The 276,740-nt window shown below is 46.6% G+C and overlaps 18 protein-coding genes and 1 non-coding gene across 91 annotated transcripts in view; 11 read left to right on the top strand and 8 right to left on the bottom strand.

The window, feature by feature from the left end:
- The window catches only part of C4H8orf48 (chromosome 4 C8orf48 homolog), a 31,602-nt gene extending 22,226 nt beyond the window's left edge, over nt 1-9,376 (top strand). For 5 of the 6 annotated variants that reach the window (XR_014945661.1, XR_014945660.1, XM_015860530.3 and 2 more), the window contains one exon: nt 7,255-9,376. Coding sequence is in view for 3 of the 6 variants with exons in the window: in XM_015860530.3 (XP_015716016.2) it covers nt 7,255-7,446 (192 nt within the window). In the remaining 3 variants the exon portion in view is untranslated. Of the gene's footprint in view, nt 37-7,254 lie in introns of those variants that run through there. The other variant, XM_085546153.1, reaches the window with a different exon arrangement.
- Nucleotides 1-41,697, bottom strand: part of LOC107312810 (uncharacterized) — a 49,894-nt gene extending 8,197 nt beyond the window's left edge. For 2 of the 7 annotated variants that reach the window (XR_004307237.2, XR_001554630.3), the window contains exon 1: nt 2,417-2,625. Coding sequence is in view for 2 of the 7 variants with exons in the window: in XM_085546163.1 (XP_085402289.1) it covers nt 29,068-29,089; nt 37,983-38,161; nt 40,361-40,434; nt 41,603-41,672 (345 nt within the window). In the remaining 5 variants the exon portion in view is untranslated. Of the gene's footprint in view, nt 1-2,416; nt 2,626-28,923; nt 29,090-32,681; nt 38,182-40,360; nt 40,435-41,226 lie in introns of those variants that run through there. The other 5 variants (XM_085546163.1, XR_014945667.1, XM_085546162.1 and 2 more) reach the window with 5 other exon arrangements.
- An 88-nt stretch (nt 41,698-41,785) lies between these two features.
- On the bottom strand, nt 41,786-41,857 carry TRNAE-UUC (transfer RNA glutamic acid (anticodon UUC)). The gene has a single exon. It is a non-coding gene; the product is annotated as a tRNA-Glu (tRNA).
- Nucleotides 41,858-42,137: 280 nt separating this feature from the next.
- Nucleotides 42,138-52,077, top strand: LOC107312807 (ras-related GTP-binding protein A). 7 transcript variants are annotated; one of them, XR_014945664.1, is made up of 11 exons: nt 42,138-42,359; nt 42,606-42,639; nt 44,724-44,823; nt 45,418-45,484; nt 45,617-45,839; nt 47,226-47,321; nt 47,777-47,899; nt 48,299-48,416; nt 49,816-49,907; nt 50,352-50,467; nt 51,523-52,077. XR_014945664.1 is itself a non-coding variant. In XM_015860532.3 (10 exons), the coding sequence occupies exons 2-10, from the start codon at nt 42,613-42,615 to the stop codon at nt 51,618-51,620; spliced, it is 942 nt and encodes a 313-aa protein (XP_015716018.1). In that variant the 5' UTR covers nt 42,138-42,179; nt 42,606-42,612; the 3' UTR covers nt 51,621-52,077. The 7 variants fall into 7 exon arrangements, 6 of the variants coding, with proteins under 6 accessions (XP_015716018.1, XP_015716017.1, XP_085402286.1 ...); XM_015860532.3 differs by lacking the exon at nt 48,299-48,416 and having other exon boundaries at nt 42,138-42,179; XM_015860531.3 differs by lacking the exon at nt 48,299-48,416.
- A 1,054-nt stretch (nt 52,078-53,131) lies between these two features.
- KLF8 (KLF transcription factor 8) lies at nt 53,132-58,346 on the top strand. 4 transcript variants are annotated; one of them, XM_085546156.1, is made up of 5 exons: nt 53,132-53,185; nt 55,053-55,599; nt 56,090-56,192; nt 56,300-56,436; nt 57,667-58,346. In XM_085546156.1, the coding sequence occupies exons 1-5, from the start codon at nt 53,162-53,164 to the stop codon at nt 57,846-57,848; spliced, it is 993 nt and encodes a 330-aa protein (XP_085402282.1). In that variant the 5' UTR covers nt 53,132-53,161; the 3' UTR covers nt 57,849-58,346. The 4 variants fall into 4 exon arrangements, with proteins under 4 accessions (XP_085402282.1, XP_085402283.1, XP_085402284.1 ...); XM_085546157.1 differs by lacking the exon at nt 53,132-53,185 and adding an exon at nt 53,827-53,968; XM_085546158.1 differs by lacking the exon at nt 53,132-53,185 and adding an exon at nt 54,231-54,345.
- A 936-nt stretch (nt 58,347-59,282) lies between these two features.
- Nucleotides 59,283-79,164, top strand: LOC107312805 (Krueppel-like factor 5). 4 transcript variants are annotated; one of them, XM_085546148.1, is made up of 6 exons: nt 59,283-59,688; nt 60,878-61,050; nt 67,696-67,740; nt 70,371-71,274; nt 73,688-73,747; nt 76,426-79,164. In XM_085546148.1, exons 1-6 carry the CDS (start codon nt 59,379-59,381, stop codon nt 76,602-76,604), a joined length of 1,671 nt encoding a protein of 556 aa, XP_085402274.1. In that variant the 5' UTR covers nt 59,283-59,378; the 3' UTR covers nt 76,605-79,164. The 4 variants fall into 4 exon arrangements, with proteins under 4 accessions (XP_085402274.1, XP_015716007.2, XP_015716008.2 ...); XM_015860521.3 differs by lacking the exon at nt 59,283-59,688 and adding an exon at nt 60,312-60,530; XM_015860522.3 differs by lacking the exons at nt 59,283-59,688; nt 60,878-61,050 and adding an exon at nt 67,441-67,525.
- A 20,930-nt stretch (nt 79,165-100,094) lies between these two features.
- LOC107312879 (uncharacterized) lies at nt 100,095-119,954 on the bottom strand. The gene is made up of 4 exons (XM_085544731.1): nt 112,616-119,954; nt 108,152-108,208; nt 104,747-104,869; nt 100,095-100,917 (listed from the first exon to the last, which is right to left on the bottom strand). Exons 1-4 carry the CDS (start codon nt 112,653-112,655, stop codon nt 100,418-100,420), a joined length of 720 nt encoding a protein of 239 aa, XP_085400857.1. The 5' UTR covers nt 112,656-119,954; the 3' UTR covers nt 100,095-100,417.
- On the bottom strand, nt 119,647-122,669 carry LOC107312878 (BTB/POZ domain-containing protein KCTD12-like). Its single transcript, XM_015860696.3, has 2 exons — nt 122,594-122,669; nt 119,647-121,535 (listed from the first exon to the last, which is right to left on the bottom strand). The coding sequence occupies exon 2, from the start codon at nt 121,510-121,512 to the stop codon at nt 120,628-120,630; it is 885 nt and encodes a 294-aa protein (XP_015716182.2). The 5' UTR covers nt 121,513-121,535; nt 122,594-122,669; the 3' UTR covers nt 119,647-120,627.
- Nucleotides 122,670-136,816: 14,147 nt separating this feature from the next.
- LOC107312865 (exocyst complex component 1-like) lies at nt 136,817-158,143 on the top strand. Its single transcript, XM_015860675.3, has 18 exons — nt 136,817-136,932; nt 138,359-138,526; nt 139,540-139,667; nt 142,933-143,092; nt 143,620-143,813; nt 145,724-145,951; nt 146,361-146,493; nt 147,250-147,359; nt 147,505-147,654; nt 148,273-148,366; nt 152,563-152,681; nt 153,077-153,187; nt 153,342-153,397; nt 153,955-154,195; nt 154,925-155,108; nt 155,287-155,486; nt 157,172-157,366; nt 157,565-158,143. Exons 2-18 carry the CDS (start codon nt 138,403-138,405, stop codon nt 157,718-157,720), a joined length of 2,583 nt encoding a protein of 860 aa, XP_015716161.2. The 5' UTR covers nt 136,817-136,932; nt 138,359-138,402; the 3' UTR covers nt 157,721-158,143.
- A 519-nt stretch (nt 158,144-158,662) lies between these two features.
- On the top strand, nt 158,663-163,720 carry GLOD5 (glyoxalase domain containing 5). The gene is made up of 4 exons (XM_015860677.3): nt 158,663-158,778; nt 160,066-160,213; nt 161,664-161,819; nt 162,003-163,720. The coding sequence occupies exons 2-4, from the start codon at nt 160,076-160,078 to the stop codon at nt 162,153-162,155; spliced, it is 447 nt and encodes a 148-aa protein (XP_015716163.2). The 5' UTR covers nt 158,663-158,778; nt 160,066-160,075; the 3' UTR covers nt 162,156-163,720.
- Nucleotides 163,721-163,762: 42 nt separating this feature from the next.
- LOC107312866 (cis-aconitate decarboxylase-like) lies at nt 163,763-170,033 on the bottom strand. Its single transcript, XM_015860676.3, has 6 exons — nt 169,921-170,033; nt 169,281-169,335; nt 167,068-167,255; nt 166,811-166,903; nt 166,326-166,531; nt 163,763-165,731 (listed from the first exon to the last, which is right to left on the bottom strand). Exons 1-6 carry the CDS (start codon nt 169,939-169,941, stop codon nt 164,813-164,815), a joined length of 1,482 nt encoding a protein of 493 aa, XP_015716162.2. The 5' UTR covers nt 169,942-170,033; the 3' UTR covers nt 163,763-164,812.
- Nucleotides 170,034-170,301: 268 nt separating this feature from the next.
- On the top strand, nt 170,302-181,639 carry LOC107312864 (uncharacterized). 2 transcript variants are annotated; one of them, XM_015860674.2, is made up of 11 exons: nt 170,302-170,427; nt 173,945-174,105; nt 174,275-175,729; nt 176,165-176,257; nt 176,815-176,919; nt 177,597-177,706; nt 178,189-178,383; nt 179,207-179,369; nt 180,168-180,333; nt 180,444-180,538; nt 181,130-181,639. In XM_015860674.2, exons 2-11 carry the CDS (start codon nt 173,949-173,951, stop codon nt 181,213-181,215), a joined length of 2,625 nt encoding a protein of 874 aa, XP_015716160.2. In that variant the 5' UTR covers nt 170,302-170,427; nt 173,945-173,948; the 3' UTR covers nt 181,216-181,639. The 2 variants fall into 2 exon arrangements, with proteins under 2 accessions (XP_015716160.2, XP_015716159.2); XM_015860673.2 differs by lacking the exon at nt 170,302-170,427 and having other exon boundaries at nt 173,556-174,105.
- Nucleotides 181,640-188,939: 7,300 nt separating this feature from the next.
- LOC107312882 (uncharacterized) lies at nt 188,940-196,429 on the bottom strand. Of its 2 annotated transcripts, XM_015860698.3 has the most exons (9): nt 196,252-196,425; nt 195,392-195,505; nt 193,140-194,825; nt 192,469-192,568; nt 191,879-192,027; nt 191,625-191,737; nt 191,318-191,407; nt 190,810-190,932; nt 188,940-190,353 (listed from the first exon to the last, which is right to left on the bottom strand). In XM_015860698.3, the coding sequence occupies exons 1-9, from the start codon at nt 196,310-196,312 to the stop codon at nt 190,159-190,161; spliced, it is 2,631 nt and encodes an 876-aa protein (XP_015716184.2). In that variant the 5' UTR covers nt 196,313-196,425; the 3' UTR covers nt 188,940-190,158. The 2 variants fall into 2 exon arrangements, with proteins under 2 accessions (XP_015716184.2, XP_085400856.1); XM_085544730.1 differs by lacking the exons at nt 188,940-190,353; nt 190,810-190,932; nt 191,318-191,407; nt 191,625-191,737; nt 191,879-192,027 and having other exon boundaries at nt 192,500-192,637; nt 196,252-196,429.
- Nucleotides 196,430-198,645: 2,216 nt separating this feature from the next.
- Nucleotides 198,646-201,223, top strand: LOC107312884 (glutamine amidotransferase-like class 1 domain-containing protein 3, mitochondrial). Its single transcript, XM_015860700.3, has 4 exons — nt 198,646-198,806; nt 199,712-199,883; nt 200,186-200,387; nt 200,576-201,223. The coding sequence occupies exons 1-4, from the start codon at nt 198,699-198,701 to the stop codon at nt 200,766-200,768; spliced, it is 675 nt and encodes a 224-aa protein (XP_015716186.2). The 5' UTR covers nt 198,646-198,698; the 3' UTR covers nt 200,769-201,223.
- Nucleotides 201,224-202,582: 1,359 nt separating this feature from the next.
- LOC107312877 (centrin-1-like) lies at nt 202,583-206,367 on the bottom strand. 2 transcript variants are annotated; one of them, XM_032444387.2, is made up of 6 exons: nt 206,237-206,367; nt 205,954-206,013; nt 205,720-205,860; nt 204,522-204,650; nt 203,083-203,220; nt 202,583-202,863 (listed from the first exon to the last, which is right to left on the bottom strand). In XM_032444387.2, exons 2-6 carry the CDS (start codon nt 205,954-205,956, stop codon nt 202,777-202,779), a joined length of 498 nt encoding a protein of 165 aa, XP_032300278.2. In that variant the 5' UTR covers nt 205,957-206,013; nt 206,237-206,367; the 3' UTR covers nt 202,583-202,776. The 2 variants fall into 2 exon arrangements, with proteins under 2 accessions (XP_032300278.2, XP_085400855.1); XM_085544729.1 differs by lacking the exons at nt 205,954-206,013; nt 206,237-206,367 and having other exon boundaries at nt 205,697-205,834.
- A 66-nt stretch (nt 206,368-206,433) lies between these two features.
- CETN2 (centrin 2) lies at nt 206,434-209,149 on the bottom strand. Its single transcript, XM_015860694.2, has 5 exons — nt 209,110-209,149; nt 208,595-208,753; nt 208,331-208,459; nt 208,054-208,191; nt 206,434-207,068 (listed from the first exon to the last, which is right to left on the bottom strand). The coding sequence occupies exons 1-5, from the start codon at nt 209,110-209,112 to the stop codon at nt 206,979-206,981; spliced, it is 519 nt and encodes a 172-aa protein (XP_015716180.1). The 5' UTR covers nt 209,113-209,149; the 3' UTR covers nt 206,434-206,978.
- Nucleotides 209,150-209,449: 300 nt separating this feature from the next.
- On the top strand, nt 209,450-217,864 carry NSDHL (NAD(P) dependent 3-beta-hydroxysteroid dehydrogenase NSDHL). Of its 8 annotated transcripts, none has more exons than XR_014945205.1 (8): nt 209,450-209,498; nt 209,751-209,801; nt 210,858-211,019; nt 211,906-212,052; nt 213,438-213,566; nt 214,318-214,460; nt 215,323-216,466; nt 216,848-217,864. XR_014945205.1 is itself a non-coding variant. In XM_015860682.2 (8 exons), the coding sequence occupies exons 2-8, from the start codon at nt 209,781-209,783 to the stop codon at nt 217,181-217,183; spliced, it is 1,041 nt and encodes a 346-aa protein (XP_015716168.2). In that variant the 5' UTR covers nt 209,450-209,476; nt 209,751-209,780; the 3' UTR covers nt 217,184-217,864. The 8 variants fall into 8 exon arrangements, 7 of the variants coding, with proteins under 7 accessions (XP_015716168.2, XP_085400851.1, XP_015716169.2 ...); XM_015860682.2 differs by having other exon boundaries at nt 209,450-209,476; nt 216,364-216,466; XM_085544725.1 differs by having other exon boundaries at nt 209,450-209,493; nt 216,364-216,466.
- A 7,303-nt stretch (nt 217,865-225,167) lies between these two features.
- ZNF185 (zinc finger protein 185 with LIM domain) lies at nt 225,168-264,689 on the top strand. 33 transcript variants are annotated; one of them, XM_015860586.2, is made up of 33 exons: nt 225,168-225,359; nt 236,598-236,674; nt 237,941-238,079; nt 238,645-238,704; nt 240,141-240,179; nt 240,848-240,919; nt 241,414-241,485; nt 242,173-242,253; nt 242,943-243,026; nt 244,033-244,071; nt 244,708-244,788; nt 246,227-246,301; nt 246,478-246,558; nt 246,924-246,992; nt 247,845-247,922; nt 249,490-249,534; nt 249,901-250,050; nt 251,192-251,275; nt 251,760-251,858; nt 252,887-252,985; nt 253,645-253,752; nt 253,922-254,005; nt 254,902-254,982; nt 255,203-255,301; nt 255,701-255,856; nt 257,125-257,238; nt 257,496-257,591; nt 258,692-258,793; nt 260,167-260,235; nt 261,641-261,721; nt 262,081-262,183; nt 262,695-262,793; nt 263,403-264,689. In XM_015860586.2, exons 2-32 carry the CDS (start codon nt 236,650-236,652, stop codon nt 262,791-262,793), a joined length of 2,664 nt encoding a protein of 887 aa, XP_015716072.2. In that variant the 5' UTR covers nt 225,168-225,359; nt 236,598-236,649; the 3' UTR covers nt 263,403-264,689. The 33 variants fall into 33 exon arrangements, with proteins under 33 accessions (XP_015716072.2, XP_015716068.2, XP_015716069.2 ...); XM_015860582.2 differs by having other exon boundaries at nt 255,698-255,856; XM_015860583.2 differs by having other exon boundaries at nt 254,899-254,982.
- A 99-nt stretch (nt 264,690-264,788) lies between these two features.
- On the top strand, nt 264,789-275,858 carry LOC107312829 (SLAIN motif-containing protein-like). 8 transcript variants are annotated; one of them, XM_085544721.1, is made up of 9 exons: nt 264,789-264,889; nt 265,785-266,509; nt 268,810-268,946; nt 270,565-270,714; nt 271,921-272,061; nt 272,946-273,263; nt 273,481-273,618; nt 273,759-274,071; nt 274,705-275,858. In XM_085544721.1, the coding sequence occupies exons 2-9, from the start codon at nt 265,800-265,802 to the stop codon at nt 274,769-274,771; spliced, it is 1,974 nt and encodes a 657-aa protein (XP_085400847.1). In that variant the 5' UTR covers nt 264,789-264,889; nt 265,785-265,799; the 3' UTR covers nt 274,772-275,858. The 8 variants fall into 8 exon arrangements, with proteins under 8 accessions (XP_085400847.1, XP_015716085.2, XP_015716088.2 ...); XM_015860599.3 differs by having other exon boundaries at nt 274,702-275,858; XM_015860602.3 differs by having other exon boundaries at nt 265,782-266,509.
- The last annotated feature ends 882 nt before the right edge of the window (nt 275,859-276,740 follow it).

Genomic DNA, 276,740 nt, shown 5'->3' with positions numbered 1-276,740 from the left:
CTTATGAATGCTGCAATAAAACATGTTGTGAAGAGACATACATGGTCTCTTAGCCCTTTCAAGTGCTCATGTCTGGGGAAGGGGTTGGAGTGTATTTTTTTGTTTTGAATTGAAAAGCAGCGCTGCATCATAGTGCTGTTCTCTGAGCAGTTGAGCAGATCTGTTCCTTTGTGTGATGTTCATTTAGAAATAGTTCTTTAAAATGCAGTGAATCCTACATTGAGATTTCTTTTCTCCAGACAGCACACAGCATTCCTCTTCTCAGAGGATGGATTTGCCAGATAAGCCACCCTCTGGTTTTCCTTATAAAGGAGCAATCTTCTATTGCCAGCTGTAAAATGTACCCTATAAAAGACACACACTTTTCTTTTTTCCCCTTTGAGACTTTTTTTCCATGGTTACTTTTTTTTCCAATTTAGTTGGTATTCATTTCTTTTGCACAACGTTCTTCCCTGTTCTTCCCACACACCCTCAAAACCAGGGGCAATTACAGCCTGTACTTAGAGAGGCAGCCTGTAAATTCTTCCTTTAGTATTTCAAATCTTGAAGTACAGACGATTCCTTCGTCCACACTGATGCTTCAACTCAGTGATTTTTCCACTTGTCTGTTTCTAGGATCAATTTGTTCTTAGGCTCTGATTTACATTTTCTTTTTGAGTCAGAGCAAATACTCACCAGTCCAGGTCCAAGTTGAATCCCAGGGTAAGTGAAAACTTGAAATCAGTTTAGAGCTGAATTCAAATGAACAAAATCCTAAGTAGCTTTGTCAAATAGGATTTGTAGGCAATCAGTTGCCTTTTCATTACAGTCTCATTTCCTTTGCAGGTGAAGAAAGATTCTGATTCTGAGCTAATTGGTTGTGAAAAGATGATGAACAAATGAGATCTGTTTATTTTTTATCCCTCTCTTGCCTCCTTTTTTAATCTTCCTTCTCATTTTTGTGTGCTGCCCTACTGCTGGTAGGGAATGCAATTACGGATGGGACACTTTACAGCCTTTCTATAAAACCTGCCAAGATTGAAACTCCCACAGGGATAACATTTTTTTAAATGTACTGAAGAGCAAGAGATTGTTTGAACATTCAAATGTTCATCCAACTCATTTAGAAAGAAAACTCTTCTCCTTCCAGCCCAGTGTGCCTGTTCTTGATGGATAGCTCCAGTCTAAGACTACAACATATTCGGGACTCTGGGGATTTTATCTTTAAAATTGTGCAAGAGAAATACCAAGTTAAAGGGTGGGAGGAAGCAGAGGGGGATGGAGGGGGAGTGATGAATGTCATTTGTGATGCAGCTACTTTGTACATTTCTGGAATTAGATCACATTTATTTCCCCATGACATGGTCTGGGACAGTCTATGTTGAAACGGAGAGTTCTAGGTAAGCAGTGAGCACCCTTCTCTGCTGCCCTCTTTTCTTCTGTCCCAGAATTAAAGCACAGGTGCTTTGTCTTTTGGGTGAAAAGAGCCAGCGTGTGGTCAGCCGGTCCCTCCTCTGAGCCTGAAGGGGTAGGCAGCTGGGGAAAATGGAGTAAAGACTTCCTTTAGGCACTCGGTGCTTATTAGTGCAGACTGACTTTTGTTTTAGCTTGAAATCACAGCCCAAACTGGGGGCAAGTTATGTGAAATGCAATTGAGGTAACACATTAGGTGCTGTGAGTGCAGTGCTTTAGCTGTGAGTGGGAGGGGATGCAGGGCACTGAGGGGGACCCCTTTGTGTGGGTTGCGGGGTTTGATGTGCATGCACAGCAAGATGTACTGACCCATTGTGGGCATGGAGGGCAAGGAGTAGGCACGTTTTGTCAGTGAGCAAAGGGCTGGGGAGCCCTGAGCTATGGGTGAGCAAAGGGCTGGGCTCCTGGGGCTATAGGTGAACAAAGAGACTGGGGGTCCTGAGCTGTGCTCCTGCAGCCCTGGATGCTGTGCTGCACAGTGCTGTGCCATGCCAGCTCCGCATGCTGGTACCGCGGTGCCGTGCCATGCCAACCCTTCATGCTTGGGTACCGGCCATGGCACCGGTTACCGCACAGTGCTGGCCCCATGTGCCAACCACCGCACCGTGCTGTCCGGTGGGAGGCTGCGGAGGGCTGAGCTGGATGCAGCTGCTCTCCAAGGCACCTGTCTGCCCAGCCAGGCAAGAAGCACGTCTGCAGTGGGCAGTTTCATCGCTCGGGCTTTTTTTGCTGCCGTGTTTTGCAAAATATAATGAGAAAATCAGCTTTATCAGGAAAACGGCTCATTACGTCGATTCCCTCTGAAAGAGGCTCACACGCCTTCCGCATAATGGGGAAGGAAGGGAGGCTTTTGACTTTGTTCATTTTAAAAAAAAAGATTGCAACCCATGCCCCCTCCTCCCTCCTATTTCTAACGAGACTCCGGTTCCGCACAAAGGATTCATCATAGCCATGCAGCACTCACCTTCTCTGGCCACATCTTCCTCAGCCTGGTGGGCTACTTTGAGATGGGGAGCATGAAGCTGGAGCCTGGCTGTGGAGCTTCCCAAGCCCCCAATGCCTGGGTGCTCTCGTGCCCCCTCGTTCCTTACAGCAGAGCAGCTGAACAGGCGCCGTACTTGTGCTGCAGCTGCGGGGAGGGTGGAACCACTCCACACACCCTCAGCAGCGCTCGCTGAGCGCAGCCAAATTTTTCAACTTTATTTAGGGGGAAGAATAGATCACATGGGGAGCTTCACCGAACGGGGAGGAGCGTGTTAGTGCAGAATCAGGTCACTAACATAAAAACCCAGGAGTTAGTCACAGACACAAAGATTAACGGTGCCAGCATAATCCAGGCATGAAAAGCAGGCTGAGACAAAGGCGAGAGATGCTTGTGGGAATTGAGTGCTTCTGTTTGCCTCCCTTATCTGTGTCATTAAACGGGGTAATCTTTTGTTCCTTTTATCAGGTGAGTTTTCCTAATTGAGTTAAGAAATAGAGTGGAACATATAAGGAATGTTTTCAGCTTCCAGCTAATTTTGAGCACGATCCCCTCAGCTGTCAATTTGGCTTTTCCACTGGCTTTTTTTTTTTTTAGTATCTCAAATGCTTGGTTTGTCCCTGTTCTGCTGTGTTGCATCAACTGGGTCCCAGATAGATACTACAGACTCATTCCAAAACGGACACATGCCCACATAAAACAGCCTCAGTTGGATAATGGTCTCCGACTCCAAGCTTTTATCTCTTGCTCAGACAAAGGAAGGCTGCTGGCTGATCCCATATTGCCCCACTGGCTGAGAATTAAGTTTCTGACACGTTTTTCTCTGATCTGGCATTCCTGAGGAGACAGTAAAGCTATGAGGAGTGTACGTAAAGCAGGTGTCCCTGTGTGCCAAGGACTGCAGCACGATTCCTACTACTTTTAATATGCATTTTAATTTATCATCAGTGATGCGTTAAAAAAGCTTTTGATGTATTTAGGTTATTTAGAAACCCAAACTCAAATGCAGATTCCTAAATGCGGTTACCAAAATGCACATCTATCTTGTGAAGAAGTGGGCCTGACTTCGATAGGTGCTAAGCAACTGTTCTGCATTTCCGCCTGCTTTTACGTCACATCCCACCTTCTGCCTCCTTCCTCCTGTCCACATTTGTAAGAAGAAATAAACTTGGGAATGTAGGCTGTCTTCTTCTTTGCTTACAGAATCATCCTACCCCAAAGAACCCAAAATTCCAGACAAGGGGAAATCAGGAATGCAGTGGCTTGCTGCTACAAAGGCAAGAGGCTCCATTTCTATGGTTTGTATAAAGCTGCAGGACTTGTGCACTGTGTGCCCCAGAATTACTCAGTCATCTAACAGTTGCACCTGTCTACAGAGTAATTGTGCCTCCTTCACCCTGCAGACATATCAGCTATATCAACAAAATGTTGATTCCCGGCAACTTGCTAATGAAGGGCTCAGGTTAGTTTGTAGGGTCCTCTGGGTTGGGTGTCATGTTAGTCGAGCTACCAAACCAAGAAAAACAACCTGTCAGTATAAATCAAAATCCATAGCTCTGAATTCTCTGCAGGTGTATCTATATACCTTAGGCTTATTGCTCTTGTTTCCCCAAGCCTTGGCTGTAAAGGGGCAGCCTGTGCCTGTTGCGGGCTGCCTGCTGGCTGTGGTCTCCTAAAGGAATGGAGGAGTACAACTGCTCAGAGTGGAGCAGAGAATAGCAGTTGGTTTCTTTATAAAGCAGATCAGCGAAGTGTAGAAAAAGCGCTTTGCATCTTTGCTACAATACAGATGTACTGAAAACACAGTTTGAAGCTGTCCCTGTGCTTTAAATTAAAAAAAAAAATAAAATAAATTGTGTATTTCAGAGCTAGTCTTGCAGGGAACCTGTTGGTTTTTGACCTGGAAATTGACCTCTGTGTGCAGCATTCATTCTAGGTGAACAGATACCTGATTTTCAGCAGAGGTGTATGAGTTGTTAGAGATATTTTCTGTGGTTTTAATTTGTTTTTATGTGCAAAGTCCAGGCAATACAAATTTCTACAAGTGTGTATTAGTTCAAAGATATTCTTTTTCCTCCCTTTTTAGTTATATTTAACTTTCCCCGATATTTTTGCTTCTGAACTTATAAGTAAGCCAATATGGAACATCTGAAAACAGTCCAATATGTTTCTATGCTACACTGAGTCTTTTTTTTTCAGATTCTTGTCCTTAATATCCAGTGTGTCTAAGAAACTGAAATTCCTCCCGCTATCAGATTTAGCACTTTCTGTATCCAAGGCTTGTAAGAGGTCAGAAGCTGTCAGGCATTATGAAGACTGTGGCCATGTTGGAGGGTTATTGACAAACTGAACCAATCTCTGTGTAGTATGGCACTGTCTCCTCCAGGAAATCACCTGTTTTCCAGGACATCAGTGGTTCGATAAATATTTTATGTCATGGTTAAGCCCACAGATCTAACTAAGTCAGCAGTGATATATGAAAGCCCTGCTGATTTGAATGGGACTTTCACAAGCACAAAAATACCTTGGTCTATCTCTTGACAGTGAATGCTATTGGAATTTCATTGGAGCCATTATAAGGCCTCAAGATGTTCTAATGGTAATTGAAGAGATAGGAGAAAAATGAGCATTTGTTACTCCTTGAGAAGATCTTCAAGCTTTGAAAAATTGCCCAAAGCTTTTCTCCCAGCCTGCAGTGAAGTGCTCCTTATTCATCACTGCAAAAATCGCTGATGACCCAGTCAGATTGTTGACACTTCCATTACTGCTTCTATTTTAGATGTTGTAATTAGTAATTTTTCATGTTTCCAGTTTGTCCTTTCTCTTAGAAATTTAAACTACAGTGTCGAATTAAAGCACATCGTTTACTGATGATACAGATCGAATAGTGTAGGTACCTGGTACAAAGGGATTATTCCAAGCTAATGTGTTTTATTTTCCTGCCTTCAGTGTTGTCAAAGTGTTATCTCACTATGTAAAGACTGAGCTAAGACATTACACATAATACGTCAGCATTTCACCTTGGTGCAGTGAGAAAGGAGCATGGCTTTACTTGTGTAGAATAGAGCAGGCATACATTAAGAAAGAATTATTACGAGCAAGGTTTCTTATCAGAGCCAGGCCATCTAATTCCTCTTCTTCTGATAAAGTTAAACATACTGACTCCAGTGGAAGAGTAAAATTTACTACCAAGAATAACAAAATGAATATGCACTATGCAGAAAGTTTCAATGCTTCTGTATTGTTCTTCCCTTCAATCTTGAGGAGGAAGTTTGATTTTATGAGTAGAGATAAAGTTTATTTAAAAGACCAAATCAGTTAACAGTGCATTTCTTAGATAAGCACATAAAGGCTGATTGGCTTACTGCAGTATTGCTGGTATATCTGTCAGCATCACTAATTTCAATTGAGTGCACCCTGATCATAGAGCATGGAATGAGTGTTAGGATTTCTAAAGGTACTTTTGGTTGGATTAGTGGACTAGAGTTGAACTCTATGGTCTGTGTGGGTCCTTTCCAATTTGGGGTATTGTATGATTCCATGGCTCTTCTGCTCTTGCTGTACATGAGTAGCTCTGAAATGGCTCCTGAAGGTGCCAGACAGTCCCTGAATTCTTTATTCCAGGAGAGAAGAAAGCAGGAGATGGTATGGTCGGAGAATAGAAGATAAATAAAGCTGAGGAAGTAAATCAAGAGTTCCTGATTTATCACTGCAGTTTTTTTTTAGAGTAGGGAGAAACGCACTGACATTGAAAAGTTTTAGAGTTCCTGTTAATGGATGGAAATGCTTCTGTGTGTAGCATGTTGTTCTCTTGTAGAATTCATTGGTGCAGTGAATTCCACTAAGGTTGAAAGCTTTGAAGGATTTCGGTAGAAGTGTCAATGCAGAAATGAAAGCATCCATAATTACAGGCAGCACACTTTTATTGTGGCTTCCAGTCGTAAGATGAGTGCAACTTTGCAGATGCAAAGAGAAAATTCCCTTTGGGGCAGGTTTTCTGTTTCAAGTTTCTTCTGTATGAGTAAGAGCATGAAACAGTTCTGGACTGTCCTTATTGCATTATGCCTCTATGAGGTGAGGAATTAATTCTGGTTCGACAACAACAGTATATAATCATAGAATCATAGAATGGCCTGGCTTGAAAAGGACCATAAAGACCATCTAGTTTCAACCCTCCTGCCATGGGCAGGGTTGCCAACCTCTAAACCAGGCTGCCCAGAGCCACATCCAGCCTGGCCTTGACGCAGAATTCTCCAGTGAGGTTAACACTGGTGTATAGGTGCATAAAATTCTAGTGCTAGCACTAGCGAGTAGAGAGCCAGTGTGTGTCTTTCACAGGATCAAAACTCTCCTGAAAACAGCTTGAAGCAAATAATAAATGTGCCAGAAGTATGAAATACAATCAGAGTGTTCTAATCCACACAGTATAGGTACATCTTGTCTCACACTGCTGCACTGCAAAGGTCAAAACTGCTAAAGAAGCTGTCATGCTCTTTGAAATGACATGGAGTAATCCCAGAATAGATCTCTACCAGCACCAGCCTTGTCACTTCTTGGATTTTCTTTTGTTGCTTGTCTGGCCTTACGTAGAGTGCTGGCTGAATTTAAACATGCCACTGGACAGTATGTCTCATTGATGTAACAGCTGGTTACTCACGCACGTGGACTTCCATATTCTATCCGTACCCTCTTGTGTTTTGTTTCTTCTCCATCTCTGCCTTTCTTTTAAAATAGAAATACAGAAGCTTTCAGAGCACGGGAAAGCTGTATGCAACAGTTGGCAGATCTGCGGTTAACAGTCTCTCATTTTCTCTCACTAGGAGAAAGACAACGGCTGCCTTACTGCACAGACTGCCTGGAAGCCCAGCCCAGAGGTCCTGCTAGGTGGGCTCTTCTGCAGAGCTGCTCCCTGGGATGGAGCTGCAGGAAAAGGGAGTTCTGGTCAGCTGCTCGCTGTAAACCCCACTTCTCCATCTTCTAATCTCACTTCTACCCTCACATCCACATATTAGGACACAGAGTGGGATTAGCATTTTGGATTATTTTACAGAGGAGGAGCTTGTTAAATGCCTGGGACAGTCTCTTGTGGTAGCTGCTGTGTGCTGGTGTGCATTGTTTTTGTGGTCGTGCTGATTGTTCTAGTCTGGCAGGAGCTTGGATTTAAGAGGATGCAAAGAGTGCTCACTCAAGCTGCTTAAATTCTCTCGGGCTTCTGGAGAGCCTGTATTCTAAAGACACTTCCTTCATTTCTTTTGAAGACTGAACTAGCTGTACCTGCTAGATGCTGCTGCCCACGATAATCTGTGCCACCCTCCCAGCACATTCTCTCTCATACTCCAGGGGCAGCCTGCAGTGTTATCCTGTGCATCCATCTCTGTTCTCTCTTCCCTTGCCAAGAGATCTGTATGTCTTCTTTTTTGCACTTAACTCTCATTCCCACTAAATCAGTGCCCCTGATAAGCCAAACCACAGGCATCTGTGTATCTTGCACTGTACCCTGCTGGTTCCCTTTTTTCCTGCCAGGAATGATATAGTTCTTCACAAAGATGCCTGGAGGCAGAAGTACAAACAGAAAAACATCAGTTTGAGTGCATGGTATCTTATCTCTTAGTATGGACTAATGGTCATCAGTTAATTGTTCTGTTCCTGAGTTTTCCTCAAGCTTTTTGCTTAGGCTCTGTTTTTCAATTGAATTGTTTGGAACAATTTGCCAAACATGTAATTCTGTCAACTGTGTGTGTCTCTCTTTTTTTGGTCTTTTCTTCTGAGGCCAAGTTATATGTGCTAGTACTGTACAGACTACAAGTTAACTCGCCCATGAAGATAAATGTGCCGGTCTCCTACAAATGGCAGCAAACATGGTCTCCTTCAGAGAGCATTCAGAGGGAGAAGACAAATTTTAGTGACTAAATTGACCTTAGAGGAATCTTATCTCTCTCTATGGGCAAGGAAGGTTGGGGAACTGTGTTTTCTAGAGCAGTGCTGGAGCCCTGTGACAGCTTAAGCCTAAGCTTTCATCTGCAGTGCTTCTTATCTTCATAAGCACATCACTAGGCCTCATTATTAACACAGTTAAATGTGCTCTTGGAAAGCTTGATTTAATTTCTAACTTTACTACCAAGATTCTAATGTGAAGTTGCTGAAAACGAAACCTTTGTGAAGTGTTCATTAACTGAATGTTCCTCATTTTCTGGATACTCAATTTGAGATGATATCTGATTTGCAGCAGCTCTGTATACTTAGAGCTGCAGCTGAAAGTGAGTTTTCAGCATTTAAAGCACCATATAATGCTAAGTGTGCTACAAAAAGAATGCTCTCGTTTTCTAAATTGGATATCCCAAATTAATGAATACTTTTATAACACAGAAACTTTCTAATCATTTCTTCAACAGTCTATCCAGACAAAATGGAAATGTTGGGACAATAAATTTGCTAAAAATGTATTCCTAATGTGCACCTTAGAAAAGCTATGAATAAATTAATCATATGCTCTCCAAGTAGAGCTCGAGTTTGGTGAAGCAAAGTGGGTTAAACTAAGCAGAGATGAAATGATCTTGTTCTGTAATAAGCATTCAATCAAGGAGCTGTTCAACTGTTTCTGAGTAACCCCCCGTGGAGGCAAGCCATCAGAAATGGGCTGCACGCTAAACAGCAAGAAGAAAACATATTTTGAATAGCTGCTCATTAACTGAGAATCATACATCCTCTACACTGGTTGAGGCGAGGGTCCTGAGAAACAAATTGTATTTGATCATGTAAGTGAAGGCGGCAGCACACTGTGTGACACGAAAGATTCAAATTAAGGTTGAATAGGCAATTTGAATTCTGGCATTTCTTAATTTTTGACTTAGCATTCTCAATAACGTTCTTTTAACTTGGAATGTTGTGTGTAATGTATATATAAATGTTGTTTTTAAATAAAACTGGTTTGTCTCCAAGTCATGTCATCTTCACACTGCCTGCTGTTACCATTTCTAAAGGAGAAGCAGCTGGTGTGCTAAAAGAAGTTATGGACTTTGAAATCCTGCAAGGTTAGGAACTGAGTGGTTGGAGGGAGATATTTGCAGAAGATGCCATCTTTTCTGGCATGCTAAATAACTCCCACTGTTTTCCACACTGTATTTAATGTTTCCCCACTGTATTTAATGGAGCAAAGTATAAACATTTGCTTTGAGGTGTTTTGTGGCTGTAGTCTGCAAGTAACCCTAAGAGTAACTTAATGGGGCTCCGTGGTTGGGGATTCTCAGTGGTTTCTCTGCCCACTTCATAAAAGGGAAGAGTTCTTCATAATAGGCAGCTGCAAGCTTGGCATGGGATCTGAGAGTCCAACCGAGCTCAACTGGCTCAGCTGTTACCAGCAGGAAAGGTTCTGTAATCCAAATTCAGTTAACTGCTCTGTTCATTGTGTTTAGACCAGAACAGGATCTAGCTCCCACTCTGATAGCTCTGCAGGCTCCGCTGTGCTGAAGAAGGGCAAAATACTCCAAATAGGTGATAATCACATGAGCGAGCAGGTGCATGTTTGACCACCAGAGCAGAGCTGGTAAGGAACAATGTGTGGTTTTTTTGTCTGTTTTCTTTGAAATAAATTCATTTTTAAAGTATCTCTTTAGTCATTATGGAAACTGTAGGCTTGTTTTGTTTTGTGCAATTCAGCATCACATAGAACATATATGAGAACTGACAAGTTTCTCTTGTTCTTCCCCATAGTATTGACACAAAAGAGGGCAATTTGCAACTCCTTACAGAGGACCAGTAGATACATTACTGTAGTAAGGTGTAAGAATAATTCTAGTTCTTTTAAGGGATCTCCTATTTAATGGTTATTGGGTGTTCATTGTGTGCCGTGGTCAAAGTTCATTCAGAATTGTTCCTAGGAGTGGAACACAAATTGATCAGGAGAACCAGGGAGAATGTTTTGCCCAGCATACTGCACTAGCTGAAAGGTTGTTCTTCCTTTACTATGAGTTTCATCATGTACAACAGCATGTCATGGAAATGTAACCAGCTTTTAGACCAAGATTATAGTGACGTTATTGAGACTGTCTTTATTAGAATAGGACTTAGTGGTCACCACAGAACTTGGTCTGTAATGTGTAACAAGCTCTATGTATATATACTTTCAAAGCTATTCTTTGACTGATTCAGATGTTCCCATGTGCTTATGCTGAAGGGAATGTTCTGCCTTTGGAGCTGGGATCCTGGAAGTCAGTATGAGATTGCTGCAGAAGACTCTGTGCTTAGCTTGTATCCTAGGGCACAAATCATAGCTGGAAAGATGAGAAAATATAGCTCCAGAGATGAGATTTGGAAAGTCACAAATTGCATGTGCTACCTCGTTATGATATATGTGCATATATATCAGCAAGAAAATGACTCTGTGTAGGAAGAGATGGAACTCAGTGCTCTGGGTATTTAAAAGAATCAGGCATGCTTATAAATTACCAGGAAAGGTTTCTGAATGGGAACTGCGTGCTGCGGGTTCTGACAGCAGCAGTCAGACTCAGCAGTTCTTAACGATCATTTTGCTGTTTTGGGCACAAGTGGCTTCAATGTTGAATTGGCCGCTGTACAAGAAGATTTGGGTTTGAGCTCCAAACAAGACTTTGGACACAGATTTAAAGTACCCAATGAGATCATACTGCTGTTACTAGGTTCCGTTAGCAGTGCTGTATTGACATTCAGGTTCACTGAAGATGCAGTACAGTCTTACACCACATTTCTGTTGACTTTTGTTTAGGCAAGGGGTGCATTTTCATCTCTCACATGTGAATCATTAGTGTAGAGCAAATGAGCTAACAGTCTGTTCTCCCAGTCAAGGTGCTCCTTGCTGCAAGAGGTTGTTCTAAGGAGAATTACTGTTTCTTTGCTCTATTCAGCCTCTTGTTTTCATGAAATGTGATTTTCCCTGAACCCTTCTGAAATTGGATTTAATTGTCCAATGGCTTTGGAAGTTCTTATTGGCATGACAGCTCTAGGAGGACATATGCAGATGATCACCAGAGGAACCCAGACTGCAGGGCGCTGGGACTAAGCCTGGATTACTGCTGCTGTTGTGAGCCCAGCTTTAGTTCCAAAGCAGTTTCTCTCTCTGTGAGACATGATAAATGTGACAAGGTTTTGATCTGTTTCTATTTCGTTCTTTGTCTTCTTTTCCCAACAGTAGGTCTGAAGCTGTTCAGGTATGGAGCTTTATTAGATGTTTATACCCATGTGCTAGATGAGCCACGTATCTACATAAGCCTTTGAATTTATGTGTGCATGTGTCTTGGTCTTTGTATTCACAGTTATGTTTCCTCTTCACAATGGGGGAAGAAAAAGTAACTTGAAACCCGTGCTAACTCCTGAAATGTGTTGTTGGCTCATTTGCACATCTATCACTTGTTAGATTTCACAAGCCCTAGTGCTTCTCCCCCTTTCAGATTTATTCTGAAGAGCTTTGTTCTTCCTGCTCCAAACACCAGATGCTACTGTATTTTCTGGATGTCTGAACTCTCCACTCAAAGCCTGTCAATGTCTTTTGTATAGCTATTACGTGTAGCTAACTTGAAAGTGGTATTTGTTTAACACGTTGCTCCATGGTATGATTTTTCTTTCTTTTAATTTTGCTAGTAGAAATTCCCATCGCAGCTGCATTTGTGCTGGAACAACAGGATTTATACTGGGATAGCTAATGTCAGTAATCTCATTCAAGAATATGAGAAGATGTGTGATGCAGAAGCCCGTGTGTCAGCAAACGTAGCCTTTTTGTGGCATTTGTTTTCCTCGAGCAGGTAGTTCTGTTGTATTATACAAAGTACAACATTACTGGTGCAGTTTCATTCACTTTGGAGCTCTTAAACAGCAAGGGAGGCCTTATGAGGATTCCACAGCCTATGCGTTTTTAACCTGAAAAATAAGAAATGAATCTATACTGGAGAGGTTTGCTGACTTTAATATTGCCAAGCTGCAGATTTCTGCTGAAGATGAAATTAATAGCAGCAAAAGAAGCCATCTGACTGCTGGGAAATTGGCTTAAGACAACCACACAAGGACATACTGGCTGCTGTGAATGTCGCCTCCCCGAAAGGGTGTGAGGTGTAACTAATAGGTGGCTGTTAATAGGTAATATATTGCTTTGTTCGTAAGGATGTCTTCTACTGATAAGAATCAATACGGCAGTAGATGTAAATAATGAGGTATAATATACCCTGAAGGAAAATTTTTCCAAGGCTTTGCCTATTAAAAGCCAGAGAGCTGTGGGTGCTGCATCCCTGGAGGTGCTCCAGGCTGGGCTGGATGGTGCCCTGGGCAGCCTAATCTGATGGGGGAATATCTGTGACCCCCATACAGGGGCTGGATCTGGATGGGCTTAAAATCCTCTCCAACCCAAGCTGTTCTGTGATACTGCAATAACACACCTGGAGTAGACAAGTCTGGATACCTATTTTACGGAACGTTTTTGAAATAATAAGTGGCACTGAGAATTTTTACATTAAGCTTTGGTGTGTTGAGATGCAGATTCAGGACTTTGCAAGGAGAGCTGCAGCAAACAAATATCAGTGATTAAATAAAACCCTACCAGAATGCCGCTTCTCAGTAGACTGCCTTCTTTTGTAGTGGTGAAAAGAGCTCAGTCAGTCTTCATCATGATAGAGCTGCTTAAGCTGGTATTTCACATGCACAGCCCATGTCTCAGCATCTGCGGAGCACCCAGAGCACATGATCCAGATGTACACACCTCTCTGAACTGCAATCAGCAGGCTTTCTGAGCTGCAAGAGGTACAAGCCTTTAAGCAGTTTAAACTGCTGCTTCCTACTGGCCTCCTTGGAATTAAATCACTTGACTCAGTAATTGGCATGTCCTCGCTGCCTGGAGCCTTAATACTTTTAATGATGTCCAAACAAATTAGCTATTAAACACGTTATGAAGAAGCTCAGTGGGAACTGACTCGAGTAAGCTGAGGATCAAAGCATGGAGCTGTAAAATGAGTCCTGAAGTGCTAATAACTTCTAATAACTTTTAAAGAGAGAGAATTAGATTGTGGGAAGAGCAGCTGTGTTGTATGCTGGTGTCTCAAAGAGCAGCACGGTTGGGATGTACTGCTGTTTGTATTCTGACCAGAGAAACTAGTGAGAAAGCATGAAACTAGCATGGGTGGTTTTAAGAAGCTCCAAACTAAAGATGAAAGAAGCAGCAGGCAGGATGATCTGCTCTCAGTGCACCAGGCATGTCTGCATAGCCCCTTAAAGATGATGATATGCATCTTGCTGTTATTTCAATTCCTTCTTGCCCTTAAGATGCAGCAGCAGGGGATGATGTTGGTCTGGCCTGTCCTGAAGAGCAGGTGAACCCAGGCAAAGCCATTGCCAGATGTGTGTCACCTGCTTGAATGGGGGCTGTTCGACCTGCACAGCTTGAATCCTTACCAGTATATGCGAGATGAGAATCCAGTATATGCAAAAGGAGAACCTAGATGGTTCCCTTCTGTCTCACATGCTTAGAAAGGAACACCCTCTTTCTGTATACTCGGTGGATTCAGTAAAATGCTCAAGGCTCGAGGCACAAAACCCCTCCTGCTCAGAGCTATCTCAGAAACTGGCGTGGCTTTTCCCTTCCTGCCTTTATTCCTCTTCATCTGCTTTCTTGTCTTTGCTCCCTCTAGTGTTCCCACGTTGGTGCTGTTTTGCTCTCCTGCCCTAGGCCAGGAGATTCAGTATGAAGCTCTCTGGTGTGTTTTCCCTGCACTTTGCACAGTGCAGAACTGACATCAGCCACCTGTCGTACCCTTCAAAAAGAGAAAATAGCACTGAGGCTCTGCAGCCTTACTTCACCTCCTTGTATCACCATAGCAGCGTGCCAGTGCCAGCCTTCCACAAACCTGGAGGCCAACATAAAATATATTAGGTTTTCAGACACCAGTCTGAATCTTTTTGGCACTTTCCAAGCATTTACTCAATTTGCAGTTTGTGGTTTGCGGATCGCTTTTGACATTTTCTTTCTAATTTGAGGAGCTGGGAAATCAGGAATATTATAGGATCTAGCATTTGGGAATAGAGCCACAAGATCTGGTAACATTGCAACAGCATCCCAAATGTGCCACTTCACTCCTGACTTGTGCAGCAAGAGCTGTCTTAGTGTTGAGATATTCCATCCTGCTTATTAGATGAAAATGAGAAAATACGAAAGGGATCTGAGATCTCTGTGTGTCAGTGGGTCACTACAGCAGAAAGAACGTATAATTAATTATTGTATTGCAGTGATGCAATACGCCATCATGACCAAACAGACCATTCTACAGGGATACTTGGGCAGGAGACAGTCTGAATTGAGCTGAGGTCAGTGTCACAAGCCACAGTGCACAGCATGCATGGGTTTGTGCAGGAGGTGAAATAAGTAGCGTTTTGCTGGTAATGGTGACCTCTCTGCTTCCCAATAGCTGGCATGTGGTGAAATGGCACCTGCTGAAGCACAGAATGGCAGTCATTATCCGGGAGTGTCTCATTATCTGATCAGCACTAATGTGTGTTTTCCTCTCAGTGCTGCACCCTTGTAGAACACTGCTAAATACAAGGTGCCTAAAGAGTTGAGGGGGCCATTTTCAACTGTGCGAATGGTGCCAGCAAATTGACATTATTGAGATATGATTGAAGAATCCTGGTAACGGGAATGAAAGGCTTAGAAGTGCTGCTGTTCCTGTTCTAACCAATCACTGGCCGTGTTAATGATACCTTCAGTGAAACGTGCCAGTAGGAAATGAGTGTCTTTCTTCAGCATATGCATTCCTAGATCACTTTTTCCAATGGGACCGTAGGGGGTTGACACAAATTAGGGCACTGCTAGCACAGCTGTCCTACATAATTTATTGTTGCATATAGTTATAATTAACGATTGTAACAAGTACCAAGGCAGGCACATTAGGAATCTGCACTACAGAGCCTCAGGTTCCATAATCAAGCACATCTGTTATAAACTGTTATATCTGTTAGATACAGCTTATTGAGCATGAGCGCTAAGCAAGGCTGCGTCTGACCCATAGAGATCTGAATGGGACTGAGTCTGCTTCTACAGCTGGCAGAGGGTTTTGTGGTTTGGGCAGTGCACTGCCTGCATCAGCTTTTCCATCATGGAACATACTGGTGTTGGATAAGGAGTCAAGGTTAGTGTTGTGTTGTAGCAGTAGTTGGTCAGAAGGGCTTTGTGATAGTACCTGGGAGGAAAGGTGTATCCTCAGCTTCCTTAGAGCACCTAAAGGATGCCAGGAGCATGTGGAAAGAATAAGTCTGAACCAGTATAACTGGAACTCTAACTGGAAGCTGTGAGTGAGTGATGGCAGTCAGTGGATCCACAAATCAAGCAGTTCCATCTGGAAAGGAGGACTCTTTGCCCTTTATTCACTGATTTCTTGAAAAATATTTTTCACTGAGATGAATTTTCTGAGCTCTGTGGATTTTTGGGATCACATCCAGAATAAGGCTGTCAGGCCTGTTAATGCACAGCTTGAGCTCTGAAAATCTATAGGAGGTTGCAGAAAAGTACAGAAACAGTAGTTAAAACAATATTTCTATTTTCTGCTCTGATCTTCTTATTAAAATAGCACAGAAAAAAGGAGATGCATACAGGGAAACTCCATGATGTTAAATTTTATATTAACTTAATGTTTCCCATCGCAGGGTCTATTAAATACCAGCTCTTCACAGAAAAAAAGGGAAATCAGACTTGTTTAAAATAGTTTTAGTCTTCTTTAAATAGAGGAAAATAACAATCCTATCAGTTTGGTGTTGTTTTCCACATCTGGGCTTTACTAGGCCACAGAGGAACAGCAGAAAAAAACTTGATTGATTTGGAGTTGAAGCCAACATTCTATGAGTCATAACTCAGAAGGGGAATGGAGAGGAATAGGTTACTTACATTCAGGGTACAGTCTTGGGGTTTGCAGAACTTGCGTCTAAGACAACTGAGCACAATATTCTCATTTTTGTCAGTCTTGCTGCTGCTGCTGCTAATTAATCTTGGAGTTGCTGAGCACAGATTGCTGTAATGAGTAGAAATTCTGAATGCGGATGTTCACAACAGCAAACTTTTTGCTCTCCAGAGCCCTTAAATGCGATTCCATATGAAAAACATCTTTCTGTAGTCAACAGGAACGTGGCCTTTGACACCTCTTGCTACAGATCTGCCGCAGTCCCTGGAATTGGGTGGAGTGAGAATAGTACCTGGTTCCAGGCAGAACACTGTGAGTCCATGTTATGGCCTCATGTTCTGTAAGCAATGTAAGCCCCTGATGCTCCCTGTGGGAGGGAGTGAGACAGAAATGTCAAACAGTAGCAGGTTATTGCTCAGAGGAAGAAGAGGCAGAAATCTGAGCTTGTGAAACACTCCAAAGTTCCTTGGAAAACTATTCCACCGAGTCTCATTGCAAACCGGCCATTAGCAGGCTTACATCCTTATATCCACAGAGCAAATAAGTGGAACTGAAAGCAATGGTTTCAGAGGAACGAGAATCACTCCCTGAACGGTTTTAGATGTTAGCAGCAGCAAGACACAAACAATGCAAGGACACCGAGAAGTAAGTTAAAAGCCTTTAGGTTCACCTACGAGCACTTTCTTGTAGGGGAAAACCAGCACGGTATCAAAGTGACTTTCTTCAGAATCTGTTTACTCAAGTGGTGCAAAGCAGGAACTCGGCCTGGTAATGTCAGACGTGCAGAACATTTTCATTTTTGATCTGTTCCCTTTTATCAGAGACAGTAACATACCATCCTCTGGCTCTTCCTATCTCTGTGCAAAGCAATTTAGTGGTCAGTGCATTAAAGTAGGCTTCCTGGTGGAGCAGGGAGGCCTAGACAGCCCCACTGTTGCACTGACTTGGCACAGATCCTTAGCTGTCCTATAGTACCAGACCTTTTCTCCGTACAGTTGTCAGAGAAGGGCAGAAAGCACACCCAAGGCAGGCTATATAAGCAACCTAAAAGATCTACCTGTCTCCTTTGTTGTATAGCCTCTTTTTAAAGGGTAAATTAATGGAAATATCCAATGGAATAGGTGGTTAATGATGCATCAGTTCTTGGATGGATGATAAGTCCTACTGGAAATGGTGCAGAATTGTGGTATACCCCAAACTCAGATCAGATCATTAGATTTCTTTGGTGGCATGAAAAGCATTTACTGCATCCACTCAGCCTTACAAGCAGCAATTATCTGCCATCCACAGAAAGAATGTTAAGTGGCAGCAGATGTTGAAAGGTCAGATCTGTTGGTCGCTGTTGCTGACATCTTTCACACTCAGAGACATGCTATAGGATCACACTATTAACTGATGCTCCTTCAAATAATCTATTTTCCCCATCCTTCTAACCTCCTGCTTTGCAGGAAAGACTTCTGTTATCAGGACCAACATCCTGTTTTTCCACAGATGGTTGCAGAGAGGAGACACCTGGCATTCTCTGGGTCTCTTTGCATTGCTCAGATGATATTAATTACAGCTCCAAGGGAAGCAGCCACCTGCTAACCTTTGCCTTGATGTTGTTTGTATTATGAATGGCATGGAACACAATTCTTTCTCCACAGACAAGTGGTTTACCCTGCTGAGAGTAATTCATTGCCACTTTCCAGGTTTCCGGATACTCCATTAGTGTTTGTAAGGCTGGAGAAAGGGGCACTCTGGCTGATTACAGCACAGGGTGAATGTCGTGGCTTGTGACTGCTCTGCATTGCTTTGCTCCTAGCCTGATGTGCTTGCCTTCTCAATGGCGCATCTGTGGCAGGGTACATTTACTGATCTACTCAATGTGTTTCCCCCTCCCTATCAGTGATATTAGACCACCCAAGGGTTTATTCTAGTGAGTGCAAATCAAGTTAAGGCTTAACTCGGGTTATTTTCTCCTCAGAATCTAGATGCAAGATCAAAAAATATTTTGCCTTTCTCATTCCTCCGTAGTCAGATTGTTTCTTTAGGCAGAAGGAAAATGCAGAGTGACTCACTGATCTGCAAGACATAGATGGAGACTTTCTAATGGCAATTCTGGATCTCAGGAAGAGCTGTGTGCTTCAGAACTGTGTTAATAGACTTGAAAAGGTCTGGAAATCGGTTGCCTGCTCAGGTTTCGTTGCATGGGGCTGCGGAACAGAAGTTGTTTATGTCTCCAGGCCAGCGGTGTCCTCTTGGAAGTCAGTAGCTGATCTCTCTTTGGCTCCCATAGGACTTATGAGTTCATCTCAGTTCTTCTCTTTTGTAACGAAAGAAGGGCTTTTGTTTTACAGGGCCCCATGAAATGCTAGCTGCCTTGTTTGACGTCCAGCCTCTCTTCAGTACCACAGCAATATCAGTGTGCAACTTCTGGCAGCTCTTGGACTGATGGGCTTTGGGGGCTCAGTGCCACACCAGTACTGCTCTTTAGAACTTGCACAACTGCTTTCATAGTCTCCTAGCCCTCATGCCAGCTCCACTAAGAAAGTTGCTTCAATTATGAAATTACTTCAAATCCTGGGAAAGAAACCAGCTTTCCTGGTGCTCTTGGCCTCCCTGAAGGGACAGCCGTTCTGGAGTCATCTTTCTTCCTTCATTCTTTCTCTATCAAAAACCACTGTTCTATGCCCAGTGTGCTGTCCTTGATTCTTCTTTGGGAATATGATCTTAGTGTTGGATTTGGTTGAAAGATTTCTGCCAAGCTGTTTTCCTGTAGAAAGTGTTCACTCAGCCACATCAAATCACTTCACAAGAGCATCTGCTCTTACGAAACTTGGTAGCAAACAAACGTTCAGACATTCAAAAACTCTTTGTGCTGTGGGCATCCGTGTTTCTCAGTGGCAAAGCTGAAGGCTTGTTTTTTCATTTCTCCTGTCTGAACGTGGTGCTTTTCAGAATGCTGGAATGAAATGCTTCCACCTAGCGAAGTAACGCAGTTCCGTGGTCCCACCTTCAGATCACCATTCTGAATGCATTTGTTTCATGAGAGGTTTCAGAACTTCAGTTTTCTGTTCTGGTTTGGAGTAGGAGAAAGTTGGTGGAGCAAATATTGGAAGTTCTGTCATTTCTCACTTCTAGATTTTAAATATATCATATTTAAATGAAAAGAACAACAGATCTGGAGAAATGTATGTAAAGCTCTTCACACTCTTTCACTGTTGCATCCCTGTCCTCCCATACACTCTTTTCCATCATCTTCCCTTGCTGTGCTCTAATTATAGGTGCCCCGAGGCAGAGACCTGACAGTGTTTCTGTCAGTAAAGTGCCAAGCACATCTATGATGCTTTACAGATAATCAGAGCGAATGCATATGTTGTGAAATATTTAAGTTTTTTTTCCTTCTGTCTTTTAAAGGATTTATGTATACCCTATTGGGCAGGATTACATTTGGGTGCCATCCTTCCTTCAGTCAGATGTCTAACATCCTTTTCCTCTATTGTTTTGCTGCTGGCAAATAAGAGACTAAGGCCATTCTCCCATCTTCCCTCATCTAAGAATTTTATTTCAAACCCTATCAGTCCTATTCCTGGCAAAATAATCAGAATGTCTGAGTTGTATAAGGGACAATCACCTCCAATATTCTTTAGCTGCCTCTGTAGACTTCATGTTTACTGAACTTCAACTCATTACTGCAAACAGTAGGACAAAATAAGGGGCACAGTGTTTAATAAGAGGCCACATAGCTGTTCCTATCTCTACCTAGAAGTGCTCAGAGCCAGCACATCCAGCACCTTGCCAAGGGTAACTGTCTGGCAGATCATCATCTGTGCACATAGAAGCCTGGTTTCCAAAGCCAAAGCACTTCACAGGTTGCCAGGTGCCGCTCCAACAAAATCCGTCATCTCAACTTTCACTCATTTCCCAGAACAGGTTATTCCTCATTAAGAGCCAGCAGACACACAGCACTTGGGAGGCCTGCTTCTATTTTCCGCATTGCTGGGCCTTCCTTTATGCTGTCTGACAGAGTATCTGCAGAGGTGTGCACTCTCCCTCATGCAGTCCTGTTTGTAGTGATGTTGGCTTTGCTGGCAGTCGCATCAGTAGTGATCCGTGCCCATTGTGTTGCTAAATATGTGTTATGCAGGCTCGACAGCTGGGATTTAAATTGCTTCTTGTCACTGTTCACTTAAGCCTGAATGCAGATGTTGCTATTTACCATAATAAGGTTTTAACTTTTTCCTTATTCACTTTCTTCCGTCCTGTGCCTTGTAGAGTTTCTTTTGCACCTATGACACATTTCCACAGTGAAATGACATGTCACAGGGAAACAAATGGAAGGAAAGACTGGATGATCTCAAATCAAGTGAGAAACCCAGCAATGATAAAAGCTTCCCACAATCTCGGAGCTTACGCATTTGTGTGTGTGGGTGGGCATAAAAGAAAGGAAAAATCTCTTTAGTTTTGAAGTCTCAGATCCTTTGCAACAAGGTAATGATTTCAGGCTGAAAGCAGCATTTGACTGATCTTCTAATGGAATTCTGGTACAGAAAAGATCTATTCAGAGAGGTAGAAATTAGAGATAGCTGATAACAACACTGACCCTGTGTTGCATTACACTGAAGATAAGCCTTTGTGGACACAGTTCTTTTTCAGAATACTGATTAGTGGTTTTCTGGTTACAAATCTAAATGTAGTTCCAAATTCTCTCCATAAAAAGAGAGGAAATGTTTATTGACTTTCTCTCTCTTTCTTTTTTCTTTTAACATTGCTCTGCATGAATTTGCCTTTCTTCATCTGTCAAGAGACTTTCTAGAAACTAGATGATTTATTCAGGATGAGGGAAATGGTTTTAAATGGAAGAAGGTAGATCTAGACCAGATATCAGGAAGAAATTCTTTTCTGTGAGGGTGGGGAGACACTGGAACAGGTTTCCCCAAGAGGCTGTGAATGCCCCCTACCTGGAAGCATTCAAAGCCTGGCTGGATGGAGCTTTAAGCAACCTGGTCTAGAGGGAGGTGTGCCTGCCTAGTAGTGCTCCTCCATGTGGTACACAGTGTCTGTAAGTGCTAAAGATTCAATGGCCTGGGCGTTATTCTGCGGAGAGAAATGAGATGGCTCTGAAATAAGGCAGCAAAATGGAAAGATGTGGTGAAAGATGATGGTGATCACAGCAGAAAGCATCCAGCATCCCCTGGAACAGCCTTCTCCAGAGGCAGGACACGTGGTGATTGTTCCTTGTTAAGACTTAGGCATTTCTCCTCTTCATGTGCTGATTATTGCAAAGCTGCTGAATTCCCAAGCATCTGTAGCAGTCTCCATTGCTGGAGACAGGGTGCTTGGGACAGGCATCTGGACAGAATGCTGGAGATGAGCTGTGAGCACATCTAGTGAATCCTTTCCTATAACTCTTCCTTCATTTAGACACTTGCTTTCCCCAAGGTGAAGCTGACATATTTTCCAAGCAGAAGCCTTTCATAAACAGTTTTGACCCATGGGATCCAAGACTATGAAATATTAATATGATGTCTTGAACTTCTGAAAGTGGCCAAGAACAAAGAAAAGTGTTGGACAAAGCATCTCTAAAAACCTCCTCTGTCATCCATCTTACTAATCTTTTATCTTATGGTCTGGAGTTCATATATCTGGTGCAAACCTCAAGGATTTGAGATGTCAGCTGGGAAAGAAATTGGATGCTAAAACTGCATTTTTGTTTATGTTTTTCTTTTTGTAATTTTCTTTCCCATTAAATAATTAAGATCTGAGCCTTTTGCTTTGCTAGAATTAAATCGTATACTTTCACGTTTAATCTGCTTGATGTTGAGCAAGTTGAACTGAAGCCAGCAGACACGAAGCAGACTTGCTCTCCGGAGAAAATGTAACAGTTTAGAACAGTAAATGGAGGAAATCTCTTGATGTGTATCTGCTATTTGAGTTGAACCTGACAATTGAAAGCGTTTCCTACTCTTCAGGAGTGAATTTGAAGACTGGCATTACCAGCGAGTGCGAGGAACAAGTCTCTCTGTCAGTGGAGATCAACGACTCATAAGCAGGTATTGTTCAGTCACCACAGCGAGCTGCAGAATTTCAAAGATAATTGCTAAGAATATGAAATCGATTAAAATTAGTCATGTATTTTGACAAAATATTTTGATGCTACACAAATAGCAGTGCATCCAACAAGGTTTTTCCCATGCATGCCTTATTCAACATCTCTTCATAGTGGTTTTCCATTAAAACCCCAGTAATTAGATTCCACTTCACTAGGGCTGTATGCTCTGCTTGTCTTCAAACAAGCAAGCAATAAACAAGACCTTCCTGCTGATTATAGCATGACACGTTGCTAACATCCTAATAAAACCATCCAGACAGAATAAAGGTTAGTAAAAGGATTTCAGAGTCCTAGGATCTCTATGGGGTCTGTCTGTAGCCTCATTAGTGTGGCAGCAAGTGGAGGGGGAAATTGTCTCCCCCTTATTATGCTGTGTCTTCCTAAACTTGAAAAATCTCTGAGCAAAGGTGTGTCCCCAAGAAAAGAAATACGTAGGTGTTGTAATTTCAGTGGGATAAAAAAGTTAATTCTGTGTATTTGTGTGCTAATGAAGAAGATGAAATCTGTACTGCTAAATGTGATGCAGTTTCAAAGGAAATGGAAGCTGGAAGATGCAAGTTAAGACCTCAAACTACAAAAATAGCTGTAGAAGCAAATACGTAATGTGACATTACACAAAAGGATTAGTGGGAGTGAGAGTAATGTTAAACTTTGCTCTTTAATAGGCAGTGTGAGACACAGTCACGCTCAAAAGAACCAGATTCAGATATAATCATTGCATCTTCATCTAACTGATGGACCTCAATCTTGTAGTTGAGCAGAATGGCTCACCTCTGAGTAGGGAAAAATTACATTCGTCAGGTTGGCAGTCAGAACACAGAATTGGATTAAAAATGCTCTTACAGCTTGAAGACACTGAGAAAAGCTGCAGTGACCTACTGGTAATATTAGCTTAGAGCAACTACCAGCAATTTCTTTCTTTATGCAAAGAGGAAAACACAGGTATTTGAACAATGATCTCTGGAGGTAAGAGATGAGAACTTTCAGGCTGTAGAGAGGTAAGCCAAGCAAGGAATCAGCTGTCATCCCTGAAGGCAGGACACAGTGGGGTGACATTCAGCTGCCTCATCAAATGGAGGAGTACCTTACTGCCCAGCTGGAAAGTGTTCATTCAGCAGCTAACCCACTGCCTGCCTTTGATTAGACAAGGACTGTCCCATAGAAACAGCACTGCCCTCCTGCTAACTATTTCAGGGAAATTACACTCGACAGATCGTTAGAGAGAAGGGGCTTCATGATGTAAATGCATGGCAGTAACAGGCATCCCTCATCTGAGCAGATGGAGAACCTGTACTGGTGGCTGGAAGCACAGAAGCGGCCACTCAGGAGATTCAGACTACATCCCAAAGGGGCAAGGCTGACTCAGACACTAGCTGTCATATTGCAGCAGCTTAAAATTAAAGGCAGGGAAGCAAGAGCTTGTTAATTGTTATTCTCCTTTACCAGGGAGTAGGGATCTGCCCCTTCTGCAGAATTCCTCCATGTCCAGTGTGAATTTTCAGCTGTGGTTTGTTTGGAGACAGAAGCTACAGACAAAATATTCAGACCTGTGTCCTCAGAGCAGTGAATACACAGCACGTTCCTGCAAGTTAAATTTGTTTCTAATTCTGTATTTGAAAATGAGCTTAAATGCCAGTGGTGATGTAATGTTCATTTACATTTAGATTCTGTTTCTATTTATTTAAATTCCTATTAACTGGATCTAGATCCTAACAGTGTGGGCTTTTTTATCCATCCAGGCTCTCTTTGATATGAACAGCTCATTTTTTTCTTATAGGCTGCCAAATTTCATGCCTTATTGATTCAATAAAGGAAGAAGAATGACAGGTAGAAGGGGAAATGGATGTTTCCTCCCCAAGGGGAGATTTACAAATTTCATATGAACTGTTCCTGTAGGAAATGTTTTCTCTGACTGCCATAGAAATGGCTGTGGAAGGAGGTTAGAAGGTATGGTTCACTTCAGATTTGTCCAGGATATGCATAGCTGAAGATGGGCTTTGGCTTTAAGATAACTCCTGCACCATATTCCATAAACATGAACTGCCTGCATGTGATAGATGGCTTAAAAATAACTGGAAATCTCTCATCTGCAGCCTCTCTCTTTGCAGTTCTTTCCTCTTGGTGCTGCTGAGTGCTCTGACACTCCAGAGAAGGATGCTGGAGGTAGGAGATGCCAAAGGACACTGCAAGTAGTTATGCCCCCCTCTGCAAACAGGAACACTGTTTGAACCTGCATTTAGCAGGAGTTCGAGCAGTTTCTCAGTCCCTTAATAGCCACAAAGCTAAGGCAAGGACAGAGGAGCCAGGGCATAAATTAACAGATGGCACGTGGGAATCCAGACTCAGAAGAGCATGCTAGGGGATCAAGGCAGGGCCCAAAGTGCTTCTGAGCACCGGGTTCATTTATTCACCCAGGAAGAAAAAGGAGATTTATCTTCAGAAGAAGCAGAAGTAATAACAAGATCATCAGCGAGATCTCTCTAAGTACTTACTCCCATAAATATCCACAGGGATGACTGAGTTCCCTAGTGGGATGGTGTTGAAAGAGTTGCCAGAATAATTAGTTTTCTATTAGGATACACAAGACATTTGATATCTTTCAAAACTGTTGTTTCGGTCTCTCTACAGGCACAAATACAGTGGTTATTCTGGATTTGTCTACTTACGGTTTTCTTCAGAGCAGAGAGGTTTACAGGAGCCCTATTTTTAATTTAAGATCCTGAGATAATTACATGACTTCAGTAGGCAAGAGACTCATTGTACTGTGACTCAATCCAGGCAGGCATGCAAGTAAGAGACCAGACAAGGCACAGCTAATAAGAAAGCTCTTTTTTGTACACAAAAAGTCACATTAAACTCAGATTAAAAAGGCTGGAAATTGAAGAACTTTGTAATCAGAAAACAGCAGAACGGAGGTTGATTTTACAAATGTTAATTAGCCCTTTTGCCCATTTACATTATTATATACCCCTTAATTACCTGATCAGATCTTTTTCCAGAGGACTCCTGTTTTAAGGTTAGGTATCATTGCCAGCTTTTTCTATCGTTAGCTTACTTTTTGGTACTTTATGTAATAAGCTTCCTTATCAGAAATCCCTCCATATCCACCATGCATGCTGCTCAGATGAGCACATGAACAGGATAGCCACAATACTGAGACCCACCATCTGAGATGTGACTGGGAGTTTTGTTCACTACATACTGGCTTGAGACTGGCCACATACATCCTTGTGCCTCTAAGTAGACAGTGAGTCCAATAAATAGCTGAAGTCAAAGCAACGTTTCATCCAAGGATTGACTATTCTTTCTCTGCTTCCAATACCAGCTTGAGAAGATCAACTGTCTCCCTTTGATCCTTCCAGACACCCTGTCTGAAGGAACCTTGTCTTTCATTTGATCATTTTTTGCAGAGGAAGAAATGGACCGTGTCTTTGCCAAATGCAAATAGAGCAACATGCATACATATGAGGAAAGGCCACGTATATGGACCAGTAAAGTAAATAAGCAAACAAGTACATATAATATATCGAAGAGTCCCTGGGACTGATTCTCTTCTCATTCCCAGCCCTGCATTTTTAGAATGAGGCCCTATGTTTTAGCCTGATAATGAGTCTGGAATGTAGCGCTAGAACTGCCAGACAACAGACCTTAAAGTTTTGTCAGCCTTTTAGCAGACACAACAGACTTCCAGCCCTTTTGCCTGAAGCTTTGATTAAACTCTTACTAAAGTTTCCCTTTGTTGATATATTCCCTTTCAGGCAAAGGTGAAAAGTAGGGAGAAAAACAGCCTATGTCTGAGCATGTCGGCTCCTCATCCCTGTGCCTAATAATGCCATAGAGATCTAAGCCACTTGTTGCCTTTCCCTGTTCCATGTCTTGTCTGGCTGGGTCATATGGCTTATGAAGTGCTTTGCTTAGTGAGGGCACTGGCTGAGATGATTGACAGCTTTTCTGTGTCAGAAGACCAAACTGCTCAGTCCACGGCAGGGAACTTTAAAGCCTTTAGAAAGAGCAGAATCTCCACCGCTGGCAGGAGGCCATTAGTGATTGTCTGCTTTTGAATCTAAGTTTAGGATGTACCATTAGGATCCCAGAGAACCTTATCAGAGATGTTAAAAGGAGTTAGCAAGAAACTCTTCCTGTTTGATTCTCATCTGACCACAGGAGCAAAAAATAAGAAAAAGGAAAGGAAAAAAAAAAAAGATGCAGATAGAGGGGAAAATACCACCACACGGAGTGCTCTGACATGCATTAGTAGGTACTGGATGGCAATATGTTAATAACAGAGTGTCACTGTTTATCAGGCACCGTGTGGTAGATGAAAAATCAGATCGCGGTGCTGATAGTGAGTTCAAGAGACACGTTTTCAATTGGCTGCAGACTGTAATTAGCTTTTTCCCTTGCCCATTTTTATCTTTCCTCCTCCCATTCTGATATGTCACTCACACATCTTCTCTTGTCAGGATTCAGCGGTGACGCGGAGCCATTTCTGATCTTTCACCACGAATAGTCATCCCTGAATCTCATTAACGTTGTCAGATGTTATCAGGAAAGTGACACAGATGTCTGCATCAGCCCTCTGCCCGCCTGCGTCTGCTGCCACACAGAAATATGGGGACAGAAGGCTGTGGCACCTCTGCCTGTTATCTTTTGGTAGCAAAAGTCATGGCAGAAAAGGCATGTTAAACTTTTCCCATGTATAATTCTTGCAGAACTTACATAGTGCTCTATCATCATAGAAAGAGGAAAAGTAACTTTTTAATTTCTTTGCAATTAAAGTTTTCTTCTTTCAGGTGGCCATCAGTGTAAGATGCAATTGCTGCTCCAATGCAGTCTGCTGTAGCTTAACACGGATGGAGTGCTGCTTGGCTGCTGTCATAATGCAGTGAGAATGCTGCTAACATTTAATCCCAGTTACCTTACGTGGTGTTACTACATCATGTTAGCCTCACTGAAATGTGCAACTATGCCCATAACCCAGATTTCAACTTACTTAGTGCTAAATTCTCCTCTTGCTACCCTACAAAGGAGCGTTTCCATTAAGATCTGAAGAAGGATTAGGCTCTGTAGATGAGGCAAAAAGTGGGTTCTCAAACTAGGTCTGCTTGCTTTTATTCTTTTATTCTTTTCCACCTAAGTCTCCTTCAAACTAATTCAAGACCTTTAGTATTAATTCTGACGCATATAAGAGGTTTCAGCAGCAGGATCTGGGCTTGTGAGTCTTGGCTACCCATCACTTTGCTTACAAGATGAGATAGCTCTCACTTCTTACCTCCTGTACATGTGTCTGGATATTTTAATGCTCCAGGAGAGATACTGGAATGTATCTGGATGAGGAAGGAAGATGAAGATACAAATGAAGGTTGAGAATGTGTATGCAAGAGCCTCCATGATAGCTTATTCCTCTGTCTGCACAGCACATATCAGTGCCCTGGCTGACCAACCTTGGGATGCTGTGCTTGGGAAAGGAGAAGGATTACTCAATATTAGCTGTGAAGTTTATTATAAGGGACAAGGGGTGTGTAAAGTGGTAGGGATGCCGCCTCTGAACAAAGCATATGAAATAACTGATTTCTACTTAAGCAGCGCTCTGCAGAGAGGCTGTCTGCCTCCATTTTCTTCTTAACATCTCACTTCTTATTATTCATTTTGTCTCTTCGTCAGTGGAAGGAACGTGCTGCAGTGCAAGAACATGTTCTGTCTACCCGTGGTGCATGGCACCGTTAGCTAAGAAATGAGATGCTCAGAGAGGCATACTAAAACACAGGAGGATTTTGATGAGCATTACATTGCTCTTAGAGGACAACAAGCTTGTATGCACCAGATTTCTTCCCCTTGAACAGAAAGCAAAATAACAATCTTTCCTTCAGAAAAGGATTTCAATTGTGAGACAAATGACCATGGATGCCTCCCTCTGTTTCGTTTTAGGAAAAAAGGCTGACTAGGAAACTAATTAAGTGGTTGGTTAACTTTATGCATATAAGTAGCTTCATTTGATTTTAGGTTAAGTTGCTTCAGCTTCCTATTTGGAAGCATGAGCAGAAAGGCAGGCAACTAAATCTCTGTAAAAATGCTATTAATCTTGAGAAGACCTTGAATGGCTCCTAAATTCCCTAATGGGGCCTTTCCTGCTATTTTCTTTACACAGTCTCAGTACAGTAATTTGAGAAGAACCATAAACCTTCCTTGAAATGATAATCCGCAGCTCCTGTTGAATAGAAATAGAGCTGGGAAGCATGTTATGAATGTGACGTTGGCTCAGCAGTGCTGCAGGTAATATGGACAGTACCAGCCAGTAGCTGAGCTCTCTGGTGAGCACGACCTTCTCATGTGCCCTACAGTGGTGTCACACAGCTCAAGCCACGGGTTAAACAAGCGTGGGGGTTATGATAGGATTTAGGATTTTCAAACAAAATGCCAAATGCTTTAGATTTGCATCCAGTCAGGCTGATATGCTACAACACTGAGCAAATCACTCAGCTCTCTTTCGTGTCCCGTCTTGCACAATTCAAGCTTTCTGGGCAGAGATACCCAGAATGTTGTGCCGATCTTGTAGGACTTGTCGCTCTGAGATGTCACTCACTTGCAGCTGTGTGGGTGGCTGCTTGTGTAGGGCAGGCAGAGAGACTGTGGAGTCACAGGTGTGAATCCAACGATCTGTAATCATCAAAGCAGAAAAGTCAGCAGAAGGCAGACACTGAGCCAGAAGGAGCAACAATGCAAAAGCATATTCAGAGAGGGTGACAGCAAAGGGAGAGGCGGAAAGAAGGAGGGTTGGATGAAACAGTGAAGGTAGCAGTGGTGATGGCTCCTCCTGGTGTGCCCAGCAGGACCAGCCATGGACACACCTTTACCTCTCTGTACCATGATCATGACCAAAAATGCCACTGACATTCCCAATTCATTGAGCTTTCAGAAGGATCTAGGATGGAAAAGCGCACTCATTCCTACAAGCCCCCTCTGGTACCGGCTGTCGCTGGCAATGGGTGAGCTGCTAGTCATTTGTTTGGTTCAGCTGTTTTGCCTGCTGCTTGGGCTCAGTGGAGGTTTTCTGGCTTCTAAAGAAATGCAGCTATGTTTTGGTGGCAGTAAAGAGGTGAGGTTCCATTGCAGTGCCTGAAACGTCATCTCATGTTTTGTTTTAATCCCGGGCAGCGCCATAACGTGGGATGGCAAAGACTGAAGAAGAGGGTGATACACTTACTTTAAGAAGTGGAAATCAGAGGATGCAGGCTGGGGTCTGGATGGTGATGCGCTGCTGCTCCAGGTAGGGGCTGCATGTGTGTGGTTGCCATGGGTCTGAGCCCAGGCAGGAGGAGCAGCCTGAGCCTGCAGAGAGCTGGGAACAGGGCAATGGGCTGGAGGGCTGGCACTGGTCTGTACTGCCTGCTGAGGAGGTAATTCATCTGCAAAGTGAGTTTTGATTTCAGCAGAGCTGTTTCTATGAGACCCCGGGAATGGTGGCAAGGTGATTATGGGGTAGATATACATATAAATGAAATCAGTGGTACACCATGGCTTTAAATTATATTACCTTATGAGCATGTATGCACGTGGTGGGGAGAAAATGTGGAGATACTCAATTTTCTACAAACAGTTGTATGCAACTGCAACTTGCTGTTATTTTAAGCTTCCTTTATCTCCGGTATTTGCTGGCACAGAAATCTCAAGAAACGCATCTGCTCATTCAGCGTATCACCAATTGTTTTCAGGATACGTGGATGTGTAGCACTGATGTCAATGGCGTGTTCCTGAATTAAAACGTCCTTATTCACTAAACTCCTTGCTCATTATAGTCCTGAGCCACTGGAGAGTTCGAAGCTCATCTGTTTGTCAAATGTGTTTTATGAGTTAATTGCTCTTAACATTTTATTACTGTGGCATTACTGTGGATTTGCATCCACTGGTAACAGCCCAGGAACTGCCATTTTACTCAGAAATGGATCCTTTAAGTTGCCCGTGCTGTCAAAGATTATGTAAAAAAATAAACACAAACTGGAGCTGTTAGGCTGGGAACAGTAAGTCCAGTGTCACCCCTGTGTTAACAGTCAGCATCACTGATTTATATTCCTTGCAGATGGATGCTCATTATGAAATGTGTCGCTTTGTTCTGTTGGGTTTCTTTTAGTTAACAGCTGCTACCACACTGAACAGCTGGACTGTTTTCAAACTAACAACTACTTAGGACCCAGAACAATTTACTTTCTGAAATAAAGAAAGGCAAGAAGTTTCTCTTCCTAGAATCTCTCCAAGATTTTTGATAACTCTCCCATGCTGAGGTGGGATGAAAAAGTCAGATATCATTAAAACTTTAGCAGAGCAGAAGGCTGCAGAAAAAGACTCATTTGCTGTTCTAGTTTTTATAGGCCTTCCTTTATCAGTGTGCTTACATCTAGGCTTAATTTTCTGATTCTTTGAGTCCGGTCATATGCTTAGGCTTTCACTGAGTCACACATTAATGAGATGTCTGGGAGTCTGGTCTTGGAATGCCAGGAGAATAAACTAGAAAAATGGAGAAATACAACACGCTTTCCAAGACTTCAATAAGGCTGTGAACCTGTGTCTCTATCTCCTCTACCCTGAGCAATAAATGATGGAAGAATCTGTCTCTTACAAAGCGATGGCCCTGTAGAGATTAAACTGCACTGAGAAGGGCACACATAGTACTCATTCAGGCTGCTTGGGATTTGCAGGGTGGATGGTTGCAACATCTGGAAATGGATCTCTTGTTCAGTCCTTTGTGAATCTGCTGCTGCCTGCAGTTACTGACCTTCAAGATAAACAAAGGAACCAAACTTTTTTTTTGCTGTCGTTTTTGATAGTTTCTTTTCCAGAACCTCTCCTTCCCCTTCCCACAATCTCAGGTCTCCCCTCCTGTGCCTGTAAAATAACAGCCGTGTTACAGAGCAGCAAGCTTGGATGCAGATTTTGGATGTTTTTTGATTCCTTCTGTCAGTGTCAACTGGGATTTGATTCCCATTTTAATCCCACGCCTGTGTCTGGCAGCTTGTAAATCACAAATGCGCGTCACTGGAAAGGAGTGGATTGCTTCTGTCTTAATCTGCAACCTCTTGCTTTTATGACTCCTTTGCATCATCAGTCTTTATTTCCATCACAAGGAAAAAATGTCCTCCCCCAGCAGTGCTACTGGATGAATGTGTTTTATTCTCAGCAGGATGGGAGGAATGCGATTTACAAGGGTTCTGGGCACTCGGAACTCACGAGCATCGGTACTTCTGAAACATGCCTTTTCTATGATGGATGAGGCATATTATCTAAATGCTAATAAATACTGAACCACAAATTGGCTCCATTTTTCTTCATTCCTTCACTGCCTGTGGTTGCTGAATGATGCTAAATCCAGCCTCAGACACATTGCAATACTAATTAGTTCCGATTTCTTTCTTTGTTCTTTCTGATAGGGCAATATGGATGTGCTGCCTCTGGGCATATTTATGTTCCAGCCTCCCTGGCTCATCTCCACAGGGTGTGTATAGTTGGTGTGAGAGGGACAGGGAATGAAGGTGGTATAAAACTCATCTGGCACAGAACTCTCGGGTATCATTTAAAAGGGTCAGCTGGATTATATCTCTTAATAAACTCTATGGGACTTTCCCATAAGGCTGAGGCCCTCTGACCACACAGATGATACCATGAACTCTGGCAGATGAATACCCGCCACAGCAACTCTCAGTTGCTCCCTGTAGCCTTCTCAATTTTAGATTCTTAAAGATAAGCCGATGAGTATTGGCTTTATTGCTTCTACATATGTGAAGTAGAGTTCACTTACAGCTCTCTGTATTGAAGATGTTCTCAGTAAGAGCACCTGTCTGGTTTTGGCAAGAAGACAAATAAACAAACCACTTTGCACTGACATTATGTGGGCATCCTGCAAGTCTTGTTGTTCCAAATTAAATTAAAACATAAGATGAAATTGTCTCATAGGCAGCCCCTCAGAAGATCCTCTGACACCTCCTCTGAACTTGTGGTATCAGTGCTGATTTTGTAGCAGCCGACTACTTGGAATAAACCTGGCACTTCAGTACTGGGAAATAATCTGTCCTTTCTTAAAGACCAAGTTATTAAAGATTGAGAGTCTTTTCAGCCCTCTGTGAGATCACTAGCAATTTCCCATCTCAGAGAATTCAGATGTTTGCCCCGTAATTGTGGAAACGCTTTGCAATTCAGTGTAGTGGGAATAGCCTTTCTAAAGCAAAGGCAAAATGAACAAATACATATTTAAAATATCTGTGGCTGTCAGACATTTATTCTGTGAAATACAGCAACAAACTTTTCCTTTGGGTGGGCTTTGGTCTTCTACCAAGAGACTCCAGAAACTGAATGTACTGAACATGGCCAACAGAGGTCATGGGTGACTTGAAGACTGCACACGCAGGGAGACAAAACTTGATTCACTCTTCAGTGTGGCAGACAAAAGCTTGCAACAAGCTGATCTGAAGCAAGGCTAGAGGTGGGATTTTGGTTTTAATTATGCCAGTGGTTAATTACAGGAAACCTTGTCCAGGCATTGCCATTATTTCTTACAACCATTGTTTTCAGTTGGGCTTGCCCTCTATTCTGTAACTCAAATGAGAGGTTTTATCAAGGATGTAGGTTATGGTCTTCGTTACAAATGAAATGAAATGATTCAAATGGTTTGTCCTGTAGGGTGGGGAAAAAAAGCGTTTTGCTTTTATGCTGCAGAGTGGATGATGGACATTCTATAAGGGAAACGTAAAATGCTGGAGGGGAAAAGGCTGGTGCCCATGCTGTAGTGTCCTACCATCTCCTGTGGTCCTTGTCTGAAATACGCTTTTAATTTAATACTTCTCTCATTTACAGAGCAGATAAGGGAAGAGATTTCACGCTCTTCTCAATTTAGGCATTTCAGTAGCTCAAGAGAGTTGGTCAGTACTGTGTTAATTGCACAGTCTGGCTGCGGTCCCTTGCAAAACCATCTCTGAATGGAGATGCAGGCTCACATGGCATCATCTGATAGCTGTGTGTTATTTCTGTGCTCGGTGTTTGTTTGTTTAGAACCACCTCTGAGCTCACTTGGTGTCACTGATTTCTGTAGGATCAAGCACAGCTCCGAGTGTCTGGATTCAGGGCTTTTATTCCTTGCTCATCTCGTCTAGGGAGGGCTGATAAAAAGTAATTCAAAGGTGCCCAGGGGGTGCAGAGCTACAATAAGCTGATGCTGTCTGCAAGCAGTGATGAGACGACCTCGGCGGTCCTGCAGTATGATCATACTCATCCAAATACATAGATGAGACAATCTCGTTAAATAATTGAAGTGGTATTAAGTTCAGGCCTCTCACATTTAGTACTTTTCAACTCTCCTGCCACTTATTTCATTGCTCTTTGCAGAGAAATTACACTTTTTCTAGTTTTAGCATTTGTTCTGCTCTGTGCCACCGGCTCCCAGCAGCTCCTGCAGACCTCCCGACCTCCCTCTTTCAGCCTCTAATATCATGACTTGTTTCCATGGAGACCAGAGTAAAGCGATAAATAAATGTGGCTGGGAATAGCAAGCTTCCATCTTCTGCAACTGGGATAAAACCTGGGGAATTGTTGCTTGGCTGTGTGTTACACAGAGGAGCCCTGCTGGCCTCCTCTCGGTGGTTTGCAAGCAGGGCTGACACGGTATGGCTCAGCACCCCAAATATTCAGGGTACACTGATTTTCATGGCTGAAGAGTGTTTACTGAGCAATGTTACCTTCAGGTTGTGTGAGTGAGGAATTGCTAGGGGATACTAATGACCATGGGGCTTGTGAAGCTGCCCCATTAATTAACACAGAAAACTGGTCCTGTTTCACACTGCCTGGCTTCAGCCAGAATCTTCCTCTGATTCTCTGCTTAGAGAGAGGCTGTTCTCAGCATAAATGGCTTTTCTTTTTGGAGGATTCAATTTAAGTTGGTTGGTTCTGTCTGAACAACTCTAACCCCGAGTCCTCTCTGCCTCTGGTGGAATTAAAAGCTGAACTCACATCTGAATGCTCAGGTGGTTCATTTTAAAATAAATGAAATAAGATTTGGGACTTCCAAAGTGGGATTGGAAACGTTAAATCTTATTAGATCTGAACTGCCACCCGTTCGTGTTCTTTTTACCATCAGCTCCTTTCTGTCCTGCCACACTCATTAATTCTTGCCAATATCACATTTGTCCTCGATCAGGCAGGCTTTCCTAGGCCTTTTTATTACTCATTACTTGAATCTCTCTTTATCTTGTTTGATTCTGCTGGGACATCCAGAGAATCTTCCAAGCTGTGAGCACAGGATTGTGCAGAAACCACTGCCTGCCACTGATGCTTCATTTGAAGATGCTCTCTTGTGATTTACCAATAAACTGGCAAGATACATTGCTGCTGGCAGCCTTATACTGCTGAAAATTGTTTTTCAGGTGAGATGGTAAATTGTGGTCTCTCGCTTCCTGTAGACACAGCTGCTTAATAGATCTAGTTTTGATGTCTGATGTAGTCACACTGGAGGTCCCTAGTGTTTCCTTCCCTTATGTTAATATAACAGTTGTTTTGTGCTGCTCTTCCCAGAAGGAGCTGCATTTCATTAGAGTTTCTACTTGCTGTATGGATTGAGGAAGGAAGACTGACATGGCAAGAAATACCTTCTTTCTTTTCTCCTTTCAAAGGCATTCCCTTGATGTACTGCACTCTGGGTTTATGTATGTGTCTGTTCTTATACACTGCAGTCTAGAATCACGGAATCGTTTGAGTTGGAAGGGACCTTTCAATGTAATCTAGTCCAATTCCTGAGATTTATGCTGCCAGTGGGATACTCTCATAGCTGAAATGATGCAGGAGGGGAATGCTTTCTGTATCTGTTCGGCCCTTTGAGGGGTACCCTGTGGAACTACCTTATTTATTGTGGCCCCCCAGTTTGGTTATCGCAACAGCTGTGTCAGTGGTTTACTGCAAGTGAATGCTTATTTCTCTCCTGCTCTCTCTGGTTCCATCCTGTAATGTTTGTTAACTTAAAGACTCCTCCTAATCGTACGTTCTGAAATATGCTTCTGATTAACTATCACCTATAAATGCTACTTAAAAACAAAATACCAGAATTGTCCTTGAACTCCTAATTGTCCATTTCCAGCTCCAGTGGGACTAAATTAACCAATTACAATGAAATACAGAAAATAGAAAGTGCATCAGGAACTGCGCGTCCTTTCTAGAATCCTGTCTGACAGCCTGATTATCCTCAAGAAAAAAGAACCATCCAGGTACGTTCCCGGAGGAGAAGGATTAACAACTCTGGAAGAAGATTCACAGTGATGTGAAGAAGACAGATGTGTGTGTAGTTCAAGTTCATCTTGGCAGAGTCATGCTGAAAATGCCAATCCGACAATTTTAATGCTGGCAGGAAAAGGGAGGTATGAGGGGGCTGGGTAAGTGATAGCTGGTTCTAGTGCAATGTGAGATCCAGAGGCGATGCTGTGCACTAATAAACCCTGTGCCCAGGGTGGCTTCTCTCTGTGAGTGCACATCAAGGTGACAAAGTACATCAGCCGATATGATCACTCAACTTGGGCTGCTGCAGCCCAGCGGTGAGAGATGTGAGCCGAAATGTTTTTGCCTTGGGTGACAGGGTGGATCTGCAAGGAAGATCTGTGGCTGTACCTGAATTTGCTGTGACTTTCTAGCACAGATTCTGATAGTAAGGTGGCTGCAGAAATATAGAGCTCAGTGCAGAAGGTAGGTGGATATAGCAGGCTCTTTGCACTGAGAAATTGGAAAATGCATTATTCTCAGTTATTGAAATGAGCCTTCTTCAAACATGCACCTCCCAGGAATCTGGGCATCACTTTGGTCTTCATGGTCACAGAAGTGGTACAAATGTTTGTCCTCTTTCCCTTTCTTCAGCTGTGTGCATCAGTGGGGCACAGCACCTCAGACTTACCATCACAAAGGGCTCCTGTGACATCCTGGCATCGGGGCAACAGTGTGTGTTATTACAGAACGAGCAGGCTTTGTTAGTGCTGGAGCATTTGCATGTAGTCTCGGTAGAAGTTCCTCTGGGGCCTCAACGTCTGTCAGTCCAGAATGCTGAGCAGGATTTCAGAAGGGATAAAGGTTTGTGGGAAAGTGCCAGTATTTCATTTTAGAAACAGCTGAGGCAAGGAAAGTATTGCTGGCTGTGATTGTGCGAGGTTTTAATAACTGGTACACTCTGATCTTGTTACAAGGTGGAAGGGGCTAAAACCTGAGCAAAAGATGGGATAGCTTGCTTTTAATTCAAGGCAGGTGCTTCAGCACAGGGGTGCTGGATACCTATGGGGTACAGCATGCCTGGAAAGGCAGGTGCTCTTGTAAATAAAGTTTCTGTACTGATGGTGAAGTGAAAACAACCTTGTTCCTTTGTGTTAAAGAAGAACGGCAGTCCCTTTCCACTGTAACTTTCTGAAGATGGAAAATGCTTCCTTTTCCTCTCCTTCTGTTTTGCCATGAATTTACAAGCACCCAAAAAGTCATCCACCCTCCGCTTGGCACAAAAAATGAGCTTGAAGGGCTGCCCAGGTGGGAAAAAATCTTTCTAGATGTTACTGTAATTTCTTTAGTTTGATTGTGGAAACCCAACCTGCTTTACAAGCTCTGCACAAAACAGCACAGGCTGTTTTCCTTACCCTGTTGTGAACAGTAGGTTTTTTCTCCTGCTTTATGTAAGTTGCATACAAGTGACTTTTGCGAAGCTAACTTTCCAGTCTAGCTGGCAAATAATTTTTCATTACAGCTCCTCAATTTTTCACACATCATGGACCTTACGGGGAAATCAATGGGAATGCAGCACCTCTGTTAGGCAAGCTCTGCCTTAAAGGCACTGCAAAGCATAATAAGTGTGATTAATATTTCTGTTCCTCAAAACCTTCTTGTTAAGCTACTGATCTTTCCTAATCTCTCATGTGGCTCCTTAACACGGGTTTGTCTGCATCGATTTTCTTCTGCAGATCATTTTAGCTCTCACGCAGTTTCAACTCATCTTGTGTTATTGACACAGTTTGTTGCCTCTGGATATATTGCAGGACAGATTGAGCTGGTGAGCCTCTTCAGCCAGTTTGTTTTGGTTTTGCATTTGAACTTCCCAGGTTTCCTCTTATTATGAGACAGACAGAGCTTCTAGCTGAGATGTCTTCTAACTTCTTACTCATTTCTGCACATAATGAAGCATCTGTGTACAGATCATTGCTTGGATGTGCAGCTGGTCTGGGTTGTAGATGATGACTAAAGATCTATCCATAGAGAGCTGAGTTTGAATTGACTGCTGTGGGTCCACTCCATTCTCAAATATAAATCTAAAACTGCTGATATATTAAGATGTATTAATTTTTACTATCATCAGCAGAGCTGAGGGAAATTATGCTAATCTGTAGTACTGGGTTATACTTAATGTGGGAGATTTGCCTTGGATTTGAGGTCACCTGTTACTGCTTAGCATACAGGATGTCAGAACTGTGCAGAGATTGCTGGTTAACTGGCAATCTGTGCAGTATGGGAGCTGTGTTGAAAGCACAAGGACAGAAGGAACCTTCCTGCCCACCTTGAAAGGAATGTAGAGGTGGAAGGAATCACTGTTGCAGGCTGGGTCTGCTCCCGTGGGCTGTCTGCAGTAGGAATTGGAGGAGTGATAGGATGTCCCCTGGTCTCCTTCACTCTGTACTGCAACAAGGTTGGAATCACAGTGTTCATATTCGGGTTGCCTCCATGCCACAGTGATAGCTGAGAGAGAACAAAAGGAGCTGGAAGAACCGAGTTGGAGAGGAGTCTGTAATTGCTAAACATGCATCATGTTTTCAATTTATTTGAATATTCAAAGTACAGTGTGAGATTGCCATTATACACTTGGTTACTGTGGAAAGCTGTGCGTTTAGATACACTGCTGTTAAATGGAAGAGTAGCTCTTGCTGGAGTTACGTGGCTAGGGGTTACAGGAAGGGCTCATAGGTCAGTAAAATATTGCCAGTTGAATATAAGGTGAAAGTGGTGATGTTTGAGATCCTGCAAACAGGGATCGCCTCCCTGATAAGTTGCTGATGCTTGACAGCAGTGATCAGTGCACTTGAGGCTACAATGGTAGGAGTAAGTTTATGGAATGCAATGGCATAGGAAATGAAGTGTTGCCTGTTCAATAATTCAGGCTCTTGGTAAGGCCCAAAGAAGGACAGCAAATGCAGAAGATCTTCCCTTCCCTCTCAGACCCGCACTTCAGCGCACAGCACATGGACTTGTTGAACTTTGTCTTTCTGGCATCTCCATGGCTCTCAGTAGACAGAGAAGGAATATAGAAATATGTGCATAGCATAATCCATTATAGTTATCACAGAGCATTCGGAAAAAGCCTCGAGAATATCCCAGAGTACTGCTGAGGTTAATTGACTGCTTGAAGGCGTCACTACACACTTACCAGAAAATAATAAGTTTTGGACTGAAATCGACAGCTCTGCATTCACTGTCTGTGACTCTCAGATAAGCACTGTCCTGTCTGGAAGCTGAATTATCTGAGGTAGCTGAAATGGTGCAGAACTGGTGAAGGCAGGTGTTTACAGCAGGTCTCTCTGGGACCAACCCATTGCTTAAGACGCCTTAAAGCAAAGTACTAGGGGAGGGCCTGGACTATGCCAAGCTGCAGTAACTGATATTTTTGGCAGCAGGCAGATTCAAGGCCTTTCCCGTCACTGTAGACAGACAGAGAAGTCACAGGTAGTCACGGTTATATCAAAACATTAAATATCTAAAGATGTCATATTCAGATAGGGCTCAGAGCCATAGTTGACAAGAAATACATAGATAAGAATCCCGGATACTATTGTGCTGTTAATCAAATGCCATCACTGCAGAGCCAGCTGAGTTCTGATGCATGAGGCATTGGCATGTTTTGTACCATGAGTAACTGCTGTGTTGGACACCCAGGGGCACATCGGTGGTAGTAATTTGTTACCTGAGTTTCGTAACAGGAGGATGAGGTTAAGCTTGAGTATAAGGGGAAGAGATGAAGGAATCAGAAGATACGAGCCTGAATCTTTCAAGCTGGTAGTTACTGAGATGGTTTGCAGTCTCAGGTGTTGCCTGAAGTCTCTGCTCTGAAAGTCATTGCTGTTGTGATTACTGTTCTCTATGAACAGCTGGATACATATCTGAACAGTATGTTCAGCTGAGGCTCTCACAGAAAAACCAGCACTGGCAAGGCTTACCAGCTCCAGCAATGACGTAGTCCCCAGCAGGTTGGCAGATGTGTGCATATATGTGTGTGTCTATCTCTGGATAAATATCAGCCGTGTAGGTGAGGCTGTCTGTCTGCACACCAAAGAATGTCTTTTAGCTGCAGGGTTTTCCTTGTTCCCAGTTCTTCAAATGACCACATTAATCCTGTTCACAGCAACCTCGGTACAAACTGTTTTCTGGGAGAGTTACTGCTTTCAGGACAAATGCGTATCATTGAAGCAGGTGAGTACACGTAGTGCATTTCTTATTGTCGGATGATCATTCTGTATACTCCATATGCTTCAGCACTGTCTGTACAAACAGTAAATCAAGTATTGAGAGCCTTCAGAGGGATCTGTACTTTCTGAACAGCTCTGGGGCTTTTCCCATCCCTGCTGTCTCTGCTGCACCATCCTCAGGACTGAACCCAGAGACCTTCAGCACCGTGGTGTGCAGTATTTGAGCAGATACCGATCAAATGACTTTGTGGTGCTGCTGGGAATATCTCTGCCTGGCAGACTAATGCCTCAGTGCCTCTATACCAGCAAAAGAAAACAACCCGTAGTTTAAGAAAACCTGTCAAAATTAATTTAGGTACCTCTCAGTGTCAAATCCCACATGCTACGAAGTGTGACCAGGTTTATCTACGTGCACATCTCATTGCCAGTTCCCTGCTTTTAAAGATATTTAAGACAACAAATTGTGCAACCAACTTACAGTGCTACAGAGGGATTGATCGGCACCGTCAGAAAACCAGCCATGTGTTGTATATGGATCAAGAGGACGGCTGACTGTAGGGGATTTAAGAGAGAGCATTGAGATTTCCTGTAGTACCTTGAACTCAACCAGTCCATCAGTGCTTGGTAACTATTTGATCCACACAAAATGGCAAGTTATAATGCACATCAGAGAGCCTGTCTGTACCTGCTGCTCATTGCCATTTCCTCCTTAGCTGTCAGGCCCTGCAGAGTGCTGGAGCAGCTTGCCTAAGGCTACAGATATCATCTGTTACAGGGTTGTAATTAGGAGCATTAGCCTGCTGGTCATTCTTTTGGTTTCTCTTGTCTTGTTTTTTTCCTGTCTAAGAGCCCACCTCAGGCACTGTTAGTATATCTGGCCCCACATTCAGTATTCAGATCCATCTCCTCTCAAACTGACACCACACTATGACCATTCAAGAACTGAGACACGATAGAGGTTCTGATAGTCCTCTCAGCTTAACAAATATCCTTCGTCCTTCACTGAATATTCTGAATATTTCACATTTCCATTCAGCCTATATTGAAACCTGTTCCATAGCAAGATATGTAACTGCTCCTTTAGTTTAGCATTCTAAGGCTTGTCACTTCTTAGATACTCATGGAAAACAGCATTTCAATAAAAGATTGTGTTACTTTTCTAGGGTAGAAAGCTAAAATGTCATTCACAGGAATCTTCCAAGAGCTTCTTGTGGGGCAAGAAAATACTGTATGGATCTTAACATGTGATCTTATGTTCCTTAATTCTTTTTGGAAGATTGGAAGCTGTTAGATACATTATTTCTTGTAATTCTACCTTCCAACTTCAAGCAATATTCCACGTACACACTTGCCTGGAGATGTATCTCAATTGGGAAACGCCATTCGAGCTTCAGTTCCTGAGGGGGAGCTGGCCGAGGCTGTGCGCATGCGCGGTCCCGTGCCGCCAGCAGAGGGCGCTGTGCAGCCGGGCATGAATGAGAGTAAAGCGCATGCGTGGTGTGGCGCCCTACGGTAACGTAGCGCTGCGCTGTGTGCCCGCCGTACGGTACGCTACATGCGTAGTACGGTACGCTACATGCGTGGTACCGTATGCAACGTGCGTAGTACGGTACGCTACATGCGCAGCGCTGTAAAGGCCCCGCCATGCAGGCTGTGCTTTCCGTTGCCATTGCTAAGCAGCAGTAACGCACAGAGCGGTGCCGTGCACACTCGCATACACTGATGCCGTACAGGGCTCCATCCCGCCGTGCTCGGTGCCGTGCCTCGGGGTGTCTCTGAGCGCTGCCCATGGCCGTCAACCTGTGGCACTGCTGGGCGGCCCCGGTCGCCAGGTTGGTCGGTCGGTTGGTTGGTTGCCGTGTGAGCAGCTCCAAAATGATGCGGGAGCAAAAAGTTCAAGTCCTTCCCATACCGGGAGTCGAACCCGGGCCGCCTGGGTGAAAACCAGGAATCCTAACCGCTAGACCATATGGGAGGCGCTGGTGAGACACCTCCCGGCTCGCCTCTAAGCTCACAGCCGCCATGTTCAGACTCGCACAGCGCTGTGCCGGGATGTACCGACCCCCGTCGGGCGGCTCAATAAACACCCGGCTCGGGATCCACTCGGTCACCCACACACCGTGCCCGGCGGCACCGCCCCCCCCCACACCGCTACCAGCAGCGCTGCCCTCACCCATCATGGCGGCCGCGGCCTCACGCTCCCGCCCCTTCCTTCCTAACGCCCGGTCACGTGATGTCGGAGGCGTGGTGGGAGCAGCGCTCACGTGACCGGTGGAGGCGGCCGAGCCCCGAGTCCCGTGAGCGCTGGGGGGGTCGGGCCGGAGCGGGCGGGACTCGAGCGGCGCCACGGGCCCACGGCAGGACGAGGCTTTGAGGCCTGCACCGGAGCTGCGGGCAGCACGGCGACCAGCCCCCGCGGCTCCTGCCGCCCGTGGGCAGCGCTGGACCGGCCTGCGAGGTGCACGGCGCCGATAGAGGTAGCGGGACCTGGGCTGTGTGGAGCCGTGTGTGCGGCTCTGTGCGCTGGGAGAGGCCGAGGCCCAGCGCTTATGGTGCTTATAGTGGGCGCGGGGCTGCAGGCCTAAGAGAGGAGCCGCCTCGCAGCCCGCAGCAGCGGCTGTCAGCGCCCGGCTGGGCCGTGGTGGGTGGGAGGTTCCTCTTTACGCGGCGCTGGGGGCCGGTAGGAGCGTGGGGCTGATGCCTGGTTGCTGTTGTCTCTGCAGGGAGGTGATGCCGAGCACAGCCATGAAGAAGAAGGTAAGCGGTTCCATTTCCCTTCCTTGGCTGTATTTGTTATCGTGGCTACGTGTTTTCATCTGTATCTCGGGGTGTGTTATGGCTGTCAGCTGCCTCCTGAGGCTCTTGTAGCGTATGCTGGAAAACAGCATCGAATTAGAGTTCGTTTGCTGGCAGCACAACTGCACGTCCCCAGTAACAGCTACGTGAGTATATTTGGTAGGTGTTGTGCAAACTCTCTGCTGACTGTGGGCTTCCTGCAGTGTCAGGAAGTGCCCCAACCTGCTCTGCCAGCCTGGGGAAAGAGAAGAAAAGAATGACCCGGGTTGGAAGGGACCTCAAGGATCATGTAGTTACAACCCCCCTGCCTGGCAGGGCCACCAAACATACACCTTTACTAGATCAGGTTGCCCAGGGCCCTGTCCAACCTGGTGTTGAACACCTCCAAGGACGGGGCATCCACAACCTCCCTGGGCAGCCTGTTCCAGGGCCTAACCACTCTCCTAGTGAAGAACTTCCCCCTAACATCCAACCTAAATCTTCCCTCTTTTAACTTTTAAACCATTTTCCCTAGTCCTGCTATTGTCAGCAGGGAGACCCTCTGGGTATTGCACAACTTGCTGTGGGCAGCTCGTCACTGCTCTGAGGGCTTGTGGCAGGGAGAGGCCAAACACGGGGTGAGACAGCAGCACTGTGCCTTGTGTGTCCCAGCAGTGAGTGAATTCAGGTTAGTTCAGGCAGTGATGTGAGGGACGCTCAGCTCTCGTGCTGTGTTGGGTGAGGATTGTGTTTCTTCTCTGGCCCTGCATGCTGGTGTCTGACCTCCCCGAAAGGCCACTGTAGCCCGATGCTTGGGGGTTAGGTTCCCTTGTAGGTTGGCTTGCGCTGCATCTTGGAGCCACGCTGAATTGCTGAAGCTGATGTGAAGTAGGAGATGCTGCTGTTCTTTTCGTGTGCTGCATGGAGGTTCCTGGAGCCTGGCTTCAGCTGGGCTGCTGGGGGTAACCTGAGTGGCCAACTGCTTTGAGGAAAGCCTTTGTCACAAAGCCATCAGGGCTCTTCCTAGCAAAGTGGGGGACTCTGATAAATGTCCTGACTGCATGGTCAGCTCCTTATGGAAGGGGCCTTTGCCTCTGCTGTGAGGCTGCAGTTGCTCCCAGAAGAGCCCCTCGTGCTACAGGGTGCTGCTGCCCATGTTACTCTGAGGCACTTGCAGTAGGATCAGGACTGAGCGAGCTCCTTCCCAGCCACCCCTTGGTGCTGGGGTAATGCACCAGTGCTGGTTGTACTCTCGTTCAGCTGATCCTTGACGATAGATTTTCAGAGCTGTTGCCAAAGGCTGGATTTGACTTTGTAACTGGAACTTGTTTCACAGCTGTTTTGGTGAGCAACTCCGTGTTGGCTGCCACCAGTTTTGCATTTATTTTTAGATCACGATGTCGAGTCCTGCCCTGTGTGATCGTTTCCCCCTCTTGGCTACTCTGCCATCCCATAGTTTTCTGCTGCCAAAGGTGCTGCTTCTCTTTTGGCCTGAGGATCCGCAGACTAGATTCTGGGATGGAGACTGTTTTCCCTGCATGGCAGTTTGATGTACCTGAGCTGGGCTGTCCCATATGCTTTTAGCTTTCTTCTAGGGGTCTGACACCTGAAACTCAACATGGAACTTGTATTTCACTGCTTCTATCAGGAGAGAGAAACTAAGCTGTGTTATGAAAAAGGAAAGAGCAAGATTAGGAAAGAAGTAATGAGTGGAGAATGCCAGTGCTGAGCAGGCAAGTGATTGCTTTCAGCGTGGTTTTAATGGCTTGAGATGAAACTGGTCCTTTGCTCTCACTGAAAGGAGTGAAGGGCAGCGATTCCTGAGAGAGCAAAATAGAAGGTTGGTAGGATGGTGCTGAGAATGCAAACAATGGGAAGGATTTTAGGATGTGAAGCGAGGAGGTAATGCCATCTGCATCCTGCTTTCCTGGGTATAGTTCTTTACTGATGCCACTTCAGTCTGTAGTACCAGAGTCCCGTCAGTAGGTTTTCTACTGCTACAAGACGGGAGCCATGGAGGAGGCAGTGCTCTGTGGGAACTAATTCTGTGTTTCTCATCCCTGCAGGTGTTGCTGATGGGTAAAAGCGGGTCTGGGAAGACCAGCATGAGGTCCATTATCTTTGCAAACTACATTGCCAGAGACACACGACGCCTGGGTGCCACAAGTAAGGCTTTATTTTTGTGTGAGCTGGGAATTCTCAGGGCTCTGGTGCTGTACACATGGAGGGGTGAGGCTGTTCCTCCCACTGGCCTTACCTTGACTTTCCCCTCACAGGAGCAGGGGGTGCCTGCAGATCATCACCTTGCTCAGCGGTTCAGCTGATGTCGGGTGGAGGCTGAAGTGAAAGAGAAAGGAATGCTGTATCCAATCTTGCTGCTTTGTGGTTGGACTTTCATGCTTCCTTTTTTTGATCAGTTGGCAGCCTTTGCTCCACACGTGTTATTGGAGAAGTGCTCAGAGCCTTCTTGTGGTCCCTTTTTGGTGCTGACACCACTGCTGTGAGCCCAGCTGGACGCACAGTGATCTTAGCACATGCTGTGCTTCTCAGGAGAGCAGCCTCCTGGTCAGCAAGCAGGAAGGTTTGCATTACTTGGGCAGCTGCATTTATCTGTAACATCTATTTACACACAGCCATGCTGTTTAAATGGAGTGTTACAAGCTGTGGGCTGTATTGCAGGGGGTGGCTTTGTGGCTGCCTGAGGAGGCTCTGAGCTGGGTGTGTGGCACAGCTGGTAATCTCCATGTTGTCTCTTTTCAGTTGATGTGGAGCACTCCCATGTTAGATTTCTAGGAAACCTGGTATTGAACCTCTGGGACTGTGGAGGGTAGGTACTTTAAATTCATTTTTGCTTTTGAAACTGTTGTGGGTTAACTCTATTCAATAAGATTGGGGATGTAGCAAGAGCCTGGTTGCTCTAATGGGAGTCTCCTTGTTCTGTTCCTCTGCTCCTCCTCAGACAGGACACCTTTATGGAGAACTACTTCACCAGTCAACGGGACAACATCTTCCGCAACGTAGAAGTCCTCATCTATGTCTTTGACGTAGAAAGCCGTGAGCTGGAGAAGGACATGCACTACTACCAGTCATGTTTGGAGGCAATTCTTCAGAACTCTCCCGATGCCAAGATCTTTTGCCTAGTGCACAAGATGGACTTAGTGCAGGAGGATCAGCGGGACTTGGTGAGAAGCTGATAGTTGCCATAGAAATGCTTTCAAGTAGAGCATCTTTTGACTCTGCTGAAGCAGTGCTGGTTCAGACACGGTCCTATCAGCGCTGTTCCTGGAAGGGCTTCTCGGATGTTGAGAGCTGTCCAAGCCCTTTTCTGCCTTTCCAGACTTCATGGTAGTGCTATCTCTTGCATGTAGTCGAGCGGAGAAGAGACCTGGAAAATTCATCTCTTAAGCTTTTTCTTTTATAGCATCAATTGTAATGCTTGTACCGGACCTTGGCTCCAGAGGGTAGGGAAGGAAGGTAAAACTGACAGAAATCTGGTGAACTTGAACACTCCTCTGACCATTTGGGTGACTGAGGGTTGTGGTGATGGCAAATGATGTTTTCTTTGTAGCTCTCATTTTCTGTCTCACGTAATCACTGTTCTAAAGTGTAACAGAAACATGGGTTGAAACTTTCCTGGTTAACTAGAAAGAGGTTTTTATCAGTTGGTGCTTCTGCTTCTCCTTCCTGCCACAAGGTGCTCAATGAGGCCCATTTGCCCAGTGGTCACTTCTTGGTTTAACACTTAGGTGTTCCCAGAGGCACCCTGCTCCTTGACATGGAGCAAACTTGGAGGCCCCTTTAGGCTGTAGTATAAAGTCACATTAAATGCTCTGGTTCCTGGTGAACATGTGCCTGGGCAGCAACAAAGGTGGATTCACAAGGTCCCACAGCTGCAGCCACTCCCTGACCTTTCTGCAGAGACAGACTTATTCCACACAGCATTTTGGCTCCAGATGGCTTTTTCTCTGTCAGTGATGGATCTCGTTTCCTAGTTCTGCCCTCCATCTCAGTGCAAAAATAGCTCAATGAGCTTCTTCATAGGGTTGATTCAGGGACTTTTACCTCACTTCCATTTCTTTCCTACAAACTGAATGGAGGCTCTTACAATCTTTGCGGTGCTGTTTTGTCTGTCTGGATTTATATAGTTGTGCAAGTTCAAGTGAGGCCTTAAAGCATAGAGTAGACAGGCAGAAGAGGGGCCTTACTTTGAGTATATTTTTAGTGCATATCATTGTATGCCCATTAAAGCTGTTTTAAAGTATCTGCTATTCATAAGAACATGCAAAAAAACTCTTGAACTGGGCCAAATCACTGTCCCTGTAAATTGTTGTTAAACCTTTGGTGTCTCGGGCCCTCCTGCTGTGTAACAGCCAAGGTCTGCTTGTCCCTGCTATCTTAGTGGAAGGGGTTTCTGACAGGCTGTCCAAGCCAGCAAGCTCTGCTGCTTTCTTTTCTCCAGTGCTGTGTGTGCTTGAGTATTGTTTGACGTGTGTGCTAGTAATGCAATGCAGTAACCACACCAAAGGCCAAAATATTTACACTCAACTGCTAATCATTTTACTTCACAGATTTTTAAAGAGCGTGAGGAAGACTTGAGGCGCCTTTCCCGTCCTTTGGAATGTGCTTGTTTTAGAACTTCCATCTGGGATGAAACACTTTACAAGGTTTGTAGGCTGTCCCCACTGTATCTGGCCTTACCCCCCTCTCACTTGTAAACAAGAGCATGAGGAGGGTGAGTGGTTAATTGCTGACTGGCCCTTGTTAGGCCTACAGTGACTCCTTCTGCAGGTTAACCATTATAAATGGCATCAAAACATTTTGGGTTTAATTAAGAATAAATAAATAAAAGCCCGCCATGTGTTGTTCTCACAGCATTCTTTTAACACTGCTTAAATGCTTTGCCTAGCTACTCTGTGGCTATTGAAGAGTTCACTCAGGAAAACAGATACCACTGGTAGCCCTCAGCATAGCAGACTGATGCACAATGGAGTGGGAGAAGTGCTTCTGTCTTGTCTGGGCTATGAGTGCTCACAACTGCAAATGGTTTTTGAGCGCGCCTTGTATTGTGTGGGCCTGAGGCAGAAATGATAATGCAGTCCTTGTCTTTCTTTGTTGACAGGCTTGGTCCAGTATAGTCTATCAGCTGATCCCCAATGTCCAGCAGCTGGAGATGAACCTGAGGAACTTTGCTCAGATCATTGAAGCAGATGAAGTGCTTCTGTTTGAGAGAGCCACTTTCCTGGTGAATACAGCTGTGCTGCCCTTTGTGTATCTCTGCCCAGCCTGGGACAGAGTGTCCTGGAAGGAAAGTGCTGTTGTGACAGTTGCCCTAAGAGAAATGCCAGCACCAGATGGTAGAACTCTTCAGTCCAGGCTTTGTGATATTGAAAGTAGCTGACATGACTTGGTGGCTCATGTGACCTTCCCAAAATTTCCACATCTGGCTGTTGAGTTCAGGATTTAATTGCTATTTCCCTCTTCCAGGCTCTGAGAGGGTTTCATATCCCCATTCTCTTGTCGGTCATGGGGGTTCTTAAGAGAATTCCTTTCTGCACAGGGCAAGAGCCTTCTTTAGCTTGAAAAAGTCCTTTCGGTTCCTCCTAGACTGGCTTTTTAACTCCTAATTCCTTTTTTTATCAAGTGCCTGATGCTCTACAAACCTGGAGTATGGATAGAGGATCACAAGCAATTGGGTTGCTGTGGGTTTTGAAGTTACCATCTGTGCGGTAACTGTGCTTCTAACCTGTTGTGTCCAGAAGGTAAAACGTGTTGGTTAAAACCACCATTGCAGCTTGTCTTTCCATACTCTTAGTTTCTAGATTGGTCTCTGGGCTTTATGACAGCGCATGTTGCAGACCTGAAGAAATTGCTTTTCAAGTCTGAGTGCTTTTCTTGCCAAACAAAGACTTGATTTTGAAGTTACGGTGCTGTTTCTTTTCACTTATACTGTCAGAAGTAAACACCTCCTGACAAGTTCTGCTTTTTGACCTTCAGGAGATGATAAACAGTTCCACCTTGGTGATACGAAGCTGTATTTATATGCACTCAAAAAAAAAAAAAAAAAGCTTTTTATTTACTGAAAAACGATTTTTGGAGCAAAGAATTCTGTACTGATTTCTCAGTGTAATGGTGGCTTTTAAAGACTTTTCAAACAAAAACCCATCCCACGTTAATTTCTGAAATCCCATTAAATATGGTTCCATGGGTAGAAAACTGAGCTTCACACCTTTGTGCAGGAGTATGTGATGCTTTCAGTAGCAGCTGGTTTAATCATTTGTTCAAGTATAAAGCACATGGTGTAGTGTTGTTGAAATTATGCTCCTTTGGAGGCTTCTGTGGGAATGAAGATGGAACAACTTGAATGTATGCGACCCCTCTTAATGCTGCAGCTTCCCTCCTCGGCCTGTTGGCTGGCTTGGCCAGAGAGGAAAGGTCTGTAGGTTGCCAGCCACGTGGAAGCAGTGGGAGTGAGGTAGGCATGGATCATCTTGTGAGGACTCCTGAAAACATGATCCTTTCCAACTCTGCAGCCTGGCACTAAGGTCTGCACCTCACTGCAGGATTTCTGTGTGGGAGGAGAAGGAGGGAAGCACATCTGAGCACAAGCAACTTAGCACAACCTTAGTGTGACTCAGGTAATTGATGGAGGGAGAGCTCCCTAGGAAACAGCTCCCTTTGTTCCACTTGTCTGAGTTGGAGAAGAACAGTGTGCTTTGCTTTCAGAGCAGTGCTGGGCATTCCATGTGTTGCAGAGCAGCACGCTTCTCAGGTTTGTTCTGTGAAGGTCTGCAGCATTATAGATGCAGGTAAACTGTTCCAGCATTTGTCAAAGGGGTTTATGGTCTTGTGTTTCCCCACCTTGCACCTTCTTGTTCTTTGAATCAAGAAATAAATGGCTGCTAAGTTGGAGTACTCAGACCCCACATGAACAAGAATGCTTCTTACATATCTTATTTACATCTGCACCTGTTAAAGGCTTCCTAGGATTTATGACTGCATCCTTCTTCACCACCAAAGCACTGCTTGTATTGCTGCAAATGGTTTCCAAAGGCAAAGGGGATCCCTGAGCTGGGCACCACCAGTTTCTTGTAACTGCTGATGAATGTGAGAAAGCTGTACTGGAGTCAGTAACTAACTGCACTTTTTTCTGCCTTTCAGGTCATTTCTCACTATCAATGCAAAGAACAGCGGGATATCCACAGATTTGAGAAAATCAGCAACATTATTAAACAATTCAAACTAAGCTGCAGGTGAGCTGGAGGGAGAGATACCTGGGCAGGTGTTTCGGTTTCATGCTGATGCAAGGAATCTCTCCAAATAAATACTAGTTCTGTGCCCCCTCGGCAGTCTGAGGATTCACATTAGCTGCTAGAAAACACCATGTTTCAATATGTCAGAGCTTGTTTTCTTTCCTAATTTCCTCCTTTGGTGATTGTTGAAAGAGGTTTTTTCTGAAACAGCTGTTTTCTTCTGGGCCTTTATCTCCTGCGCAGGGCAGGGACATTGCAGGACTGATATGGTAAACTCACACTCGTATGGGAAGAGAGGGAGCTTACAAGCATTAGCTGTCAGTATTTTGAATTGAAAGGTAGAAAGCTTACTTCAGAGTAGCTTGTCTTTTAAATATGGGGAAGATCTGCCTGAGCACTCGTACAGTAACAGTGCATTTACTCTTTCTTTTTTCCTTTCCTTAGTAAGCTGGCGGCTTCTTTCCAAAGCATGGAGGTCAGGAACTCTAACTTTGCTGCTTTCATTGACATCTTCACATCAAATACATACGTGATGGTGGTGATGTCAGACCCTTCAATACGTAAGTTGGAGCAAAGATGAGCTTCTGGCCTGCTTTTATTCACAGAGAAGGTGGTTAGAATGTGACTTTGCAGGGAGAGATGTGCGCCTTTGAGGGCTGAGCTATTTGTTGCTGTCCAATGGAGATCTGTAGGAACAGTGAGGAACCACTATAACAGATGTGACCTGATTTGATAGGTCGTCTCTAATAACCTATTTTGGGCTGCTTTGATCTGGCAGCCACAGAGATTGTTTGAAAAGGAAGCAGAGGTGGATGGTGTTTGTGTATGTGCGTGTGTTTTTTGCTCTTGCTGCCTGAAGTGTCCTGGAGGCCAAGGGCTCTAATTATAGCAGCATCTGTTTATCTGAAGAACTTGGAGGCACCGGTGCCAGAGGCACATTGGAATACTTAGTTGTTTTCACAACTGTAGATGAAGCTGTTAAAAATGGGAGGTGCTTAAGGCCTGCCCACTGTCCTGGACAGCTGTGTGACTTACAGCTGTTGTTCTGGAAGAGGACAGGAAGATTGTTTTACTGGATTAGGGAAAACCTGTGTGAACTCTGCAACCCTGAGTGAGCTATTGAGTTGTGACGTTGCTGTGCTTGAGCAGCAAATGAAAAGATGAGTGACTTCTATGTTGCCTTGCGAGCAGAATAAATAGGTGTAGTTTGCTCTGCGATAAGCAGGCAGCCCACACCTCCCAGCATTGCTTTTGTACAGCTGGGGAGCAGGTTGATCCCTGAGCTTGTTTGCTGGGATGCTGGTGCTCTTTTGAGCTTTGCTCCCCTTAGGGAAGATCGGCTTTCACACTGTATCACTTCCCCAAATCCAAGTGAAATCTAGTACTGGCCACTGCAGGTAGAAGCTGTAGAGCACCTGGCCCCCTGCTGAGCATTCTGTGATCACTGAGGAGTTCAGAAGCAAGAACTGAGGCTACCAAGGGATTTGGGTTCAGTTTTGCTGATAGGAACTGAAATACCCGCTGTCCTCAGGCAGCTTTCGGGCAGCGCTTCTGAGGGTTTATTTGCTCACATCCTTTCTGTTTTTCTCCCCTCCCGTCCCTTCTCCATCTTAAGCTTCTGCAGCTACGCTGATCAACATCCGCAATGCCAGAAAACACTTCGAGAAGCTGGAGAGAGTGGATGGACCAAAGCACAGCCTGCTTATGCGCTGAACATCGGCCAACGCACGTGGCCTTTGGCAGGAGAAGAAGCGGATTGGAACTACCTTGTTTTGGTTTTTTGGTTTTGTTTTGTTTTTTCTTTAGGAGAATCTAACAACGTGGATGTTATTTGTGGGCTTTGAAATGAGTGTGCTGCTTACCACCGCAATCTTTAGCGTTTCTCCTCTTAACGTTGGACACTATCACATGGATGATGTCTGGACACACTGCGGACCTTCAAAAGAGACTCCTGGCATTTGTGGGGTTGGGAAGAAGTAAGGACAGGTGATGTGCACGTGGTCTCATGCTCCTGGATGTTTGCTCCCGGGTGATGGTACAGATCACAGGGCTGAAGTATTTCCTATTTTATTGGTAGGTTGCTAGAATACATTTATAAATTTCTCCTTGTCTTCAGTCATGAAAATAAATTTTTTGCTACCAGGGATTTCAGATCCTGGAGCTTTGGAAAGTGGGTTTTCTTTCTGCTGAAACCCAGGGCAGCTTTGGCGAGCAGATGTGTAACAGCTGCATTTCTCCTTTCACATTGTTCTGGGGGGCACTGACTGAAGACGGTTCCAGAGTTGCATTTGAGATGTTCTTCTTTCCACGCCGAGGCAAGATTTGCAGGTGAAGCAGTCAGGATGGTATTGGCCTCTCAATGCTTAATGGGGTGATTGAAGGGTAATGATAAAGAGGAACCAAAGGCCATATAGCATCCTGGTGTCCCTGGTCTCCCTGCTGGGGATGATATGGGTACACAGGACCTGAAGGATGTGGCAGCTCTGGCCTGTGTATGTGTGAGCTGTATTAGCTGTGTTTGTGACGAGGCAGTTGGGCAGTGTCTGGCATTGGTATGTCTTGACATTGCGTCCACTTTAACTGAGTTTTTACGTGTGGTTCCTACTGAGAGCTGCAGTGCTGGATCCCAACACCTTCTGCTCAGTACTTTCTCCTACCAGGCAGCTGCTCTGCAATGGATGAGGCCAGAGATGGAGGGAAACGCTGCCTTATTTCCATGGTTACAAACCAAGCTGAGTTATCTGGTGTGTGCGAGCAGACTGGGAGGTGCTGTGGGGTTTCAATGCAGGATAAAGCTCTGCTCTTGGTCAGCTCCTAGAGCTCCATCCTTTGGGGCCTGTCTATTGAAACAGCCAACGTTCCATCTCATGGCTGTGCAGTAACTTGGTCACATCCCCAAAAAGCAGGGGCTGCTGTGTGCTCTTTGCTACCTGCAAGCACCGCTATTGGGGTGGGTGGGGGGTGTGTAGGGGTGAGGCCGCCCCCTCCCCCCATTATGGGGTACCCCTCTCCCTTGGGGTGGGGGGTCCATCCCCGACCCCCGCACCCGTTCCCAGGGTAACGCGTTGTAGCGTGTCGCCGCCCATTGGCTGCGGTGCCGCTGATGTCACGTTTGGGGGCGCCCCGGTGCCGGGGGCTGGGTTGGGGTGGGGGCGTGGGCGTGTCTCGGCTCGGTCCCTCCCCTCCCCGCCCGTGGGCGCGGCTCGGCCCCACCCGGCCCGCCCGGCCCCGCCCGTGTCCCGTGCAGCGCGGCGATGCACTGCGAGGAGCGCGGCAAAGTGAGTAAGGCCGGGACGGAGGGAGGGGGGCGGCAGGACACCTCCATCTTAACGCCGCTTCTTAAAGGGGCAGCTCGTGCCCCGCGGGCAGCGCTCGGCCCGGCTCCGCTCCGCCCCGCCCGGAGCTGCTGCTGCTCGGTGCCTTGTCGGGGGCGGATCCGGGCGTGCGGTGGGGGCCATTTTGTGAGCTGGGGGGGGGGGGGGTTTGCGGTTTTGAGCGGTGGGTGCGGGGAAGGCCCCGCTGTGTCCGCGGCGGCGCCTTTAAGAGCGATCCCGCTGCGGGGAGCGCGCCGGGAAGGTCACAGCGGGGGAGAGCGGGGCGGGGGGCGGGGGGAAGAGAGAGACGGCGCCGGGAGCGCGCCCCGCCCCGCCTCACCCCCCCACGCCCTTTGCTCTTAAAGGGCCATACCCGCAGGGAGAGCTCGGAGGGGCGGGCGGGACCCCCTCCTCCTCCACCTATAGCACCTATAGCTCTGCCTTCCCCCCCCCTTCACCCGGTTCCCTCCCGACCTCCGGCACGGCGGGCAGGCGGGGCGGAAATTCCTGGGGGGGGCGTGGCCGGGACACCCTCCCCCGGGGCGCTTCGGGCCCCCCCCATCCCCCCCGGCACGGCTGTTATGGGGGGGGGTTGGGGGGCAGCAGCCAAAACGACATGGGGAGGGATGATTCCCCCCCCCCAAGTGCTCCGCTGGGGTCGCACGGCAGCGTGGATCCCCTCCCTCGTGCCTTTTGGGCGGGAATGTATGGATGCTATAGGAGTGCTATAGGAGCCCGTCCCTATAGGTGAGGCTGAGCCCCCCCCCCCTCTTCTCCCACCGTAGGACCCCGCGGTCCCGTTGTATTTCCCCTCCCGTTCCCGAGGTGGGTCCATCTGCAGCGGGTCCCTCCGAACCCGCCTCGCCGCGCCCCGACCCGGTTCGGGGTCGGTGTCCGCCGAGTCCGGACCCTCGGGAGGGGTCTGACGCCCCTTCGTGCCATCCCGTGGCCGTGGGCTCCGTGAGCGCTCCCAGCTCCGGGGGTCGTTGTCCGTGTCCCACCCACCCCCAAAGGAGCTGGGCGGCTCCGCGTGTGCGGGGCGTGTGCGGACCGGGCGTGCCCGGGCGGGGACACGCGTGGGTGTGTGTGTGCGGGGCCGTGGGCCGCTGTGCGCCCGCAGCGAGGTTCGTACTGGGGTCGGCCGGCCGGGCTGGGGTCGTACAACCGCGGCGGTGCCGGCGTTCGGGGGTCGAGCGCCCGTTGGGGCGGTTGCAGGGGGCGGCTCCGTGCGGTGCCCTCGGGGCCGGGCTGTGCCCGCAGCCCCTCCCTGCCGCTCGCCAGCCGCGGCCGGGCCCTTTTAAGGAGCTCCACCCCGGGCCGAGCCAGGGTGGAGCTGTGAGGCTGTTCGCACCTCTCGGCCGGCACGGCACGGAGCGGCACGGAGCGGCACGGGCCGGGAGCATGATCCTGCCCGCAGAGGGGATGAGCGCCGCGCGTTCGCGGAGGAGCCCCCCCCGCGGAGCTTGGCGGGTGAGCGGCCCCTTTAAGAGGAAGGGGTGTGTGCGGTGGGGGGGGGTTGGGAGGGTCGGCTGAGGGCAGCGCGGCCCCTTTAAGGCGCGGGGGAGGGGAGCGGGGTGGGGTGGTGGGTGTCGGCCCCTCCCCGGCCCCCGCCCCCCTGCGGCCCCGCCCCTCCATCACAAAGGCGCGTGGGGGCAGCGGTTGGAACAGGTGCGGGGTGCCGGTTCCCCCCCTCCCCCAGCAGTGGGTATGGTGAGCAGCGAGTGGTCAGTCCATGGCCGCGTTAATTAACGAGCGAGCGGGGGGGCGTCTGGGTGCAGAGTGCTCTGACACCCCCCTGACACCCCCCCCCCCCTTCTTTCCCATCCCCCAGTTTTGGCAGGCGGGCGGCTCGGGGCGGAGCAAAGCGGCCCCCAGGATGAGCTCGTCCTCGCTGCTGGCCGAGGCGCCGCTGGAGCCCCCCGTGCTGCTGAGCGACATCAAGACGGAGCCCCCCGAGGAGCTGCTGGCGTCTGACTGCAGCCAGCCGCAGGCCGAGCCCGTCGACCTCTCCCTCAACAAGTCCAAGCCCCCCCCGCCGCCACCGCCCCCTGTGCAGTCCTCGCCCCTCCTGGTGGCCCCCCCGGTCCCCGCGCCCACCATCTCCATCGCCTCCTCGGGGCTCGGCACCACCTCGGCCATCCCGGCCGTGCTGTCGCCCGGCTCCATCCTGGCGTCGTCGCAGGGCAGCGGCGGGCAGCAGATCCTGCACGTCATACACACCATCCCCTCCGTCAACCTGCCCAGCAAGATGGGCAACCTGCAGACCATCCCCGTGGTCGTGCAGTCGCTGCCCGTCGTCTACACCACCGTGCCGACCGACGGCGTCACCGCCATCACCGTCCCGCTCATCGGGGGCGACGGCAAGAACACCGGCTCCGGTAAGGGGCTGCTCGAGGTGTTTGGGACCCCTTCTTGTTCTGTGGGCCTGGCAGGAGGCTGACGGTGTGGTCCTGACACAGTCCCCGTCCAGGACCTATGGAGGGAACCCACTTAACCACCAAGGTCTCCCCATGCCCACCAATGGGCATGGGACAGAAGCCCATAGGGAGCCCGGCCCTGGCCATCTGCCTGTGCTGAGCAGGGGACAGGGCGGTGCTGCTGGCTGCCTGCCTGCCCGGCCCGCCCGGCTCCGCTTTCAGTCCCCACTGTGTCCCCATTCCCCGAGGGTGGGGTGCCCTGGATGTTCCCTGCTTTGGGAAGGAAGCTGTGTCCTCAAGCCACATCCCCCCCGTAGCCCTATGGCAAACCCCCATGGCATGGGGTCACCTGTCTGCCCCACATCGATGTGGGTTGTGTGGGGTGTCTGTCCCCCTGCTTTGCTCCCCCCCCATCCCTCCTCGCTCCTGAATATCTTTCCCATCCCCCTAGTGAAAATGGACCCTGGTGCCATGTACCCCATGGACATGCCGAGTGACAGCGAGGACAGCGCCTCGGAGAGTGGCCCTGCGCCCTTCCAGGACCTGCAGCGAGAGTGAGTGCGCCCTCAGGTCCCATCCCGACCCCAAGGCAGATAGCCGATATAGTGGGGCTATGGGGGGCCGCCATTCACACCCATCCATCCCTCCCTGCCTTCCCCAGGTCCGCCACGCCGCGCCTGCCCCGCTCCGACTCCCCGGACCTAAAGAAGCGACGGATCCACCAGTGTGACTTTGAGGGCTGTAACAAGGTGTACACCAAGAGCTCGCACCTCAAGGCCCACCGGCGGATACACACGGGTACGGATCGGGGCGGGGGGGGGTTGCGTTACCAGGGCGCTGTGCCCTATTGAGGCCGGGAGGGGTCGGGGCGTGGAGGGGCGCGGTGCCGTTACGCCCCGTGCTGCCGCTCCGGCCGGGTACCGTAGTGCACCTAATATACACACACAGCGGGGTCCGGTACCGTAGCGATCCTAATGCATTCAGCCACGCGAGGGCACTGCTGGTCGGGGAACGAGTGACAGCCCGACGGACCTGCCGGGCTCGAAAAGCCCGTGGGAATCTGAGGAGGTTGAACGAGGCCAAGGGCTGCGTTTTGTGTCGGGATCGGGTGATCAGTGAGACCTCATTGCAGCCTTACCGTACACGAAGGGTGATTGTAAGCAACTTTCTGTGTGGTCTGATAGTGATAGAACAAAGGGAAACTGTTCTAAATGAAAAGAGAGGGGATTTAGTTGAGATATGAGGTGGTAGTTCTGCACTCAGAGGGTGGTGAGGCCCCAGCACTGCTGCCCAGAGAGCTGGGGGTGCCCCATCCTTGGGGGTGCTCAAGGCCAGGTGGGATGAGTTAAAAGAGGGAAGATTTAGGTTGGATGTCAGGGGGAAGTTCTTCACTAGGAGAGTGGTTAGGCCCTGGAACAGGCTGCCCAGGGAGGTTGTGGATGCCCCGTCCTTGGAGGTGTTCAAGGCCAGGTTGGATGGGGCCCTGGGCAACCTGATCTAGTAAAGGTGTATGTTTGGTGGCCCTGCCAGGCAGGGGGGTTGGAACTACATGATCCTTGAGGTCCCTTCCAACCCGGGTCATTCTGTGATTCTGTGAATGGGGCCCTGGGCAGCCTGAGAGCAGTAACCAGCCCACGGCAGCACTTGGGACCCAATGGGCCTAAGGTTCTTTCCAGCTTAGCCACTCTGTGATGATGGTGCAGCTAACTAGGCTACAGTACAGCTGCTTTAGGGGTGTTTGTTAGTATGGTGCGGTTAATAGACAGCCACACGTGACACGCAGCCGCTGCGTTAAGGGGTGTTCCCATAGCGCACGCCTATACTGGGAAACCATGGCTTTAGGGGCGTTACCGTATTGCACCTAGTGCTCACCCGCACCGCTTTACGTGCATTACCGTATTGCACCTAACGCGCTCCCCTGCAGCACGGCGTCCAGCCGGTGGCGCCCGCGGCCCGTGTTAACCCCGGTGGAGGGGCGGAGGGTGGTGGCTGTTTGGGTTTCGGTGCTGACCCCCCCTCTTCCCGCAGGCGAGAAGCCCTACAAGTGCACCTGGGAGGGCTGCACCTGGAAGTTCGCCCGCTCCGATGAGCTGACCCGGCATTTCCGCAAGCACACGGGCATCAAACCCTTCCGCTGCTCGGACTGCGACCGCAGCTTCTCCCGCTCCGATCACCTTGCCCTGCACCGCCGGCGGCACATCATGATGTGAGGAGCACGGCACGGGGAGCGGGGACACGGAGGCGACCCCTTGCTCCCTGGGTGCAGCTGAAGGACTGCGGGGCTGGCGGCGAGCGAGACTTGCAACGCTGCTGGACGGTCTCCGGAACGTGTGCTCTACTTCGGGGCTTCTCCTCCCCATTGGGAACACTTGGAGGATCTTCTCGCCCCGGCCTCGCCCTCCCACGGGCAGTGAGGACACAGCCGAGGTGGGGAGGCGACCAGCCTCGTGCCCGCCTCCTTCCCAGCCCGATTGCGTCGAGGAACGGGGGAGAAAGGAAACAGCAAAAGGGGGAGGACGGAATGAACCCTGAGCCAGCACCGCCGCCGGGAAAAGGGAAACTCTGCGGAACGTGGAACTGTGATTTTATGGAGTTCTAAGGGGTAGGGGGGGGGCATGGGGGGGCTTTCAGTTTTCGGAGACTATGGGACAGTTGAACCATTTATAAGTTAAAAAGGCATCAGCCTCCCTACGGACTGTGGCCAAGCACTTTTCTTTGTGATTGTAATTGTTTTTTTGTGGGGTTATTCCAGCTCCTGCCCTTGGGATGGCAGCACGGGGGCTGTGGGGAGGGGGTGGGTGGGGGGATCGGGACCCTCAGGGCCGCTTGGAGGGAGGAGCTTCATAAAGCTGCTCTGTAGCTTTGGGAGGAGGCAGAGCCCTTCAGCTATGGGTCTCTTGGCGGCTTTTCCTCTCTCCGTGTGTCTGGGTGACCCCATCACATTCCCTGTCCCCATCTGATCTGAACGCTTGGTGGTGGGGGACCCATGCAGCCCGGGGTCAGGGGCTGAGGATGGTCCTTTTGGGCCAGCACCACTGATGGTCTGTCCTGCAAATCAGCCCCAGGACAGGTGGGAGGTGGTGGTGGGGTTTAAAACTCCTGAGCTGTGATATTTGTACGAACCCACCTGACGTTTTTCTACAGGGGAATAACATTGGAAGTGGAGGAGCCTGGTGGTGTGTGTCTGTGCCGCAGCAGTGGCAGGGCGAGCAGTGGGGACGAGCATGGCTGGGCTTCACCATCACCTTTGCCAGGCTCCTGAGTTCCTCTTCTGGGGTTTTATTGTAAAGCAAGTGGTCTAAAAAAGGAAAAAAACAAAAACGTTGTGCTGATGTCAGGCCTGCCCCATCCCCACGGACCTGCCTGGTGGCCACCTCGACCTGCTGGGTCTCCATAGGGGTTGCTGACCCTCTCTGTGCCCAAAGCATAGGGATGCACACCTCATGGTCTCCTCTGTGAGGCTTATGGACCCCAAAGGCCTCCCAGATGAGTTCTGGAGGCTGCAGGTAAACATCTCAGCCTAGTGATGTTCACAAGTGACTTCCCCATGTGTCTGGAAGCCCCAGTGCCTCCTCGCATCCAGCCAGTAGCCCCCTCTGGCTTCCCATTGGCTTCCCAGTGGGAACTGGGCACCGATTGCTCTTCCAGCTGGGGATGAGTTGCTGATCCCATCTACAGACCTTGCCCCTTTTCTCCCCTGGGCTGCAGGGTCGCCCCGTGCTGCGGGGTCACCTCGGTTCATGGTTCTGGGGGGCCGGGGGCCTCCTGCCCGCACTCACCGGACTGGTTTAGCAAGAGGAGGGGCAGGCGCCTGCTTTGAAGGGCTCCCTGGAAAGGCTGGATGGCCGCAGGAGAAAGGAGAAGGCAGGAGAGGTGGTTTTGGGTTTCAGAGGGGGTGCGGGCAGCCCTGCACAGCTTTGTCTGCTGCTGGTGGCCAATGGGGACCCAGGGGGTCCTCCTGCATGGGGCTTCATGCAGCCTCAGCTCAAACAGCTGCATCGGAGGGGAGGAGAATATGGGGAAGATTGAGGGACATACAGATACAGAGAGGTGGGTGCTGCCCTCAGCTGCAGCTCGGGGATGCTCAGCCCCCAGGTAGGGCTGTGTGCCTCTCCATGCTTGGGAGAAGGGGGGGAATGGGGCTGTGGGGGGGAATGGGGCTGTGGGGGTAATGGGGCTGTGGGGGGGAATGGGGCTGCGGGGAATGGTTTGGAGTTGTTTCTTTGGCCGGAAAGGCAATGTGTATTCCCGTGTTGTTCCAGGTTTGGGCACTCCTGGTATCTATTTCATTGCCCTCCTTAAAAAGGGATGAGTTCAAAACCAACCTGGTTGTAATTGCAAAAGAACCCACAAAAAAAAAAAAAAAAAAAAAAAGTCAAACATAAACTGGGCATAATTGCAAAAATAAAACAAAAAAAACCCAAACAAAACAACCAACCCAGAACAAAACAAAACCCAACCGACAGAACACCACCAACCCAAAGCAAACGGGGTATAACCGCACATAATCCTGCCTGTGATTGCATGGCCCGTCCATCCGAGCTCAGGAGGGGACCCCCTGTGCCCCCACACTCGTACCTTTAAACTATTTGTAAGTTGTTTAAAGCTTCCAGCAAAACGAGGGGAAAATAAACTCCTTCCCCCCTATCCTGCTCGCTTTCCCTTCCCTGCAGCAGACCTCCCACCCCCAATACCACCCCCAGGCTGAGCGCACCCCGACCCACCCCACCACGCCGCCGTCCCGTGCCGGGTCCCCGCGGAGCCGGGCGCGCCCCGAGGCCGCTTTTATCCGCCCTGGGCCGTCAGCGGGGCCGTAACGGGGCCTGATTGGCCCGGCCCGGCCCGGCCCGTCCTCACCGCGCTGCAGGTCGGCGATCCTCCTCCGAGCCCAGGTAAAGCCTTCCCCCATCACCCGGCTCCCAGCCAGCTCCGGGGCCGCGCTGCCGGCGCCTTCTCCTTCCCCACCCTTCCTGCCCTTCTTTTTTCCCACCTTCTATATCCCCCCTCCCTTAAAAACAGATAAAAAATTGTACAATTCCCCACTTCTTCCCCCTTTTATGTATTTGCCATTTCCCCCTTTTCATCTTTTTCACTCTTTTTTCCTCCTTTTTTCCCCTTCTTTCCCCCTTTATTTCCCTTCCTCCCCCTTCTCCCCTTTCCTTCCCTTTCTCCCCCACTTCCCACCCACCCCCTTTGCCCCTCTCTCCCTCTCCCCATCTCCGTCGGTGGCACTGGGCAGGCAGAGGGATGAGCAGCGGGCTGGTGCTGCGCGCCCCGCTCCCCGACGACCCCTCAGCCTTCACCCCATTGAAACCCGTCACCATGTCGGGGGAGCCCGGCGAGGACCCTTCAGTCTTTGAGGACATCAAACCACCTTCCAGAGCCCCAGACAACCCTCCCGACCTGGCGCAGGTAAGGCAGAGGCCCGCGGGAAGGTGCTGCAGCCTCCAGCCGAAGGGAGAACTGCGTGTGTTTGCTTGAATTCTGCTCTGTGCAATTGATACGTAGTTTGATTCTGCTTTTCCTCTTGCTTTTCGGCACCTTCGCCCTCTTTGCCCACTCGCCCTTTCCCCTCTGTGGCTCTTTCACCTGGCCGTGTCTGGTTTTATGCTTTTCTCCTTCCCTTCCTTGCACTGCTCTACGCCGCTGTTTTGGAGTCTCAGAGCAGAGCTGTGCTCCTGGAAGGGGTTTTGCTGGCTGCAGGGAGCACCCAGGGCCCCGCGCCATTGGGGACACCGCAGACATTGCATGGGGCGAGGGGAGCGTAGTTACGATCACTAAGTTTATTTCTGCCACAAGGCCGTCCTTCCCAATGGGAATCAAGTGGGAGCTGCTGCTCCGGCCTCTTTCCCCAGAGACACGGGGGCTGATGATCCCTGTGTCCCAGTGCCGCTGTGAGTGGGGCCCTGCGAGGTGGCAGGAGGGCGGCTCCCAGCCCCATAGCTGCCCCATGGGTTCGCCTGGTTCCGCTCTACCCTTTGCCCATGGCTTGGTGGTGCCACTGGACCAGGCTGTGACCCATCTGTGCTCTGGCCCCGCAGCGTGTCCCGGTACCTCCCAGATCCTGCCCACCATGGTCTCCTTATCCCAGTCCTCTTCCTCACTCCACAACTCGCTGTTCTAACAAGGGGAGGGGGGCAACTATTTGCTGGTGGAAACATTATTCGATCTGTGTTAGGAGGAGGTCGGGCATTCATGGAGTTTGTTTTGGCCCTTTTCTCAGCCTTGCCGGCTACTTGGACCCAAATGACAAAGCCAAAAGAAAGGAGATAGAAATGTTTTTCCATTCCAGTTTCAGCTGGATTGACCGAAAATAATTTTTCCCTTTAAATCTCAAGAGGCTGGTACTAGAGGGGAGAAGGAGAAGGAATATAAACAAACTCAGGGCGCATTTAGGGAGGTGTTCCAGGGGAGAAGGAGCTGATGTGTGAGGATGGCTTGGGCCTGCTGTAACACTGGGTGAGGTCAGGACCCAATGCAGAAGTGGCTGGGAAGAAAGAACAGAGAAAACACAGCCTGTCTCCTGCCGTGACCTGCATGCCCTGGTGGCTAACAAGGCCAACCGTGCCCTGGGGTGTACAGACCCAGCACTGCCACCAGGCGAGGGAAGGGGTTGTTCCCACTCTGCTCTGTAGCGGTGTGAAGCACATAAAACTATCACGTTGTGGGTCCCCTCCAACTGTGGGATATTCTGTGATTCATTGCCTCCCGTTTCTTGAGTGGGGACATAGGCTCATCCTCATGTCCCAGGAAGGACACCCCTGTTGGGGTGGTGGTGGGCTCTGCTTAACTCAGCCGCTACCACTGCTGCTTAATCTTGCTGTATCCCCCAGATACTGGTGCTGAGGTGCTGGATGAAGCAGCTCGGCTGGATGTTGAGCTGTGGGAGCACAGTGGCTTTATGCACGTGGTACAAAGGGCGATTGTTCTGCTGGGATACTGCACACTGCGGGCGGCTGCAGGAGGGGATGCAGGTAGGGGGCTGCAGGTGTGTGCTGCTGCCTTTCCTCCCCGTTTCCTGGAATGAGGGAGGTTGCAAATCAGCCATGGAAGCGTGTTTGCTCGTCTTTGGCCACGAAAAAGGTGGGGAGGGAGCAAGCAGAGACTTCGACTCGTAATAAACAACGGATTTCCCTTTATCGCTCTTCCTGAATGGGCTGTGGGAGGCACACCTTGGTTGCAATTACTCACAGAAGTTTAGGGCAGCTCATTTTTGTCCGGTGCATCATCCACTACCAAGTTTCCTCTCTCAAACCTGTTTGGTCAGCTACCTACGCTACTTTGTTCCCTGGTCCAGTGAGCTCCTTTATCTCACCCATCCACTGCAAATAATCGCACTTAGCACCAGTCTCGTTGGCTGAGCCCCTTGATTAGAATATTTGCTTTCCTTGTGCTCCATTGGTGAATGGCATGAGTCACAGGGTGCTGTTGGTGTTTGGGGATTGGATCACCAGTGTTTACAATTCAGATGTTCTCAGAACTTGAGCTAGCATGAAAACTCTCAAAAAGAAAAAAACCCCATGGGCTGTTTCCCACATCAAAGAGGCTCAGCCCCTTCCAAGCTCTGATTGAAACTCAAACAAAGATTCTTTCATTAAGTTCAGAAAAGCTTGGAGAATTCTTGGAAAATTATTTCGTATTCTTTTATTTTTTGTGTGTGTGTGATGAGAGACCTTCCAGTTTCCACCAGGGGCAGGATTTGCAGGCATTCAGATGTATTGAATGACCTTGCTCCTTGTGGTGTTTCCAGTGTTTTGGTGGCTCTGCATCATCCTTTTGGGAGAGCTTGATCATCAGCTTGACTGGCTGTTTGATGTCATCTTGCTGAGGGAAGGAAGCTGGAGGACACTCATTGAGGCTTGATGCTTGAGGACCCTGCTGGCAGCATGGATGCTAGGAAGTGTATAGGGCAGCGTGCACACCAGCAAGGACTGCACTAAGTGTCCTCTCCGTCTACAGCGCTGATACCAGCAGTGTTTACTTGGCCTTGTAACATGCTAGAAAAAAGTCGGCCCAAAGACCTACTCAGTGAAATGCAATGTTTCTACATGCCTTAGGCTTTGTTTTGTTTTGCTAACTGGTTTGGCGAGGAAGTTGAAAGCTGTAGAGATGGTGGGATTTCTGTCCGCACATGAAACCTGACCTTGCTTCTCGCAGACGTGCATGGGGTATTGGGTCTGCCTCGCTCATCGCACGAGGAAGAACAAGCTTTTTGGCCTGTCTTATCGCTTGATGTTTGCCAGAGGACTTCACAAGCCTCTGCAAGCAGCAAGTGACTCACTCTGCCTTTGTCAGACCTTGTTTCTTCTGATTGAAAGAGGCTGGGTGACGAGTATGAGCTTTCTGATGGTTTGAGTGAGGAGGAAGCTGGCTGGAGGAAGCTCCTTGTGAGCACTAACTGCCTCTCCCATGTCATAGTTAATTCAGGATCTGCTGGAGAGGTCAAGAACCAGCCTAGTGCCCACTGGCCATGGAATCGCTAGAAATGGATGGATAAATTTGTCTGGGTCATTCTGGGGAATATATGAGAGCTTCCATCTTGTCAGATTTGGAGGAGGAGTGTTGGAGCAGAGGCAGGTGGGCCAGCTTCTAGCTGAAGAGAGCAGCAGGGGCTCTTTGGCTCTTGGAGGTCAATTTTTGGTTGTATGAGTGATCTGGGGGAACATTTGAACTCCTGCAATGCTTTGCCTGGGGCTGGTCTTCCAGGAGTTGAAATAACACTGCATCTTTCCAGAAGAACATCCATACCAAAGTCTACCCAGTGCAGCCTCCAGAAGCGTGTGCCCACTTAGGTTGATAGGAAACCTCCAGTTGGCTTCGATGGGCTTGGCCCCAGCCTCTGCTGAGCAACAGCATTTTGGAAAGATAAGACTACATACAAAGGCATGACTCACTTACAAGAAGCTGTCCTCATGTCATCCCCTCCCATGAGGACAGTTTCCAAGGGCTGTCCTTCCGCCAGGCCACAGTAGGGAGCAATGGGTGAGGAGCGAGCTGTCCCTCTTTCCTACCCACTCTCAGACTCCATCCAGGCATTTGTTTTGTGCTTGGTAGGTCTGAGAAAGGGGAAATCAGTGTGGGGTTACTCTACTATTGACACGAGACCTCTCATCCTGACATGGATTTGCCTAAGGATGGGTGGACCAGGTGGCCGTGGTGCTCAGTAAGGCCTAGAGATGGTGCATCAGGGCCAGAGCTTCCTCTAAGGTCTCTTGTAGATATTTTTCACTTCATTTAAGGGGTTGTTTTTAGAAAGATTTCTGCTCATGTTCTCAAAGCCCTCTGAAGCCTGGCTGCTCCAAACTAGCCCTCTTCTGGGTACTTGACCTTGGAGCTAGATGACGGTGTTCTGCTTTCTCTGGCCTTTGGGATCACTGACTGTGGTGGCATGGTTTCTGTGATAAATAACCAATGTAGGCTGCCTTTCAGCGAGTCCTTATCAGTCGCTGGAGGAAAGGAATAGCAAACAGAGTCAGCAAGCCTGCTGGAAACAGCACTGCCTATTGGCTCAGCCGGAGGCCATCTGGCTACATCTGCCTTGATGGCAAATCTTGGGCTTAAGAAAATCCTTCGGAAGGATTTTCGGTTCCAAGAGGTGATAATTAACTCAGGTAGTTCAACTGCAAGGGCAGAGCTCAGGAATAACAGAGCTCCTTGAATGGAGCAATCAGAGGAACCCACCTGTGGCACCCACCTAAGGCAGGGGTTTAGCTGTACTGCCTGCAGTCATGCTGGGCTGTTTGCAGCAGCGAGGCATCAGGCCCCGTGAACTTGAAAGGAAGATTCCCGGGGCTTTCTCTGCTAATCCTGTTTTGCAGAGAGTTCCAGAAGACTTGAGGAACAAACAGAAAATAACGTTGATCGAGGTCAATATCAAAACCAAATGATCAGAGAAACAAATATTTGCCCAAGTCAATATTTAACTAGGGAGACAATAAATGCTGATATTGAACCAAATCTGTATATAAATACGGTCTATTTATAACATGTCCCTTTAAAGGGGCACTGCCAGGTACTTGCCATGGCTTTTGATTGATGATTATCCTCCCCATTGTTTGCCGATTCCCTTGGAGGCTGGAGTTTCATGCAGGTGCAGGCAGGAGAAACAGACCATACTACGTAATCCCATGGCCTGGCCACCATTGCCCCCGTCCTATGAGTGCTTGGGGAGTGGGCAAGGGGTTCAGGGTTGCATAGCAGGAGGGGACTGTGGCCAGGAGGGATGGAAGATGCCAAGAAGCGAATAAACTTGCTTCCTCTCCTCTCCCCCTCCCCCTCAGCTGTTCTCTCTGCCAACTTCACGAGCTCGTCGCCTGTTTAGCAAACATCGATTTCTCTCCTTGTTCCTGTGTGGTGACCACATTTGATGTTTCTATGGCGGTTTGTTATTTATCAACTTCAGATTAGAAAGCGTTTAATCATGGGAAGGACATGTCCCACCTCCTGCCTGATCAGCTGGCTGTGCTTCGCGCCTTTTTAATGATGTTCATGGTTAATGGCTGCCAAAATGGCCGGGTTGGCTCAAGCTCCTGTTTTTGTGTGTCCTGCCAAGAAATGTTTGTCTGGGGCTCTGTGTTTGTTATCAGTGTCCTGATAACTACTCAGCCTGCCTCAGATGGGATTGAGGTAGGGGATGGGGTACCTCCAAGACAAGAGATAGCTACAGGGAGCTGGTGGCTGGCAGACTGGGAGGAGTGAGAAACCCTTTCCTTCACCTGTGTGGGTTTTTGCTTTCTTTCCTCTGGCAGGTTGAAAAGACCTTCCTAAATGGTCAGAAATAGATAGTGTGACTGTGAGGGGACAGTGCAGAAATTCAGCATTTTTTTGCATTGAAAACTATTCCCTTCCTGGCCAAAATGAAAATCCCGGTTTGGAGGAGATGTCTCTGAAGCATGGAGGTTTTGTTGATGTCTGCTTTGGCTGTGTTTCCCTTTGGCTCAGTTTTTGCTGGAGCCAGTGACCCATGACTCCTGGCACCGCTGTCAATGCAGTCAGTGAAGCCTGGGGCATGCCCGTCTCCTGACCCTTTGTCTCATCCTCATCTACAGCAATGCCATTACTAATGCCTATAGGGGAAACTGGGTCACTGAGCCCTCCTGTGCATGTTGTATTGAAGCTGTTTCTTGCAGGTGATGGGATGCAAATCCCCCAGAACTGTCATATCTCTGACCCAGAGGCTTCACCATGAAGCATCTCTTCATGCTTCCAGTCAGCCCGTGGGACCAACAGCCCTCCAGGGGTAGCAGATCTCATATCCCCCGTTCTTTTGGCACCTGTCCTATCAAGGCCACGTGGCTTTGTGGTCTGTCATCAACCTGCAAGAAGCATCTTCCATTTGGATGCAGCTCTCGGAATATGTACACCTCACAAGTGGGAAAACAACTTAGTTGGCTTTACTGGTTTTGCTTTGAGAGAGAGTGAAGCCTAGTCTGGTTTCCATCCCTTGCTGCTCTGACTGTCCAGACTATTAAACATGTGAATGATCCTACGGTGATGAGATGAGGCTTTACCACAATTGTGGAGAAACCTCGTGGTTAGGGTGAATACTAGTGGAGGGGAAGAATGGCACACTGAGAGGCAGCAGTGGCTGCAGGAGAAGGGTGTGGAGTGAAAGTGGGTTGTAGGCTGTTGTTGATCCTGCACACACAGTGTCAGGGCCCTCTCCACCCCTTGGCGAGGATTAAGACATAAAAACAGCGTGATTGCATGAGCTGGGAACTGGGTTTGCCCCTCCTCCCCTTGCCTGTGATTCTGAAGAGGAAAGCAAGCCAAAAAAACATTGCTGTTGGTGAATAGAGGGAGGACAGTATCATGGCTGTGTTCCCACCTCCAGGCTGGAGGAAAATGGAGGTTCTCCCAGCTGCTCAGGATGGCTCCCCAGCTCTGGGTAACTTCTGAAGAGAACCACTGGTGAAACCCCAATGGAAACAGGGTTCCTCCATCAGCCTCTGAAGCTCGTGTCCTGGGGGTGCTGTCTGGGGCTGTGAGGGTGGAACATACTGGGGTGGCTGGCTTTAGGAGGACCTTCCCACTAACATAGCCCTGTCTGTTCCACAGCTGCACCCCATGAGGATGGAACAGCGGATGCCGCTCACTCTCGAGGTGAAGAGCTTTTCCTCCTTCTTCTCTCTGCTTGTTTCTGCCCCTGTTTGTAAGAGGTACCTGTAAGAGATCCCCCACCCCAGTGCAGGCCATCCAGCAGCCTATTCAGAACAAGGTGGTAAGGACATGGTGGCATCTCCCCACTCCTTCCCTGAGATCCTGCCACTAGCAGGGGTGCATTCCCCCTGCCTATGGTGTCTGTATCTGTGCTGGACATCTGGGTGACAGTGAGGCTGTCTCCTCCACTGTGAAAAGTGTCTAGAAAGAGACACCTGCATTTGAGATTCTTGAGTTGGATACCACACAGGCATGACAGGAAGGCATCCCTGCATGTAGTCATCCCAGTTCTTGTGTCAGCTGTGGAATGAAGGGTGGATTTGGGGTAAAGTGTTAGGTGGGAGGTGCTTAGGTAAATGGCTTGGTGTTAAGTATTTGCTCAATGACCAGCAAGCAAGGAGCTGCCTAGTGTTGCTAGGTTTTCCTTGGCCACAAACAAATCAAGCAGCTCTTCTGAGGACACCCCTGGGGTCGTGCAAGTTCTAGAGCATCACCGGTATCACTGTGATGCTCTGTGTTCCAGTAGGGTGGGACCTCCACCTCTGCAGTGATTCTGCAGCCAAGGACAGGGCTGGAAGTCTTCCCTGTCCCATCAGAGACGACTGCTTTGCTCTTCTGAGTTGTGCCCTAGCACCCCCTTTCCCCAGGTCTCTGGGGCTGCCTAGGATCAGAAGTGGATTTATGAGGCTCCATGGAGTGGGACCAAGCATACCTGCAGGTAGAGGTGAGGAGAGAGGGATGGGAGACACTGGGCATGGGCAGGCAGTGACAGCAGGTGGATGGATGGATGGTCTCTTAGTGACAGTGCAGCCTGGAGTCCAAACTTAGAGCCCTTTCTCCACTGAATATACCTGCCTGGCCACCACCGCATAAGAAGCCGTTTGAGTGTGGGGGGAGACCTTTCCTGGGAACTGAAGGTGAGAAACTCAAATACCAGAGATAAGGGAAGGGCAGAAGTAAAAGGCATCCAGCGCCTTCCCCCTGCTTCGCTCCCCCGGCAAGTGGGGCCGTTTCATCACTCAGGTATGTGCGGCATCTGGAGCCTCCGGTCCCACCCCAGGGGTCCGGTTTGGTGCCAGGGTGGGCACACAAGCAGTACCCAGGGCTCAGCTCCCAGTGCAGTGTGGCTCTCCAGACTGGGTGCTGTGGGGGGGAGCAGAGAAGGATTTTGAGCAGTGACCAAGGATGGGTCTTCTGCTCTGAGCTTCCACCCATGCAGAAGAGGATGTATTGGTGGCATGTTCTTGTGTCTGGGTGGAAGCCAGCTTAGTCGTGCATTGCCAGTATGGCTTGCAGAGGTGCAAAGGCTCTTTGAATTCTCTGGAAACACAGGTGATGTGTTTCACTGGAAAGGGCAAGGAAAGTACCTTGGATCCTGTCCAGCTTTGATAAAAGCAATGAACTTACAGCAGAGATGACTTTGGCCTGGTGGCATAGTTCACAACTGCACAGCCCTCAGCTCAAGCGTAATGGGTGTGTATTGGGAGCAGCCTGTACTCCTCTAGTTCATTGTAGGCCCTGCCAGGGAAGTCCTGCAGATTTGCCAGCTCCTCTACATATCAATGAGTCTATGAGGGCTTTGCAATCAGCTTGACACAAGGATAACCACATAATTAAAGGCTGTAGCTTTATAGAAGAGCATTAGTGCTTGTGTCTTTAACCACAAAGTGCAGAAGTTGAGTCATCAAATGCCAGGGGATGAGTTTCCTAGCGGGTTGCTCCATGAGGTTGCTGAATTATTGGGCCTGGATCCAGTGGGATGCTGCATCAGGCATGAACTCTTGACAAGCAGTGACGAGCTGTAGGTTCTGTTAGCCTGGCAATCCAGAGCTGTAGAACTCGACCAGAGGTTGGCCAAGGGCTGAGTCATTTTACCAAGACAAGGCAGCAACAGCATGCCTGGCAATTTCCATTTTAGGCTCATGGTTCATGTAATTTGTGCCAACATCACTTAGGTTTCTAGGGCTGTAGCCAAAATTGCTCTCGATTAATTGTCTCAATTAATTCTCTCAATATTGTCCACCTCACAGTAAAATGAGTACGTCTCAGGTTGCTGAGTTTAAAGCAGGCCAGAGTCAGCATGTCTAAGGTGAGCTACTCCAAACACATCCAGGCTGACTTAGGCAGAGCACCGGGTTTTATCCCATGTCTAGTACTTGATGGTGTTGTTTGTGGAACTGAAGAACTGTGCTAAATCACAGAATGACAGAGTAGTAGGGGTTGGAAGGGACCTCTGGAGATCATCTAGTTCAACCACCCTGCTAAAGCAAGTTACCCGGAGTAGGTTACACAGGAAAATGTCCAGGCAGGTTTTGAATATCTCCAGCCTCATCATTATCAAGATGAACTTCTTTCATGACGGCATCCTTGGCCTTGCTCGGCCTTTTGTACCGCTCAGGAGAGAAGTGGGACAGAGGACAGGGTGACTTCATCTCTGGGAGTCAGACAGTGAAGCTGATTGCTGCATCACCTGTTCTTGTAGTTCTCCTGGTTCCCCTCTAGTATATGTTGATGATTGAACTCCTATCAAACTTGCTCTTCACAAATATTGTTCCTTGTATTTTTCACCCCAGGGGCGGTCAGAAATGGATAAGTACCTCTCCAACCAGATGCCACCCCTCCCCATGATACCGGACAAGAAATACCGCCGGGAGAGTGCCTCAGTGGTAGATGAATTCTTCTCAACGGAGAAAACCACTTCCACGCCTTACAGTGTGAACATCAACGTGATCCTGCCTGACACCACGCACTTACGCACTGGACTTTACCGATCCCCCAAACCCATGACACCATTCACACAGATCAAGACAGAGCCCGGCACCAGCTTCTCCCAGCCCTGCTCTTCCACGTCGGGCTCCACACAGACCCTGCCTGACTTCACCAGCGTCTTCAGCATGCCCCAGTCAGTGGCAGTCAACAACATCTTCATCAAGCAGGAGATGCCTTCTGATCTCCCGCTATCTGGCAGTTCACAGCAAACCCAGTTTTACCAGATGCCTCTTGGCAATGGCAACACCGATCTTACCAGCCTGACGCCCTCCTCAAACAGCACCACAGCCATTAACAGCCTCAGTGGTGTCACCATGTCTACAGGTAACGCCATGTCCACCGTGCTTCACAGACATGTCCAGGCTGGAGGGCCAGTGAAGCAGTACCCGCATGTCTCCCAGGGACAGGAAAACTTCAACATCTCAGGGCAGTTCTATGCTGTGCCAGGGGTGAACCTGCCGCCTTCACCCCCCAACTCGCAGCCTGGCAGCCCAGAAAATCAACCAGAGCTCATCAACACCATCTCTCCCCCGCCATCCTATGAAGCCACTTTTGGACTGAAGCTGGTCCAATCATCCCAGGTCCCTCCAGTCCCCAACAGCATTGGGTCCCTCATCCGAGGGCATGCTGTCTTGCAGTCCCTCAAATATAACAGACGCAACAATCCTGAGCTGGAGAAAAGGAGGATCCACCATTGTGATTACCCAGGTATTTTCATTGTTTTGGCTTAGTTCTGGGTTCCCTTCTTGGCACAGGGAGACTGTGGACTGCCTGGGGATTGACCAAGAGTCACTCTGTCTGTGTGAAGAAAGGTGACGTGGCGCTGAGTGGAAAGCCCCAGGGAAGCGAGGTCTCCCCACCACCAAGGGAGTAGAAGAGGCTGGCCCTGTCTGCTCCTGTTGATGCATTTTCTCTCCCCTCCCTCTCCTTTTCCAACTCTGGCAGTAGCAAGCCTGGCTCTGAGTGGCAGAGAGTGGTATCCAAGCATGGGGATGCTCCCAAAAACCATCTGCCTTAGGGGCCTGTTGTCTCTTTATGCTGCTCAAATTCTCTTCCTTTGCAAAGAGAAAAGAGACATAGCCATCAGTGGCCTCAGGTACTGCATCTAGGGGATTCTATGATTCTGTGACTTTGAGCTGAAAGCTGCTGCCATGCTTTTGTTATTAGCAGCGTGTGCTGAATTTTCCGCCTCCTGCTCATGGCTGTGGGAGATAGGACAGAGGTAGTGTGGATGGACCATGGCTCTGGGACAGAGGCTGATCCTCTGCTCCAGTCAGGACTGGTCAGAGCATGAGTAATGTCCTGCGGGATACATTACCAAGGTGCAGCTCCCCCTACAAGCCAGATCGGCTGCTCTAAGAGTACGGAAGAGAGAGAATGGGGAATCCTCAACCCTGACCTCTTCTTTAGCAAAAGGGGCCAAGCAGGGTCCTGCAGATGGTGAAGAAATCATTTTGCTTCCCAGTCTCTTACCCTAGGCATTAGCTCACCCCATTTCTGCTTAGAGCTTGGCCTGTTTCAGCCTTGTTTCCATCAGGGCAAAAGTGCAGAGAGGTGCTGAAATGCAGAGGTTGGCCTTAACCTTCTGAAGTACCTGTTGTAAGCAAGTACTGTGACGGGGACTTCCACAGCTGTGAACTGAGAAGGGGTAGAGGAAAGGCAAGGTGATGGCTTTCCTCTGCACAAGCTGACTGTTTGCCCTCCTGCTTGGCCAATGGAGTTGTGGGCCACAGGGAACATGGAATAGCCCATCACAATAAAGAGAACTGCCAGAACTGGAAGCGTTGATCAGTCATTTTGGTTTTCATTGTTACAAGCTTTGCCACTGGGAAGATGTGGTGGCTTTCATGCGACCTTACTGATCAGGAGCTGGTAGACCCAAATGGGAGTTACTAGCTTCTCCTTTATCTGCATGAACACTCTCTCTTTTAGAGACATCTTTTTCTGAAAAGCCAAAAAGTTTCAGCTAAACTGGGCTCTATGGGGTGTGCTCAGACACTCTGTCTTTGCTAGAAAGCTGTGACTGAGTGGCTGGGTGTGTTTCTCCAACAAAGGGGAGCAGAGGCTGGGAACTCCATGAGCAGTGGTGCTAAAGGATCTGGGCTGCTGAGAGTTCTGCGGTATACAGTGCATTGCTAGGGGCCTTCAGTGAAATCTTCCTTACAACTCAGGCCTTTTTTGAGTCCATCTCACTTGGAATGATGACTGCTCTTAATGTCTGCAGAGTCCAGTGGGGAGGGATGCTGCTGTGGGAACTCCAGGATGGCAAAGTGTCTGCAGGTGTGGTGTTACATCAGTGGCAATGCCAGTGCTGGGAAAATAAACTGTACTTTGCAAGTGGATGGGGAAGTAGCACAAGGCTTTATTAGATGATGTGGAAATATGGAAAGGAAAAATACAACCACGTTGATTAGAAGGGTAATAAAAATTCAAATTTATATTTTAATATGCACATCAAAACTAAATGAAGCAGGGCCATAAAGGCAGCACGAGGAACTTCTTCAGACCAGGTGAAAGGAAGAATGGGCAGTCATTCATTGGGTGATGTTTGTTGTTGAAACTCTTGCCAAAGTCACCGAGTTTCTGCTGAGAGCCTTTCTCTGATTGAACCTGTTGGTGCTAACCTGAAAAACATCCCACCTTGTGCCTCATGGGAACAGGCCTCATTATGCCTGCTGGGTCTGTTGCAGAGCCCACTTTCCCCCCACACTTTGCCATAGTGGTACCACTTGCCTCTGGAGCCCAGCAGAACAAACAGCAGCATGCAGCTGGCAGCTTGTGGTGGTGAATTTGATATTTCCATCTTGCTTGGAAGGCCAGGGAAGTTCTGAAAGCTAGCTGGGGTCTGGCTTTATCCCCTGCCATTCCCAGCACAGTGCCTATGAGTGTCACGGTTGTATAGCAAGAGATGGAATGTTGTCAGTGTTTGTCTGTCCTGGAGAACAAGCATTGTCTTTAGATATTGCTGAAGCAAAATGGGTATATCCAGGCTTATTTGCATCCTGCTACTCAGTATGTTTTTCAAGGCCCACTCTGTCCCTAATCCCAAACATGAATGTTCTAGGTTTGTTGCAACAAGAGCTCCTTCTTCACTGGAAGGTTGTCTTTGCTGTTTTTACAGGTTGCACTAAAGTGTATACCAAGAGCTCCCACCTGAAGGCACACCAAAGGACTCACACAGGTAAGAACACCGCATCCTGCCAGCAAACCCTGCCAGCCCTGAGCTGAGGTGGCTGTCAGGACAGCCTATTGATGCTAATGGTAGCAAAAACCCAATGGTTGTACTGGTTTCTGACAACTCTATGCAGCGTGCTTGCCTTCTGGAGGGGTAGTCTAGAACACAGGAAACTCCTAGGAGGCTCTCCCAGTAGGTTGGGAGGAGGAGGTGTCCCCAGTCCTCTGTCACGTGTGGCCTGAAGGATCCTCCTTCCAGATCTTACAAATCCTGGCCAGCTCACATCCTGCCTACCCAACAGAAAAATTGCCTATTGGCACGTGGAGCGTATCTTTGACCTCTGAGGATGTGTCCAGAGCTCCCATGCTGGATTTTCTGGGCTCATAGCGAGGTGTGAGACTGTTTGCTGCCTGGTGGCCATTCTCTGGCTGTAGGGTGAGGGTGCTGGGGTGAGGCAAGGGCTGGTGCCCCTGTGCTCCCACCACAGCCAGCTAGCCTGCAGCAGACCCAGCTCACTTGTGCATTCAAGCACAGGTCTCCTCATTAAGGTATTTATTATACCTGAAACTTTATCAGATCACCAGGTAGTCCAGGAACCATCAGTGCCCTCATAAATCTCTTTTATAGGAGGGCTGATCTTTACTGAAAGCAATTAAGCTGGCCCAGAGTTCACTTTTCTTTTTTATGAACAACGAACAAAACCCATCCTGAGGCTGGGAATCAGCTCTTGTGCTTGGCTCCGTTCCTTTTTCACCTTATCAGCCCTTCCCACAAGCTGGCCAGAAGACTTTCTTTGTGCGTGAGATTCAGTATTTCTAGGCAGGGAGCGACACAAAAGGGGTGGCTGAGAGGTGCAGGAAGGACATTGTCCCAGCAGCGATAAACCTTTGTCACAACGGCAATCTGCACTTGGGGCCACGTGAGGGGTCTGGCTCTAAAATTAAATCTCTCTTTTTCCTCTCCTTTTTGGAGCACCGCTTAGGGATGTGAGACGCACGTTGTCCCTACAAACCGTGCTATAAAGATGTATCCAGGCAAACTTGGGTGGTTTTTGAACCCAATAAAGTGCAGTCATTTTTCCGTGTTTCCCAGTAACAAGGCAGGAAACCAAGCTTGGTTGCCGTCCTCCAGCTCACCTGCTGCAGGAGGAAGGGCAGGGGTCCAAAGGGGTGACCCGAGCCACCAGGAGAGCTGCCAGTGGTGGTCATACAATGGGAACCCACAGTTGAGGGCTACACGCAGGCAAGCTTGGGGTGTCTGCGCTCAATTCTTGATCTCTGTTCATTCTGCCAGGGGGGGTTAAGACCGTGGGAGCACACCATTACTCAGGTCTTTTCTTGCGGTTTGTCCGTTGCCAGGGGCTGGGCTGTATTCATCTCCTGGAGACACCATTCATTTCCTGGGTGCCATTGTGAGATTAAATATATAACCAATCGGCTCCCCGCCCCCCAGGGCTGGGAATGCCAGCTCGGGCCCTTTGTTTGAGCTTGCCCTGCCGTGCTGTCCTAGGAGATGGAGCCAGCTCACGGGACAATGGAAAGCATTTTCCCTCCATTCTGGAGCTCAACCTGGTATTGTTTGAAGCTACAGGGCCTTGGTGGGGTTGACCCAGCCAGGTCACCTGCCTGGGACAATATCTGTGGTTGCGCAGTGAAAATCTGACTTTCACATGCCAGCATGGTTGCTAACAGACCCCTAGACGTGCCATCAAGTATGACTGCAAGTGCTGCCTTTACCCCCCATTGAAAAACACACTGTGCGGAGCTTTTTGGGGAGCGAGATGTTGTCTTAGTGCCCCATCTCCTCCAGATCCACCTCTGTGCATTCAACCCTAGTGTATTTTGTCCGGTGTGTGCTGGAGGCTGCTCCTTTTGCTATGGCCTTGTGTTTTTCTGTTTCCCAGCCAAACGTGCAGCCTGTCTGGCAGCAGGGCTGGGGGAGGAACAGGCTGTTTGCCGGTGAGCGTGCCGGAGCACCGCACACATGCCCATGCATGCACGCTGCGTGCGTGCGTGCCTTCATGCCGCAATGGTGCGCTCAGCAATTGGCCAATGAAACAGTAAATATTTGAGGTCGGGAAAGTCAGCACATTCCCTGAACTCTGCCTGCTTGTTCAGGCTGTTAAGAGCGAGGGCTAATATTTGAGAGCACCACACCCAAGCAGGGAGAGGGCTGCAGACAGAGTTCAGTGCGGTGGCCAGGAGCTGCTGGCGGGCACGGGCTTCTCCAACCCAGTTCCCAGCTGGCAGGGGGTTGCACAACACCATTGATTTCGGATGGGGAATAGGTGTGTGTGGGGGGGAGGAGGCATTATGTCATGCCTGGTGATGCCAGGAAAACTCAACGTTCAGCTACTGCAGGGCTGGGAGAGACGGGTGGTAGCTTCCAAGATGCTGGGCTCTGAGGATCCTCTTCTTCCTCATGGTGCACCCTTATCCCACATTAGCAGAAATAATAGCAATTTTTGTCTTTTTTAGTCAAAAAGAAAAAGAACTCTGGAAGATTTGTACACAGACTTGAAGTACTGACCTCCCATGGCATTGACCTTAGTTAGTGCTGATCTGCACAGCCCCAAGTGCCCTTTAGCCATACTGGAGCAGGAGATGGGCGCAGGGCAAGCTGGGCAGGCAGGTGGCCATGCTGTCCTCTGTGTTCTGATGGTGACCTGTGGCTCTTCCTTGCAGGTGAAAAGCCCTACAAGTGCACCTGGGATGGCTGTGACTGGCGCTTTGCCCGCTCTGATGAGCTGACCCGGCACTACCGCAAGCACACAGGTGCCAAGCCCTTTAAGTGCCTGGCCTGTGGCCGGTGCTTCTCTCGCTCTGACCACCTGGCACTGCACATGAAGCGACACCAGAACTAGGGACCACCTCCATTGCTATGTCTCCAAGGGCAGCTGAGACTCTTTCTTCGAGGGCACCTCTCTTCCACTTGTACATAGGAACAACCCCGGGCTGTGATCAACTGGCAGGACAGAAGGTGAATCCCGCCCCCACTGTTCCCGGTTTTAAAACAGATGCCATTAAAAAAGAATGATAATTACAGACTGATCTTGCCACAAGGCTCCTTTGAAGCACCAGGGCAATGGGTCTTGGAGGGCAAGGTCTTTCTTACAGCAGACTTGCTATTTATTTGTCTCTTGGGACCAGCTCTCCTTAGTGTCTTGAGCTCTTGGGGACATTTTGCTCCTCCCAACGTTGTACCTTTGGGAGTGAAAGGATGGCTGGGAATGCTGAAGGACCGGGATGTCCCACCAGTTGTGAAATCCTCTTGGACTGCCCCATTTCATGGCCATGATTAGCACTGGTGACATGGAGAAGTTCGGCCCATGGCTTCTTGGGTTGACAGCCCTGGTCTCTGTGGGGGCATAGAAGAAAGTATGAAATACACAAAGGAGAGAAGCTGTATCCTGTTAAACCCAGGGTGTTTGCCCTGCTTGGTTTGATAGATTTTCTGGTTATGTCCATAGCATTTCTGCTTCCAAGATGAAATGTAACTTCAAATGATTCTGAGGGGACGAGGGTGGGTCTCAGAGCCACCCTGGGAACAACAAGGAACTCACCTGTGAGCTCTGGCTTCCCAGAATGTGCCATGCCTTTCCTGAAAGGACAGGATCTGCTTATGCCCTGACCACATGCATGAGGAACCAGACTTCACCCATCACGCTGGGTCTGTGCAGTTGCTGTTTCATCACCTTTAGACAAAAGAAAGGGGAAGAAGAACCAAAGAAGTGACTTTAAAACAAATTCCGATAAATCCTGCTGTTCAGAATGTGATCATATTACCTACCTCACTGGTTCCCCGCCCCAAGCTCTGCAAAGTGCCTCCCTCCCCACTTCCTCGAGTGCCATGACGCATAGGGCACATTGGCTCCCCTTCAAAGCCTACCAGGGCTTAGGTGTGGGCAGAACAAGGACCAGGCCACGCCAGCTCAATCGGCAGCTGTGGAGGTAATTAATAAATCAGGAACAAATAATGGGCCTGTTGTGTTCAACAGAATATTGATTTCCCCCTGCCCCGACTTCTCTTTCATTCTTCTTTGAACAAAATTAAGGAACATGTGGGTGGATGGATGCATCTTCTCACCGGGAACTGAACTGCAGCATCTTCAGCTCCAATGAGCTTTCGCTAACTGCATGGCCACCAAGCCCTGGTCATGGTCACATCCTCATGTCCTTACTGTAGCTCTTCCATCATGGCTCAGTGGGGAGCAGTGGGTGCTGGGGCCAATGGACTTATCCATGATTCATCCTGTTGGCTGTGGGGTCTCTGCGTGTGTTGAGGTCTGGTGTGTACAAGTGGTAGAAACCACCATACTGGGGCAGGTGCTGCTGGTTTCTCCTCTGGTTCCTTTTGGAGACTCTCAGGACAGGATCAGGGCAAAAGGGGCTGAACCTCCTAAACATGTGAGTTAATCTACAGGGCACTGGGTTGACCAGCTCACCGCATGTACCACAGGGCTTGTGGTGGGCTCACTCCTGTCCTGTCACTCTCCCAGAGGGACTTCATTGCTCCCCCCCTTTTATTTTGGGGACAAAAACCTCCAGCTGACCCCATTTCTGTCTCCTGGGGCCCAAAACCCACATGCTGACAAACAACAAATGCCAATCCAGGCAACAGGCAGCTTTAAGTCTTAGGGGAATTTGAAATAATTCACTTGATTATCTCTTCTTTTTTCCACTACAGAAAAAAATGCATCTGCTCATCCTCACATAGACACACATCTGTATGTTTCTTGCATTTGAGATTATTTTGATGGGGGACTGAGGAAGTCCAGTCCATCTTTGCACCTCTGGTCTGTGTGCAAAGTGTTGTCCTGCAGATGTTTTACTAGTGCAAAGGCAACACTGAAAGAGTCCCCAGCAAAACCAGAGTGTATCTCAGCTTTTATTCCTTTATTTCTGACTCCAGCTGTGTGTTTGGTGGCTGAAGACAGCTTTGCCTGTGAGCCCCAGAAGAAGCTGGGGTTGGGGGGGAGGGAAACTGAAGGAGCAAAGCCAGCAGCAGGGGAGAGATAGAGAGGTGAGGTGGAGGAAAGTCTCTCTGTACCCTGTCTCTTCCCAGGACAGACAGGATACATTGGGGAAGGTCTGGGAGTCTGGGGGGCTCTTCCTGCAAGGTTTCTTGTGCTTTGTGCAGAACAAACCCAGCTTTGGCAGCCTGTATCATAGCAGCAGAATGGCTGTAAATAGGAAAGCCCTGCATCGCTTGGCATTTCTGTGCGGGCTGAACGTGATCGTTTACTGCCCTGAATGAGCACAGCAAGAAAAAGTAATTGGGACCTGGAAAACTTGGGTGGAAGGTTTATTATTATTATTATTGTTTTTTGTTTTTTTTTTTTCTGGTGATGCTTTTTGTTTGTTACGCAGCCCCTACAACTATGAATCTATATAATATTTTGTAATAAAATTTTATCTCATGGAGATGGCGTCTCTCTTCCCTCCTGTTGTAAGTAGGGCTCCTGTTGCCTTTGCCTGCTGCTCACGTGTGAGTGCGTGTGTTGACTTTATGAACTTCATAAAAGGAAAAAAGGCTTTTTTGTTTGGTTGGGTTAGGAGAGCAGGTATCCAAGCAGGGCAGGACTGGTGCGTGATGATAACCCACAGCACCAGGCAGTGCTGTGAGCGCAATTCCGTGGCCTAGGCTGACACTTGAGAGGAATGCTGAGCCCTTCCTCCAGCTGATGTTGCAATGCTGTGCAGAGAAGGAGGAGGGCAGGAGAGGCTTTTTGCTGTCTGTGGAGGCTCATGGTGTTCACACACCTTTTACCCTGGAATGGGAGAAGGAGCAGCCCTGAGGGATGTGAGCATCCTGCTCCCCAAGGGTTTGGAGGAGAGAGGAGCGATGAGGAAGTGCTGGGCTGGAGAGGTGGCAGGCAAAATCCCCTTGGGTGTTAAGACTGTGTGTATACATTCACCTTTGTACACATGCAAACAGACAGCTGCACATCAGCCAGGGCTGTTGAGCTCATGCCTTTTGTACACGTGCACCTGCACGAACATCTACAAGTACGTATATCATAAAAATATGTATTTATAGGCATATACACACACACATATATATTTGCCCTGTATATATACAGGCTAAACTAAACAGCTCTATAAAAACTCTTTCTGTCTGGACCTCACGTGTCTTATCCAACATCTTTGTGTTTGCCTCCTGGCTACGCTTGTGGAATCATGAGGCTTATTCCACATTAAAATCAGCAATTTCTTATTGCTTTCCATAGGTCTTGCATTTCAGTCATATTTTCCATAGAAATCTTTCATTAAGTGTCTTGGTTCCCCCAGCTGGAACTCCATTAAGATGCTGAGGAGCAGTTTTGATGTATGGTCTCATAGTGGCTGGTACGGACAGAACCAGGTTGTGGTTCCTCTTCGATAAGTGCCTTCCCAGCTCCTGTAGTGAGGCATCACAGACCCATTGAGCTCCTCCTTCCACCCAACACACTTCAGTTTGCCCTTTGGCCCACCATTGTGTCCTGCACTTTGTTCTAACTGTGGAGACAAACTGTTCTTGGCGAGATCATTGAGAATATGAGGAACGTGACGTCATGAAAGTCCAGAGAGTGGCTGTTTATTGCATGTGAAACCAGAGCGTCCTTCCTCAACAGAGCTGTGGCTGGAAGACATTCACAATGGGCATGAGAGGAGAGCGTGGATGGAGCTGCATTGCCTGCTTCTCCCCGGTGACTCTTGATGGTGCTGTGTCTATGAGGAATGGGAGCTTCAAATGCTGTCAAATCTAGGACACAGCTCAAACCAGGCTCGTCCCTGCTGAGGTTCTCAGGAGAGCAGGGCAGCACACAAGGGCTTAATTCTGCCAAAAGCCCTTCACCGTGCCCGCAGATCCCTTTGTCCCCCAGTGACATTCCCCCTGCAGCACCCCCACTGCTTCTGGTGCTGTCTTGGCCTTGTTTGTGCTCTGGCGATGAGGCAACACCACTGTAAAACTTTGCCTCGATCCCACTGTGTGGTTATGGGGCTGTAAATCTGCAGGAATGCCAAGATCGTGGCTGGTCAAGGACAGGGAGGGAAGGGGAAGGTGGGGAGGAGGAATGAAAGGCTGAGGCGAGAGCCTGGAGGAGGGGGTCCTGCTGCCTGGCTGAGCTGTGTTGGGCAGGAGGTAGCCATGGACATGCACCCAGACCTGGGCCTGCACACCACAGGAGCATGCAAAGGTGCTGTGCGTATCTATCTTGTCCTGGCACCAGAGACAAGAGATGGGAGCCGCCAAGGGCTGGGGGTTTCGTAGAGATGGGCAGTAGGGTGGAGATCTGGAGAGGACTCCACAGATGCCAACCTCACTGCCACGGAAGACCCCACCAACTGTGGCAGTGACTTTCAGAATGGGTTTGGTTCTGAACTTTATTATCCCTCCCCCAGCGACTAACGTAGTGTCTGCCCTACTGTTGATAGCTACTCTTCCAAGGTTATGCTGTTTGATGTTTTCTTGTCCCAAGCTGTAAAGTTATCCATTGACTTGGGAAAACACAATTAAGAGAGACAGAGCTGCCAGGCAGGTTCTTCAGGTATCTCTGCAGACAGTAAAGGACTGCAGAGAAATGGCTGCTGGTGGGCATTGCAAAGACTGCTCAGGGCTGGGAATGGTCTCATGCAGCCCAGGGACAGGAGACAGCCCCTGTGGAGGCTCAGCATCCTCCACTCACCTGGTTCAGGTTCTGGTTAGATATTAGGAAAAGTTTCTCCTCAGAAAGAGTGGTGAGGCAGTGGCACAGGCTGTCCGGGAAGGTGTTGGATTCACTGTCCCTTGAGGTGTTAAAATAAAAGGGTTGATGTATCACTGAGTGACATGCATTAATGGGCATGATGGGGATGGCTGATGGTTGGACTAGATCTTAGAGCTCTTTTCCAGCCTTATTGATTCTATAATTCTATGATCTGTGTGGCCAGTGGGGAAGGGAGTGGGACAACAGAACATCCTGGTGGAGACAGGAAATGGCTGGAGAGAGACGATGTGGTGGGACAAGACAGGCCTGCAAGAGAGCAGGGACCCTATGCTGGGAAACCTCAAGGCATCCCCATCACTGTACTCTGGGGCTGGCTGTATCTCAGTGGCTGGCGGTGGCTCGCGCTTTCCCAGCCAGCTCCCAGCAGTTGTTTGCCCACCATTATTTAAGCATTCGTCTTGTTCAAGCACCACTTTAGGGCAGGCTGGCTGCTGCCCTGGTGCTGCAGGGCTGGCCATATCTTGCAGAAAAGCAACAAGAGCCTTCCTTCTCCCCTCCCTCACTTTCCCCAGGGCCTCTATTACCCCAAATAAACACTCACTTTGGGTAATAGTTAACTTTAATGGCTCTGTCCTGGCTTCAGCTGTGTGATAGGGAATCAGAGGGAGACTTGTGGGGTTTATAGTCCTCAGGATGGAGGAGATGAGGGAGGTTGGAAGGGAAGCGCTCATGGCCACTGTCACAGCACGCTGCACTGCTCCCACTTGGTGGGAGCAATCTCTCCATCTCCCACTCCAAATTCCAGCCCTGCTTGCTTGCTCCTGTTCATGTTCAAACTATAAAAGCTCACAGGCTGCAGGACCAGTGTGGAAACACTGGGGGACAGTGGATGACCATGAGATCGGCTCCCACCACGGGAGCCCCAGACATGCCAGCAGGTTTCACAGCCCCAGATGCTCGCCCTGAGCATCTCCACCCCTGGCCACGGTGATGGGACAGAGCCTTCCACATCTTACTCTTCTCATCCCAGGCACATGGATTCCCATTGCACAGCTAAACGTTGCCATTCCAGGAGAAACCCAATCGTGTGCCCACCATTCACCTGAGCCCTCTAATCCCCTAATCCGTCACCAAGGAGACCCAGGCATTACCTGGGTCGCTGAGAGATGGACCAGAGAGACCTCACAACTCGATGCTCCAGTGAACTGATTATTATTCTCAGGAGCTACAATTATCTCAGCAGATCACTTCCTTCACAGCAGGGCCCCAGATGGCACCTGTCACCAGCTGCAGTGAAAGCAGCTGGACCTTCATCTCGGAGCTCCAAGTTGTGTCTGCCTGGCTGTGGGGCAGTGGGACAGGGCTGTGTAAGGGGACACTGGGGCAAGCAGCATTGTGGAGGGCAGTACAGCTCTAGCAGGAGGGACCCCAGGGCTTTGGAGGTCTCCTCTTTGATGCTTTCACCTGGGGAAAGCAGAGGCTGGAGCTGCTCTGGGATGGGTTTGTAGCCCTAATGTCTGGAGTCAGCTCCGGAGGAGGAGAGGGTGGCAGCCCTGCCTGTCCTGATGTGCCACCTAGCGGGACTCCAGCACAGCCCAATGCAAAGCACTCGGGGAAAGCCGAATTGTACATAGACTTCCAGCCTGTTCTACCGCATTATCAGGCACCTGTTGGAGAAAGACCTGCTGCAAACCTCCAAGCTGCAATAGGAATTGCTCTGCCAGCAAACAAAAGTTTTCCAGAGAGGCTGCATACAGCTGCTACAGCTTCTTAGGGCAACAATTCTTGTTGCTGGTGGCTTTAGCTTTGTGGTAAGAAGCATTTATATTCCTGCCCAGTGTGTTGGTGGGCCCTTCCCTGGGCTGGGACGTGGCTCCTGGAGGGCATGCTGTAATTAACGCCATCCATCACCATCAGGGACTGTGTGATTAGGTTGTACCAGCAAACTGCATTACTCCTAGGAAGTGTGGGATGTCCCTTTTGAAAAATAGCCCCATCATTAGATCTGAAGCATCAAGGGAAAGCTAAGCCCAGCAGATAATCCTTTCAGAGCTGGTGATTTTCTCTCCAGGGCTTTCACAAACTTGCTAGGAGAGAGCAGGAGGTGCATTTTGCTAGAAGAAGGGCTCCCAGGGGCACCTGTAACTGTGCTGTCGTCTCATGGGTTCAGAAGCTGCCTGGAGGGTCATAGGGACTCACACGTCAGCACTGGTAGACAGCAGTGAGAGCTTGTCTGGGCAGGGGAGTCTTTGAAGATCCCACTCTTCAAGGCATGGTAGGGACAAAGACTTGACCCGTTCCCCATTTTTGGGGCACTTTAGAATCTCCTGCATACACCAAGCCTGCATCCCACCCCAGTCTGATCCCATTGCTTTAAGGTTACTCCAAAGCTATAGGAGGTTTGGCAAAACATCCTGAACTTTTCTTTGAAACTCATTTGGAATCATGATCCCCCAGGGCTTTCCCATTCCTCCGCTAAGAAGATTCATATTCTCTGCCATGGAGTGAAGGGCACAGCTATCCTCACTGGATTGCACCCACAGGGAGGGCAGACTACCATCAATAACAAGGAACAAAGCAGGAGATGGGGAGAGAATCAATTAGGTGGAACCTTACCTGGATGGCATTTGGGGGGAGGACATAGACAGCTTTGAAATACAGGCAAGGAGCTTCTGGCTGCAGCTGGTTTCTATTTACCTCTTCTGCAGCAGGCTGCAATCCTGTGGGAGCCCCAGCCAGAGTTTGTGAAGGTAATTTTTAGGGGCTGTGTTTACATTGCTCATACAGCTCAGGAGAAGCCATTTAGTGACCAACAGTGTGGAAAAAACCAACAGATTGCAGCAGGAATTAGGCAGGAGGGGGGATAGGTGGGCATCAGTCTTCAGAGCACTTACCAACATCATCTCCAGGTTCTTCAGTAGGTGTATAAAGAGCAGAGAACTGCTGCACAGGTGCAGACAAGCTCCCACATTACTCTGGTTCTAGCTTTGGGGGTGTTTACCAGGGATTGATCTCCCTCCTCCCGCTCCATCCCAGAGCTCCAGCAGCCTGAAGATGTGCATTCAATGAGCTGTTTTACTGGCAGCAGGTGACTATCACCAGCAGAGGAACTGGAGCTGCTCTGCAAAGCATCCCAGTCACTGTGCTGCTATGGGGACGCACTGGGAATTCACCCAGGACTGGATGTTCAGTATCACTAGGTACAATGAAATTAGATTAACATGTGCTTTAGGGAGGAAAGTATGGGCTTCAGAGTGTCTGAAGGAGCAGGAATTGCTGGAGAAGGATGGGTTTGTACACCAGGGTTTGCAGTGCCTTCTGGGCAGGGGGACACGTCAAAGGGGTGGATGTGGTTTGGGATGGGGAGCAGTGCCTGGCTCTGCAGGACAAATATCCCTCTCATGTACAGAGGTGAGCAGCATTGGTGTGTGAGCTCACAGTGGCAGGAAACCTGGGCTGATAGCTGTTAGTAACAAGGCTGAAATATAAAGGCAGTGTGGTCTTTATTTCAGAGTTCTCGCTGCATTTTCAGGGCTCAGAAAGACACAGCAGAAAACAAAAGAGGCGGGTTGGTTGAATGCTATTAGAGCCATTAATCACCATTAAGAACTAATCATTGTGTACTGCCTCCCTGGTGCTATTTGCTACCGCACCACCCAGCCCCAGTCTCTTGCTTTATAGCAGCTTCATGCTCAACTCAGCTGCCAGAAAATCTTCCTGCCCTCTGTCTGAACCCACCCACTTGACCCTACATCCCCATCCAGAACACACACCAACGCGAAACTTCCTTTTCCCACCACTTCTCTGCAGCAGCTTTGCCTTCAGGAGCACTGAACCAAATGATTCTATCAGATGGGATGGGTTTTGTATAGTAAGAGTAGCTAGATTAATAGATTATTTTAAACTTCCCTTTAAAGAGCATCCAAATATGTGCCTCAAAGCAACTGAATTAACCTAGCTGCCGTCACATGAGGCTACTTCTGTGGAAAAGACAATTTTAGGCTCTCTCCATCCATCCACCCATCCATCCATCCATCCATCCATCCATCCATCCATCCATCCATCCATCCATCCATCCACCCACCCATCCTTGACCCACTCCTTTTTACAATGCTGACAAGAGCAGTGTATTTTTCAGAGCCCATCTGTGCTGTGCAGTCTGACAGCCAGCAGCCCAGCAGATGGCAGATCTCTGCAACACTGGCTTCAACAGGGACAGCGTGAGGCTGGAGAGAAGAGACTGAAACAATTCTATTCCCACTAAAAATAACTCCCAGAACTCTTCAGTGCATTCTTGTTTCTACTTGAGATGCTGGATTGTTGTATGATAGACACTAAAGCAATCAAAATACAGAAGTATTTCACATTGTCTGAATGGATTTAGGCTCTGGCTTTCTATCAGTTTATCAGTCAATCAATTGATCTATCAGAGACCTTTCCTATATTTCCTCTTGAGCCCTGGATTAAAAAGTCAGCTTTGCAGTAATGGTGCTGCTTGCTGCATGTCCTCTGAGCTCCTGCAATTTTAAATATATACGTATGTTTTGCCTTTATTTCCTGCCTCTCTGCTGGTGGACGAACCATCAAGGTCATATTTATATTTATTAGATTCATTGTATTGGCTGCAGGGGAGTGCTGCTGTGACACCAGAACAAATTGCTGCGCTGGGGAAGGACAGGAGAGGGACCAAGGAGTTAGGGCAGGGAGCAGGTGGGCACAGTGTGCTTTTGTTCCACTGCCATTGGAGGGCAGAGGGGGTTGTGCTCCAGCATCATCTCAGATAGGGGCTGCTTCAAGTCCTCGTCCCACTCTGGCTTCCTCTAGCATGAACTGCTGTGCTTGCAAATCTCATCCGCAGCAGAAGGCAGGAGGAATTTTGGCATTCCTTAAGGGGTTTTGGTCATGAGAGAGGGGTATAACATTTTTGGTGATCCTTGTGTGCAGTGCTCACCTTCCCCTACCCCTCCATCTGCAGCATCCTTCAGACTCCCCATGAAAGAGGGCGAGACTTTCCAGCAGACTCTTGTTTCTCTCCCCAGGTGGGTTCCTGCCTTTGAGCTACGTGCCTGGGTTTGGTGGGGCTGCTGGCCATAGGTGCAGAAGCCAAAATCACAGTGTTCTGCCTGGAGCTCCTGCCATCCCTATCTGCCAGGGGAGTGAGAGGTCTAAATCTCTTGTGCCTGCTTTTGGATGTTGATTCTGATTCATCAAGCAGGTTGCTGCACTGCTTAAGTCATATCTGAGCATCCCAAGGAGGCTTATGGCCAACCTGAAGTTACCCTGGGGCATTTCCACCAGCAAGATGTTGTGGGATGGAGGGCAATTCCCCTCCAAAAAGCTAATGATGAATTCAGGGCATGTTTAAAAATCAAGAGTGAAGTGTAGCAGGGTTTTGGCACTAGGAGGATCAGGCACAAATCCATTGGCAAGTGCTTCAGCTCCTGGGTAGGATCTGAGAAAGTGCTGGGGGTGGTGGGGACACCCCCCTCCTCCTGGTGCCAAGTGTGGCTGGTGGGAGCTTTGGGGCACTGAGCTCTTGCACACAGGTGGCAGCTCTTTCCTCTTGGGGGTGTTCACATCCCAGAGGAGACACCTGAGTCTTTGGCTTGAAATGGCTGAAGATCAAAGCCTGCCCACAGACCTTCATCCCAGCAGGCAGGAGGAAGAGGGAGAGGCAGACACAGAGACAGCAGATGCAGTGACCTTTGCATCCTGTGTGAAAGGAAGCTGGAAGTCAAATGCCAGCCCCACCAGGCAGCTTTGCATCCCAACCTGCTGCTTTCCCCTGCTGCTGTGGCGTTCAGAGGTGCTGCGAGCTTATGCTGGCCTTGGTTGGCTCCTGCTATTCATTTCAATGGATTTATTTTTAGTTTTGTGGAAAGGAAGAAAGTGATAAATAAATAAATAACCTCCCACCCCATCCCAGCTCCTGGCAGGCTCCTTGTAGGCTGCTGTCTTGGTGGGATGATGGAAACAATCTCCACCCTTCCTCCTCCCCAGCAGCACCCGGCAAGCCATCCATCACCTAGCCCTGGAAACAAGAGGTCTGCAGGGTCAGCGTCCAGCCCCCTGCTTCAGATCATCCAGCGGGGTTTGGCTGTGGGGTGAGAGCTTTATTTTGGTAAGGTCTGTCAATGGAGCATCAGAAAGGAGCTGACCTGGGGATGAAAACAGGGACGAGGTGGGAAAGATGTCCCCCTTTTCTTGCTGGCCTGTAGGAAACAGAGGGCACAGCCCTCTGCAGCAGCTGCAGCAGCTTCTGCCTGCACTGCAGTTTGCCAAGCACTGCTCTGCATTTACTGCATTTGCTGCAGGAGCAGTTCCAAAAGCAGTAGCCCCAAAAGCAAGGATGAGCCCCAGGAAGACTCGACGGGAGACAGCAAGATGAGGACAACATGTCAACCCAGGAGCAAATATTGCTCTACCTCATCAAATAGATGTGCCTGGGAGGATTTCAATTTAAGATATAGCTTGCAGTGCAATCTCAAATGGCTTTTGGTCCAGAACAGCCGTGAGATGTTGCTCACAAAATTTAGGATGTTACTACTGTAATAAATTACAAAGGAGTCAATCCTCACATTAATTAGTGTTCAGTCTCAGAGGGGAGGAGGCAGACAGTGGGTTGGTTCTGCACCTGCAGGAGCATCTCTGCTGTACCCCTGAATGGCACAATGTGCTGGGGACATAGCAGGGAACCTGCTGTGGGGGGACCTTGCCCAGGGATGCTCTGGAATCTTCATCCAGAGTATTTCAGAATCTTCATCCTGGAGCATCTCAGCACCCCCTGTCCCCTCCCTGTTCCCTCCATCCATCTCAAATCTTCCTGTCTCAGTCAGGTGGGACAACCCTTCCCTCAGACACTGTTTCTCTAACTTAAATCCTATGTCCTATATCATGTATATCCTGCCAAAATAAAGTCATTCTTCTAATTATCCAGACAGAGATGGGCGAGGGGGAGGGGGTCCAGCTCCTCTGTGAGGGCATTTAGTCCCACACTGGCATTTGGCCAGGGGAAATCAAAGCAGAGTTCATCCTGGGAGACCAAGAGGGTTCTCAGCTAAAGCATGAGCACAGAGCAGAGGTCTGAGCAGAAACTCAGTGCTGGTGTCATTTGGAAACAGTGAAAGAAGGAAAAAAATATTGCATCTTCCCCAGGCTTTACTTACAACACAAGTGAAGCATTGTGCTGAGGTCACTGGAGTTCAAGGGACATTTTCAAATGAAAAAAAAAGAGCAGATGTCAGCAAATGTTGCCTTAAAGCCAGGAAATGCTGAATTATTCTAAGAGAAGGTCAAATGGAAACACTTTAAGAAATGCCAGCAGATGTCCTGCCACTTTCAGAAAGGTTTCCACTCATGTTTTGGACTAGAGCTGTGTGTCAGATTTGAGCCCTCTCTTTAGGTCCCTAGGTCTCTCCATTTGGTAAAATATCCCAGTAGCTGGAGATACCATCGAGCCCCCAAGGAACAGTGAACCAGCATGAGTCCCCTAGGTCACCCACCTCTGGCTGAAGCTGGTGGTACTTGGGGAAGGAACAATTACAAACCTTCTGCACGGTGCTCTGCTCCATCTCGCTGCTGGAGCTCCCAAAGCTGGTGCACTGGAGAAGCTGATGCCTGGGGTAAGGCAGCATATGTTTTGTTTTGTCCTCTGTTATATACCTTAAGCAGGATGTGATGGCTTTCCCCACGTCCAAGATCACCAGCAGTGCTCTGAGCTACATCTGTATTCAAAGAGAGGTGTTATCTGGACAGCTAGAAGGACACTGGTGAGGCGCTGGCACGGGTTGCCCAGAGATGTGGCAGTGCCCCATCCCTGGAGACACTCAAGGTCAGGCTGGATGGGGCTCTGAGCATCTGGTGGAGCTGTAGGTGTCCCTGCTCATTGCAGGGGAGCTGGACCAGATAGTCTTTAGGGGTCCCTTCCAACTCAAATGATTTTATGATTCTATGATGACATTGTTTTGTGCCACATCTGGCACGTTCCCAAGAGTTCTTGGCTCTTGAATTGCAGAGCTGGGAGTTTCCAGGAGGAGGAAGACTGCAAGTCCCCTGCAATGAAACCACTCAATCAAAACCAGTACCGCAAGATCAACATTTTGGGAACTGTTAGTCCCTCTGTGTTTAGAGCGCGTCAATGGCAGATAACTCACATCTGCTTCTGAAAGCAGGAGATTAGCCTAATTTAGCATGAGCTCAGATATCAGCAACAAAATCTAATTACGAGGACGTGTCAGGCTCATTGATCACTTGAAATGGGTATGCAAAAAGTTGGGCCAACTGCATAATGACTGCAGAGTGCTTCCACCCTGTGCTGTTTTGCTAGGGGAATTTGCTTCCCCAATTATCTTGTATTGATGGGAGCCCAGTGCTGTGCTGATGATGGTGCGTACCTTGTTTTATATTAAAAACAAGCTTTGTGCTTGCTGGAAATCATAAAAAGCAATTGCAGAAATACTGGATGGGAATGCATTAGATCCTTTTTGACAGGTAATGGGATGTCTGCAGCAGTTCTTGTAGGACTGAGTCCAGCATCCCCATGGAAGATGTGGAGTTGCTTGCCCTCACAACCTCAGCACTTGAGCCCTGCTGGTAAAGTGTTCATCACAGCTGACATTAAATGGCAGCAATTGTTTCCTGGTGGCTTTTTGTTCCCCCAGGCCAGGAGGGCTCTTACTGCCTTGTTCTGTGCAGTGCCAGTGCACAAGGAGCAGTCCCTTCCGAGGGACACTTGTCAGAGTGCAAAAAGAAGGAAAGCAGAAAGGAAAACATTTTAAAAGATAAAATAAAGCTTAGTCAGTTGGGTACTGGTACGGAGTCAAGATGCATTTTGGATGAGGGGCTGTTTTATAGATGGGCTGATGTCTGCTCAGACAAGCGTGGAGTGTGAGGGAGTCAATGAGGACGGAGCAGCACGGTAATGGATTTTCCTGTGTATCACCACTGCTCCCGCAACGTCCAGCGAAGCAAATGATTGTGTCTGCAGCATCAATCATTTAGTGTCGTTAGACAAGAAGCGCTGCCACAAGATGAGCATCTCACGCTTGGAAAGCAATTGGCTCAGCTTTACGTCAGTGCTGCTGCAGCAGAGGATCCATTATCCCTGGTGGCTGTTCCTATCTGGGGAACTCAGGCCATGAGCCCTCCTTACTGCCCAGATATTCACAGCCTTGAAACAATACCTACCTGTGACCAGACAGCTGCTATCCATAAGGCATGGTCAGTAGCATGAGCTATTATCCAGCCTCTGGCTCTTCTCAGGAAGCTCATTTCCATGCAGAATTGCACCTTGTGCAATATATCTGCGGGAGCAATAGCTGAATGCCTCCGCTTCAGGGAACAGGACCAAAAAAGTGAATGAGAACTATTGATCTGGTTTTAAGGAGAGCTGTATCTATTAATCTGGGAACACTAATCACTGTAGGCTGACAGGAACACGAGACTTCCAGTGCCACGCTGATACTCCTCAGCCCCTTGGGTGAAGCCTGAGGATGACAAGCTGCTTTCATGGAGCTGGGCAGGAAAGCCTCGCAGAAGGTTACCAACAGCTTCTTAGATGGGAAAGGTAATACCAAAGAGATGGTCCTGGGGAGCCCGGAGGACATTTGGAATCTTTCAGTTATCCCCATGAGCCTGAGCTGGATGTGGCATTACAACAGAAGTGGCTGTCTGTCTCCTGGGAGAGGGGAAGGAGTGGGAGAGTTATTGTGTTATTGTTTTCTTCTTTCAGTAAACCAAAAATGACTCTCCCCTTGAGAACATCATCTGCTCCCCTGCAATAGTTTGATACTGTTTGCAAACTTTGGGCAAGCTCTCCTCCAGGTCACTCCCTCCACCATGTTGTTTATTACATGCAAGCCAGCACTGAGCATGTTAACTTCATGACTGTGCCAGCAAGATGGGACAGAGCACTCATTTCTTGAGCTGAACGGGCAGAATCACTTTCACACATTTGCAAGGTCATTCAGGTGAACTCCGGTACCTTTCTCAAGGTACTGATGCGTTTCTAAGCCTTAAGGAGTCCTTTCTCCAAGATGAGATGTACATTCATCATGCATTTTTCATAAAACCTATCTATATTCATTAATTGGTTGTTATGCTCCAGTTGATGAAGAATAGACCTCAAGGGTTTTGGCAAGGACTCTTTAGCTTTAATGCCTTTAGTTCCTCCCTTGGCTCAGCAATGGCTGGGAGAGGAGAGCAGGGAGTAGCACAAAAAAGCTTTGCCTGTTGTTACCTCTCGTATCCTTCCTCTGTCTATCTAATAACATCTTTCCTTTGAGAGCTAAGAGGTGATGGTCCATAAGATGCCAGCCCTCACCTCTCACCAGGGAAGTGGCCCCTGAAATACTGGATCTGATTAATATGACAAATGGCATTGCATTTATTTTACAACAAAGAGAGTGTTTCAGCCATCTGGAGATCAAAGCATATTAACATGCGGATAAAAACTCCAGTGTTTATGATAATCCTTAAATAGATTTCCTTAGGTAGTAGCTGCAAGCTGCTACTCCCACCCGACTCATCATCCTAATGGGTAGGTGTCACGTCAAGGGGGAAGGGCTGTGATTTAGATGGGAAGTTAATGAGAAAGTAGGACAAAACATCATTACCTTTCCCTCACAGGAAGGTGAAGCCAAGTTGGGACCTATACCCTCAGCATCCAAACAAGATGGACGCAGCCTAGAGTCCAGGTCATAAGACAACACCACAGAGATTATGGAGGTCCAAGGCAAAGCTGGGAACTCATCCTGCAGGCTGAGGTCCACATCAAGGAGCTCCATGGCCAGGCATGAGCTGAAGCCCAGCACTCCTGCAGTTCACAGTCTAGGAAACACACACAGACGTGCTAACTTATTATTACTAATGCTTATTAATTAAAGATTGAGTTTACAGACTGCTTCTGCAAGCACCACTCATTCCCATGAGACCTTTTGGGGTGACAGAGGTATTTATCTCTGACCTCTCCATGCCACCTCATCCTTTGGGTACTGCTGTGGAACTTAGCCCAGTCTCCATGTAGGATGGAGCAGAGCATGAGTGATGCTGGATGACTCCTGCCCTCCCATCTTCTCCGGCAGCTCAGGGATGTTGGCACCTGCCTTTGGCCACCACTGAGAGCCATTTGTCTTGTGCTTCTGCAAGCATGAAATGCAAGGTGGCAGCTTGACGTGAAGCAGCAGGAGGGAATGGCCCCCCTCTTCCCCCCCACACGTTCTCTCTTCCAGGAGCCTTTGAGAAGCCATCCTGGCAGTGCCTCCAGTCCTTCTGCTCATGCCTCATTTCCAGCTCATTCACGCAGCCTGCCCACCAGACCCCTACCTATCTGCCACTGCCCTCTTCTCTCAGGATGAGAGGTGATGGTCTTAAGTTGCACCAGGGGAGGTTGAGATTAGATGTTAGGAAAAATTTCTTCTCCAAAAGAGTGGTCAGGCAGTGACACAGGCTGCCCAGGGAAGTGATGGAGTCACCATTGCTGGAGGAGCTGAAGAATGTGGAGACGTGGCACCGAGGGACATGGTTTAGTGATCATGATGGAGATGGGTCAACAATTGGACTAGATGGTCTTGGAGGTCTTTTCCAACCTTAATGATTCTACGATTCAGGCCACGCTGCTATGACTCTGGCCAGCACCACACCCAGGATTTCCCCAGCTGAGAGAGACCAGGGGAGACCTGACGGTGGTGCCTTACAGATCCTACTGTTTTTCTGCTGCTGTATATATTAGTTCTGAGATGAGCTGTGCTGCTCTCTTAGAACTTTTTTCCCTGCTGCTCAAGCTTATAGCTACAGTAAGAAGGAGCCACACATCCTCCTTATGTGGGGGGGAAGCTCACGGTTAAAATAATCATTTCTCACAGTGTTCTCTGCCTCTTTTTCCTTTGTCCCGAGTTGTGGTTGGTTTCTGAAAGGTCAGGGACAGAGAATCTCTTTTGTCCTGTGCTCAGCAGGGCTCCATTGGTGCAAAGCCACAAGTTCAACAACATTGAGCCCACGCCATTTCCTGAGCACTGCCTTTTCCGGAGCTTTTGGTTTCAAAGGCATTCCTTTGGGGACAGAGGAAATGCTTTGAAACATGCTTGTGTTTCCTTGTGCATGGGTTGTGCTGCCCCTGCATGTGATGCAGGTCCTCATACAGTCCCCTGCACTACAGCCCCCAGCAGTTCCCATCACCCACTTAAGAGATTTGCAGTGCTCACTATGAACAGCTTCCCAAGTGTGGGCTGTGAAGATTAATGGCTCTGCTGCTCGCTTGCTCTGTGCGAGCATCGCTGAAGGGCATCTATGGGCTGAGCTGATAAAGACAGCTTAATGGGATGGAGTCCCTCTGTGTGAGGCTCCCAGCTGGGCTGAATGTTCCACGATGTCCTTACTGATCTCCTTTGGGTGATGGGGCACTGCTTCAGCCTGATGCTTTCTCTGCTGCCCCGGGTGGTGTCACACATCCAACCACCCCATGCTCCCCATCTGCTGTGTTCTCCTGGCCCTCCTGTTGTCCAGCTCCATTCCCCACTGCCCATTTGACACTTGAAGCATCCTGTGACTGCACCTGCCAGCACAACACTTGCATCCTCCCAGCGTTGGTCTTCTCTTATCAGCAACCTTCCCTCAAAGCTGTAATCTTGATCTACTGACCCAAAAAGTAACTATTGATTGAGGTGAAGCCACAGAAGCTATTTAGGTGCAAGAAAAATAACAATTCCCATCAGCTGGGGACTCAATGCACAGCTGTGTGTGACTGCTCCCCTGACAGCATGTCCTGCCATGCTACCAGTCACTTGCTGGAGTAAATCTAGGTGAAATTTGCTGTGCAAAAAAGGGGAAAAAACACTGTTGAATGGCAGTCACCCATAGTGCTGGAGACCAAAATGTCACCTGGCAATAAAAGCATTCCTCTAAGTACTCCTTACTAACAAGGGAGATACTTTTACTGCGTCTGTCTCCTCTGAGCTGCTTGTTGAAATGTTAAAGGGACTGGACTGTGCTCCTCCCCACTGCCCCCAGCTGCCTCCTCCCTCCTCACTGGGCTCTGACTGTTTAATCTGATTTTTCTGAGCCAAAATCTGGGGCAGATGTGACCATAAGAAGGCACAGGAAAATCTTTTTATTCTTGTCTTTGCTTTTGTTGGTCCTAACTTCTCTGTGGTTCTCTCAGCTTAACGCGAGCCCCCCCTTGTAACCTTGCAGCTTGGCCAGAAAACCACCACAAATACTTCTGTATGGTTTTTTGCAGAGCTCTTTTTACCAGGAGAAAAGCACCAAGTGCTGCTCCGTGGGTCCCTCTGACACACATCTGCTTTGTATGTGCGTTAAGCTCTGTGCTAATACCTGCCAGCCAGGCTTTTATAGAGGCTGTATCAGCATATGAGAAGTAAGCAGTACATTTTCCCTATAAATCTTTCTCTGGGATGCTTGGAGAGCACTGCTGCATTTCTCCCCTTGCTGCTGGCTGTGCTCCCAGCTCTGCCTCTGTTGGGCTAGCAGCCCCCAGGCCATTTTGTCCCACCTCAGCCCATCTTTCAGGGCAGCACAACTGAGAGAAAGAAAGAGGGATGCTGCACCTCAGGAAAGACCAAAGTTGCCAAGTGGCTGGGTGTTGTATTGCCATACCTGTGTGATAGTGCGGCATTACGCTAAGAATTTATCACAATCCAGGCAATGGATATTAATCTCGTGCCTCATTGCAATGTAAAGCTTCAAGCCAGTGAAAGAAATGATAAGGTCAAACCCAAACTGTTTGATTTCACATTGTGTTTTGCTCCAGTGATGCAGAACAGAGGTGGCAAAAGACCTGCTTTGGGTTTTCTCCCTCCCAGTGGCTTTCTGCAAGATGGCTCCATGGTTCTGGAGGCTTGGGGGGTCCCTATGCAACCCTGAGTTAAAACCCACAGGTTAGAACAAAGCCCAGCATCAGTAATAGATGAAAGTATTGATCGTGGGTGAGGTGGGTCCCAGGAGACCTGAGCTGTTGTCTCTAATAAAAGAGCATGGCAAAAAGTGTTAAACAGAGGAGCAGCTTAATTTCCCTGCAGTGTTAGGGCTGCTGCTGCCTGTAACTGATGGGGTTAGTTATAGACTGTAATATGTTTTCCTTGTGTAGCAAAGTCCCATTGGGTTTTCTGGGTGTTAGTATAACCAGAGCCGAGTGATTTAGTCTCAGCTGAGCAGAAGATGATCACTCTCCCCCTCTCTGCCTATGAGGCCCATCCATCGTTGTTCATGGATCCTGCCCGTGTCTCTCTCCAATGGGTGAAACCTGGGTTTTTTCCTCCTGTACAAGATTGTTTTCTGGTTGATTTGAGGTTTCTGGAAAGTTAATTGATCCCTATTTTAATCTCCTTGTGCTTGAACAAGAGACATAGATCATTATAATTGCAGAAGAGGAAAAATGAGTTTATGTGGCATAACTCAGGCAGTGATGTTCCTTTGGTACAGCATCAGCATCATTATATCAATTAAATCACGCTATGAGTTACACCAAAGCAGGCTTCTTTTCTTCTTGCTGGTTGCACAGTGAGTTATTTGATCAGATACTGCAGTGCCTGAGGTGAAATTGGATGTTTCTGAGCTCCTAAAGTTCTGAACATTACAGCAGGCCCCTTTGAAGGCATTGCTGTGGTTATGGGTCAGGCGGCACTGGTGGGGCCAGCATCTGAGGCGGCTTTTTGGAAGATCTGGGATGGGAAAAAGGTCTGGAAAATTCTTAGCAAGGAATGAATCACAGTGCACTTGTTTATTGATCCTCAATTTCTCCAAGCTCAGCCTTACAGAGATCCTTACAGATCTCCAGCACTGAGAGCTGGAGGGATGCTGAGGGGCCACTGTGGCAGCTCATTCTACAATATCCATCTCCATGGGGAATGCGGCAATTAATTACATTGATGTACGTTAAATTACACATGCCTGAGTTAGTGAGGCAGGCTGGCAAATCTCTGCATCGCTTTTGCAAAGCCAAGTGGTTCACTGCAGTGCTTTCTGAAGGGCATTCCCAAGGCTTGTTCTAAACTGAACCCAATTCCTGCTTGTGTGTCTCTGTCACCTGTAAGCACCTTGCTTGTGAGCTGAGTTCCTCTCCCCAGCCTGGGAGCACAGTGCTGCCCTGGAGCACTGCCTGGGGGAGCATCCTTGGCTGGTGGCTGGGTGAAAGGCTTCTGGTTGGAAATAGCTCTGACTTTACAGCCAAGAAAAGCAAAGAGGTAGGTTTCCTTGCATGGGGCATGACTCCAGCCACAAATGCAGTGATGCTGGAGAGTGCTTGATGTGGTACAGTGCAAAGAACCTGACCTGGTTGACTGCAGCTTGGGAATGGCAACAACCTATGTGCCTTCTGTGCCCATCTCTGTGCTACCCTGTGAGGTCACTGCTAAAAAACACTGTTTTCCCTCCATGAGAAGAAAATGGACTTTTCCACGTGCTCCATATTGGAAAGAAAAAATGAAATGTTGCATTACCCTATGAAAATCTTGCTAACTACAAATGCAACACAACTAATATGAGGTTTAGGTTTACTACTGACCACTTATTTCACTACCATGTGCCCATTCAATTCTATTGAATCAGCACCAGTAGTAGGATGCATCGGACCTGCTATTAACCCACAGATGAGACCTGGTGGAACAGAAAAACCCTCCAGTTTCACAGCCTGATTCTGATCTGAAGGACTCTGCCCACATCACCAGGCTCATCCCAACCTGCCTGGCAGGACTCAGCACTCAGATCCTTGTGTTTTCTTTGCTGGACCAATCCTGATCATTATTATTTAGGCCATGCTTCCCAGGTTTTAAATTATTCTGTCTCAACTAGCTGGTGGCATTTGTTACATGTCATGCAATGTTCCTGGTAATTAATTGGTATTTAATTAATTAAGGGATAATGGCATTCAATTAAGGGATGCCTGTGGAATGCTGTCACTGGGTAATGAATGGCTTCCTGCTGCTCAGGCAGAGCTGAGGCATTTGTGGAAAGTAAATAGAGAGGAGAAGCTGCATAGTTGGTTCCCTCGGCAGCAGTTCTGATGTGCCACCACTGGCAGGGACGGTCACTGCATGGATGGTGGCATCTCAGTGCTTCCAGCAGCTCCACAGCAACAGAACTCCATTCCCACACTCCTCACTCAGGGATCAGGGCAAGTTGGGCTTTTCCCCTGATGAATGTAAACTCAGTGTTGCCCCCACAGATATCAAGGACTGTGGTATCTGGTAGGAAACGGGCCTTGTGTCCTCTTACCTTTGGAGCAGAGCATGGAGAAACTGTGAATTTCCAATGACATGAAAACAAATGAAAGTGGGTTTTTCAAGACAAACCATCTCGAATAGAGGGACAAATACTGAAGGAGAAACAGGAGTGAGTCACTGTGCTTACAAACACTCTGTGATGCTGTGTGTGCTGTGGGTATAAACATTTCTGACCCTCCTCACTTCCCCAGGCATCCTTCTCACCGTGGGCCGTGCAGCTCTGCTTTCACCCCTTGGAAACTGGGTTATTTCCAGGCAGAATGGGGATAGAACAGAGCCTTGAGGGAGCTGGGCATCCCTTTGAGTGGTGCCTTCCCCTGTGCCCACAGCTCAGCACAACCTCACAGCTCCCTGTCTCCCCTTCCAAGCCTTTCTGAGCTGCTGTACTCAGAGAGATGCCAAGTGAACATTGTGAAACACTGTAGTGCTTCAGATCCCTGACAGCTTGCAGGTTTTCCCTAGAAAGCTCCAAGCTGTTTTTGTTCAGAGTGCACACTTCCAGCTGAGAAATGCAAAACAATTAAGGGGGAGAAAAAGCAAATTGGTCTTTCCTGGGTTGATTGCTGGTGTATCCTATAGAAGAACTGCCTGCTGGATCTAATTGTTTAGCCCGGCAGTGTAATGACACTGTTAATAATTTACTGTTTCTTTGCATTGCCTCCTTATACACATTGTGTTTTCATTATTTTCTGGCACTCCTGCATAACTAAGTTTTGCTTTCTGGTTCTGTTACACGTTTCAGCTGTAGTTGTGTATGAGCACAGTGTGCACCTGTGCTCACCGATCTCTCAGTATTTTCAGATGCTGTGGGTGAACTTTCTTTTTAAGTGTAAGTGAATGGGGCAGACACAGTGGGATATATACACCTTCCTGAGACCTTTGGGATGGAAAGTAATGCGGAAACGTGAACTCTAATTACAGCTCCAGCAAAGTCCACTTTCTAATTAATAGGAGATTAAGTTAAAAATAGAGCTGGTTATGTAAAACATAACTCGAAAGCCTTAGTCTACCTGGTTGCACAACATCCAGAAGAATGATCCCAGGAATAGGGATAAACATGCCCCTTTTGAGAACACCTAGCAGTTCTGGTGGGACCCACTGGTGTGGGGCTGGCAAACCCTGCTCCATCTGTGGGAAGAAGACCCCAAAAGCTCACCCATCAGCTCATGTTCACCACTTGCAAGCCTGGAGGTCCCAAAAAGCTTTGAAGCCCAGCACGTGGTGGTTCCCCAAGGCAGCATGCACCCCCCTGTCTCTACAAGTTCCTGTAAACATTATCACTGTGTCTGTATATAAAAGGAAGAAGAATGCAGATCCAGCTTCCTCATCCATCCCCCAAAAGGTCAAGCAATTCAGCCCAACAAAACACTCATCGGGCTTTTAATTGAGTTGTTTTCGTTTCACTTAAAAAAACAACAACACGCTGAAATTCTTCTGTGGGTTTTGTTGGGGTGGGAGGGCTGCCCTGCAGGCCCTGCAGTTTGCTTGCTGCTGGGGGTTCCTCCCTTATCCTTCATCAGTGGGAGGTTTTGAGGCCGCAGATGGGGCAGGAGGTGGCTCTCAGAGATTCTAGGGGTCCACAGTGGGGGGAGGCTGACAATAGGATTCTGTGGGAGGCTGGTGACACCTCATAGCAGCCAGAGTCTGTGCTCTGCTGCTCATCTTCCCTGCTCCTCTCAGGATCTTGACATTCGCTCTTTCTGATCACTAGGGCCAATGTTGTTGTCTACCACAGCCACACCTGGTGTCTACTCTGTTAGTGGGCAGCAGATCCAGCTGTGCATCCACTTGGCCAATCATGCACCACCATCACAAGAACATCCATGAAGTCCTCCTGAGATTTCCAGGACCACTTGCATTCCAACCCGCCATCTTCCCTAATGAGTGGCTGTGACATTCCCCCACCCAAAGCCACCCACCCCACCCCCTTCTTGGTCCCTACCCACAAGCACTTACCCAATTCCCATCCTGCAGAAGAGCCCCACATAGCTGATTTTCTTCCATTCTCCTTTTCAGGTTGGTTTCAGCTATCCAACAGCACCTGGATACAAGGAGCAGCCAAGAACTGGCCAGAATGATGGGGACTTGATTCTGATTGGTTTGGCCGTGGCTCTGCAGGAGATGCACTCCGCCTCTCACTTACTCGTTTTTGGCTGGAGCCCCACGTGCGAGGCTGGGTAGCATTCAAGGATTTGTGTAAGAACAGGAAAATATCTGCAAACCATCATGACCTCTCACGAAAAGAAGGTTTTGTTGAATCTCAGCTCTCCAGTTGCAGATATTACAGATAGGGAAGTTTTGCCAAGAACAGAAGGGAGTCAGATAGGGAACTTCCATTAATTTAAAGGAAATGGAACATCTAAAACCACTTGTACAGCTTTGAGCAGCTGAGCTAAACATGTTTGCCAAAGAGATGGGGAGACTTGAATTCCTTTTTGACATTAACTATATTTTATTACTTGAAACACCGGGAAAACTCGTTTGCACAAAGATGAGAGCTCCTGCTGGAAGATAGCTTTCCCCTGGTGATTCTCCCTGGGCCCCCTTCCCTTTTTTATATCCCTTCACCTATACTCATACCATTTGGGACAGCATGCATCCCTCCTGATGGCCATGATAAGGAGCATGCTGCCCTAGTTGTAGGCTTGCGATGCCTGTTGAAGGAGCAGCCTACACTCCTCACCCTAGACATACCAATGCCCTGTACCACCCACCAGCTGGGGGTACCCCCAGAGAGCCTCACTGCACCCCTCACAACTGATACTTCCTCAGCAGCTCGCTTTGCCACTGCCGTTTCTTATTGGGAAAGGCACGAGGGATCTTGATCTTTCGGAAGTCCTCGATGCACTTCCCCAGCTCAGACTCCAGCGCCTTCCTCTCCTCACTCACTGCCGTGGTCACAGGGCTGCTCCCAACCCCGTTCTCCTTCACTGTTGTGTGGTCACTGTTACGTCTCTGCCCCATCTGCTTCACTTCCTCCAGCTTCTTCAGTGACTTGGACAAGTCCAGGGTGTTGGGGCGAGCAGGGCACTCCTCGGGGGCTTCTGGACACGGCACAGAGTCCACAGGGCTGGGGTCCCCCTGCTCTGACGTGGGGTCTCTGCCCAAGATGCTCTCACCTGTGGATGGAGCAGGACTGGGCTCACTGTGACTGCTGGTGCTGGAGGCTGCAGCATCACACCCACACAGGGAGCTGGCGGGGTCCTGCCTCATCCCCGGGTCTGGTCTGGGCTCCTCTGAGTCACTGTGGACTGAGGGGAAAGCAGAGAGCTGAGAGAGATCAGGGGCATGGCTGTGACGCCGTGGGGCAAAGCAGAAGTTCAGACATTTAAGTGTTTGTGTAGTGTGGCTTCACTGGGCATTTTCCTCTAAAATGAATGTATAAAATTCTTCTATTTCAAATCCCCCAGTCTAAACTTTGCCCCCCATGGAAACAGAAAAACATACAAAGATCACAGGACATCTTGGTTTGGAAGGGACCTCAAACACCACCCAACCCCAACCCCTGCCGTGGGCTGGCTGCCCCCATCAGCTTGTGCTGCCCATCCCACCTGGCCTGGGGCACCTCTGGGGATGGGGCACCCATAGTTCTGTGGGCAGCTGTGCCAGGGCCTCACTGCCCTCCAGTAAAGAATTTTCTCCTAATATCTAATCTAAATCTCCCCTCCTTCAGTTGAAAACCATTTTGCCTTGTCCTATTACTAAATGTCAAGGTGCACTTCGTTTTTCCTTGAAAACTGTTTCTCAAGGGTTATTTTTTCCCCTCTTCCTTTCTCTTTTCCTCTTCTTTTTTTTATTTTGACATTTACTTGAACAACTCCGGCACTACATTTACCCGAGGTGGAAAGCTGAAATGTCATCCATCGCTGAGGAACAGCCTTGAAGGCTGGATTTTCTTTGTCACGTCTCACCAGGAAGTTGCAGGGATGTATCTTAGCCCCAAATTCTTTGAGTGATGGAATAAAGTCTGTAAGTTCTTAGACTGCTTTAATCACCTTATCTGCAAGCCTCACAACTGCCTTTGTGAAATGGGCAACTAAGGCAAGGGGAGTGTAAGCTGATGCACCCAAATTCATACAAGGAGCCTATGGCTTAGCTGCAGGCTGAACTCACATCTCTTCCATTTTCTGGTATCTTAGCTCCTAGGCCATCCAATGGCAATAGCAAACTTGGCATTACAGTTTCTCTCCGTGTCAGTACACAGCTCAGTCATGACCTTCTGCAGGTATCAGCAGCATAGTTCTGTTAGTTTAGGTACAAAAACATAGTTTGGGCGTTTCTAGGTGGCTGAGGCACTGAGCATCAATGGACTGATGACTTCTAATGACTGCCTTTTGGAAATACTTATTAACTGCCCATAAGCAATTTACTTAGCGTTGTTTTATCTCAAACGCCATAGCCTGCTCCGGTATGTTCTCATGCTAACATCTGCACAAATGGTCCTGCACACACTGAGAAGTGCAGATCTCAGCAGGATTTTATTTGCTCCCCATACGATGCTGAAACACAAGCTTCCTCCTGGCTGAGTGTCTTGGCCAAGGACCGCAGCCCAAGCATCCACCTGCAACAGTACGTGCTCCCAAATTGCAAAGGGCTGGAGGGGAGCAAATAACTTTGTTTTCCCCTGGGCTAAACTTCCCTCACATTGCATTTCTTGTCCATAGCAACATGAACCCCTGTGCCTGGCAATACATGGGTACAGCTCCTGAGATGACCCCATCACACCTCACCACTCCTCCCGAGTGCTCCTCACACTCAGCTGGGAGAAAGGATCTGTTACATTGTCAGATTTTATCACCCTTTTCTAATTTTTCTCAGACTTTCCTTCCTGCGTGACACTTTTGTCTGCTGTAGAGCATCAATTAGAGTGCGGAAGTGACACTTCCAAGTTAGCCCCATGGTGCTGCTGGAAATCCTGCTGAGTGCAATTAATGGGCTCCTGCACGTGGCAAACTCATACGTCGCAGAGGAAGAACATGCTGTCCCTGCTCCTTGCTGCTTTTGTGGATAGCACTGTTTTCTGAGCACTTGACAAGGAGATGAACTCACCATGTGCCAGGTCGCAGGCTCACATTATTTGCTTTGCTCTGTGTCAGTGCCTCCAGCTCCAGAAGAGACCTGAGCCCACAGGGTCCATAGCCCTGTGGCTCTGGGTGAAATATTCTTAATTTCCTTTCTAGAAAAGGCTGATGCCAGAGGGATGCTGCTGGGCTTTTAGGAGGGATCTGTGTGCGGAGGAGTAAAAAGCAGTTCATTCCTATATTGCTTCCCTGTGTCAATGGGGGATTTTCAGCTCAGACAAACCTGGCCTCAAAGATGGCTCTTCCTCTTCCATTGCTTTTTGCAGACACCCATGTCTCACAGAAAAAGAGGAACTTACCCTCTTCTTTCCCAAACAAAAGCACTCTCTGAGCACCTAACAGACAGCCAGACAGAGAGATGGGCTTTTGAGGGAAGCCCTCCCCACAGGCAGAAGCAGAGCTCTGTGCATCTCTGATTGCTTTAGCCTCGTGGTTTTATTTTCTTGGTCCTTTCCTTTCAGATTTTAAATGAAAAACACCACCTCCACACTGCTTGGGGTCAAAAAATCATGTCCCACTTTCTGCACAAGCTTATTCAGCTCCTTCCCAGCTTCTTTGATGTAGCGTGTGACACAGAGATGGAAGAAAGCTTCAAAATGAGCTGGAGGAGCTCACTCTGTTTGCATCCCTGTGTGTGCCTGAAGGAGGTGGGCACAGACCTGAACCATTTGCTTCAACTAAAGTTTTGCTAGTACTAAAAGTGCGTTTAGAAAACAGATTTATGGGAGTTTTTTTGCTTTTTTCTTTTTCTCCCCTAAATATTTCTCATGAAATCTGATGGTGATGGGTGTATGTACAGCCTGCTCATACTGGATGCAGTGTAGCTGCTGCTCTGCCAGCTCCTTATCCCCTTGAATCTCAGGTCTCGCCTCTGCCCAAAGTGATTATTGAAAAATCAAGCTGAGCCTGAAAACTGATGTCTGCACTCCTGTCTGTCTCTAATCCCCCTTATTTCATCAAAGAACGACAAGACTCTGTGTAAATAAATGGCTCTGACCCCATCTGCCTGCTGCAGTAGCCTCTGCATTCCCAAGAGCCTCAATTAGGCCGGTTGTGCCAGCGAGGCTGTGCTAAATCTGCAGCTCTGGTGACACTGTGCGTGGATTAACTGCTATGGTAACCCCAGTAGGACCAGGACAGACAAACTGCATGCAGTTTGCTGGAGGAGCTGTGAGATTCCTCCTGGGTTGGGAACCCCTATCTGATGGCCAGCAGTTCTGCCAGACAGAGATTTAGCAGAGTTGCTTTGTTTCATTGTACTTTTGGAGTCAGTGTCTGCAGCTTTATGGCAGGGACACGACTTGCAACATGTTTGGTTTTGGCAAAGCAGGATGAATTCAAACACAAGAGGTCAAATTCCAGTGACAGATGTTGCAAGCTGCTGCAGCCAATGGGTCCGTGCTGATTCACACCAGCAAACATCTGGTCTGGGGAAGATGCTTTGGTGCTGCATGAAGCAAAAGCAGCCTTCACTGGGCACTTGTTGCCAAGTTGATCTCTGCAGGTGAGACCTTCCAGTTCCTTGGCAGGAATTAGTCACCAATCTTGCACATGGTAAAAGCTTTGCAAGAGGTGCTGCCCAACCATGAGGAGCTGCTCTCCCTGTGGAGAGATTTTCAAGCTGGAAAGGGACAGGAGATTTTTCCAAAGGCATGGACAGGCCTGGGGAATGTCTACCTGGAGCAAACCATCACTACCCGCTCCATTAGGAAGCTGATCTCACTAGCTCCAGGCTGGTGTCCCTTCCAAGTCAACTGTAAGCCAGTGAGACTTCGTGTACTCTGTGGCAGCTTGATATGGGTACAAAAAGAGCCAGGAGAGAATAGTGTGTGAAGTGAAGGAATGGGATATAGCAGGAAGAAGGAACTATACGCAGGACCAGTAGGAATACCTATCTCTAATCAGTGTCTGCTGCTTAGTGCAGGTCCATCAAGGTGGCCAATGCATGGCTCTGTGTGTGACTGCGGGCACCCAGCACATCAAACAGCATGTTTCTCACCTGGAAGTGCTTCTGTTGCATCTGTCTTGAGGTCCAGGATGGGCTCAGAAGAAGACATATGTTTTTTAGGGCTCTGTTCTGTTTCTGAAGGCTGGGGAATAGGCAGACTGAGCCAAGAGCTACCTAAAAAAATCAAGACCAAGAAAAGAAACTCATAGAAAGTGAATGATGCACAGGGAGCAAGGAAGGTAGCGGTGGCCACACTCTACAAGGGACCATCACCAGGATCTGAATGTCCTCCTGAATGACCCTGCTGTGTGCCCATGGTGAGGAGGGGTCTGGGTGGGGTCTGGGCAGTATCTGCTACACTGAAGGTGTGAGGTCAGAGTGGGACACACATTGTATGGCCCACAGTCTCATCTATGTAGGTCCCCTTTTTACTTTATATGGATGCTGGAGAAACAGGCTTTGCAGACAACCTATCCACACTCAGCTTCCATGAACAGCCCACGAACTCACGGGGCAAAATAAGATGCTGCATCCAGGAGAGGGCAGCAGAATCCCAGCAAGCTCCATGCCCTCGATCACTCCTTAATTACAAACTCCTTCCTGAGCTGTAAACAGCCTTCTATTCCCTATGGCAATAGGGAGATTTCACCCTGAGATCTGGTAAAGTTTTTGTGGTCACCATGTGTCAGCAGGTCTATAAGCGGTTCTAATTAATGTCCCAGAGTAGCTATTTTTGCACCCTTTTCATTCCATAGGCAGCCTGTGGTCTGAAGTTGAGATATGGAGGAGGAAGCTTGAGCTGAACTCAGTACCACGGGGTCTTGCAAACACTTCTGGGTGCTGTGTGGGTTGAGGGCAGAACTCAGCCCCTGAGCCATCATGGTGGATCATGTCCTTTGCTGACAGACTTGTCCCCTCTTCTCTGGGTTACAGGAGCGTAGGATATAGGGAAGAACATCTGCTCCCTCCATATGAGATGAGGGAACACAGCCTTGAATTCAGGACCTGGCACATAGGTGGAGAGGAAAGAGTTTCTGATGGAGCCAGACCTGCAAGGCTAAGGCTCCTTGCTGTGCTTTAGTGACCCCAGCACCCAGCACCAGGCAGAGTAGGCCATGGAGTTCTGGTTTCCTGTGCTGTCATGCAGCAGATGAGAGCAGCTGTGCAAGCCAGCTTTTATTAAAGATTTAAAAGCCAAGCTGTCAGCAGTGCTGCTAAGAGGTGGCTTTTCCTGTTATAGCTCTATCCTTCTCTAATACTAATAGGATTGGAAGGAGGAGGAGAAGCAGCAGTGTGCCGGCCAGTGGAGGGTGAGTGCTTCTCTGTGCAGAGGCTTTGCACACCTGAGTAGATCTAATTTTTCTTTATTGCCTGGAGGCAAAGATGAGGTAGCAAACTTCATGTCTTCTTCACAAATATATATGTATTGTTTTGTTGTTGTTGTAGTTGCAAAGGGTCAGTGCACTCCACTGGAACTTCTACCCTGTGTCCCTGGAATCATCCTTTGTGTCCTTCATAGCATCCCACTGGAACCCCTTGTGTCAGCCTGGACGAGTCACAGTACTGCAGAGTGCTCCAGGCATAGGAGGGATTTCATGTGTTAATAGCAATGACTTCAACACCAATTAGCTTAGCTCGCTCTTTAATCAATGCCTTACACACAATATATAGACGGGCTGTACGTCACAGGCAGTTTATGGCTTGATTTTAAGTAATGGTTCTGATGCCACACCACAGTAGTTCAAGTCATCGTAATTCATGTGCTGCTTTCTGCCTCCCATGCTCAGGACACAGCAAGTGCTGGAGCTCTTGGTGCTGGCCCTGGGTTAAAGCCTTCTTTGGCAATGGGTGAAGCAAGACAAGAGAGGGGATGGGGAGAAACGCTAGGAAATGAATTCTCCCTTGGAGTCAGCCAGAGTTTGAGGAAACCCAGAGCCTGCCTTGTACATCTGCCAGGGCTGATTCATGAGTATGTACTTATTAAAGAAATACGCATTTTTTTTTTTGCTGGTTTCCTGCCAATCTCCTTCCACGAGGAGGCAAACAACTCCAGCAGAGAAAACAAAAGTCCCCCTGCTTTCACTGATACTGGTGAGGAATGAGGCCACCACAGTAGGGTCACCTGTGCTTGTTGGTGCCAATGCCTCAGGTTCATTAAGAACACCTCTCCTGAACTAAAACTTCATGTCCCAACCCTCATCAGAGCACAACCTTAGCTGTGAGACCTGAAAGTTTCACTTCAGCAGTGAGAAGGTAGCAGAAAGGACTGCACTGCCCTGGCTCAGGTTTTCCACCTCTCTAGGCTGCTTGCTATCTCGAAGGAAAGCTCAGCTTGTCTGGCCTTGTTACCTTCCATTTTCTGACAAAATCCAGCTATTCTTTGTCCTTTTGTATGGGAGACATCTCCCCACCCAAGTGCTTCTTGTTCTTCCACCATTTTATGGAAAACTATCTCAGTAATGGACCTTGTGCACACAGTGGAAGGTTCCTTCAAGAGCATCAAGGCGTCACTTATAAGGAAGCAGCGAGGAAAGACTGGGAAAGTGCTTTCCAGAGGGACTGTATATTTGAACATGCTGTTCCCTGGCAGTGTGTCCAGCACAAAAATGGCTCCAGCTGTCTTTCTTTACACCAGAATATGCTTTTCTGTATCATTTCCAGGAGTCACCTTTCAGAAAGCAGGCCCACAGGCAATTTCCACACAGTGCTCGCTTCCTCTCTTGTTACTTTTGCCAAGAAGACATTCCACACAATAATGGTCTCAAAGGGAGATCCCAGCCAAGACTGGGAGATTGCTCAGTGTGCTGATCAAGCTGAGGACATCAGAGGTAGGAAGGTGAAAGGAAAAGCTTCTCCCTTTTCTTCTAATGTCAGTTTGGGGAGTTGAGGCCTGCCAAAATCACTGCAGCTCTATTATGTGAGCTAAATCCTATCCCAATACACAGAAACAGTATGCAGACCCTTGGGTCCTGCTGAGCACTTCATCCCTTATGCCATGGGTCCAGCTCATCTGTTCAAGTGCACTTCCAGCCAGAGCGGACAGCAGGAGCATCATTATCTCTTTCCAAACATGAATCATAAAGGGGTGAATAAATTTCCAGAGAACAGAAACCACTTCACCCCAAAACTGAGATGAAATCTTGAACCTGCAAAGTCCTCTGCCTACTTCACATTCTTCTCACTCTTTGTGCCTTTTCCTACTCAAGGAGAGTTTGAGACCAAGACATAATTCATTGGAAAATCTGCCAGATTATTCAACAGTACAACAGTTTAGATGACATCCTGCAAGTGAGATGAAGGGCCTTATGGCCACCAAGCTCTGAGTCAACTGGGAATCAGGAGCAGCACAAAGACAGCACTGAAACTGAGCTCCTTGAGCCCTCTAAGGCCCCTCCTTGCTCAGCCAGACCGTCACCACCCAGCCTATCCCTTGAACATCCCTTGGGGTGCCTTTACCTGGGAGGCTGAAGTGCCTGGAGAGCTGCCTGGAGAGTTGGCCTCGCACGACAGGACCTAGAGAAAAGGAAAATATATGAGTCTGGCTCTCTGCTTCACTATGATGACTTTGGTAACTTCCCTTCGAAAAAGGGAAGAGGACATGGTTCAACTGAATATGTTTGCAAGGGTCCATTCAGAACCTGGAAGTGCCGTGGTATGCAGCAAGCAAATTGAAATAATAATTAAAGACTGAGTTAAAAACTGTCTGCATGCTCACAATATATGGGGGGAAAAATATTCGCCTTATGATAAGACAACAAAATAGTGGATAATGGAGAACAGTTAATACATTTTCCTGAGTGCTTTTTGATAAAGGCCATCAAAGAGGCTTTTAAGAAAACTCAATTGCCAAAGGGGGATTGTCTGGCTTCCGCAGAGTATTAAAAGCTTATTAAGATGGAGAAAAGAAGAAACGGAATCAAGAGTTCATTCTCGACATATAAATAATATAATAATAAGACATCCCTGAGAGTCCATTTTAGGATGAAATCTTTTGTTAACGATGCAGGGGAAAGGGCGAACAGTCAAGTGGAAAATTTTTACAGTGAGCAGAGAGTAATATCCGCTGGCCAGGGCCAGGGAGGCTGCATGGGGACTTAACGAAGGCACGCTAATGAAAAGCCTGCCGACAGGTTAATTGAAAGGCTGAGCAGTGAAAAGCTGTGCCTGTGACAGGGTGTAGCTTGAGATTTTCATGCACTTTGGTGAGTTTTGAATGAGAAAAATACAGCAAGAACCCGGGGCTGTTCTGGGTAGATGAGGAAATGCTGGCTCAGTGCTCTGAGCTGGTTGTGTTGGGCAAGGGGATGAGAAACCACAGGAGATCTGTGCAAAAATACCCTCGGGGAATAGAGCTGGGCTCTAATTTTGGTGCTGGCCACTTCCCCTCGGGACAGACAGACAGGATTAATGTCTGCCCAAAGCTGGTCGTGACGGGCACAAAGGGGATTTTACACTGGGGAGGGTGAGATATGAGGGGCAAGAGAAAAAAATTAAAGTGGGAGTTGATGGGGGAATTGCTATAGTCATCAAAACACATGGCTTTTAATGGGAAAGCCCTCTAAGGGAGCTCTCCATCCCCACATTAGGTTAGAAACTAATTGACATGATAAGAGAGAGAAGCCACGTTGCTGTGGGTTGCTGGGCATCACCATGAGCCAAGGTTAAGGGGGATCCTCCCAGAACAGGGTGAACACAAACCATGGGGATATTTCATGGGGTTTCTACCACCTCAGTCTGAAGCATCTCTGCCAGGCACAGCCAAGGGCAGGACAGGGAGCTGGGCTGATAAATCCTCTCCCAGTCTTTCTCTTTAATGTATTAGTTTGCATTTTCAGTCTGCTCACGTATCATTTCTAGATGGGTCAGGGCACATAATCCCTCTAGGTTTATTCATTATTAGAAAGCTTTTCAGTTTTCCCTTAACATCCTTTGGAGCTGATGTGATTACAGAGTATGTCCTCTGGGACACGAGTGGGAATTCTGTGAGGGTGGTGCAAGGGATGGAGGTGGGCAGAGGAGCTGCCAGGGGAAGAGAAAGGGCAGGAGATGGGCGGAAAAGCCAGCAGCATTTAAGAGCCCTACTGCTATTTTATATATACATATATAGGTGTATATATATATATAATATGTATGACTTTGGACCCAAACTTTATAATGGGGCAAAGCCAGGGTGGCTCTCCCCCACCACTGTCATTAGAAGAATCAATCAGAAAAATGCAACCTCGCTGAGCTTTAAGGTTGGAGCTTAATCCCTTTAAATCAGTGTCACTGTACTCCCAGCCACTGATTATTCAAATAATATCTTGAGATTTTAAAAATGCTGTTTGTTTCTAGGCCTCAGAAGAAAAACAAAAAGCAAACAAACAAAAAAAAATCCTCTGGATTTTTTTTCAGATGTGGAATGGTATAAATGGAAAATCACAGCTTTACTGGGTTGCACCTCCTTGCTGGTTACTCAGGTAGGCGCCCTCACCACATGTGGTTGAATGACTCCAGAGCAGGATCTGACTTGTGATGGCAGGACAGCCAGGACAGCCTGGAACTCCTTGAAGAACTCATGAAAACACATGTTCCCTCTGAGTTACCCAAGTTCACAGGTAGGCACCATAAGGCACATTTGGGTGCTGTCAGTTGCCTGCTAGAGCCTTCCAGACTCTGTTTACTATGTGTTTTGAAATCTACGCATGTCTCCCACCTGTAACTCATTTCCTGCAGGCATCAAGGAGATAACCAGCTCAGATAGGGCTGTGGCTGCAGGTGGGGTTAAGCAGAAGACACAGGCAACGGTGGCATGGGTTTAGCAGGTGGGTGCTGGCAGAGCAGAGGAAGTAAAGATAATGTAAAACAGCAAGATGAAAGATGTAGCTGAGATGGAAATGAGAACACAGCATCCTCTTCTTAGTGACACTCATGGGGCTTCTAATGGCTTGTCCTAGTCAGGCTGTAGGCAGAGCATCCCGGTGCCCACCCAGCAGCTCTGGGCCTGCTGAGAAATGAGAGTGGATGGGTGCATTCATCACTCTTTTCTAAGCATGTGTATGTGCTCTAGGGGAGCACTGCTGGCAGATGCTTGTCCAAATTTGTCTAGAGGAGACACCGACCCTCCCCAGGGACATGCTTCTGGTGCTGCTGCAGCTGACAGGAGGTGTTAGTAACACCCAGCCACTTCTCTGTGGTGACCTCGGTGTTTTTATTCTCAGCCTTTCTCCTCTGACCTTACAGTACAACTGATTACCATCCATTTTATAATTAAACTTAGCCCAATGCTGAACTGTTTTCACATCATCTCCTTTCCAGACTAAACAAACCCCATTTCTTTAGCATTTCCTAATAAGATGTGGTTACTAGACCTTATCACTTGTACTTTACTGGACTTCCTCCAGCTCGTCAACATCTTTCTTACTCTGGTGGGCAGTATGTTCCAGTCCCAGTGCCAGGCTGAGGAGAACAACATACCCACGTCTCCCACCATCAAGGCTTCTGAAAACATGTTGCTATCTGGCATGCATCTTTCTGCCAAGGTCCCACCCCCCTGATGCACACTAAACACAGCATAAGCCTTTTCTCAGCTTTGCTTTCTGCCTGGTTTTGCCCTGTTTACACCTGAGTAACAGCTGAGACAACTGACGTTGTCTTAGCTTCTCTGGTGGATTCCTACCCTGTTGTTTTTGGGCAGCTCAGAGCATCCCATGCATTGTACATGGGTACTGTCCCTGCCACCAGCAGAGCTGCTAATGACAATATCGATTGCAGCTGATCTGCAGGCAGGCATCCCGCTTGTTGCTCCAGCAGCGTCTGCTCAATTCATCTAGACCAGGTTTCTCAGCAGCAAAACCTTCCTTAGGAGAACACCAGGGTGTAGTTCCTGTCCCACAGCAGGAACTTCTTTTCTGCCCCTCTCAGCCCATATTAGCTGTACCTATGCCTAGCAGGGACGGTTTCAGGCAGGAAACCTCCAAATGACAGCAAGACAGCTGGGGAGAAGTGCTGAGCACTGAGTGGGTGGGAGCACTTCTGCGAATATGAGGGCAGGGCTGGAGTCATACTCACAGGTTCCTATCACCAGCCTGAGTGTTTTTCTTCCCATCCATGTTTCGTGTGTGCCCTCCAGCTCCTGAACCTACATCTTGGCACACATTGTGGCACAGGTGATGGAGGCCACTGATGCCCATGCCTGGATGCTTGCAATACATCAGAGCAATCCTGACCTGCAGGCCCAGACTTGGCTCAAAACCACAAGCACCAATCCCAGCCCACACAGAGGTCAGAGCTCCAGGCTCAAATTATTTATTCTGGATTATATCTCTTTTTCCCTCACAGTCCCCACTCCACAATCCAGCTCCGCTGTGAGTTGCAAGGTGTGCTCCCAGCCAGTGAGGCTGCTTCTGTCTGAGATGCCCTAAACCACCTCTGTCTGCATCCTGCAGCAGATGAGCCCTGCAGACTCCTGGCACAAGTGGTTTCCCTGCTGACCCCGGGTCTTCAAATTACTGCGAGCTGAGCTAATGCCGACAGCTCTCAGGCAAGCGGCTTTCTCAGGAAGCGCCATCCTAGAAAATGCAGCCCCAGAGAAAATAAACTCCCCCGAGCCACAGAGAGTGACCCAAGCCTGCAATTTCTCCCTTGCTGTCTGGAAACGACTGGGGTTTTGTTTTCCAAGAGATTAAAACACAGGGTAGGGATGTTATTTTAGGGAACGGCTGAGCCCCATCAAACCTTGTCCTGTTTGTGCAGATGCGGAGCCGGGCTGGGCTCCAGGTCCCCGTCCTCCCCCCGCGGGGATGGCTTTGGGCTTTGGAAAAATGACGCACAGAGGCACAGAGGGGGCTGCTTTGCAGGTGGTGCTGAGCTATTCCAGCCATGGAGCAGAAATGTGATTGCAAACAAATGAAATCCTCCCCATGAAAAGCTCGTTTATACCTGGAATTAATGCTGGGGATTGTTGTGTGCAGGGGGTCATTTATGGCTGTGGATTTTGGTCAGAGTGACAGAGTTTGTGACGAAGGGATGCTCCATAGAGTGCTGGACCTTCCATAAGGGTGGGCATGTTCATGGGGATGGAGTTGGACTGAGGTCCCAACTGTGCCTCTGATCAGTGAGGGCACTGGAGATCCCTCAGGACATTAATCTTGGTCAGCATCAACCCTTCTGCTGGCAGCCCATGCTCCACCCTCCCCACCTGTGTTCCATGCTCCTGCATTCATCTATTTCTTTACAGCTCCCCCTCAAAAAGACATCCCAGGGGGCTGAGGCTGGGCACATCAGGTGGGCTGCCAAGCACAGAGGAATCCCAAACACGGACTCCCTAGCAGTGTGCTGTGATTAATTTCTAATGGCTCAGCCTTCTGAACAATGGTTTCAGATATAAATAATTGCCTGCTGCAGCTACACAGGCTGGATGAGGAAACTTCACTGCTTCGGAGGCTTCTGGTAGAGTCAATGGAGAGACATCTGCACCTCTAATGCTGTGAATGCCTGTGTTAGATGCCTAAGTGACACCTCCAGATGGGCATCTCATCCTCCACCACCTCTGCTGGACTACCAAAGGACAACCAGCTCAGACTGATATCCAGTGTGAAGATGCTGAAGTTAGTGCAGATCAATGTACCTGATTGCACAAACTGCCAGCTTCAGGCAAGTAAATAATCTGTATTGACAATGGCTCCATGTTGAAGGTGCAACCTCAGCTGTAATGGCCTTGCTAGTGAGGATGGCCTCACATTTATAGCTCCCTCTGTGCTGATATGTGGAGATTGGGTTAAGCTCCTGAGGGACACAGTCATCTGCCCATTTCCAAGGAAGCAGTCCATGCTTTGGCACTGTGGGACCTGCACGTGTTAAACTGCAGATGTTCTTAGCCCCCTCCAACAGTTTTTCATCTAAGACCTCGCTAAATATCTGAAAGTACACAGAGCTGTTGATCTTATCACTGGTGGGATGTATGTCTGTTCAGCAGGTCGCAGTGACCACCACTGGCTGGGGGATGTCTAAGTGCAGGTGTACATGGGGAAGCCTTCTTTGCCCTGGGTGGGCTGGAAGTTGTGTGAGCATCTCTTCCCAAGTGAGCCTGCAGACCTCTCTTGGCAGCTTCTACCAAAAATTCTCCTTAATTGTGTTGAAATTCTTCCTCCTGCCTGGTTGTTGCATGTCATGGCTACCACTCTCCTGTGCCTTTACAACTGTCCATCCACTTGGAACTGAGGGTGGCAAGTTCTGATGAAGAATTCTAGCTTAAAGGGTTTCTTACTGAAACCGAATCTGGGGAGAGGGGAAGGGAAAGGGGAAGGAGAAGGGGGGGAGGGAAAGGGAAAGGGAAGGGAAAGGGAAGGGAAAGGGAAGGGGAAAGGGAGAGGGAAAGAGAAAGGAAAAGGAAAGGGAAAGGGAAAAGGAAAAAGAAAGGGAAAGGGAAAGGGAAAGGGAAAGGGAAAGGGAAAGGGAAAGGGAAAGGGAAAGGGAAAGGGAAAGGGAAAGGGAAAGGGAAAGGGAAAGGGAAAGGGAAAAGGGAGCTCTCCAGGAGAAACCATCACTGCAACACTCAGCAGGTCTAACTGAGTGCTTCCCGATCAGTGATAGAACAAGGAAGGTTTCCCAGTTCCTGCCAAGTCTCTGCTTGACATGAGAATGGGCAGCCTGTCTTTCATTTTCATGACACTGACAGATGACCTCACCTCCTGCAGAAATGGAGGAGAACTGCCTACAGCAAAGTTTCCTGGTGCCAAGACTTCATCTGTCTTGGAAAATGCAAAGATATCCCATCACATGGAATAATCTTTGCTTTCTGGAATCTGCAAAAGCATTAAAATTGGGGTTAGGATGGGAGGAATTTTAGGGAGAAGAGTTCCAGACTCTCTGGTTAAATTAGCCTGGAGGTATTTGACTCAAGGCAACAAACCCTTATTGTAACCCCAACCTTATTGCAACCCCAATGTGTTGGATGCACTTTCAGCTTTCTGGCATGCTGAGAAGCACCTTCCTGCCCAGTTCTGCCTGTGTGATTGCAAGAAGACAGGGAACCTTTCCAAGCTGGGACTTGGGGACTTCAGTTCCCTGGAGCAAAATGAGTGTTAAAGGCTGCAGTGTGACTTCTTGTTGATTTTTGTTTCCCCGGGGTTTTGTGTTAAAGACAATCCTGGCACGCAAAGAACAATGATATTTTGGGAACGCCCACCAGGAAATGTTTGGCCGCACCCTCACTTTCTCTGGACTTGGAGTCTCTCCATTAAATTGAATGGAGTCGAATGAGATGTTTCCACTTACACAAGCAAGAAGCTGGAAACGCAGCTGCGTTGTGCGGAGATTTTAAAAAGAGAAGAAAATAAAAGCTTCAAATGTCAGAGTGGCTCCAAAATCAGTGAGATGGGGGAGCTGCCAGATCACATAGGAAGCCGTGGTTGTGGAGCTGTGCGGAGCAGGGAGCTGCGCTGGTGACAGAAGGGTTACGAAATGGTTTCCTGTTGACTTCTCTCTTGTTTTTTTCTCCATCAACCACAGGCTGTACCTACAGCACCAGCACTGCGTGGGGAATCCCCATCCCTTACAACCCATTACCTCTATACCTCCTCTCCTAAACCAGGATGCAGCTGCATGTCCCTGCCTACAGTCCCTTGTACTGACCCCTCCTTCTGGGTTCTTTGTGGCATTTGATCCTGTCAGTTGCTTAAAATAGTATACTAACAAAAAGACTTAGTTGTAATGAGAGAATTAGGGCATAATTGCATGGACTTCACTAAACAAGCTGGAATCTGTTGTTCTGCTGTAGAGGGGAAGGATTCAGGGTTTTACACATTTTAGTTTTGCTTGAAAGCCTCAGCTTTGGGGAAGTGATCCCCAGCTGGGATAAAGCACTGTAACTCACTGGGTTTCTTACTTATGGAAGTCACCAAGCCTGCCCACAAGGCTTCCATGAAGCCTCCAACAAGGTTTACTCTGGATTTCATGCACTCTTTCATTAAACAAAAAAAACCATATTCCTGTTTTTAGGAATCTACTCCCTTGGCCTGGCCTCTCCTTCCATCAGGGACTTCTCCTCCCACCAAGGTACCGCCACCTCACTCCAGATTCAAGTGGAAGGCAGCGGTTTGCTCAGGGTTTCATTCACTGGGTCCTGCCTGATTGTCTTCAGCTAACAACACGGCCTGTTGACATCTGCTGGACTGCTGCCTGCTTCAGAGCATCCCTCTGGCTCAGATGCTTCACCAAGCTCTGGGGATCGCCCTTTATTCTTATGGCTATTTGATCACTTGGGCAAATTCTTCTGGGATGAAGGAAGAGTGGGCATAGGGAAGCCACCACTTAAGGTAGAGAGGCAATGAATGCTTAAAGGCCTCAAAACCTCTGAGCTCAGCTCAAAGCTCATGTTTTGTTTCAACTGTGAGTTGCTTTGCAGTTGAGAGGAAATCCAGGCATTTATGAAACACTCTGCAGTTCAAGCTTGGAGCTGTGCTGTCCTGGCTGCTTGATCAATAGCATCTGGCTGAAGCTTATAATGAAAAGCAGGCAGCTTTTCATTATAAGGGGTAAACTGTACTGCTGTGATTTGAACTAGTAAGAGTAGGCTTAAGTCAGGGCAGAGACACTCAGGCTTCAGAAACCTCTGTTCTTCAATCACCCATCTGATCAGACCTTGGGAACAGTAGATAGCTGCACTGCACCAGCACTGCCTCCTTTGCCCTCCTCTCCTCCCTTTGAAGAATAATTCATTTCTTATGTCTTATGTCCATGGGGTACATAGGGGTGTAAGTCCCCACAGCTGCAGCGTGGGTGCTCAGAACCACAATCTGACCACATTTGTGGCTCAAATCATAAGCTTTAAGCATCTGAACATCTTTGATACTCCAGCTCTGCTCAGGACCTCCAACTGCTTCCGTGGGGACAAGAATAACTGTCTCTTCAGAGCCTGCATGGGCTCAGCAGGCTGCTTGCCCGTACAGCTCATATAGGACAGGGAACACACAAAGTCTGTTTTCTTGTGTGCTTTTGTTTCTTAAGGGTTGAGCTTATGTCTGGGCAGGGGAAGGAGACTTGAGGAATCTGGGCATTGGAATGCCAACCGAAGAGCTCTCTGAAAGACCCTGGGAGTTAGAATGAGCTGTGGTGGCCTGGATAGGCTGTGTCAATCCCCTTTGATGTGATTCCTGTCCTCAGGTGTTGACTCTAGGCAAAATGGAGTCAGCCATGGCATCAGCCTGGGAGAACATACTGAGGACCTCAGCCATAGAAAAAGAGGATGCAATGTGCTCCTCCTCCCTGCCTTGCTTAGAGGTCCTTGAGTGATGATGGGAGAGGACCATGATGAGGCCAGTTTCATCTCACTTGCTTCAAAAACCAGAAGTGTGATGCCATCCCTGCCTGCTAGTCTCTCACTAGCATTTGCCAAAGCTCCTAAATTCATCCAGGAAGGCTGGGCTTGTACAGCTCCTCCAGTACCACCTGCCAGCTGATTTGTGTTTTGCACACAAATGCTTTTCTTAATGCTCTTTATGTCCCTGATTAGAATTGCAAGAGAGGGTGGCACGCAGCAAAGAGCTGAGCTTATCCTCCATAATGGTTTCATGTTCCTCTGCCTCCTGCTGAATCATATCATCCAGTTTGGGGCTGGAAGTAGTAAACTGTGGGGCTGAGTGAAGTTTTCTGTTCTCCAGAGTACTGGAGGACCTCCTCCTCTTCCCAGCCACCGATACTGATTCTTTCCATCCTTACTGCATCCTGGCAGGACAGAGCAGAGCTTCTGAAACAACCAGGCATTTCTGCCACCAAAGTGCTCCCTCATGGAAGGGCTGAAAACAGACCCAGAAACAAAATGTTTTCAGATGTTCTCTCATGGTGGCAGAAGTGTCTGATGGAGACAGATGGGATTTGGCTCCTGCTTCACAGGGCAGGCTGCTCAGATCTGCATTGTTGTGCAGAACAAGGCGCCGAGTGAGCAATAACCAGCAATTTGTGGGCAGGGCGCTTGCCTGGAAACGCAGACCCAAGGGTTCACCTTCCCACTTATTTGAATGAGTGATATTATTTTAGGATGGATGGTTTTCTAGGGACCTCTAAATGAAAGGGTGAGTTACATTATCCCTCAGTGGGAAAATAATCTTTCGAAGCTCAGCCTCCCCCCTTGCATGCAGAGCTCTGGCTTTCTGAAACTTAGCGGCTGTTGCTGCAGCTTGGGGAAGATTTGTGGTGAGACAGCCACTGTCCCAAGGGATGCTCTCACCCACCGTGCTCCATATTCCTCCATGAGGGACCCTATACTTCACTGAGGCCGCCTGGGGAGGTTGTGGGCTTCTTATGGCATGCTAAAAGCCACCTGCAGTGTAGGTGGTCTGGCATATAGAATCTTTAAGATTGGAAAAGATCACTAAGATCACCTAGTCCAACCATCAACCCATCAAACATAGGGATGGGTTGGCTTGTATGCATCTAGCTCAGTGCAGTCCCCACCTGTCATTGACAGCAAGGCTCCCTTCAGAAAAGCCAATGATAACTCAGTGCAGGTCAGATTGAAAGAGTCACAGGCATAACTCCTGGCTGTGGTCTTTTGCAAACACTAATCCCCCAGCACATGTGCAACCCATCATGATTTACTACAGATGCTGACAGCAGTTGGTCTGCCCACGCATAACCCACGTGCCCATCTGTGGAGGTGCCAGCAAAGACACCCACCACTGAGCTGGGGCAGTCAGCTCCTCCTCAAAGCCCTGGGGATGAATGAAGAGCAGGGCTGCCCTCCTGGGAAGGCAAAGATCACCTCCAGGTCCAGCAAACTCGAGGGAAGCAAACTGAGCAAGACCCAGCACTTCCCTTGAGCAGAAATGCACCACCACTTCTACGCACATTGTTTCTCCTAAGGATCCAATTAAGCAGGCTCTCTTCCCAGCCATGGGCTGCAGCAAAAGCTCTTTCTATTACTGGATGTATTCAAAGAAAATAAAAAGAAAGAGCCCCAAATTTCTAAGAGCTGAGAGAGTCAGACCTCAGCGACAGTATTTTTACATAAAGTGTCGGTTTTCAAATGATTCAAAACCATTCTGCTCCAATCATATTTTGCATGGGGTATAGAGCTTAACAGCCCACATCACACAGCCCTGCAGATTGATACCATACTGACTTTGTTGTTACGGTTTCCCTATTGGGAAAAACCCTTAATCCTAGGAGATCCATTTTTTTTCAGACCAGTTCCAGCGGGGAAAAGCAAATATCTTAACACTGGCATTACTCATAAGGCAGCAATTTCTTTTTCCAATCAGTCCTAATTGCTTAAAAAAATCAAATCTTTAGTTAAAAAAAAACAACACAACAACTACTAAACAGTGTCTGTCCTCCCCTATGAAAAAGGGTTTTAATTCTGCCCTTCACCCCCTCTGAAGAGCTAAAGTTCCCTTTTCTCTTCTGCTGCAAGCTGGTTGTAATTTCCTCTTTAAAATGCCGTTGCGATGAGGAATGTGCCCTTATAAAAATAGCGTTTTCACCTTCTGCTTCATGCAGACACAGAACGCCTCGCCATAAAGTTGTAGCTATCCCTGCGTGACAGAGGGCTTCAGCCCTTCTGCTTCTTGGGAAGCCAGCTGCAAGCCTCCCTCCTGGCTGAACCCAGGGCAGAAATGCCTCTTTGGCTGTCATCCAGCTGGCAAAGCTCCCTAACCCAGTGCTTTACCTCGTGCTGCTCGAGGAGATGAGAAACAAGGCAGGGAGGTGGGTGCTGGGATGCTGAAACCCAGCACAGCCATGGGGAAGGACCAGGGGATGTCAGTGGGTGATTTGGGATCGCATCAGCATTCCTGCAGGGCTGGGTGGTATGGTCCAGCTTGGAGGGCTCAAAGAGGAGAGGGGCAAAGTGAGGTAAGGTAGCTTTGAGTTTGAACACAGGCACTAATGCACATCACTCCCATTGCCCTGCTAGAGCAACCCCCCCCCCGGGTGCACACACAAACCTCCTTGCAGACGCACACACGGGCGAGTGGGTTTTGTTCCTTTATTACACATCGCCCAGCAAAGCAGCAGCCAGCCCTGACAGGCTGCAGAGAGCTGCGAGTGGAGAGACCTTCAGAGAGACTGCCCAAAGTGCAACAATATTCACATTTGGCAATCATTCCTTTGGACCTACAGCGGCTGAGCCCAGATGATGCCTCCAGTGCAATTCTAACCCACCCCCCTGCAGCCTGCAGAGAGGTGAGGGCACGTTTTGGACAGCCCTCCAAGTAGTTTGAGAGATGTGTAAGCATTTGACGCCCAATAGTAACAAGCCTCCCCCACCCACCTCCCCCCAACAGGCATCTCAGCCCCTACCCACCCCCATTCCCCCCCACTGAGGCACCCCAGGGCAGCAGTGATGCTTCAAACCAGAAACCCTGACACAGGGTGAGGGTGTGGCTTTAGCTAACCTTCCCCAGCACTGACAGTTGAAACGCTAAGCTGCTTACAGGGGCTAATGGCCATATATCCATGCTGTGAGGCTGCATCTTCCTCCCAGCTGCCCTCCTCTCTGCTGCCCACCTTTCTCCATGTCCTTAACCCAACACTTGGGCTCCTCAGTTGCTCAAGCACAGTGTCTGCAGCATGGTCCCGCTTGGCTGCGGGGCACAGAGCAAGAGAGCTGACTTCGGTATCCATCACAGATGGGATCCTGGCACAGTTCGGTGTCCCACCCCACCCACCCAAAACACGCTCAGTGGCAATGTCCAAGTCCACGCATCCAGGAGGGTTGGGAGCTACTGCAGGATTCAGAAGGAAGGAATGAGTCTGGTGGTCAACAGCTGCTACAAGGAGGAGCTGAACAGGATCAAAGTGGACGGAGGAGGGGAAAAAAACAAGAACAAACTCAAAAAGGAGACAAAAGGGGTATGCTGGGATTCAGGGGACGGACATCTACCTTCTAAAGGCAACAGGAGAGGAAAGGGAGAGTTGGCGTTCGGTGGTTTGGCGGGTGTTTATTTTTTGTGTCACTCACGATAGAAAACATATTCGGTGTAAGAGGTCCAGATCCTGTCGTCTGTCTGGTCATGGGCGAAGGCACAGGTGCCCGTGGAGTTGCAAGCCACCATGTGGAAGCCAGCGTCGGCCAGTTTGTCAAAGGCTTGCTCCAGGAAGGTGAATTTGAGGTAGTACCGGGAGGTGTACCTCTCCGGGGGCCTGTCCGGGTCCCTGCTCTCATTCAAGGTATCTCCAAAAACCTCCTTGGCCAGCGATGTCTTGCCGCAGACCATGATCCGTGCCACCCTGCGGAACTTGGCATCAGTCTGGCTGTCCCTGCCCAGCGTGTAGGAGCCGCGGTAGCCGATGGTGATGAACCCGGCCCTGCGGATGTCAGGGCCAGCAGTGCCCACTGTGCCCGTGCCGCCAGCACCGCCAGCCGCAGCATTGGGGAGTGCAGTGCTGGCAGTGGTCAGGCTGCGGGCGGCATCGGCACTAGGGGAGAGCTCCTCGGGGTCACTTTGGCACGGGTCATCCCCCAGCGAGTTCTGCTTGCTGAGCTTGGGGGCCAGCATCTTCACCAGCTCCGGCAGCATGAAGTACTCAGCCTCTCGCTGCAGCCGGCTGCGCTCCGGGAAGTGCTCGGGCAGCACCAGCTGCTGGTCCCTCATGTAATCCAAGATGTAGCGGAAGAGGAAGCCGTCCCGATCCACAAAGAAGCGGCCCTTGCTGTCACGAGCCAAGGAGCGGACGTTCTTCTGCGTGAACATCTCCCAGAGCAGCGAGCCCGGCACGCTGATCAGGGTGGGGTGCCGGGTGATGTAGACTTGTCCGCCCACGTTGAGCTCAATGATTTCAGGGAAAGGCAAATCCTCGCTGGGTTTGGCACAGCCCGCGCTGTCCGCCAGGGCCATTGTGAGCTACTGCTGCTTCCCACCTGCAACAGAAAGCAGCACCGTGCCTGGGTTAAGCTTGCCAGCCATCGTGGTCCCACCAACCTCAAACCCAATCACACTCCTTTCACACCTATGAGCAGTATGAGATCAGGCCCTGTCCCTATGGCAGCCTGGAAGTCAGCTCTCTTCCCTAATCCTTATCTTGGATTAGCATGCCAAGGGAGCAGGAGGGGAGTTAATGAACCGCAGGGCTGTCAGAAATGCAAGTGTACAGGATAGAGTGGCTGTGCTGTTGGCACTCCTACTCCATGCTTGCTCCTGGAAAGCACACAACAGAGGCTCAGGCCAAGCTGAGGACTGCTGGGATCTCCTCGGGGGTCTGAGACCAAGCAAAGCACTACGCTGCAGACCCAGCCTTGGGTCAGATACCCCATATTCATGCACTTTCCACAGGCAAGATGTTTATTTGACATTGCTGGACACCCCAAATTAGTGTACACATAAACCTGGCTCAAGAGATGGACTCTCAGTCCAGCCCATGCTCCGTGCAAGGGTTTAGATCTGAAGGGAAAAGGGATTTCTCTGCAGCAACCCTGGAAGTGCTGCCCGATGCTCTGCCCGGTGTGATGCCAGCACAGCTTGCAAGTCGCTGCACTCCCCGTGGGGCCGCATCCCACATCCAAAGGACATCAGCAAGCATTGCCACAACCCCGTGTCCTCCCGTACGGCTCCGTGAGAGCGGCACCAAAGGATCCTCAACTCAAATTACACAGAAATCGGAGGAGGGCAAAGGCAAAACTCGCCGCTGGGGAGAGCTGAGGCTGAGTTTTGCGTCCGCGTGTCCTTCCAGCTCATAGCAGAGGGATTTTGGTGAGAATGAGCTCTGAGCTCGGGCGGGGATGGAACGGGGGTCCCCCTGGCTCCCACCCCCCGGGTCTGCTCCTCGGTGCCTTTGAGTCCGAGACCATTTTGTGGGGAGGAGGGGGGAGGACACACAAAGCAACCCCCCGTGCTCAGAGGCTGCGGAACCGGAGCCTCTCCCGGTGCTGCTGGCGCTTCGGGGCCGCTCCCGTTCCCGGTTCCCCTCCATCCCCGTTACCTCCTCTCCGCTGGGCGCTGGGCAGGGCGGACCCAGCAGTGCCGCTCCGTGCTACGCTGTCGCTTCGTGCCGCTCTGCCTGCCCGGCCCTGGCTCCGCCGTTTTATGGCCAGGAGAGATGCGAGCGCCTTCCCCCGGCGGCCCCGGACCCGCCTCGCCCCCGCCTTCTCTCCCCGCCTTCTCCCATCGCTGAGCAGCCCCCAGCACTGGGCAGCTCTGGGTCGGGAGATACCGACCGAGAGAGTGTGGGGGGATCCACCTCCAAATTAGGGATTGGTCCCTGGTGCCCTCATCCAGCAGGGAAATCCTTGTGGCACCCACAGCGCAGAGGTACCGCGCACAAAGTGGACGCGCATCCCCAGGCAAATGATGGCCAGGCTGCCCCTCGTCCTGCAGCCTGACCCCAGCCACCCTCCCGTGTCTCTGTATCTGTACCTCCTCCCCCCCCTACTCCTATCGCCACGGGGTTCGAAGTGTCTCCGGATGCACAGGGACGGCAGATCCCTGCAGCCACAGCGCTATGCAGTCCTCACTGCTTTGTCCTCACCCGTGTTAGCACCCATGTCAGGCCTCATGGGGACGTCGTGAGGCAAAACGTAGCTGCAGAGCCCTGACCTGAGATTATCTGCGATTTCATTTATGTGACATCTGTCAAATTTTGTAAGGGCAGAAAGTGTAATTTTTCTTTCTTCACCTGATGTGGAGCACAGGAAAAGTGCTCCAAACTGAATAAAGAAACAAACAAACAACAACAACAGTATGGAAAGAGAAATAGGGACTTTTGAGACACTATAATACTTCTTAAACCTCAATGTTCTATTTCACCTGCAAATGATTGACCTAAAAAGAAAAAAGATGTTGAGGTTGGAGAGTTGAATTCCCCTCCATCAGTTTGTTGGGTAGTTTGATAAAAGGTGGCTACTGAACCTAAGGCAAATGCAGTCTGGGTGGATGGATGATAGATGGATGGATGGATGGATGGAGGGCGGAGTGTATGCATGGATGGATAGATGATAGAGATTGCTTTGCTTATAAGAAAACTGAAGGACTCTCTTTCAAAATGGTCTGTGGGGAAGTTTCCCATCCCCGTGAAGGTGGGGAAGCACTATAGGCCATCCTCCCTCTCACTCATCCTGGCTTACTATGGACTTGCAGAAAAGAGAGATATGCAAGAAAATATCTTGATACCAATAACTGTGCTTCTCTCTGGCCAAAATCCTGGTGGCAGTCACAAAACCTTGTCTGACACCAACGTGAACAGATGTGGAGTAAGGAGCTTTTGGGCCTATGCAGATGTGAGCAGCCAGATGCAAATAACAGGCATGCTGTGAGGGCAGCTGGGCTTTGCATTAGAATTTTACAGTGCAGCAAGGGCAAAGGCTCTGAGCCATATGGAGAGAACGAGGTGGAGGGGGAAGCTCTGGAGAGTGTATTAGCTCTTGGTTGCTGAAGTACTTAAGCATCTCCTCCATTCTGCCCACTGCTATCTCCAGCTTTGCCAGAAAGTGGTCTTTTAGAGACACATAGGCACACTATCTCACACAGCATGCACACGTGTGTGCCTGTCCTGCAATGATATTAATCTTCTTTTCTTAGGGAAAGAGCCTAAAAATAGCCTGAATTTGATAGTACAGTGGGAAGGCTGTCCTTGGGGAGTAACTGGGAGGCTCCTTACTGAAAATCCTCTGCCCACAACCCTTGGCAAGTTGGCATTGCTGTTGTTGAGGTCTTGGGAAGAAATGGAAAAATTCAGCCTTGCTCTAGATGCTCAGTTCATGGCTCCGGGCATACAGCAAACTAGTGAAAGTGTGTTTTTACCTGTTGTCTGTGCCAATACATCCTGGAAGATCTGACATGGGAAGCATCCTCTGATACCTGAAGCATCCTCTGATTCAGGCAGTGTCTGATGACATTTCTCGAGCAGTGTGAAGCACGAGCTCTGGAGGAATGAAAGATGGTTGGGACTGGAGAAGAAACGAGTGCAGAAGAAACCACCAAAAACTTTCATAAACCAGCCTTTTCAAGTTCTTACAGAATAAACAAAACAGAATTTGGGTCCCTCTCTGACTTCCTGAAGACTTTTATCAACCACAGCAGTGGAACATGATTCATCCACATCCCAAGAGAAGGAAGGAATGGGCTTAATTTGTATCTGTTTGCATCCACACTGTTATTTACTGAAAATGTGGTATGACGATTGCAAATAAGGCACTGGCATAGCTTTCTGGCTGCTATTTTCAGCTCTTTGTGTTCTCTGAGCTTGGACATAATTTGTTTTTCCTTGCAGGGCCGTGACCTCCTCGTTTGCAGACTGGGGGGCCCGGCTCTCTGCAGTTACCATGAGCATTGCTAAATCCCCACTGTGCTACCTCACAGTTCTTTGGAAAATCTTTAAGGGTGTATTTCAAGGACTGAAAGGACTATAAACTGAAAACAAGGCAAGTGATTTCCCATTTTCTGTTATTTTTCTCAGCGAAGAAAGCAAAAAGTAAAGAAATATAAATCAGTTACAAGCCCTGGTCTTGTGCTACATCATGTTGAGGGATGCTGTCAGAGAACTGATGGTGCCACATCTGCTTAATCAGTTTCTTATCTAGAGACAACAGGGAGAAAACACTATTTCAGTGATGGATATTTGTTGGAGTAAAAGTCCCATATTCAATGTACGTCAGAAATGCCCAGCTGATTGCACACAGAAGTTCAAATTCCACCCTGCTGTTGTACTGTAGTTCACAAATTAAGGCTGAGCACAGGGATCTTCTCTCTTCTTCCTCCCCATAGTATTTCTCTCAGCTTTCCTTTTGCTGATCCCACTCTGCAGGCTGACTAAAATCCCACTGCAGGATTTCCAAGTGTCAGTGGGAATAGTGGCGGATCACAGGCAGACAGGAGGAGGATGCTCACCCACCTTTAGCTGCCCCTAATTCACCATAAACCCATTGGCATCCCAGGGACAGAGTCCTGGCTCTCTCCTCCTTCCCCTCTCCTCCAGCAGCTGTGCAAGTCTGTGGGGAGGCACAGACCCATACACACATGAAATTAACTGGAAGTGACCACCCCTGGAAGAAGTAGCCTGGAAACTTCAGCTATTGCCAGCTTCTATAAAAAGTGGTTAATCTGCTTCTGCTCGGCCAGGAGCTCAGGTGGCTTTGCAGCTCTGGGGACAGAGGGCAAGCAGCCATACGCGTCTGACCCCAGCTGTCATGGTCCCGTTTGCCATGGCTAGCAGACTTCAGGCTGGCATTTCAATAATTTACTTATACATCTTATCTTTCCCATTTTTAGCAGCATCTGCCAACTTGTGCTACAGTTGTGTCCTTTCCATGACAGATCAATTCGGACAAGGAAGGCGAAAGGCTGAGCTTAATGGTGCACTTTAATTGGCTTTTCATTATGAAGGCTCAAATGTCTTTGCGGCAAAGCACGGTTAGGAATCAGAAGCAGATGGGGATCAGGCTGCAAACTCCTCCTGAGATGTGGGAGTTGCTGAAGATGGAAGTTTTTGTTTGGTGTCATCATTGCAGGAGGGGCTTCTTAGATCATCTCCGGTGCTGATGAAATCAACATCATCATCATCAGTGACTCCAGAGGTGACAGAAATACAGAATTGGAGCTGTGTTCTCATCCTGGTGTGGTATTTGTTAGCAGGAGCAAGAACATGCATAGCACTGATCTCATTTCCCCATCTGGAGTGAGGAGCTGGATGGCCACTTGGGAAGTGCTCAGTCCTAAAGCAGAGATGCCTCACGCTGCCTTTTAGAATCATCGGATCATTAAGGTTGGAAAAAACCTCTAAGTTAATGTAGTCCACCTACCACCAATGTTGTCCACTAAACCATGTCTTTAACTATCACATCTTCACAGTTCTTGAACACCTCTAGGGTGTCTCCACCAACTCCCTGGGCAGCCAGTACCCAACCACTCTTTCAGAGAGGTTTTTCCTAGCATTCAGCCTTTTTTACATGACCTCCTTCAGGCTGGCGAGTTAAAACCATGATGTTAAAACTGTCACCATCAGAGCAAAACCCTAGGGAAGAGTGCTGGAACATGGGAACTGGGAAAGCTGGGAATATTTCAGTACACTTCTGGTGCTCAGAGGTTGTTGCCTGAGCAGGAGGGGGTTGGGAATGGCCTGATCAAAAACATCTAGAAAGCTGCAGAGCACCTCTGAACATGGGGTCACTCTCATATAGGCACTCTCTGCAAAGCAAACATCCTGGCACAGCGTTTCTAGGAGGCAGATCACTTACACAATGAGCTGGAAACAACCTGAGGAGATAAATCTTCCCCCACACGCTCAGATTTTTACTCACAGGGGATATATTTAGGTGTTATATGGTAAGACCTGAGCTTGCATCATGCAACAGAGAGATGCAATAAGAAGAGAAGGACCTAAAGTCTCAACCAAGGTAGATGGCAGGCGGGTTGCAGGAGGAACCTATGTGAGTCCTGCTGCAGACAGTCTGTTCCTTGGGCTCTGCCAACGCAGTGCCCTGGGGTGCAGATGCCATCTGGCTCTGCACATGCCTGTTTTCAAGCCAGGCTTTCTGCAAACCTTGCTGGCAGATTGCTTGCTACATCTCAGCTTGGGGCTGGGACTGCATGAAGGTGGGGGGGGTATGGAGAAAACAAGGCATGCCAGCCCCACCAGCTTCTATATTAATTCTAAAGATGAGAAAAAATAATAATGGGCTAAATATGGTGTGTAAACCTCACAAATCACCAAATAGCAAGGGGAGCACATGTTCTTGCAAAAGCACATCTGTGATTGCAGAATTCCTGGCCATGGTTTGGTTGAATTTGTGATGGGCGTAAAGATGAACTTCAGCTGTTCTTCCTCTTCTGATCTGTGGTCTGACTGTTTCATTTTGACTGTTTCAAGGCCAGGTTGGATGGAGTCCTGGGCAGACTGATCCAATGTGTGGCAACCAGCCCATGGCAGGGCATTCGAACTAGGTGATCTTTGTTACCTTCCCAAGCCATTCGATGATTTTTGTGTTCTTCCCATTGAAATCTGAAGGTGTTTGGTTATGAAGAAAGGAGAGATCAGCCATGCCACCAATATTTCCCTTCCCTGAGCATCCAGCCCAGACGCAATGTGTACAGGCAAAGGTTTATTAGATGGGAGTCTGGTTATTGTTTTGTTTTCTTCCCTTTATTTCCTTCTTTATTCCCTTTGATTTTATTTTACCAATACCATACATCCTAAGCCATAAGTAAACCTCAACCCTCCCAACCTTTCCTGTGATTCAAGCCCTGGACAATGCTTCCTCCTATAGGCTGTTGTGTTAATTTTCAGTGTCAAAGATTCAGTCTTGGAGGAATAGCACAAGCTGCTGTGGTCATAGCCTGCATGACATCCTCTAGGTCAAAAAAAAGGGCAAATTTTGTGCTGCTTTGAAAACACAGGTTATCACAGCACAGTAGTGGGGTGGTTAGGGAGAAATAAATAATGGCAAATAAATAGTCACAAAGGTGGTTTCAGAGGTGGCTGAGCCCTGCTCTGTACTCCCCAGGCTTTGGACTCAGGCTTAAGGGTGATGATAAGGCCTTGGATGGGATTCTTATCACATAGCACCCTACTGGACCTTCAGCTCATGGTTGTGGGATCTGGGCAGGAGATGGGCAATGGGAACATTTCATTCACCCACCTCACCCAAGGAAATACGAAAGCTTTTGTTTCCTGGCATCTCCTGACTACTTGCCATTGTGTTTCCATAGAGAGCACGTTGACAGCAATGCCATGCTACTCCTGGAGCAGGTGACTCAGACTTTGCCCTCACCTCACCTGCTTGCGATGCTCATTTGTCAGCCCTGCCATGCTTCTCACCTAAATTATTATCAGAAATGATACCGTGGCAATGCTAGGCAACATGCATGCTAGGAGTGCTGGAAAAAAACCTCTACAAATCATGATGATGTTGAACAATCTTCATCGAAAGTATCAAAACAAGGGTCAGTGACCTCCTTTGCCCTTGCAGAGAGTAAAGCAGGGCTTACATACCAAGAAACTTCCCAAAGATCATAGAGTCGTAACATCATCAAGGATGAAAAGACTGATAAGATCACACGGTCCAACAACCAACCCATGCTTGTGACCACTCTACACCATGTCACTCAGTGGCCTGGACAGAAACAAATGTTTGTCCTTTTCTTATTCTTTCCCTCCTTTCTAGCATCAAAAATGCCTCTGAGGCAGAAATGAGTTCACACTGATGATATGTAAGGGAGGTGAAGGGGATCATGCTTGATTGCCTCCCCCTCCAGAGGAATGCATCAGGAGCGGGGCCAAAAGCACAACAGCTGTTAAAGTCACAAAACTGTAGCCACGGAAGCATGAAAAAGTGCTGAATGGACATAAAACTGAATGCAGGGATTTAAATAAGTTTACTGTAATTACCCTGTAGCACATCTGGCTGCAGTATATGGCTCTCCCCTCCATCACCGTTCTGTTAGTGGCCTAACTTCTGATGTACCCTTGGTCTGTGAACCTGCCTCCTCTCCTTCAAAGAGATTTTACCTCCTTTGTAATAATTAATCTTTGCTATGGAGTAACTGTAACCTGAATTGACAGGCAAGGTCACTGTCCTCATTCTACACACCAGGACCCAATCACAGATGTGAGCATTTTCCCCAAGGTCACACTTGGAAGGGCACTGAGTGGGAAGGAAATCTCTTGCAGAGAGTGATGGAGAATTGAGAAGTGCTGCAGTTTGGCACTGAGTAGAAGCCAAGGCGCATTGGAGGCTTTCCATGAACAAAATATGAGTTCTTCCCAGCCTGAATGTTTCAGTCCTTGATGTGAGTCAGGCTGGTAGGGACCCGGACATGGTTCTTCTGCAGGTGTGTGAGTCTTCTGCTGTTGGACCAGCTGTGTAAGGGTGGGAGATGCTGCTTTGGAGCAGTTATTCCATTTTGAGCCAAAGACAGCTTCACCAGGGACAGGTCCCTCAAAACTGCTCTTCTGACAATAAGAGGTTTGATGTCCATGACTCAGGATTTCCATTTTCTTGGAGAAGTCCCAGACACTTCTCTCAGTGGCACAAGTAGAGAGTGGACCTGAGCCCCAAGCCTCCCCTCCTCCCCTCCTCCTTTACCCTTCATTACCTTTCCTCTCATAAAGCTCATCCCTTGCTGCCAATAAAGCCTTGGCAATGCCGATGGCAGCAACTTGATTTCGAAACCAAGGACAGGAGCCGTCCTGCTGCAGAGTGACAGTTAATTGCCCTCTGGCACTGCACGGACCTACTGTCAGCAAGTGGCAAACCTGCTTCTGTCAAAGCTTGATGCTCAGCATCACACGCTGAAGGAAAACATTCTGGATGAAACACTGACTAATTATTGTAAATTGTGAATGATAATATTCACTTTCCCCTTAAGGAATGTTAAGGTAGGTGTTATCTTTAATTGTAGCCCCTGGACAGAGAGACGGGTTGCTTTGCTGGGAAATGTGTTTGGTCTGTGGTTCTGGTGCCTTCCATCATGCTGAGAGGGTCCAGAAGGCACACAGAATACTGACCTGCATGAGTCTGTAATTGCAGGAAAGCACAAAAAGCTGTCATGGGCCCTAAAAGCCCAGCAGTGACAGATCAAATAGTGGCCATATAGCCTCCTTGCACAGCACTGGCCCTATCCACCAGACTAAAAGCTCTGGAGGAGCCTGGGTGTGTGGTGCCCATCACGATCTGCAATTCAGAACAAGGACTGCATTGTTTGCATTGCCTCTCTGGTGTATGTTGAGTTCTGTTGGTGTTGCACTAGAACCGTAGCATCACAGAATATCCCAAGTTGGAAGTGGCCCATAAAGATAATTGAGCCAACACCTGGCTGATGTTTCCTGCAGAAGAAAGCTGCTGCTTTTTGGATGAGGAGATATGCTTGCATCTCCTAAGGTAGAAGCTGTTCGGAGGAAAAGAAAGCTGGGCTTTAAATCCTGCTGGTTGGTAATGGCACTTTGAAAGGACATTAGTGCCACAGGATCGGTATGGATATTTTACTCTCAGTTGCTGCAGGTTTTGCCTATGGGAATTTAGTGCTGATGCAAAGACATTTTGTCTTCAGGAGAAAATGAGAAGTGCTATGGATCAAGAGGAAAGTACCCACTTGCATCTCCTCCTGGGGTCTTCCTTTTATGCCTTGCAGGAGATGTTAAGGACCTGTCAGTCTGTCCTCTAACGTGGCTGCAGTTGGGTTAATCCCTTTGTGTTTGGTGCTGTTACAGGTCAATGGGGCAGAGAAAAAAAGCTCTCCTGTGAGCTGGACTACCAGCTCCCTTTCTGCAGGATGCAGAGCTGAGTGCTCGGCTGCCTTGCAATCTCCATCCCATCTTGCTTTATTGTTCGTGTAGCCTTGAGGGGACAAAAAAAGTCGGTCCATAAACTCAAAGATATTTGTCCTGCTGCCAGTAGCGATCCATAACACCGATGCAGTTCTCTCCGTGCTGCAGATAAATCAGGAGGCTCCGAGGCACAGGAGCTTTCCCAGCAGAGCTGGGCAGCACCCTCTAGTGGGATCTCGGCCTCTATCGGCTTCCTGCAAGTATCCCCTAATAGCATAGAGAGGATGGGGAAGTGCAGCCTCTCCTCCTGCAAGATGCTCAAGGGTATGCTGAAATCCCCAGGGCTGCTGGCATGGAAAGAGGAAGGTTCTTTTGGATTAGCAGTGGGGATGCTTGTGGACACCCCAGTGTCTCCAAGGACCATGACACATGCACAGGATTTGTTCATCATTTCCCAAAGGGGAATCGGAACCTTCCTGCTGAGGGCAGGCAGTGGTTAAACCCAACTCCTGCTGCTCTGCAGTGAATGCTCAATAAGCTGTAGCCATCCCTTCATTTTTTTTTAACCAAATCCCATTTCCTCTCTCTTGGTGAGGTGAAGGGAAGGTTTCCCAGCTCTTGGAACAACTTCACATCTCAAGTGAGATGCAGCTGGAACTGGAGCAGAGCACCTCGGGATGGTTCCAGGGCAGGCAAGGATGTAGGGAAGGCACTGGGACCTCAAGGAGAGCAGAGCTGCCTAGCAAGAAGAAGCAAAGCAAGCTATGCCAAAGCCCATGACACAAGCAGGAAGCCTGGAGGAACTGAAGATTATCCTGTGAGAATTTACCATTAAATGATATGAGGCAGAATTCCTCCCTGCTCCTCTCCATAGCAGATCGCTTCTTCTTTTGACTCAATTTATTTTCTCTATCAGCAACAGATGCTAGGTGCTGACCTGATGCCACAGCTCTGATTTACTATGTTAGAGTGGTATGCATGCCCATGTGACCTCCCAGATCAGATGCTGCCCATGCTGGTCTGACAGCCATTGATTCCAGCCCTCCCGGGTTATCTTTAGATAAACTCAGATTGATTTCTGTAAACTGTGGAGCCTTTTGGTTGACCCAGATCCTAAGGCAGCGACATCCCCAGGGTGATTATATCTGGCCTGAAAAGACATAGCTTTGTGTTTTTTAATGCTTTGCCTCTTGGTTCACACACTGCCCTTTTGTTCCCAAGCTCCTTTTTGAGCATTGCTGCCACATCGATAGAGAAATAAGTTCTGGAGATTTTATGGGGTACAGAACAGAACAAATGGCCTCTCCTAAAATATTTCCTTTCTTCCATAAATCTTGATTATGCCTCTATATCCTTCCCAGACATATGAAACAGCTCTGAATCCAGCTGAAATTGCTCTTCTTTTTTATTTATTTTTTCCTTTCTTTAACTCCACATACAGTGCTTCTATTTTTCTGGGGTGAAGAGCTCAGAACAAAGCCATATCACACACATGGCATGTTTGCAAGACCAGGCTTGACACGATGCTATCCTGAATGTGGATCTCTCTGAAGCTTGGGTCTGAATCCAGTGGTTGGTGAGATGAGCACAAAGATGCAGGGAAACACTGAGTGCATAAATCTGAGAGCATCAGATAAAGCCAGTAGGAGATCTTGCACTGTCCTCAGTTTGGGCCCTTGGAGTAATGCTACATCTAAGAACTTTCTACAGTGTGGAACCTGGGACAGGTCATTCCTTAGCCTTTCTATTTGTTTTTACCAATCTCAGTGAAGAGGGATCACTCTGAGACCCCAGACATATCTTAGCTCCCACTGAGCACAATGGTGAAGGGAGAAGGGAGAAGGGAGAAGGGAGAAGGGAGAAGGGAGAAGGAAGAAACCAGCCCTAGTGCTGGCCAAGCTTCAGCACGATGCCTAGATTTATGCTTATGTTCAGGAAGGCTAATAGAGAGCAAAAGACAAACAGGCACCTTGATTTACCAGTGAGATTAAGAGCACATTGGCGGAGCAAGAACATCTTCATAAAAAATGAAAGAGCAGGCGGGTGGAAAGAGCAGTGAAGATGAAGCTCCACGAGTTATCTGGGGCATGTAAGATAACCATCAGCCCAGCAAAAATGTGAGAGTAGTGCACAGGAGGTGGAAACAGTGGGAAAAAACAAGGCATTATGTTTTATTAATTATACCATTTTACATTTAAGCAGCTTCTCCTTACAAAGAAGAAGGACAGTGACACACATGCCTGTCTGTACAACCCAATCATTGAATTCATCCTAAGTCTGGCAAGGAGCAGGGACCAGAAGGCAAGTGACAAACTCAGGCCATGGAGATTGCCTTGTGCTTGTTCTTGTTCATACATCCTAAAGACACCCCCAGGTTCTCACCATACCCTGCAGCCGCAACCCCATGGCACAAGGCAGGCAATGAGAAAAGCTTGTCTAAATTCACTTGGGAGGCCCATGGTGTGTTAAGATTCAAAGTTCACCCTCCCATGTAGCAAGACTGGTCACATCTGGTGGATGATGAGAGACTGATGAAAGAGCATCTACCTTCTCTTGCAAGGGACCCTTTAGCTCATTGTTCCTCTCATCTTCTCCCTCTCACTTCCAAACATTTAGAGAAGAAGGGCTGCTTAAAGTTTGCAAAGTAGAGCATCAAAAAGCTAAGAAACCCCAGTTCTGCAGCTGCCCCTGCAAAGCAGCAATCTGCCCCTCAATGTCACAAAGAAGAGAAACTTCCATCTGTGGCTGCAGAAGATGTGGAAGAAATGGAGGATGTGAATCTCCCCAAATGCTTCAGATTCAGTCCTGGGTAGAGGAAAGCAGAAAGAAGTCATCAAGTAAATTGTCTCTTCAGCTTTCAGCTCCCATCTGAATCATAACTCAGCTCTCATCCTTCATCATACCATCCAGGACCATGTTGTAGAACACCGTGCTTCCAAGTGGGAAGGAGGACAACAAGCCAAAGCAGATGGGATTTGATCCTGATGTGCATGAAACTCTCGCTATTCCTTTTGGGTTCCCAAACTTCTGAGCAAGATTGGTGCAGGAAAGAGGGCAAAGTGCGTGGGAGAAGGAATGAAGGGCTTGGGAAAGCCAAAGCAGAAGAGCTGATGGGGGCTTAAGACTGGCTGGGATGCTATGTAAGCATACCCTTACCCCATGACATATTCCCAGGCAGACTTCAACAGGGAGCTGGGAATTAGCAGAGCTGTGATGTGATACAGGTTATCCAGCCTGCTGGCCATTGGCCACTGCAAAACTTACTCCGGTTTTATAGCATGAGCACCAATGGTGTTGTAAAGCCACTAGTGCACCTGTGTCTTATAACACTGGCTTGGTTTTCTTCTGGGGATCACCCAATGGACCAGAGAAAGTCTTTTTGAGAGAAGTCATAGGATCATAGAATCACAGAATGGATTAGGTTGGAAGGGACCATAAGGGAACCATTGAGGTTCATGGCCAAACCACTGCTCAGTCTGCCCAGGATCCTAGCTGTCATCTCTTTAGGGGCAATGGCAAGAGCTGCCCATTAAACATCAAAGTAGTGCTGTGGGAATGCAGGTTGTCTAAGCACCAAACATAAAATTTGACATCAAATGATGACTACAGATTCCCACAGCAGAAAATTAAATGGCTTAAATTCTCTTCTGTGCCCTGCAGCAGAGAAATGTATTTCTATCCCCTCTTTTTGGATGAGAGAGAAGAGGAAACTGCTGCAGATTTCTTATCCAGTCTGGCTGTGAGATACTCCAAACTGTGTATGTTTTTGAATCCTTGAATGTTAAAATAATCAAATTATTGCTGCATTTGGAATTGGCTGGTAAAATGAATGCAAAGCACACTGTATCTCCATTGCATTTCCCTTTTCCTTACCAGCTCACTTGGATATGCAATTTCCTAATTTCTCCTTGCGTGAAAGCTGTTTAAATACACCCTGCATTTTTAGAAGTAATTCATTAGGATTAAGAGTCTGCAGCAATTGAGATTAATTGGCCATTTGCATCACTCTTACAGCTGCTTCATCCTGTTCGCAGATGCAAGCAGGGAAGTACATGCCAGCAAGGCTTGGTGTTTTTGAGGTTTGTTTGCTTTTGCTTCCCCAGCCTTCAGAAAGCTTGCTGTATTCTCTGCTTAAAATACAGACTTTGATTCCTCAGTGTCTACATCAGCCGTGAGACTCCAGGGAAATAATCCAGGGGAATGCTCTGTCTGGGCTCTGGTGCCAGAGACTGCAGTGCTACAAAGCAGCTTTCTGCCTGGGCAGAGCAGCAAGCCTATGCTAATACCTTCTTTCCTGCATTATTCCTGGGGTTTTACTCTGGCTGGTTAAAACCCTCCCTATTCCTGGTGGAACTGGGGCTTGTATGCTCATCTGCATCTGGGGAAGATTTTCTTCACTGTTGCATTCATGCATGGAAATCTTCCCTCCTCCTGCCTCCCCTCTGCAACATTCATGAATAATACCAGAGTTGTACACAGCTGGCTGGAGGAGAGACAAACCACCCTGTGAGCAGCAAGAGGATAAGAAGTTTTGTCATGGATTTTTTTCTTTCCTTTTAATTTTATGGAAATGCTATTTGTAGTGATAATGCACAATCATGAATGGAAGCCCTGGCATAGCATCTTTACTGTCTCACAGTACACAACACTGTGGAAATGCAGACCTGCTGCGTGGCGTGATCTTATTTTTCTCTCTTCTCTCTTTGCTCCATCTATTTTACCCTCCAGAGTGCACTTAATGTCCTCGAAGCTCACAAATTAACCGAGCTCTTTTAGCAAGGCACAAAACACAGCAGGAACATCACTGTGGCCCTACTCGGTTGTGTTTGGCACACACACAGCCTCACTTACCTCACCAGTGTACCGTCCTGATGCCACCTTTACATACTGGAAAAGGAGAAATGATCATAGGTCACAGTATGCTGTAACTCGCAGTGTCTCTGTCCCCATCAGCTCTTGGTAAATTAATAGTTCAGTTAAGTCATTGCCTATTCCCGGCGACTTGCTTTTTTATGCTGAGCTCACCGAGCTCACTCCTTTCTTAAAGTACTTCCACCAAAAGAGCACACCAGGTTTCCTCCCCAGCTGAGCACCACAAAGGATGGATGGATGGAAGAACCAATCTTTCCAAAGGGACCTTGGGACAGTTTCTCCATGTCTCTTTCCAGATCCTTATTCCTGGCTCTGGATTATCGCTTTTGGCTCCTTGAGCATGGACTTTAGGTTTTTTTTCCAGGCTAACACCTGCATCAGTGCCTTCTCCAAATATCTAACCTCTTGCCTTCAGCAGGACCTGACTTAGAATGAGAGGCAATGGCTTTAAGTTGATCCAGGGCGGGACCAGGTTGGATGTTAGGAAAATCTTATTCTCGGAAGCAGTGGTGATGCATTGGCAGCAGAGTCACCACTGCTGGAGTTGTTAAAGAAAATGGCAGATATAACACTGAGCGACATGGGTAGTGGGCATGGTGGAGACAGGTTGATGGCTGGATTAAATGATCTAAGAGGTCTTTTCCAACCTTAATGACTCTATGATTCTCTGAGTTACTTAATACTCAAGTACATCCCAAGGATGCAGCACAAGACTTCCTTTATGCTTAAAGTTAAATCATGAATTTCAGTTATGTCTTGATCAGTGAAGGCACATAATGTGTCACTGGCATTGTGGCTGGTTCCTAAATCTCCTTCACATTTCTGAGATCTTTCGTTAAAGGAGGAAGAATTAGGAGACAAAGAACCGAACCACATTTGTTCCTCATCTGGCACTTCGACTTAAAAGAGAAGCAGAATGGAAATGGAGGGCCGTTACACTTTGCCTTGCTTTTAGTCAATAAGACTTCACCACACTGCTCTGATCCTTTGCTTGCACCTGCTTTCTGCAGATCTTGACATCTGCATGAGTGATTTCCTGCCCTGACCTCAAGATACCCGCTCATGGGCTTCACTCAGGTTTTTCAGGCTTCCTGTTTTTCTCTTCATGCTTTCATTTTATAAGCAGTTTCCTGTTCTAAGACTCCTTTACGACTGAAATCCTACGGTTCATCCTCAGCAAGACGCGGCTGGTAAAGTCTTTGAACAATTTTCCTATCACTATCCCTCTCCTCCCTTCTGCCAGCTGCCTGGATGAGCAATGTGAGCCTCAGTGCAAATCTCCAGGTTTCACCAAGATCTTTAAGTATTTCTGGCGCTCTGTAGGAAATGGGGGTTAAGTGGCTTGGCCACAGGGAGCTATTCATTTACACTGGTGGAAAGGACTGTACTTTCTGCATCAGTGTATCAGCCAGCAGTGAGCCCTCCATTTTTTGGCTCTCAATCAGTTGCCTTCAGCTGCAGCTCAAGTGCTATTATAAATGTATTACTGGGCCTAAAAGCACCAGGGTTGAGTCTGGGAGCTGCCATGCCTGCTTCTGGAGGTCAACGCCATCAGAGAGGTTGGAAAATTGATGGGGATTGAGGAAACAAGAAAACCCCCATGAGGGATTGCATTCAAAGAGATGCTGTGGCAATGGAATTGTGTTAGCAGCAGATTCTTTCTCTCCCCCCTTCTCTCTCTCTTGTATTAATTTATTTGTCACAGCCACAGAAGAAAAGGGTTTTAATAATTGCGGATGTGATTTCAAGCTTGCTGATCCTGTGGCTGAGCTGAAATCTCCATCACTATTGAAGGTTCCATTTGTTTCAGTTTGTCACCAAGCAACTCATAAATTTTGGTAGCAGCGAGTTGCTCTCACAGAACATTCAAACTGAGTTTTCTGAATATTACTGCTACTGTTTTCCTGCAGGCTGTCATTTATTCCTAATTCTTACTAAAATGTTTGTATTAAATGTAACTGGCTGTAGCCACTGTGTGTATTTTCTCACCACCAATTCAAGGACCATAATATAACTGCTGGTTATTTCCCCATGTTTATACAGTAGTGAATTGACATCTCCCCCCTGATAGTGTTGGATCTGACTTGTAGGGGAAACACAGCTCCAAGAATTTTAGGTCTGACAAATTGCTTTTAGCCATTATTCTATTTGTCTGCCCATGGACAAGGTCCTGTGGCTCAAGATGCTGTGATGACCTAGACCATAGAAAGAGCATTCTTTTTGAAGAATTATCTCTTGTATTTCCTTACAGAAATTGTTAGCTATCCAATGCACAGTTTATCAGAGAAAATAGCTGTTGGCTGCTCTGGAACTTTGCAGTTCTATTTATTTTTTAAACGCTGCTTCAACCATCAGTTTTGACTCCTTAGTCCTTGGAAATGTTGATATATCCAAGCTACAAAGTGCTATATAGCTACTCCCAGAGCAGAGCAATTTGGATGGCTTCCCACCTCAGCAGGGCCATGTATGGGAGCAGCCTGGCCTAGTACATACCCTGGCTGGGATAGGTTTATTCTCGACAAACACACAGATAACAGATGAGTAACAGGTAACCAGTGTGCCAGGAGATGTGGGAATTGGCTCTTTGGCCTCTTTTATTTTATGTTTTTACCCCAGGAAGAACCACGAGCACAGTAGAGCCATTGCAAGTACATCTCACCATGGCTTCTCTATGGAGCTCACTGGAAAAAGAGGTGTTCAACCCACAGAACAAGAGGCTGCTGGAAGCCATTCGTGTCTGGAAGACAGGGAAGAAGAAGAAGATGTCCATTCTCTGTGTGTTGGGTAAGTACCCCAACACGGTAGGAGACAGGCTGAGCTGCAAGACCAGGGAGGTTTCATGGAGCTCTCCCTCCATCAACAAAAGATTACCTTTATTACCATTTCAATAAAATCTGTTGTTAGAGCTCAGCAACAAACATCCTCTAACAGAATATCTCCTGTGGTCTATGCATTTTGGGTTACATCATCACTCTACAGCACCTACGGAGTGGTTAGCACAGATTTTTTTTACAGATGTGCAGGGAAGACACTTTCTTGACCACAAGCTTCTAGACAGGGCAGTCACCTACTATAGGATTCCTTTCCAACAACATTAGTCACAGTGTTTGGCTGAAATGATGTTTCAATTCCTTCTATAATCAATGGAGGACAGGAGGAATATCTTCAAGGGACGATTCAGCCACACTACAAGCATCATCCAAAAACTGTGAGTTAATCACATAACACTCCATGTCTCCCTTCTGAAGATATCTAGATCAGATGGGAGATCTAAATCATAGCCAGAATGAGGTACAGTGAATCCAACCCAGATGAACCAAGATATGACTGTGAGCTGATCTGTACTGGAACCGATTTTTTATGGGAGCATAGGTTTTCATCTTAGCACAGATCTTACTCAAATAAGGCAGCGATTCTGGTCCCTGTTGTAGGGACCGCAACACGGCATTGAACTAGTATAAATCCTATGGAAGTAGGGTCCCATATTCCTATCACCACTGGATCTTGCTGAAATATTACTTATGTGTTACATACTGCACCACAGCCAGATGTACAACTTCTAGAGATTACTGGGAATCTCTCAATTGAATTCAAAGTACTCAGACTAAGTAAGAGAACTTCCAGTTTGTAAAATGCTCAATGAAAAGCCTCGCAGCAAATCTCCATACTCTGTTCATAGAAGCCAGAATGCACAATCAGTGTCTGTCTATGCACTCACATTGTTCAGTTCTGTACTGGGCTTATGATAACACAGACAGGGTTTGTTCTTTCTTTTTTTTCCTGTCCCTCATCACCAGTGGATGCCTTGAGGCCAATGCAGCCATTTCTGGTGAAGGTCAAGGTAGACCGAGGAGAGCAGTACAAGATTGCATACAAGTGGCCTTTAGCAGAGCTGAAGCTCGTGGATGGCAAAACTCTTGATGAGGTAAGAATGATTTTCCTTTTGTGACAAAGAACAGAACTGATCATAGGGGGGAGAAATGAGTGTGAAACTAGAGAGGCACATGCCAGGATCCATAGGGAGATTTAGGTCCTTTGTCCATGCATTTGAATATAGGAAAGGGCAGCAAAAGGGATTCTTACCTAATCTAGGAGTGATAATAATTCGTGGGAAAGAACCTCTATTGGGAAAAATCAGGCTAGTTAAATCCTCGAGTAAAGTGAGCACCAAACTGATGACCATTGCACTGACAAAGTTTCCAACCAAATCAATGGGAAACTGCCCTGGAACTGTGATCTCAGGTGGAGCATCCTGAAGCTCTTTGCAGCAGCACCAAGATTAGAGAGACAGGCTGCAGTGCTTTTGCCAGATCTCCAGGACTAGCAGAATACGTTGTCAGACTCATCTGTTGATTTATGTTGACAAAGGTTCTTGACAAACTTTTGCAATGAGCCTTTGAAGATCAAGTGGAGACTTCCACAGAAATAAGTATTATAGAGAGCTGGGATGTGCATGAGTCTGTGCTTTTAGGGGGACATGAAGATTTTTGGAAAAGGAAGAAAGGATAAGATATTCCCATTCTGCTGCTAGAGCTGGCAGTGTTGTTAAAGTTATTAAAATTAGGTCTTTTTATTTATGTGAATGTTCCCGGAGCCTTGGTGCAGTGCCTGGGTTTTCACAAGCATAGAAGTAAATGAGAAAAAAGAGCAGCTTTCCAGTTCTACATCCAGGGCAAATAAAGTACATCTGCACAAGTGTGTCTGAAAGGCAAATCACACATGCAGGTTTGCAGGGCATCTTGATCCTGTGGTTAGAAATGACCTGATATTTTCAATGTCTAACATCTCCCCATGCATGAGAAAATACATGCTGTCATCCTGTCTAAAGTGCTTTGGTTGCTGAGGAGTGAGTTGGAAGATACCTCCCTGATTGTTAGTCCCTTCCCCTTCATGAGATAAATGGATTGTACCCTATTTTACAGCCTTTGTGTATTTTTCAGTCACCTCCTACTGGAAGGCAAATCAAGAACTTGTTTGTCCTGATGGCTAAAGCCTTCTAACAACTTAGATTCCTAGATTCCTGCCCACAGCATCCCGTTTCCAGTTGTGCTGTGCCTGTCCTTTAGGTCACACTGCCCTTTTCCTCCACAGATGTAATTTTAGATTGCAGTCACCTCCCCTGTAAGCCTTCCTTTGAAAAGATGGGAGGCAAAGGCCCTGAGCTGTGCCAGAGGAGGCTCAGGTTGAATTTTAGGGGAAATTTCTTCTCAGAAAGAGTGGTGGGCAGTGGAACAGGCTGCCCAGGGAGGTTATGAAGTCACTTTCTTTTTAGGTGACCAAGAAAAGGGTCAAAGTGGTACTGAGGGACACGGTGTAGAGCAGTCACAGACATAGGTTGATGGTTGGTCTAGACAATCTTAGTGTATCTCTCCAATCTATGATTCCTGTGGGTAGGCTAAGCAGAACAACCTCAATATTCTCTTCCCCTACGTTGACTCCTCTACTCCATTCATCAGGACTGCAGCCCTCTCCTTTGCCTCTCATAGGCTGAATTCAACTTTCTTGAGCACTGGCAACCAGAATTGTTCCTGTCGTTACTGGAATAGGAACTGCTGCCAAGCTGAAGGTGCTGCACAAGTGCCCATGGCATGTTGATATCTCTCATGGTCCCACTATGGAGACCCCAGCAAGATCTCCATTGCAGCCCAGTGCTGAAATCAGCACAGACTTTGCACAGCACATGGCTTGGCAGGTCCATAAAAATGCAGATATGGATTTTCTGTCTGGCACTACTGACCCCAGCCTATGGTTCTGATGCTCAGTGCATACAGCAGAGCTTGGTTGTCAGTCTGCTCCACTGTGCTGGGATCCCTGGCACCAGCAAAATCCTGACATTGCAAGACCAGAGATGCTTAAATGTACAGCTCCCTTGACCATAACAGTATTAATATTTATGAAGCGATTAACGGCTGTCTCCCTGCTTTAGTAGCTCCTCATAAGGCATGCTATAAACCATGCATGCTGTAAATCCCCCCCAGACGTCATTGCTCTGCGCCATTGCATGGACTGCTGCAGAGCATTGCAGGGTGTGATGCATTGCTGCAAGGTGTTTAGAAAGCAACCATTAAAGCATTGTGGGACTGTGTGAATCCTCACAGATTCTGCACCTGTTATGCTTAGTATCAATAATTACAAACATAGCTTCTGAGTTCTCCAGCAGGTGGGATCAGGCTGTGCTGAGAGCTAATGAGACAGAGCAGGAAGGAGTTTCTTTCTATGGGATGTTTCTAGTTCAGCAATCACCCTTATTCTCTCTACACACGTATATAATGTAGAGGCAAATAAAAACTACTGAATGGCTGTAGTTCACCACCCGTAAGACTACATTAATCGGGAATACGTACAGAGATATTGACCCTTAGGTGGATGAAAACCACATGGAGAAATGCTAAAGATATTCTTCTTCCAGCAAGAAGTAAAAATGCTCCCACAGTCACTATGACATGGAAGGATGTTGCCTTCTGACCATACATCTGGCCATTTAGAGAGGAGAACATACAATTCAAAAGCTGGGCTCGAATTGTTAGTCCTGCCCTTCCTGGAAGGATGGAAGGTCATCAGGAGATACCAGGTGATGTGTGCATAAACCATCAGGAAATCTGGGACAGTAGGTCCTTCAAGGGTTGTTAAACACAGTGCTGTGGGTGCAGCCTCTGGCTCAGTGAGTTGCTAGGTCATGGGCTGCTGGAGGCTGACAGGCAATCCTGAAGGCAATATAACACTGGGTTTGGCCTTTGAATGCTTTCCTCCCAAGCATCTGCTGGTGGCTGCTGTCAAAATTCATCAGCGTTAATCCACCAAAACCTGCAGTAAGAGGTGAGAGATTTATGCAATATGAAAACAAATCAGTGTGCTGCAGCAGGATACCAGGGCTGGTTGAGTGCTTGGTCTGACCTATTCTGAGTGTCTTGGGATCCTTTTTCAGGGTCAGAATTACTATGCATGCTGTTATTTGCAGTGCTTTTATCACGTCTGTGATTATTTGCAAAGTGCCTAATGGTACAGTGGTATAAGACCATCCAGTGGTAGATTCCATGATTCTATGATTCCAGATGCATTTTTCCTCCTAGTGCACAAGGTGTTTTCACAACAGTCAATACTGTCATTAAAGTGGACTATAACCCGTGTTAAGTGTATATGGTGAGGTGAACAGTATCTAATTGATACTGTAATTAATTATTTACATCTAGGTGAACATGGATTTTGACCTGCAGTTCGATAAGATTTACAAGTGGACTGCAAGCAGCTTTGATGAGAAGAAAACCTTTATCAGATGCTTGTGGAAGCTGAACCACCGATTTCTCTCCAGTGCTGTCACATTTGTGAATGTCCACTCCTGTTCAGTGGAAGGTAATTCATTTCCTTGTCACATTTAGAGTGCTGATTTTTGTTCAGTCCTTTTTCTTCATCACCATCACGATACACCTTGATCCTTCCATGCTTTTGACTTCTAGTGATTTTGAATGGCCATTCAAAGATGCAAATGAAATACAGACACAAACATCAATTTTAGCATACAGTCCACAACTACTGGCACAGTTGATAGAAATAAACCTATTCATCCCTGAAATTTGTTTCAAATGTGTATAACTTCCAACACATTCCTACACAGAGTCCTAGAAAGGTGAATAAGGAAAAACCACAGGCAGAACTTGTCAGATATCTATTTTTTCCCTGAGCAAGTTGGCTTTCCTTTATATCATCCACGGGACTTTCCTTATTCTATGCTGTGATGCTATTCTAGCAGACTGAGACCACTAGATTCATGTCACTTGTAACACAAGATTGGACTCAGTGAGACCTTGGTGATACAGGGCTAATGAAATGGCAGAATGAGACAACTTTGGCCATATCCACATCTTCTCTTGTCCACACAGGGAGGCAAAGTCTGCAGGAGGACAGGAGGGACACTGTGGAGACTGAGAACCAGGAGGAGCTCAGTGTGTACCAGGAGATGACACCAAAGGAAGCTGCTGATGTCTTGAAGCTAATGGAGGAGCATGAGCCCCTTGTGAACAACTCCATAGCCTTTGCAGAGCAGCTAAGCAGGGATCTTCATGTGCTGGATGAGGTGAGGGACAAGGGCTGTGATTCAACACAAAAATAAGGTGCCTAGCCTGAAGGAGAAATATGTTGGGTCACTGGGTATTGACAACTCCTTCATTTGATAGAAGCTCTCAGCCTGAAAGTCATCTTGATGTCCCAAAAGGCACCTCACACAGGACTCAGAAGGATGTCTGTTATGCACAATGAACAAGTCACAGAATCACAGGATGGCTTAGTTTGGAAGGGACCTCAAAGATCATCCAGTTCCACCCTCCCGCTATAGGCAGGGCTACCATCCACCACCAGGGTCCCATCCAACCTGGCCTTAAGCACCTCCATGGATGGTGTGCCCACAACTCTCTGGGTGCCAGAGTCTCACCGCCCTCTAAGTGAAGAATTTCCTCCTGGTTGGGGAAATATTCTAAAACATACTAGAAGCCACAGACTCTAAACTCAACCTCCTTCAGCTCCAATAGTTGCTGTATTCCCAATTTGTGTCTCTGTATGACTTATGCTTGGAAACTTAAGTAGTTAATCTGGAAAATGGAACTCCTGATGTCTGTTCCTGCTTGCTCTCCTACAGGCACTTTGTGCCTCCATTTCCCAGCTGTAAAATACACTGTGAGGGCAGCTAATAAAACTCTGTTAAGCTCTTTGAGATGAAAGGCACTGTTGAATACATTACTTTAATGCCCTCTAATGAATAAACATTGCTTATTTTTAATACAAATTAATTAATGAGATGTTTCTATTTCTAAAGCTTAATCTACGATATTGAAGGTAATGAATACCAGCAAGTTAGGCTAGCACATGCATATATTTAAACATTTTTTCCCCCACATCCCAGTGATAACACCTTGTGCTTCTCTTCCAATGCTAATCAGCCTCTGCTAGCCCAGCTATTCTGGGGACAGCAAAACACTGTACCCAAATTCAGAGAGCTCTTTGGGGGCCTTGGGGGGAAGGAGAGCATGGCTGGGCACCTGGGAGGCCTGATTCTCACACTGGTATCCTTATATACTTCTGGGATCCCAGCGTGCATCTCCCAGCAATGTTGTTTGCTGTCTAGCAGGAGCATGGTACCACTGCTCAAGTGGAGATGCTCCTCAGGTCCTTGTGCCAGCAATGCAGGATGCTCTGCCACCTCCTGCAGCTCCATTAAGCCCTAATGAGATAATCCAAAGGCAGAATGGTGTCAGGATGACAGGAGGGTTATTGATGGGATTGAGAAGCACTTCATACTATGTGAACATCCCTGGTGTGCGGATAGAAGGCAGCAGTCTGGCAGCAGGACTGTTAGCTTCCTTGCAAATCCTTGTACATTGTTGTTGCTTTCTGAGCAGTATCACAAACCAGCAAGCCTCACTTCCACAATCCAAGTGGAGGTTTCAGAATGGCTTACACACATTCCAAGAACACTTATGTGATGCTCCAGCTTCTTGCATGTGCCACTTCTAGACCTGGAGCTCATCCTTCTCCCAGTAGCAATGCAATAGGAGTTTGAAGAAGAGAAAACCCCTGATAACTGTATCAGTGTGGGGCATACTCAGGGCTGCAGATGCTCCTGTTACTGGTCTTCATTTAATAAAAAAGCACCAGACAATTGAAATGTCTGAAAAGACAAGCTCCTTTCAAAGTCTTATTGATGGAGAGAAAAATAGCAGTCCCCCATGCTTGTGTCCTTGATATCCTGTATGGTACTTGGGCCCTGAAAATGATGCAATTAACATTTGAAAGTGTTTAATATTTAGCAGAGCTTAACAGCAACAATTAACACATGGTTACATGTCTAGCATCCATTGAGAGACTTCTGGAGGCAAACAGTGCCTTCAGTTTCCATATCAGAGACATACATGTGCACCTGTGCATATCCATTCGGGTATTTGGCTCTGAGCTGGTACTGATACTGAAGCTCTCTGCTTCTCCTTTTCCCAGGCCAACCTGCAGGCCATCATCTCCTCTGAGAAGCAGGTGACACAGCTGATGAGCTTCATTGATGAAGCACTGGCAGAGGTGGCCAGAGTGGAGGAGACATTGCAGGTCTACGATGAGCTGCTTGGAAGCTTAAAGCAGCAGATGGACCACATCTACCAGGAGAACTCCTTGCTGCATCACATCACATCTAACAAGGCGAAGCTGATGGATGAGATTCTTTTCCTCACGGTATGTGAGTTTGCAGTGTCTTCTTATTGAATCTATTACATAAATTCTCCAAGAATCCCAGACACTCCAAAAACTGTAGCTAAAGAACTTCTCTGGCCTAGAAATGAGGGATAATATAAGGATAACCACTCTGCTGGGATGGACTGCCCCAGCACTGGAGGTGTTCAAGTGCTTCCTTTCTCCATATTTGCACTTTGCTGCAAGTAGTGATACCAGAGGTGCCAGCCTTTTTGAAACCCATATTGAGACCCTTTTAATGGGAGCAGAGCAGCAGGCTTCTTGATGGACAAATGCAGCTAGGCAGCTGAGAGCAGCACTTGGCTCTTTGAAGCCAACTGCTTTCCAGGTGGGTTGGAAGGGATGACAAGCTGGATGTGCTTGCACCTGCTCTCTTCTGGCTTCTTTTCAGACCCACCTTGACCTTGGCAATGAGCACTGTGAGGCCCTGAGCTGTGCAGATCTTTCCAGCCCCAGTGGAGTGGAAGCCTGTATTGCTGCAGCAGAGGCATTATCTGCCTGCATGAACATCCAGATACACCCTGGTAGGTCAAGGCAGAGATTTATGTCTGCAAAGAGCAGGGACATCAGCTTATCCCTGAGTGCTTTGCTTTCTCAGCTGGTGAGAAGTGAGAGGGAGACTGGCTTAATTCCTATAGGAACCCAAACTGTGCTGCCAATGGCTGGGCTAATGCACCCATGCTATACCAGCAGGTCTGCAGGCATCTACCACTGGGCTCAGGTACTGGTTGGTCCAGTTAATATTAAATTTAAGGCAATCTCAATGGTAATCTTCAGTATGGTTCCTCTGAATACCTGGGTGTAAGACATCATTGTGTTCTGTCCGTGCAACAGCTCAACTGCTCTGATCTTTTGTAAAGAAATTGGTGGAAAGATGTAGAAAATTTGGTGTCTTGGGGTAGCCCAGTAATCCATACCTGAGCATGGAAAAATGATCATTCTTTGTAGCAATATCCACTGGATTAGTGGTGAAGAGCTGTTAGGTACAGGACTTTGTCTGGGCATGAAACTCCATGCCTTTCTTTATGGGGCGGCTGGGTTTTGTCCTTGACCATGCCCAGGCTGATCAGTGCTTTGCAATTCTGTTTAACTCCCTCCTTGTGTCTCTTTGTGTGGTACCACAGCAAATCTTCCTTTTGTTGGCTTTTGCATTGGGGGTGGTCGCATTCATCCCAGAACTTGAAAGACCACTTTTATATGCCTGTGTGCTGAGTGATGTTGGGCTGCAGCTGCAGCCCACGCCACTCCACGCGACAACACCTCTTCTGTTTCACCTCAAGGTTATCGGAAGCTACAGGCTGTGGCTGAGCAGTTGATCATGTTTGAAACACTCAAGCAGAACTTCGAAAACCGTTTCATCGGTCATATTACAAACATCTTTGAGCGGCAGGTGGGCTTCACTCTTCACACAGCAAATTAAAATGTGCTTCTCAAACACATTCAGAACTCACGATCCAAGAATTACTTAACAATTACTTTCCAGAGCTTTTCAAGGCTGTTCTACTCAATGCTTTCTGCCATTCCTGTTGCTTTAGGGCAGTGCTCAGATTCCTGCTCTCACACAGCCCATGGACAAGCTGTCTGCACCAAGCCATGGACTCCAGCACAAGGAGCTGGTGCCCTACACTCTGCTCATGGCTTGGCTGAGGAATGCCAACCCGGTGCTGTTCTGTGACCTCCCCAAGGTATGGCAGAAATACTGATAAAATACTGCAAACCAGTAACAAATCAATCAAATGGGTTCACTTATGGTAGGAGCCTGGTTTCTCCAAACCCATCCTGCCTGTGAGCCCCCTCCAACTGACCCTCCTGGGGAAGAATCGAGCCAGTTTGTCCACTTGATTCTAAGTACGCATATGCTTAACAGAAAGTAGTCCCATATGGACTTGGTAATAGATACCATATTTAAGAAAAATGTTTGACATTCCAAAATTTAGTCTTTTTTTCTTGTCGTCTGATGTTCCTCTATTGAATGTGCATGATAGAAGTGAAATCAATGTAGCACACCCTGTATTTCGTTAAAAAATGCTTTATTCGTAGGGTTCTGGGAAGTCCTTCAAGTCCGTGGCATCTTCTGTTAATATGGACTTTGTTAAGTGAATGAGAGGGTTCTTTGTACATCACTGAGGTTTGGTTTTCATTTTTCATGCTGGCTCTTGCTTTTCCAAAGGCCTTACACACTGAGATCAGCTGGTCTGTTTCAGTTTCCATCTGCTGACTTTTGCTTTAGAAAAAAAATCTGAAGAAAAAGCTCTGAAATGGGAGCTGTTCTGAAAATCCATGTGTCTCTTTTGTCTTTCCAGGTCTATGCCCAGAACCTCAGCAGACTATATGATAGGGAAATCAAAGCCTTTTTTGAACAGGCCAAAACCCTCTTGGTAGCAAGAAGAAAGGGGAGTAAGTGATTTTCAAATATGTTCTTTGTGCTGCTAAATAGTGATTTATTTGCAATTATCCCCTATCATGGGTGTTCCTGTGCCATGAATTTACCTTCTCCTCTATGGGTCTTCATCTGGCAGGATGTGACAAAGCTGGCTCTGGTTTGCACCAGGCAGCCTTTATGTGAACAGTGGCCCTATGTATTATTCAGCATCACTTAGCTGCTTCCCAGGGCTGTAGCTTCTGTGTATCTTCCATTTTCAGGGCTCATAAATGATGCGTGAGTGGCTGAGATATGCCACCACAGAATCATAGAATGACTTGGGTTGGAAGGGAACTCAAAGATCACCCAGTTCCAACCCTCTGCCAAGAACGTTTAACGTCCTGAGAAGTCACTAGCAAGGGGGGTGTAGGGGTGCCCAGCTAATGCCTGGTCTATATTTCATGCAAGCAGAGTTGCTCAGACACTTTTCCCTGCAAAGAGATGGCACCAAGCCTGTCCCTGAAGACACAAATGTATTCATTGCAATATTATTGAGAACAAAATCATTTCACAGTGAGCCAGCTATGGGGCTGTGTTGTCCCAAGGTGATCGTTTCAACAGAAATGCTTGCATTTGACTCAAAATATTCCAGTCAGGTTTTTCTGAAGATAAAAAGAGAAACTGATCTGTCTCTGGAAGTTTTTGATTGCACAGAAATCACATTTTCCTTCAGAAAAACAAAGCACTGTAATGGAAAGTTCCATGCCAGTTTGGCCCAGCTTGAATGTCAAAACCCACTTCGCATACTATGTTTAGTCCATCAGAGCACTTGCCTGTCTTCTTCCAGCTCTACACCTACTCCATCACTTGTCTCCGGGCCCCAGGGGACATATGCATGTTGGCTAGAGCTGGAGGTCAAAGGCTGGGGAAGGAGAGAGCTGCTGCCTGACAGAGCCAGCCAAGAGCTCTGTCTCCCTGCAGTGGTATGACCTATTGCAGCCCTCCCAGGGTGACCTCAATGCATTGAGGTGACAAGGAACTCGTCTCAGGCTTGATGCTGCACTCCTGTGGCTTGAAGCACTCAGCACTGCTCTGTTCTGCATTGCAAACAGTAGATTCCATTTGGCAATAGTGGACCCAGCTGCTAGTTCTGCTCATTCCCCTCCTGTGCCTCAGTACATCCCCAGTGCCTCCTAGTCCAGGCTGCAATGTCCAGATGCCAGGCAGTGGTAAAAATAGGAGGCTGTGGTAAGGCCTCTTCTTCCAGGATACTGATAGAAAGAGAGTTAATGGCTTTAAGTTGCTCCAGGAGAGGTTCAGGCTGGATATTAGGGAAAATTCCTTCTCGGAGAGAGTGGTGAGGCAGTGACACAGGCAGAGCAGGGGAGTGGTGGAGTCACCATCCCTGGACGTGTTAGACAAAAGGGTTGATGTATCACTGAGGAACATGATCAGTGGGCATGTGGGGATGGGTTGATGGCTGGACAAGATGGTCTTAGAGGTCTTTCCCAATCTTAATGATTCTATGATTTTCTCACATGCTCAGATACTCTCTCTGAAGTAAAACTTTCCATTTTGACATCTCGCAAGAAACAGAGAAAATAAATACCTAAAGGAAAACTTTTTGCAGTCACCTGAAACCTATTTTTCCATGCCAATCTATGAAGCTAAGAGAGAGACAATTATCACTAGACAAGAAAAACAATCCACACAAAACCTCCCCACAAAAGACCCGAACCAACCAAATGCAAAAAAGATCAAGAGCTCTCCAGCAGAAAAAGAACATGATAAAAAGCATTAAAACACAAGATGTATGGTGAAAGTCAATAGGGCATCACCATTCCCCTTGTAATTTAAAAGCAAGATAACAGGCAATAAAATCAAAGGGACAGTCTGCAAACTGCTGGTGGAAAATAATTGGTGTGCAACGCTGTTAACCTGCTGTACTTACTGCTGTGAACTATCACTGATGCTAGAGGACGGAGGAAAGCCTATAGCCAGAAGATAACAGGAAAATGAAATGAGTCTGTAGTAATCATCCCAGGATAACTCTGAGACATGGATTTTTGGAAGGAATTTTGGATAAGGAAGACTATTTTGCAACAGGTCTGTTGCAACCTTACTCCATCATCCTGATGGTCCCCCCAGGAAGCCTGGTAGATGGGCTATAGAGTCATACAATGGCTGGTGTTGGAGGGGCCTTAAAGATCATCTAGCTCCAAACTCCTGCTATGGGAAGGGTCACCAACTGCTTAATCAGTCTGAAAGAAAATAACTAAAATAAGATAACCTCCCTATCACACCCTGCCCACCCCAATGCCTGGACACAGTATTTCCTGGGGAAATGTGCTCTTTCTTACTTAAAAACAGGAATTCCTGATAAGAGATAATGAATATATAGGCAGCAAGCAGCCCGGGGAATTGGTAGCAGGAAAGCAAACTGCTCTGTGGTTTCTAAGATAATATGACCAAGCCTTATTTCCTGAAGAAGGGTGATTGCTTTCATTTAAATGGAAGCAAATAACCAAGATTATATACAGGGATAGAGAGGCCCTGGTGCCTATCTACAAAGTGATTAATGGGCTCTGAGCAAGGGACTTCAATCCTATTGGGAAACAGGAAAAAAATCAACTCTCTTTTGCCTCCTAGGCATTAAATGGGGAATACTGCAGGTGCAAAGATGGCCTGGCTATTAAGGAGGCTCTTCATGAAGCCAGATTTGTTAAAAAGAATGATAGCAGAGGGCATGTTCTGCAGCCCACCTAATAATCTTTCCTGAACATGAAACAAGTTATCTGCCTAAAGTACTTTGACCTCTTCTACCAGCCCCATAAAGCAGGAGTTATTAATGTACCAGGGCAAACTCCAGTGTCTGAAACCCACTGAAACAAGGGAAAGCCATGTGGATGTCTACAACACTGTTACTGCACAGTTATATATATATACATATGTGCATATACTCCAAAGGTGACATTGCATCTGCCTGCTTGTTGCTGTTGCTAATGTCAGGCTTCAAGATTCTCAGTTTTCAATCAAGACTGGCTTGCTTTAGCTCTCACTGCCTCTTTCTTTCTGCTCATCTTTAGGGTTGTTTCCCTGCTTTGTAAAGGAATATCTGTGTTGTTCATTTCTAAATATACCACGTGATGATTTGCAGTCTTGTTTTGGGATTTGGAGGGAATTTAGAAGGCAAACCCCAAGCACTTTATAATTAATTGTGAGTTGCTAATTAAATCCTCTCATTTCCCCATTCCCTTTTCCACGCTCAAGCTCACAGACTTGTAAATCTCTTTCCTATTTGCTGTGGGAAGATATTTTTTTCCCAGGTTTTGCCACTTCCCAGCGAGTGAAATGATCACCTCCCATTGCGTAAGGGTAGGAAAAGGATTATGAAGCAGCTCATTAATTTTCTCCCTGGTTTTTGCAAGGCTGAGGTGATGAGCGGTCGTATCATCTCTCATCCTTGCTCACCGTGTAGGACATCTGACAAATCCTTTCCAAAGGTAAAAGCCCTGCAGGTATTGGCTCAAATAAGGATATTTCAGATATTACAGCAAATCAAGAGCTGGCCTGAGTTACCCAGGACCTCTGGGGATAGTGGAATGAAACCAACTTTTAGAATTAATTAGGAAATACTCAGGACATTTTGCTATTCATTTCCTTCATTGAATCTAATTATGGTTTTGATGCGCACTTCAAAGAAATCTTTCAACTTCTCAACTTAGACCAGGCAGCCAAAGAAAATGCTGTGATAAAAACTGGTAGTGTTTGAAATGTGTATTAATTTCCAGATGAACATTCATGGCTGTAAAAAGCAACTCACTGAAAAAGCCAGCTGTCCTCTTCAGGGCTATTTTATGACTGGCAATTTACAATCAAAATAAGAAGTAAATATTTCTCCTGATGCTCCTGCAGCCTTTTCTGCCAATTTATGCTGTTGTTTCCCAGGATTTTTCACTCTCTGAACCTCAAGAATTGGTATGAAACTTTTCATAGCAAAAGGGAGATGTTCAGAGGAAAGCAAGAAGAAAGTAATGGAAGAGAAACAGATGAGAAGGTAGATTATTAAAAAGGAAAAAGAACAAAAGTGCGTATCTTAATCTGACAGAAACCTGACAGGAAAAGACCAAATTACACAAAAGGTTGGGATTAAAAAACCACATTTCAGACCATTAAAGTGATCAGAAGCACTGAGATGTCCAACCAGCCACCAATGCTGCACTTGTTGCAGGTCTCCAGGAGGGACAGGAGAAGCCAGCAGGGATGGGGAGTAGACAGCACCCACGGTGGAGCCTCCCGGGGAGCAGAGAAGGTCAGGAGGATGCATTGAACAAAGGCAATGTTATCAAGGTAAGGAAGTGAGCTTTTCTAAATGGTTCACTTGTCTCACGGGGACTATGCCCAGTGCTGCAGCCCATCTGCAGGGAGTTGATGGAGTCACTGTTCCTGGAGGTGTTAAAGAAATGCAGAGATGTGGCACTGAGGGACATAGGTTAGTGGGCAATACTGCTCATAGGTGGATGATTGGACTAGATGATCTTAGAGATCCTTTCTAACCTTAATGATTCTAGGATCCCGGGGTCCTTTCTCCAGCACTGTGCACCTGAAGCTGAAGCAGAGATGTTCTGAACCACTGACATCTCTCCTTGTGGTGGCTTACCTGCCGCTTCAGGTGGACATGGGCATCTGTCTCAGTGTCTGGTGTATTGGAAGGGTTTCTAACATGCCTGATGGTTCCTAAGCAGATCTTGGAGCAGGTGCTGAGAGAGCTGCGGCCCCTTTGCATCGCAGAGCAGCTGTTCATTGAAAAGTTCTTCCAGCTGAGCCAGAACTCTACAGAGCTGCAGGTGCTGGAGGTGAGCTGCATCCATACCAGTCCCACCAACCTGTCCTCCCTGCAGGCTGCTGATACAAGCCCCAGCAGGCACAATGGGATGGCAGTTACCATCTCAAGCTTTCATCTGGGGGAAGGGGATAAAATCGTTTCTTCCCTCTCATTCTTTGTTTCAGGAAGAAGGAAGCACTGCATCTCCAGAGGATCCTGCTTGTGTCAAGCCTCCGAGCCAGTACGTGGGTGATGAGATTCATTGCTCTGGTGTGGGCATGGGACAGGGACTGCTCAATAATGGATAGATGGGTTTTTGTTGTCATTGTTGGCCATCCTGTTTTCAGCAGAGTGGTCTCAGGTTCACACCCTGGACAGCAATAACCAGAAAGCAACATAGCTGGACATGGAGAGACTGAGGTCTTCTTCACAGGGCAGTGGCACTGCATCAGAATGGGTCAGGAAAGAGAGGATTCATGGATTCATGGGAAAGCTCTACGTTTTGATCAGTTTTAGTTCCTTGTTTGCAAGGTTGTAAACTGAAAACATACTATGAAACCAATCCTTGAAAAAACGTCAGGGTAAAAACACTAAAACTCTTCCTTTGAACATCAAAACAGGATATTTCTATGTCCTCCCCCAGGCAGAGACGTGAAAGAGCTGAAGGATGACAAAAGCATAAACATGCTGTGATTCAGAAGGCTGCATTTTTCTTTTCTTTAGTTTTGCCCATTTCTTTCCAGCTGGCCACAGTGCCAGTGCTCCTCCTTGTTTAATTACATTCTTTTTCTTCTTAAGACCAGAGGAACAGACAGCCCAGCTGCTGAGTGAGATCTTCAGTTCTCTGGACCCAGAGCTGAGATGCTTTCTAGATGTCTGCAACAAGGCCCACCCATTCAGCTGCCTGCAGATCCTGGTTACCCTGAATGACTGCATCTTTGAGATGTGGGGGAAGACCTCAGCTATCCCCTCATCCTTCTTCAACACTGTTCTGGGCAATATGTTGCTCCTGGCCAAGAGCAGCTTCAACAAATTCATTGTAAGTCAGTTAAATAGAAAAGAGTGAGATTTGACCTCCTCCATGATCTTCTGAACTTCTGACCAGAACTCTTCTGAAGGTGGTGCTGGTTTATAGCAAACAGGGTTCTGGCTCTGTGGTTTTGGGTGAACTTAGCCCCTCATCAATTGTTTGAGAGAAGTGGGACACCATAAACTGAAAAGACACATATCCTCTTATCAGGGTGAGGAAACTGACGGGGTTTTCCCTATATACAGCTCTTAGAAGGCTGTCGTAATACAGGCAGCACGTCAGTTTGTTCTTCTTTCTTACTGGCATAGCCAGACCTGCTTAAGGGACAAGCACTGTGGAGGAGAATGTGGAATAATCAAGAATCCATCAGAATTGGCTGAGAAACCTGGGCCTGAGTATACTGAGGTCAAGGGTAGATGTGTTGACATCAAGGGCATTAATGCCAGGAGCTGGAAGTGCCAAAATAGCAGCGGGGACTGTGGGTGTATGTGAGATGGCAGACTGTGTCCAAGCAAGGAACCACATAGCTTAAGAGACTGAGTGTACCAGCTTCAGGAAATCAAGGAGCGTCTTTCTATAGATACTCATGAAGACAGACTGTTGCTGCAAGCCCAGATTTGTAAGCAGAGAAAGCAGAACACAACTGTCAGCTTTGCTTATTTTCTGGCCTGTGTCTTAACCTGCTGTAGGATGACTATGTCAGACCTGAGCATGAGGTGTTCTGCGTATTGCTTCCAGGGGACTCTGTGCAAAGAGATTGAGGAAGCAAAGCTGCCCAGCAAGCTGAAGGTTGGGATCCTGCCCTCTGTGAGCCGCTTTGAGGAGTTTGTGAATTTCTCAGAGGCAGTGTTCAGGACGGCTCAGCGCAGAGCAGAGCTGAACAAGGCACACCTCAGATTGGCTGATAGCGTCTTCAACAGCAGTGAGTATAAAGACTGGTAGCAACCATAGCAGCCTTGGGAGTCACCAGCTACCAGCTGAGCCAAAAGAGCAGGGTGCATGCAAACTACATGCATGGGCCAGTGCTTCTGTATCTCTCATCCCTCCTGACCCAGCCCATAGGGTCTTCTCTCTATACCCATTTTGTCCCTTTTTTAAAGTCAATAGCCTGTCCTCAGCAAACCTGAAGGTGAACACAGATATGGTCATGATGGAAAACTTCTACCACGTTCACTGCTTCTTGTGCCAAAAGAAGATCCAATGCTTGGATGGCAAGAAGAGAGAAGCCAAGCAAAGGTATAGTGAGCACATGGAGAAATATGTCATCGGGTCCCTGGGCCAGCCACTGGAGAAACTCAATGTGAGTATAGAATAAACTGTTCCTTGCCCACATCTCAAGGGGTCACTTCCAAAAGTTATGAATCCACTGAGAAGGGTCCAAAGCAGATAAATAATCAAAGAAAATCTAGAGAATATGGCTTATGATAGAATGGAGGTTGTTTGTAACAGAGATTAGTAAGGGGTTAAGAAATATAGTTTTAAGATATGTATTGTAAGATTAAGGGAGCAACTCATCTATGACCACAATGAACAGTACAAGAAGTCATGAGCTGAAATTCCCACGTCTCCTCTGACCACTTACTGCTGATTCTTATGGTACAGCTCAGTACCAGCATCCCTTGGAAGAACAAGGGACCAGCTGATGCTGAGGCTTTGTCTTCTGAAGCCCCACAGCAACTCATGGCCTCGGTGCAAGGCCCTGTTGTGCTCCTACTCTGGGTTGCGTGCCTATGTTTGACAGATGCTAGTTTCTTTTTTACACGGCTGCCTGGACCAATAAGTCTAGCCCAGCTTCATGCTTCCTGAATGGCTGCTTTGTTAACTGAGCTAAAAGCATCTAGCTTTGCTAACTCAGGCATCCCCCTTCCTCTGAGACAGCAGCTGCTCCCAAGACCCATCCTTGCTCTGCTCCTCCTCGACCTGCTCACTGCCCTAAAACATCTCCGTTTGAATTATTTATAGGGCCTGTTCCTTTCAATTTGCTTCCAGTCTTTGCTGTCAAACACCTTGTAGGTTTGACTGAATGATCTGTTTGGCATCTTGTGCTACATTCAGCAGTGATATGTCGATAGCTTCAGATCCTTCCTCTCTGAGGGAAAGTACAATTTCGTTGCTCAAAGTAACATGAGGGTGCTTTGTGCACTGCTCAGACACTCAGCATAGTGTCTATCTCTTACAGCCTACATAGCTCATCGGGCTTGAGCTTGATTCACTAACACCAAGAGATACTGCAAAGACACATGTGTAATCTAGGATCATATGCCTGTTTGTGAAAATAATTCATGTTTAGGAATCTCTTTCTCCCTGAAAATCCCTACAATTTAGTGCATTTCTCCACTACAAAGTGCAGCAGAAATACTTCAGACAGCATACAGCTTATTGAGCGTATTATAGATGAAAGGAAGAGATGATAGGACTCTCTTTTAGCTTTTATTTGGCCAGATTTGAAACCTTGCATCTAACTGTGGGGCCCAAGAAGGCAACTGAGAAGACATAACGAGATCCATGGGGTGTATAGCAGAATGGTGGGAAGCTAAATAGGAAAAAACTACAACAACAAAAACCCAATATGATCCTTTTGGAACACCTCTCTGTGCACCATCTTTTCCTGCTCTTACACAACACAGACTGGAAGAACTGAGAAAACTGGAGTTTGCTTTACACTTCAGCAGCTTTTCAGCTTTTACCCCATTCATCTCAAAACCTTTCTAGTGAGCAAAGCTCTATGAAGCCCCAAGGAACACCAGTGATTCTTCAGCAAAGCAATTGCTCCACGGTAATGTAACCCCTAGGGATCCTACACACTGAGCAGGGAGGAAAGATAGAACTGAAGAAATTCCCTAATGTTTTCCCCCATGAGACAAGCAATCTCTTTGTTTCCACTCAGTGATAGAAAGGGAACTAAGGAGTGCAGCCAGGCTTCAGCCCTGACACAGGAGCTCACCTTAGGGCAGCTCATCTGTAAATGTCTCCTTGCATTTGCAGCACTTCTTTGAAGGGGTGAAAGCCCGTGTTGCTCAGGGGGTGAAAGAAGAGGAGATCAGTTTCCAGCTGGCCTACAGCAAGCAAGAGCTGAGGAAAGTCATTGAAAGATACCCTGGCAAGGAAGTAAAAAGAGCCCTTGAGAACCTCTACAGAAAAATCCACAAGTGTCTTTCCCCAGAGGAAAACCTTTTCCCGGTAATTGCATTGAGATCTGTGTATCATGTTATGATCTTTTGGGGGAATTCGGGGCTACAAAGCAGTGTCTTCTGGTGATGAAGTTTGCCTTAGTGCCTTACTACTGCCGTGCCCTACCTTTGTGTGACAGAGTATGCATGGCTTACCTTTCTGCCTTTATATACACCTATCATAGGCTGATGTTCTGTTTTTCCCTAGGTTGTTTGGCATGCTATGGAGCAGGAGCTGCTACGTCAGTACCAAGAATTCGAGGATCTGATCCAGCGCTGCTATGTGGGGTCAGGGATCACCATGGAATTCACTAGGGAGGATCTGCTGAGCTACTTCAACTCCATCACTCTGTCTAGCACGTAGAGGCAGATGTTTATGGAGAACAGCTCAGGGATCCTCTGCAGCTGCACCTTTAGAAAGCTAAACTAATTCCCAGGCTGGAATTTGATATATTGTGCTCCACCTCACAAATCCTTGTTCATCTAATGAAAAAAAAACACTCCCAAACTTCAAATTTCCACCAAGGCTAATGGCCCTGCTGTGCCTCTTCAACAGACTACTGCCATTTTATTTGAAACCTCCCATTAGAATGTTACAGTTTGATGTTATATTTTTGTTTTTTAAAAATATGGCTTTTACATAATTCTTGCATCCTATGTTGATGACAATGAAGCCAACATATTATCCAAATATAGGATAGCCTTATCTGTAAAAAGCTGAAGGCCTTGAACTGCTTGGTTCAATGCAAAGTGTCAATCAAAGCAAATAAAAGCATTGATCACGCTATTTGGATGGTTTGATTTCAAAGAATTCCCTGAAGCATCAAAACAGGTAGGGACCATTTTCCAGCCCAGGTGTCAATCTCCTTTTCCATGCAGTCTTCTCCAGTGAAGCCAACCCTCCTCCCTTCCCTGAGCAGGATGACCTTGTCCATACTTCTTTTTACAGATAGGCTTTAGATTTGTTGCCCTGTAAATCAGGCCACCTGATGCATTTCTAATGAACCTGATAAAATGATCCTGGAGGCAAAGAGTTAAAGAGCAATGTTGATTGCTGCAGGGGAAGGAGGCTGCTGCAGCTGCTTGCTATGACTTCTCTAGGAACAAGCTTACCATCTTCTTAGTAGTCTGTCACCCCAGTCTGAGCCCCAGGCTCAACAATGTGCTTGAATTTAGCACATGAACACAGCTTTCCCTAGTGAAGGGAAAGGTAAGTCATGTGTGGCTGGTGTTTCCCAGCGTCAGGTCAAAGTACACCTCTGTAGGGAGCAGTGCTCACAGTTCCTGTTTCCAAGCACTTTTTTTCACTGTCTTCCCCTTTCTGCTGTGACGTGTCTCCTCGCACTGCTCAGCTCCAGGCAGCAGGAAAAGAACAATCGTAAATCCAGCACCAGCTCACCCAGCTCTCCGCCTTTCCTTCAGGTACACAGCCTCTTTTTGCAACCTGGTTCCCTTGTGTTTGCAGAAGGGCCAACAAGCTTGTAGCTCACAAGGGACAGGAAGGTCTTGGGGAAGTTTGCTGCAACTGGGACAAAAGGGCTCATGCGGCTGAGGAGAACCCGGGACAACCTGCTGGGAGGAAAGGGCTTTGTGGAGGTTCAGAGTCAAGTCAGATTGGAGGTGAGGTTGTCAACAACTCAGTGCCACCTGTGACAAGAAGTACAGTGTGTTCCTGTGATTGCAGGGGTGTGATGTCCTGGTGAAGCTGTGACTGGTTTTACACTGTCAGCAGGGCTTTGCCAGCCATTTCACACGTACTCTGCTACAGAAGGGCAATGCCAGATGATATGAACTCAGCATACAAGAGAAAGCCAAGTCCCATTTCCAATCAAGGCAGTCAAACTCCCCATGTCTGCATGCTACTTCCATGAACCTCTGGTATCAGCTTCACACACTGCTTGCTTCTGAAATGAGTCTGAAGGCAAAAAACAAGGCAAAAAAGGTGTCAGTGTCATGGCTTGTTTTCCTATTTTGTGCTTCTTGGTGCTGCCTTTGCGTTAATAGTGTTTATTTTCCATCAATTTATTTCCCTAAGAGGCAGCAGGAGAGTTGCGCTTCCCTTGCACAGGGATGTAAATGGAGAATGTAGCAAGGCTCTCAAAAAAGTGAATTATCTTTTGTGTCAGGATTTGGGGTTTTTTGAGAGAGAGAAATAAATGTAGGTAAGCTGTTAGTGATTTAAAGGAAACTTGACTTCATTGCTATTGTCACAACCCTCCTAGTTTCCACAGCTTGGTTTTCTACAGGTAAAATTGACCAAAACTAAAACAAAATCAAAATTTCTCCTCCCTCAAGTACCTAATCAAGCTGTCAGAACTAAATCCACTTATTTTCCATAGTGTGGTGCAAAGACGTTCCCAGTCTCTGGAGTGGACACCAAGAAAGGGTGGGAGGGAAGTTTAACACACATGGTCTATCCCCAGTGCACACAGGTTTCCTGGGGAGCTCAGCCATAAATGAAGTGATCCAGTTAGTTCTCCAGATGTGGCCCCAGCCAGGGGATCTGACACATCCTTCCAGAGGTAAGGAGTGGTCTGAGGCCCTTCTGAAGCAGAAAATGTAATGCTTCTGTACTTGTGCCACCTGCAGGCCAGAAGAAAAGCCATTTGTACTCCATTCATGGTTCAGTTCACAACTGCCTGGATCGTTTTCCTAAGTAGCTGGATTTTCCTAACCTTCATTTTCTGTGGTTTTGCACTCTGTTCCTAGTTCTGAGAGGATGTCCTGGAAGAGAGTAATGAGTCCACCTCGATGTTTCATCCGGCACCTGGACCACCTTGTGTTGACTGTTAAGAGCATTGAGGACACTGCTGCCTTTTATTCCAAAGTCCTGGGTATGGAGGTGGTGACTTTCAAGGTAACAGGGATGTCAAGCAAGTCTTAGGTCTCTAGGACTTGGAGTTGCAGTCCTGGACTGGTGTGTGGTCCTTGTGATCTAGTGAAGGCTCTGGGTCATTTCTATAGTGTGGGCATGGTAGAACCAGCACAAGATTCAGGCCATTAAGTTCTGAGTCTCAATAGTGTCAAGCTGAGTCAAAGAGAGGTTCAAACCACACTGCAGAAGGAGCCAAAGTGACACCTCTCCCCCCAGAAAAGGAGAAAATCTTACTGAAAAACAATATCTAAGACTGAAGAAGACCACTCAAACTCACAAAAACTCTGGTTTTGATATTTCATAGAATCACAGAATGGTTGGGTTGGAAGGGACCTTAAAGCACACCCAGTTCCAACCCTCTACCATGGACTGGCTTCCCCCACCAGCTCAGGCTGCCCCTGGCCTTGAGCACTTCCAGGGATGAGGTATCCACAATTTCTTTGGGCAGCCTCTCTCAGTGCCTCACCACCCTCTAAGTAAAGTATTTCCTTCTGACATCTAACCTAAATTTCCCCTCTTTTAGTTCAAAGCCATTTCCCCATGTCCTATCATTACAATGCCATGTAAAAAGTTAGTCCCTCTCTTGCTTATAAGCTCCCTTCAAATACTGGAAGGCTGCAATGAGGTGTTCCTGGAGCCTTCTCTTCTCCAGGCTAAACAAATGCAGCTCCCTCAGCCTGTCTTCATAGGAGAAGTGCTCCAGACCTTTGATCATCTTCATGAGCCTTCTCTTAAACCTCTCCAACAGCTCTGAATTGTTCTTGTGCTGAGGGTCCACTGGCAAACCTAAGACAGGATAGTTAAGCTTTTCAGAACAACACTAGTGCATCTCTTGCCTAATCATAGGGCATCTTTTGAACACATCCACTGCACCTTGTTAACTCCAAAACCTATTTCATTGTCTCCTGCTCCATCAGGTCTCTTAAAATCAGTTCCATTCACATTCCAGGTTTGCAGTGAACAATGATTTGTTTTTCGGGTGGGCACAAATAACAACTCACCACCTTGCATTTCCATAGAGCTTGGCACTGAGTTGCTATGTAAGCTTGCAGAAATCTTAATCATCTGCAAAGAGGTGCCCAAACCTCAGTGTCTTCTGACTACCTCAGTTTTGTTCACTCTGTTGTTCTCAAGATGTGCGTTATTTGTGAGGCTGTCTCACAGGCAGGATTCCCAGAACTGAGCACTTGTACCATCAGATCTTGGAAGCAGTTACCTGTGGCCATGGGACTTCACTGGGTCACTGCATCATGAGTGCAAGGCTCATTTTAGAGCCTTGCAGCAGCCACTTCTTGCCTTGAGTTGCCACAGCAAGGGCCCAAAGTTATCAGGGTTACAGCCATGTTCTCGGGACTTTCAAGTCTGAAGGACAGCTGAGGGGACGCTAAAAGCTTCCGTCTCGCTGGAGATTGATTCTTTTCTTTGGGGACAGGGAAATCGCAAAGCTTTACGTTTTGGCAACCAGAAGTTTAACCTGCATGAAGTTGGGAAGGAGTTTGAACCCAAAGCTCGATGCCCAGTTCCTGGCTCTGCAGATATCTGCCTTATCACAGAGGAATCTCTGGACCATCTCCTGGGTCATCTGAAGGTAAGGAAGGCTCAGATTATACACAAATCCTTGTAACCCTGGGAGGCATTAAGCCAGAGCCTCACAAGTGACACTTTCAAGGTCTGTGTTTTGGGGAATGTCAGGATTTTCTCATATTTGCAAGACTGGAATCTTTTACAATTCCCTTGAGGATTGAAAACCTGCTCTTATTTTTCCTCCCAGGCTTGTGGAGTGGCCATTGAAGAAGGTCCCGTAGCCAGGACTGGTGCTGTGGGTCCAATAACATCTGTATACTTCCGAGACCCTGATGAGAATCTGATTGAAGTTTCTAGATACATCACGGATAAGAATGGAGCCAGTGGAGGAGAACCCTAACCACGACCCATTCTCTGCCTGTGTCCCAGCAGGAAGTCTGATGCAGGGGTCAGCATTCATTTTGTAAACATAGAATAAGGCTCAGCTCCCAGCTAGAAATATTGAACTGCATAAACCTTGAGAGCTTTCCCAAGACAAGATCAGCTCTGGCTTGCTTAGCTCTTACCTCTGGATATGAACCATAGAACCACAGAATCATAAAATCCTTAGAGTTGGAAGGGACCTCTGGAGGACACCTAGTCCATCTCCACAGCAATGCACAGATACATCACAGCTAGATCAGGTTGCCCAGGACCTTACCCAACCTCACTTTGAAAGTTTCTAGGCATGGGGAATAAACCACATCACTGGGCAACAGCAATCATTGCTGACTTCTCCCATCCCAAGTGAGCAAAACCATGTCACTTTTCAAGTCCCTGCAAAAATCTAGCTGAGGGAGAAATAGGGTGCTAAGGAGACAGTGGTATCAGGCAAAGAAATTCTAAATTGGCTCCACATTCAGCCCAGCCTGGCTGTCTAGGGCTGTCACTATCTGAGTTTCCTCCTTTCTTTAATTTCTTCAATTATTGAAAAGCATAAAAGAACAAGGAGGGGTTACTTGAGGTTTCTCAAGGAGAGCAGTTCCTCAGCTGGCCACACTGCGGTAGTAATGTTATCATCAAGGAAATAGAGCTGGAAGACAGAGTGAACTTTTCTGACCTCTACCGTCAAAATCACCTCTGAATCAGAAATTATCAGCGAATTGAACTTCTGGGTATATCGTATGAAGCCCACGGTGGAAAAAACCCAAATCCTAATAAACACAGTGCTTCCTGTTACCCAGAACTTGTGTCAATGTCAGTGGCAGGAGAGAAAGCTGCTCGCAGCTCGGATCAAACCGCCGGTGGGAATGAACGACAAGCTTTCCCATGTGATATGGAACTTCAGCCTTTGCTTTGCCCTTGGAGAGCAAGAGGGGACCGCTGAGAACGGGGACCGCTGGGAATGGGGACCTCCGTCCCGGAGCCCCGCGGCCGAGGCCGCTCTCCAGGGTGCTGACGACTTCCAGGAAGCTCCTACCGGCCCCACCTCCCCTGCTCTACAACTTCTCCCTGCCCAGGCTCGTGTTCCAGCACAGCCCCATTCATTTTGGGTCTGAGATTGTCATCAGTGATTGCTTACTAGCAGGTGGCCTTCCTGGCTCTGTGCTGGAAGTGTTTATTTCACTGTGCTTGCGACTGTGGATATGGTTGTGAAGAAAGGTCTCCTTTTCTTAATTTTATTTAAGTGTACTATTTCTTGGAACAGCAATAGAAGGAAGGGTAATGGATCTTTTCTTACATAGCTAAAAGGAGAAGTTATAAATGTTGATTTCATCATATCAATAACTGAATTATCCCTTGTTTCAAACAAACTTGCCCATAGTATCTACAAGCCATTTCTTCTCAGACCGAAGACTGATGACAATCAATGATCTCAGCTTCAGCTCACCCCCTCCAGCCTCTGCCAGCTTCTGTTGCTTTCCCCTTTTATTTCAAAAGCCATTCTATCGTATATGTTTGAATTAAAACTGAAAGACTACATAATGTGGCGTTAGTTTTTTTATGGGAAAAAAAAAAAAGAAAAAGAAAAGAAAAAGAATTCATTTCTTTATTTAGAATGATTCAGAGTGACTATGCTAGACAGTATGAGAGGATTACATTATGAGTGGATTACATCATTTGAGCAAATATTTTCTTCTGGCTAGGAAGTTCTTTGTAGAGTCCACTACTAGCAAGCTAAAAACGAACCAGCCCACATTCCTTTTCTTGTCTGTCTAGTCCCATCTCAGTCCTTTCAGCAGAAGACAGCCCTGAATTTCCCAGCAGGTTCTGTATCTACATCATGATCATACTGGAAACAAGTCCTTTGGATCAGCAATCACAGTATTTGTTTGATGTGCATAGAAAAATTGCATAGTTCTCCATCTTGCTGCTCAGAAAGAACTAAGTGTAAGAATTCTTTCAGTGAATGGTTACTCAGGAGTACAAGTCACAGATTTTACCACAGCCAGAAAGATGATTTAGGGGTTTCCTCTTTATGTTTTCTCCCCTGTCAGGGGAAAGAAACGGGAAATTCCCAGTGTGAGTCACAGCATGCTTGCACCCAAGTGACAATCCAGAGCTGCCCATCTCTTCACTGACTACAAAGATGACCTCTGGAAAGCTAGCTCTGATGGTGCCTGGGTGATCTGTCCACACCCAGGAGGGATGATGTGCCACAGCCCTATGATCACCTTGCAGGAGGTATAGGATATAGATGTAGCACTGATGTAGGATTCCTCAGTGTCTGCATTTCATTCAGATAAGACATAGAGGCTTTAAGAGTCATTTAACCATTCCTTGTACATAGAGGAGTGACAACAACTTCCTAAACACTGGACATATTGGAAGGTTTTGCTGGATGGGAGTTTTTGGCATCTGTAGTCAGCTTTCAGCTACTCAGAAACAACTGAGTCAAATTTAATCTGTGTACTAATTACACAGATACACCTTTTGCCTCATGGACTTCTTTGATACTAACGCATTTACTTTGACTTCAAGGGATAACAACTTTCCTATCACTGGAAAAGAATAGTAAAGCACCAAAGAAAGGAATCAGTTTCTCTGAGATAAATCCCTCATCAAAAACGCATTCCTTCACAGGCTGCAGGCCAGATGGGAGCTATCTGACAGGTTCTCCAGATTGTCCACCATAGTGATGATGGTTTCTACCTTTTCATCTGGAAGCACGTGAGAGGCATTGGATCGAAACTTCTTCAGGAGTGATTCCCTGCTGAGAGGTTTCCTCCAGTGCCCATAGAAAGTGTCACATTTGCCTGTCAGGACATCCCCACTCTTCAGGAGCACTGCCACCTCTCCATACATTTTGTCAAAGTTAGCCGCATTATCTTCAGGGTGCTCCACTACCACTTTGTGGAGCAGTTCCCTCAGCTCCTGCCGATGGATGCTGCTCTCTGTGAAGGAGCTGAGGCCCACTTCTCCATCCAAAAGGGCTGTACAGGCATTGAACTGGAAGGAGTGTCTGGCCTCGTGTTCTGAGTTGGGGAAAGGCCTATTGATGTACTTTGACACTGGGATTTTCAGCACAATGGTACGGATCAAAGAGGGAGAGAAGGACCCCGCATAATTGATGAAGAGGTTCCGAACGGACAAGGCAGCATCCACTACCCAGTGCATCCCCAAGTGGGCTGGGAATCGCTTGAAAGCAATATCTTGCTTCTCCAAGAGGAACTCATGATGATCACTTGGTGCGGACAGTGGTCTGGGTTGATAGATGCTGTAAAAAGCACTGAATCCAGAGCAACCAGAGATATCATCCAGAATAAAAGGGTTAGCTTCCATTCCTCGGGCAGCCAGCAGTGCTGCTTCAAAGCCCAGGCGGGTGGCATTCCCAATATGCAATGGCTTGGCTTGTGTGGCAGCATTTGCCATAGGCGCTCCTGCGAGTGAGGCAGCAATGCCTAAGGCATGGGTGCACTGGGTCAAGCTTAGAGACAGCAGCTTTGCAGTAGCTGCAGCACTGCCCATAGTGCCGACTACTGAAGGAGGGTGGAACCTAAAGGGGAAATTGCAGGTATAAGAATGGAAGTGTCAATGAAAATCAGCCAGTGGAAATCTCTCATGGATCTGTGGCATATGGGGTTCACCTGATTCAATATTTAGCCATATGCAGACTAAGCTTCTGCTTGAAACTTCACTAATCTCAGTCATCTTGGTGGTTATTTTGGGGGAAAGATCACTGAAGGCCACCAAATGAAAATGAGATAAGAGGTACTTCATCAGCCCTGGCAGAATTGGGCTCTGTCTCTCAGCAGAACTTTATCCTCATCTTGAGTTCAGAGGGTCTTGGAGTGGCATTTTAAAACGCTGAACAAGCCCATGAACAGACTCACCAAGCCTCTTCCCATGCTCACTCTTTGTGGCCATATTGAGACTTCAGGGAAATATGGTTGACCTCTGCTACTGTTTGAGACCTGGACATTTTCCCAGGGGGCTTGGTATAGTGGCACTGAGCCTGTAAAGCTATGTGAGCTACCACAGGGTGATAAGCCGCATCCTTATGCTTGGTTTTGTCCCTGAAAATACTACACCATGCTCTAGCTCTTACCACTACTTACCATCAGTCTACTGGGTGAATAAAAAGGTTTACCTTTTGGGGATATTGTGAGCCTCAGTGGAGAAATGCATGAGCCTTCCTTGTACTTCCAGGCCCACATTAAATGCCAGCAGGAAATCCAGGCCATTGGGTTTGGAGTTCAGAGGTAGCATCTGAGAAGCTGCCAGCAGAGCTGGCAGAACAGCCCCTGATGGGTGGGTAGCAGGGTGCCAGGTATCATCAAAATCCATGGAGTGAGTCTGTTGGGCAAAGTAGATAAGAACATGATGGTGGGGTGGGTGAGAGCTGAGGGAATCCTTGCTAATTTCACTGAGGCTACAGCAACTTGCGCCTATCATACAGAGATCCCTATGGTTGCTGGTTATTCCCCTCTAAAAACAGTTTGCAAGACTACAGAGCAAACCATGACTTCTCGGCCTCCATTGTCCCTCCAAGGCACCTAGACATCTTTCTGTAATACTAATTAGTGTTTTGAAGGCACTGCAAAGCAGAGTTTCTCTTGGAAAAGCCTGTCTTACCGCAACACCATTAGTGAAAGCAGCCAGAGTTGGGGATAGCTTCACACCAGGCTTGCCATAGACATTGCTCACGGCAACTGAAGAGTACAGATCCTGTGAAAAGGAGATTTAGATTAGAATCTTGAGTAAAGAAGGGATTGTATGATGCACTCCTGCAAGGCAAAGTCCTACAGTATCCATGACATAAGATCATGGTTGTGCTGATGGGATCAAAGTGGGGACCACAAAAACACACAGCAAAATGAGGCTGCTCCTACCAGGCAATACTTCAGAGCAATATCAAATACATGGGTTGTGCTGCCCACAAGGCCAACACCAATGCTGTCAAGGATCATCCTCTTGCTTCTGTGGCGGACGATCTTGGACAGATGCTCAGGTCGGACTGCATGGATGAAGGAAGCAAAGCTGCTGGTCACAGTCTCCTCTGGAGCACTCCTGGCCACCACTGCAGCACCAAATAGAGAGGAGGGGGTTAAAAGTCTATGGGTCATGGGATGACAGCTCACAGCTCTTCACCTTCTGGTCTCACTGAGATTAACTGAGAGGAAAGACAGGTGGAGAATGCAGGATGTTTTTAATAAACTTGGTCCTATGAGGTAGTGAGGAATCTGGACTCAGCCAGCAAAGTTCCTAAGCCCTATGGACTTACAGAGAAAAATACCTTTGTACATCCTTTCGTTATTCAGCTCAGTATATCAGAGGATTTATAGCCTGTGTTTGAGAAGGGTATTAAACCAGCAGATCACATGAGATTGGTATTCAAAGGGAAGTTTCTCTCCATCTCTGAAAATACCTTTGCTGGTAGGAAGGAACACGTTGAACTTCCCAGGGAAAAGTCAGCATCTGTATTTATGACCTATAAGTTATATCTGGGCAGATAGCACTGACTATTAGCACCTTTGTACCTGGAAGTCACCATTTCCAGATCATTAAAGGTGTTTCATTTCTATGGAAAATATCCAATTTGGAACCATTTTTATTTCAGTGACAAATTGCTTTGTTTTGATGAATTTATAGAACTACAGTTATTGTGATCCACTGCAATTTATAATATCATTATGAGAGCTCACTTGAGAGTAGGAAAACTATACAATTCAGTATAGCTAGTATTTGCAAGATTTCAACTCCATATATGTCTTTATATATTTGTGTGCTGGTAGGGTAGATGCATGTGTACAAATAAAAGACAAATGAAACCAATACATGAAAAAGTCAAGATGAGTGAAGCAAGAAAATAAAACCCCTTTCTTTCAACAGCTTAGAGGAAACATCATCAAAAATCAACAAGTACACATGACACTATATTTTTTAAACAGAATTTTTCCCAATTAGACAAAATGACCATTCCCTAATTTCACTAGGGTGCATTCATTCTTAAATGTCATGCCTACTGACTCACAGTTTGCTTGCAATGGTGTTTGGACTCACCAAGAGCCGGGGAGTCTGAAATCCACTTGTAAACACAGCTGAGAATGTCATCATTGCTGTGACTCACGGAAAGAAATTCACCCCTTGCAGCAGCTCTGCAGAATGGATCACTATAGGAATCTGTACCACTCAGCAGTTTGCAAACCCTTCTGCAGACCAAATCGGTGCCCTCCCTGTGGGCATCTCACACTGCAAATGGGAGCACCAGTGCCCTCAAGGAGGGGGAAACTGTGAACTCCAATTGGATGGGAGAGGCTGAAGGAAAATCTGCCTGAATTGTGCTGCACCCATGAAATGTTGTTTGCTGTTTTACTGTAATCAATTACTCTTTGTCACTGTGGTAATGATATTTTTAACCCGTCAATAAAAGACACCTAATGACAGCAGCGTTTTCACCCTGCTGTGACAGCTCTACTGCAGAACTGAATTAAAAAATAAGATTCTGTTCTAATAAATCTTTCTGAGAGCAAATGGATTTGCATAGGTTATTATTTCTGCTGTCTCAAGCATTTGAAGTGCCACAAATTGCATTTATTTCATTAAGAACTTATTCAAATGGAAGTTAATAAACAACATTTATAACAGACCAAGGGGCTGCGCCGCCCAGCCATGCTTGATTTGTCTGAAGAGGGAAGCTGTATACAGCTGTGAGACACAGAAAGTAATCAGACAATCCCTTAAAGTAATGCTAAGAGCAAGGTCAGATGTGAGAAAGATGTAAGAGCAAACACAGGAGTTAGGAATCTATGCAATGACAGCTACAATTCAAATATCTTCAATTTATGGCCAAAGTGGAAGAATTTGGAAAGTCTGGTTCTCAGCCAGTTAAAGCCTCTATTTAGGCACAAAGCTTGTAATCAACATTTTTATCATTTGTTCTGCTCAGGGCAATAATCACTGTAACAAGACCCCCCTCCCCCAGCATGCATTATCTTCCAAGAATATGGGAGGATTAGCTTATACTTATAGTATACTTAGTAAGTACACAATTATGTTGATATGCTCTTTATAAAAGGACAGGGTTCAGCAGACAGATACAAACCGTGAGCAGCAGTTTTGTGCACTTGCCGGGAGCTTGCCAGGAATTTCTGGGATTTCTAGAGTAAAGACAGAGAAAGATCATTTGTCACCCAAGCTGCCTGAACTGCCTTTAATGGTTGTGCCTCTAACACGGCACTGGAAGACACAGATCAAACGAGCGGATAAAGCTCACTTTCAGAGCTAACAAGTTTAAAGGAGAAAAAAAAAAAAGTATTTTCCAAAGCTCAGCCAGGTGGGGGTGCCAAGAACAGCCAGGGAAATCGAGCAGTGCAGTGCAAGGGGCACGCAGACAAGCAGACCTGCCATGGGATCCTCCTGCAGCCGTGAGCAGGACCAGCTCCGAGTGGGCAGGAGGAGATAGAACCACACAGCACATCCCAAATAGAGCAACCTCACCACGACACCATGAAGAACACATTTGGGATGTATAAAAGAACCAGCCATGGAAGGAAGGGGTTAGTAAATGTGAATAAAGTGCCTGTGAAAACCATCTGGATTTGTTAATATTGGGGCAGGTTCCTATTTAATGCCATGACAATTTTTGACCACTCTGGGAACTGCTCGGAATGTGACAAGACCTCCTTAAAGTGAGAAAGGAAAGATCAGAGATGGATAAGTTTTGTACACAAAATAGTATTTACCTGCAAAGTTAAGAAGACCATTCTGGTGGCTGCTCCCACTGCTTAATGCCCAGCTCTGCGCTGCTCTATTCAAGGGCTGGGAGAGGTGTTCGTCTGAAAGGTGCTTTGGTGTCAGGGTTTATATATGCTTCTGAAAGGCAATTTGCTTTTTGTTGGTGCTGGGGTTTTTTTTTTTTGTTGGTGTTTTTTTTTTTTCTGCAACTGAATTTCAAGTGAGATGACATCAGCCTCCGGGGACTCAGAGGGTGGGGGGAATTGATGAGGAGGGGTGGTTTTTCTGCGCTAAACAGAAAGGAAACCCCTTTGGTTTCAGGAAATAATAAAAGATTTAGGACGATAACTGACAAAGTTCAAGGAAATTCCTGTCTCCAAAATGCTACAGGTGCCAATATGTGAAGCAACTGGCTGCAGGCTCCTCCTCCAGAGGAGGACTATAAAACTGGTACCTACCAGGAAATGAGAGGGACAAGACCATCCTCCCATTGAGCTGAAGTGTCACCAAACCAGGTAATCCAAGCTGCACAGGGAGAAGTGTGGCATTGGTGTTTCTTTTTGATGCTTTTTTGTTGTTGTTTTCCCAATAATACATTCATTGTATTATCATTTGGCTGAATCCTAATTCTCCTCCTTGCAAACAGCTGGCTGTGCAGTGTTACCAGCCATGTGCTGCCGGTTCATTGAGATCTCACTGCAGATCAGAAATATGGGCTGGGGCTTCCAGGGGGAGTCATCATTGGGGACTTTTATTCCCAAATGAACCTTTGGACCATGGGTAAATACCACAGCTTTGTTCTTTATCAAATAGTGCTTCTTGGGGACGTTTAACTTTCTGCATATTCTGTCTGGGATGTCAGTTTGGTGTGGTACATCTTGTGTTAAAAACCAGGTTAAGTTTTCTTACTAAATACTTACCAGACCTTGGTCACTGCAAACACAGTGATGTCTCTCGGGCAACTTTGTGTTGTTTTCCACCAGAAGAGAGGCAGGGCTGTGATATTTATTGCAGCTGTGTAGCCTTGTAGTGCACTGTTAATCTTGCTGTGTGCTTGTCCAAAAGGCATTGCATTTCATTCTTTTAACATGCTTATCTTGAAAGACAGTATTTTCTCAGAGCTACGTAAATGCTGGTTACCATTAATAAGGTGGGATATAAAACCAATTGTGAAGTGCCACGGGGGAATAAGTGTCTGAAAACTTAATGTTGTACTTATATATGCACCCAATGGCATGCCGAGCCTTGCTCCAGCCTTCCATGGAGATGTCCTGACACCAGCATATTCCCATTAATGGTAGTCAAGGAAAACAAGCATGGGCAGCAGAAGTTAGTGTGAAGCAGCTGAACACAGTGACATCTGCAAAGCACAGGTGTAAAGGCAAGGTGGGATGGGGAATCAGATTGGAATGGCCTTCTCTGGAGGGCATGATGGGGATCTATTGTAAGGGACAGGGTGCTCTGAGGCTACAGCCATGTGGCATGGCTCAGAGGCCACACCAAGGGTGGAAGAGCAGTGGTTGAGCCAGCTACTGTAAAACTAAGGCTGAAGCGTGTCTGAGGCAAGAGGGAAAAGAAGAGAAGGTGGAGGAGATTGATTGCTGTGGCTTTGCTCTTGCTGCCCGAGGATCACCCCAGGCTGGGCGTCCATTCAGTAAGCCAACAACTGGAAAGGCCTGGCAGTGCCCCACTGATCCTCATGGTTTCCTGGGCAGTGACTGTGCTGGCTGCTACCCTGTACAGAGAGCCCTCAGACAGCAAAAAGGGATTTTCCATGTCCTCCTCTGCCTCCACACCACCCTGCATTGCCTACACCATCCTCACCTCAAGAGCTACACTGCATGAATCTCAAGGAAGGACTTGATCCCTCCTTTCTCTGCTGCACCAAGTATGGAGCAGAGGTGTTATGCTATCCATTTTCTGTGCTGAATGGGAGAAGTGGGTCCTTACAAAGTGCTGGAGGGAGCAGCTGTACACTATGGATAGCAACAGTACTGATGAGTGACTTCATTGTAGGCACAAGCAAGGCTTGGGCATATTTCAAAAAGAAAACACCACTGTTTCCTGGTTTCTCCAGTCTTGGTGCAGCCCATTACTGATGGTGTTACCACTGAGATTAATTTGGTGTGTCCTTATGTTGCCTGAAATGAAAGGAGGAGGTTATGGACTTTGCCTCCCAGCTGCTGAAATGATCATGGGGCAGGGAGTGCACGTCTGCATCCCCAGTGTGAGCAGAGCAGTCTGCAGCTGCTTCATGCCCCCCAGCTTTCCTTCACCCAAGGGAAGCTCTTTCATCATCTTCTTTTAATGTCCTGATCTAAATCCTCTTGTTTCCTTTCCTCTTATACCTACATGTCCTGATACAGCCCATTTGGGTACTTCTCAGATGTCCTACGAAGGAGAGCACTGTAAGCAGAAGGAAACAGCCCTATGGGTTGTTTCTTCCCATCCCTCCCAAAACCAAGCTATTGCAGGCTCTAAAACTGCTACCACGGTTAATTACACAAACCAAGCGAGTCTGCAAATAGGAAATCGCTCCTCTGAGCCAAGCAGCCACCCAGCCAGCCCATCTTCCTCCATAAAATCCTTCTCACCCTCCTCCAGAGTCCAATTCAAAACAGAGTGCCTAGAAAGTTGCTGTCTGAGCTGCTTCAGAGCGAAACATCTGGAGGAACTTAGTACTGAATCCCTATTCCAAATATAACCACTGAAACCAAGCTGCTTGCTTATATTGAAGTGCCTTATAAAATGTAAGAACCTCATGGAGTGCACAGGTGGCTGTTGGTCTGAAGTTTCTGAGCATACATCATTTCTGAGGGCCTCCTTCAGGTCAGTAATTCATACTGGTGTTTGATGTTACAGGAGTGTGCTCCTTCTGCAGCACTGTGAAATGGTGCAGCTTTCTGAACTGAAAAGCCCAACCTTCAGTGCAAGCAAACAATCAAATGAATTAATTGTTCCCCAGAGGTGGGACATGTTTCCTCTCCAAATTTCATGAGAGTTTAATTTGTCAAATCAGTTCAGAGCTGTTAGGAGTCAGTACAGACTGTTCACCCTGCCCAGGAATACTGTGTGTTTAAGAGCAGACACTGGGATTCAGGTTCATTAGTAGTCACACAATTGTTCTTCTTTGGGTGGTACAGAATCTGCTCCTTCACTCCTCCCCGCTTCCCCTATCAACAGGAGCTCTGCTTTCTTTTCTTTTCTTTCCAAAAGGCTTTTTGGAATGGCTGAGAATGGAATACATCACCTTCTCCCTTTCCAGCTCATTTAGGTCACAAAATATTCTAAAAATACTGAAAAAGCAAGAACATTACTGTTTTATTTTCATCCTTGTTTCCTAACAAAAACCTCCAGAGAGCAAACTCCAGCTCATGGTACCCAGGAGTGCAGAGGAATGGAAATGTGGGGGCTGCTTACAAACAGACGAGTTAATGGCAGAAGTATGAAGGGTTTGAAAATAGACTATTTAGTCACTGGGGTTTTAAGAAAGGGATGGAGCTGGAAAATTCCATCTGGAAGGGAGACTGTGTATGTGTGTGCAGTGCCTGCCTGTTTGTCTGTAACAGTGGATAAGAAATGTCCTGGATTGGCTCAAAAATACTTTGTGGGTTTAATCTGAATGTTTGTTCATTTGTGTTAGGCTATTCATTCCTCTCCATCTCCAGCAGCCCAGAGAAGAGAAGACTGGAACCATCACCACCACCTGCAATGCTTTGGGGCACCTAAACATGTTTTTGCCAGAAATCTTTGTCGCCTAAATAGGTTGTGTGTGTTTTTTCTGGATAGGCCTCTGGAAAGTAGGCACCTAAAGTTGTACTTTGAATGGAGCCTTTGTCCCAAGTGATGAGGAGGGAGGCACGTTGGAAACACCTGAGCCTGTCACCAGCTTCTCCCTTTTGGAGCAGGGGCAAGGCTCTGGGACTCTGGCTGAGCGCCCGAGGCCGAAGAACTCTGGTCTAGACGCAGACACATGTGGAGAGATGGTGAGGTTGTGGGGATGACCACTGACACTCTTGTTTTGTCTGAAAGGGCCATGGTGAGCACGGTGGGTTTTGCAGCTGTCTTCTACAGCGAGCCAGCCGTGCTGGGGCTCCTGGCAAACGTCGTCAGCGCCTTCCTCCTCTGCCTGCAGAACTTTGCCACTGTGCACACAGGCCTGAGGCCACAGGGAGCAGAGGATGTCCTCACAGGTGGGTGATGGTGCTCTTTGTGAACACCTCTACCGGGAACCTGGCCCAAACACTGGGGGACCAGAGGACTTGACACAAACATCACTTATGGGATCTGTGGTGGGATGTCCCTAAGTGTTTGGTCATCCTGTGCCTTGCTTCCCTCCTGGTGTCTTGCTGTGTTTCTCAGGTGTTCACCTCATCCTGATTGGAGGTTTTGTCCAGCTCCTGGCAGGATTTCTTGCCTTCCGGAAGTATGACCACCTCGGAGGCGCAGCCTTTCTCACCTTCTCTGCTCTATGGAGTAGCTATGGAGCCACACGCATCATTTCAGCTGCTTATCCCCCTTTGCAGAACATAACACTGTCCTCAGGGAACACCAGTCAACTCCTGTCCACCACCATGACTCACCTCTCTACCAGCCAAAGTGCCGTGGCAGGGCTTGTGGCCTACATCTCCATTTCCTTTATTCTTTCCTTCTGCTCAGCCACAGTGAACTACATCATGCCTTTCATATTTGGGGCCATTGCTCTTGCCCTGGTGTTCGAAGCTGTTGCACTGTTTGGCCAGTGGGCCCTGATAGTGTCAGGTGTCATTGAGCTTGTTATTGTCCTGTGTGGGTTGTATGGTGCCATGGCCCTTCTGTTGAAGGGCATCACACAGCGGTACATCCTTCCAGGCTTTGGGCATCCGCTCTTCAATGTCTTGCTACTGGGGTCAGCACAGAAGAGCTCTTCCAAGGCCATTGGGGAAGAGAAGAAAAAGAATACAAAGTATGCTGAGCCAATGGCCCTAGGCAACATCTGTGACACTGTCTCTCCGTTTATATTTGCTTTTTACTTCTTTGGGTACATGAAGACCTTCTGTGTTGGAGCAGCGTGGATATCCATAATCTCCAGCTGCCAACTTCTCTCCAGCTTCTACAGCTATCTCAGAGGTGATGTCTACTACACTACCAAGTTTGGTGCCCACAGCCTCTTCTGGCTGGTCATGTCTTGGGAAGAATTTGTACTCACCACCTTCCTTGAGCCAGGAAAAGCTCAGGAGAGCAGGCTGGGAATGTTTGGAGGGTGGTTCTTCTTGGTTGTTGCCTGCATGCTGTTCCTGATGTCAACCCACAAAGACACCCTGGAGATGTTGCAAAATGCTTCTTTCATCATCCTCACATCTGCCTTCATCCATCAGATCCCAGTGTCGGGTGCTTACCCGTTCCTTGGAGCTGCCTGTAGCCTCTGCACCGCTCTCTCAATGTATGCCACTTTTGCCAGCCTTATCAATTCCATCGGGGAGAAGGCTTTGATTCCAGTTGGCAAACAAGCTTTGTCCAGTTCAGCTCTTCAAACCACGCTGATGGCTGCCAAAATGTGCTTCACTAGGTCCAAGAACCTCCCAAGTGGCACCAAAGCTGAAGTGCCAGATGCCTTGTTCTACATCTGCAATGGCCTGGCAGCAGTCTCTGCCATCCAGGGTACTCTCAGTGATCCCAGCAGGCAACAACTCTCCATACCCTCTGTGCTCATCCCAGGAGCCATAGTGCAGCTGTATGTCTGCAGGATCCAAGTTCAAGGAGGCAGAAGGTTTGGTTGTGTTCTCCCATTCTGCTATTCTGCCTTTTGGGGAGCGTGGACCTGGCTTCGGTTTGCAGGTAACAAAGTGTCAAGTTTTCTATTTTGCTGTCCCAAAACTAAGAGTTGCTTTTAGGAAAATTCAGTTTGGGCTTTAAGAAGCCTTATTCAGCATCATGTTCAGAAGCATTTCATATGGCCTCCCTGCTAGGTCCTACTGAAATGAGTACCTCTGGGAAAACTTAAAGCTATTGCCTAAGAGGCAGGAAGCTTTTAGTCTTTGCAGACAGATCTTGTCTCTTACAAGCTGGAAGTGAAACCATCAGGGTTTTTGATAAGCATCACTGGTTCTTTGGTTAATAGCTGAACTAGTTTGCACTACAGATACAATAGATTCCAATCCAATGGGATTCTTCTTAGCAATCACTATCAGTTTGAATTGTAGTCATTTAAACTGCAAATTTGTCACTCTGTTAATGGCTTGCTTGCAACAAAAATTTCTGGTCCTATTTCAGGCCACCTGTTGAACGTTGGTGCGGGGAACAGTGAAGGATTTACTGCTGGTGCTATTGCCTTTTTGGTGATCAATGCTTTTTTAATGATTTTAGGTAAGTCTCAAAACCACAGATGATTAACTGTTGTGGTGTGTTTGGGGCCAGATCACTGTTCCCATCTGTGGACACTCTGTGGAGGAAATGCACAAGAAAAGGAGCCTCAGCTCTCTCTGTCACACCAATTAGTCAAGAACTGAAATGTTTTGCCCACAGCCAGTAACAGAAGCTGAGCTGGGCTTGGAAGAAACAGTCACAAGGGAAAGGAAGGACTTTTCAAAGAAAATAAATGGTTCAAATGAGGTGAAAGTGTTAGACGGACTGGCCACTGGCATATAACCACAGTCACACTTCAGCCCAGCTGCTGTAAATCAGCTTCTTCTTGGCTGCCCGATAAGTGTTTTCCATGTGAGCACAGAGTACTGGCAGATGAATGGCTTGGCAGTTTGTCTCCTGAAAGCCAAGGACTAAATAAACCATATCCATATCTCTGTGAACAGGGAAGTCGGATCGGATACAATTAAGTTCATTTATGAACTCTTCTGCTGTTTCACACACATTTTTACAGGCATTTCTCTGATGTGGGTCAGTCCTGTTTGTATTTCTTTCCACAGCTTCCTCTTTTAACGTGGTGCTTCTCTTCATGACCCTGGCAGTGGAGCTCCTGACCATTTGTTTTCTGCTCTTCACATTGGAGAACCTCCCTTTGCCATTTGAAAGTAAGTTCTAGGTGAACTTGGTCCTCAAAACTTCACCCAGAGGGTGTAGTGAGTGGGTCTCTCTTTGGGGAGTATTATTCTGCCTAAGTTCAGTATGGAAAAAAGCAAGCAAACAAAAGATTGTGTCATCTTTCCCTAGAAGACTGAGTATGTGCAAGCTGCAGATGCCGAGCCCTCTGGCTCCATGACTGCAGGAGGAAATATTTCTTCATACCATCTCCAGCTCCTTGGGCTCCCTAATAAACATCTAGCATGGCTGATACTGTTGGATCAAGATGAACTCCTGAAGTTCTGTACAGTTCTACTTTCTAGTAGTTGTTTGGTGAGCCAAGACTTGGAGTGAACTAAATAATCCATTGACGTGAATGGATGTAGTTCTGTTCAAATTCTGGCTCTGTAGCAAGTGAGACTGATTCGAAATTATCCTCAGTGTTTTAGAAAAATGCTTTTTTAAAAGGTTTTCCACCAGCAAATTAAAAAAATAAATAAATAAAAGTCAGGTAGACCAGCCTGGAAATGCCTTGAATTTTTAGACTTACAGATGTGCTGGACTGTAAATGTAGCATGACAGGAAAAGCTGAAGTAAGTTTGTCATTCTGGAAAGACGAGACACAAGAGAAAATAAACCTCTGCCAGCACTCTTCCTCCCTTTGACCCTCTGTGGTTTGATTTTTCAGTTGTAATGTTATGCATCTTCAGCATCATCTGCTTCTACGGAGCAACAGCATCTCTTGCAAACAGCATGTTTGGGAAGGACCTCATGATGATGGGACCCTCTCTGTTTACAGTAAGAGATGCTTTGTGTAACAGTGTAGCTTCCTTGTTTAGGAGAATATTCCAAGGTATTCAGTCTTGTCTAGAGGAGTTCCAGTTTCTATCTCCCTTTCTTTGACCCATTTACTGCCATTTGAAATCCCTGTCCCAGTACTGCTGTAGGGAGATTTGAGCTAAAAACAAGGTACTTTCCATTAGGAATAATGTGTATGGAAACTTGGAGGAGAGGCAGGGACACTTACAAATTAAATGTCACCTGCTTTAGGTGAAGCACACCTTAAAGTGCTGCCTCTGCCCTTTGATGGCCAAGAGATCACGGCACAGTGAGATACCTGCATTCAAGGAGACCAAATCGTAGAATCATAGAATCATTTGTGCTGGAAGGGACCTTTAATGGTCATCTAGTCCAACTCCCCTGCAACCAACAGGAACAGATCATCCCCTCTATTTCATATGTTGGCTTATTCCCACACTAATGGTTTTGATTACTGCCAGGCTCAGAGCTCTAAGAAGAACACTGAAGATTCCCCACCCTGCATCTGCCCCAAGTCCCACTGTACCAGTGGCCTGAGGACCATCGCTGACTTGCTGAACACAGGGGCAGTGTGCGGGGTCCCAACAGACACGGTGTATGCTTTGGCAGCCTCCTGCAGACACCCTCAAGCCATTGAGAAAGTCTACAGAATCAAGGTGCGGATACAAAGCTAATGTCTTGTTAATTGGATCCTGCTGGCATCCCATAGATAAGTAATGTACGCAAGTAGAAATGGGAACTCCTCCTTTCAAGTTGTTCTGGCTGGGAACTGAGCAGGTAGAGTCTAGCAGGAGTTTCACAAAAGGCCATGGACCATTTTTTTTTAAGCTGAGCCTCTGGTGGGAAGATCATTCACTGATCTGGGTGTGTAGCACTGGGAATTAGCAACTTTCTGCTTCGTTGAAGGGGGCAAAACAAAAATCCAAACTGGAACAGCCTGGACATGTGTCCTAAGTGGGTCCAAACCTGTATTTGTCCTCTGCATTATGAAGTGCTGAATCAGAATCCCAGGTTTATACTTGCCCAGACTTTGGGAGACATTCAGTGCTGGAATAAGACCCAAAGTTTGCACCTTAAACACATCTTTTGCAGCCTGGCCCCTTCTGTTCTCCATGAGGCAATTTCCTGGCTAGCCTGGAGAAATAAGCATAACAGACTATCTCAGCTGGCACTTAGTATGAACATCAGCAACAAAGGCAGTCTTTTCTGTCCTGCTTTGGTGCCAATGCTAACCTTCCTTGTCAATGAGAGAATATAAACAGAATGTAAATACATGCCCAGTTCCTTAGTCATTTGGCCCTGCTGAAAGTGATGTCAGCTGAGGACTGAAATGACACTGCTTTGTGAGCTCTTTTATTTTCCTTCCGTATCATTGCTCACTTTATAACAAGTTTATGTCAAAGAACTAAAGACTAGGACTCCAGTGGACTTAGATCTTCTCAATGCAGACCTTTTTGTTTCTATTTTTTGTTTTTCTAGGACAGGCCTCAAGAGAAGCCCATCTGCATCTTCATTTCAAACCTGGATCAGCTGCGAGCAGCTGCTCCCCCAATCAGCCCACTGCTGTGGGAGTTCATGGAAAATGTTTACCCAGGTGGAGTTGGCTGCATTATCAAGAAAGGAGAGTGGCTGAAGAAGTTAGGTGAGATGAACAGCACAACACCTTTCATGATTTCAGCAATCAATAGACTCTTTGAGATGTCAAGGGGGAGATCTGTTCATTTTACCTTTAAGAACACCTCGTACACATCTTAGTACGGCATTTAATATAGGATATTAAAGAGCTGGAATAACTCATAGACAATGAGAACCACCATGGTGGTCTTTTTAATTCAATCAGACTCAAAGAAAGGGAGGCTCATCAGCCTGGGAGGGTCACATCTTGCAGGCTCATTGCTGTTAGCTAGGAATGAGCAAGGCATGGGTGGAGGATCAAAAAGAGATGAGCAGTCCAGAACAGAAGGATGTACTTGGGCCCTTTTCCTTCCTGACCTATGGACCAAGAGAAAACATTGTGAGAAACAGTATGATTCACACTTAGACCTGGTTTCTGGGAATCAATGGTAATGTTAAAAAACAGAGAAGCAATAGGAGTTATGTGTGCTGACCTGGTGGAATTGTATGGCAAAGGGTGGGGAGGGTGGGAAACAATCAGAAGGAATTTGATTCTGGGATGTAGGTAAATCCATTGTCTATGAAAAGAGCTATGCTGATCTCCAGCCACCGAGGTTGTGATGTTTTCCCTTCTGATTCTTACTATTCTCTTAGTCCCAAAATCTTGCCACTGCTTTCATGGATTTCTGATCAAAGATGCTGCTTTTCTGAAACTGCACAAGGAGTCTTGCCATTTTATTTGGCATGTGGAGCAGAGTCATTTGTAAGGAGACTAGGTCTTCCTACAATGCCTTGCCAAGTAGACCTCTTCTGTCTGTCTTTCAAGGAGTTGGAGAGGGCTACAGCAGAGTGGGAACTCAAGACAGTATAATGATCAGAGTGCCTGACCTGACTGTCCTGGTGCACCTCATTGACATGACGGGGCCTTTGGCAATCACATCTGCTAATCCTAGTGGAGAGGTTGACAGCACACATCATGACATGGTCATCTCGTGAGTACCCTGTTCGCTGCATTTCTACTGCTCTGCCATCCACCCAACAAGTGGGCAGCCATAAGGTGGTATGAAATACCACTCAGCTTTCATTCTTCTTTTCCCTACAGGCGTCTTGGCCATAAGTTGGAGGGTGTTCTCTGTGATGGAGAATCTGATGAAGTGGTAGCATCAACTGTGGTCAACTGCACAAGGATTGATGAAAGTGAGTGTCAGAAGCACCTTTCCAGCAGAATATTCCAGGGTTGCTTTCAACAGTATCAAATTGGCAGCACAGTGTTTTCAAAGAGAAACAGGTCTTGAGTGCCCAGATGTTTACAAACATGTTGATGTATTGACAAAAGATGTCACTGGAGGGCCTTTGTATTGGCAGAATGAGGTGGTGAGAAGCAAAGGTGCCTCAAACTTTGCCTTAGAAGAGCAAAAATGCTTCAAGTGAGAGGGTGAATGCTTCTGAAAGGAAGGGTGTGTGTTCCTTGCAAACCACCAGAATTAAGGTAGAGTAATAGGTATTCATCCACAGTAACATAGAAGCACAAGCTGTAGTCTTGTTTGCTGGCTCTGGGTCATCATTTGGGTGGGATTCTTTAGTGGAAAACTGAACTCCTGAATTCAGCACTGTGTTGGTGTTGGTGGGTGTCTTTACTTTCTGACAAAGCTTATTATTTGGAGGCAGTAAGCATCTAGATGGCTTTACTGGTTCAGTGTGTTCTTTTTTATGTTGAAACTTAATCCTTTTTCCTTTCTTTTCCCCCTTTGGGGTTTATCCTAATTGTCTCATTCTTGCTCTGGGAAGGTGGCATCACCATCTTGAGAGAAGGTTGCATACCAGCAGGCAAGGTGATGCAGATATTTGAAAGAATAAAGAACAGAGCAGTCTGACACCAAAGAAAACCTCCCCCGAGCAAAGGAACAGCATCTTCTCCCACAAAAAGACATAAGGAGTCCCACACCTTGCTGGAGAACTCGGCCTTGTGAAAGCCATACCTTCCCTAATCAAGCATTTACCTCCTTGGGAAGCAGCAGCACTTTCCCTCCCAGTGTCTCTCCTGGGAGCATTCTGTGGCTATTAATTGTTTATCTCCAGTAAGTGCCTGAAACCGCTGGGAAATCTGCCCACAGAGTGCCAGAAGGATCAGGAGCTGATGCTGCACTGCAGGAATTCCCAGAGTGCCAGTGTTTCCTGAGTGCCTTGGACTGTGGACTTCATGCCTGCTTGCATACTCCCTTCTACAACACTCAGATCTGTGTATTTTAAACAGCTACGTTTAACTAAATAAATCTTCTTTTTGGAATGTAAGGAAAAGACTTTGGGTTTCACTTGCTTTCCACCAAACTATCCATCCTCCAAAAACTGCAAAGCTCCACCACTAAGTGCTAGGGGAAGGAATAAATACTGGAAGGGAAGGCACGCTCCTGACAGCGGGTGTACAGCGAGTTATTCACCCCCTGCCCTGCTCTGGCATCCTCACAGCCACTCCCTGCTTGGACCAGGGCACTTCCCAGCTGGTCTTGGGGTACTCCATGCAGAAAGCAGCAGCTGATGTGGGTCCATGGTAAATGGAGACTGAGAGGAAACTGGGAAAGAGGGGAATTCACTCTTAAGGAAGACAACCCTTACAAAAAAACAAACAAACAATGAGCTAGGGCTCAAAGGCTGGCTTCAAAACATAGATGTGCAATTCAGATTTGGAGGGTTTCTGTAATGTTTTTCCCTGTACCAGAAGCAGTGTCCAAGCAGCAGATCTCTGCCAGTTCCCTACAGTTGTTCTTTCTCCTCCCTCCTACTCTGGGCAGGCAGATTGTTCCCTTGGCATGGATGCAACACCACCTCTTACTACCCAAGGGACAAACCCCTTTCCAGCTCCCCTTTACCATGGCTTTGGAGTATCCTGCTCAGCTTCTTGTGGGCTTCTCCCCAGGGTCACATCAGAGCAGGAGTTCCCTCCCTCCCAGATCACCAGATGCTTCTCCAAGACCTGAGCAGCCAAACCTGGTGGGGCTTTTGGGGCTGCATTCCTCCCACACCTCATTATGAACATGTAAACAAACACTGACTCTGGTTCTGAGCGTGCTTGGCTTGCTTTGGCACTAGGGTTGTTGTCCCTGTGCTTCTCCTCGAGGTGCAGCCTGCCATTTAGCCTGTGCTCAGAAGTCCTCTTAAATAGCAGCTTTGACTCTGGCTCCAGGTGGTGGATGTTATTTCACTACCCACAGTCCCAATTGAAAGCCTTTGGCATCTGTTCCTCAGATCTGAACAGAGACTGCCCTTCACGCTGCAACCTGGAGCCTTCTGACCCTAAAACTCACCAGTACTCTCTGCCGAGGGCACTCACTGTAGGCTGTGCTGGGCACTGCAGGGCATTCCCAGCCTACTCTGGTTTTCCAGCCAACGCCAACTTCTCTAAGTGGAATGAAGTCACGCTCCCCTCCCTTCACATACCCTCAGACAGCTAAACAAGCCTCTGCACACACTGTACCCTTCTTCCACACACAAGCACATATTATGTCCTGGTGAGCCATCAGCTAGGGTAGCAGCTATATGACCAATCCATGTGTCACCTTCTCCCCAGGGCAAGATCATCCTGGAACAGGAATCTCCCTTCTCTGTCCCCTCAAGCACCTCACAACACAGGTCAGATGGTTCAGCTGCATTTGGCATCACGGACCCAAATGCTGGGAAAGCCAGAGCAAGGCTGGGCCAGCTGGGAGAGAAGCAAGGAAACCATGGGAGACAGGGAGGGCTGAGATGAAATGGTAGGGATTTCTGGGGATATTGCAAAATGCCATCATTCTCTCTGGCTCCAACCCAAAGTGGCATGCAACAAAGCCATCAGGAAGCCAGTGCAATAAAGCCCTGCTTCTTCACAGTTACATGTAGTTCTTGTGCATCCCAGCTGCAAATGCTGCCATAGAATGTTTAGCTAAAATGTGCAGGTAAATGAATTGTGTATCTATTTTAGAAAAACAGGGAGAGAAAGCCACTATTTACAACTCGCCATTAGTGTAGTGCAAAGAGCTGTTGATCTTCTGCAAGCCCCAGTGCTATGAAGGACTTAGTCTTTCGGGCTAGCTGAGGTCCATTGCCCAGCATACTGGACTATTTGAATGGTTGGACTGAATGATCTTAGGTATCTTTTCCAACCTTTATGATTCTATGTGCTTGACTTCAAGCATGTGATGAAGTCTCACAACATGGGATTGCTCTTGTTTCAATACTTGAAAAACTCCTTGACCCTTCCAAACAAATACAGTTGTCAGTGGTGGTCATAAATTGTTATAGCAGTAACAATAAAAAAGGAAGGAAGTCTCTTCTTGTCCCCTCCACAATGTCTTTATTAGACTGCCTCTATACTGGTGGCACAGGACTGAGAGAGTGACCATAGCATTTTGGCTCAAGGGAAGGATGTGTGTTTTGCCACCAGCTGTGATTAGTGCAATAAACAGCCCAGGAATTGTTAAACCAAGACAAAGTCTTGCCTGTGATCTCCTGAGACTTTCTATGTGAACAATTTTCCAATGGCAAGAGCAGCTCTCACCTTGCACTGCTGCTCTCTGGAAGGTAAATCACGACTGGAATGTCTCAGCCCTCAAGGAAAGCACCTGACACATTGTGATGGTGAGAAAATCAGCTTTTAAAATAAGAACCGTTTTGCAACTTCTGAGCTATAGACAAATCTACAATTTAGCCTATAAGAGGAGCAAGATAAGAAAGCATAAGAGCATGCTTTCTACTGATGGCAGACAAAGATGGCAAAAGTGTTGTAAAGATCCAAGATGAAAGGCCCTTTAAAAATTCCTTGTTTGGGTTGCTTTCCCCTCAAAACAACACTCAGCCCCTTGGAGTCCCCTGGGCAGGGCTTCATTTCTCTCCTCTGGGACAAGCTCATCAAGGCAGTTAAGGCAGGAGTAAACTTCAGAATGCTTTTAGATCCATAAAGAAATCACCTAGCACTGAAATCCACAAGTCTTAGTCTATGGCTTGAGTTTGGATTATGAAATGAGTTTACCTCAAGCCAACCAGACACCTCTTTCCATCTCAGAGGGCATAAACACACTGAAAGCTTCATTCTTTCCTCTCAATCATAATTTGAAGATGCCCAAAGTGCCAGCAGTAGCTATAGAGGGACCTCAAAATGTATATTTTCACAAATAATGCTTCATGTATTTGTATATGCTGGTGCAATTTTCCCTCTTGGCTTCAGATGATAGCTTATTTTCAGGAGAACCATGATTTTTCAGAGTTATTTCCTTAAGAACAAGGAAATATTCTTGAAGATCAAAGGATTACCTATCAGCAGATCACTATTTAATCAATGAACAGTCTTTATGTACAGTTGGCCATAAATTTAGAGACAATGAACGTTCTATGCATTGAGTTTCTATTGCTTACTAAATTTGGAAGCAGACAAATGAGGTTATAGAAAACAGGTCATTTATTACCACCTGGGTTTACACTGAGATTCAGTCTTGTGACTATTGAATGGTGAGAAGATATGGCTAAGAGATGTTTGTGCTGTACTGATTTTCCAGTATCAGCTGAGAGATAACAAAGGGAATATAGATGTATTCAAAACGATAAACTGCATGACTTCTTCCGCCTTTCCTCGATCTGTTCCAGGAATGAGTGTGACTTTCTCTTCAGCAAACAAGGAAACACATTTTATTTCTTGTTGCTGTTCTGGTGCTGCTAAATAGAGTAATATTTCCTTATCAAAACAGATTTGGGTATATCCCCTTTCTATTATCTCATCATTTCTGTTACATGATCATCATGACACAGCCTTTTTGTTAAATGACCTGTTGTTTATAATCTCTAGTGATTTTGGTCAGAAATGTTCAATTTGATGTGTGAGACCACCGTAATATAGGAGCTGTAAAAGTGAATCTGACTGAGGATGTGCCCAGGAAATAACTTCAAGAAAAGCCAAAGAAAAGTCCTGATTTTCCAATTGATGAAGTTCTCTGCCTTCAGGAGGGTTTTATTCAAGTGTTTTCCCAGTATGAACATCTCTAAGTCCAGTAGCTGTTGGGTGTCCAGAGATCTTTCATGACTTCTGTTAGCACATCAGGTTGTCCACTCTACCACCTTACTCAAGTATTAAACCAAATTCGCCAGTGTGCTCTGAGCTGTTACCATCACAAATGAACTTGGAGTATGATCAGTAAGTAACGCACAGTGGGTGAGCAGCACTGACTCTACACATGTACCAAGTCTTTGTTTCACAGTAATTTAGTTCAAGAACTTGGTGAACATCAACTGTTGTGTAGTTGTGTGCTCGCAATTCTTCCCAGGGACTCAAAACAAACTCCCCAAGCCTAGACCACTCCTGCTAGCATTTTTGCAGAGTTAGAGAGGAACAAACACACCTCCCTTAGATCAACAACACGAGCCTTCAATCCCTTTATTCATGCTCTTTAAACACAGGGTCCTTTCATTAGGGCTATTAGCAATAGGCCTTAATGCCTCTTGCTGTGTTTTCCATTGTGAGATGCTATGTATTGCTGAAGGCTCATTTCCAACTGGAAGCTGGCAATGAGCAATGAGGCCTTTAGATCCCAAACAAAGGGGAACTAGGGATACTGGATTTCAACCATGTCACATTTGACCCTAAATGTCTCCTGTGGATGGTCTCTTTATTCTGATCCACTTCTTAACCTTAGCGCTTGTTCAGGAGTCAGGAGTCAGCTAAGCTTTAGCGAGATGGTTTTCAAGGACAGAACATCAGTTTGGCCAGGGAAGAGCAGCACATTTCTGTGTGCATTCAGGCAGTGGAAGGAAAGAAATGGAGAGGCACTGACAGGAGCAGAAGGTTTAGACAAGGGGGAAGAATGTTTCTGTTCTATTAAAAGAAACGTGGTGCAAAATGCTGTTGCAAAACAGAATGTTGATTCATATCATCACGGAAGCAAATTGCACGGAATATCACTGGTGGTGAAGGGCATCACGTCTCTGTTCTAAGAGAGATACTGAAGTCTGATGGATGGAACACCATCCCAAGAGGGACATGGCCGTGACAGTATATTTCAGGACTTGGTTCCTCCACACCTGGAGCTGACTCATGCACAAAGAGTTGTGTTATCTGCTTTTGGTTCTGCTCAACCCTACTCTCCTTACTTTCCTTCTTCCTTATACTTGTTTTGCTTTTGTTTGTTTGGTTGTTTTTGTTTGTTTGTTTTTCACTCCTTGATTCTTTCACATTATCTCTCAGTTTTATGAGGTGTTTTCCTGGAGACAGTGAGATCATAGCCCTGTGACTAGCATTCATTGCGCACACAAAAACATCACTATTTCTTACCTTTCCCCTACAGATGTGGTAGAACTCTGTTCCTCCATATGCAGGAGTACCTGTAGCACCACAGCCAAGAAAAGCTCAAAGGACCATCAGATGTATGAAGACAGCCTTCAACTACAAGGCCCCTGAGAGCTACTTTGCTTCATACCAGACATTTATCTGTGAGGAGAGGTGGACAAAAGGGCTTTAGCTTGATCAGTTCTTCACTGTGTCTTTGGAGAGCTAGGGCCTGGAAGTGCAGCGGAGACTGTAACACTAATACTGGTACTGGAAGTCTATAGGAAACCCATCTCAGCTCCCATCAGGGACAAGGGGAATCATGCTTGTGTCCTGATGGCCATTGGTCATGGCCATCGCTGCTCATTGGATCTGGTCTAAGCAAAGCTACTTTGTCTTCTCCTTCCCTATTTCTCCTCCTGTACCATCATTTCTGCTTCCCACTAAAGGCTCTCTTTTAGTAATTTGAACTTGGTATATTTTGCAAGTGAACACAGCTGCTGGCAGGCAAGAAGGGCCTGGAGACCTGCAGGGAGATAGGAAGGAGGACAGAGGCTGTGGAAGGCCGTAGGCCACACAAGATCTGATAACCTGGGGTGGTGACTTGACCCTTTGCAAGGATGCAGGTGGAAGGATGCCACAGGCAGTCAGCAGGCTCATGGGAATTTTGAGGAGATAAGGTCAGCCTGGTCAGGGGCTGCAGATAGTAACTCATCCTATGGCACAGTGCACAGAATGGAAATGTGGGCACATCCTGCCATCTTAGGGTGTCACCACTGTCTGCTCAAGGTCATAGCCGAACCGGGCTGCTGATATTTTCCCAAAAGATTTTCACACAGTTTCTTCTGTCAACCAGCTATCTCTGTTCTGCCTTATTCTGAGCCTCAGCACAGAGCTGATGCATGAATTCCTTACTGTTACAGCTGGCACAAAAGCTGGGGACACCCAGATGGCTCAAGAGCATTAGAGGTTGTTCGGCCCTTGGCAACACAGCCATCACAGACAGAAATCCAATACAAGTATAAATGGCTTTTGCGAAGCAGTTGAAGATCTGGCCTAAGCTTTGAGATACGCTGTTTCATTGTTGTTCTTAATATTCCTTCAAAATGTGACAAACCAGATTATCTAGTCATGCTGTAGTAATAACCCTAAGCACTTGATGTTACAAGGAGGAGTAACTGGAAGAATGCAGCAAGGTGAGTATGACAAAAAAATCACTGCAGGTTGTGTCTTCATAAGCCTTTTGTAGTACTGAGGAGATGTAAAGGTTTTGCTTTGACTGATTTCCACTCAATAAGGAGGACTTTCTTTCTGCCTTTCCTTCCAGTTGATGGCTGATCCTGAGATATAGGTGGATGCTCTCTTTCATATTTCAGGAGAAGGAGCCAAATAGATGAGGTGTGTCCCTGCAGCTCCCAGTTCTTGGTGTTTCCTTAAAACAGAGGCAGTCGTGGGGCATTTCTGAGTCTGACCATGTCTCAAGCCCTGTCTCAGCTGGTTTCACTCAGGAGGTAGCGGTGATGCCACCCTTCCTCTCTGAACCACTCTACCCACTGGAGTATCTAGTCCACCCACTATACCAACACACACCATTACGAAGATGCCATTGAGTCAGTTCCTGTTCCTATGGCACAGTTCTATTCTCAGAAAGGTGAGTTGGCTTTTCCTGAGACTAGAAAATGCCCTTCTTTGTTTTCCATTCTTGTTTCCATTGACACAGATGTCTGGACTGTACAAAGGGCAAAATCAAGGAGGAACAGGCCTGCTTCCTGGGTCATTTCCAACCCCAGTGGGACTAAACTGTTGTGTTTTTTTCACAAACAAGCCCATTCATGAGATTATTTTGTCTCCCAGAGCAACCTTTCAGGCCTTCAGACCTCAGGGTCGCTGACAATTAAACCAAAATTGGCCCTTCCAGTAAATCTCTTGATTTTCTTCAGTGACTTCAAACTCCTCCTTGGACGGATATTTGAAGGTCTCAAATCCTTTACTTTTATTTCCTTATTTCTTTATTTCTTACTGTGCTTCCTCGGATTTCAGTGTTTATTATTGTTCTAAAACTTGGTTAGGAAGAGGAGCCAGATTCAGCCTTGTTGTTTATGAACTCATTAGCAGTACCCAGCAAGGAAGCTGGCACTGGGGGGTTGACATTAGTTATTATGGTTTCTTTCCCCCTTCTCTCACATTCTTGAAAGGGATGCAATTTGATCCGCTTGTAAGATCATTTGTGCACCGCTGGCAACCTCAAAATGTCACGAGCATGTGACTTGCAATGTTATTTTCTGGCACTTGCTGCAGATAATAGCACAGACCTGTGTGACATGACTCTTTATTGAAAATATTTTATTGAATTCTGTAAATCAGGTTTAAGAGACACCAAAGAGATACAGTAAGTAGACCAGTAAAATGATTTCACAAACTCAGTTATCCGACAGTTTCCTTCTCTGCAGGAAGAGAGCCAGTTCTGTAAAGAACAAGCTGAGAAGACGTGGTTCACAGAGGTTTAGCAACTCTGACTGCACAGCATTTACGCTTAAGTTCCAATAGTGCTCCAAATGAAATCAATGCCATCGTTCATTGGTTTCAGCTGGAGTTTGATCAGCACCTTGCACCTGAGTCAGGTAAGAGTAATGTCAACAGTTTTTGGAGGCCAAACAAGCTGCTAACTGTATGGCCACGCAGATTTCACCAAGGAAAACTCCTGGAGTTTGTTTGAAATTTCTCATTACTTCCTCCAGTTCGGATACCACTCTGTACAAAATGGGCACCCTGAAGGAAATGTACCATGAAGTCTGCACAGTGATGCCAAAAGGCAAGAGACCAGCTTCTAGCATTTTCAAATGCAGTGCATATGATTCCTTTGAAATTCATACTCTGCAGAAGATAAAATGAGAAGTGGGGGTCTTCCATAATGCTCCAGCACTTCTAAGGTAATACTGAGTCATCAGAATGATAATTCTACCCTCACACTGACTGTGAAAAACAGAAAATGGCACCTCAGACAACAGCACTTGTTTTACTGTTGGCTTTTGTGACTTCTATTCAGAGAAGATATACCAAGGACAGCCCCAGTTCCCAAGACTACATTTTGCTTCATCTTTTTAAGAAGTTCACTGTATTCACTAAGACAGTACCTGAATACACCTTCCCTTCTTCCTCTTCCATTTCTAGCCTCATGCAGTGTTTGTCCCCTAACATATAATTACATAATGTTTCAAGTTATTCTCTGCCCCAAACCAAAGGCATTAACTTCGAGTGAAAAGAAAAAAGCTCTGTTACCCTGGGCTCAGCCAGTCACTGACATAACACTTTCCTTGCAGTGAGAGCTGGCAATCTCTATAAGTGAAAATATTGCTTCTACAAACTGGGTGAATGTGATTGTAAATCAGGGATATTTTAGCAGTACCCATAGAAAGGTGAATAAGTCACCCCTGTAGCTGAGAAGTCTCTCCCATTCCCCAGTTTGACCTATACATCATTTTCCAGCAAACACCTCCCTAGTGAGCACATAACTGCTTGACCCGAACAGAAGTCAGAGGCGAGTGTGGTTCTCATGGCCTCCATCAGCAGACTGCACTGCAACCCTCTCTGCGGAGGCAGCCGTGCCCACCCCGTTGTGCACAGCATGGACATGATTCAGATGTTCTTCCCGGCCTTTTGTGGTGCAGCCGTCACTGTTAGGGACCAGTGAGTATTTCTTCTGCACCTGCTCCAGTATCTGCAGCACCTAGGTTTAATAAACACAGCTATAAGTAAGTTAGAAGGAAAGCACTAACTTCTTTCTCTCTTACTTTTTCATAACTACCTGTCTGGGCCCATTCTTGAGATTGCACTAAGCATTTCTATCTGCTCAAAGGTCTCTGGGACAGGTGTGAATAGAGAGTCTGCCCCACTGAGATCAGAGACCTTAGACCTCACAGACCTTGGACCTCAGAGCCCTTTCCCCGAGGAATCAGTCTTACACCGCACATGCCTCAGGAATCTGCCCAGCACAAAGAAGTGCAATGATGATTGCAAGATCAGGACACAGGCAACGTGGAGATCTTTCATACTGCACTGAGATAACTCCTCATGCTATCACAGATCTTATTTTATCGTTTATTGAACAGGAAATTTTCAGTTGCCAGGAATGGGCAAAGCAGAGGAAGAAAGGGAGAACCAATAAGATCAAGTGTAATTTTACCTGAGACTTGGGAATTATACCAACTCTGAAGAACCCTATGTTTCCACTGTCAATTTTGGTGCAGTCCACAACAGTAGAGGCAATATTCTCTGGAGAAGGGCCATCACAAAGAACTGCATCCACCTGAAGAGCAGCAAATTTTCGCACCGAGTTCAGACACATGGGCAGTGAATCAGTAGTACATCAGTGTTTCTGTTGCTTGTACAAAGTGAAGCATTCTTTTGTTTCTCGTATCATCCTTTGTTTGAAGACAAACTAAATCACGTTGCCAAACCATAACTATACTGTACAAACCAGAAGCATTTTGGTTTCCCATCAAGTTTCTCCTTTTATTGTTCTCTCACTCCATCACCAATATGAGGAGTGTCAATGACATATTTCATTAGATATTTTCCCATATTCTTGATATCTTTTATTGACTTGCCTACTGGGAACAGAGTGATTGTGCTCTTCCATTGCCATACCTTTTGGGACCTGCTGGACTGAAAAGACATAAAGCCACCATTACCTTATCTCCCAGCTTGGCATACACTTGGTTGTGGTGTGTTGTGTCTGCCTCTCCTGTTGGGTTAGCTGATGTGACCACAATGGGGCCAACCTGGTGACAAAAAGAGAAGAAAACGGGTACAAGATCTCTCAGCAAGTTTTGTGGCTCAAAACAGCTTGTTACACCAGCAGCTACTGGGCACGTAAAGTCACCAAGTGTTAATGCTCAGAACATAGGACGGGTTCTAGCTGATGCTGTTCCACAAGCCACATTTGGCTTCAAACAAACCTGTGCTTGCAACAGAAGTGTTGAAGTTAGGACCACTCACCAAGTCAATGAGGTGCGTGGTGACTGAGCAGTCAGGGATGCGGATGGCAACGCTCTGAGGGGTACCAACGTATTTAGCAGAGTCCTTCATTCCCAGGAAGTCCACCCATTCACCTGCATAAGGAGGAGTCACACAGCACTTAATGATGCACATACTGTCATGGAACATATGGCATTGTAGGGAAACATGGCTTAAAGTTGCAATTTCAAACCCAAAGTTCTCCAGAGAGCTTGGAAATAACAGCATTTCCTCACCTCTGGGAATCACCAAGCTAATAGGAGATGGCCAGGCAGCATCCATGAAGTCCCAGAGGAGGGGGCTGAACAGATGTTTTGCAGGTTCCAGCTGCTTCAGGCTAGAAATCCAGAGTGACATGGGGCGCTCCTGAGCCTGGCGCTTGGAGCTAGAAAGGAGGTAAGAAAAATGAGTTTGGAAGTAAGCCAGAATTTAACTTCAAGCTGAAAAAGAAATGGTGTTGGACGGGTCTGGAGTTAGACGAAGTGCTGCAGGCTGAGTCTGTAATGAAAGTAGGACCATTTCAACAGACTGTCTGAGAAGAAGGAAACTGAATGTCTGCTCCCAGTAATGATTTCCAAATGAAGGCTTTAATTTACTGTGTAGTGATGGGTATAAGACCCAGTTTCCCAAGTTCTGAGGGGCCTCAGCTGCTTACAGAAGCAGAGCTAGAAACGCTTGTTAAACACAACAGGGATTTTAGTCATGACAAGATGTATCTAGAGATATGTACATTAACCCTCTGCTCTATTTTGACTTTTCTTGATCTTTGAGTTTCCTTGTGACATCCAAGGGAAGCGTTCACCAGGGCAATGAGGTAGATACTCACCGGTGAGCTTTCTCCACAGCGTCGGGCCGATTGCAGGCTGCTACAAGCACATACACAGTATCTGTGGGGATGCCGCAAGTCCCTCCGTTCTTCAGGATATCTGTTGACATGTGAACAGGGCAGAATCCCTTGAGTGACTAGAAGTGAGGGTCTGTAATTCACGGGAGAGCTGTCACAGACAAAACAGCCAATTCAGTGCTCTCATCTCCTTTTTCCAACTGGAAAAGTAATTCCTCTGACAGTACATTTTTTTCTAGCATTCATCCAAGAAGAGATCTGGCATTTAGGGGAATCTGGGACATGTTCATCTGGGCTAGAAGGCATTCATCCCTGTGTAGAAAGCAAGCACCATGCACTCTCTGTAGAAAGCTGTCAGTGGTAGCCCTAGCCTGGAGGATACATGTTTCAGACTGGATGTGCAGACAGTGATGTGATATAGCAGAGATAGCAGTGAGTTCACTGCTAAACCCAAGTCCTTTAAGGATTTGGTCCTATTTCCCCCCATAGTGATTTTAGTTTCTAAAACATGGCCCACTTGGTCAAAGTATAATCAGATTATCATGGTTTCCAAACTTAGATTGAAAAAAAAAAGTCCTTTTAATACTGTTCTGCTACAAAATCTCCCAGAATTACCCCTCCACCCTGCATAATCCCCTATATATTTCCCTTACCTGCAATTCTCTTGACTGAGGAAGCTTTCCTGGCAGGCAGGTGAAGGCACTTGGTCATTCCTCCCCCCACACCACTAAGCTGCACAAGGGGCCTACCCATTGGTAAGCAGGAACCCTCAAAGGTGCTGTTGAAAAGGGCAGACAGGAAGCAGTAAAAGCTGACCAGACCAAAGATGAGAGAGGCAGCAATGTCATAGCCGGCTGGAAGAGCACTGATGGCATCCAACAAGAAGCTGACAGCAATAAGCAAGAAAGTGAGGGAGTAAAAGAACCAAGTGATGCTTAAGAAGAGCGTGCAGAAGACAATGAAGCTATTGAAGAGCATGAAAGCAATGATCCCTACTGCTGTGTGGAAGCTTCTGCTAGTGCCATAGAGGCCACCATATCTCGTCAAGCCCCAGATGGTCCACATGACAGCATAAAGAATGAAGGCACTGCTCTCCAGGGTTTTACCCCGGGCAAAGGCCACTGAGCCACTTAGAAGCTTAAGGATCCCACCAGCTACCACCACCCATGGAATTACAACAGTGTCAAGAGGAGCTTGCGTGTCCCCTGTCACTGTTATTGCAAAAGAAGCAAGGACACTACATGCATAGCCAAGTACTTCTGCATCTGCGTACTTGGAATACCCTAGGTAGGGTGTGTGAAGGTTTGCCCCTTCACGAAGCTTCAGAAAACTGCTGCTAGCAACCAAGGCCTTCACAACACCCTTCCCTGTTGGGATTTTGGCACCCGCTTTCGCATTGTACAGGTGAATCATAGTCATCAAGGCTGAGGCCACAAAGATGGCCACATCCACACCTTGGGGTCCACCTTCAAAAAATCCCTTGGGACGGCACGCTAACGCAATGCAGTAGGCCACGTAAAACAGCAAATACAGGCCATCCACCAGGCTCTTAAGAGTGAGAAAAAGAGCCAGGACCGCAAAAAGAATTGAAAAAACCACAAGGAATGGGATAGGGAAAGATGGCTCCTCTGTTTGCCAGATTGGGTATAGAAGGCAATAGCCTCCAGCAAATTTCAAGATGGAAGTGAAACCGAAGAATGTAGCCATTAGTACATCCATTGCACGGTATGATAAAATACAGGCTCCAATCTGGTAGATCCCAGCAGCCCACAGCCAGGGCACTTGACCAATAAATAGTTTGCTAGTGACGCCCAGGAGTCTACAGCCGAAGACACTGGCAGACAGCATGTTCAGGATGAGACCAGTGACTGCAAAATGATTCATGCTGCCACTGGTGGACTGGATCTGCTCATGGGCCTTGTTTTTTGCCAGATCTGTGCCAGGGATGGCAATTTTCTCTTTGGAGAGGAAATAAAGAATCCTTCCCAAAGCAAAGTAACCACCAGCTAAGCAGACAATCATATAATTGCAAGCCACAGCAGAGGAACCGAAAGCTGTGTTATAATGCATGGCAACTTCATGAGCACTGGCAAGTGAGACAGCAGAAGCAATCACAGCTAGGACGACCTCTTTGTTAAGGAAGCCCACCACTGCAATAATGAGTAGTGCCAAAGTAAACGTGACCAGGCCAGGCACCAAGGCATTGCGGAAGTCACCGGTGTCGTCCAAAACTCCTTGCCCTCGCAGGATGAAGACAACTCCATAGCCACACCAGAACACTGAGATGGTCAGGAAAAGAGACGAGAATAGAGTGGCATTTCTTAGGCTCCTCCAAATTCCTATGAAACAAATGGCAACGGAGACAGAAATGTGATTTCGACGTTGTAGGTTATGGAAAGTGGTACTTAGGACAGGCAGCTGGGCTACAGGCTCGTTGTGTGTCGGAACCACATGAGCATGGAGCTGCATGATTGTCAACAGAGCTACTGTGAGCTTGGGTTGGTCCGCGCAAAAGGAGAAATAACTCAGCATTCATTCTGAAGAGTGTGGGTTTCGTTATATCCAGGGATTATTCCCTTTCAGCCTCACACTTCAACATGTCATTTCAACCCACAGATGTCTAAGCTAGTCTCAGTGAGCTTGGAAACAGTTCTTAGGGAAATCATACATTCACTCTGTTAAAACTGTCAGAGATCATGATAAAGCATTTGTTCAAAACTAATGTTTAATTTCTGTGGTTACTTGTAGAGAAAAAAAGTGGTGTGCTCATGTATTGCTCAAGCAGGAGACATCAGCGGTCTGGCAAGGCTGCCACAGTTAGTACGAACACGTTGGCAAAGCAGACCAAACATATGTAAAGCTATAGAAGGGGAGGCCTAGAAGCTGGCTGCTTTCCTAGTCTTACCTGCATATGCCAAAAGAGATGATAAAATCAACAGAAGAATCCCTAGAGCTGTGCTGGGGATCACGGGGGCTGCTCTGAGTGAACTGTAGAAATGTACTGCCAGCAAGAGTGATCCTATGGGCGACAAAGGAGGGGGAAGAAGAGAAAGAGCTTGTAAACTTTGCCCACCTCCCCCCCAAAAAAAACCACAACACCCCACCAGGAATGACAGCAATAAGCAATAGAGAAAAAATAACAGTAAAAGATCAGTAAAGAATAAAATCGAGAGGGAGAGTGCTGCAACTTGGTTTGTGTCCAAGGTCTCACATCTTTCTGGGTGCTTATTTTCATAAACTTCAACTGAATTGTATTTGAGAGCGCTCCCTCATTGCTGGGAAAGAATGAGAAACAGGTCTCCGATTCCAACAAACACACAGACACGCTCCGAAGATGATCACATAAACCTTGTGACTACAGAAAACCAGCCTAAAAATGGAATGGAGCAGCACTCAGAAAGATGAAATGCAAAGGACAAAAGTAAGGGAGTGGATGCAGAAAACAGAGCGGCAGGGAAGACAGATAGAGAAGAGGGAAGTGCACTAAAATAATACATATTCACTTATGAAAATGACTATCAAAAAGCTTTGATTTGCTTCCCACCTGGGTTGGAAGAAGTACAAAACTTCAGGCCAGCATTTTAAAGCCAAGACAAATATTTTGTTGGCTGCTGGACCAGGCAGAGGGATCTCCCGTCTCTAAAAGTTTTACCCAAGCAGAGAAGATTTGGAGTAAACAGACTTTTTAACCCTTTCAAAAAGGGGGTTGTCCATGAAAGCTTGTCCCAACCCCATCCTCCCGTGCCAAGAAGACTCGATCCCTACCTGCGGAAATGCCCAAGAGCCCTATGGAGTAATGCAGTGACTCAGCTTTTCTGACTGCCATCGCAGAGTTCGCTTGAAGACCCAGATGCGGGCTGAAATGCTGCCTCTCTTTCTTCCCTAGCTCTTTATAACCAAACCAACTCCACTGGCCTGTGTTCCTCCCTGCTCTCCACCCCTTTTCCCTACAAACATCTTCTATTAGTGTTTCTTTCTGCACGCGGGAGGAAATGCAAACGAGTTTCTTGCTGCAATAAATTTCAGTCTGAGTCAGAATGGACTGCTGGTAGCTCCCTCCAGGGGCCTGTTAATTTTACTGTTGATTAACCCTTGTTAAAAAGACACTTGAAAAATAACACTTACGGTTTATTACTGTTACTGCCTTTTTGCTATTGCCAGTGAGGAAATTACACCGGTTAAAATTAAGGGTTTTTAAAGACTCCATCTTGCTGGAGCAAACAAGTATTTTGCAAGCCCAGGAGATCCCTGGGGACCAGTTATTTCTCCTAACACCGGCCACTATCCTCCTGTTTGCCCCCATCACAGCTATGAATGCCTGGCACCAGTGTCCTGTGCTGGGCAAGCCCAGGGCATGTTCAGTGCCATTCCCATAAAGGTGACTTTTGTCCATGTGTCACTCCATGTCCATCTCATCCAGCCTCTCTGCACACACTCCCAGAGAACTCCTCCTAATTCCTAAGGGGCTTTTATGAGTGAGCTGTCAATGCAGTCCAGAGACCAAGGGTAAAATCTGTTAGAGTCTTACTGGCTTTCATGGGGAACTATGCAAGCAGCAAAGTGATACCTGCCATTGCCATGATCGTTGCTGTATCCCAGAGGTGACATGAAGGACTTATTCACAGCTTCCTCTTGCTTGTCATGGAGAATATGTGAGATTATGTGATCAGGGAGGTGCAGGAGGCCATAGAAAGCAGTGGTCAGTGGCCCACGGTCATGATCAAATGGGAATCCAGAACAATCCCAGCCTGGCAGGATCAACAGATGATGCCAAAGGATGCTGCTCCTAGGATGCTTACATGGAGGCAATTATTTCAGAACGGGGAAACAACGCCATCAGTTTGCAATATGCAGAGCTACGTGATGTGGTCCACTGCAAGCCCTAAATTCATTTAGGTCATCAGCCATGATCTATCTTAGAATGACAGAATGGCTTGGGTTGGAAGGGATCTCAAAGATCGTATAGTTCCAAGTCCCCTGCTGTGGGCAGGGATGACAACCTCCAGATCAAGCACTAGATCAGGCTGTCCAGGAACTCACCCAGCCTGGCCTTGAACAGTCTCTTCCATCATTAATTGGACTCCTCTCCTATCAAAGGAGGAAGAAACTGTCTTTTTAAGTTGCAGCATGATTCAGCTGTTTCCCCCCCTCCTCACCGTAAGAGGAAATAATACAGTTCTAAATTACACTTACAATAACTTAGATATGAAACCAAGCAGCAGAGAAAAGGCTTTGGGAATTTCCCCCACTTATCTCACATTTTAATTTTTTTCATGGATAATAACAGCTGTTTTTCTACCCACCGAGCAGATGCTTTATTCCTGCTTGTATAGTTGAGTATATAGTGCCTGACATCACTGCTTTTAAGATGCATGCAATAAGTGAAGTCACATGTATCAGAAAAGAACATCTTTTTTATGCCTGCTATAACTAAAGAGCCTGCCAAGCAACTAATCAGAAATACTCATGATCTTTCCAGGCGTGAGCATATCAAGGATGAGAGAGAACTGGTCCTTGCATGAGCAGGGAAGCATCCCCACCACATGCAGTGAACCTTGCAGCCATGTAAACCTATATTGGTCAGGGCTCTGTCAGTTCCTATTACCATTTTCCTTGCTGTTGTTACCTTCTGGGACAAATGGTGCTGTTGATGGAGAATTGTGTTATTCATTCCCGGACCTGAATGCCAGGAAACAACCGCAAAACTTCTGCTGAGAATGCTTAAGGTCAGGAAAGGGTATCTTGGTGTTAAAAGGAGAGAAGCTGCCAGTGCAGTGCAGGGTTTTCAACATGGGGCACGGATAGGAAGTGCATTGGCTGGAATTCTTGCTGTGGGCTCGCTCCCTGCGATACCATCTTATGCACAAAGATTTTAGTGCCTTAGTCTGAAGTAGAATGGAAAATGGACATCTCAAAAGGAAAAACAGCTGCTTTGTTGAGCAGCTCTCATCAGTTGGGGATGCTCTGGAGACAACGTGCTGCTAAGAATGTCTGCAAGGGAGCAGTCGGTTGAGGAAACAAATAATATTTACATGCCCTGCCTGTAATGCTGGAAATAAAACGGTCTTGCCAGTAAGAAATTCAGCCCAACCCTCCTGGCCCCACCTGCTCCTGGGGGAGGGATCAAGCTATAAAAGGCTCCAGGCGGTGCACGGAGATGCACAGTAATCTGGGGTTCTTAGGGTGGTAATCTTCCTGCTCTTTTTGTGACCATGGGAAAGAGAGTGGCTGTTGTGCTGGCTGGCTGTGGGGTGTACGATGGCAGCGAGATCCATGAGTCTTCGGCTGTGTTGGTGCATCTCAGCAGGGAGGGGGCACAGGTAAGAGGTTCCTGCCCCATGTCAGTCTCTCTTTTTGCCCTGGCTCTGCTTTTCAGCTTGTCTCTCTTGTACAAAGCGCTGCTCTTAGCAGCTTTGCATCTTGCTAGACCAGTCACAAGCTTCTCACTTCTGCTGGGACAATTGCAAAGCGTTAAGTGAGAGGAATCAAAGCAGACAGCAGTGTCAGGGCTGCTACAGCAAACATGAAGAACGCTCTGCTCTCTGCTTTGCACTCACAGCTTTGCTCTACGAGAGGACTGGCTGTGTGCTTTGTGTTCAGCAACTCTGTGAGCTACTCCAACTCTGAAGCAAACTTCCTTAAGTGAACCTCTCTGTTTCTGCCTCGTTCTTTCTCTCTCTTCCGCTTTGGCATTTCTGTTTCAAAGACTACTGATGACTTTGGCTGTTTGCAACTCATCTCTTTAAAACACTGAAGACTGAGGAAGAAAAGAGAGAGGAGCAATGTTCCTTTCAGCTCTGAGCCACCCACTGATCCGGGTCAGAGCTGGTTTCTTGCAGATTGGAACTGCCCCACTAAACACGAAGGCACAGCGGTGATTTACGTGTGCTGCACAGCCTGCCTGCCTAATTCCAAAGCCTTCAGAGTATTCGCGGTGTGGATTAAATCTGAGACTTGTCCAAACTGTCTCTTTGCTCCTGCAGCTGCTGCAGTTCTCCTGCCTTACCCTAAATCGGCGAGCCTAAAGCATCGCCCTGCGCTTATCCCTTGTTTGGCAGGGACCTCTAGTGGAGAAGACTCAGCCACAGTATGGGATAACTGGTTTTATGAGCACAGAATGCAGCCGCTAAAGCAAAAGTGATAGCATTTCAGTTTGCTGTCTGTGGTATTGAACGTGTTTAGGATACATGCCTGAAGGATAACAGACCTTTTCTTCCCTTCTCAGGCGGAGGTTTATGCTCCTAATGTTGACCAGATGCATGTGGTTGACCATGTGAAAGGACAGCCAACTCAGGAGAAGCGCAATGTACTAGTTGAAAGTGCCAGAATAGCCAGAGGCAACATCAAGGATCTAACTAAGCTGGATGTCAAGGGGCTGGATGCCTTAATCATACCAGGTAGGTCAGTATGTGGGGTCTGCACGCCCATGGTCTTGGAACACCTTAGATATACGTAAGCCTTGAAAAACCTCTCCAGTTCAGTGTTGTTTAGAAACAGAGATGGTGCTTTAGAATCGTATCTCATGGTGGTCAGGAGCTGAGAATATTCAATGGCTTGCAAAAGTTCTGCTTTCTTCTGTCAGTGTTGCCTAAATGCTTCTATCCACCAAATCCATGTTAACATTCTAATAAACCACACCTGACAAAAGTCCTGCCCTGGAGGACTAATCTTCCTGTCTAACCTGTTTCCCTTTTCTCAGGTGGCTTTGGAGTGGCTAAAAACCTGAGTACTTGGGCCACGCAAGGAAAGAACTGCACAGTCTCCAAAGAGGTGGAGGATGTCCTGAAGGCATTCCATGCTGCCAAAAAGCCCATTGGCCTGTGCTGCATTTCCCCAGTGCTGGCAGCCAAAATCTTCCCAGGCTGTGAGCTGACTGTGGGTCATGACACAGAGTGTGAGAAGTAAGTAACGTTGGGATACTGGTATATATCGGTATATATATATTCTCCCCGGTGTATCTAGTACTGTGCCTCGTGCACCTTTCAGTCCCAGGGCAAGAAAGATGCCAGACCGCTGACTAAAAGTTAAGCAGATCCTAGGTAGGAACAAGGTGGTTTCATATCCTCTACACGGGTCTGTTTTCTTTCAGATGGCCTTATGCAAAGACTGCTGAGACCGTGAAGGAACTTGGCTGCAAGCACATCAATAAACACGTCACCGAGGTTCACGTGGATGTGAAGAACAAGCTGGTGACCACCAGTGCCTTCATGTGCAATGCCCCCATTCATGAGATCTATGACGGCATCGGAAAAATGATCAAAGAAGTGATCAGACTTGCCTAAATGCCACAAAGTTAAATGGCAACAGGCAAACTGCTACTCAGAGTCCTTCCCCACACTGGAACACCAGTGGCTTCTGGGGTGCGAGAGCTGGAGCAATGTAAGATTGGCATACTTTATCATGGACACACCATTTACTGTACTGACCCCAAATCAGCAGCAATTGTGTGATTCTGGACTGAGTGTCAGCGCACCATAAGCTGACATACAAACACCAGGTTTCCACAGGGCTCAAATGCCACCATTATCTGTGGTTCTGAGTAGCTGGGCAGTTGCCTGGGTCTTTTCAGTTCTGACTTAGCTGACCTGACAAGCACATTGTGAGTGTGAACAGGAATTGTGCTGAGATTTGTTATAAATCCATCCCTACCTTTCACCAAAACACAGAATGGATGAATGAGTAGCAAAAGGAAGGAGCACAATTTTGGTACTGAATAAAACAGACATATTTTACAAAGGCTGAGTTTTGCTGTGATTTTTGTCTTCTACTCTGCGTTGGGATACGTTCTTAGTGCTGGTGGTTGGACAGTAAATGGGGAAAACAGCACAGAAAGAAGTCACTAGTAACAAACCCCCCCAGTTTTCCTGGGGTTTCTCAGAACTCAGGCTTGGTAAAAGTGAACCAACATTAGCAGGAAGGTTTAACAAGAATAAATCAAATTCTTCTCTTGTATTAACACAAGACCAGTTATGATAGCAAGGGGTATTTTGGAAGCTGTCTAGGCAGAAAGAGTCAAGGGTGAGATCTGGGCACCCCAAGGAAAGTGCTGCGATTTCCAATTGCTTTTAATCTCCATAAAAATTCCTGGAAATGATGTGGAAGCAACAATTCTGCATTGCAACAGGGACAGACAAGATACCCATCTAGATGAAGCTGGAACGTCAGGCTGTAAACCGGTTGGGTGACAGTGAAGCTTGGCAAAGAGAAGACACTAAAAATAACTGAGTACCACACATAGTTGTTCAGATAACAGGCCAGGAGCTGATTTTTAAGGCCAGAAGGATCTATTCACCTGTGTAATCTGAGCACTCTACAGGAGCTGTGAGGAGCACAGTAACTCACACTTTACTGGAGCAAACCTGCTGAGGGGGTTCATTATTTGCTTAGAGACGCTGCTATACCATTTGATTGCTTATTCCTACAGTTAATCACTGTTATTTAAGATAAGCCATGCCTTATTTCTCCCTTATAGTTGAACAGCTTACTTCCAGCTCCAGGGTTTTGACAGGTTTGCCTCCACTAGATTGAAAAGCATTTCAGATGGTAGCTTGTATGTTCTTATATAGGCTTTTATTCTATATGCAGCATCACATAATCATTACAGGCTGAACTGTTACATTCTCACAGTATTAAGACTCATCTTCTAAGCCAGCAATTATTTTTGGAGACTCATCCAAGCAAAAACTTCAGGCTCTTTACATCCTTCCTTTGCATTTCATTAAGAAGGAAGCACAAATCCATGGGAGACCTGACCTCATTACATCTTCTAGTTTCATAGCTGCATAGCTGCTCTCCTGTAGTGCTACTTATGAAGGGAAACCCAAAGTCTAAGATATTTACTACCTTATAACTGCTCCCAAGCCCTCAAACCCCTGTCTTCTACGTAATGCCAGAAAACCAGGAAAGGTACAGAAGTTTTTGTCATGAATACTAATGTTTGAAATTTATATTTTCTGAGATTAAGAGTGATTTGACTAACTTTATCAGATAGGCTGAAAAGCCATGGGATGCAGTTACAATAGAGAGGACTCAAGAGGAAGGCTGATGAATTTGAATTAATCTCAGCCTTTAGAATTAACACACGGAGACACAGATCTAGCAACAAAACTGTTTACTGGGATATAGAAAAATGCTTGCAGTGATGGAGCAGAATCAGCACCAAAAATGAAACATCTCAGTGTGTTTTCACACCCAAAAAGGCAACACACGAAAAAGTTTAAAAGTTGGAAAGAAGTGATACTGCAAACAGTTGTTTACAATGGAATGGGGGAAAAAAAGATAATCATGAAGTTACTGGTCAGTCAATGTCAGAATCCGCACAAACTCTTCTGGATCCACTTCCCCATCTCCATCCACATCTGCTTCATCAATCATCTCCTGTCAGACAACAAAAGTTTGGGAGACCAGATTAGGTGGGATCTGAGAGGATGGAGGGCCATAAAGCCTAAAGACCAATGAAGATTTCAGGCAAGGCTTCATGTTAACACTAAGAGAAACACACTGTGTCTGCTGCAATGAAACAAAGCACAATTCCCCAGTCAGTAAGTCTTTACACTCCCTCCCTGAGCAAGAGAAATATGTTTGTGCTTCACAAACCTGCAGCTCTTCGTCTGTGATGTCTTCTTGTACCTCAGTAGCCACCAGTTTGAGTTTCTCCAAAGAGATCTTGCCAGTGCCATCATAATCAAACACCTTGAAACCTTTCAGCATCTCCTCGTTTGAAAATGGCTCTGCCTTAGCAAGGAAAAATGGCTTCATGCAGGCATGACATCATACCACTCTACAATCCCTACTCTGATACTTTACCCAGCAAACATTTGGAATAAAATCCAAGACATCATTTTGGGTCACAGAATGGGTTATTTACCATTGCTGTTTCTCTTTCACTTTTACTTTTTTCCCCTTCTTTTCTCAGTGTTACCATGTATTAAAGGAAAAGCTACAACAGAAGCTGTTTGAACAGCATGGGGACTTGGCCTGGAATATCCTGGCCAAGCTTTGTCAGGAAGACAGAGATTAGCAACACTACTGAAGGAGGAAGGAGCTGCCAAGAATGATCCAATGGCTACAGCTATATTTTATTTCAAAAGTGAGCCAGGCTTGTGCTGGCTGTTGCTGCCTTTATTCAACTCAGACACGGCAATGTGTACACAAGCCTGCAATTAGGTGTGGCTTTGACTGAACTCCAAAGTATTACTAGGGGGAAAATGTAGACCTTCACTTTGCTCTTAGCGTAAGTCCAAGCATACACACCCTGGCAAATCTGATGGCATGTATACAGGAATGGCAATGCCAGCCATGACCCAGTCATCTCACAAAGCCTTGCAATGAAATCACAAGGATGTGAGGAGCAGAACCAGTCATGCTGGCGCTCTTTCAGAACAGCCTATGTCTACATGCAGTTCGATACTAGGGGTCACAGAGGTGTATGAGCCAAAGGAATCCCAATGGGCAATGCAGACTAGGACGTATGAAACAAAGGGCTGGTATCAAACAGCAGATCTGAGGACACTCCACAGGCTTGAGTGGCTATTGCCCATAGAAGGTGGATTTTTCATTTTCATCTGATATGTGACATTTGCTCCCTGCTGTTTTGGTTTTAAGAAAGCTTTGAACTCTACAACTATAAATACAGAGCAGAAATTACACGTGGAAAGGTTTAAAGAAGGAGAGGGGAGACAGCACTCATTCCTGTGATGTCTATCTGCTATGGTATAGAGCTAACAGTGGGACTCTTTCCCATAGGTTTCCAAGTCCTTGGTCTCTAAGGGAAGACCCCAGGCATTGTGCTTAGCACACTCTATGACAGGGAAGATTGTCTGCTGAAACACACAACTACCTGAACTAGCCAGCCTAGATCCTCATGAAAAAAGGCAGGAATGGTAAATACAACTCACCCAAGGGCAGATATCTAAAATACCTCAGATGAAAGTCCTGTTTCTCTCCTACGACGAAACAGCAACCCAATCTACTGCAAGTACCTGCATTGTAAAGTTAGGCAATTTTAGTCTTTGTGACCAGCTGGGCTCACACACCATTTTCTGGGTCATCACCCGCAGAAACGACTCAAAGTTTATCTTCCCTGACCCATCCTCATCAACTTCAGAGATAATTCTTTTCATCTCCGCTTTCCTCACTTCACAGCCCAGAGCTCTCATGGATATCTGCCAAAAGAGAAAACAGACCAACGTCGTTGTACAAATCAAACAGAAACAAAGCAGAAAAGGTATTTGAAGCAAGTAGGTACATGTGTGTGGGGGGAGTTATCTTTGCCACAGTGCAAAGATAACAGGACAAACAGCCTGTCCACTGTGCAGACAACACAGCAGCCTTCTGACTCGGCAGTGAAACTGTGCCTGTGCCAGAAGGTAACACACGTTCACAAAGCCAACTTAGTGACAGACCTGATTAAGCCCCATTCCAGATGCTCGTCTTTGCTCCTGTACTGTAGTTTATCAACACAAGCACTTATTTATCAGACCAAACAGAAAAAAGAGTCGCTGAAATCAGACTTTTGAAAATAACCATCCTTGGAACGTGAAGGTCTTTTAGAGATCTAGGATGTGATTTTTCAAGGCACAGCCTCTGACACGCTACCTGCTCGCTGCATGAATGCAGGAGAGAGGAAAGGGCTGCACAAAACACAGAGCAAGCTATTCATCCTCCATTTTGCCCCTAGAGAACAGTGTTCTGTAGCTGTCTGATGTCAGCAGTACAGTGTTGTGGAAAATTTGCAGGGAAGATCTGCAGGCAAGTGCCAAGGAGAAGGAAGGCTTCTGTCCCTCCTAAGAATACCCAGCTAAAACACTAGCACCATTCTTGCATAATTGCTAGCTGCATAACAAGCCAGAGTTCTAGCAGCAACTCCTGACAGCCCAGCAAGCCATCCAAAAGCAAACACTAATTGCTCTGTAACAGCTCCGCAGCTGGGGGTGGGTGGGGGTGGGGTGTTGTAAATTATTAGGCTTATTTGTGCTTGTGAATGATTAACCCTACTTGCAACATTTCTGTTTACTGACTGTCACCTATGTTTGACTACAAGTAATTTTGGTTCTGAGAGCATCTGCGGTCACAAAGCAACCCTGTCTCCTTGTAAAAGCCATTAGAGATGAGGAGAGGCAGCAGTGCGGCCCTTCGTGGGGTAGAGGGACACACGGAGGGGCTGCTAAACCTCGCAGCCTTCACTGCACTCTCTGTGCTTCCTTTTCACCCTGCATTTTCACGGCTTCCTGCCTTCAGGTCCATGACATCCATCACTCCGGAGCCGTCGGGGTCGAACACGTCAAAGGCTTCTCTTAGCTGCTTCCGTAGCTCAGCGCTGATCGGGATCGTGGGGGCCGGCTCCTTCCCCGCAGCCTTCGTGCCTCCAGCAGCCTGCAGCAGAAAGCTCCGGGGTTATCGGGGACCGCTTATAGCACCGCCACATCCCACCGCATCCAGCACATGCCCAGCGGGGGGACAACTCACCATTGTTGTGAGTTATCCCCACTCCACGGCAACCGCGCTGCCGTTGGCCATCACACCTGCCTGTCAAGGAAACCGTGCGTGTGGATTCGACGAGGAGCCGAACGGGTGGGAGCTGGGGGCTCCGTCACGCCGCCGTCTCCCCAGCAGGAAGGATGCGGAACATCCCGGAGAGCAGCTGGGATGGAGCACAGGCCTCGAACAGAGAGAGGGAGAGTCTCGTTTTCCTGTGTGTGTCTTCTCCATCGCCACACGGGGGCACAAGAGACTGCAGCAGTTCTCTCACCTCAGACAGATGCCGCTTCAAAGGCAGAATAGAGCTTAACTCTGACCCTCCAGCCAAGCATTCAGTAACTGGAGCCCTGCTGAAGACTTCAGGTTTCAACTCTGAAATACCCATCAGAATCCTTTGTTACCTACCCAAAGATCAGGCCATGTTGTACCAATGGGGATGTATTTCTGCATGCTCCTTTCCACAACTCATACAGCTTAAAATAAGACATTTTTATTTGAAGTACAACCTTATAGTCGAAAGCACTGAACGCTTCTGCAAACATCCATTATCACTCGTTTTAAGAGCAGAATAAAAAAGGAGAGGAGGGAATAATCACCATAAAACAGAGTAAAAAAAAGCTGATCCCCACAAATAGATCATATAAAGAGAAAACTACAAACTTCAACAGCTGGGAAATACAACTTTATGCTTTTATATTTGGAATTCTATCCTTACCAAACCGTAATGATTGGACACGTGTCTTACAGTGAGATAAGGATCTGAGATAAGAATCTGATTACTGCCATTTCTGTCTGGAAAACAGCATATAAACACCTTACGAACAAGCAGCCACGTTGCTACATGTAAACAGGCCAACACTTGGGAATGGTCCACAAACACAAGTTTAAGATCATCCGTTTAAAAGAAAGTGTTGACTTAACATCTCTGGTCTCGTCACAGAAATAACACGCTGGAGATGAGTGAGGCACCTACCAGACATACACACACGTGTGCAAAACACTAACATTCAGTTTCAGTACAGGCTGGTTTTCTTCATGATCCTCAAGAATTCCTGCTCATTCACTTCCCCGTCCCCATCTCTATCCGCTTCATCGATCATTTCCTGAAAGATATTGGTGTTCAGAAATGAGAGTAGAGTCAGAAGGGTTAGATTAATTCAGAATTACAATCACTTTTTAGTAAATAGCCTTGGACAGGACAACGTTAAGAGTAAAGATCCCATGGAATGCTAGAGGATGGCACCTAAAACTGAGAGCCTTCCCCTAAACCCTTAGTGACCCCTGAAGTGGCTTCTTCCCCCACTGAGAAACAGATTCCCACTCTTTACTCTCAAGAGATAGAGGCTTCAGCTCTCCAAATAGCCACAATTTCATTATTCTCCTGTTTACGTGGGTTTAAAACTAAACATGAAACCAACTAACACGCAAACACTCAGTGACTGTCTTCCAATTCAATGAGGATAATCTGCACCTTTAAACACCGTCGACTTGCAAAGGCTGACAATGAGTGTTTGTACATTATATGGTACAGGGGAACTGTTAGGTCACAGCTTGAACTGGTGATGGAGCACCTGGTGAAGGGCTGCGTCTGGCCAAGAAGCACAGGCAAATTGTTTGTACACCCACAGTGGAGCCACCCTGGGGCTCATACAAGAGCCAGACAGAGAAGGGAAGACATCTCTTAGTTCTAAGCTGCTTCCTGAGAAGTGCCGCATAGCTACAGAGCCCCTTCACCAGCTGGATAAGTTCTCTGCATGCAATTATTGGTGCACCTGCTAATGCTTTGCCTGGTATCAACCAGAACCTGCTAGAAGCAATGTTGTTTCTTTGTTTCTTCACTAGGAGAGTGGTTAGGCCCTGGAACAGGCTGCCCAGGGAGGTTGTGGATGCCCCGTCCTTGGAGGTTCAAGACCAGGTTGGACAGGGCCCTGGGCAACCTGATCTAGTAAAGGTGTATGTTTGGTGGCCCTGCCAGGCAGGGGGGTTGGAACTACATGATCCTTGAGGTCCCTTCCAACCCAGGTCATTCTGTGATTCTGTGTGATTCTGTGTGAGGGGAACATAAGGTTTCGTGTATCAGGTACAAACCTGCAGCTCTTCATCTGTAAGGTTTTCACCCAGTTCTTTGGCTACTCGTTTCAGGTTCTTGAAAGAGATTTTGCCAGTTTCATCATCATCAAAGAGCTTAAAAGCTTTGAGAATCTCCTCTTTGGAATCTTTTTCAGCCTTAAGTTTAAAGAGAAAAGCATTGGTTATGCTACATATAATACTCAAAATGAAAACTGTAATAACATACAACCAAGAGGAGGTGAAAGCCATTCATCCATTGTCAGAATCTCTTCTTCGGCTTCTAAAACGTACATACCATTTTCTGGGTCATCACCACCAAGAAGTCATTGAAGCTGATTTTTCCTGTTCCTTCCTTATCAATATCCGATATCATCTTCTTGATCTCTTCTTTCTTAGGTTCAAACCCCAGCGCTCTCATGGCCACCTGTAAGGCCAAAATAAGTTATTAGTCATACAAAACAAGGGTTTCACTCCAGAAAATACATCTGCAAGTCTTTTCCCTGTGTAAGGCAACTTACAACCCATGCCAGGCTGTGCTTTCAGCAATAGGAAGCCTCACCTTCAGCTCCTTAACATCTATGTTCCCAGTGCCATCCGTGTCAAAGAGATCGAAGGCCTCTCGGATCTCTTGCTTCTGCTCTTCAGTCAGCTCCGGTTTGGGACTCGATTTCTTCCTCTGGGACGCTGCTCCCAACGAGGGCTTCTTGAAGCTGGAGGCCTTGGCATAGCAAAACAAGAGCAAAAGGACGTCAGACCAGGAGGTTGGAGCAGAACCCAGTCCGAATCCCGCTCCCACCGCTGGGCTGGACTGGGCAGGACTGGACTGGACTGGACTTGGCTGGACTGGACTGGACTGGGCTGGACTGGACTGGGCTGGACTGGGCTGGACTGGGCTGGACTGGACTGAACTGGACTGGGCTGGACTGGACTGGGCTGGACTGGGCTGGACTGGGCTGGACTGGACTGGGCTGGACTGGGCTGGGCTGGACTGGACTGGACTGGGCTGGGCTGGACTGAACTGGACTGGGCTGGACTGGACTGGACTGGGCCTGGGCTGGGCTGGGCCGCACTCACCATCCCGGCGGCTCTCAGTCCTGTCAGGCCGGTGCTCAATGCTCCCTCTCCCCATTGGCTACCACCACCACGCCGCTGCTGTGGTAACCATCTCTCTTATTGGTGGGGAGCCGAGGGCGGGAGGAGCTCGAAGCGTGGCTATTGGTCAGCAACAGGTTGGGGCGGATTTTCGTCTAGGCGATTGGTTGAAGTCAGAAGGAGAGCGGCCAATCAGCGGGCGGCAACTGCCTGGCGCGATGCTCGGCCCAGGGTTCGCGGGAGGGGAGGAGGGAGGAGGTACGGGAGTGGGCGGGGCTTGGGGAGAGAACCCGCGCTGATTGGTGGAAAGGGGAAAAGGGGCGGAGTCGGGCGGTCGCTGCGAGGGGAGGTGAGGAGGGGGGTGAGGTGAGGTAAGAAGGAATTGGGGGAGGAATTGGGGGCTGAGGTGTGGAAAAAGGGACTGGAGGGGGTGGGTGGGGGTGTGAGGGGGGTGTGAGGGGGGTTTGGGTCACCTGGAGGTGAGACTGAAAGGAATCTGTGGGATGGGAACGGAGGAACCGATGGGAAACTGGAGGCAACGTGGCTTCTCAGTGTCAGTGAGTGGTGGGGCCTGCCTTGAGGGTGGGAATGAAATAATATTCTCCCTTTTCTTTTAAATAAAGGAATTAGGTGAATATTAGAACATCAGAGAAATGGCCACACGCGTCAGATCGGTGAGTTGAGGGCTTCCACCTTACTGTGTGATGGGAAGGTGTTCTCATAGATAAGTCTTATGAATGAATCAGTGAATGAACCAATGAATCTCAAATATAAAGGCCAAAAGAAAGGCCAAAGAGTTCAGCACTGTGAGGGGCACTGAGTTGGTTCTCTTCCCCCTTCCCCAAGAGGTGCATGTATATAGGTTATAAATATGTGTGTATTAGGTTATTATAAATATGTATGTATTAGGTTATAAGTATGCCCTGAAGTTCATTTAAATAGTCTCCTCACCATAAATCTCCTCACCCATTAGAATACTGTTCTGCTTGAGCAAGTTGGGAAACGTTCATATAGAAAAGGCCAGACTTTATCAACTGTGGCTGGAGAAAATGGTGATGCTGCTGCTTAGTCAGACAGAGGGCGTTGTTCTGCCACAGTTTAAGGCTTTGGTTCAGTGCTGTGTGTAGTTTTGGTGTTTTCATTTTACAAAGGATGTGCTGGAATGAGAAGAGATACAAGTAACGGCAAGTTAATATCGATGAAAAGAAGCAACTGCCTTTTGAGGAGAGACTGAGCAGGTGGAGAGAGGGGACTGCATAGGAGAAGGGTATAATTGAGTTCATGAAATCCAGAAGAGGATGAGCAAAGCAAATACAGACATAGTGGGGCAGCACAAGGAGCTGGAACTCCTGGAGTGTCTGTAGACTCAATTAGGTTTTCTATATCATCTCTTCTCCTGCAGTCATCAAAACCAGAATCCAGTACCAGATACACAGTCAGTTCAACCCATTAGAACTTATATTTAATTTTTTAATGCTTTTAAGCGGTCTGTGTTTTGCATGCACAGTTCCAAGTATCTGGTTATGTCTTAACTGTAGTTGTTCCTAGGGTTAGGGTTGTTACATGTTCCTCATGCTCTAAAAATGGCCTTGTCCTTCGTAGATGTGGCAATGATACTGTTTTGTGTTACCTGAGTTGTGTGGCTGAAGTGAGTTCTGTGTGCTTCACATTAGGATACTGCTGGTGTACATCTGCTTGCTGTAATGCTTTTTTTCTCCCTGTCTTTGCAGACTGGTAAGAAATGTGCTGTCATCGGTGGCTCTGGATTCCTAGGCCAGCATATGGTAGAGAAACTGCTGGACAAGGGTTACTCAGTCAACGTGTTTGATATTCAGAAGAGATTTGACAATGACAGAGTGCAGTTTTTCCTGGGAGACCTTTGCAACAAAGAGGTACAGACAACTGAAAACTGTGTAGATGGGAAGGATGCAGTTTATACTAATGTCTATACAGACAAGCCTTATTTGAAACACTAGGAGGCCTGAAGGTCTGTGAAAGAGTATGTGTCTGTGTATCCCAGTATTTCCTGGTGAAGACAGTAGCCTAAACAGTTTTTTGGGGTAGCCTCATTTAGAATATTTAAATATACTCAATGTCTGCTTAAAGTGGAGAGGAACAGAACTTGTTTCTGGATTACAGTTTGCATTACTGTAAGCTCAGATAGACAGCCTAATTACTGTCACTGTTAGTAATTGCATGTAGGTACTGTCCTTGCTAACCTCCACTGCAAGAGAATGGCAGGATGCATTATTCATCGCAGTTAAGATGCAGTAAGATGTGTTGCCTTAAGTCATGCATGTGAGCCCTGGCATAAGCATCTGCAGGCAATGTGGAGAGAGGTCTCTGCACCACTATGAAGTGACATGTCTCAGAGCTGTATGGCAGCCAGCTCAGAGACAGACAGTGCCATGGGGTGCTGTTGGCTGTTAAATATATTGCATGCAGATTCTTCCAACTCCTCTCCCCCAGTAATTTTGAGTCTCATGTCTGCACTTGAGATCATTGTATGTGGTTAAGCTTTGATAGCCTCCAGGTCTCAGAAAGTTCCCAGGCTCTTGTCTGGAAAGAAAAGATGGTATAGTTCCTAACAAGAAAGATGCTGTGAAGACCAGAAAGGATAATCCTATTCCAGCTGTTTGCCAGCATGGAAGGAACTTGACTTGAAATTTAGCAGTTCTGTTTTCACAAGAAAAAGAACTGGGCTTTTATTTTTTTCCTGAGTAGTCACTGTTGTTGCTGTTGTTTCATTGCTATCTTGAGCAATATTTCTTCTTCTAGGCTTTACTCCCAGCTTTACAAGATGTTTCAGTAGCGTTTCACTGTGCATCACCAGCACCTTCAAGTGACAACAGAGAGCTGTTTTATAAGGTGAATTTTATGGGAACCAAAGCTGTCATTGAAGCCTGCAAAGAAGCTGGAGTGCAGGTAAGGGTAGAAAAGTTTGTGGAGCCTGTAAGTTGTAAATGTGAATTTGTGACTTTCTGAACCATAGAGCAGTTTCAGTCTGGTTTGGTAGAAGGGCAAATGACTCTGAGATACTGAATTCCTACTTGTTTTGTGGAAGTTAATTGTAGGAGAGCAAGAGTCTGTCCTTAGCATCTAATATATTCTCAATCCGTATTTGTCTCAGAAAGCCCATTCGTTGCAGTTTCCTTTACTGTGGGAAAAGTATCCATTAAGGTTGGTTTTATCCGACATTTGGGAATCCCCTAGGGGAGAACTGGCAAGTGGATTCTTTCATGCCTTAATGAGGGGGATGGCTGTAAAGGTAGCATTGCCTGCAGTAGAATTATTCCTGGCATCTTTTGCTTATGTGAATTCATTGACATCTAATGAAAAGGAGCACGTTTGTGGTACAATCTTAGTATAAATTGGTTTAGAAAGTCATTTACACACAAATGAAAGACAGAAGAAACCAGGCTTCTCTTAAGGCACGTTTTTTATATTGGTATGTTGGAATATCCTAAGTTTTTAGTCAAACTCCTACCACGTTGTCAGGCACAATGTCTGAGAAGATCCCTTACTCTGGGATCAGCACCTCTGAGTTGCTGCATCCAAAACATTTTGTACATTGTCCATACACAAATACAGACCTGATCATATTTAGAACTAAATAATATATAGAACTCCTAGCCTGCAGTGGTTTGGTTTTGTTTAATTTTAGCTCCCCTTCTTCAGGTTGCAAGCAGCTACAGGAAATGGGCCATGCAGTGTTTACCTTCTGGCTTAGTCTAGAGTCTGTTGGAGCAAGAAGTCCTGTTGGAACTTGCTGGATCTAGTTATCTTTCTATTAAAATGTAGATCTTGTTTAAAACCACGTGCTTGATTATCCAGACGTATCACTGCATTTCTGTTTTGAAACTGAAGGCCCATTTTTAGCCAACGAAAACATCCTGGATAATCATTCTTTTTTTGTTGTTGTAATCTGGCATGAGATTGTTATCATAAAGATGAGCGAAAACATTCACTGCATGTTAAATGCTGAACTCATTGCTCGTTAAATGCTAAAATATGCCCAGCCAAGTAGATGCTTGTGAATTTTTCTTAGAGATATTTTCCCACTGACTGGTTACTCTGGAGGCATGAAATATTTTCACTTTCTTCAGGAAGCAGTAAATGATGTGGAGTTCATTAAACAAGTGCGGGGTTATTCTTACCTGTGGTTTTAGGTCATCTTCTGTTGGCCTATTTATTTTAGACAGTTTATTCTCCATAGAAACATTTGATTATTATTGTCCTTACTCAGCTTTCATAAATTACCCTTTTGTCTTAAGCTTTAAACTGCAGTTTTCTTTTCACGTGCATTGCAGAAATTGGTGTTAACTAGCAGTGCCAGTGTTGTTTTTGAGGGAACAGACATAAAAAATGGAACAGAAGACCTCCCTTACGCAAAAAAACCTATTGACTATTACACGGAGACAAAGATCCTACAGGAGAAGGTATCCACCTGGTTTACACTACTACTTTCTATGATAAAAAGTGCCCTTTTGAAGTAGTCCTTGTATGTAGAGTGTTAACTTTTAAGAATTTTTCTTATGTTATTTGAAAAGAGCTTAGTTAAAAGCAGTGTAAAAACATCTGTTCATTTACAAGCATGACCACAGTGCTGTAAAGTGGACTAACAAAGTAGAAGCTTGTAAGTAACAGAGCTAGCCCAGTATTCTTCTTATTACATCTTTACTTTAGGTGAATCGGTAAAACTATTCAGTATTTATCTGCATGTGGTGTTTTTGAACAGCTGTAGAAAACCAGTGGAACACTTTGTTTGGGAACTCTGAGTAGAATTAAATCTGTGTAGCACTTGGTGCTGTCAGGGAAAAGGGAACACACTCCTAACTGCAATTAACAAGGCCCATGATAAAAGTTTTCCATTAATTGACAAGAAAAACTAGGTTGTTCAGTGCCCTTCTTTTCTAATGTCTGGAAAATTCCTCTGGACTTCATGGGGCTGAAGGAGAGTTCCTTCCCTTTGCCTGTAAATTCATTAAGTGTTCAGTGATGAAAAAGGAATAGTCACTTTTTCTCATTAAAGAGAAAAAGGAGATTAAAAAAGAGGAAGGATCATATGTAAATGTATGGATGGATAGTAGTTCTTCCCAAGTTGAAGAGGGAATACCCCACCTATTCTAGTGTTGCCATGGGGTTATATTATACTAACCTGTATTTTTCCTAACTTTTCTTTCCTTACAGGAAGTGCTGAGTGCTAATGACCCAGACAACAACTTCTTCACTACTGCTATTCGCCCACATGGAATATTTGGCCCTAGAGACCCTCAGCTGGTTCCCATCCTCATCCAAGCAGCTAGGAGTGGCAAAATGAAGTTCATAATTGGGTGAGCAAGGCTTAGTCATTCTCTAGCTTCTGTTAAACCTCTTTGGGAGGGAATAGTACAGAGTCAGAAGTGGTGTTATTGCATAAAATGATCTTCTGATATAAAAATAAGATAATTCATGATAACACATAAATCAGGACCCTTATCCTGAGGTGTTCAATGTCAGAGAAGGCAGGATTTAACTTTCTACACTGGCAGTCTCTTTTTTTTAGGAATATATTTCTGGTGGGGGAAAAAAAATGTAAGTTTTTGTAACTTTTCACCTGTGATCCAGGATTCTTCTTTCATAGCCCTCTTGTGTTAGGGACTCATGCACTGCAATGAGGAAGTTCTTGCATGAAGTGCATCAGTGGGGAAAGCAAACATAGCTTGCACTTTCTTTGCACAGTCTAAAGGCTTTTACTTTTAATCAGAGTGCTGAGATTGCTTTCTGTTAACTAATATAGTGATGGTGTTTGAGGGTCTGGTGAGTATGACAGTGTTCTTTGATCTTAATGTCATGAATATTAGATGTTTGCCTTGCTGTTAAGCCTTGCACAGCTTCCAGTGGACTGCTGAAATATTAGAGCAAGAAATAGTTCACGCTGCTCCTAAGGAGTTTTCTTTTAATTTGTATTACAATCTTGAAAAGAAATATGCTCTTTAATTTATATTAGATTTTTATTACATGCAGGAAGGTGTTCTGTGTACATACCCATGTGAATGAATATGTGCTTAGGATAAGAGAAGGAAAGGGAATGGGGCTGTTTTTTTGTTCTTATTCTTCTTTATATTTCACTTCTAGACTAATCTCCCAAATTGATCTGTGAACGGCAAACCTCAGTAAACTTGACCTTTCTACTTTGTCTCCACTTTCTTTCAGCTCAAACATGTTTTCCTCACTTGAGTTTCCCTACTGCTATAAAAACCTGCATATCCCATCCGAGAAAGCAAATAGCCATTCATCCATGAAAGTTGAAAGTGAAAAGTATTAATTCTCAGAATGCTGGATTGCAGCAATGTTGCTTTTGTCCAAATGAGTGTGGTGATGGTTTTGCAACAAACCATTTGTTTGATTTAGCTGGATTCTTGAAAGTGGTATGCACTTCTATTTTCTGTAGCTGTGTAGAAGTGGATTTAATGCAGTGGGTTAAATCTGTTTCAACTGTTTTGGACTGAATTTGGATTACTGAGTAAGTTTAAAATTTCATGAGCCAAGAAATTCATAATTGAAAGCTTGTCCTCAAGTGACTTTCCTTGTACTACTTACCACCGTGTTCCTATCTGTTCTGCTTCTGTGGATCACTCTGATTTTGGGATCTGCAGCAGGTTTTAATAGGGTACTATTAAGGAATATAAACTTTCTGGGGGTCTTAACAAGAACTGAGATGGTGTCTTTTCCTCTGCTTCAAAATGAAGTGCATTTTGTATCAGAGGGCTTGAAGTTGTGACGCAACACAGGGAGAAGAGGAATCAGATTGGCCTTCCAGTGTTTAAAGGGAGATAATAAACAGGAGATAAATTAACTTGATACACAAGTAGATAGTGATAGGGCAAGGGAGAATTGTTTTAAACTAAAGGGGGGAAGATTTAGTTTAGATGTTGGGAAGTTTTTCACTGTGAGAGTGGTGAGGTGCTGGAACAAGTCAATCAATCAGAGAGGTTGTGGAAGCCCCATTCCTGGAGATAGGTTGGTAAGGACCAGGTTGGATGAGGCTTGGTTTAGTACATGATCTAGTATTTGATCTAGTATTTGGCAGCCCTGCTTGCAGCAGGGGTGTTGGAACTTGTTTGAAAGGATGTCACGGATCACTCAAGCCATTCTATGAAATATATATAGGTTATGTGGAAGTCCTTTTGCTACAAGTAGATTTTTCAGCCTGGATCACCTTTGGGTCAAACTCTTTTCCTTTAATCTGTGCAGGGATGGGAAGAACTTAGTGGATTTCACCTATGTGGAAAACGTGGTCCATGGACATATCCTGGCTGCAGAACGCCTTCAGAAAGACTCTCCTGTGTGTGGGAAGGTAAGGAAAATGCATGTGTAAGAAACAGTTACTTAGCTTTTATGTAGTAAAGTACAGAGTAACAGAAATGTTAACAGATTTTCATAGCACTGTCATGTTCTGGGCATGCTTTCATGCGTTTGCATTGAGTTATCATTCAGTTTGACCATTTGTGAGTATCCTAACCTCTGGAATGTCAGAAGTAAATGGCTTTCATAGCAAAGAAGGGGTTCATTGCTTTTCAGCTGTAGTTGTAGGTTGGTGGGAGGTGGTTGGTGAAAGTAGTTTCTTGTGGAAAACGTGCTTGCAGTTGAGTGAGAGATGCCAGATTCCTGGGTGTGATCATGAGCTGGGCCATTTGAACAAACCATTTTTTATCTGACTTTTTGTCTTGTCTTTCAGGCATTTCATATCACAAATGATGAACCAATCCCTTTCTGGGCTTTCATGTCCCGTATCTTGACTGGCTTGAACTACGATGCACCCAAGTACTATATTCCTTACTGGCTGGCATATTACCTGGCCCTGTTCTTGGCTCTAGTGGTGTGGCTGCTAAGTCCACTGATCACCATCAAGCCCACTTTTACCCCTATGCGGGTAGCATTAGCTGGAACGTTTCACTACTATAGCTGTGAACGGGCCAAGAGGGACATGGGCTACAAGCCAGTGGTGAGCTTGGATGAAGCAATAGACAGGACTCTCCAAAGCTACCCCCACCTACGCCGTGCTAAGGCCTGAGAAGTCCTGGATGGATTCTTATTTCTACTTGATTTTCTTAATTCTTTTGACATCTTAAAGTGAGCACTGAAGCAAATTCCACTAATTCTGTGAAATGGAGTTTTCCAGAGTCATTCCTCCTCATCACTGTTATCAAATCAGATTTCTCTGGGTTGGAAAAAACTTAATGTAGTAGCTGTGCTAACAGTTCTTTCTTATGTGATTTGTTGTTAGGCAGCTGCCTAACCCTAAGGACTGTGAATTAACACCCTGCTGTGTCCTCTTCAGTCTGAGCCCCAAGCGTCAGCATTCCTTCATCTTTCCTCTCCAACCTTGTCCTCTGTTTTGTTGCTCTGGTGATAACAGCCACTTCTTATAGCTACAGATCCATTGATGAAATAGTTCACAACTGATTCCTTTTTGGGGTTTGGCTTTTTCAATACAGGAGTGATGAAATAGAGAAACTCGCACCAAAAAGAATCTCCATCACCACTTTTTAAACACTGAGATTGACTTTATTATTCTGGGACTGCATTTAGATCTCACTGTGATTGATGGGTTGATTTGGTCTCTTACTGAGGAATTGGGAGGAAACCTGAGAAAAGGCATATTGGGCTTCTTGTAAGGAAGTTCATGCCATTACTTCTTCAGGGGCATGGTTCTGTTCCAAAAGAATATAAATAAAATAAGAGAAATTCCTAACTTTGTGTTCCTTCTTTGAAAGGGCAGATCCTATTCTAAGCATCTCAGCACAGACAGGGTTTGAATCATTCCCTTTGCAGGGGGGAAGAAATCTTTGCTGTGGCCGTTGTTAGTCAGCACATATTTTACTGTAGTTTACTTGCTTCCAGTAGAAATTATGTTGATTGGAACATCTATTGCACAAGGCTATCATCTTGTCTGCCACGTTATTGTTGGTAATGGGTATTGTGTTGCATTGACCCCACAGAACATGGGAAATTCTTCCACAAGAGAAGGATTATAATACTAGGTTCACCAAGCTGCTTAGTTTGCCACTTACATTAAGTTTACTCCACAATCTTGCTAAGTGCTTCGGTAGCTTTTCTTTTTAAATGAAGAGCTTATGTTAGAGTTGGAACTTCCCAAAGCTCAGAACTGTGGGCAGTGTCTCTCTGTGTATTCATAATTGTGCCTGGCTCAGTGAGCCTTGACCTCATCTGAGAGCTCAGTGTGCTGCCAGAGTCCCATAGAGATTATGGGTTTGGTTGTTGTTTTTTTTTAAGCTTTTGGTTATCTTATTAGTAAAACTAGCCCCACTTATACCTGTGCAGTTTATGCCATATAAAAAGACACAATGGTGAAACCACACCTAGCTGAGAGTCATGGCTTTATTCCCAAGCTTTATAAAATGCCAGGTATCTCACCTTAAAGGACTAGTAAGGACTGAAAGTTTGTTTGTTCATGTTCTTCTGTCTGAAGCTGTTTCCAGGTTTAGTAATGCAGTCATCTGACTTTAAGCTTTTAAATCGCTACTGGAAGAGTGGCCTTGTGAAAATGGGCAGTTCAGTTGCACATCTGCCACATGCAGTAGAAGTACCTGGTGGTTTCGAGCTGGTAAGTACAAAAAGACTTTAGGGTGGAGCTGTCAAAGAGGAGATGGGTGTGATGCTGTTTGGGCTTATGGTGTGGTGCAGCACAGAACTTTAGGTCCTCTTTGTGAGGTAGGGATAACCGTGCTCACCCAGAAGAGGTGGGAGAGTGGGTCTGTACTGAAGGGAAAGGAGCGTGTACCGACTACTCAAAAAATAAACTGGTAAACACAGTTTGGCCTCTAGATGGCGTTTCCCAACTAAGGCTGCTTGGCTGCTTCTAACACTCAAAAGCTCTGTCAGTCCTTGGATGAAGCACCACTGCAGTTACTCGTCTCCCAGTGCATTGTGAAAGTAAATCCAGAAGGTGCTTTAGAAACAAGAGGCACTGGAAGTTCAGGTCTTCTGGACAAAAAGCAGGAGATAGTATTATTTCCCTCATGTCTCTGGTTAATACAGCAAGAGTAAGCTAGGTTTTTGCTTGTATGGAGTTAAGCAGTTTCCCAGAGCTGGGCATGGAAAGAAGCATTGCATCATGCCGAAGTTGGTTTGACTTGGTATTCCCTATGTAATTAGGTCAGTTCCCAGCATCTCTTCTGAGAAGCTGACAAGCTTCTGTTTTGTAGAGCAGAAATAAACACACGTTGTTGCTGTGGTAGAACTTGACATCACCATGCCTATAGCCCTGGCCACAACAGAGGAGGAACCTCGCTTTATCCATAGCTTCTTCCTACCCCTGATCAAGCCTCCTCCTTTCAACTCTGCTTCTTAACCCAGTAAGCACTCGTGCAAGTCCTGTCTTATGTTTTCTATGCAAACAAATGAGATCTTTGCCGATCTGCATTCTCCTGCCTGTAATTTTTTGCATGATCTCTCTTTGCAGCTAGCATCTTGAATGTGTCTTGTGTAAGCACGCAAGCAAGCAGGAAGCTACGAAGCAAAAATTGCTGTTGACAGAATTTCATTCCAAATATCTAGGGTCACATCTGCCCTTCTTGTTAGTAACGTTCAACAGGAGCTGCTGGAATCTTCAAAGACTTTCCTAGGACACCCTTGTCAGTCTCGTAATCTCATTCACTTTGCTTTCATGGCTTTTGCTGCAGCTCCTAATTTTGCTGACCTGAGATGATTTTTGGTTTAATGAGCAATGGAAGAGATATATGAGATCCTCAGTTTCTTTCCCTGGAGAAAAAGAAGAGGATGAAGAAGACGAGAGCTTCTCTAAATGGAGCTGAAGTAACTAAAAACCCCACTTCCCTTACAGAGAGAGTGTGGAAGGAATGTATGCACTGTAGGTGTGTTTCAGTCTGAGAGATGCCTTTCAGTCTTGCCCTTGGAGTACAAAGGAGGTCCAGTCCAGACACACCTTGGTGCCAGAAAGGAAAAATGTTGGCTTGGTTATAATTACTCAGAAAAAATAAGAGGAGCAATTGGTGAAAAAGGACAGAAACCATCTTGTATGTCCAGAGAGCACTGAGGCAAATTTGTGTCAAGCCTGAGGTGAATATGTAGGAGGTTTCAGGAGGAGAACAGTGTTTACATCATTCAGGCATACTGTTACCAGCATGAAAGCTCACTGTCTCAGTGCCTTGTGCATACAAGGACCTACCATCCATCACAGTGCTCAAATTAACCTTTAGGTGGAATCATGGAAGTGGCACCTTTTGACTTTATAGATCCTTGCATATTCGGATCTGGTGGTGGTAGTTATCTCAGAGCATCAGCTTTTAGCCCTACAAAGCCAAACGTGACGTGGATGGGCTGTACTCTGCTCCTGGAGAGAATTGTTTACCAAGTTTCATTAATGCTTGTGCAAACCCTTTGGAAGTGCCAGGTCCGCAGATGTATGTGATGGTGCAACTTGGCCCTTATTATTGGAGAAGGAAAGCTTCTTGTTTGCCTTAAAGCCTGGGGGTGGCTTGCTGAGCTGGCGATGAGAAATAAATAGGCATCTCCCTGCTTGCAACAGAGCGTGTTTGAGGGTGTTTCTGCTAGCAGATTGCATGCATTGTTTTACTGTCTTAGCAGTACCATCAGGCAGCTTCTCTTTTGCCCAGTGTTTACTGACAAGACAATATTATCTTAATTCTGAGAGCTCCTGCCCTCCTGTGTAGATATGTTTTCATGACTATGGGTGGTCTCCTGTTAAGATTATTTTATTCTAGCCTTAAATAGTCCAGTATATATGATTCTGTTCTGCTACCTGCTATTAGGAAGGTGAGGTCTGGCATTTCAGAAGCACTTCGTAATAACGCCACATGAAAAACCAGTTTGTTTCCCTTGCAACAAATGGGTGTAGCGATTTTACACCCTTCTACTCATCGCAGCTCTGCTCACTCTCTACTGAGGCTTTCTGTAACCCTGGTGAAGGCCCCAAATATTGATGTGTTGGGTGTCTTCCTTGTATGTTCAGTGCAAGGTGGTTGCACAGGGGAAACTATCTATATATTAGAGGCCAACCTGTCTGCCTGAGCTTCCCCATTGCTGGCTGTAGCTCTAGTATCCCCTTTGAGAAATCTCTTGTGTTTGGCGTTCTCTTCAGTTTGTGAATGGTTTCTGTGTCTGCAGCTTCCTTGTGTGATGTAATTCTTATGCCTTGCTGATCTCAAGTGATCTGCTTTGCAGGGTACAAAGGAATATAAAGAAGTCACATAAGCAGTGGTGAAATAAGCATTAAGCAGACTTAACTGAAACATCTTTCAGAGGTGCTTATGCTTTTCTTGTAAAGGAGTTGCAGGGAGAATCCATTTTCTTATAAAATCAGATACTACGGGCTGAATTTTACCTGTAGCTGTTAGAGAAAAACCATGTTGCCTAACTGGAGATGGAAAAAAGTTCTTCTAATCTGTTGGTTTCTCCCTTCGCTACTGGAGGAACATGTGTGCCTCTGGAGAAGGCTGTTGAAACAGCAGCACAAATCTCCTGTGTGGGGCTGGGCTGTCTCCAGCACAGCTGGATGGCTGCTTGACCGTACCTTTGGCTCATGGCCTGAGGAGGGAGTCCAGATCTACAGCAGGTTGGGGTCTTTCTAAACCAGACCCTGTGAATTTTAACCTTGTAAAGAGGGAAAAAGCCCTTCTTGAATTCTACTCCTGTACTGATGAAGATAAGGGACCTGACCATAGCACATTCAGGGTTTGCTCTGGAGGTATACAGGTGAATGCTGCTGTTTCCAGATGAGGCTGGTCCTGCTGGTGTGACTGAGCTTGGTGCATTTGTCCTAAAGTTTCATGAATATGTCAGTATTTAACCTATAGCTGCCAGTTTGGAAAAGCTGCTACTTCTTGCAGAGTTAAATTTTTCTTGGTCTCTCAGCACCAGGCTTGTAGTTGTTGCTGTATTATGTTAGTGAATGAAGGGGGCAAAAAAAGCGTGATTTCACTCCACCTACACACAGGCGTGTGTATACACACTGCATGTTTATATTAGAAACCACACATAAGAATCCCTTCATTTTGGAGTCTTTATGCTAAAGCTGCTTCTAAAAATAAAGAGCCTCCTGATCTGCTTGTCTCAGTCAATGCCTGAAGTTAAACAAACTGACTTTCCTCACAGATTTACTGTGATCTTTCATCTTCTGGTCTGGAGCGTCATCTTCATCTTCTGGAACAACCTGATAGTGCTGCATCTGAGTGACCCTATGGTGTGTTGCCCTTCCAGTGTAGCACAGGCCTGCCCCTGGCTGGCAAAAAAAACCTTCTGCCTCTGGCCACTGTGGTAATTTGGAAATGCCTTGTCATTAAAAGCTGAATATGCTCCTGTAATTATGAAGAACACCCAGCAGGGATTCTGTGCCTGCTGGTGTGAGTGACATTCACCTGTACTTCGGAAAGAGGCTTATCTAAGAGCTTTTTTGGGATAAAACCACAACGATTTATTTGAGGGTGATTGTCCTTTTAACTGTTCAAGCTGCTGCACACCATAGATGTGCTTGCTGAGCTTTGTTTGCAGTATAGGATTAGCATGAACTGGGGCGACACGACAGCCCTGGAAATCTCTAGTATGAAGGAGACTTGTCTGCATGGCTGGTCACGGTTGCCAGAGTTGGGTTCCTGCTACCTTGATGGGGTGCTGCAGTCCCTGGGCTCCCCAGTTGCTGTGGATGACTGGGACTTGGCTGCTGCTTCTGAGTATGACTGTGAGGCTTGAGCAAATGATGTCATCCCTGTTACTGTTTTTCTCTGTGTAAGTCTCAGATGTTTTGTATTCAAAGCACGTGAAAGAGATGTGAGTATCTTACTACTGGGGGCACCACATGCATCAGGGGAAGGTAAAGCCATGTGTTACGTTCTCTCCCCAGGGCTCCAGTTGTGAGTGAGACACAGCTTCCTCCTACTGAAATGGAAAATAAATGGAAGGAAAAGTAGATATAGTAGAATAAGGACCCTTTTACTCCAACATAGATTGTCCACGAGTGGCAGTTTTAACTTTATGGTATTTCTTGTTAGCTTTTACAAACAAGCCTTAAATCCCCTTGCCTTGCTCCTGTGGCCAATATGATGTGTAGCAGTGAGTGGGCAAATGCTGTCCTTCATTCATGTGTTGTTCAGCAGCCTTATATCTCACTGTTTTGTTAGCCTGCAGGTGAAATGACATAGCTAGTGTTTGCACCAGAAATCCATGGCTAAATTAAGTGAAATAAAATGTCTTCCTTGTTTCCTTCTATCAGGAGCACTGTGACAGGATTAGCCCAGTGTGGAGAGCCCAGAGTGGGGCTGAGGTGCCAGTAAGTGCTCTTTTGTATTCCTGAAAGAGAAAGGCTACATGAGGTCAGTACTGAGTCACTGGAGCTTCTAGGTGACATCAGGAGGTGAAACATGGGAGAATGAAACCCAAGGAGCATTCAGAAAGTTGACATTGACATTGACAGGCTAGACTGGGGGTAGTTCATGCTGGGTGTAAAGACACATACTTGATAGAGATCATCACAGCTGATGTTTTACACTGTACTTCTGCCAGTCCCACAGAGTTTGTCTGCAGTAGAACTTGGATATATTCTTCTAGAATGTTTTTCATTTTGTTCACTGTCATGGTGTTCATCACGGATTTTTATTTATTTTTAAACATACATTGCAGAACAGCGTGTTTGTGCTAGAAGAATGGTAGTCCTTAGACCCTGGGGTGTCCCTTCTGCTCCTTTGGCTCCTAGCACACTGAAAAGACTGGCCAGGCTGTTAGTCACTATTACTTCAGGAAATAACTTGAACGGGCCTTCAGCAAAGGATGGGGTGACTCAGGGGTTACTGAAAATAAAGCTGCACTGTCAGCTAGAGCCCTAAATCAGAGGATGCTTTATGGAGGTAGGGACTGGTCTGTATTTTAAATAGTCTGTTTCCTGCATTGGACACCACTCTGGGCACACTCAGGGTGTGGCTTTGTGAACATCGCCTTCTCTCCTGTGCCTATCTTAGCTGAGATCAGCAGCAGCCTTTGGGAAAAAAGCTCTGCTGAGCCTGCGCAAGTAGATCAGAGAGAAAGATCTGCGATTGGAATCACAATGTTGGCATCAGGGCTTTTCAGCCATTATCTCTGCTGTTCTGCTGAGAGCCAGGGATGTATTATTAGCTCTGTTGTAGTTCATCCCAGTCCAGTACACTGATGGTTTGCTTACTGTCCTGCAGCAGATCGGTTCCAAAACTGAGAAGGCAGATATTTTCTGTGACCCATCTGCTGGAGGGTTCTTGCTACTTCAGATAAATTTGCTACTTCAGGTAAGTTTGCATATGTTGGTGATCACGGAGATGGAGAGAGGTTCTAACATGTGTGTGGTTGGGTCTTTACCACCTTTTGGTCATCCTGTGGCAGTCGTGGGCTGAAGCCCTGACTTCTCACAAGTGCTCTAAACTCGTGTCTGTAACCACAAGCCTTTAGGAAGCTGCAAAAAGTGTGTCCAAGGGTGCTGTGTCCAAGGGACTGGTGGAACTGGGCCTTAGGGAACATGCGGCAACTGCAGCAATTAATTAAAAGGGAAAATAAATTGAGTAAGATGATAGTACCCAACAGCTTCCTCTGCACTGAGTGGTGATAAACACACCTATATCTCTCATTTAATTAGTTAAAATGAGCGGATCACTGCTTAGTGCTAATTACAGTGCCAGCCCCTAATGCTGTAAGAGTATCACCGCTGTGAGCAGCTTTCTCAAATGCAGGGGCTTGCCAGTATGTGGGCAGCAAAGGGGAGCCCACTCCCCATTCCAGGGAGGTGAGCCTGTCCCTGGAAATCTTTGGTGATGCTTGGCCTGCGGAGAAATTCAGTGGGCTGAATTTCTTCAGAAGGGGCTGATCTCTGCTGTCCCATTGCTGCACAAGGCTAGGGAAGGTGACACTTGCTGGAGAATGCAAAGAATGCAGAGGAGAGTTGGCAGGAGGGGAGACCGTGCAGTCTGAATAGAGAAACCTGTTTGATTCCCCTGAAGGGCAAAACACACCCAAGTCTCCTCCTCAAAACAAGGCTTGGCTTCCAGGAGCCAACCCTCTCGGCCCGCCCGGCAGGTAAGCACTCTGCCTCACCCACAGTTGCTTCCCTGCCAGGGAGGATCGGAGGCACCCACTGCGAACCCTTGAGGGGCAAAGGCACTTGGAGACTGATTGCAGACTGCTCAACATCTGTCTTTTGAGGGAAGGCTGCAGCTGTGAAGCCTCCGCAGGTAGGGCTGAGCAGCGAGGCTGGTTCTCTGAGCTCTGCAGGGAGTAGCTGGGGTGCTCCTGCAATCCGTGTTTCCCTTGCTTGCTCTGTATGAGGAGGAGGAGGACTGTCATCTCCTAACTTGCTGATACAGGGATCTGGCAAGGAAGAGGGAAGCTTCTATTGAAGCCTCTCAGAGGAGGGGAAACTAGTGTGTTGGTCCCAAATGTGGATATGAAATGATACTTAGATACTAAAAAAGTGGTGTTAGTATAGATAAGAAAATAAGGCAGAACAGAGGGGGTTGGATAGGAGGTTTTGCTACTTGTATTTGTCAGGTCACTGAGTTCCCTCCCTGCCTGTCTATCTATCTAAAATCTGTCCCCTTCTTAATTTGTAAGGTGTAGTGGGGGCATGGCAGCAGGGACAAGTCTATGCACCGGCAGGAGGGATCAGCTGTGTAGGACAGCTATAAAACTTGAGCCTGTGACTCTTAACAGCTTCTCGAGAGGCTTAGGGTCAGATACCACATTTGCACCATACCTAACCCTCTTCCCCAGGACCTGTGTGGTTCAGAGAGAGATGCAAGTGGAGATCTTTCCGATCTTCTGCCTTGTTTTGCTTCTTTATGAATTAGTTTGGTGAGGTGTCACAAAGCTCCGATGGGATGTTTTTGTCCTACTCTGTTTGTGGGTCTGTGATGCAAGCGCCAAGCAAAGTGCCTTTGAAAGAAAGAAACTTTTCCTTCCTTTTTTGCTTTCATCTTTAGACATCAAGGCATAAGGTCAGTGCCATGTGGGTGCGGTAAACATCCTTTACATCTTTCTTCCTTTTCAAATACAGAAATTAGTTGAGCAATTAAGAATTAATACCTTGTAATTAGAGTAATGAAACTTCATACCGAGAATAGTGAAAAATTATTCAGTAATTCTGGGCAACAACAGAAGTGAGCTGCTGTGATGGGGGTGGTCACGCTGTGCTCCTAACATGGATGGCCCCAAAATGATTTCTCAAGATGGGCAGGGTTGTTGCTGCCCCAGTTAAGTTGACACCATGCTTTCCCAACTTCAGTAGCTCATATCTTTGCCAATGTCATCTGGTCAGACCGATTTTTTTCTATGTGGGGTATGTGGTTGCAAGTGAATTAAATGATAATTATGCATTTGTGGCAGCTGAAATGTGTCTGTCCTTCATGTTGGAGCTCTGTGCAGGCTTCCCCGTGACAGTTGTTGGTCTTTATCTCTCTTTTCCTCATGCCTCGGGGAGAAGAGATGTTTACTGTCCCCAGGTACAAGTGACCAGAACCTGAAGCAATTGCAGAGTTGATCTGAGGCTCTTCACAGAAATCCTTCACATCCAGTGGGCTCAGCTCCTGTGATTCATACTCAGGGTCATGTCAGCCACTCTGAGAAAGGTGGGGACGCAGTTAATGACTGTGGTGCGGTTTAAACTGTTTGGCATCACAGAAGGATTGCAACAGAGGCATAAAATGTCACCTGCAGTGGAGTAACCATCCTGGAGCACCTCTTCTGTGCAAAACAGCTGAGAGAGCAGGGGGTAGTTTAGCCTGGAGAAGAGAAGGCTCTAGGGGAACCTTATTGAATCCTTTTAAATATCACTTAGGGTTTAGCATTATGAGCCTTTCTGCTTCTAGGCAGTTTTGCATGATTTTTATCTGCGTTTGAAAGCCTTCAACCACCCTGTTGCTCCTAATGCAGGGCCACTGTTGTGATATGACAGATATGCCCTGGAGTCCAAGTCCTGGAGCATGCTTCAGGCTGGTGGCCTGGTCCTTCAGAGACAACTGGCAGCCACCATCACAGACACTCAGGTACCTGTGTGGATGAGATGGGATGAGGTTCTGAACTGTAGATTCTGAGCTTACAGTGTGAATCCTGAAGTGTCACTCATTTCCCCCAAATGCAGACAGAAGGATGGAAGCTGTCCATCCTTCCCAGACATGGAATATCATTCAAGAGAGAGTTCAAGGGTGAAATAAATGGTGGCTCTAGCAATGCTTTCTCAGAAAATATCACAGCTAATGGGCACAAATTGATAATCTAGTGTAAACTTTATTTACTGGATCCAACTTGCTGAAAGGATTTTAAAGGGTTAACTTTACTCTGGCAGGTTTTATGCTAGATCAGGCACAGCCTGTCCACGCTACCTTAACTTCATAGCAGATCAGGTAACAGCTGACATAAAAGCATAACACTGGCACAAGGTTTGCATTGTGTGCTCTGGCTAATGCAAGAGAAATGCAAGTATGTGCCCACGCCTAATCCAAATCACTGGAGGGCAGTCTGACAGTGCACAGACCTGGATTAGCAATCCTGAAAACTGGATACTGCCTTTCTGGGGCAGGGAGCCTTGTAGGCTATGTGGAGAAGCATTTTCTCACTGGCTTTCCTTGCTATAGGTTTCTGTAAGTTCATCTTGGTCTGCTGAGTGTTGATCTGAGGTGCCATATTTCATCATATGGGTTGGAGATTAGGCACTGGGGATGTGGTTTAGATCTAGATAACAAAATCCATGGTGAAGTTTAGGAGGTTTAAATGAGGTTCCAGTTCAAGCCTTTTGCAAGCTTCAAATACCTTCTAGTTTGAGGACAGTGATAGTCAGAAGGTCAGAATGTGCATCAATTATCAGTAAACCATGAGTCGTCTTCATATCTGCCCTCCATGGATGGTCTCTGTCTTTAGGCAGTGTAGGCAATGCAGCATGGAACTGCTGGATCCAGGTACTGGTAGGCAGGGAAGGATTGCTTTGCAGTTGGACTCGCAGGTGATGCTTTGGGCTGAAGGACAATAACACTGGCTTAAGCAGTTTCTTGGCTATTAATGGATTTTACATTGAAACCCCAAGATTTTGCCTCCCTGTTGCATGGACTCAGTAAACACCCCAGGACTCAGCTATGGGTTCTCTGCCCAGAAGGTAAAACAGGACTTTTCAGCTTGCAGCATCTCATCACTCAGCTTTTCTGGGGAGCAGCACAGCGAAGTGACATTGGTCTCAGGACTGGATATCCATTCAGGGAACCAGAGGACTGTAACATGAACTCAGTGGCTGGCCTGGGCTGTGTGGACAGGTCAGGAGGCTAGAGGCACCCTGTGGTGCTTTCCAGGAAAGCTGTATTTACAGGATCAAAGCAGCTCTGCTTCCTTTCCTAGGGCAGTCATGTAGTCCTCAGAACTAGCTCCAACATCAGGCCCAACTCATCACCAAGAGGAGGGCAAGGTGGCTATTAGGTGCAAGGGGCCTATTAATGCAAGTGCCCTACAAACTCCTGACAAAAGCAGGCTGAATATTTGTTATTAACATTTTAAAGTTGAAGTTGAGCCATTGGAAAGGGGGACAGCTTGTAAGTTTTTCTTCTGTGTGTTTACAGGTTAATAGGAGCTGCAGCCAGCTGTTAAAGAACAGCAAGTGTTTCATCTCCTGAAGTATAATTACATCTTTTTAAGTGGCTTATGCAGAAAGCAGAATCACTCCCAATTAAGTGGTGGGCTGCTGATTTCTGGCACTTGGAGAATTTATTAGCAAAGAGTGCTGTTCTGGCTGTACATCAGTTCAATTGCAGAGGACTACATGAGCAGGCAAAGATCTATCACTACTTCCTTCCTGCTGCTGCTGAGGGCCAGCTGCAGCCTGTGTGGCTTTGGGGATGGCAGTAGACATGGGGATGGACAAGAGCACAGGCTGTGATCTATGGGGATCACTCCTTGCTAGGGGTGAGATTGAAGTTTGTAGTGTGATCTGGGAGCAATTCATTAGTTCCTCTGCTGGTACCACTGATGGTCTTGCTGTCATGGTGTGTCACCCAGCCATGGCAGCCAAACTGAGCTCTGGAGCTTGTTTCACCTGCCAAGCCAAGGATTATCACCAGGACCTGCCCTCTGAAACACTGTTGAGAGGAAGAGACCACATCCCACTAGCACCAGCAGCATCCCTTGCAACTGCCTTAAAACACCTTGAAATACCCAAGGCAAGGACCACTCCAGCACCTGGGTGCCTACAGAGAGTGAGCTGAGCTGGCTGGCTGCCCGCAGACAGGCACACCCTGAAGATTAAAATCTAAACAAGGTTTCAGGTCCCCTTTCCTTATTAAGTAGGTTGTAATTACTTTCATTCACGTGATGGGGAGCTGCAGAGGCAGTCTTCATGCCCTTCTTCCCTTCAATGACTGAATGGTGTCTGTCCATTCAGCTCCAGAGCAAAACTACTTTTTGTACCCTGGGATTTCCTGTATCTTGCTCATGATTTTCAGTCTGGCTTATAAAGTAGACTGCTACCCCTGGAATCAGCCCTGTGCAGTTGGTACAGAGGGAAACCCAGCTCATCAGCGATGTTCTCCAGTGATATCACTCAGATGATCAACCTTGCTTTCTTCAGTGTACCCAGCTCCACCTGCGCTGCATACCAGTGACCTGCTACCACACAGAGGGGAGAGGCAATTTGGATTTAATTGCCCGGAAGGTGATCAGGTTCTGACTTGTAAAGGGCCCATGAGAACCCAAGGAGATTCATTTAAAATTGGCTCCGTCCAGAAATTGTTGTGTCACCTCTCCCCTATGTAGGACTATGGCAAGGTGGAATGTTTTGAAGAGCAGAGTTATATGGTCCATGCTTGTCCTTCTGCTCACCTGGCGTCCCATGCCCTACGTGTGAGGCTTGGGAAGATGGATTGAAAGATCCAGATTTCCACACTGTCCCAGCCCCACTCTTGATGAATTTCACCACAGGGAATAGCAAAGGCAGAAGCAAACCAGAGTATTTCTGCAAACCCTTGCTCTGATCTGCTGCTCTATCCAGCATGTGGGAAGGGAATAAAACTCCTATGACAATTGTGAAGCTTCAGCTCTTGCTTAAGAGCAGGAGGCAACAAGGAGGTGCATCACTTGGAGGATTAGAGCAGAGGCCAGCTGCACTGAATTAGTTATGTCCTTAGGTTCTCATGGAAAGACAAACCCTGAATTCAAAGCCTGTGCTGTGAGTAGAGCACTTAGGGAATTTAACAGGAGAAAGTTGCTTCTCATGGGCTATCAGGTTGTTTTTCTGGCAGAGATCAGGATAAAGGAGCTGTTTGGAGTACTTTCAGGAGGCCGTAGCTGGCAGCTGCTTTGCTTAGAGGACTTGGGCTGGCAGTGATAAACCCGATACAGCTCCGTAGTTAGACTTGCGCTGCTTCTTTCCCCCTCCCTGCTCCCCCCCGCCCCCCAAATTTCCTGTTCCTTTAACATTGCACTGTTGCATTTTAGAAAAGCAGCTAACAGAGAGGGGAAGGAGATGAATTCCCACCCTCCCTTCATGCCAGCAGCAGGGTATGATTCAAGCCCCCTAAAAGACAGCTTTGTGCAGGACGTGGACCCGCTCCAGGAACAGATTTCAGGGTAGGCGTTTCCTTCCCTGGCAGAGCCACTGACTCTGCTTGCTGACACTGGCCACATCAGCATCTCTTAACAAAGAAGCAGGTGTTTTCTCCAGGCTGTGTGCAGTGCTGAGCACTGTGCTAGGCCTCTTCTTTTATCCTCTTTATTAAATAGACTCAGGTGACATTTGGGGACTTGATTTTTCCTCCTGCTAGGGCAGCCAGGAGTTAACCCCTCCTATAACAACCATTCACACACTGAATAGCTCAAGACTTTTCCATTCTTTAGAGAATGGACTTGTGATTTATTTTTTTGTGTGTCATTTTCTACCCTGCAGATTGCAATTGCTATGGGAACACTGTCATCACCCGAGGACAAGACATTCTGGCTGCAGCCTTTGTAGGCTTATTTTCAGTTAAGTCTTGTTCTTGAGCCCGGTTCACAGCATCCTGACATTTTAGTGGATCAGAATGTGAAAACTACTATAGGCATCTACCCTAGGAAGCCAAATCACTTTGATTCAGTTACTGCCCATTAAGCTAGCTGAGCATTTTGAAGCTATCTCTTCAACAGTTCCCTAACTGGTTTGATTCAGACCATGAGGGGTCTTTTACAGTTGTGTGCATTTGATCACCACGTTTAGGGGTTGTTCCTGAAGGCAGTAATAGCAGAAGGTGTTGTAAAGTGGATTGAAATTGTCAGGTGTTTACCAATCCATTTTTTTCCAATGTATTTATTTTTGGATGGAAAAAGAAACAACAGAAAACACTACAAATATTCTTCTTAACGCTTGCTGAATGAACACAAGGCCCAGTGTTTTGTAGTGTTTGGAAACATCCACTTAGGACTGAGTGTGCAGAAATATCAGCGTGCAGTGACTGCTGAATCCAAAGGGAAAAGCAGATGTACAGGTAGGTCACGGAATGCATATCTATGCTTAAGCACTGCCTTTATTAATGCCCAGTTGTCCCTGCTGAGGAGGGAATCACTCCAGTGGACAGGTCTAGGCACATTGTCCAGCCTTGTTTTCTTATTGCCTGTTTGATGTCTCTCTAGTAGGTGAAGCTCTCTATGTTTTTCTCAGATCTCAGGCCAAAGGATAATCAGTCTGAGAACCTGCTGTAGGGACACTGTCACAGTGTGGAGGAGTCAGGCCATGGAGCTCCTGGACTTGCTTCATGGCTGGGATTGTGATTTCAATGGCTGTGATGTTAGCAGACCTTGATACCAGGCAGGTGATGTACCCTGGCTGAGAGGCTTCTCACAAAATTCTGCAAGTAGAAGCATTTATATCCCCTTTTTATTTTAAGGGAAAAAAAATCTGGTGAAATTGGAAGGTATTTACGAACATATTTTTTCTTCTACAAACATTTACTCTTCTGCAACTGCTTTTTGAGAGGGATCATCTCTCAGAGCTTTGTAATTCACTCATTTATTTTGAGTATCGCAGGGCATTTTGCAAACTTTGAGCCTGAGGCAGCTCTGTAAGGTTGTCTGGGGAAGGCACATTTAAGGGATTCACCTCTCAAAGTGCAGTTATCTTGGAGTAAAGCACTACGTGTGTTTCTGTGAGGGCTGTGGGTCCAGAAGCTCCTGTGCACTCAGTGTGGTTTCTGTTAGCAATAGGATGCTATAGACATGGGGACTTGCGTGCCCAAAATTTAGAATTCTATGGCCATGTTTCCAGTCCTAAAGCATCATTTTTTTGCCGTGGATAGTCATCTGAACTGCCTTTTATCCCTTTTATTTCCCATTTAATTCCCCCAAAGGCCAGGTGTTGAACTAATGTTTGAGTTGTGATGGTTAGAGGTGGGCGAGAAGCAGCACACCTCTGGCATTTTGCACAGAGGAATGGCAAAGCTGTCCTGGAAAGATAGCTGCAGTGATTAATAGCTGGAAATTAAGTTCACAGATATCCCTCAGTGCTGCCAGGGGACAGATTTCTTGTTTCCTTTGACTCACAGGCCATGCTCTTAGCTCCAAAATGACCCTCAGTCAGGTGGAACAGTGTTAGTGGATCTTAAAACCTCCAGAAATATTGTGTACTCTAATGAAGCCTGGGACTTAACCCACTGGGAGAAAAAGGATCTGTCTTGTCTAACACCCAGACATGAATAGAGCATCCTCACTTCCTCTCCCCTCACCTGCTGAGATCTTTAAGCTTTACTCAAGTGGCAGGTAATGTTCCTGTTCTCAAGGTGGGAAGGGGAGCTGCTGGGTTCAGTTGCAATCTATCCTAGAACTAGGCAAATGGATTTGTTTCCATAGCAATAGAAGAAATTATTGGAGCCTGTGGCTGTGGCTGATGATTGATTCCCAAATAAGATATGCCAACAAAAACACTTCTTTCCCCTCTTATTACTTAACTACTATCTGCAGTGGAATTTCCAATAGCTTAAAAGCATCCTTTTGAAAAACTGCATCCCCTAATGCATTCTGACAAGGGAGGTTTTGGAATTGCTCTATGTTGGCTCGTCACTAGCTTTCAAGAGTATAATGATAGGCAAATGTGAAGAAACTCCCTCCAAATCTTGAGCGGAGGTCTTTGAGATCTTCTGTACTGCAGAGTTGCAAAAATAAAACAGCTTTGAAACATGCTTTGAGGTCCTGCAGTACGTATGTTAAAGATATGCTAAAGCTTAAAGGCAGATTTTACTAGAAAGGGGAAATTGTTTCAATGTCTGAGCAGTCCCTGGAGCAGTAAGAAGCACTTTTCTTTCTCCCAGGAGTGTTATGTCAGCTCTCTGGAGTCAGATTCCCTTTTGCTAATCCTCTCTGGCCCCACGAATCCCACACTCCTTTCCATACAGCCGTGTGGTTTGAACACATGCACTGGGTTGTGGTCCCACTTCAGCCTTGTGCTGCTACAGAAGCTGCGTCTCCCATTTCTTCTTCTAACCACCAGCCACTGGAATATTAAAGCATGGAGAAATGATACTTGATTGCTTTGGGAAATAATATTCCTGATTCTACTTTGCTGATCTGCCTTTTTTGTTTTTCAGTTTGGGTTGTTGGACCCCATGTATCTCCCATGTTCCCATTTCTTCAGCACAGCTTCTGTCTTAGCATCTGTAGACATCAGTTTGCCATGTGCCAGCAGGCATTAAAACAAGAAAATGAGCTTTCCTTTCTCATGTAGGAAATGCTGAGTTATTCTAACTGCAGGAGCCATGATACAACCTTTGTTGATTTGTCTTTCAACGTTTTCATTGCTGAGTACATTGTAAGGTCTGTGTTGATCATCACAATGGTTTACAGAGCTCACTGTCACACCTCCAGCAGGAGCTGACTGCAGGTGGTTAAGAATGTGAGCAAGAAATAGAGTACTTGAACTGCTCTGTTCTTGCTGCCTTCTTTCAGCTTCTAGTGATGTTATTTAGTCTGTATTGCCTTGATCCCTGGGTGCAAGGTAAAAAATAGCCACTTAGCTTAGCAGCCTTTGTGAATGAAAGAAAGAAAACTATATTAAAGGATGCAGAAAACTGTCTCCTCCAGCTCTCACAGAAGGATCTTTTCACCACTCTGTGCCTATTGCAGAAGCTTTGTTGCAAGATTGACTCTGGTCTCCTTTGTTAGGGCATTTGTGAAGAATCCTCACTGTGGGGCAGCCAGGCTCTAACTCCAAACCTTTCTGTCCATTGACCAGTACAGATCCTTCCGATGGTTCACAGCACTGGGATGGCTGGGCTGCTGCTGCCATTACATGAATCATAGGTGGAAAAAACAGGCTGGCAGAAAACACTGCCAGTCCCCCAAAGCCAAGCTAGGGGATCACCACCGACGTGTTCCAACATCTGTTTGTCAAGCCAGAAATATCAGTGGAGTTATGTCAGCGTTTGCTGCGATCCTTCCCAGGGTGATGTGAGCCAGGAAGAGGGAACGCAGCGCCAGAGGAAAAGGCTTGGCCAACATGTAGTTTCTGGCACGTGTATTTATATGCATGCTGAGTGCCACTCTTTGTGGCTTCCCTTCATTTTTGGGTGTATTTGTTAAGCTATGGGATTTGAGTGAGTAAGAAGCGAAGCTGCTATTTAAGCAATAAACTGAGATGATGTTTTTTGTAGAGCTGATGCCAGCTATGTTGCGTGTCCAGGAGCAGGGTTCAGCAGCACCATGAGCTCCATCCCTCACTCAGCATCTTCCTAAGAACTTTCCCTATGTGCTCCTAAGCCTCTGCTTATTCTTCTAAAAGATCTGTACTAGGTGGCTAATTCCCCCCAAGTTATGCTTCTTGACAGGTACCAGCTTCCAGATGCCTCATTATATTATTGTGTAGCCCATGCCTACTTCTGCCACTCATTTGCCCTGGATTAGGACTGTCTCAAGCTCTTGGAGCTGTTCTTTTCCACTGTTTCTCATCCTTTACTTCCTTCAGCTTTACCTCATCCTGAAATAAATAATTTAACAAGTAGAAGAGGACACCAAATGCCTAGAAGCACCTCTGAATTGCAGTTAGCAAGGTAGCTGAGGTTGGAATCCATCTTACTCAGATTTGGTAGGTAGTGAAGCCATGTGGTTCTCTACGTGCAGGACTGAGATGCTGTGACTTTTTTAACCTAGGGTTGCAAGATTATGCATCCTTTGGCTGCGCTCCTACAGACTGCAGCCAGGCCTCCTGCCTTTGGTGGAAATATACCTTAGGATTTAGAGGCTCTTCATGAAAACAACAGCGTTGTCCTAGATAATGTTTTTTTATCTAAATAGCAGGGATAACTAAATTTTGCGTGGGAAGGGGGATCTGGGAAGGCTAAGAAAAGGGGTGGGCCGTCAGCTCATGCCATCAGCTGAATTAATGTTTGGGAGTGTTTGCAGAAGGGAGAGGGAGCCTAGGGGTAATAGCAAAGGGCTTGTTTTCCATCTGAGTGCAAACTGGATAAAGGGTGGATATGCAGGGAGCAGAGGCAGATCCTCAGCTGAGACAAGGCGATGGAGGAGGCATTGCCAAGAAGCAACGCTATGAGATCAGTGCTCGGCATTCCTGATGGGTGTGTGGCTTTGCAGTAGTATTGCAGAGACAAGCCCACCAGCAGATAATAACAACCTAATTTTAGATTCACAGGCTCCCAAATAGGGTTGGGCATTTCTCTTAATGAACAGCATAGTCACTTAAGAATCCAGGTTCAGCAGAGAGTTTTGGCAAGGAACTAATGGGGGAGAGGAAAAACTTTAAAGGGTCCATTTGGGGTCTGTGGGTTTTTGTTTGTTTGTTTGGGGTGGGTTTCTTTGTTGTTGTTGTTGGTTTTGTTTGTTTTTGTTTTGTTTTTGCTCTCTTTCATTTGCTTGTTTGTTTGCAAATGTTAAAAAGCGTCTCCAAAGTTGTGCATCCAGGAGTTTCTCCTTGCTGCTTTGCTGTGGGCACTTCAAGGAGGGACTCAACTGCCAGCGGAGGCAGGAACTAACTTTTTCTCTTTTGAGAGAGTAAGGTATTCTCCCTGCTATGTTTTATGAGGAATAATGGGACATGTCTGCCAACAGAAATAGCCCCTTCATTGTACTCCTGCTTGGTGAAAATGCCATGATTCACCCAAACATCCTCAGCTTTTCTTACTTATACAGATTCCAGAAGAGCTGTTCCACCTTAATCTGTCTAGACACCTTTGCTAAAGTTTCCTCCTCTGCTTTCCTCCCAGACCAGGAAGGATGCATTTGTCTTTAACAGTCTTTCCATTTACTGATATGGAGTACACATCCACTGAATTTTTTTCTCCATCCTTGATGCTGAAGGTGCATGGCATGGGGAGAAGTTGCAACTCTGATATATGTGCCATGGTTTTTCCATATTCAAGGCTCTGTGGCTGTGACACTGCTGTGATGCTCCCTCTTCTACATGACTCCAAAACTGTTTATATGAGAACTACTAATCTGCTTTCTGCCCTTTTCATTTCTTCCAGAGGCCTGTTGTCTTCAAACAATAACTGAAGGGGAAGGGCAATTCTGAGAACCATGATGTCCCTGGCTGTCAGCAAAGGTAATTCCTTTCCCTGTCTCAAGCTATTGTGAATCTCTCCCCTGCTGTATTAGTAATACGCTCCTAATAACACCTTATCAAAGAAGCATGAAAAATTCTCACAGAAGCTACAAGTTACTCTGTTTTCACCCAAAAACATGCTTAGGCCACAGAAATCTGCAGCAAATCTCAGGATTTACTTTTTAAGTGACGGATTGTTACTGGACTTCTAGATGTCAGTAGAGAGGATGACATTTCCAAATCCATAGATAACCTGAAACAGTGAATAGAAGCATTGACAGCCTTTTAGCCTACCATGAGCACAAGACCCTGAGACCTAGCTGTCCCTTACATTATATCATGTTTGCCAAAGGCTAAGAGTATACAGACAAGCAGTGTCCTTGTCTTGGTTGATATGAATTTAGTTGTAAAGCTGTAACAACATGCTAGTGTTGCTAAACACCTGAGCTGTATTGGTCCAAGTTCTATGAGGAGAGCAGGCCTGATGTTTTCAGCACTTAGCAGTCATTTCCAAAATGGCAAAGGATGCAAGATAACTAGAAATACACAGAAAAGGAATGTTCTTATCTGGTCTTCTCCTATAATTTCCCTATGGAAAAGCTGTTTTTCCTCACAAGAAAGTACTGGATGGGGAATTTCCCAGTTAAAATGTTTTCCTTGTTACTGTCATTACTGTTATGTTTGTTGTTGTTTTGTTTGTTTGTTTGTTTGCTTTTAAATTTAATAAGATACGTCCCTGCCATTCTCTTTCAGGACACCAGAGAAAGCTGAGTTTATGTGTTTCATGGCTTCTCCCCCAGCCACTGGCTCAGTTTAACGCTCCAGACTTATCATCCTCTCCCACAAACCAAAAAAAAAGCTCTTTGCTAGAGCTGATCTGATGGGAAATGCCAGAGGAAATGCATTGCCTTGTAAATATGTGATTAGGCCACCCACTGAATCTCTTTGGTTTCCCTGGAAGAAAATAACTCATTAATGTTAAACAGTCCCCAGAAAGAGGGAGAAAAAAACTGTTTGATTCTCTGTAGAAGAGGTCACACATCAGTAGAGCTGGGGTAAATTGATCCTGAATTTTGGATGACAGCTTGTTTTCATCTTTCAAAGGAAGTAGCAAAAGACTCATAAAGTGTTTGCATCTCTGACTGATAGGGAACCCGTGCTCTCTGCTGTCTAAGATTTGCCAGCAGCTCACCTGCTGACACTGAAGTTTTGCTCCTTCTCAACAGCTCTCCTCCTCTCTCCTTCCTTTCCCTCTGCCTCTTGTAGATCGTGTGATTACACCTACGGATGAAGACCGCAGGAGGATCATTAAACAGATGAAGGTTCGCACCACCTTGAAGGGAGATAAGAGCTGGATTCACCACCAGAATTCAGACTCTGAGGATGAAAAGAAGAGCAGCCCACTGTAAGTGCTGTCACTAAGGAATGCTTTCCTGCTCCCTTTCCTTCATCAGCATCCCTTGAGAGCTCTAGCTTGTAGGAGTAACACAAGTTGAGCTAGTTTGTTGTGGGGTTCCTGTGATGCCAGGAAATGGCGCTGCCCAAGGAAGCAGTGCTCCTGTTTCATTTTGGTACAGACTGGAGAGAAGCACTGAGAAATGGGATTTGCTGGGAGCTGTGAATCCAACAGCACATGCAGATTTGAAGTCTCAGGAGAACTCAAAGTTTCTGAGGCCAGGTTTTGTTTCACTGTCTCTGGAATGATGAGCAAAAAGGCAGACCTTGATGGAAGGTTTTCAAGGGATGTAAAGCAGTCAGATCTGCATCTCCCCCTGCAGCTCATGGGACATGCAGCCATCCCTGCACCAAGGATGGCAGCAATCTGCAGCAGGATCTCTTCAGTTAGAAGTAAAATCAAGCTCCATACAGCTTTCTCTTGGAGGCTCTCTCAGAAAGCATCCTTGCCACATTTAACAAGGTCGTTCAGCAAGAACAGGAGTTAACTATGTGACTGTTTCTTCTGTACTCAGGCCTGGGCGAACTAGTGGGGGATCCACAGCCTCGGCACCTACTGCTATCCAGAATGACAGGTAATTTGAGGGACTCATCCCATTGCTGCCTTTTTATCTCATTGTGTCAGTGCATGTTTTCGCTTGTTCTTCTTACTCTAATCCACTCACTTCTATGATTGTGTTGAAAAAATGCGGTTCTTGAGGAGAGACTACATTGTTCAGTATAATGTCTCACCAACCATCACCTTGTACAGAGCATAGCTGAGGTTCTGCAAAGTCTAGATGGAGAGATGTGAGACTGGATCAACCAGTATCTTCACTGCAGGGAAACTGATGCTTGTAAGGCCATGATCCCAAAGCTTAATGGTGCACATCTACTCCTATTCTGGAGCAACATTTGTATACTCTAAGCCTGAAGGTTCGTCAGAGCAATAGAAGCTCTGTAACAGAACTGAATTTGCTTCAGCTCCAGATCATGAGGACTTTTAAGGAACACATGAGCTTATAGCACTACCCTTTTGCTGTGCCAGAGGCTTTTGATCAAAGCTCAGTGCACAGGGAACCACTAGGCAATGGGGATGAGACCGAGTACAGACTGCTGGTGCCTGTTCTGAGGACACTGCAGAAACAAGAGCTTGGGGCTATGTTTAGAATTCATCATCCTTTAGCTTGCCCATCCAGAGAGCTCCAGAGCTAAGCTAAGCCTGCAGTGAGTTTGCATTTCTGTGTCTGAAGGCAATGGGATAAACTTGAGTTTGGCAGCCACCTTATGCATGTGGTGATGTGCAGTGTAAACTTGCCTTCCCGCTGAGCTCTGACCTTATGGCTGAACCTGCTTGGAGCGGGCTGGACCAGAGACCTGCTGATCTACCTTGCAACTGTATTATCCTGAAGGCACATGGACAAGCAGGAAAAGAAAGGGGATTGCATTTGGGCAGGGATGGAAGGAGCCTGTCTGTGCCCTATTTGGTGGAACCAGGTCTTTGATGCTCATCTTGGTACCCACCTTGATCTCAGGTAGACTTCTTCAAGTCAGCTTGAACCAAGTTTCAGGGACACTTCTGTCCTGATGGAAAGGCCCAGATCCCTGCCTGTTCATAGCCCTTTACATTAGCTCCCTTGGAAATATGCTGTACTCAGCTTCTCAGGACAGACAGACAGAGCAATTAGTATGAAGCTGATGTTTTTCCTGTGATAAAGCGGCTAGAATCTGTACTTTGTTTTTCTCCATCTGTGACATCAATTTGAGGACTTCATTCTGAACCAGAAAATTGTTAGCACGACTAACTTTAATTGCCTAATTCTAAAATTTCCCTTTTCACCTCTCTTAGATCTTGTCCTGAAAGTTATTCATTTTTTAACAGAATCCTTCCAAGGTCAGTTTGGAATCTAAGCTATCACCCAAGGTCCATTTGGCTAGATTTTGGCTTGACAGCCATGCTTACGTTTCTCTTTTATACGGGTGCTGCTTTTCCAGATGTTTCTTAATTAACTGATGTCTGTTCTTTGCACAGATCTCCTGCCTCCAAGCCTCAATCCGGTTACCTCATCAGGTTGGTATACAGAGTGGTAAGCAGCACTTGGGGTGGAGGGAAAGAACTATATCAGGAGCAGCAAACAAGAAAAATACTATGATCTATTGGTCTCTTCTGCCAGTTCAGAACACTGTAATGCTCACAGATGCGTGTTCTGTGATGAAGAGATAGTCTTGGATGTTTTGTTAACAGGTAATTGGATGGTGATGTTAACAGAAAATCAGATCTCTCCAGCATGATATAATGATCACACATGGGAAGATGATCATGCTGCAGAAATTTTCCATAATCTTTATCAGGATCAGAACATCACTACTGATGGGACTTGTGCGCTTCAGCTTCCTCTGACGTGTAGCTTGTTGTATGCAGAGACCCTAATGCCCCACTTAGCTTAAACAGGTTGGCAAGTCCTGTGATGCACACACACCCAAGTGTGTGCAAAAGCCTATTTTACTGTGTTGTGTAAGGCTGTAGAGTAGGAAGATGAAACTTCTCTCAGGATGACTCTCCCAGGAAAGCATCTTATAATTTTTTGGTATCCTGAGCCAACAGAACAGGTAGATGCTATTAGGCCTAAGAGTGGCTGCATGTCTCCTGATCTTAGCTCCAAACTCTTAATCTTTATCCTAATCTTAGCTCCAAACTCTTCCCTGAAAAACAATTTTAGTATGTCTCTTTTCTCATAGGGGAGTGTTCACAAAAACCATCGATAAGACTCCTGTGCCAAATCCTCCATCTTCTAAGCCGGCACAGAAAAGGTATGTATATCTTCCAGTTCTTAATGAAAATGAACTTCTAAATACTGTATGTATTTTGAGTGACCCTTTTACTTTGGCTGGTGCTTGTGAGCTTCTTTAAATCACCATATGATGCTGAAAGACAGGGCACTTGATTTAACAGCTCTACTCAGAACGTGGAAACAAGACAAGACATCAAACTCTGTATTTTCCCCACCAAAGCATAGGATAGCAGCTGACTGTGAAACTTCTCCCTTGCTAATCCTGGGATTGAGTAGCATCATCTCACAGAAGAGTATACCCATACTAGCTTTGACAACTCAATGGCCCCGAAAAATCAAAATAGACTTCAAATCCTAATCCAAAACCGTGGAAAGAATTCTGCCCCTAGATTCAGAGGGTGGATACTAAGGATCATTCTGTTTTTCTTCATCTTGTGGAGCATGGGGAGAGGGTGAAAGAGGATGAGAGCTCAGGAGGGTCGTATTAACCATTGTGATTTGTGCCATCTGCAGCACTGCCATGAAAGGACCCAGTTCGTGCCATTCTTCTGGCTACAGGATGACAACTGAGGATTACAAGAAACTGTGAGTGTGCAAAGAAGACCAATGCCTTCTGCACATGTGCAGGCTCAGCAGCACCTGAGCCTCAGCAACAAAGCCACCCACACATGGGTGCTCAGTCAGGCATGGCTTCATCATCTGAGTGCTGCGTAGAGAGCGATCATTGGAAACTTAAGCATTTTTCAATGTTACCTCCAGGCTTTAAGGCATTCCTTGACCTGGTAGTAGTCTCTGTATGGAGCAAATTTTACTTTGGTAAAACTACTTGGTAGTAATTAAGGCAGAAACTGTAGGATGCAACCTTGGGACTAGGGTTGCCGCACTGCTGGCTTTTATGAAACCAGAGGAAAGGGGGAGACTCATGGCAGAACAGCACTCATGACATTTCATGCACAACATTTAACATCACGGACTGTGGCTGTACTCTGAAATGTAGCTGAGCATTTATCAACCTGTTGTCTTAAAACCCTCTAGTCTCAAAACCCCTCCACTAATAAAACAAAATCGTATGAGGACATGTGTACCCTAATTCAGCTGAAAAATACACGTGTCCTCCCACTCATATGCAACATTTCCAGGGCCTGAGCCTGTTTCTACATACCCTGCCCTTGGATTTAACTCAAGTGTTGTTGTTTGTTTGTTTTCTTGTACTGTGACATTCTACACAGACAATTTCCTTACTCTAGCTCTCCTCTTCCTTTCCTATTTCAGAGCTCCCTATAATGTCAAACAAAAATCATTGGACTTGGATGAGAAGGATGTGCCTTTTAGTCCAGATGAACACAAAAAGAGGTATGCCTTCCAGGTAACCACCTTTTTCTTGCAAGGGGCAGTGACAAGTGGACTAACTTCAGATTAACTGTCCTTTAATGGGAGGGTCAGGTCAATGATGATTATAGCTAAGCCATTAGGGCTGATTGCAATAAAATAATAAGCAGATATTTCTACAGAGAGCACATCAGTGCCCACAGGCGACTGCACTCCCAACAAAATATAATTAAAAGCCTGACGTGATTCAACCTGACAGCATACCCCAATTAATTTGGTAGCTGGAAATGGGTTGTGGAATCCATCAGCTCCATAGTGTCTATGTGAAACGATAGAGATGCACAAATAGCCTGGAAGTAAAGAGAGGAGTCCTCCTGCTGCTGTCTTTGAGACTGGGCCACTTGTGGGCTTGTATCTAAGTCCAGATCTAGATGGGTGTCTTGTTCTCACACCAGGAGTAGGATGAGTTTGTTCCTGTGGCAAGTCTGCATTTGTGTGTTTTGTTTCTAAAGTTGCTTTTTCTCATATGCAAGACTTTACAGTGAAACTTGGTAATCTGACCAGTGGGGATAAACTAATAAAAATCTTTTCATTTTGGAGTTTCCTCTGTCAGGTTTAGGACAAGTCTCCACTGGGTTGTTTGTCTATTGCATCTTAAGGCTGCACCCAGCAGCACCTTATGAGCAGAATGTGACCTTTTCCTTCCTTTCCAGGACAGAGGCAGCCAACAGTGTCCTGAGGCGCACTGCCAGCAGGGAACGTGCTTACGTCCTCTCAGCGGCTAAGAAAAGCAGTGGGTGAGTTTTCCTCATGGAAGTATGAGGAAAGAAGCAGGGAAGAGGCTACTGGCAATGATCTGATGAGGGTAGCAGTCTGATTTAAAGACTCACTGAAGATATTGGGTATCTCCCAAGTAAGCGGAGAAAACTTTGCTGCTCTCTTTGTGGAAGTACCAAGGTTATTTGCAAGTTTCTGCAGAACTGGGCAAGTCTTCTAGGAATCATGAGAAGACTCCCCTGCTGACAGGAATATAGTTTCATCAGGAGAAAATACTGTGATAGTCTCTAATTCTCTGGGACCCACAATTAAGACCCAGATTGTCAGTCACTTTCTAATACCAGTCTCACTGCAGGATGTACTTACAAGGTAAGGGGAGATTAGAGCAAATACAGCCCATCAGTGGAAACCACATCCAAATTGGGTTACCTTTTTGGTACAGTCTGCCTCTATGTTGTGTTTGAGTGATGCTTAGATTTACGAGATCCTGATCTTAATTTCAGCTTCACAATAATTCTTTTTGGCAGAAAACAAAACACCAAAAACTTAACAAACATGTGGGTATGTAACAGTAGCATAAATGATGTCTGGGAGCTGCTGTTCAAGGCTGTTTTGTCCTCCTCTTTCCTTGGAGGAAATAAACAGATTTCCAAGGCCTCTAATCTCTGAGGAACTGTGCTAGTGACTTTTATTTTGCAGCTTGCTTTCACTGTAGATCTTCTTCCTCCTGACCTAACTCAGTGTGATGGAACGAGGCACCCGTAGTGTGGGAGGAAGCAGGGAGGGATGTGCCAGAAGCATTTGACTGTGCTGAGAATGGGAGGAGTGCCTGGGTAGGATTTATAAGGACACTGAGGGAGTTTGAACTGGCTGCTGTTTTTTTCTGGTGCATCAAGTATTTGTGGTCTAGAGAGAGGCACTCACTGTCAGCCCTGCCTTTGCACCATATAGATCAGTGACCACTCCTGCATAAGGTGTATCTTTCCCTCCAAGTTTCTAAGCACTGCCTTTATGCTTCCCTTACAGAAGCCCAACACAAGAGTTCCCACCCTTATTTGCCAAGAGGTAGGTCACTGACCCCTGCTCTAGCAATACTGCTGGGGCTGTGTGTCTGCTATGCCAGGGTTGCTGTTAAATGCTAGGATAGGAGATACCAATGTGCTTCAAAGCAGAGGAGGGACAGTTAATGTAAAGAGGATGCTTAGGAATGAATCACACTGGATTTTGAGAGTTCACATTATTATGAACAATGAGAATATGTTTGGTTTGTGGGCAACCTGAAATGAGGAGGGATTGTATTAATTCATTCATTGCCTTTCTTCTTCCAGAGAAGTCTGGTTCCAACCAGCACTGCCAACATTCTTTAGGTGTTTAATTTCTGAAGCACTTGGTACCATAAGGAAATGATATCTAAGCCATTTTCTGGAACTTAAACGTTCAGCTGATGCTATTTGTAAAGTGACTGTGACAGTAAAAATGACACTGATTTTGGCTTCAGATCTTACTTCATTCAGCCATTTTGGATGCTCAGCAATAACAGCACAGAGCAAAAAGGACAGGAAAAATGTACCTCTGAGGGAAAAAGAAAACGTAGCTTAAGGGAAAGCTAAAGTAAACTGCCTGGATTAGCTAGTAGTGGTGAATGGGAAATTGTGATGTATGTAATTTTTTTCACATTTACCTCCCCCCTCTGTCTGGAAGAATTGAGATAGGAGAAGAAGGACAGCAGAGGAGGAATCCGACTGTGTCTGATTCATGCAAGTTTACAGCAGATGACAACAGGTATTGACCTCATTCTGGAGAAGTGTGGTGATTGATTTTTGGGTACAGTGACTTTCCATCTTTCCATTTAGCTGGAGGTTTTTCAGAAGACTTCTCATTAAGCCCTTGTTGCCTCTTTCTTGCTGAAAGAGAACAACTGAAATGGAAAGATGAGTAGCATAAGCTACAGTGCGTTGCATGATATAAAATTGCCACCAAGCCCCTCTCCCTATCACACACCACAGCAGTCGGCCTTGTCTTCACAAGGTGCTCATATGCCACAGGAATAAGCCTGAGAGCAGTTCTGGAGAGACAACGTGCAAGAAGACAGGTTTAGATGAGCTCACCTGCCCATCAAGGAGCTATCAGATAGTAATGATTTTCTTGTACTAGCAGACTTGGCTGTGTGAACTGACCCCATCACCTAGACATGAAGTACTCAATATCTCATTATTTCCAGTCCCCTGAGCCAGCTCTCTGCTTTTGTTAGACTTTAGATTTAATTATTTTACCTTGATAGCAACAGATAGGTGTGACTTGGGAGGTTTGAGAAGTTCATTATCTTTAAATTGATCTCTGCTTTCGTGGTAACAGTTAGCCTAATTTCAAGCTCCCAGCCACTAGAACAGGCTACTGTGGAGCTGTGGAGGACAGACTGAGGCATTCCTGCGGTGGTCTGAAAAACCTGGGATTAAGCTGTCTTTGATGTAAAGAAGCAGCAGTAATATTCTCTGCTAGTCCACACTGGTCAGAAGCCACTGATGTGTGGGGCTGAGACCTATGTGGAGGTGGCAGTGTTTGTCCTAGGAAGGAAAATATTCTTCTGTTTTTAAGCAGATTCATTTAATTTGGGATTAAGCTCTCTGTTTGAGCTATGAAGAGTGGCTTGAAGCCAAGCAGCAGCATTATTAGCTTCTCTGCCACTCTCTAGTCCTTGGTGGGCCCAGCAGGGACTCCAATAGATGCAGCCTTTCTTTCTTTCAGCCTGTAGTGCTTTGTTTTCAGGGTGAAGGATCTGCCTCATGAATTTTGGTGGTAATTTTGTACCATTGTGGTTTGAGGCAAAGATGAGATGCACTTACCCAACCTTGCTCACATTTATGCGCATAGAGTTAAAGCAGTTTAGTAAATGCACTGAGCTTTAACCTATAAATTTGTGTAAACTTGTGGTTTTTTTGTGGTACGAGCTCAAATACTGTGGACAGAAACAGCCCCAATTGTGCTAGACAGGAAAAGTCAGTTTTTAGACTGAGCATTTCAGCAAAATTACTATTAGTCGCATCAGTGCAACAGTGCTCAGGGACAGCTGTGTGTGAGTCCTTACACATCAGGATTTGTCCTCTAACTACCTCAGAGGCAGACATGAGAGCTGTGGGCCAGCAAGCAGGATTGTGACTAAAAGATATTCTGTTTTCAATGGTTTGTTACTTGTGGGGTTTGTTTGTTTTCATTCTGTCAGTGCCAATGGGCTAAAAAACCCCACAGTCGGGCCTTCCTGGAATGCAGCAAAGACAACAGCGGTGTCGCCCACCAGGTGAGTGTTACAGCACAGCCAGGATGCCTTGGACATCGTTTGGTGCAGTATCAGCTCGTACGTAGCTTGGAATCAAAGACTTCTGTTGTCACACCTCTAGGAGGTGAAATGAAGCCAATTTGTCAGCCTTGTACATGGAAGACTTTTAAAACTGCTTTCCTTGTTTTCTCTTGCAGCACTGAAATAGGCAGTAAGAGCCAAACATCCACAACCTTAAGGGAAACTTCAGAGAAAATTTCCACGTATGCTGAAATCAGGTAGGTCTGCTGGCTCTGAATCCTCCTAAAGCTCCACCAGTGATAGCAAGAGGCTTGCTGCCCTGGAGAGATCGATCCTATAGCATGAGAACTCTAAGAAAGCAGTGTGTTATGAAAGCATCAACAACCTGGGAGAAAACATACCCAGATGAAAGCTTGTGGGCCTCCCACAGCTTGAACATCATCTGGTTCTTTCTGACGAGAATGAGTCCAAAATGTACAGACCTTCCTATCTCCTGAACTGATTGTGCTTTTATTTCAGTCCAGTCCCCACACTGCCCTTATCGCTGTACCATGGAGTTCCTGTGCCTCACATTCTGTTCCCATATCTCCTTATCTAATTGTTTTTGCTGTTTTGCTTGCAGAAATGGTGAAAGCAGACAAACTCCTAACGGGAGCTCTTCCCTGGAAACTGTGCCACAGCATGGAGATGGGTAAGAAGTTGAGAAAGGCTGGTCTATATTGCTGAACATAAGGCATAACCCGGTTTTTTGCTTAGATATGTTATATACCTGCTAGTGGTCTCAAACAGATGGGATCTCTGCAGTCATGGTCCTGGGCTGCTCTCCAAGAGCATCATCTGTTGGCTAGGCTGAAACTTGTCAGTTTTTTTCTGTTCCTTCCTCAGTGAAGACAGAGGTAGAAATCTTCCCAGCTTTATATCCTGGTGAAAAAAAAAAAGTCTAGTGTGCTTGAGAAAAGGTAGAGTCTGGTAGAGAGTATATTGATCATTCAGCTGAGGCCCATAAATATATCCTTGTATGTCATTGCAGGGACAGCCTGACTACAATGCACTCATTGTGCTTAGGGTCATTTGGGTCACATAGCTTCTCCTAATTGTGCATCAGTCTCCTGGAGAAATTAGAGGACTCCTCATTACTTAAGCCACCTAAAATTGGAGAGAAAATAATTGGCGGGGAGGGAAACATGCACAGCCTGACAGGTCTGGGGAGTGAATGATGGGTGTAGTTGGGCACAACAAAGAGGTGCAGCTGGTGGACCTTTCAGGAAGGCCTCTCTGGCCCAGGAGCAGAAAGCATCTGTTGTAGGGCACTTTTATGCGAGCAAAGGGTTTATCAATTCCCCACTCCAGGGAGCAGCACATCTCTCTAAGTAGCCCATGAGCTGCAGTCAGGTCCACAGCACATAAAAGGTTGGTTCTCCCTGTCCTGGTGTATTGCATTAGCCCCATTCTGTGCTTGTCCAAACTAAACATTAGCAGACTGTCCTATGGTCATATAATGTAAGACGCTGGTCATATCTTACTGGCATTTTTCTTTTTCTAGTGACAAACCTCTTAAGGAAAAGTCTGAGCCATTCTCATGGGATAAACCTGGAGCAACTGCAGTTTCCACAAATGGAAGGTAAAGTTAGTGTGAAATTCCTTCATTGACTTCAGGACTGTGTAGATAATAAACTGCTCCACTTCAGCTGTCTGGAAGCTCTGAGTGGATACTTACTGATGGAAAAGCACAATTCAATCTGTGCTTTGCAGAACTGCAGTGGTTTCTCTAACATTTTATTTGAGGAGAGCTAAAATGAGAACATTGTCTTTTTACAGACAATTGTTTGATATTGTTCCAGTTCTTAGCTTAGCTTCTATTACACAGGGAAAATAGAACTTTCCTGGGTCATTTCTGCATTTTCTGGATTTATTCCCAAATGCAGACTGATTACATTTTATTTCTTTATTTATTTATTACGGTATAGAGAGCTTCACATCTGAGACAACTCCAGGCTTCCACCTATCAACTTATTTTTACAACAAGGTTCTCCTTAGAAAAGATAAAGACTAGAAACTCCCTTTTCTTCTAAAGTGTCTGGAAAAAGGTTCAGTTGCTAGGAAAAGTTGTCCTGACTCTAAGGTATTGTGAAAACTAGTTAAAGATCCCATAGTTACAGGTGCAGTTGTTGTCTCCGACTGCAGTCCATTGTCACTGCTCTGCTTGCCTTTTGCGTGCATGAGAATCATCATCTGTTCCCACCTTACTGGGAACCATCCTTGGCAGAATCCTGATCCTTCCTGTGGGCACCAGTATTTTTGGCATCCAAAGTAGCTGATACCGAGTGGAGCTCCTTTACTGGGACTCCACTCTGCTGCTGTTCACCCCCATATCCCGGTCCTCGAAGGTCTTCTCCTTCTCTGGGAAACAATCGTTTAATTTGGTCCAGAAATCAGTGCAAGTACGAAGGTACCTCTCAGACATCCGCTGAAGGTGACTGAAACAACCCAGTTCCTTCCTGTTCTGTGGCAATAAGACAGTTTATTTTACAACTTTTCTAGAGAGCCTGACCGCTCCTGGAAGGGGAGACATATAAATTAGATTCTCAAATTAACAAAGTTGCAAATGCAAAGAGCTGTGTTTCTGTCCAGCCTAACACAGTGGAATTGAAGGAGGAAAGCTGCTATCACTGTGGCATTCAGAAGAGAAGTTCAGTAAGAGCTGTTCACCCATCTGCTTTATCAGCGCTCACAGCCATGAAACAAGAAAACAGAAATGCACAATTTAGGATCAGACACCTGTAGTTCCCTATTTTGTCAGCTCCCATGAGGCAAAACAGAGGACATAAGGGCTGTTCCTTCCCTTCTGTGTGTGAAAATAGAAGTCCCTGTGTTGCAGCTGTGGCCTGCAGGACATCCCACTGATTTTGGAAGAGTCCTGGCTTGAATTTCTAGGTGACTCAATACCACTAGCATCTGTCATGTTGATGATTTTCAGAGTTACTAACTTCTTCTTGCACAGTGAATTTCCCCTAAGTTTCTGGCCATTTTACCTGTAGAAATACACTTAGGGAAGTGTAGTTCCCATCCCTGGGAAGTCTTAGGGGTTTTATTCTCTCTCCTTTTCTAAATGTATAAGAAAATAATTGCAGATTGTTACCCAGATCAAAACAGGGATGCTTTCTGAAGCTGTTTTATCTCCTTTTCAGTTATTCTGAACACACAGAAACCAACAATGGATTGTACCTACCAAGGTAAGTGTAAAGAAGATTAGCAGTGAAAATGCACATATATTTTCCTAGTTTGAAGTGGAAATGGTCTTTTCTTGATGCTACATTACCGTAAAAAATGTGTTCTAGGAGCTTGTATACACTTTAAAAAGGGAATGGAGCTGATCCACCAGCTTATCTGTGATCTTTCAGCTACTTCTTTGCACTAGCCTGAGATGGTTGGATGGTCTCTGCCCTTCAGATCTGCTGCAAGAATGTTAGGGAGCTAAGATGGAAGTAGGAAGGAAATTGTTTGAGACTAGCAAATCTCATGTTTGTTTTCACTTCTTGCTCCATTCTCCAGCCTGCTAAGCTTCAGTCTGTGACCCACCCATCTCCCTTTCTTACCAGGTCTGACTCTGGTTATAGGGACAAATCTGCAGATGCTGTAGACAAGCTGCAACAACGGTACGAGGCTTCTCCCTACACGGATGATGCAAAGTCTGAACCTGCAAGATCTGAGCCTGGTGCTGGTATTCACAGTGCTGCTGCTAGCAGCAGGTAGGTTCGGGGGGAAGAATAAATAATGTGTTCACAGTAGAGTTGGAAGCAGAGTACAAATTGTGCAAAAAAGCTAAGAGAGACACTGTTTCACATCAGCGTTTTCCTACCAAATCAGCTAAGGAGCAGATATGGCAGCATTATCATTGCTTTTAACATTGATCTCAAACACACTCACTGCTGTTGACACTGTATACACTAATCTCCCTGAGGCTGCTTTCCTCTCTTATTCTTATGAACGCTGGAGCACCTTTCCTTGGATGAAAGGTTGAAGGAGCTGGGAATGTTTAGCATGGAGAAGAATATGGGGAGACCTCATTGTGATCTTCCTGTACTTGAAAGGAGCTTACAAGCAGGACTGGCTTTTTACACAGACAGTGATAGGACAAAGGGGCATGTATTTAATCTGACCAAGGGGAGGTTTAGATTAGATGTTAGGAAAAAATTCTTTACTCAGAGGGTAGTGAGTCACTGGGACCAGCTGCCCAGAGAAGTTGTGGTTGCTCCATTTCAGGAGGCATCCAAAGCCAGGTTGGATGGGTTCCTAGGCAATCTGATCTAGTGGTTGGTAACCCTGGCACAGCAGAGAGGTTAGAATTAGATGATCCTTGAGGTTCCTTCCTATCCAAGCCATTCTGTGATTCTAATTGGTTATTTTGGAACTTGACTCTGTTTATTGGCTTACAAAAGAAATGGAAGTGAGTAAATGTTGTCTTCCAGCCCCCATGCCCCCATGTGAAGAGGATCACAAGGTTCCCTGTAGGATGGTATAAAATGCAAGACCTAGAACTGCTGCTAGTAACATAGAAGCATCTTCCCCAAAGACATCTGTGTTGTGCACAGACACACAGGTGCACAATCCTATGACAGGCCAGAAAATTGATGTATCCAGCCAGGCTGTGTGTGAATTGAGGCTGAGAGACTGTATTAGTTCCACTTACAGCTTCTATTCTTCCTTATTAGAGATAGTGAAAATATTTCTACCTGAAGGAAAAGCAGTTCTTGGAGAAAATTACTTTCTGTTTTCTGGTGTTGTGTGAAGTGTGGTATTATTTCATACAGTGAGTGCCCCTTGGTGCGCTTTAGCAGCCTTTGGCAAGCCATCAAGCTGTTGATTTTTATTTATTTATTTATTTGACAGGTCTGTTTTGCAGTCTGATGTCACTTCTTCTCCCACTGAGGGCACCCCTGCACACCTTGAGGACACAGAATATTCCTTTAAAAGGTTAGAATGGGATAAATTAATGGGTGTATGAATAACAGTGAGGATTAAGGGAAGAGAAGCAGAGAAAGAGGCTTCTTCTTACAGCTTTTGTCCCAAGAATAATAGGGACTGTGCTGAGGTCTACAGGGCATCGTGCAACAACAACAAAAGTGCTTCCATCTTCTTAGATGTGAATCAAGCACTCCAGCTTTTTTCTCCTCTTGATGCATCCATTCGTGAAGGGGTTTAGTCACAGCTTTCTCATTTGCTGAGAATGGTGGACTGCTAAGCAATGCTGAAGTGGCAGCAAGGGAGCTGAAAGGTAGCTGGAATAGGAAGAGTATGCTAAAATGCGACTAATTATGGTCCCTAGAGAGACCCTGGTGCAGGACAGTGAATGGTACAGCTTGGCAGGAGAATTGTCTTGTGAGCAGATTATACTTACCAGTGTGATTATTTGTATGCCAGTTACTAAAGAAATAACGGGCCTTTCTTTGCTTGCCAGATCTGTCCTGAACTATGAGGAGAGAAGTAGCACCCAAGAGAACAGATTCATGAACTCCACAGTCCCAGCATACAGCAAGCCTGACTGGAACGAAGCAAAGTAAGGACCTGGGGTGCTAAGCTCCTGTTTTCTAATGTTCTCTTTCACTGCTGGAAACCTTAGAGGTGCTGATTCCAAAAGAAATAAGAAGCACAAAAACAACAGAATAGTAAGGGCTGTTTGTCCAAGTAGTTACAAACTGTTCCTCTCTCTAATATCCATTGTAGTAACAAATGTCATATATAGACTCAAATCACACAGCAAATATATTTAACGCTTCCCAAGTTCTTCCCAGCAGGATGTCCGCCATGTTCTGACCCAGACCTAGTGTAGGATGTGAGTGTGCATCACCCACTTCTCCATTGCTTTCTGCACTGGGAAGCCCAGGACACAAAGCCTGATGTGAGCTGAGTGGTTGGACAGCTGGGGATGAGGTAGTTAGAACAGGCCACAGTGCACTCATAGGGGTCCATTTTCATGGACTGGTTCAGGTTTTGAGTCCTTTTGGGTTTTGCACCATGGTGCAGAGATAGTGAAGGTCTCAAAACTGATAAGAAAAAATATAAAGAACTGTTATCATTGTTACTGTGACAGCATCATATGCCATAAAACACCAGTGCATCAGCCACAGCTCTTCTCTAGAGGGGCTTCTATCCCACTAAACAAGGAAACAGAAATTCAGTGAGTTGAAAAGTGTTTTGCCAAAAGACTGATAGTGAGGGAGCCTCAGGTATTGTCAGCGCATTAATGCCTGCCCTGACATACACAGCCTTGACATGATACAGTCACCATAAATAATCTGATACCCCGTAGGTCTACTTTCATGCTGAAGATCAACATGTTTGTCTAGATATAACACAAATTGGACTAGTATTTTAAAGAGCTAATTTCAGGCTATGAAAATGTTGCTGCTTGATCCACCTGTTGGATTCCAAGCAGTTAAGCTTGCTGAAGGCAGTGCTTCATTGTACTTGTTGCATCTTAGCCTCCGCCAAAGCCTTGTGACTGTTTTTACTGTTCAGAGTGCACTGGACTAAGTAGATGTCTCTGCCTGACTGACACGAATGAGGTTTCCTTTCCTTTGTCAGGTCCTTCCAAGATTTCAAAGAGGTGGACACTCCTAGAGACAGGGAGCATGAGAGCTCACTGGCCTCACGTGACCATAAGCTAGAGGTAGCCCAAGGAGGGTAAGTGATTTTTGGAACTAACCTGAAGTATCTGTTCACATCACAGTTCTTTGTCTTACACCATTCTCAGTGTAGCTGAGACCACAGAACTTCTCTTCTGCCTTGAACCCAGGAGTAGGGACTTTATAGTGGCACATTACAGCAGGCAGTCCCACCCACGTTATTGGGAAAAGCCAGCTGAATATTGTGTGTGTGTAAAGCCCAAGAGCTAATTCCTGCACTGACAGCACGTGTCATCAACCCATGGATGTGACACCTTTGGTGCTACAGTGGCAGACAGTAGCTTTTGCTGACCATAAATGTCAGCAAGTACTGTCCAACGGTTATGAATGCTGCTAAATCATGCATGAGGGTATCAAGGTATTAGAAGAATTTATCAGTCTGCCAGGAATTCTAACCCAAGTGCTTTCTCCTGTACCTAATGTTTTTCTTCTGTGACAGCCTGAGCTGAAAGGCCGTTAGCTGAGCTCCTTTATGTTAGAATGGGATCCATATGCATGATCTCCACAAGATTTGACCTCAGGGCAGTTTAGAATCATATTGGCCAAGTAAACATTGTCTCCCGCTCCATGCCTTATGCCTCCTGTCTAGAAAATGGATGTCTGTCCACCTCAAGCTTCTTTCTTCTGTACTGTTTTAAACACAGCTTTTTATTTTAGGTTTTCTGACTCAAACCACCATGCTGAGAAGGGGCAAGAACCTCCTGATGTCCACCCAGAGCCTCCCAAGTCAAACAAACACGCTGACCATGACCTGAGTATGGCAATGTAAGGAACTGCTCACCATCCATCCCTCCTTTTCCTGTAGGGTTAGAGTTATCTCCTTGTGTGTCTTCTCCCACTTACACATCTTGATAAAAATCTTATTTCAGGCTCCCTTTCAGTAAGCAATCTATTTCCAAATCAACTTGTAAACCAGGCTGCTCTTCTCCCCCAGGTCGAAGGACAGCACAAGTGGTGGCATAGACAATAATACAGGAGTATCATCCTATGTGCAGAGTGAAGAATTTGCTTCAAGAAGGCAAGAGAAATGATAGAATTCTTTGTCTTTTTATGACAAATGTGGGGAGGAGGGACTGAGGATGCTGCATTTGAGATCAGGAGTCACCAATGTGGACCTGCTTCATGAGTACATGGAAATGTACAGTGAGTGGTGGGACAACAGAGTGTGGAGGAGGAAGCTCAGGAAGGGCCAGTGGAGGAAAAAAAAGGCAAGGAGAGAGCAATGACTCTACAGCCTTTCTGTCCTGTTGGGTCCTTCCAGCAAATGGAGCTATTGTGGATGTTCCACAGATACTCCAAATTGTAGTTCTTCATCAGGTAGGGAGAAAGAAGGGTCTCGGTCCTCACTGATGTGAGCAGAAGTTAGTCTAGGGTCCCTAAATCAATGTAGGTGTGCAAATTCAGGGTTGTTCTGCAGTGGATGCAGGAAAGATATTGCATATGCTTCTGAAATTGTATCCCAGTGAGACAGCTCATGCTTTTAGCAGTCTCAAATTCGGCTCAGAGATACTGGATAAGCCATAATGCTCATAGGTGTATGAATTAACTGTTACATTTGGATAACTGATGTTCATCTCAAGCTACATTTTTCTTTCCCTTCAGCCTTATTTCTGAAGAAATGTGTGTTTTCCTTCCTTTTCTTTCCATTCTAACTTTGAATTATTTGTCATCTTTCCATGCAGTAACAGAATGCTTTTCTAGAGGGAGGAGATTCACCAGAGGTTGCACCTACATCCTGCAATAATTATGTGCTCAGTGGCACCTTTGCAAACTGTAGTGGTCTTCTTTGGTGCTCAGAGATATGATTTAGCAGAGGGTTGTTAGAGTTAGAGTACTATGGTTAGGCTGAGGTTGGACTCAATGATCTTTGAGGTCTCTTCCAACCTGAATAATTCTATGCTTCTTTCTTAGCAGATCCAGCTCCCTTCCTAGAGAAGGCAGCACCACTGCTCCAAAGACCCAAAGTGGAAATGAATCCAACACATGCTGGGAAAGGTATGCAGCTAGGAAATCAAGCCTGTCTTCACTGCTGCCTTGCACATGCTATGTTCTCCTAACATAGCATAAGAGGCATAACAAATACTTATTTTTTGGCTTAGTGAAAATGGAGGAAGCAGAATTTGGAAACCAACACAATCATGCTGATACTGTGTTTATTCATAGTGGACAGCTCAAGCACTTTAAATGCTGACAGGCTTTTTTTCTCCCTGAGAAGGACCAGCTCTGGTTATGAAGAACCCCCTCCCACCATGTATAGTCATTATGAGAGCCCAGGAGCCTGGAGACACAATGAGCCTAGCCCAATGGCAGCCAGGTACAGTGGGAATCAACCGCTTTCAAATCCTCATCGTTTTCAATTTCCATCACAAATGGTATAGCCCTGGCTGAAGTCCCAAACCCATGTAAATTCCTCCTCCAGTGTACACTAATCCAATGATACTTACAAAGGGAATATTAAGTCTAGGATTTCACCCAAATATGCTTGTTAAGTTTTAATTTTGGGCTTCAATTTAGCTTAGAGCACTGCTGAACCTTGCATCCATTCATTGTGCTAGGAATTCAGCTCATTTAGGGAGGGGAAATAGTACAGTGCTCTGCCACTCTCCTAGCCTTAAGAGCCTTTCCATATTACCAGCAGAGAGGCATTAGTACTCATGAGCTGGTCATAGCAAATAAATGCTTTATGGTCAAAATGACCTTAATTCTTTAGCAGGTCTAACTTCAGCTCAAAAGAGAGTGGTCTCGGTGCGTATGAGACTCAGCATCCCATGCCACTGTACATGGACCGCCAGCCTTTTAACACCAGTGTATCAGCACCCAGCCATAGGATACCATCCTATGCAGACAGCCAAGGATTCAACACCAGAAGGTAAGGGTTTGGTGCAGGGATGTGGAGACAGTGAAAGCTGCTGGCACAGAAATAATGGACAGGAATTCTGATTCAGATTGTATGATTATTTTATCAAGAAGTAAGAACAGGATATTGTTCCCTGAGAGACCAACAGTATGGCCATCTCCCACAGCATATGCAACAGAGCTCATTTTTTGGACCTGAAAGGCTGGAGATAAGACCTGGACAATAAGTGCTCTGTAATACTGGAGAGTTCTTGTCAGGTTGTGTTCAGACCACCTACATACTGCCTGGACACCTGGCAGATTCAGTTTAGAGACCACATCTGTTTTTCCCTTGTAACTGCACAGACTCATGAATGTTCTGGTTTCTCATGATGCACAATGACACAAGTGCATGTCAAGCTGTACACTTCATAACTACCATATAAATTTGTGTGATCTGAATGTGGCCTTTCACCTTCCATCATTTTTCAGAGAGTTGGTGTAAGAAAGTTTGTTTGCATTTGGAGGCATTTGTGGACTAGGACTAGAACAACTGGGATAGACCTTTGTTGCACTTAATAGCCTGTCATCACCCCCTGGCACTTTGTGATGCTAACACGTCTTTCTGCAGTGTAGTAAACTCTCACTTCCTTCCTGCCCTGGGGTTTATATCACAGACTGAGTGCACCTTGCCCAGAGCAGGATTTTTTCTCATGATAAGCTTAGCTTGTCTCTCTTTTTGTCTTTAATGCAGCATTGATTTTTCAGTGTTTTTCAGCATTGTTTAAATTAGACAGTTGCCTGAAGCTTTAATCAGGATCAGAGTGCTAATACACACTATAAACATAATCTGTACCCCAGAGCACTTGTAAGAAAAGAATGACCATAAGCGATAAGCTCATTTTTGCCATTGAAAGAGCCCAAGATTTGCCTGCAGTTTAAAGCTGTTCTGATAATAAATTCTGTCTTGGAGAAATGAAAATGTGCAGGTCTGACAGCCAGATGGACCAGCTGGTCAGCAGTTCACATTTGCAGATGGTGGTTTTGGAGAACATTAGGAGAGGAAAGAATATTCACAATACATCAGTTTATGAACTGCTTCAGCTTTATTCTCTATCATTAGATTCTGAGTCAGTTTTCCAAGCCTCAGAGCTTTGTAGGCGTGCTGCAGCTATAAAACCAGCATGGGTGAAGCAGGCAGAGTAAAGTGAGAGACTGCTGAGACAAAATATTTGTTAGCCAGTGTGGGGATTCCAGTGGTTCCTGGTATAATGTAATCAGAGCCTTGTGCTTCCTTGCCAGACCTATCTTGGATTATGAAGGGAGAGTTTATGATGGGAGAAGCAGCCCTAGGAGCAGCAGATATGACAGTGTTAGTGCCAGGGGGCACTGTGAATTTAACCTTATAACTACAAGGTAAGGAGTCAAAGGGTGGGATGTAGACTGAAGAATATTCCACTGATAGATTTATTCAATATCTGGAGCATCCTGACCCATTAATTAATTCCCTGGGTCTAAGCACTCTCAGAAATTTGCTGTTAGCATGGATGGCTGTGATGTATGAGTAATTCTATTGCTGAGCAGAGAGACATCCAGCCAAGATTCTTGCCGCTTGTAAGAATCGCTCGTGTGCTCAAGTTCAGTGCTTGAGATTGTATCACTTCCTTTCGTAGCCACCACTCCCTTCCCAGAGATACCACCATGTCCATTCCCCCGAGAAGCCACAGGGTGCCATTCTACATGGACAGCTTAAACTGTAACAGCACCAGGTAAATGGGTAGTTTGGATGGTTATGATGGATCCTCCATGAAACTGCTGTGGAATAGGAGCTAGGAACTAAAGCCAAAGCTGAAAGAGAAGAATTGTTTCCAGGCAGTAAATGTGTCACAGAACTTCCCTTAAACAGTTCCTAGTCAAAAGCTACCTAGCACAGGGTCTATTTTATCTACACGTCTGGTCTCTGGAGAGAAATGTTGAGAAAGAAGATAACTCTCCAGAAAGCCAGTGATCAAACAACTGAACTGGTCATAGAATGCTGGAATACCAGAGTAACATAGTGGAATACTGGTACTCTGAGCTGTCAGTAGTCCTTCATGGCAGTGTCAGTCCATCTATGTGCAGCCTGACACTACATGGAGGCACCAGTGTAGGTCTCGGTGTTGGATCTATAAAGGAGAAGTGTGTTCAGGGTGTAAGCTGGAGACATGAGACCCTTTGATAGCTCAGGTGTGGCTCTAGGGGAGACCAGCTTTATCCCTTTGAGGCAGAATTAACAGCTCTCATTGCTGAGTGGATAGGCAAAGCTGTTTTCTGACAATGCTTCAGTAGCCATTGATTTTCCACCTTCTTTCTACTGCACCCTTGGAAGTGATTAAGCTGGGGACTGTTATATTGGACCTTGGCCAATATGCTCCCTTCTCCTCCTCTCCTGCAATATACCAAATGCAGTTTCATTCTACGGTCGCTTCCATTCCAGATACCTTGTCTAATAAGCCCTGTTCTCCTCCTCTCTTGCAACATACTGTATGCAGTTTCATTCTATAATTGCTTCCATTCAGGCTACGTTCTGGACTGTGCTCATCCAAAGATCTTTTGATCTTTTCTCCCATGGCCCCATAAATGAGACTTCAAATCACTTCTGCCAATACAGTGCTGCCATATATTGCTGATATGTGGCAGGCACATAAAGAGGAAGGATCCTCTTTGATCTGCAATAAAGATAAATGAATCTGATTGGTTAAAAGATTTAACATTGCACCTTCCCAAATTACCTTCCTAACAGCAGCAGTTGGTCTTCTCATGGCTGCCAGCTTGGATCAGGTTATGGCTTGTGTTTCCAGTGCCCACAGACTTTTCTCTCTCTTGCCAGGCTTCTTTCGAGTTCAAGTGAGAGGATCTGCACTCCAATTGCCACCTTACCACACAACAGCCCAGCAGCCTCTGGCTACCAGCCTGATTCCAGCACTGCCGGGTAAAGAGCAATGGGTGGTCATGATCCTTCAGTAAAGCAGTTTTTACATGCAGCCATCCTGTTTGGTGAACATAAGCCAAGCTTTGCTGCTTGTCTTTTGGGCCATGGGACATTTCTCAGCCTCTTCTACTGAGGAATACAGACACTGGTGGCCAGACCCACCCAAAAGAGGAACTGAGTCTATTTCTCCCTTTTTTAGGCACTAGAATGTAGCTCCTAGTATTAGTTGTGCCGTTGGCAAAATCATGAGTCCTCTGAAACACACTGTAGCTGGAAGGACATGATGGAGCTCCTCATGCCATGTACTCATTAAGAAGTAGAAGAAGACTCTTTGCCTTGTGAACCAAGCACATCAGATCCTGTTGAGCCTTGAACAGGATCTGTCTTCTTTTACAGATCAGTATTCTGGGATTTGTAGTTTCCACACGCTCCATCTCATAGATGGAAACTGCTGCACAGTTCAACTCAATTTAGGGAGCGGTTTCAATATAGTGACAGGTCAGCATAGGCTTTGGCAGGCAACATTTGGGTCTTCCTGGCCTTGCCACATCTTGCTTATCACAATGCTTGTCTAAGCAGTAGAAACACATATACACATGGAAAATGTCAGTGCTGAGTACAAATAAAAAGAGAAAAGCTTTAAAGCTTTTATTTCTGTATCTGTGACACGGTTTAGTTTTCTCATATAAGAAGAAAGGATTAATCATAGCTTAAAGGCGGCGATGAAAACGAAGCATGGAGAAATAGCATGATTAGCTCATTTCATGGCTCTGGGAAGAGAGCCGGTGGGCACGGTGTCTCCCGTCACACTGTGACAGAGCTCTAGACAGACAGACAGATGGGGGCATGTCATTTGGAAATCAGAATTTTAAAGAGGGAGGAATATGCAAGAAAGGTCAGCTCTATATGAAAAAACATCCCACAGACTGGTAGCAATTCATAATGCATGAGAGAGACAGAGATATTCCTGTGACAAAATGGTCAGTGTAGGTATTGCTGTGCAAGGAGGGTTTTAATGTTAAAGGACAGAACCACAGACTCTCTAAATACTTATTGTGTGCATAATCCTGATGTGGTTTGAAAAGGACTTATCCCTACAAAACAGGGGATAACTGGATGAAAGTGTTATATCACCCATCCTTTCTTTCTAATGAAATTGATTTGTTTTGGTGGGTTAATTAGAGGGCATATTAGGTGTTATTAAGCAAGAATGCTTGATATTCAGTATTTGTTGGAGAACAACAGCATCTCGCTCCTTTTTCATGCGCACAGTACGTGTCCAAGTGCACACATGTGGTCCCTTGCGCTGTCTGTCATTAGTTTCAGCCTTTTATAATGCAAATGCATCTCATTCTGCTTCCATCTATTCCTAGAAGAGGGGTCCTCTTTGTGAAGGAGTACGTGAACAGCAGTGAGCTCTCAGCCTCCCCTCGCTATGGCAGGTATGAGGAGCGTCCAGAGACAGTCGGTCATGTGTCTATATACAAGTGCAAAACAAACAGTATATGACTTTGCCAGCTAATGCACCAGGCAAGCTCCCAAGCTGGAACCATTAGCACTGTGTCAGCATGGCACCGTGCCTGAGCTAATTAGCCCTGGAGGGATTATTACATTGGGTGGGCAAAGAGTTTTACTAAGACAGCAATACTGCTCTGGAGACCCAGAGAGATGTCACTACAATGCTGCAGTGTGCTGCCTCGTCCCATTGCAGTGACAGGAGGACCCGTGTCCTGTAAGTCCTTGTGGAAGGGTTAAACTCCTGTGCTTAGTGAGGTCAGCCTGTTAAAGACGACAGTAAAAACACTTCACTGCAGTTCCTTAGGCTGCACGTTTGGCACTGTCAGGCTTCATTGCACATTTACGCTCAGAAACAAGAAGTCTGGAATTGGTGAGGCAATGTGGGGTTTGTGGGATCTCTCTCAAAGAGTCTTTTATGAGAAGATGCCACTCTGAGGCTAAAATCTTCATTCCTTTGTTCTGCTCACAGGTAAATAAGTTCCACATTGACACCAATATGACTGAGAGCAGAATGTGGTTCTGGGTATGCCCTGCTTATGCTGACGTGGCAGTCAGTTAATGCCACATTCACTGCCTCCCTGCTGGCATTTATCCTCCCGCAGTGCTGTGCTGGCATTGCTGTGGGAGCTGATTACAGGCTCCATAAATCTCTAGCCTTTCCCGTAGGCCTGCAAAAGCAGATCTCAGCAGCCAAAGATAAGCATGTTGCTGCACCATCTAAAAACATCAGGCGAATGGGAGACAGAGAGGGAACGCTCAGCTTGGTGAGCGCAAAGATGTGCTTCTTGCCTTTTACTGGCTAGCAAGGACTAAGTGGGTCGAACATGTGGCTGGAAGCAGACTGGAGGAGGGATCTATCCCTCTTCTCCATGCTTGTGCTCATAGGGGCCCCATTTTTGGGTACTTCCCCAGTTTCCCAGCCATGCTACCCACATCCTGCCTCTCCATTGACAGCAGCAGCCAGACACATTTCTCAGAGATCTGACATGGCTGCAGCAGCCCCCAGATCTTTGCTGCCCCTTTGCCCTACCCTTGAAGGTACCTGCTCTGTTCACATCTGTTTGGACCTCTGAGAGTGAGTCTGGCCCACCCATGGCTGTGATGGAACTAGGGGCAGGATACAGCCGCCCCTTCACAGTGTATACTGTGAAAGTGGAGTGCAAAGATGGAGATGCTGCTGCTGCCAGTTTTACCTTGGAAGGACCATCCTGTTCTCCAAGGAGCCAACAGCTGGGACACTGCAGTTAGAACTTTAATCATTAATGATTTCATCTGCAGCGTTCCTCCTATGTATAATTGTCAAGTGCTGACATTTGCTTCTGTCTCTAGTGGTAGCCTGGTAGATCTGACTGATTTGGAGAGAGGAACCTACAGCCACCACAGCTACGTGTCCAGTGCTCCCCTGCAGAGGTAGGAGAGTTTGGGGCTGTTTTGGGTTTTTGGTGCACTGTTGAAAAGAAATGACTAACACTTTTAGAGTATTGGTGTGCGTTTGGTGAAATCATAGCATGGAACTTAAATGATCATCAGAAAACACAGTGACATTGGGTTAAAGCTCTGTACCTCCCTGCTGTTCTTATCTCTGCATCCCTGAATTATTACATGTTCCTCTATACTGTCACTTGGTACAGTAAAATACCTGTAGAAGCAGGAATCTGGTGTGGAGCAGTGCTGGTGTTAAGAAACCTCGTTACCAGTGATGAGACAAGAAGCTGTTTGTGATACATAAGCACCACGGTGCAGGAATTCACTTTTCTCTTCTTTCCAAGGTCCAGTGAACCTGTTTGTACTTACTGCAGCCGTGAGATCCGAGACTGCCCTAAGATCATAATAGAACACCTTAACATCTACTGCCATGAATACTGCTTCAGGGTAAATCAAACCTTTACTGCTGATGGCCTTCTCTGTGCTGCTGCAAAGTAGAGTCGTGGGAGGTGGTACAAATTCTGAATCTTTGTATAACTTCTATAGGCTAAATGCTGGCATCCACAGTGGAGCAAATAATGATGCAGTCACAGATGTTTGTTGTGTCCCCAGAAGATTTTCATTTCACATGAATGCATATATATATAAATTGTCATCTAGTAGATAGCAACACCCTCTTCCCTCATGTCCCTGTGTTAGACTTGCTGCTTTGTGGCCATTTTCACCACCGTGGGGCTTGCTGAATCTCTCCAACTTTATAGAGCCTCTGGTGGGTGAATGAAGGAAGGCTGCAGTGCCAATTGTCTGTTATAAGGATGTTTAGTCTCATAAGACCACTTTGGCATCTTCATACTTGCAAAAATAGAACAGAGACTGTTCATTTCTCTGCCCCCATCACACTAATGTCAGCACGTTGTGCATTGGTTACTGTTCAACCACCCCGTTGTCTCTTTGGCAGTGTGGAATTTGCCACAAAGCAATGGGAGACCTTCTGGATAAAATATTCATCCACCGGGATATCGTCCACTGCGACAAGTGCTACGAGAAACTCTTCTAGGTGAGTCCACCTTCGTGGTGTCAGCACACAGGACTGGGTGAGAGAGCTCAGGTAGTGTTTACTGAGTGAAGAGCATTTCACCCTCATAATCACTGAGTGGGTTTTCAGTGGGAAGTTGTGACCCTTGTTGCAAGAGCAGCTAGAAATATGTTCCAGCTGGCCCCAGGAGTCTCAGTCAGAACTTCAGAGAGCCCTCTCTGAGGGTTAAGTTCTCACTCCTGTCCTGTTCTAACCTGCCTTATGTAAAGCACTGGGAAAACTAAAGAGTCACCATTCTGCTGATGAAGTAGCAAGAAATTAAACTGGATGGCACTTTGTTTTATCTGATAGTCTGGCTGGGGTATGTATCGACACGATGGCAATTGGAAATGCTGCCAGTGCATTGAAATTATGATAAGGTGCCTCCTTTCCTTCCTCAGCCTTGTGATGGAGAAGAGGAAGGAATGAGGCACCTGCCTCACCATGTCCATGGCTGCTTTGTTCATCTCATAATGCAATGTGACTAGCTAGGCTTCTTCATCCCCTTCCTGCATGTTCACCTGCTCCACTGACCTCTGTAATGCCGTGTTACTCAGCTCCTGTGTTCACCTTCTCTTTATTTCCTTGCAGGGTTTTGCAAAGCCGGAGAAGGCAGCCAATGGAAAGTCCTCAGCAGCACATACCTGAATATATCCACCAGTTCCTGACTGGCTAAGATAGCAGAATTCCTGCTTCCCTCTTCTGCAAATCGTTTTCCCTCTCACTGCCTCATCACAATGAATGAGTTTAACATCTGCTAGCTTATGCTGTCAGCTGCATGCAAGGCAAGCGCCAGTGTTAACCAGACAAGGCAGTGTCATCTATAAAAGATAGGTGGGCTTGTTTTCCAAAGGTTCTGAGCCCCATCCACTTGTCTTTAACTTCATTAAGATTCCAAATAGCTCCTGTGCTGGAAACCAGGCAGAGCTCCTTAGGTCCATTTAATTTAATTGCGAGAAACCTTTTACCGATGATTTCTTTTCGGTTCATTCCTGCAGTCAGGTTGCAGCTTAGTGCACAAATCAAGCAGCTCTAAGAAGTGTTAAACGCCATATTTGGATTCTTGGGAGGGTTTGAATTTAGCTCCTATTTAGCAAAGCCTATTTCTGCTTCTTTCACCCCCCAAATTCTGCCTAGGAATAGCTTCTGCCTGATTTCTTTCTTGCTTTCCATGGGTTTTAAGCAGCACTTGCAGACTCCATTCACTTTCTGTGCGTGTCAGCTTTAATTTCCCTTCTCCTCCTATTCCCTAGTGGGTTCCTTCAGCAGTGACTGTGTCTGCCAAGTGAAGGGGTGTTCACTTGGCCTCTGAAATAAGCATCCAGTGGCCATACAACATGTGCCAGAGAATCAGGATCTCAACTGGCTCTGCTGACAAGGAACTGATGCCTGAATTTCCCCCCACCTCACCAAGGCTTGTTGCTTTGATTCCTCTAAGTTATTTACATCACAAACACTCACTGACAAAACTGACCTTCCAGTACAGCAGGTGCTGGACATGCTACAAGTCAGAGCTGCATCATTTTAACCCTTAGTTCAGGGAGAGATTAAGAAGGTTGAATGCTGGGAGCTCTGTGCCTTCAATATACAGCTCTGAACGTGCCTACAGAATTACTGCCTTCTCTTCTAAAGCATTAGGGACGTTTGTCAAGCAGCAGCTCTGTAGTAGCCCTTCCATGCCAACAGGGGATGGCAGCAGCTCTAAGCAGCCTATTAGGCAGGTCATTCTTTATGCTCTTAGCGATGCATGCAAAAGCTTGCCAAGTTCGCGTTTCTACAGCTGTGTAGGGCTGCTGCTATGTTCGCTGTATCTTTGGCTCTGTATGATCCAATGTAACATCAGCACACACCTCTAATAAAGCCGTACATCTCAATCGACCCTACTATTTTCACCAAGCACACGTGAATGCCGCCTTATGGGGCCGGTGGGTACCGGGTACCGGGCGGGATCAGCTCGGCGCGCCGGCGCGAACGAAGGGGGGCGTGGCCGGGGCCCGAATGCGCGCGGCGGCGTTGCCGTTCTCCCGCCCGGCTGCGGGGCTCCATCCGTGGCCGGAGGAAGCAGCGGCGGCCCGTAGGTACGTGTGAGGGCTGGGAGGGGAGCAGGGCTCCGGGCTCAGCCGGGTTCGGTTCGGTTCTGTTCGGTTCGGCGGCACCGGCCGCGCCCCAGCGGCCCCTCCCCGCGGTGCCGGTTCCCCGCGCCCCCTCGTTCCCTCGTTCCGTCCCTTTGTCAGTTGGGCGGTGCAGGGAGCGGACTTGGCTTCTCCCTATAGAACTTACCGGGATGCCCGACGCTGCGATTTGCTGACACAGCGTTGTGTTGCTGTGTTGGTATCAGAGCCATCGCCGCCGTCCCTCGGTGCCGGTAACACACTCGTGTTCCTCCCCATAGACATTGCTGGGAACACGGTCACAGCGATGCCTGCAAACGGTGTGTGTGTGTGTGTGTGCTGGCAGCGAACAAAGGCTGTTTTGTAGCGCTGGCTTCGTGCTGTCATTGTCTGACGTCAGGACTTTGCTAATTGCGTTTCCTGACTTTGCTGGTTCGGTGTTTTCCTCGTGTGTGTTTTCGTCTGGAAGCAGATGGGAGCTGAAGTGTTGTGCGTGATTCAATCAGTGCCCTTTTATCCGCTCTGATTTGTTACACATCCGAGCTGTGTAAAACAGGGTGAGTAGGGCATGTGTTCAAAGGCCTTGTGGTCATAGAATGGCCTGGGTTGAAAAGGGCCTTAATGAAGATCCAGTTCCAACCCCCTGCTGTGTGCAGGGTCACCAACCAGCAGCACAGGCTGCCCAGAGCCACATCCAGCCTGGCCTTGAATGCCTGCAGGGATGGGGCATCCACAGCCTCCTTGGGCAACCTGTTCCAGTGCATCACCACCCTTGTTGGCCTGTTCCTCAGCACGTTTAAGTTTCTTTGCAATGCAGTGCACACTTCTGAAGGCTTTATGTGTTTTTCCTGTCTCACAGCAGAGCGGTGTGTCTCAGATGATGGTGGTTCCTGGGAGCGCCCCACTCATCCAGCAGGACCGTGCTCTGGAGCCTGACGTGGGGCGAGGGCCGACACAGAGCTCCGCTATGGGCCCCGGCACCGAGCCTGCGCCCGGCGAGGTGGGCCCGGAGCTGGAGGAGGTTCGGAAGCTGCAGGAGCTGGTGAGGAGGTTGGAGATCCAGAACCAGCACCTGAGGACGAGGAGTCACAGGAGCGTGCTTGGCACAGCTCTGCAGGGAGAGATGAGAAGCGGCGTGGATAACCACGACTCTGGGCTCAACGGGATGGAAATTAACAACAGCATCAACGCGATGGCGGAGAAGCAGGAATTGCAAATCATGGCGGATCTGCACAGCAAACTGAGCAAAATCCGAAGGGAGGAGGGAGAGAACAACTGCTTCAAAAGAGACATGGGTGCCCAAACGCAGTACGGCTGCCTCAGTGCTCCTGAGGAGCTGCCGTCTGACATGTGTAAGGTGGAGGTGAAGACTGATGATAACGTGAGGTGTTTGTCGCGTGTGGATAGCGGTGGTAGCACGGAGCTGATGGGGAACCTGCTCATTGCAGGTAACGAGTCCACGGTTACAATAAACCAACCAAATCCCAGCGAAAAAGGTGGAGATCTAGCAGGAATTTTGAATAACAGCGCTCTGGATGAAGTGAAAGTGCTGGAACTTGAGAACTGCAATGAAGAAGAAGACAGCTGGTATGTATATTGAAACTTGGGGAGTACGTAGAGATTGCAGTGAGTTCTGGTTAAACACACAGCCTTTATTGTTGTTACAAGGTAGAACGTGGAACGTGGTTCCTATGCACTGCTTTAATTTCAGCAGCAAGAATGCAACTTCCAATGGTGATTGTTCTTATTTTAAGCCTGCTGTTCCAGAGTGTTTTTTCCCCTAAATGAGTTGAGCTCTGAGGCTGAACTTTTCCCCCTTAAGCTGCTGAAGCACGTGTGTAAAACTTGCTTTCCCTGTTAATTTAAACTCCTTATGCATAAGCATCACAAGTTGTCTTTCAATAAAGCTTTGCTAATACAAACAGCCAGCAGCCGTGGCCTTTGGTAGTATCTAAGATGACAGTAGGCTTCCATTTCCTGAACCTGGTTTCTCTGCACTTAGCTGGTTTCTTTTGTTCGGAGATGTCATCTGAAACAGATCAATGATGTCATCCTTAACTGCCCTTTACTCTGTGGGGCTCTGCCAGCTGCCTCGCTTAGAGCCTGTTTGATAAAGCAGCAGATGAATTCCCAGCACGCTGCCAAAAGTAGCTGGAGTTTGAGAGTAATTCCTGCTCATGCTGTAGCTGTGACTTAAGGATTGACCAGGCAGCAGATGCTGGGCAGTGGAGCCCTTGAGTTTGTTGATCTTTCCTTGCATTGCTGGCTTATGTTCTTCTCTGCCATAAGCACGGGACATCAGCAGGGCTTGCCTTGTGTAACATACCAACAGGGCTGGGATGGGTGCGTGCAGTGAAACATGAGGTAGGGCGCCGCACGGGGTGACTGTAACTCGGTACCGCTGGGTCTCTGTCCCTTGACTTGTTTCCTCAGGTCGCTTTCTCAAATAGCTGTTCACAATTGTAAATCTCCCCTAAGCCAATCCCATGGCCTTGGGCATCGTGTGCTGCTGGCTGCAGTGGGCCCTGCCCTGTATTGGTTTCCAGCCTGCTCCTCATTCCTTCATGTCAGCTCTCCAGCTGTGGGAGGGCAGAGAGGAGCTCACCAGATAGTCAGTCAAATTCTGCCTTGTTTGTCAGCCCTGCCTTGAACTGCACGTGGTATAGAGGGATTTAGGCGTACCTTAGAAGGTACACGTACATCTATGTTGTTCTGAATGTATTTAGCTACCTCATGTTCTCCTTGCATCCCAGGTGGGTGTTGGGTAGTATATTTAGAACAGCTCTAGCTATCAGTGCTGCAGGTGAGGGGGAGCTTTTATAGCGAAGTGTGCAATATCAGAAGGTTGCCATCATAGTATTGCTGAGGTTCTTGAGGCCTTTAAGGCGGTATGTTCAGAATCAGCTGTGTCTGTACCTGAGCTTTGTGTTAGGCCTTGCAACTCGCAGCCTTCCCAGAGCTGCTAAAAAGGAAAAGAGCAAAACTGACACCGTGAAACCAAGCCAGGATCCCTCAGAAGACATCGCCTATAAATCGCCTGGCGGTGCTCTGAAAAATGGAGTTGTCCTTCCTTAATTGGGTTTAGTTAATTTATAAGCGAGACCATCTGTAGCCAATAGAGCTGTCAGCTGAGGAATGAGCCCTTGGCTGCCTGTAGGACGGGCTGCTCTGCTCTGCTCTGCTCCAGGTGCCATCGTTCTCAGCTGCTGTGAGGAGGAACCTCTGAGGTCTAACTGAAGTGGAGCAAGGTTCTCTCCCATCATCTGAAATAAGCAGAGAGCAGGATCTGCTTTTGAGGCCTGGCATAAAAGATGGTGGTGCACACGCGGGAATCTGTGCTGATGTTTGTCAGCACTTTGTCGATAGCAAAGTAGCTTTTGGAGTTGTTTCATTTTACATGTGGTTGTATGTAAACTTTGGGACAGACAGACCCAATTAGGGCTGTTTGGGTGGGACTCTAATGGTGAATTAAGGTGTGTGTGAAGGCGTGCAGGGTGCTTAGCCTTTAGTCCTTGCTGGAGAGAATTTGTGTGCTTCTGCAATGGTTAAGGTGCTGCTTTACACGTGATCAGCTGTAAGTCATCCAAGACCGTAAGCTGATTAAATCTGGTTATACATAAGGCTTATCCTGTTTGTATGTGCAAAATGATGCTAGGTACATTACGGCTATCAAAAGCTTAGCCTTTGGAAGAGCTTCTTCTATGACAGAAGAAGCTGTTTCTGACTTAGAGTTTAACTGCCATGCCAATCAATTTGCTTTACGGGTCATAGTTTGCAGTTTCATCTTCTCCTTCTCCGGGGTGACTTCTCTGTTGTTTCTATAAGTGCTGCTCCTGATGTTGTGTGCATGAGTTAATGAGCGTTGTTACTGTCACTTGCTCCCATAGGCTGTACGTGTCCCCAAGGAAATCTGCTGTCAGTCACAAGACAGGCTCTCCTTTGCAGTGGTGCCGGCAGGTGCTGGACAATCCCAGCCCTGAGACTGAAGCCGCCTGCCGGACTCTTATCAGCAGGCTGGACCAAGGTATGTAAGCCATGAGCATCGCCTCTTTCATTTCCACCTGCCTGCTTTCTATCCTTGAGGAGCAATACAAGAAGAGATGTGAGGTCTGTGGTCCCCTCACTGCAGACTCTCTGTGGCGGCAGCGCATTGCTGTGTTCTTGCTGTGTGTTTGCACAGCGCTGTGTGTCGCCCTATCAGCTGGTGAAGGTAAGAGTTTGCTCTGTAAGCGTTACAGTGTCATGCTGGTTACAGGTGACAGACTAAACAGCCCAACTCTTGTGTCTTCCCTCTGCATCTTTCTATGGACAGACCCTAAAACTTGAAGAATTGGTGTGTGTTGGGCAACTTTCTTTATTCCAGTTTTACCATCCCCTAAAATGGGGTGCAGGGATGTTTCTCAGAGCACAGAAGGATCAATCCCATATTAACAGTTCTCTGATGTTAAAGCTCTTGGGTTGGGCGCATAGTTTACTCCATTACACGGGGAAGGAGGTTGTTATATTGCTTCGTATCTGTAGTACATCGCCTGGAAACCAGCTGGTGGATAATCCCACCTTTGTCTTTTCAAATATGCTCCTGGTTTGAATTTAAGTTGGAATACACTGAGTTACAGATAGACCCATCAGTGCCTTGGCTACAGAGAACACGTCATATGTTCCTGTGTTGTGGATCTTTCTGTACCACACAGCTTTCCTATACAGGCAGCTGTTTAACCTTGAAATTCCTGATTTAAGATAAACTGGCCGTGGTTTGTTCTCAAACTTCATTTGCTTCTATAAAACATCTGCGCTTATCAGTTTAAGTGAGGGCTCATTTGATGAACTCTTTGCTTCCTCACCAAAATGTGGTGGGTTTTATTGGTACTCCCACTCCTAAAATAAAGCGGTTAATATGTGTTAGTGGAGGGACAACTGCTTATATAGTGAATCCTCATTAATTTTCCTTGCTACTGTTCTCATTGCGAGGGTCTGGTGGGCAGTTTGGATACATGCAGATCACATAGAGAGCCATTGCCTGAGTGTTGCAGCTACATATTTCCATTCAGTGCTATTTCATTTCCATTCAACTCCACATTCAGAGCATGGATGTGCCCAGTTTTGCTACCTGACTTTTGGAGTGTTTCCATAACTCGCATGCAAGTCTGTGCACTGAATGAATGTTTCAGAATGGCTGTTGATTTCATACTAATTTCTCTCCTTTTAATCTAAAGTCACAGCTTTTTGTAGCTTGATGTATTTGATTCTATTGTTTGGAATCTGAAATAAAACACGAAGCTCAGTGACGCTCTTTAAAATGAAGGTGTAACAGTGATGGGTGTTTATGAAAACAGCTGCCTTTAAAGACCAGCATTGGAATATGTGGGAATGCAGAGTGTCTTCAGAGCACAGTTTGTCACAAGTTATTCCTGGAATCCTTCAGAAGCAACAAAACAAGGCAAAGGGGAGAGGTGGTCAATGAAACGGGTGCTGTTTTGCTGCCTGCACCTCTTCCCTGCTGCCAGCAGGTTGCCTCAGTCCAAGTCCGTCTCCTCCGACATTTGATAGTCCTGTTTGACCTTAATGCCTTTCTTTATCTTTGACCATTTGTTTTGAAACACAGTTTGATAACCTTTGTGGCTTTTCTGTATTTTTCCTTCTAGCCAGTAGATGGAAAAACCTGTATTGCAGTCCCCTGGCCTCACCAAGTGCACATAACTTGAATACAGAGACAGGCTCCTGTAGCAATGCACTAAACTCTCCTGGGCATCTCAAATCGACTAACAAAGCACTACTAACCTGTGGCAGCTCAGGTATGGCATGACAGTAGAGCAGCGCAACCTGTGGTGTTTAAAATGCAAGGAGTGTTACTAATGGACACAGGGAAAAACTGGCAAGAGCTGTAAGTCCACCTGTGGGGTTTTCTCACTTTAATTTGCTCTCTTACCCGGATTTCATCTATTACATGGGAGAAAACGTCCTTGCATGCTGAACGTCATGTAGCCATATTGTGGGTTTGTTTTTAGAGCATTTAATAGGGTTTTAAACTGGCCCGCTTTGGTCTCGAATAATGTTATCACGTGTAGGTATTAGTTCTATAAAGCAACTTGGATTCTGGATGAGTTTTTTGTGTGTGTTGTGCTTTTTCTAAAGCCTGTGAAGCTTCTTTTGAATATATTGGTTAACTTGGGCAACCAAAAAAAAGAAGCCTTGTGCTGTGTTAGAGAAGGTGCAGCTTCCAGGGCATGTCTTTTAAATAGGGTGAGTCAACAACTAAGCAAAAGCTCTTCATCGGACTTAGTTGTGTTTGCGGTGGGATTTCCTAACTCAGAGGCAGCTCCAACAGAATTCCTCTTGGAAGGCTGCATGTATGATCACAAAGCTGCTCCTCAATGCCTTGGCCTTTAGGCTGCGTTTGTTTGTAAGCTGCTGCCTGAAGGGTCTATGTAGGCTCTATTAAGGAGCATCATTAATCCCGCTGCAGTTCACAGTCTGTTCAAGTCCATAAGCTTTGCCTCTTGGCTTCTTATCAAAAGAATCTTCCTCGTTTTGTTTCCTTCTCTTTCCCTTTGTGGAGATCACTGTATCCTAATTTGCATGTTTAAAAACAAAGCATGTTAACAGTTTCTGGCTTGAAACTTGATGTTAACGGACCTTTTTGGAAACAGAGCAGTGCCTTGCAGATGTCTTTTCCGTGCCTTTTCCCAGCTGCAGGAGAGCTGCTGTAAATAGAAACCAACATCGGCCTCTGTTTTGAAAACAGAAGGATGCACATGCACCTGGTTATATTCACAAGTTGAATTCTCAGGGGAAAAGAGCTCTTAAATCAACTTATTTTATCTGTAATAAAAGAAAGGTTCCTTGTCTTTCGTGTGAGGTCGGTTGGTATCAGGAATCTTGAGCTTTGAGAATGAAGCTAATGATAAGAGGAAGGAAACAGATAAATGCTCTTCTGCTCATCCTTGTTTTGTACGTGGATGTCTGAGTGCTTGTTCTGTCCTTCCTCTTCCCTCCTGAAGGTTATTTAAGCATGCATTCCGCACTGAGCTCACAGTCATCTGTGGACAGCGAGCTGAGCACATCTGACGACTCCATCTCGATGGGATATAAGCTGCAGGACTTGACTGACGTCCAGGTTATGGCACGCCTTCAGGAAGAAAGTACGTGACAGCAGTTTCCTATGTGGTATGGTTTTAGAATTGTAGAGCAAAGTAGGTGTGTTTCAGCTGCTCTTCTCTTCCCCAACAACAAAAGGGTTTAATGGATCATTGGAAGTGTTTGTGTTTTGCAAGGCCTTCCTTGCCAGAAATTGCCACTTAGAACTTAGCAGTGGTGCAGCATTCTCCAAATTAAACCTCCTTAGAGCAGAGTATAGTCTTGAAAGTATTATCCAAAACCCCAACCATGTTAAACATACCAGCAGCCTTCAGCCTTCAAAGCCGTTCTATCCCAGACCGCCTGGCTGGCACGTGGCTTTAAAAAGTCCCTTCAACCAGTTTGCAAAGCGAGTTACTGGTAAGAAGTGGGCTGTGTTCTGTTAGGCAGGAGAGCTTCTGTAATGGCATCAGTTGGGTGAGGAGCTAAAAGGAAGCCAGGCAGATGCACACGATGAATAGCAGGTGTTAATTCATTTGCAAGGCAGAAGTTCAAATCTGCACTTCAACCTGTTGAAATGCAGGTGGGTGCACTGTTGATTGCACTAAAATATTCATGCTGTCTATTAGACTCTTGTATGTGTTTTACCTAATAGCTTGCATAGTGATGCATAGTCTGCAAGTGTGTGACATAAAGAGTAATTTGGGTCATTTTGAATATTAACCCTTTGCTCTGATCAAACAGTGCTGATATAGGTGACACTATTCCAGCTTAGAGATCCAATATGCTGAGAATGTCTTTGCTGAGGTAGTTATATTAGCCCAGGTCTCCTTCCAAAGTGAAACGACCGACCAGCGGAAGCGTTGCTCCTGATGTAGTGTTGCACACGGGTTGGGAGACTTTGCTGTGACGTGGGATGACTTGGAGCTGTGTTACCACCCGCCTGCAGGTCTCCGCCAGGACTGCGCCTCCAGCTCAGCATCCGTGTCGCGTCGCAGCTCCAGTGCCTCCCTGCACTCCCTGCGCAGGGGTACCTACAGCGACCAGGAGTTCGACACGTACAGCCTGGAGGACGAGGATGATTACGACTGTTCCCTGTCGTACCGCAGTGCTCACAGATACTCGCCGTCTCCGCTCAGCTCCCCCAGATGTCAGTCCCCTTCTTCCAGTGCAGACTATAGCAGGGCCTCTGCTTCTCGTATCCGTCCCCCGCGGAGATCTGTGCAAAGCCCAATGCAAGACCGGCTGAAATATGCCAGCAGTGAAGGTGAGTCAGTCAGGAGCTTTTGATATCAGGTAATTGAAACATGTGTCTGTTTTAAAGCGTTTATTCGAAGTGCTGCTCTCTACTGGGAATAATTGATTGGCATTAATTACACACCTGTCTGCCTTAAGGACGTGGATTTTTCTAGGCGTAGTCCATACTGTTATACATCTTGGTTGCTACCAGAGGCAGCAAATGATGCGCTTGCTCTTGATTTCAGAGGAGATGCGGCACAGCATGCCCAACCTGGCCAGGACCAGCCTTCGAGCTTTGGAGTCTGTGAGAAGCAGTCGGAGTTTGGAGTCAGATCTGCAGGTGCCCAGCAGTCGACTTTCAAGAATTCAGCAACCATCAGCAAGTCAGTGCAATGTAGTGGATATCTTTCGCTTTTCTTTTCCTTTTCTGTATAAAACTTCTTAACAAATATGGAGGCCCTTAAGAGGCCCGGTACCCTGACGTGCTCTTAAAATACTGAGTTATTTCTCATTCTGTTTCTAGGTCTGGCTCCCAGTAAGCTCAGGTATTCCTCCGGTGCTGGGCAGTCTCCCCTCACAGTGCGACAACCGATGAAAGCTGGGTCATGCACAAACTCTCTGTTAACAGCCAGGCAGCCGGTGAAGGCCTGCAGTTACACAGCTCCCGTTAGCGGAGTTCGAAAGCCACAAGCTTCTTCCCTTAGCACAGGCCCTTCTGGAGGCAGCTCCACTACTAGAAGCATGGTCACCGTGGCAAAAAGTTCACCCATAAAACCACGCACATCTGTTGGAGGAACTTCAGTGCCCAGGAGCAAGCTGACGCCGCCGTCCAAGAGGTAAGACTTTAAGCCTTGACTGACCTTGATGCCTCCTCGTACCCTTTTCAAAAGGGCGAAAGCAAAACCCAAAGTATCCCTGCCCCATAATTTGTGTCCTTGTTGCATAAGGAACTGATTGAGAGGCTGTATTTCAACTCAGTGTGGTGCAATGGGATTGTTTTGTAACAATGATTCCTAACTCTTCTGTTTTTATGATTGGATACTTTGCTATTTAAACAGTGGATGGCTGAGGTCTGTAGATAGTCTGAAGCAACAGCTCCTCAGTCAGAGCATAAACTCTTGAAGGAGTAAAGCAGCCTTTAAAATGGTTGTACCAACAATATGCACAGAGTGTTTTGTGCCATTAGAGCTAAGCGTTCTCTTATTCCATCACCCCCCAGCCATCCGTTGTACTCCCATGTGTGGCAAATGGGAAATGAAGTTGATTCTACATCAGATTGATTGTGTCACTGCTGAAGTAGCTGCAGACCTGGGAGGGAGGGAGGGTGGCTGCTGCAGTTTACCTATGACAGGTATGTGCTCCAAAAGCCCAGTGTAAGCCGAAGCCTCAACCACATCCCTGTGTGTACATCAGGTTACTGGGAGCGTTGTTTCTTGTAGCTGTGAGCGATTCTTTGTCTCCCAAAGCAGATTTCTTCAATCAGCAAAAACCACGCCAAACACTGTGGACGATTCCTGGAAGGACGGGTGTTACTGACACAACCCAAAAGGCCGATGCACTGCCAAACACCTGTGTGAAGCAGAACCCCAGCTGGCTGGGCTTGAGAACGTTACTTTAAAATGATCTTCTATTTGAGAGATCCATCGCATTGGGACCGATGTATATAGCTCCTCTCCTCTTGAATGCAAACTATCCTTTGCCTTCCACCACTCCGGCACGAGCCTGTCCTCTGAGCAGTAGAACAGACAACTGCTGTACTGCGTTCCCACTATTCGACACATGACTGAAATGAGTCTTCATACGAAGACTGAAAAGAGCCTTATTTCGTAGTAACCTCTGTTTGCAGCCCTTTGGAAGGCCCGTCACATAAAACAACCTCTTAGGACCTGCTCCTCAGGATCCTCACTTAACAAGGCTGCCGGGTGTCCTGCCTGGGCCACAGAGCAGCTTCCAGCAGCCGCTAGGGCATGTTTGACAGCAGTGGCAGGGGGAGACTAGAAATAGCTGTATAGGTGTTAGAAATAAGACTTTTTAACTTCCAACCTGGTGAACTCCCAACCTTTTTTTTCTTTTTTTTTTAACTTCTGTATAGAATGTATTTCTGCTGATTTTTATTGTGTGTTCTAGGAGACAAAGCAGGTTTTTATAACTGTAGCCAACTTCGAGCTGGTGTATTCGAGCGCGTCCGTCACAGTTCAGGAGCGAAGGAGCAGTACACAATATTTGTGTGGGTTTGCAAACAGTTGCAGGGACAGGGGATGCTCTTTGGAAAGTGCTGTTTGTCACCATCTTCACAGCTCGGAAGAAGCTAATGAACACCAGATACAGGTAAACTCATTACAGAATAGCTCCCCTGCCTGATTTGACTTGAAGCGTTTCCCTTAGGTCTTTTCAGCCAGCCCTTAACTGCCCTCCTTTTTGTAGAAGACTTTTTCTACCGTCTCTTTGGCTATGAAGGATCCTGTTTCAACGTCCTTTTCCTCAGCAAGTGCTGCAGGCTCTGAATTCCGTCTTAGTACACAAAACATGCACTGATAGCAACGTTCTCCCTGCCATCAATGTGATTTTGATAGTGTAGTTTAATAAAATGTTATGGTGCTGAAATAGATCTGCCTTACTCTAATAGTGAGCCTCCGTGAGTGTTTTTGTGCCAGGAATGAGGCTGCTTCCATCTTTCAAGAGACTTCCATTGGAGACCTGCTTACATAGGCAGAGCTTTGTGATGCAAGTATTGTTAATTTACCTTTCAGCTCCTTGCATTTCATAAGAATGAGGTAGTTTTAGCAAAGGAAAACAAGTCACAGCGTTCAGTTCATGTCTTTTATAGAACAGCCAGAAGGGGCCTCAGCAAAACAAAGTCTGTGAAGCAATACTCGCAACTTGGAAGCCACTCAGGCTCTGCAGTGACCTCTTTGCATTGTTTGCTTTAAAAAAAGTCGGCTGTATTAAATTAATGAGCTCCAGACTAGCTCTCATGTATGTGTTCCATTACTGAACAGTTGGTGCACCTAGAGGATAACGCTGGCACTGAACTGACTGCACTATAAGCTGGCTTTTCTGTGTAAGGGGATGAGAGAACAGTCGCACAGGAACAGCTTTTGACAGGTGTGTAAACGTCAAGAGCACAGTTACTACCTCTTGGAAGAGATACCTGGAAGTTAATGAGAACTGGAGTAGCAGCAGTTCTCTTTTTTGTTACACTATTAGCTGAATACTTAGTTCTCCTGAAGCTGAAATTACCCCCTTTCACTTTACAACAACTGCTCAACCCTGTGGAAAAACAACAACAGATGACTTTCTAAGTCTTGAAAGTCACTAGCGCTGTCTTAAAGCTTTACCTTCATGCAGTAGGTTCTTAAATGCTTCTGCCTGGTGGAAGAGCTGGAAACTCACTGTACTGAGCTCACCTTTCTGTGCCCTCGGACAGTAAAGAAGAGATTAGCACCACTTCATTTAGACTTCTCTATTGTTTAGAGTTTTATTATGGTCTGTACTCTAAAAGGTA

This window comes from Coturnix japonica, chromosome 4 (assembly GCF_054131305.1).
Source record: "Coturnix japonica strain WE chromosome 4, WE-NBRP24, whole genome shotgun sequence".
NCBI classification, from domain to species: domain Eukaryota; kingdom Metazoa; phylum Chordata; class Aves; order Galliformes; family Phasianidae; genus Coturnix; species Coturnix japonica.
Note: the sequence above shows the minus strand (reverse complement) of the source record. Positions and strands in the feature narration are given on the sequence as shown.

Excerpts from the sequence above, each read along its gene's own strand:
- ZNF185 (XM_015860576.2), top strand. The coding sequence starts at position 236,650 with ATGATGTCCCTGGCTGTCAGCAAAG. Across the intron at positions 240,180-240,847 it reads CAATCCGGTTACCTCATCAG|GGGAGTGTTCACAAAAACCA; the intron begins GTTGGTATACAG and ends CTTTTCTCATAG. Across the intron at positions 244,789-246,226 it reads TTTACAGCAGATGACAACAG|TGCCAATGGGCTAAAAAACC; the intron begins GTATTGACCTCA and ends TCATTCTGTCAG.
- LOC107312805 (XM_085546148.1), top strand. The coding sequence starts at position 59,379 with ATGGTTCTGGGGGGCCGGGGGCCTCCTGCCCGCACTCACCGGACTGGT. Across the intron at positions 71,275-73,687 it reads CCACCATTGTGATTACCCAG|GTTGCACTAAAGTGTATACC; the intron begins GTATTTTCATTG and ends CTGTTTTTACAG. Across the intron at positions 73,748-76,425 it reads ACACCAAAGGACTCACACAG|GTGAAAAGCCCTACAAGTGC; the intron begins GTAAGAACACCG and ends TCTTCCTTGCAG.
- LOC107312884 (XM_015860700.3), top strand. The coding sequence starts at position 198,699 with ATGGGAAAGAGAGTGGCTGTTGTGCTGGCTGGCTGTGGGGTGTACGAT. Across the intron at positions 199,884-200,185 it reads GGATGCCTTAATCATACCAG|GTGGCTTTGGAGTGGCTAAA; the intron begins GTAGGTCAGTAT and ends CCCTTTTCTCAG. Across the intron at positions 200,388-200,575 it reads CATGACACAGAGTGTGAGAA|ATGGCCTTATGCAAAGACTG; the intron begins GTAAGTAACGTT and ends GTTTTCTTTCAG.
- NSDHL (XM_015860682.2), top strand. The coding sequence starts at position 209,781 with ATGGCCACACGCGTCAGATCG. Across the intron at positions 211,020-211,905 it reads GAGACCTTTGCAACAAAGAG|GCTTTACTCCCAGCTTTACA; the intron begins GTACAGACAACT and ends TTCTTCTTCTAG. Across the intron at positions 212,053-213,437 it reads GCAAAGAAGCTGGAGTGCAG|AAATTGGTGTTAACTAGCAG; the intron begins GTAAGGGTAGAA and ends CGTGCATTGCAG.
- KLF8 (XM_015860540.3), top strand. The coding sequence starts at position 54,623 with ATGATCCTGCCCGCAGAGGGGATGAGCGCCGCGCGTTCGCGGAGGAGC. Across the intron at positions 54,692-55,052 it reads CCCCCCGCGGAGCTTGGCGG|TTTTGGCAGGCGGGCGGCTC; the intron begins GTGAGCGGCCCC and ends CCCATCCCCCAG. Across the intron at positions 56,193-56,299 it reads TTCCAGGACCTGCAGCGAGA|GTCCGCCACGCCGCGCCTGC; the intron begins GTGAGTGCGCCC and ends TGCCTTCCCCAG.
- LOC107312878 (XM_015860696.3), bottom strand. The coding sequence starts at position 121,512 with ATGGCCCTGGCGGACAGCGCGGGCTGTGCCAAACCCAGCGAGGATTTG.
- CETN2 (XM_015860694.2), bottom strand. Across the intron at positions 208,460-208,594 it reads TAGATGTTAAGGAGCTGAAG|GTGGCCATGAGAGCGCTGGG; the intron begins GTGAGGCTTCCT and ends TTGGCCTTACAG. Across the intron at positions 208,192-208,330 it reads TGGTGATGACCCAGAAAATG|GCTGAAAAAGATTCCAAAGA; the intron begins GTATGTACGTTT and ends TTTAAACTTAAG.
- LOC107312882 (XM_015860698.3), bottom strand. The coding sequence starts at position 196,312 with ATGGCAGTCAGAAAAGCTGAGTCACTGCATTACTCCATAGGGCTCTTG. Across the intron at positions 194,826-195,391 it reads ATCTCTTTTGGCATATGCAG|GAATTTGGAGGAGCCTAAGA; the intron begins GTAAGACTAGGA and ends TTTGTTTCATAG. Across the intron at positions 191,408-191,624 it reads CCACGCACCTCATTGACTTG|GTTGGCCCCATTGTGGTCAC; the intron begins GTGAGTGGTCCT and ends TTTTGTCACCAG.
- LOC107312865 (XM_015860675.3), top strand. The coding sequence starts at position 138,403 with ATGGCTTCTCTATGGAGCTCACTGGAAAAAGAGGTGTTCAACCCACAG. Across the intron at positions 148,367-152,562 it reads GGTAGCAAGAAGAAAGGGGA|GTCTCCAGGAGGGACAGGAG; the intron begins GTAAGTGATTTT and ends CACTTGTTGCAG. Across the intron at positions 157,367-157,564 it reads CAGAGGAAAACCTTTTCCCG|GTTGTTTGGCATGCTATGGA; the intron begins GTAATTGCATTG and ends GTTTTTCCCTAG.
- LOC107312866 (XM_015860676.3), bottom strand. The coding sequence starts at position 169,941 with ATGGTCTTCTTAACTTTGCAG. Across the intron at positions 169,336-169,920 it reads TGGTCTTCTTAACTTTGCAG|AAATCCCAGAAATTCCTGGC; the intron begins GTAAATACTATT and ends TCTTTACTCTAG. Across the intron at positions 165,732-166,325 it reads GCTCACAATATCCCCAAAAG|GTTCCACCCTCCTTCAGTAG; the intron begins GTAAACCTTTTT and ends TTTCCCCTTTAG.
- GLOD5 (XM_015860677.3), top strand. The coding sequence starts at position 160,076 with ATGTCCTGGAAGAGAGTAATGAGTCCACCTCGATGTTTCATCCGGCAC. Across the intron at positions 160,214-161,663 it reads TGGAGGTGGTGACTTTCAAG|GGAAATCGCAAAGCTTTACG; the intron begins GTAACAGGGATG and ends CTTTGGGGACAG. Across the intron at positions 161,820-162,002 it reads ATCTCCTGGGTCATCTGAAG|GCTTGTGGAGTGGCCATTGA; the intron begins GTAAGGAAGGCT and ends TTTTCCTCCCAG.
- LOC107312829 (XM_015860599.3), top strand. The coding sequence starts at position 265,800 with ATGATGGTGGTTCCTGGGAGCGCCCCACTCATCCAGCAGGACCGTGCT. Across the intron at positions 268,947-270,564 it reads TATCAGCAGGCTGGACCAAG|CCAGTAGATGGAAAAACCTG; the intron begins GTATGTAAGCCA and ends TTTTCCTTCTAG. Across the intron at positions 273,264-273,480 it reads GAAATATGCCAGCAGTGAAG|AGGAGATGCGGCACAGCATG; the intron begins GTGAGTCAGTCA and ends TCTTGATTTCAG.
- LOC107312807 (XM_085546160.1), top strand. The coding sequence starts at position 42,613 with ATGCCGAGCACAGCCATGAAGAAGAAG. Across the intron at positions 42,640-44,723 it reads GCACAGCCATGAAGAAGAAG|GTGTTGCTGATGGGTAAAAG; the intron begins GTAAGCGGTTCC and ends TCATCCCTGCAG. Across the intron at positions 45,485-45,616 it reads AACCTCTGGGACTGTGGAGG|ACAGGACACCTTTATGGAGA; the intron begins GTAGGTACTTTA and ends GCTCCTCCTCAG.
- LOC107312864 (XM_015860673.2), top strand. The coding sequence starts at position 173,886 with ATGTGGAGAGATGGTGAGGTTGTGGGGATGACCACTGACACTCTTGTT. Across the intron at positions 180,334-180,443 it reads CATCATGACATGGTCATCTC|GCGTCTTGGCCATAAGTTGG; the intron begins GTGAGTACCCTG and ends TTTTCCCTACAG. Across the intron at positions 180,539-181,129 it reads CTGCACAAGGATTGATGAAA|GTGGCATCACCATCTTGAGA; the intron begins GTGAGTGTCAGA and ends TGCTCTGGGAAG.
- LOC107312877 (XM_032444387.2), bottom strand. Across the intron at positions 203,221-204,521 it reads GGGTGATGACCCAGAAAATG|GCAGAGCCATTTTCAAACGA; the intron begins GTGTGTGAGCCC and ends TTCCTTGCTAAG. Across the intron at positions 202,864-203,082 it reads TCACAGACGAAGAGCTGCAG|GAGATGATTGATGAAGCAGA; the intron begins GTTTGTGAAGCA and ends GTTGTCTGACAG.
- LOC107312879 (XM_085544731.1), bottom strand. The coding sequence starts at position 112,655 with ATGACCCCCTGCACACAACAATCCCCAGCATTAATTCCAG. Across the intron at positions 108,209-112,615 it reads ATCCCCAGCATTAATTCCAG|GTCCTGTCGTGCGAGGCCAA; the intron begins GTATAAACGAGC and ends CCTTTTCTCTAG. Across the intron at positions 104,870-108,151 it reads CAGGCACTTCAGCCTCCCAG|GTAGCTCTTGGCTCAGTCTG; the intron begins GTAAAGGCACCC and ends TGATTTTTTTAG.